This window comes from Gopherus flavomarginatus, chromosome 7, assembly GCF_025201925.1.
Source record: "Gopherus flavomarginatus isolate rGopFla2 chromosome 7, rGopFla2.mat.asm, whole genome shotgun sequence".
NCBI lineage: Eukaryota > Metazoa > Chordata > Testudines > Testudinidae > Gopherus > Gopherus flavomarginatus.
The window spans coordinates 46,664,962-46,951,836 of NC_066623.1; the positions used below are offsets into that span (position 1 = coordinate 46,664,962).

The 286,875-nt window shown below is 48.7% G+C and overlaps 3 protein-coding genes and 3 long non-coding RNA genes across 8 annotated transcripts; 2 read left to right on the forward strand and 4 right to left on the reverse strand.

Annotated features, from left to right (window-relative positions):
• Positions 1 to 70,174: 70,174 nt before the first annotated feature.
• LOC127055926 (uncharacterized) lies at positions 70,175 to 77,958 on the reverse strand. Its single transcript, XR_007775667.1, has 2 exons — positions 77,742 to 77,958; positions 70,175 to 70,785 (listed from the first exon to the last, which is right to left on the reverse strand). It is a non-coding gene; the product is annotated as an uncharacterized LOC127055926 (long non-coding RNA).
• Positions 77,959 to 80,577: 2,619 nt separating this feature from the next.
• Positions 80,578 to 108,685, reverse strand: LOC127055911 (uncharacterized). 2 transcript variants are annotated; one of them, XR_007775646.1, is made up of 4 exons: positions 108,330 to 108,685; positions 100,944 to 101,519; positions 81,842 to 81,919; positions 80,578 to 81,155 (listed from the first exon to the last, which is right to left on the reverse strand). It is a non-coding gene; the product is annotated as an uncharacterized LOC127055911 (long non-coding RNA). The 2 variants fall into 2 exon arrangements; XR_007775645.1 differs by lacking the exon at positions 100,944 to 101,519 and having other exon boundaries at positions 108,330 to 108,675.
• Positions 108,621 to 143,943, forward strand: DELE1 (DAP3 binding cell death enhancer 1). Its single transcript, XM_050963217.1, has 13 exons — positions 108,621 to 108,850; positions 110,872 to 110,998; positions 119,603 to 119,723; positions 120,946 to 121,081; positions 121,525 to 121,668; positions 124,638 to 124,699; positions 126,738 to 126,855; positions 127,415 to 127,557; positions 129,806 to 129,964; positions 130,209 to 130,313; positions 136,208 to 136,300; positions 139,725 to 139,881; positions 140,175 to 143,943. Exons 1-13 carry the CDS (start codon positions 108,820 to 108,822, stop codon positions 140,357 to 140,359), a joined length of 1,581 nt encoding a protein of 526 aa, XP_050819174.1. The 5' UTR covers positions 108,621 to 108,819; the 3' UTR covers positions 140,360 to 143,943.
• PCDH12 (protocadherin 12) lies at positions 133,131 to 178,045 on the reverse strand. Of its 2 annotated transcripts, none has more exons than XM_050962999.1 (4): positions 174,888 to 178,045; positions 174,207 to 174,301; positions 164,377 to 164,528; positions 133,131 to 134,337 (listed from the first exon to the last, which is right to left on the reverse strand). In XM_050962999.1, exons 1-4 carry the CDS (start codon positions 177,729 to 177,731, stop codon positions 133,904 to 133,906), a joined length of 3,525 nt encoding a protein of 1,174 aa, XP_050818956.1. In that variant the 5' UTR covers positions 177,732 to 178,045; the 3' UTR covers positions 133,131 to 133,903. The 2 variants fall into 2 exon arrangements, with proteins under 2 accessions (XP_050818956.1, XP_050818957.1); XM_050963000.1 differs by lacking the exon at positions 133,131 to 134,337 and adding an exon at positions 143,922 to 145,478.
• LOC127055930 (uncharacterized) lies at positions 145,942 to 148,710 on the forward strand. Its single transcript, XR_007775671.1, has 2 exons — positions 145,942 to 145,983; positions 147,443 to 148,710. It is a non-coding gene; the product is annotated as an uncharacterized LOC127055930 (long non-coding RNA).
• Positions 178,046 to 209,603: 31,558 nt separating the features above from the next.
• LOC127055379 (plasma membrane calcium-transporting ATPase 1-like) lies at positions 209,604 to 211,610 on the reverse strand. The gene is made up of 2 exons (XM_050962277.1): positions 211,415 to 211,610; positions 209,604 to 210,529 (listed from the first exon to the last, which is right to left on the reverse strand). Exons 1-2 carry the CDS (start codon positions 211,608 to 211,610, stop codon positions 209,604 to 209,606), a joined length of 1,122 nt encoding a protein of 373 aa, XP_050818234.1.
• Positions 211,611 to 286,875: the final 75,265 nt, after the last annotated feature.

Genomic DNA, 286,875 nt, shown 5'->3' on the forward strand with positions numbered 1-286,875 from the left:
AGGCTCCCGGGATAGTGCCCCTGAAGCTAGGGTAAGGGCCCCCAACGGTAGGGCCCCTGGAGCTAGGATTAGGGGCCCCATGGGCAGGGCCACTGGAGCTAGGTTTAGAGGCTCCATGGGTAGGGCCCCTGGAGCTAGGTTTAGGGGCCTCTCGGGTAGGGCCCCTGGAGCTAGGGTTAGTGGCCCCTGGGATTGGGCCCCTGAAGCTAACGTTAGGGTTCCCAGAGGTGGGTCCCCTGGAGCTAGATTTTGGGGCCCCAAGGGTTGTGTCTCTTGAGCGAGGTTTAGGGGCCCCAGGGATAGGGCCCCTGGAGCTAGGGTTAGGGTACCCACGGATAGGGTCCCTGGAGCTGGTTTAGGGGACCCAGGGATGTGACCATGGAGCTAGGGTTAGGGGCTCCAGGAATCGGGAAACTGGAGTTAGGATTAGGTGCACCACGGTAGGGCTCCAGGAGATGGGTTAGGGTCCCCAGAGCTAGAGTTAGGGGTCTCACGGGTACAGCCCCTGAAGGTAGTGTTAGGTGCCCCGGGGTAAGTCCACTTGAGCTAGGGTTAGAGGTCCCACAGTTAGGGCCTCTGGAGCTAGGGTTAGGGTCCCCAATCGTAGGGCTGCTGGAACTAGGGTTAGGGGCCCCACAGGTTGGGCACCTGGAGATAGGGTTAGAGGCCCCTGCACCTAGGGATTGGCACCCGACGTATAAGGCCCCTGGAGCTAGGTTTAGGTGCCCCACAGTTAGGGCCCCTGAAACTATGGTTAGGTTTCCCACAAGTTGAGCCCCTGGAGACCTGGTTAGGAGCCCCGCGTGCAGGGCCCTTGGAGATATGGATAGGGGTCCCACGGGTAGGGCCCCTGTAGCTAGAGTTTGGGTCCCAGGAATATTGCCCCTGGAACAAGCGTTAGGGGCCCGAAATGTAGGACCCCTGGAGCTAGGATTAGGGGACCCAAAAATAGGGCTCCTTGAGCTAGGGATAGGGGTCCCAAGGGTAGGGCCCCTGGAGCTAGGATTAGGGGCCCCACGGGTTAGGCCTCTGGGGCTAGGGTTAGGGGCCCCAAGGGTAGGGATCCTGAAGCTACGGTTATGGGCCCCATGAGTAGGGCCCCTGGAGCTAATGTTAGTGGACCCAGGGATGGGACCCCTGGAGCTAGGGTTAGGGTTCCCAGGTGTAGGGGTCCCTGGACCTTGGGTTAGAGGCCCCACGATTATAGTCCTTGGAGGAAGTTCTAGGGGCCCCAAAGGTAGGACCCCTGGAGCTATGGTTAGGGGTCCCATGGGTTGGGCCTCTGGAGCTATGGTTAAGTACCCTACGTGTAGGGCCTCTAAAGCCAGGGTTAGGGGACCCAGGGATGGTGACCCTGGAGCGAAGGTTAGGTGTCCCAGAGGTGGGTCCCCTGGAGCTAGGGTTACAGGTCCCACGGGTAGGGCCCCTAGAATTAGGGTTAGTGGTGTCACGGGTAGAGCCCCTGCAGATATGGTTAGGGGATTGATGCCAAGGCCCCCTGGAGCTAGGGTTTGGGGACCCATGTGTAGGGTCCCTATAGGTAGGGTTTGGTTCCAAGGGGTACGGCCCCTGTAGAAAGGATTAGGGTCCCTACATGTAGGGTCCCTCAAGCTAGGGTTAGGGGCCACATGGGTAAGTCCCCTGGAAGTTAGGTTAGGGGCCTATGGGCAGAGCCCTTGCACATAGGGATTGAAGCCCCACGGGTAAGTCCCCTGGAGCTAGGGTTAGGGGCCCCACGGTTAGGGGCCCTGGAACTACGGTTAGGTTTCCTACAGGTTGAGCTCCTGCAGATATGGTTAGTGGCCCCAACCATCGGGCCCTTGAAGATAGGGTTAGGGGTCCCATGGGTAGGACCCCTGCAGCTAGGGTTCGGGTCCCAGGGATATTGCCCCTGGAACAAGCGGTAGGTGCCCCACACGTAGGGCCCCTGGAGCTAGGGTAAGGGGCCCCAGGAATGGGGTCCTGGAACTAGGGTTAGTGGTCCCACAGGTAGAGCCCCTGGAGATATGTTTAGGGGATCAACACGAAGGCCCCCTGGAGCAAGGTTTTTGGGACCCATGTGTAGGTCCTCTGTAGCTAGGGTTTGGGTCCAAGAGGTAGGGCCCCTGTAGTAGGGTCCCTCGAGCTAGGGTTAGGAGCCCCATGAGTAAGGACCTTGGCGCTAGGGTTAGGGGATCCACGAATGGGGATTCTGGAGCCAGGGTTAGGGGCCCTACGGTAGGCCCTCTGGAGCTATGGTTAGGGGCCCCAGTGATAGGGACCTTGGAGCTAGGATTAGGGGTCCCAGGGGTAGGGCTCCAGGAGCTAGGGTTAGGGCCCCCATGGGTAGGGCGCATGGAACTTGGGTTCGGGGCCTCAGGGATAGAGCCCCTGGAACTGGGGTTAGAGGTCCCACGGGTAGGGCCTCTGCAGCTAGGGTTAGGGGCCCCATGGGTAGGGCCTTTGGAGCAAGGGTTAGAGGCCCCAGGGATGGGGCCCCTGGAGCTAGGGTTAGGTTTCCACGGGTAGGGCCCCTGGAGCTAGAGTTAGGGGCCGCACAGATAGGCCCCCTGAAGCTAGGGTTAGGATCCCCAAGGATGGGGGCTCTGGAGCTAGGGTAAGGGGTCCCAGGGGTGGGGCACCTGGAGATAGGTTTAGGGCCCCCATGGGTATGGCCCTTGGAGCCAGGGTTAGGGGCCCAAGGGCTAGGGCCCCTGGAGCTAGGGATCGGGGTCCAAAGGGTAAGGACTCTGTAGCTAGGGTTAGAGTCCCCATGGGTAGGGTCAGGGGCCCGATGGGCAGGGACCCTGCCGCTAGGGTTAGGGGCACTACGGGTAGGGTCCCTGGAGCTAGGGTTAGGGGTCCAAGGTATGGGGCCCCTGGAGCTAGGGTTAGGGGTCACAGGGGTGGGGCCCCTGGAGCCATGGTTAGGGGTCCCACAGTTATGGCCCTTGGGGCTAGGGCTAAAGGCCTCAGTGGTAGGGGCCCTGAAGCTAGGGTTGGGGGTCCCACGGGTGCAGCCCTTGGAGATAGAGTTACGAGCTGCAGGGGTAGGGCCCCTGGAGCTAGGGTTTGGGGCCTCACGGGTAGGGCCCCTGGAGCTAGGTTTAGTGACCTGAAGGATGGGGTCCCTGGAGCTAGGGTAGAAGTCTCAGGGTGGGGCCCCTGGAGCTAGGGTTAGGGGCCCCATGGGTAGGACACCGGGAGCTAGGGATTGGGGCCTCAGGGGTAGGGCTCGTAGATAAAGGGTTAGGGGTCTCAGGGGTAGGGCCTCTGGAGCTGGGCTTAGGGGTCCCATGGATAGGGCCCCTGGAGCTAAGGTTAGGGGACAGGGTCATAGGGCCCCTGGAGCTAGGGTAAGGGATCCCACAATTAGGGCCCCTGGATCTAAGGTTAGGGGCCCCAGGGATGGGGCCCCTGGAGCTAGGGTAAGGGACCCCACCGGATCCAGGAGTAGGGCCCCTGGAGTAAGAGTTAGGGACCCCACCGGTAGGGCCCCTGGAGCTATGGTTAGGGGCTGCATGGATATAGCCCCTGGAGCTAGGTTTAGGGGACCCAGTGGTACGACTCCTGGAGCTAGGATTAGGGGTCCGAGGAGTGGGGCACCTGGATATAGGGTTAGAGGCCCTACGGGGTGGGCCCCTTGAGCTAGGGTTAGGGGTCCCAGGGCTAGGGCCCCTGGAGTGGTGTTAGGGGTCCCACAGGTAGGGACTCTGGAGCTAGTATTAGGGGCCCCATGGGTAGGGACTCTATAGCTATGGTTGGAGGTCCCAAAGGTAGAGCCCTCGAGCTAGGGTTAGTGGCCCCACGATTAGGGTCCCTAGAGCCAGGATGAGTGGCCCCACGGTTAGGGCCCCTGGAGCTAGGATTAGGGGAACCAGGGGTAGGGCTCCTGGAGCTAGGATTGTTGTCCCCAGGGATGGAGCCCCTGGAGCTAGGGTTAGGGGTCCCAGGGGTGAGACCCCTGGAGATAAGGTTAGAGGCCACATGGGTTGAGCCTCTGGAGCAAGGGTTAGGAGCCCCCAGGGTTGGGCCCCTAGAGCTAGGGTTAGGGCTCCCATGTGTAGCAAATCTGGAGCTAAGGTTAGGGGCTGTCATGGTATAATTCCCCACTCTGAACCTTTGCGTCCAAAAGATGGGGTACCAGCATGAATTCCTCTAAGCTCAGTTACCAGCTTAGAACCTGTAGCGTTGCCACCAACCAGGAATTCCAGTGCCTGGTACACTCTGGTCCCCCCAAAACCTTGCCCGGGTTACCCCCAAAACCCAGACCTTCTGGATCTTAACACAAGGAAAGTAAACCCTTTCCCTCGTTTTGCCTCTCCCAGGCTTCCCCTCCCTGGGTTACCCTGGAAGATCACTGTGATTCAAACTCCTTGAATCTTGAAACAGAGAGGAAAATCCACATTTCCCCTCTCCTTCTCTCTCCCACTCCCAGACTCTCCCTGAGAGAGACAGTAATCCTAACACAGATAGAAATTAACCTGTCTCTCCCCCTTCCCTCTTTGCTTCCCACCAAGTCCCTGGCGAATCCAGACCCAGTCCCCTGGGGTCTCACCAGAATAAAGAATCAATCAGGCTTTTAAACAAGAAAATCTTTTAATTAAAGAAAGAACAAAGGTAAAAATTTTCTTTGTAAATTTAAGATGGAATAGGTACAGGGTCTTTCAGCTGTAGACACTGGGAATACCCTCCCAGCCCAGGTATACAAGTACAAATTAAAATCCTTTCAGCAAAATACAAACTTGAACTCCTCCCAGCCAAATACACATTTGAACTCCTTCCAACCAAATACACATTTGCAAATAAAGAAAAACAACCAAAGCCTAACTCGCTTTATCTACCTAGTACTCACCTTTCTGAACTTATAAGAGCCTGAATCAGAGAGATTAGAGAGAAACCTGGTTGCACATCTGATCCCTCTGATCCCCCAGAGTGAACAACAACCAAAAAACTAACAGCACATAAAAAACTTCCCTCCCTCAACATTTGAAAGTATCCTGTCCTCTGATTGGTCCTCTGGGCAGGTGGCAGCCTGGCTCATTGATCTTGTTAACCCTTTACAGGCAAAAGAGAGATGAAGTTCTTCTGTTCCATTAACTCTTAACTATCCGTTTATGACAGGGGCCCCACGGGTAGGGCCACTGGAACTAGGGATAGGGGACCCACGGGTAGAGCCCCTTGAGCTTTGGTTAGAGGCCCCAGGGATGGGGCTCCTGGAGCTAGGGTTAGGGGTCCCGGGGTGGGGCCCCCGCTGCAAGGGTTAGCGGTCCCGTGGGTAAGTCCTCTGGATCTAGGGTTAGGGGCCCCATGGGTAGTGGCCTTGGAGCTAGGGATAGTGGCAACAAGGGTAGGGCCCCTGGAACTAGGTTTAGAGGCTCCAGGGATGGGAGCTAGGGTTAGGGGTCCTAGGGGTGGGGTCCCTGGAGCTAGGGTTTCGGGCCCCACGGGTATGGCCCCTTTAGCTAGGATTAGGGACCCCACGGGTGGGAAACCTGGAGCTACGGTTAGGGGCCCCAGGGATGGAGCCCCTGGAGCTAGGGTTAGGGGTTCCAAGGATGAGGCCTCTGGAGCTAGGGTTAGTGGCCCCACGAGTATGGCCTCTGGCATGAGAGTTACGGGGCCCCAGGGGTAGAGCCCCTGGAGCTATGGTTAAGGGTCCCAAGGATAGGGCCTCTAGAGCAAGGATTAGGGGCCTCACATGTAGGGGCCCTGGAGCTAGAGCCATGGGTAGTGCCCCTGGAGCTAGGGTTAGCGTTTCCAGGGGTGGGGTCCCTGGGACTAGGGTTAGGGGCCCCAAAAGTATGACCCCTGAAGCAAGAGCTAGGGGACGCAGGGATAGGGCCCCTGGAGCTAAGGTTATGGGTCCCATGGGTAGGACATCTAGAGCTAGGCTTAAGGACCCCACCTGTAGGCCCTGGAGCCAAGATTAGGGGCCCTACGGGTAGTGTCCCTGGAGCTACGATTAGGGGCCCAAGGGATGGGGCCCCTGGAACTAAGGTTAGGGGTCCCAGGGGTGAGGCCCCTGGATCTAGGGTTAGGGGCACCACGGGTAGGGCACCTGAAACTAGGGTTATTGGTCCCACAGGAAGAGCCCCTGGAGATTTGGTTAGGGGGCCCAAGCGTATGCCCACTACAGTTAGGGTTTGGGGACCTATGTGTAGGGACCCTGTAGCTAGGGTTTGGGTCCCAGGGTAGGGCCCCTGGAGTAAGGGATAGGGCTCCCACGTGTAGGGTCCCTCAAGCTAGCATTAGGGGCCCCATTGGTAGGGCCCCTGGAGATAGGGTTAGAGGATCCACAAACGGAGCTGCTGGAGCTAGGGTTAGGAGTCCCACAGGTAGGGCCTCTGGAGCTAGGGATAGGGGCCCCACGGGTAGGGGATCTGGAGTTAGGTTTAGGGCCCCATGGGTAGAGGTCCTGGAGCTAGGGTTAGAGGCCCCTGGGATGGGGCCCCTGGATCGCCAGTGAGGAGTTCCAGGGGTGAGGCCATTGGAGCTTGGGTTAGTGCCCCATGGTTAGGGCCTCTGGAGTGAGGGTAAAGGGCTCCAGTTGGGGCCCCTGGATCTAGGGATAGGGGCCTCAGGGGTAGGGGCCCTGGAGCTAGGGATTGGGGCCCGAGGGGTAGGGCCCCTGAAGCAAGGGTTAGGGGTCTCACGGGTAGGTCCTCTGGGGCTAGGGTTAGAGACCCCACGGGTAGGGCCCCTGCTGCCAGGGTTAGGGTCCCAAGGGTAGGGCCCCTTGAGCTAGAATTAGGGGCCCTGTTGGTAGTGCCCCTGTAGCTACGGATAAGGGTCCCACAGTAGAGCGCCTGAAGTTAGGGTTAGGAGCCCCATTGGTAGCTCCCCTGGAGCAAGGGATAGGGGCCCCACTGGTAGGGCCCCTGGATATATCTTTTGGGGCCCTTCGTGCAGGACCCCTAGAGCTAGGGTTAGGTGCCCCAGGGATGTGGACTCTGGAGCTAGGGTTAGGGATTCCAGGGGTGGGACCCCTGGAGATAGGGATAGGGGCCCAAGGGGTAGGGACCCTGGAGATAGAATTAGGAGTCCCACGGGTAAGGACTCTGGAGCTAGCGTTAGGGGCCACACGGATAGGGGCCCTGTAGCTAGGGTTAGAGGCCCCACGGGTAGGGCCCCTGGAGCTAGGTTTAGAGGCCCCAGGGATGGAGCCCCTGATGCTAGGGTTAGGGGCCCCATGGGTAGGGCCCCTGGAGCTAGGGATATGGGCCCCAGGATAGGAGCCCTAGATTAAGGTTTAGGGATCTCACGGGAAGGGCTTCTGGAGCTAATATTAGGGGCCCCATGGGTAGAGACCCTGCAGATAGAGTTAGGGTTCCCACTCATAGGGCACCTGGAGCTAGCTTAGGGGCACCAAGTGTAGGGGCCCTGGAGCTAGGATTACGGGCCCAAGGGAAGGGGCCCGGGGAGCTAAAGCTAGGGGTGCCAGGGGTAGGGCCACTGGAGCAACGATTGGGGTCCCACGGGTAGGGTCCCTGGAGCTAGGGTTATGGTCCCCAGGGGTAGCTCTCCTACACTTTGTGATAGGGGCCTCAAGTGTAGGGACCCTGGAACTAGGGTTAGTGGTCCCATGGGTAGAGCCCCTGGAGCTATGGTTAGGGGCCCCAAGGGTAAGGCCCCTGGAGCTAGGGTTAGGCCCACCACGGGCACGGCCCCTGGAGATAAAGTTATGGGCCCCACGGGCAGGGCCCCTGGAGATAGAGTTTGAGTATCTATTAATTGGGACCTTAAGCTAGGGTTTGCAGTCCCAGGAGTGGGGAACCTGGAACTAGGATAAAGGGCCCAACGGGTAGAGCCCCTGGAGCTAGGGTTAGGGATTCCAGGGATGGGGCCCATGGAGCAAGGGTTAGGGGCGCCACGTATATGGCCCCTCGATCTAGGGTTAGGGGCCCCAGGGGTAGGGCTCCTGGAGCTAGGGTTAGTGGTCCCACGGGAATGGCCCCTGGAGGTAGAGCTAGGGGCCACAGGGTTAGGTTCCATCAAGCTAGGATTAGGGTTTCCACGGGTAGGGCCGCTGGAGCTAGGGTTAGGGGTCAAACGGGTAGGGCATCTGGAGCTATCGTTATTGGTCACAGATGGAGGGCCCCTGGAGATAGCGTTAGGGGCCCCAAGGGTAGGGACACTGGAACTAGGGTTAGGGGCTCCATGGGATAGGCCACTGCATTTAGGGATAGGGGCACAGGAGTAAGGCCCCTGGAGTTAGGGTTAGGGGCACCATGGTTAGAACCCCTGCAGCTAGTGTTTGGGTCCAGGGGTAGGGCCCCTCGAACAAGGGTTAGGGGCCCCACGTGTAGGGCAACTGGAGCAAGAGTTAGGGGCCCCATGGATAGGGCCCCTGGAGCTAGGGTTAGCGGCCCCAAGATTAGGGCCCTTGGAGCTAGAGTTAGGGGGCCCACTGATGGGGGCCCTTGAGCTAGGGTAAGGAGTCCCATGGGTGAGGCCCCTGGTCATGGGTTTAGGGGTCCCACGGGTAGGGCCTCTGGAACTAGGGTTAGGGGCCCCACGAGGAGGGCCTCTGGAGCTAGGGTTAGGGGTCCCAGGGGTGGGGGCCATGGAGCAAGGGTTAGGGGCCCCACAGGCATGACCTCTGGACCTAGGGGTAGGTTTCCCAGGGGTCAGGCCTCTGGAGATAGGGTTAGAGGCACAACGGTTAGGGACTCTGCAGCTAGAGTTAGGGGCCCTATGGGTATGGCCCTTGGAGGTAGGTTTAGGGGCCCCAGGGGTAGTGCCCCTGGAGCTAGTGTTAGGGGTCCAACGCTTAGGGCCTCTGGAGGTTGGGTTAATGGCCCCATGTGTAGGGCCCCTGGAGCCAGGGTAAGGGGACCCACAGGTACAGCCCCTGGAACTAGGGTTAGGGGCCCCAGGGATGTGGCCCATGGAGCTAAAGTTAGGGATCCCAGGTGCGGGGCATCTGAGCTAATATTAGGGCCCCATGTGTATGGCCCCTCGAGCTAGGGTTAGGGGCCCCAGGGGTAGGTCTCCTGGAGCTAGGGTTAGTGGTTCCACGGGTATGGCCCCTGGAGCTAGAGCTACGGGCCACAGGGATAGGTTCCACTGAGCTAGGGTTAGGGCTTCCATGGGTAGGGTTGCTGGAGCTAGGGTTAGGGGTCAAACGGGTAGGGCATCTGGAGCTAGCGTTATTGGTGCCAGATGTAGGGCCCCTGGAGTTAGGGTTAGGAGCTCCATGGGTAGGGACCCTACAGCTAGGGTTAGGGGCCTCACGAGTTGGGCCCCTGGAACTAGGGTTAGGGGCTCCATGGGATAGGTCACTGCACCTAGGCATAGGGGCCCATGAGTAAGGCCTCTGGAATTAGGCTTAGGGGCCCCACGGTTAGAGCCCCTGCAGCTAGTGTTTGGGTCCAGGGGTAGGGCCCCTTGAGCAATGGTTAGGGGCCCCAAATGTAGTGCCCCTGGAGCAAGGTTTAGGGGCCCCATGGATAGGGACCCTGGATCTAGGGTTAGTGGTCCCACAATTAGGGCCCCTGGAGGTAGGGTTAGGGGCCCCACTGATGGGGCCTCTTGAGCTCGGGTAATGAGTCCCATGGGTGAGGCCCCTGGACATAGGTTTAGGAGTCCCACGGGTAGGGCCTCTGGAGCTAATGTTAGTGACCCCACGGGTAGATCCCCTGGAGCTAGGGATAGAGGCCCCAGGGATAGTGCCCCTGAATCTAGGGTTAGGGGTCCCAGGGTTGAGCCCTTTGATCTTGGGTTAGGTGCCCCACAGGTAGGGATCCTGGAGCTAGGGTTTGTGGCCCCAGGGATGGGGCCCCTGGATCTAGGGTTAGGGGCCCAACAGGTAGGGCCCCTGGAACTAGGGATTGGGGCCCGAGGTGTTGGGTTAAGGGCCCCAGAGATGTGGCCCCTGGAGTTAGGGTTAGAGGACCCATGGGTAGGCCCCTGAAGCTAGGGTTAGGGGCTGCAGGAGTAGGGCTCCTGGAGCTAGGGTTAGGGGTCCCATGGGTAGGACCTCTGGAGCTAGGGATAGTGTCCCCACGGGTAGGGCCCCTGGAGTTAGGGTTAGGGGTCCCAGGTGTAGGGCCTCTGGATCGAGGGTTAGGGGCTAAATTGATAGGGACTTTAGAGCTAGGAGTAGGGGCCCCACAAGTAGGGTCCCTGGAGCTGGGCTAGGGGACCCAGGAATGGAGCTCCTGCAACTAGGGTTGGGGCCCCAGCGGTCGAACCCCTAGAGCTACAGTTAAGGTTCCCACGAGTAGGGGCCCTGGAGCTAGGGATAGGGGTCCTAGTAGTGGATTCCCTCGAATTAGGGTTATGGATCCCACCGGTATAGCCGCAAGAGCTAGGGTTAGGGGCCCCACGGGCATGGGCCCTGGAGCTAGGGTTTGGGGGCTGACACGTAGGGCCCCTGGAGCTAGTGTAAGGGGCCTCACGGATAGGGCCTCTGAAGCTAGGGTTAGGGGCACATGGGGTAGGGCTCCTGGAGATAGGGTGAGGGGTCGCACGGGCATGGGCCCTGGAGCTAGGGTTAGGGGTCCCATGGGTAGGACCCCTGGAGCTAAGGTAACAGTCCCCACTGGTAGGGTCCCCTGGAACTAGGGTTAGGGGCCCCATGGGTAGGGCCCCTGGAGCAAGGGGAAGAGGTCCCAGGAGTGGGACCCCTGGAACTAGGATTAGGGGCACCATGGGTAGGGCGCCTGGAGCTAGGGTTTGGAGCCCCAGGGATGGGGCCACTGGAGTTAGGGTTAGGTGTCCAAGGGGTGGGGCCCCTGGAACTAGGGTTAGGGGCCCCACGGGTAGGGCCCCTGAAACTAGGGTTAGGGGCTCCAGGGGTAGGTCCGCTAGTGCTAGGGTTAGGGGTCCCATGGGTTGGGCACCTGGAGCTAGCGTTAGGGGTGTCATGGTATAATTCCCCACTCTGAACCTTAATGTTCAAAAGATGGGGTACCAGCATGAATTCCTCTAAGCTCAATTACCAGCTTAGTACTTGTAGCACTGCCACCAACCAGGAATTCCAGAGTCTGGTACACTCTGGTCCCCCCAAAACTTTGCCCGGGGACCCCTAAAGCCCAGTCCCTCTGGATCTTAACACAAGGAAAGTAAACCCTTTCCCTCACCATTGACTCTCCGAGGCTTCCCCTCCCTGGGTTACCCTGGAAGATCACTGTGATTCAAACTCCTTGAATCTTGAAACAGAGAGGAAAATCCACATTCCTCCCCTTCTTCTCTCTCCCATTCCCAGACTCTCCCTGAGAGAGAAAGTAATCCTAACACAGAGAGAAAATTAACCTTTCTCTCCCCTTTCACTCCTTCTCCCCACCAATTCCCTGGTGAACCCAGACCCAGTCCCCTGGGGTCTCACCAGAATAAAAAAACAATCAGGTACTTAAACAAGAAAAGCTTTTAATTAAGGAAGGAAAAACAGTAAAGGTTATCTTTGTAAATTTAAGATGGAATATGTTACAGAGTCTTTCAGCTATAGACACTGAGAATACGCTCCCAGCCTAAGTATACAAGTACAAATTAAAATCCTTCCAGTCAAATACACATTTGAACTCATTCCAGCCAAATACACATTTGCAAATAAAGAAAACAAACATAAGCCTAACTCGCCTTATCTACCTAGTACTCACTATTTTAGACATATAAGCACCTGTATCACAGAGATTGGAGAGAAACTTAGTTTCACGTCTGGTCCCTCTGAGCCTCCAGAGTGAACAACAACCAAATTCTAACAGCACACACACAAGCTTCCCTCCCTCAAGATTTAAAAGTATCCTGTCCCCTGATTGGTCCTCTGGTCAGGTGACAGCCTTGCTTAAATATCTTGTTAACTCTTTGCAGGCAAAAGAGATATGAAGTACTTCACTTCTATTAACTCTTACTTATCTGTTTATGGCAAGGGGCCCCACGGGTAGGTCCCCTGCAGTTAGAGTTAGGGGTCCCACGGGTAGGGCCTCTGGAGCTAGGGTTAAGGGCTCCATGGGTAGGGCCTCTGGCGCTAGGGTTAGGGGCCCCACGGATAGGGCCCCTGAACCAAGGGTTAGGGGTTCAATGGGAAGGGCATCCGGAGCTAAGGTTAGGGTCCCAATGGGAAGGGCCCCTTGAGCTAGGGTTAAGGACCTCATGGGTAGGGCCCCTGGAGCTAGGGTTAGGGACCCCATAGGTGGGATCCCTGGTAGTAGGGTTAGGGGTCTCACGGGTAGGGTGTCTGGATCTAGGGTTAGAGGCCCAACAGGGAGGGCACCTGAAGCTTGGGTTTGCGGCTCTACAGGCATGGCCCCTGGAGCTAGGGGTAGGGGCCCCAGGGGTGGGGACCCTGGAGCAAGGGTTAGGCTTCGCATTGGTGGGGCACCTGGAGATAGTGTTAATGTTTCCAGGGTTTGGGCCCCTGGAGCTAAGGTAAGGACCCCACAGGCAGGTCCCCTGGAGCTAGGGTTAGGGTCCCCACGAGTATGGCCCTTGGTGCTAATGTTAGGAGCCCCATGGATGAGGCCCTTGGAGCTAGCGTTAAGGGTCACAGAGTGGGGCCCCTGGAGCTTTGGTAAGGGGCCTCAGGAGTAGGGACTCTGGAGCTAGGGTTAGGGGCCCCATGGGTAGTGCCCCTGGAGCTAGGATTAGGGGTTCCAGGAGTAGGGCCCCGGGAGCTAGTGTTATGGAAAAAAACAGGTAGGGACCCTAGAGCTAGGGTTAGGGGTACCACGGATAAGGACTCGGGAGCTAGGATTATGACTCCATGGGTCAGGGCCCTGAAGCTAGGTTTGGGGCTCCATGGGTAGGGCCCCTGGAGCTAGGGTTAGAGGCCCCAGGGATGGGGCCCCTATAGCTAAGGTTAGGGGTCCCAGCGGTGGGGCCACTGGAGCTAGGGTTAGAGGCCCTACGGGCATGGCCCATTGAGCTAGGGTTAGGGGCCTCAGGGGTAGGTCCCCTGGAGCTAGAGTTAGGGGTCCCACGGGTAGGGTCTCTCTAGCTAGGGTGAGGGACCCCACTCGTAGGACCCCTGGAGCAAGGGTTAGGGGCCCAACGGGTATGGTCCCTGGAGCTAGGGTTAGCGGCCAAACGGGTAGGGCCCCTTGAACTAGGGTTAGGTTTCCCACGAGTAGAGCTCTGGAGATATGGTTAGGTGCCCCACGCATAGGGCCCTTGAAGCTAGGGTTAGGGGCCCCATGAGTAGGGCCCCTGGAGCTAGGGTTTGGGGCCTCACGTGTAGGGCCCTGGAGCTAGGGTTAAGGGCCCCATGGGAAGGGCCTCTGGAGCTAGTTTTAGGGGCCCATGGAATGGGGCTCCAGGAGCTACAGTTTGAGGGCCCACGCTTAGGGCCGCTGGAGCTCGGGTTAGGTGTCCCACGGGTAGGGCCCCTGGACCTATGGTTAGGGTCCCAGGGATCGGTCCCCTGGAGCTAGGGTTAGGGGCCCCACGGGTAGGGTCTCTGGAGCTACGGTTAGGGGACCCAGGGGTAGGGCCCCTGGAATTAGGGTTAGGGGCCCCAGGGGAAGGGCCCCTGGAGCTAGGTTTAGGGGACCCAGGGGTAAGTGCCCTGGAGCTAGGGATAGCGTCCCCACGGGTACGGCCACTGGCGCTCGGGTTAAAGGCCTCACGCGCAGGGCCCCTGGATATAGGGTTAGGGGCCTCAGGGTTAGGGAACCTGCACCTAGCGATAGGGGCCCCACGGGTAAGGTTCCCGCAGCTAGGGTTAGGGACCCCACGGGTATGGCCCCTGGAACTAGAGTTAGGGGTCCAATAGATAGAGACCCTGGAGATATGGTAAGGGACCCCACGCGAAGGGCCCCTGAGCTAGGATTAGGGGCCCCATGTGTAGGGCCCCTGTAGCTATTGTTTCGGTCCCAGGGGTAGGGCTGTTAGAAAAAGGGCGGGGGCCGATGTGTACGGCCCCTGGAGGTAGGGTTAGAGGCCTCAGAGACTGGGCCCCTGGAGCTAGGGTTAGGTGCTACAAGAATGGGTCTCCTGGAGCTAGGGTTAAGGGTCTCATGGGTATAGCCCCTGGAGCTAGGGTTAGGGCCTCCACGTGTAGGGCCCTGGAGCCAGGATTAGGGGCCCCACAGGGAGGGCCCCTGGAGCTAGGGTTAGGGGCCCCAGGGGTAGCTGCCCTGGAGCTAGGGATAGGGGCCCCACGTGTAGGGCCCCTGGAGATAGGGTTAGGGGCAAAAGGGGTAGGGCTCCTTGAGCTAGGATTAGCGGTCCCAGGAGCGGGGCCTCTAGACCTATGGTTAGGGGTCCCACGGGTAGAGCCCCTGTGTCATGGTATAATTCCCCACTCTGAACCTTAGCGTCCAAAAGATGGGGTACCAGCATGAATTCCTCTAAGCTCAATTACCAGCTTAGTACTTGTAGTGCTGCCACAAACCAGGAATTCCAGTGACTGGTACACTCTGGTCCCCTCAAAACCTTGCTCGGGGACCCCCAAGACCCAGTCCCTCTGGATCTTAACACAAGGAAAGTAAACCCTTTCCCTCACCGTTGACTCTCCGAGGCTTCCCCTTCCTGGGTTACCCTGGAAGATCACTGTGATTCAAACTCCTTGAATCTTGAAACAGAGAGGAAAATCCACCTTCCCCCCCTCCTTCTCTCTCCCACTCCCAGACTCTCCCTGAGAGAGAAAGTAATCCTAACACAGAGAGAAAATAACCTTTCTCTTCCCCTTCCCTCCTTTCTCCCCATCAATTCCCTAGTGAATCCAGACCCAGTCTCCTGGGGTCTCACCAGAATGAAAAAACAATCAGGTTCTTAAACAAGAAAAGCTTTTAATTAAAGAAAGAAAAAACAGTAAAAATTATCTTTGTAAATTTAAGATGGAATATGTTACAGGGTCTTTCAGCTATAGACACTGGGAATACCCTCCCAGCCTAAGTATTCAAGTACAAATTAAAATCCTTTCAGCAAAATACAAATTTGAACTCCTCCTAGCCAAATACACATTTGCAAATAAAGAAAACGAACATAAGCTTAGCTCGCCTTATCTATCTAGTACTCACTATTCTGATCTTATAAGAGCCTGTATCGGAGAGACTAGAGAGAAACCTGGTTGCACGTCCAGTCCCTCTGAGAACCCAGAGTGAACAGCAACTAAAAACTAACAGCACACACAAAAACTTCCCTCCCTTAAGATTTGAAAGTATCCTGTCCCCGGACTGGTCCACTGCTCAGGTGACAGCCTGGCTTACTGATTTTGTTAACCCTTTCCAGGCAAAAGAGATATGAAGTACTTCTGTTCCATTAACTCTTAACTATCCGTTTATGACACGCCCCCCAAATAGCTGACCGTATGGAACCACACTGGCAGTGATTTCTCCCTAGAACTCTAGAATAAACAGATTAATAACCACATGCACCCTTACATATGCTACTAATTATGTACAACTACAAAATTCTTCACATTGCAAGGACAATTTTTAACCAGTTGATTTTGGGAAACTTTCACTGGAGAATGCATTAACTCCTTGATCTGTTGCCGCTGCAGACGTTCCAGGGTTATAGAGAGGTTCACCTCTTCCATGCCACCATCACTTTTCCCTTTATCGTAGACACCGTCAGACCACTCAGCATCATCTCCTCCCTGGGGAGTAAACTGACAAACCTGTAAGTCTCTGGAATAAAAGGGCTTGAGAGAATTAACATGGTATACTCTGGGCTTTAGGGAGGAATTGGGAAATGCTATGAAGTAGTTAACAGCTCCCAGGCGCTCTTGGACCGTGAATGGCCCTTACCCTGATGCTTCCATTTTATGGGCCTGTTGCACCTTTAAGACCATAACCTGGTCTCCTACCTTGACGGAATGCTCTCTGGTATGTTTATCATATCAGGCCTTTTGCTCTTTTTGAGCATCCTTTAGGGTTTTTTAGCGAGGGCTAAAGAGTGTCGGAGGGTGTTTTGTAGGTTGCTTACAAAGTTCAAACTGTTAGTTCTTGGAGAGGGTGTAAACCCCTCCCATTGCTGTTTCACCAACTGTAATGGCCCTTTAACCTCATGGCCATACACAAGCTCAAACGGTGAAAACCCTAAACTGGGATGTGGTACAGCCCTGTAAGCAAAGAGCAACTGCTGCAACACTAGCTCCCAGTCATTGGAGTGCTCATTCATGAATTTATGTATTATGGCCCCCAAAGTTCCATTAAACCTTTCCATCAGGCCATTGGTTTGATGGTGGTACGGGGTGGCAACCAAGTGATTCACCCCATGAGTTTTCCGCAGTCCTTTCATGGTCCCTGCTAGGAAATTTGTCCCTGAATCTGTAAGGATATCGGAGGGCCAATCTATCCTGGCAAAAATGTCTGTTAGGGCCTGGCACACAGTTTTAGCCCTAGTGTTGCCTAGAGCTACTACTTCCGGCCATCGGGTAGTAAAGTCCACGAAAGTCAGTATGTACTGCTTTCCTCTGGGTGTCTTTTTTTGGGAATGGACCAAGAATATCCACAGCTACTCGCTGAAATGGGACCTCAATTATGGGGAGTGGCTGGAGAGGGGCCTTGACCTGGTCTTGGGGCTTTCCCACTCTTTGGCACACCTCACAACACTGGACATACTTGGCAACATCCTTGCCCATCCCCTCCCAGTGGAAGGACTTCCCCAACTGGTCTTTGGTTCTGTTCACCCCAGCATGGCCACTGGGATGATCATGGGCTAAGCTTAAGAGCTTTTCCCTGTACTTAGTTGGAACCACCAACTGTTTTTGTGGATGCCAGTCTTCCCGGTGTCCACAAAAAAGAGTCTCCTTATATAAAAGCCCTTGTTCTATAACAAACCGGGATTGGTTAGAAGAGCTGAGAGGTGGTGGGGTGCTTCGTGCCACCGCCCAAGCTTTCTGATGGCTGTCATCTGCTTCCTGCTCAGTCTGGAACTTTTTCCTGGAGGCTGGAGACACCAGTTCTTCCTTAGACTGTGGACTTCGGCTTGGTCCCTCGGGAAGCGATGTAGGTGCTGGGGTTGTTTTTGTGGCTGGTGAACCACTCTTCGCTGATGCACCAAGTGGTATTTCAGGCTCTGGCTGAGCCTCTTGGGTATGGTGGTTTGCTGCTTCTGCCAGTTCAGGCTTGCTAGCGCCCTCTGGCTCTGGGGTTGAAGATGTGTTTCCCAGCACTGACGTCAGTGCTGGCAATGGTTCTGGTGCTGTTTGCGTTTCCAGGTCCGGGTCTGGGACTGGAGATACTGTGACTGTTGCAGTTGTTGGCAGGGGATCCGGGTCCACTACCTCTGTCTGGGTCTCTGCCAACACAGACGGGGCCCCTGTGGACGACTCATGAACAGGGGTGGGTCTGGAAGCTTGCCTGGCTTGGCTGCGTGTAACCATTCCCATCCTCTTGGCCCACTATACCTGGTTGACCAAGTCTTCCCCCAGTAGCATGGGGATGTGATAATTGTCGTAGACTGAAAATGTCCATATTCCTGACCAGCCTTTGTACTGGACAGGCAGTTTAGCTGTAGGCAAGTTTACCACTTGTGACATGAAGGGGTAAGTTGTCACTTGGGCCTTTAGGTTGATGAATTTGGGGTCCACCATGGATTGGTGGATAGCTGACACTTGTGCCCCCGTGTCTCTCCACGCGATAACCTTTTTTCCACCACTCTCAAAATTTCCCTTCGCTCCAAGGATATTTGAGAGGCATCTGGGCCTGGGGATCTTTGGAGTGATGGAGATATAATGAACTGCACTCGGTTGGGGTTCTTGGGTCAGTTGGCCTTTATATGTCCCAATTCATTACACTTGAAGCATCACCCAGCTGACTGGTCACTGGGCCGAGGTGGGTTACTGGAGATTGGTGAGGTGAGAGAATAGGGAGTCGGCAGCTTTCCTTGGGTTGTAGGTGGGGTCTTGGGTTGCCCTCGGGTATAGGGTTTATTGTCAGTGTGACCCCTGTGATATTCGCACCTCTTGATAGTAGCTTTTTTCTTTTCTGCCACTTCCACCCATCTGGCTCCAATCTCTCCCGCCTCAGTTACCGTTTTGGGCTTCCCATCTAGGATGTACCTTTCTATTTCTTCAGGAACACCCTCTAAGAACTGCTCCAAATCTATTAGGAGGTGCATGTCTTCCAGAGATTTAACATTGGCTCCTGATATCCAGGTATTATAATTTTTTCCAATGTGATAGGCGTGTCGGGTGAATGACATCTGGTTTCCACCTTAGGGCTCTGAACCTCCGACGGGCATGCTCAGGTGTTAGCCCCATTCTGATTCTGGCCTTGGTTTGAAAAAGTTATAATCGTTCATGTTCTCCTTAGGCATTTCAACTGCCACCTCTGCTAAGGGTCCACTGAGCAGTGGCCTCAGCTCTATCATGTACTGGTCTTCAGAGATGCTGTACCCATGGCAGGTCCTTTCAAAATTTTCTAGGAAGGCCTCAGTGTCATCACCTGCCTTGTAGGTGGGAAATTTCCTGGGATGTGGAACAACAACTGGCGAAAGGTTGTTAGGGTTGGCTGTGTTATTTGCTTAGCCTGCGCTAATTCCAGTTCATGCCTTGTCTCTTTTTCCCTCTCTTCCCTCTCTCTTTCTTTTATCTCCAGCTCTCTCCTGTGGGCAGCCTGTCTTTCTTTTTCTCTCAACTCCATCTCTTTTTGCTTTATTTCTAGTTCTTGTAGTTTCTTTTTCATGTCTCGCTTGTGGTCTGCATCTTTGATTTGTCCCTCAGCATCCAGTCTTGCCCGTTCTTGTTTCAGGGTGTCCTTGGTAGTCATGGTTTCTGCTTTCTTGTGTGGTGGCGCCCTCTGCTGTTTACTGTCTGAAATGCTGCTTTTCTGTTGCCTTCTTCGGGTTGCTTAGAAACAGAGTCTTTCTTTTAACTCCTTCTACCTAGCTATTCCCGACAGAGTTAGAAAGGAAAAACAACATTCATTTGCTAATGTGTTTTGCTGGTGTATGGTGACTCACAACTGGAGTCCCTTTGTTTAACAAAGATCCTTGTTAAACCCTAATGCCTTTGCCTTCAAAGTACTCAGAAGGGAGAGACCAAAAAAAAAAAAACTTGCAAACCTTTGCTTTTAAAAACAATCTCCTTTAACCTGCTTTACACACAGCTAGCAGGGAAAGAGAAAGAAAAAATCCTACTGGCTTTTGCTCCTAAACCCAAATCTCTCAGTCTGCCTGCAGATAGCTAGCAGGGAGAGAAATAAAAACTTCACTGGCTTTTGGATTGTATCTTATCTATCTATCCCATATCTGCCACCGTGTCATGGTAAAATTCCCCAATCTGAACCTTAGCGTCCAAAAGATGGGGTACTAGCATGAATTCCTCTAAGCTCAATTACCAGCTTAGTACTTGTAGCGCTGCCACAAACCAGGAATTTCAGTGACTGGTACACTCTGGTCCCCCCAAAACCTTGCCCGGGGACCCCCAAGACCCAGTCCCTCTGGATCTTAACACAAGGAAAGTAAACCCTTTCCCTCACTGTTGACTCTCCGAGACTTCCCCTCCCTGGGTTACCCTGGAAGATCACTGTGATTCAAACTCCTTGAATCTTGAAACAGAGAGGAAAATCCACCTTCCCCCCCTCCTTCTCTCTCCCACTCCCAGACTCTCCCTGAGAGAGAAAGTAATCCTAACACAGAGAGAAAATAACCTTTCTCTTCCCCTTCCCTCCTTTCTCCCCATCAATTCCCTAGTGAATCCAGACCCAGTCTCCTGGGGTCTCACCAGAATGAAAAAAACAATCAGGTTCTTAAACAAGAAAAGCTTTTAATTAAAGAAAGAAAAAACAGTAAAAATTATCTTTGTAAATTTAAGATGGAATATGTTACAGGGTCTTTCAGCTATAGACACTGGGAATACCCTCCCAGCCTAAGTATTCAAGTACAAATTAAAATCCTTTCAGCAAAATACAAATTTGAACTCCTCCTAGCCAAATACACATTTGCAAATAAAGAAAACGAACATAAGCTTAGCTCGCCTTATCTATCTAGTACTCACTATTCTGATCTTATAAGAGCCTGTATCGGAGAGACTAGAGAGAAACCTGGTTGCACGTCCAGTCCCTCTGAGAACCCAGAGTGAACAGCAACTAAAAACTAACAGCACACACAAAAACTTCCCTCCCTTAAGATTTGAAAGTATATTGTCCCCTGACTGGTCCTCTGCTCAGGTGACAGCCTGGCTTACTGATCTTGTTAACCCTTTCCAGGCAAAAGAGATATGAAGTTATTCTGTTCCATTAACTCTTAACTATTCGTTTATGATGCCCTGGAACTAGAGTTAAGGGTCAAAGGGGTAGAGCCCTGAAGGTAGGGTTAAGAGTCCCAGGGATAGGGCCCCTGGAGCTAGGGATAGAGGCCCCAGTGGTAGGGCCCCTGGAGCTAGGCTTAAGGGTCTCATGGGTAGGGCCTCTGGAGCTGGGGTTAGGGGCCCCACGGGTAGGGCCCCTGCAGCTAGGGTTAGGGGTCCAACGGGTTGAGTCCCTAGACCTTGCGTTAGGGCCCCCAGGGAAGGAGCCCCTGGAGCTAAGGCTAGTGGCCCCAGTAGTAGGGCCCCGGGAGCTAGAGTTAGAGACCACATGGTTAGGGCCCCTGGAGTTAGGGTATCGGCCCCATGGGTAGCGCCCTTGGAGCTACGGTTAAGGGCCCCAGGGGTGGGGCCCCTGGAACTAGGGTTAGGGGCCCCATGTGTATGGAACCTGGAACTAGGGTTAGGTGGCCCAGCTTTAGGACACCTGCAGTTAGGGTTAGGGGACCCACGGCTAGGGCCTCTGGAGCTAGGGTTAGGGGCTCCACGGGTAGGGACCCTGGAGCAAGGGATAGGGGCTCTACGGGTAGCACCCCTGGAACTAGGCTAACTCCCCATGGGTAGCGCCCCTGAAGTTAGGGTTTGGGGTCCCATGTGTAGGGTCTCTGGAGCTAGGGTTAAGGGCCCCACGGGTAGGGCCCCTGGAGCTAGGGTTAGGGGCCTCATGGGTAGGCACCCTTCAGGTAGTTTTAGGGGCCCCTCGGGTAGGGCCCATTGAGCTAGGGTAAAGTGCTGCAGGGATTGGGCAGCTCCAGGTGTGGTCTCTGGAATGGTGGGGTGGTGTCTCTGGAGCTAGGATTAGGGGCCCCACGGGTATGGCCCCTGGAGCTAGGGCTATTGTCCCCAGCGGTAGGTCCCCTGTAGCTATCTTTAGGGGTCCCATGGGTAGGGCCTCTGGAGCTAGGGTTAAGGGCCCCACGGGAATGGCCCCTGGAGCTGGGTTAGGTGCCCCAGGGGTAGGACCTCTGGAGCTAGGGATAGTGTCCCCACGGGTAGGGCCCCTGGACTTAGGGTTATGGAAGCCAGGGATAGGGCTCCTAGTTCTAGCGATAGGGGTCCCCAGGGATGAGGCCCCTGGAGCTAGGGTTAGGGGCCCCATGGTGTCATGGAGTGTGGGGAAGTCCAGTCCTGCACCCCTCTTCCTGGGACCTACAGTGACTCTCAGCGAACCAGTAAAACAGAAGATTTATTGAACAGCAGGAATGCAGGTTACAGCAGAGCTTGGAGGCACAACCAGGACCCCTCCATTAAGTTCTTCTCGGGGTTCAGGGCGCTTGGATCCCAGCATAGGATCCCCTGAATTCCCATCACCCAGCCCAAAACTGAAACTGAACTGCCTCTCCTCCAGAAGGCCGATTCCTTTGTCCAGCTTCCCGGGCCCAGGTGCTAACCCCCTTCCGCCTACCTGGCTCAGGTTACAGGCTTAAAAATCCTGTCCCTATCCTAAAGTCCTCCCCAGCTCTCCCATCGCTCACACAGATAGTCTCTACTTCCTCACAACGGATATGGCCCCTGGAGTTAGGGTTAGGGGCCCCACGGGTAGGGCCCATGGAGCTAGGGATTGGGTCCTGAGAGGTAGGACCTCCCGAGCTAGGGTTAGGGGCCCCTTGTCTAGGGCCACTTGAACTACAGTTAGGGGCCCCAGGGGATGGGCTCCTGCACCTAGGAATAGGGGACCCACAGGTAAGTCCCCTGGAGCTAGTGTTAGGGGCCCCACGGTTAGGGCCCCTGGAACTACGGTTAGGTTTCCCATGGGTAGAGCACCTGGAGATATGGTTAGGGTCCCGACACCTAGGTCCCCTGGAGATAGGGTTAGGGGTTTCACGGATAGGGCCCCTGCAGCTAGGGTTTTGGTCCCAGGAGTAGGAGCCCTGGAGCAAGGCTTAGGAGCCCCAAGTGTAGGGCACCTGGAGCTAGGGTCAGAGGCCACATAAATGGGGCTACTGGAGTTAAGGTTTGAGGTCCCAACGGTGGGGACCCTGGAGCTAGGGTTAGGGGCCCCACGGGTAGGGCCCCTGGAGCTATGGTTAGGTTCCACAGGGGTAGGGCCCCTGGAGCTAGGGTTAGTGGTCCCATGGGTATGGCCCCTAGAAATAGGGTTAGGGGCCACAGCGGTAGGACTCCTGGAGCTAGGGTTAGGGGTCCCAGGGGTAGGGCGTCTGTAGCTAGGATTAGGGGCCCCACGGGTAGGGCCACTGGAACTAGGGATAGGCTCACCACGAGTAGGGCCCCTGGAGCTAGCATTTGGTGCCGCACGGGTAAGGTCCCTTTTACTAGGGTTAGGGGCCCACGAGTTGAGCCCCTGTACTTATGGTTAGGTGCCCCACACGTAGGGCTCCTATAGCTAGGGTTAGGGGCCCCATGTGTAGGGCCCCTGTAGCTAGGGTTTGGGTCCCAGGTGTAGGGCCCCTGGAGCATGGGTTTGGGTCCCCAAGTGAAAGGCCCCTGGAGCGAGGGTAAGGTTCCCATGGATAGGACCTCTAGAGCTAGGGTTAGGGGCTTCAAGGGTATGACCCCTGGAGCTAGGGTTAGTTACCCCAGGAGTAGGGCCCCTGGAGCTAGGGTTAGGGGTCCTACTGGAAGGACTTCTGGAGCTAATGTAAGGGGTCCCACGAGTAGGCCCCCTGCAGCTAGGATTAGGGGCTCACACTGGAACAGTCCCTGGAGCTATGATTTGGGGCCAAAGGGGTAGGGCTCCTAGAGCTAGGGTTAGGTTCCCCAGGGGTAGGGGCCCTGGAGCTAGGGTTAGGGGCCCCATGGGTAGAGCTCCTGGAGCTAGGGATAGAGTCTCCACGGTTACGGTCACTGGAGCTAGGGTTAGGGGCCCCATGGGTAGGGCCCCTAAAACTAGAGTTAGGGATCCCACGGGTAGAGGCCCTGGATACATAATTAGGGCCCCTAAGCGTAGGGCCCCTGGAGCTAGGGTAAGGGGCCCAATTTGTAGGGAAGCAGCAGCTATGGTTTGGGTACAGGAGTAGGGCCGCTGGAGGAAGAGATAGGGGCCCCACGAGTAGGGCCCCTGGATCTAGGATAAGGGGCCCCATTGGTAGGGCCTCTGTAGCTAGGGTTATGGGCCCAAGCAATGGGGCTCCTGGATCTAGGGTTGGGGGTTCCATAGGTATGTCCCCTGGAGATATAGTTAGGGCCCCCAAGTTTAGGGCCCCTGGAGACAGGGTTATGGGCCCCACGGGTAGGGCCCTTCGAGCTAGGGTTAGGGGACCCAGGGATGGGGCCCCTGGAGCTAGGCTTAGTGGTCCCAGGGGTGGGGCTCCTGGAGCTAGCGTTAGGGGCCAAACGGGTATGGCCCCTGGAGCTAGGGTTAATGGCACCAGGGGTAGGGACCCTGGAGCTAGGGTTAAGGCTTCCACGTGTAGGGCCTCTGTAGGTAGAGTTAGGGTCCCCACAGGTAGGGCCCCTAGAGCTAGGAATAGGGTCCCCACGGATAGGAACCCTGGAGCTAGGGATAGGGACCCCACAGTTAGGGTCCCTGGAATTAGTGTTAGGGGCCCCAGGGAGGGTGCTCCAGGAGCTAGGGTTAGGGGTTCCAGTGGTAGGGCATCTGGAGCTAGGGTAAGGGTTGGACCCCTATAGATAGGGTTAGGGGTCCAGTGGGTAGGGCATCTGGAGATAGGGTTTTGGGTTCCAGAGGTGGAGCCCCTGGAGCTAGGGTTAGTGGCCCCACGGGAAGGGCCCCAGGAGCTATGGTTAGGGTCCCCAGGAATGGGGCTTCTTGAGCTAGGTTTAGGTGTCCCAAGGGTAGGGCCTCTGGAGCTTAGGTTAGGCACCATAGGGGTACGGACTCTGGATCTGTGTTAGGGGTCCCTGGGATGGGGCCCTTGGTGCTAGCGTTAGGGGTCCCGAGGATGAGGCCCCTGGAGCTAGGGTTACGGGTCCCATGGGAAGGGCCCCTGGAGCTTGGGTTAGGCGTCCCGCAGGTAGGGCCCCTGGAGGTAGGGACAGGGTCCCTACAGGAAGGACCTCTGGAGCTAGGGTATGGGAACCACGGTTAGGGTCCCTGGAACTAGGGTTGGGGTACCCCAGGTAGGTTCCATGGAGATAGCGTTAGGGGCCCCAGAGATGGGGCTTCTGGTGCTATGGGTAGGCGTCCCACGGGTAGACCTCTGGAGCTAGAGTAGGGGACCCACGGTTAAGGCCCCTGGAACTAGCGTTAGGGGTACCACGGGTAGAGCAGCTGGAGATATGGTTAGGGGCCCTGCGGGTAGGGCCTCTTGAATTTTGGTTGGGGCTCCAGGGGTAGTGCCCTTGCACCTAGGGATAGAGGTCCCACACGTAAGGCCCCTGGACCTAGGGTAGGGGCCCCAGTTAGGGCCCCTGGAACTAAGGTTAGGGGTCCCACAGGTAGAACTCCTGGAGATATGGTTAGGGGTCCCATGCGTAGGGTCCCTGGAGATAGGCATTGGGACTCCACGGGTAGGGCCCCTTAAGCTAGAGTTTGGGTCGAAGGGTTAGGGCCCCAAGTGCCAGGGTTAGGGGCCCCAAGTGTAGGGCCCCTGGAGGTAGGGTTTGAGGGCCCAGGAATGGAGCTCCTGGAACAAGAGTTAAGGGTCCTATGGGTAGCGCCTCTGGAGCTAGGGTTAGAGGCCCCATGGGTTGGGCCCCAGTACCTAGGATTAGGGCCCCTAGAGATATGGTTAAAGGCCCCACGCATAGGGCACCTGGAGATAGGATTAGGGGCCCCATGCATAGGGACCCTGGAGGTAGGGTTAGAACCCTGGAGCAAGGGTTGGGGTGCCACTTATAGGGTCCCTGGAGCTAGGGTTGGGAGCCCCATTTGTAGGGCCCCTAGAGCTAGGGCTTGAGGCAAAGGAATGGGGCTTCTGGAGCTCAGGTTAAGGGTCCCAAGGGTAGGGCCCCTGGAGCTAGGGTTAGGTGACCCACGGGTAGCCCCCCTGGAGTTGGGAATGGGGACCCAGGGGTAAGGCCCCTGGAGCTAGGGTTTGGAGTACCATGGGTAGGGCCCTTGGAGATAGGGCTAGAGGCCCCACGGGTAGGGCCCCTGGAGCTATGGTTAGGAGAAAGACTCGTGTGTTCCTAGAACTAGGGAAAGGGGCCCCACGAGTATGTCCCCTGGAGCCAGGGTTAGACATCCCACAAGTAGGGACCCTGGAGCTAGGATAAGAGGTCCCAGGGGCAGGGCCCCTGGAGATAGGATTACTGACCCCACGGGTTGGGACCCTGAAGCTAGGATTAGGTGTCCCGGCGTGGGGCCCTAAAGCTAGCTTTATGTGCCCCACGGGTATAGGCCCTGGAGCTAGGGTTAGGGGACCCAGGGTTCAGGCCCCTGGAGCTAGGGTTAGGGGTACCACGGGAAGGGCCTCTGGAGCTAGGGTTAGGGGCCCCACAAGTAAGGCCCCTGGAGCCACGGTTAAGGACCTCATGGGTAGGGACCCTGGAGCTAGGGTTGGCGGCCGAAGGGATGGGGCCCCTGGAGCTAGGGCAAGGGGTCCCAGAGATGTGGCTCCTGGAGATAAGGTTAGGGGGCCTATGGGTTGGGACCCTAGAGCTAGAGTTAGGTTTCCCAGGGGTGGGGCCCCAGGTGCTAGGGTTAGGGGCCCCAGGGGTAGGGCCCCTCGAGCTAAGGTTAGGAGTCCCACGGGTAAGGCCTCTGGAGCTACGGTTAGGGGCCCCAGGGGTAGGGGCCCTGGAGATAGGTTTAGTGGCCCTACATGTAGGGCCCCAGGAGCTAGGGTTTGGTTCCCATTGGTAGGGCCACTGGAGCAAGGGTTGGGGCTCCATGTGAAGGGTCCCTGGAGATGGGGTTGGGGTCAAATTTCTAGGGCCCCTGGATCTAGATTTAGGGGCCCCATGATTAGGGTCCCTGTAGCTGGGGTGAGGGGCCCACAGGTAGGGCCCCTTAGCTAGGATTAGGGGACCCAGTGGTAAGGCCCCTGGAGCTAGGGTTATGGGTCCCACGGGTAGGGCCCCTGGAGCTAGGCTTAGAAGCCCGACATGTAGGGCCCCTGGAGCTATGGTTAGGGGCCCCACGGGTAGGGACTCTTGAGCTAGGGTTAGAGGCCCCAGGGATAGGGCCTCTGGAGCTAGAGTATGGGGTCCCAGGGGTGGGGAACATTCAGCTAGGGATAAAGGCCTCATGGGTAGGGTTCCTGGAGCTAGGGTAAGGAGTTCCATGAGTAAGGCCTCTGGAGCTATAGTTATGGCTGAAGGGGTAGGGCCCTTGGAGCTAGGGTTAGGCTTCCCAGGGGTAGGGACCCTGGAGCTAGGATTAGGGGCCAGACGGGTGGGACCCCTAGAGTTAGGGTTAGGGGTCCCAAGAGTGGGGCCCCTGGAGCTAGTGTTAGGGGTCCCACGTGTGCAGCCCAGGGAGCAAGGTTTAGGGGACCGACGGGTTCAGCCCCTGGAGGTAGGGTTAGGGGTCATAGGGGTAGGGCCCCTGGAGCTAGGTTTAGAATTCCCAGGGTTGTGGCCCCCGGAGCTAGGATTAGGGTTTCTAGTGGTGGGGACCCTGGAGCTTGGGTTCAGGGCCCCACGGGTAGAGCTCCTGGAGCTAGGGTTAGTGGCCCCAGGGGAAGGGGCCCTGGAGCTAGGGTTGGGGTCCATGGGACGGGCCCCTGGACCTAAGGTTAGGGACCCCATGGGTAGGGCCTCTGGAACTAGGGATAAGGGGCCCAGGGGTAGAGTCCCTGGAACTAGGGTTAGGGGTCCCAAGGGTAAGGACCTGGAGCTGTAGTCAAGATCCAAAGGAGTACGGCCCCTGGAGCTAGGGTAAGATGTAACAGAGGTAGGTCCCTTGGAGTTAGGAATTGGGGCCACACGGGTAAGGCCCCTGAAGCTAGGGTTAGGGGTCCCTGGAGTGGGGTTCCTTTAGCTAGGATTAGGGGTCCCAGGGGTAGGGCCCATGGAGCTAGGGTAAGAGGTCCCTGAGGTGGAGCCCCTGGAGCAAGTGTTAGGGGTCCCACGGGTCTGGTCCCTAGAGCTAGGGTTAGAGGTCCCATGGGCACAGCCTCTGGAGCTAACGTTAGGGGCCCCATGGGTAGGGCACCTGGAGCTAGGGTTACAGGCACTATGGGAAGGACCCCTGGAGCTAGGGTTAGGGGTCCACGGGAAGGGCCTCTGAAACTACAGTTAGAGGTTGCACGGGGAGAGCCCCTGGATATACGGATAGGGGCCCTACGCGAAGGGCCCATGTAGCTAGGATAATGGGCACCACATGGAGGGCCCCTGTAGCTAGGGCTAGGGGTCCCAGGGGTAGCGCCCCTGGAGCAAAGGTTATAGGCCCCACATGTAGGGCTTATAGGTGCTAGCTTAGAGGAACCACTTGTAGGGCCCCTGGAGCTAGGGTTAGGGGCCCCATGGATGGGGTCATGGAGCTAGGGTTAGAGGTCCCACAGGTTGGGCCCCTGGAGCTAGGGTTAGGGGCCCCAGTGGTTGGGCCTGTCAAGATAGAGATATGGGCCCCAGGGGTACGACCACTGAAGCTAGGGTTAGGGGTCCCAGGAGTAGGGCACCTGGACCTAGGGTTAAGGGTCTCATGGGTAGGGTCTCTGGAGCTAAAGTTAGGGGACCCACGGGTAGGGCCTCTGGAGCTAAGGATAGCGGTCCCAAAGGTAGGGCCCCTGGACCTACAGTTAGAGGTCCCACGGGTCGGGCCCCTGGAGCTAGGTTTAGGGGTCCACGGTTAGGGCCCCTGGAGCTAGTGTTAGGGGCCCCACAGGTAGGGACCTTGGAGCCACGGATAGGGGCCATACGGTTAGGGCCTCTTGAGTTAGAGTGAGGAGCCCCACGGATGGGACCCCTTGAGCTAGGGTTACAGGTCCATGGGTGGGGATCCTGGAGCTAAGGTTAGGAGCCCCACGGGAAGGGCCCCTGGACCTAGGGGTAGGGTCCCAACGGGCAGGGCCCGAGAAGCTTGGGTTAGAGGCCCCAGGGAAGGGGCCCCTGGAGCTAGGCTTAGAGGTCCCAGGAGTGGAGCCCCTGTAGCAAGGGTAAGCAGCCCAATGGGAAGGGCCCCTGGAACTAGGGATAGGAGTCTGTCAGGTAGGGCGCCTGGGGTTAGGTTTAGGGTCCCCACGAGTATGGCCCCTGGAGCTAAGGTTAGGGGCCCCACGGGTAGGGACCCTGATGCTAGGGTTAGGAGTCACAGGGGTAGGGCCCCTTGAGCTAGGGTTTGGGTCCACACATGTAGGGCCCCTGGAGCCAGGGCTAGGGGACAGACAGGTAGGGCCCCTGGAGCTAGGTTAGGAGCCCCAGGGATGGGGCCCCTGGAGCTAGGGTTATGGTTCCCAGGGGTGTGACGCCTGGAGCTAGGGTTAGGAGCATCAAGGGTATTGCCCCTGGAATTAGGGTTAGGGGCTCCAGGGGTAGGGCCCCACGGCTAGGGCCTCTGGGTCTAAGGGTAGGGGCCCCACGGGTAGGACCCCTGCACCTAGGGATTGTGCCCCCACAGGTAAAGCCTGTGAAGCTAGGGTTAGCGACCCCAGGGTTAGGACCCCTGAAACTAGGGTTAGGTTTCCCACGAGTAGAGCCGCTGGAGCTTGGGTTAGGGGCCCCATGCCTAGGGCCCTTGGAGAGAGGGTTAGGGGTCCCATTAGAAAAGCCCTTGGAGCTAGGGTTAAAGGTCCCAGGGGTAGAGCCCCTTGAGTTAGGGTTAGGGGCCCCAGGAATGGGGCTCCTGGAGCTAGGGTTAGGGGTCCAACGGGTAGGACCCCTAGAGCTAGGGTTAGGGGCCCTATGAGTAGGGCCCCTGGTGCCAGAGTTGGGGGCCCCACGAGTAGGGCCTCTGGAGCTAGGGTTAGGGGACCCAGGGATGGGGTCCCTGGAGCTAGGGTAAGGGGTCCCAGGGGTGAGGCCCATGGAGAAAGGGTTAGGAGCCCCAAGGATTGGGACCTGGAGCTAGGGTCAGGGGCCGCACAGATAGGTCCCCTGGAGCTCAGGTTTGGTGCTCCACGGTAAGAGCCCCTTTAGATAAGGTTAGGGGCCCCAGGGAAGGGGCCCCGGGTACTAGGTTTAGGGATCCCAGAGGTGGGACACCTGGAGCTAGGTTTAGGGGCCCAACAGGTATAGCCCCTTTACCTAGAGTTAGGGGCCCAAGGGGTAGGGACCCTGAAGTTGGGGTAGCCGTCCCACGGGTAGGGCCCCTAGAACTAGGGTTAAGGGCCTCACAGGTAGGGCCCCTGCACCTAGGGATCGGTGTTCCACGGGTAAGGCCCCTGGAGCTAGGGTTATGGGCCCCACAGTTAGGGCCCCTAGAACTAGGGTTAGATTTCCCACGGGTAGGGCCCCTGGAGCTCGTGTTAGGACCCCCACAGATAGGTACACTGGTTCAAGAATTAGGGGTCCAAGGGGTAGGGCCCCTGGAGCTAGGGATAGAGACCCCACGTGAAGGACCCCTGGAGCAAGGATTTGGGGCCCCACAGTTAGGGCCCCTGGAGCTAGGTTTAGGGGCCCTAGGGATGGGGCCCCAGGAGCTAGGGTAAGGGGTCCCAGGGGTGGGGATCCTAGAGCTAGGGTTATGAGCCCCACGGATAGTGCCCCTGGAACTAGGATTATGGGTCCCTCGGGTAAGGCCCCTGGAGCTAGGGGTAGGGTATCCAGTGGTAGGGCCCCTTGAGTTAGAATTAGAGAACCCGGGAGCACAACCCCTTAAGCTAAGGTTAGGGGCCCCACGTGTAGGTCCCCTGGAGCCAGGATTAGGGGCCCCACACATAGAGCTGCTGGAGTTAGGGTTATGGGCCCCAGGGTTGAGACGCCTGAAGCTAGGGTTATGGGTCCTAGGGGAAGGGCCCCTGGAGCTCAGGTTACGAGTCCACGGGAAGGGCCCTAGGAGCTTGGGATAGGGGCCCCACGGGTAGGGACCCTGGAGCTAGGGTTAGGGTTCCCAGGAGTGGGGCTCCTGGAGCTAGGGTTAGGGGACCAAGGAGGAGGGCCCCAGAAGCTAGAATTAGGGGCCCAAAGTATAGGAACCCTAGATCTAGGGTTAGAGGACACAGGGATGGAGCTCCTGGAGCTAGGGTTAGGGACCCATCGGGCAGGGCCCCTTGAGCTAGAGTTAGGGGCCCCAGGGATGGAGCCCCTTGAGCTAGATTTAGGAGTCCCGGGGTGGGGCCCTTGGAGGTAGAGTTAGTGATTCCAGGGATAGGGCCCCTGGAGCTAGGGTTAGAGGTCCCAGGAGTTTGTTACCTGAAGCTAGGGTTAGGTGTCCGAGGTGTGGGGCCCCTGGAACTAGGGTTAGGGGTCTCATGGGTAGAACCGCTGGAGCTAGGGTTAGGGAACCTACTCGTAGGGCCCCTGGAGCCAGGATTAGGGGCCCCACGGGTATCGCTCCCGGAGCTAGGGATAGGGGTCCAAGGGATGGGGCCCCTGAAGCTAAGGTTAGTGGTCCCAGGTGCAGGGATCCTGGAGCTAGGGTTAGGGGCCTCATGGGTAGGGCCCCTAGAGCAAGGGTTAGGGGCGCCATGGGTATGGCCCCTGGAGCTAGGGTTAGGGTCCCCATGGGTAGGGCCCCTAGAGCTAGGGTTAGGGGCCCCACGGGTAGTGACCATGGAGGTAGGGTTAAGGGCCTGTCGGGTAGGGCCCCTGGAGCTAGGGTTAGGAGATCCACGGTTAGGGCCCCTGGAGGCAGGGTTAGGGATCCTATGGGTAAAGCCCCTGGAGCTAGGGTTAGGGATCCTACGTGTAGGACCCCTGGAGCCACGGTTAGGGGCCCCAGCGGTAGGACAAATGGAGCTAGGGTTAGGGGACCCAGGGATCTACCCTTCTCCTACCACACCTCTCCCCCAAAAGAAAAAGGAAAAAAAATCGTTTCTCGCTTTTTTTTGTCCATCTCACCCTATGTCTACTGCATGCTGCTGGTAGACAGGGTGCTGCAGCGCTGAACACCTGTCTCCCCTTCCTGGTGGCAGATGGTGCAAAGTGGTGGGTAGTCATTGCTATCATCAGCTGGTGAGTGCTCCTGGATGGCCTTGGTGAGATCGGCCAGAGGCACCTGGGTAAAAATGGGAATGATTCCCAGTCGTTCCTGGCAGATGGTACAAAAGGCTTGGTAACAGTCCTCATCATAGCAGCTGGAGAGTGACCTCCATCAGTCCCCCTCCCTTTCATGTCTAAAGAAGATTCTGTACTCACTGGACTATCATAGCAGCTCTCCTTTCCTCCCCACCCTTTAATGTCCTGCCTGGACTATGATAGCAGCTGGAGCCTGCCTCCCCCTCATTTTATCTCACTAAAAAGTCAGTGTTTCTTATTACTTCATCACACAAATGGGGGAACACTGCCATTGTAGCCCAGGAGGGTTAGGGGAGGAGGGAAGCAACAGGTGGAGTTGTTGCACAGGCAGCCTCTAGAATGGCATGCAGCTCATCATTTCTGCAGGATCTCTGAGACTTTGACCCCAAGCAGCTGTGCTCTCTGGTTCTCTAGTACACTTGTCCCATATTCTAGGCAGGACTGACTCTATTTTTAGACAAAACATAAAAAAGGGAATGACCTGGGGAATCATTCCTATTTTTGTCCATGCAGCCCCAGCCAAGTTCAGCAAGGCCAGCCTGGAGCACCCATGACAGCAACAGACAGTACAAAAGGATTGATAACCATCATTGCCAATTTCCAATTGCAAAGGATGCAAAATGACTGATAACCATCATCTCATTGCCAATTTACAATAGCAGATGGTGGAATAGGGATGATAACCATCTCTGCTACCTTGCAAAAGCAAATGAATGCTGCTGTGTAGCACTGCAGTACCGTGTCTGTCAGCAGCATCCAGTACACATAAGGTGACAGTGACAAAAGGCAAAACAGGCTCCATGGTTGCCATGCTATGGCGTCTGCCAGGGCAATCCAGGGAAAAAGGGCGCTAAATCATTGTCTGCCGTTGCTTTCATGGATGAAGGATTGAATGATGACATTTACCCAGAATCACCTGCGACACTGATTTTGCCCCATCATGTATTGGGATCTCAACCCAGAATTCCAATGGGCGAGGGAGACTGCGGAAACTATGGGATAGCTACGGGATAGCTACCCACAGTGAAACGCTCTGGAAATCGATGTTACCCTCGGTACGCGGACACACACCGCCGAATTAATGTGCTTAGTGTGGCCTCGTGCACTTGACTTTATACAATGTTTTACAAAACTGGTTTCTGTAAAATCAGAATAATCTCGTCGTGTAGACATACCCTTAGTCTATTCTGTGTAGGTTCTTAAACCGCTCTCCTTAGTCTACCTTCCAGAATTACTTGCATGGTTTGGATCATTCTTTCCCTCGTCTCCCCACAGAAGAGAAATTTTCCATCCCTTTCCCATTGGGAAAATGCCATCGTTTTAACTTAGGAAACAGTCTCTGTAAATGTTTTGCCCAGATGAGGGATAGTTCATAAGAGCAGACAAGGAGGACTGTTGTGGCCCTTTGAGTCACATTCCTTGCATTTAAGACTGGAAGGAACCAGCCGATCACCTTGGAGGGACTGGGGTGCACCAATGCCCGAGACCCTACCATGGCAAGGAATTGATGCGATGCCATTGACCGTACGTTTGAGGTAGTTCTGTGGGAAAGGAGCAGAAAAATCACTCATTGCTTTTTGGCAGCAGAAGTTACATTATGATAGATAGCTATCGTTGTCATACTCTTAGGTGCTCTTTTAGTCAATTTCGGTGAGGTCAGTTAGGGGCGCCTGGACAAACATGGGAGTGACTCAGCCAGGTCATTCCCATCTTCTGTCAAGCACCCAGGAGATGATGATGACCAGCAGTCATACTGCACCGTCTTCTGGTGAGCTACCAGGAGATGACGATGGCTAGCAGTTGTACTACCAGCCTAAAATGTAAAAGCCGGATGGGTCAAAACAAGAAATGACCTGATTTGTTCTGTGAAATGAATGGCCTGCTAAACCCAGGGTTTTGAGTTCAATGCTTAAGTGGACCATTCTGTGTGACAGTTGTTTGTGTTTCTCCTTGATGCAAAGCCACCCCTTTTGTTGATTTTAATTCCCTGTAAGCCATGCCATCAGTCGCCTCTCCCTCCATCAGAGCAATGGCAGACAATTGTTTTGTGCCTTTTTTCAGCACAGAACCAGAAGCTGCAAAAGCAAAACCAGGCAAGGAGGCGACAGTAGTGCGGTGACGAGAGTGATGAGGACATAGGCATGGTCATAGACTTCTCACAAAGTGTGGGCTGGGCAATGTTTACATCATACTGATGAGCTCTGCATGGTCACCTGTGCTGATCAGCTCGCCATGCTAGCCAAACAGGACATTAAATTCAAAAGTTTGCAGGCCTTTTCCTGTCTACCTGGCCAGTGCATCTGAGTTGAGAGCGCTGTCCAGAGCAGTCACAATGAAGCACTCTGGGATAGCTCTCGGAGGCCAGTACCGTTGAGTTGTGTCCACACTACCCTAAATTCCACCCGGCAAGGCTGATTTCAGTGCTAATCCCCTCGTTGGAGGTGGAGTAAAGAAATCGATTTAAAGAGCCCTTTAAGTTGAAAAAAAGGGCTTTGTCGTGTGCATGAGTCCAGGGTTAAATTGAGGTAACGCTGCTAAATTCAACCTAAAGTCATAGTGTAGACCAGGCCTCAGAGGGATTTTATAGCTACTGGCTGGCTGGGTGTCCAAAAAAGGGAGCTACCCGCCCTCCCCTTTCATTGATCACACTTGGTAACTACCAAGCAGAAGCACAGAATCATAGATTGATTTGCTCAGTTTCCTGCAGGCCTTCCTAACGGCAGAGCAGGGCTGCTCTTGGTTCTGCACAATGTTGTTTCGTTTAGCAGTGACTGTGAAGGCACTTCCAGCTATTTGGACCTGGGAACTCTGGTATTAAGTGGACACCCTGTCTTAGCTGTGTATGGCTGTATTGCTTGTAGATTTATATATTCTGTATTGATGTTACCAAATGGAGTATTTTGTAGCTGGCTGCTATAATTTGTTTAACTTATATGAAATCTGAATATGCTCCCTCAGACTTAACCACCTGCCTTTCACACACTCCCTGCCCCTCGCTCTCTGGGGTGGGAAGAAACCACCAGCATGTGTGTCCATGGGATTCTTTTTATTTAATTGCTTTTCATTGTTAAATTATTTATGAATGTTTCTTAAATTTCATTGCAGTGCGTTTTCTTCCTGCCACTGTCACCAGGCAGCTCAGGGATGTGAGAGTCTCCACTGCATTTCTGCCCACAGAAAAAGAAGAGCGATCACACTTCAGTACCGTTGGAAATAAAAGCAACCTGGAAACAAACCAACTGTCTCCTCAGTGTGCAGTTTGTGTCTCTTTTGGTGCAGTTGATGTGTGTGCAGCATGTGTGGTGGACAGGGGCACTGTGAGCTCACATGGGAATGCACCACCCTTGGTGCAGGATTTGACTTGTTCCTGGACCGAATGTAGCACTGTGGAGTGTCAGGCACAGGCTGCATGACACCCTCCATTTATCCTTGGTGCAGATACAGCCCAGGCAGTGATAGTGCAACCTCCTCTCCTGCTACCCTCCACCATCAGCTGCGCAGTCCACCTGTCAGGGCAGGAGGGAAATGTTGCTCCATGGATCCTGGGTCTCAGATGGGACTGCCCTGGGATGGGGGTTGTGGTTGCATCCATTAGGTCACCAGACTCAGCCTTCTAACATCCTTGGTGATTGTTCCCAAGATCCAGGAATTTGTGCTCAAACATCTCCCAGCTTCCTTGTTGAAAATAAGGCCAAGGTTTCCTTGCAATACACAGGAAGAAAGTAGATTTTCACCACAGATGGAACTTGAACCCACAATCTCTGGCTTTGGAAGCCAATGCCTTATCCATTAGGCCACTGGGGCCCTGATGCACAGCTGCTGAAAAGATGAAAATTTCCTCTCAGAAATGCACATTCCTCACATTTGCTTCAACACCAAATAGCCCCTTTCTGCACCTTACAGAAATGTCTGCATCCCCTGGCAGCGAGGCCACTGGGCAGGTGACTGACAGAGCTGAGCACCACCTTTCTACCAGCCATCTTTAGAGAAGAACCCCACCCTAGAGTCACCCTCCCTCCTTCAGCACCTCCACATCTGTGGCTCTGAGTGGCAGTAGGATGATTGGGGGCGAATCCGAGGCTGGAAGGGGGGTAAGGTCGGCCTGTAAGGAGTAACCAGGTGGGGCAGACCCAGGGGGAGGCTGTGGGCTGCTGGTCGGTCATTGGGACCGGAGCTCTAGATCAAAGCTGCACAGCAACCTGACACCCAGGGTTATAGGGCAGACATATAACCTGCCCTTACTGGCCTCTGTGAACCTCAAATCCTTGTTACTAAGGGCATTGAAGAGTCTTTGTCCCTTAAAGCTTCTGGGAGCTCCCCAGCAGGCTGTGGGCATCAGCCACCTCCTGCCTTGAGGTTAGACTCTTGGTGCTGTGCCAGTCACCCCCTTACTTGAGGGCCCAGTGTAAGAAGAAGGAGGCCCAGTGCTAGCAGAAAGGGATTTTGATTGCTTGACCTCTGTGATATGGGCACAGGACGCTTCCACTGTGTCACTCTGCTGGCTTTTCTTCAGCAGCGCCTACAGGCCCTGGCTCCAGGCTAGTGCCTGGTGACCTCTGGTACTGTCAGGAAGCGCTGCAGGGTGCTGAGCAAAGGCCATGGCAAACAGCTGCTGGTAGGTGTCTCTGTGGTATCATGAGTTCAGCTGTTAATGGAAAGGAGGGGGGTTTATGCTCCCCCAGGGATGCCACTGAAGGCTCCTCGTAGGCTCCTCAAGGCCTGCTGGGAGCCGTGATGTTCCCCTTTTGCCACCTTGAAACAAAGGTTCACCTGCTGCCTACAAGAGTGTGGGGGCTGCGCTGCAAAAGCCCATCTCCTGGCAGCCGTGCTGGAGGCTCGGGCTTAATCCTCAAAGCCGAGCACAAAACCTTCAACTGGGAGCGTTTCACTTCCTCCCGCCTCCGCCCAAGGAGCAAGGGAGAAAAGGACGAGACACGAAGGCTCAAAGATGCCTCCCTCCCACTTCCCTGTACTCTGCGCAAAGCCCTTGGCCTGCCTCATGCCTCGTCAGGAAAGCGCGGCCATGCTGCCCAAGCCTCAGTCACATCCACAGCCTGGCCCACCCCAGGTGACGCAGCGCAGAGCCATGCGAGTCAATGGCAGGTTGAGTTGGGAGCCTTGGCTCTTTCCCCTGACAGCCACACAGGGCTGCCTAGCATCCCAAGAGCCTCTCTTGTGTTCTCCCGCAGCAGCCGCCTGCCGGTGAGAGTGGGAAAAGGGGATGAGGAAGTACTGCGGCCTCAGGCTGGGAGAGAAGGCCCTCGCCACGCCCAGGCCTGCTTCTTGCCTTCAGCCCAAGCAGCTAGAGGTGCCGGGGAGCTCCCTGGCAGGCTGCCGCCTCAGCCAGGAAATAAGGAAAAGGTGATGAATAAAGAAGTCAGGAAATAACAAGGAAATGAAGAGGTTTGTCCAACGGGTTTCTGTTCGATTTACCATCTTCTCAGCTACCGCTCAAAGTTAAAGACCTGAAGTCAACCTATCGGCATAAGTTCAGATAGTTAGATGAGAATTAAAAGGAGCTGCTGTCACAAGTGTTAGGTGCCTGCAAGCAGCATGCAGACCCTTTAAAAACACTGCAATTAGAGGCTCAGATGAAATGTTTTCCCTAAATCAGAAACGGCAATAGGAGGACCAGCAGAAAGCCACTCTAGGTAAAAGGCCGAGTAATGGAGGTTTTTAGAGGCAAAAATCATTCCTCAAAATTTGGAAATCAAATCCTAGTGAGGATAATAGGAAGGTGCACAAACTCTGGCTTGTTAAGTGTCAAAGTGTAACAAGTCAGGCCAAGAAAGAATCTGAGAAGCAACATGCTAAAGACACAAAAGTTAAATATAAATCCGGTCAATGCGAGTCCTGGTCTGTCCCCGCAGAAAGGTGAACCTCCTCTGTGGCTGGAGTGAGCTCCTCTAAGCTGACCTCACTACAGACCTGTGCCAGGTAGTGCGCATTGTAAAAATGTTTCCTCTGACGGTCGGGAAAATGGGACCAGCGGTGCTCAGGCCGGCTGACACAATTAAAATCCTCCCCCCAACAACAAACATCATGCAGTCCAGAGGAAGGGAGCCTTTGATCTTCCCTCTTATGCCTTAACTGGGGACCATACATACTAACATTGCAGTAACCAGTGCCACAGAGCACAAAGTCTACCACTAATGCCCTCCCTGGTCAGAGCTCCCTCACCTTCTGTACTCACACCACGAATGTGATAAACAAGACTCCAGCCCAATCATTCTTCCCTTGCCAGGAGGCCCTTCCTCCAATCACCCTCTGCCTATTGAGCTACCCTAGAGTTGTCAATGTGCATTTCCTGAACACCCACCATGTCCAAGTCCAGCTGCTCCAAGGCACTGAACATCAAGCCTCTCCTCCTGGGCCCCCAAATCCCTTGCAACTTCCACACAGCCATTTTCACAGATGACTCTTCCCTGCTACTGCCCTTGCTCAGCTGCGCAGAGGAGTTTTCATCCCCAATCCCTGCCTGTCACTGCCCAGCACCCCTCTGGCACCATTCCTGAGAGTCACCCTGCCTTGCTCTCTTCCTGTCATGTTGGGAAAGACAGCTCTTATCGTTAAAGGTCAGGTGGGCCAACTAGGGGCAGAAGCCCATTCTATGTTTTCCTACTGCATAGCTCAAGATCAGAGACTCACCTTCAGTGCCACTCAGAAAGGAGGCAAGTGGGGCATTATGCCCCAGGCCCCGCAGGGGCCCCATGAGAATACAGTATTACAACTTTTTTTAATGGAAGAGGTCCTCAAAATTGCTTTGCCCCAGGCCAGCCCTGCTCACTTTGGGTGCAGGCATCGCTGTGCTGCCAGAAAACAAACTGCCCCTGCACAAAGAGGATGAAAGATCCTGCTGAAGCCTGGGCTTGATCCATAGACCTTTAACTGGTCAGTCTAATGCTCATGTAACTGAGCTATTTTGGCAGCCATATGGGTTTATTTTGGTCTGTTGCTTCTCTGTCCAGGATGTTTTTGCAGCAGTTGCACACAAAAAGGACGTCATTGTGAGCGGCCCATGAAGACAAGACTTGCTTTTGCCTGCCTTGCTCGGCTTGACTTGCTTCCTCACCCTGTTCCTGCCCTAGTGCCCGGGTTGACCTGGTGGTGGAAAGGGACTGGGGGCCACTGGCGTGGGGAGGAAGTGGAGCTGGACTCTGAGCTAGACTAGACCCTGGCGGTGAGAGTCTGGCCACTACTTGTGTCATAAACAGATAGCTAAGGGTTAATGTCTCTTTCACCTGAAGCACCTGACCAGAGGACCAATCAGGAAACCGGATTTTTTCAACTTTGGGTGGAGGGAATTTAGTCTTTTGTCTTTTGTCTGCCTGCCTGCTTTCTCTGAGCTTTGGAGAAGTAGCTCTACTTTCTAATTTTCTGTTTCTAAGTGTAAGGACAAAGAGATCAGATAGTAAGTTCTATGGTTTCTTTTCTTTGGTATTTGCATGAATATAAGTGCTGGAGTGCTTTGATTTGTATTCTTTTTGAATAAGGCTGTTTATTCAATATTCTTTTAAGCAATTGACCCTGTGTTGTATCATCTTAATACAGAGAGCCCATTTATATTTTTCTTTCTTTTTATATAAAGCTTTCTTTTAAGACCGGTTGAAGTTTTTCTTTACTTCTTGCCACTCCACCCTGTTGCCCTGGCTTCCCTCACTGGACTTCATTTCGGGAGGGAATTGGGGCTTCTGCCTCCCCTCCCCGATATTCACATGGCAGAGAAGTGTGAACAGGAAAAATAAATGGCTGCTCCACACCCCCACCGGAGGAACCCGAAGCCCTTAGCTGTGGTGAGTAAGAAGTGGCTGTTGGCTGACAGGGCCTGTCCCCGAGGAGCTGGAACAGCAGCTGCCGCCTCTCTCTCAGCTCCAGACTGTGGGAAATGCTCATTGCCTGGCTGCATGGGCGGATGCTGCTCCGTGCTCTGGAGAGCGTCTGTATTGCTCTGCCAACCTCCCGTCTTCACTGAGCCAGTCTGGTAAGGTCCCAAGTGCCCCCTTCGGCTCGGCAGCTGAGTCTGTGCAGACAACAGCCCCCCTGCCAGCCCCACAAGCAGCAGCAGCGCCAACCCCCCAGCCCCATACGGGCACTCAATGCACTTCCTGTGGGGAACTGGCTCCTTGGCGTCCAGCAGCTAGAGTGAGAGTCAGGAGAGAGCAGTGTCTGGCTCACCTTGGGGAGAGAAGAGACCTGATGAGTGCGGATCTCCCTCTCTCTCCCCCACAATGCTTGTCAATTTTACTGTCACTGTGATAGTCAGCATTTCCCTTCTGGGCCAGCCCTAGAGGGATCCGGGGTCTGGGACAAATCCCCCCTTTCCTCCCCAGGCCCTGCCCCCACTCCACTCCTTCCCTCAAGCCCCCACCCTTGTCCCATCTCTTCCCGGCTTGCACCATTCCTCTCCCTCTCCCACCTCTTCCTGTCCCTGCTCCTCCCCCACCCCACCCCACCCCACCCCAGCACCTCCTGAAACCCACTGAACAGTGGGAGGTGCTGAAGGGGAAGAGGAGAAGCTTATCTGTAAGGCCTGTAGTGGGGGCTGGCGAGTTGGCTGCCAGTGGGTGCTGAGCACCTATTTTTTCTCTGTTTGTTCGCCAGCCCCATAGCTCCCATGGAGTTGCTGACTTGGCTTCTTTCGCACTCTAGAGAGAGGAGCAGAACCAGGGCTATGGCTGATCTATGGGGCACCAGGGGAGTGACAGAGGTGTCAGGTGCTGAGAGTTTGCCTGACACCTCAGGGACACAGTGTGAGGTGGTGTCCCAGGCATCTCTATGAAAGGAGCAGAACAGGATTTACCTGGGGTGGGGAGAGAATTGAGAGTGTCTCAGGGAGTTGTACAGAGGTATTGCCTGGCTAAAACACAGGCCTCGCTGTGAGCAAGATTCAAACCTGCACAAGGGAACTCTATTCGATTTCAACTCCAATGCCTTAACCACTCAGCCATCACAGTTCTGAGCACAAAACTGCGCCAATGCCAGAGAAACTGGTAAAGAATCACAATGTCCAGGCTTCAAGTCATCTGAACTACAGAATTCCCACCGCAAACCTGGCTGCCAAAGCACAGGGGGATTTGGGTTTGTTCTTTTTGCTTAGCAATGTGCAGTCGCACAGAGAGAGCGTTTAAAAGTCTCCCCTCCCACAGAGCGGGAATGGGAAATGATTCTCAACTTGAAGCTTGATGTGAATGAGGATGTCTGGACCACAGGGCCAGGGACTGATCTTTGCTAGAGAAACCAGTGACACACGGAACCAGGCTAAGGAAAATGTTCCCTGGAGTCAGTAACTGGATTAGCAGCAGTATTGTGCAGAGAAATGTCTCACAAGAGGAGTCAGAGCACTGGTGGTTTGGTAGCAGAAGTCACAGCTACAGTGGGGGAGGTCTAGCTTTGGTTTCTGGCCAACAAAGGGATGAGTTTTATTGTCTCTAAATTTCAGTAGAAAAATTCAGACCCAAACTGTGTGTGGTGGGAGTTTCTCTAGTTTGGTTTGTTTTTCTCATTTGAAATGTCCTTGATCATTTTTCGGGGAAACTATTTGGAGAAGGCCAAGGAAGAGTCCGTACAATTACAAATCTCCACAGGAATGAGGGGGTCTCTCAGCACCAGGGGAGGGGTGGAGATTTTCATGGAAGGGAGTTGAGGAGATAAATGAGAGGCTTTTGCTCCAGCAGAGGGAGCGGCTTGGCAGGTTCATTTTTACCAAGTGAACCCCCCCACAGACACACCTCTGCTGCTGCTGCCCCAGCTCAAAGCCCACTGTCACCTCCTGCATGTGACCTAGAGCTTCCCACTGACAAAGCCCTTATCTATCAGAGACAAAATCCCCTCGTCTGCCCCTTCTCCCAGCTGAGCCCTCCCCTCACATAGCCCAGGACAACCCCAACCCAGCCATGCTGGGAGGTTGGGCTTAATCTTCAATGCCGAGAGCAAAACCTTCAGCTGGGCACGTTTTGCTCCCTTCCTGGTGTCACGGAGTCCCTGGGCGATGCTCTGGAACAGCTCCCCACAAAGTCAGTCAGGACTTTGGGGAGCCTCCTCTTCCTTGGAGCAGACTTGTTCAGGGCAAGAAGCTCACACGTCTTCATCTCCTGGGTCTCTTGGAGCATTCAGCATCCTGTGCCCCTCTGTGCACTTCCCACAGTGAGCCCACCCAGGCAGGGTCCTGGGGAAGCCACAGGGTTCTGCACCCCCACTTTGCAGTCAGACATGACTCTCAGGCAGCCAGGAAAACAGAGGTTTATTCGATGACAGGACCAGGGTCTAAAACAAAGCTTGTAGATACAGCGAACTGGACTCCTCGGCCAGGTCCATGGGGGGCAGTGACCCAGAACCCCACGTCTGCCCTTCACTCCTCGTCCCCAGCCTGCTCCAGACTAACAACCCCCTCCAGCCCCTCCTCTCTGCTCAGCTCCTTTCCTGGGCCAGGAAGTCACCTGACCTCTTTGTCTCCAATACCTTCAGCTGGCATCTTTGCGGGGCGGGGGGGGCCCAGGCCATCAGTTGCTAGGAGACAGAGTGCCAGGCATTTAGGTGCACTGGCCCTTTGCTCTGCAGCAATCTCACACCCTTATCCCACCACCTAGATATTAAGAACTGCATAGGGGACACTGAGGCACCAACACAGTATTCAGAGCAAACATTAAGAACATTCCCAGTTCGTCACACCCACCAAGAGGCAAGGGAGAAATGGATGAGACACACTGGCTGGAAGATGCCTCCCTCCCACTTCTCTATAGCCTTCCGTGATGTTATTAATAATAACTGGGACCGTAGAGATCATTGTTGCCACTACTGTTATATATGTGCAGCAAATATTGTGCAAAGCTTGGCGTGTGAGGTGTCTCTGACAAGGTTATGATTTGCTGGTTATAATTATGCTGTCTGTATGTGTGTACCATTTTTGTATTTGAAGTTATGAATATGGGCTATGTACTTGTATCTCAAATGTATTTGATTCCAAGTAGCCTCAGTGTCATCAGCCCCCAATTCCTTCAGGAGTTCATAGCAAAGAGACCCCCTCACACTGTCCTGGACTCCCTCGGAGGTGCCTCCCACCCCCGCCCAATGGAGCACCAAGGATTAAAGTGGCAGCATCTAGTGTCAGTGGGGTTCAGTGGCTCAGGCCAGACGCCTGAGCTGGGGACCTGCCCCCATAACATTGCTCGAGGGCCTGGGCCTGGGGTGTTCACAGCCCCCCCCCCACCCCTCCCTGAGCCCAGCCTGGCTCCTCACCTGGAACAAAGCAGAAGCGTCCGTCGGCCATGCTGCTGTCCAAGTCCCAGGCGCTGCTGCTGTCCCATGGGGAGCGGGCGGAGCTGCTGGGGTTGGGAGAGGGATCCTCCACCTCTTGCCCTGGGAAGGCTGGAAGGGCCCCACTGACTGGGCAGGGCAATGCCTCCTCCTGGAAATCGGGGCTGGGCTCCTAGGGCCACTGCTGCCCACACAGCAAGTCCCAGAGCCACCCTGCCCAGTTCTGTTCCTGGGCTGAGTCCTGTCTGCCCAGCCGCATCCTGGCCCAGCTCCATTTGGCCTGGCTGGTGCCTCTCCCACCTCGGAGCCTGCGCTGGGAGCAGGTTTCCTCTTCCAGAAGGTTGGGCACTTCCACCTCCTGGCGCGGCCAGGAGCTCCTTCCCTGCCAGAGGGGACAGAGGGGCAGCTCCGCTCCTGGGGAAGATGGCAGCTGCTTCCCTCAGGCTCTGGGGCCACCTGCAGAGCCTTCTTCCTGAACATCCTCAGGAGCCTGGCCATCCTGGAACCGAGCGGGGAGCAGGTGTGAGTCTGGGGTCAAGGCATCCTCTCACTAACCAGCCTGTTTGGTCCCTCCCAATCCCTGCCCCAGCCGGAGAAGCTCCTCCTCCCACCACTGGGGTGCAGGGAATGCAAGCTACACACACTGGAAGGAGTTCACTGTATTATCTGCTCCCCCTCAATGTTCCCACTCCTCATCCCTGGGGCTGCAAGAACCAGGGAGTCTCGTCCTTTTCGAGCACTGAGGTCAGTCACAAAGACCACTGGTCACTTTGGACAAGCAGCTCCCTCCTGCCAGTCCAGGACACACTCTCCCCTCACCACCCATCCTCCGCCCAGGCTAGAGAAGGAACAGAACCCAGGAGTCCGGCATAGCAAGGCCAAGACCCCCTCGTTTCCCACTGATTTCCATGCTCAGCAGCTCCCCGGGTCTGGCCCAGCTCAGAGACTCTCAGCCTGGGGAACAGTCTCCCACAAGGGAAGGGCTGGGAGCCCCATTGCAGGGACCTTGCCGAACACACTGGAGACGGCTCTGGAGAAGCCCCTCCCCAGTCTGAGAGTGAGGGGCTTCTGGGGGCTGTTTGCAAATCCAATCTCCTTTGGGAGAGATTCTCTCCCCATCTTTCTGCCTCTCTCCAGACAGACAGGGGATGCCACCGAGGAGCCCTAACGCCACTCACTTGCTCTGGTGACGGAGAAATGGATGGAAGATGTTGAGTGTCATCCCTCGCCCTTCTCCTCACTCTCCAAGCCCAAGGCAGGCTGGAGAGTGGGGTGGTGACCTGAGGAGTTACTCTGCCCAGCCAGCAGGCAGGGTGATGACACTGGATGATCGGCTGGCTGGGAAAACAAGAGTCTGTCTTATTGCCAAGGAAAGGAGAAACTTGCACAGCAGCAGAGGGTGCAGAACATCATCCTAGTGCAGGGGGTGACAGAGCCTCCGGGATCCTGAAATCCCAGCACTTTACACACCTTCCTGGAGCCTCCCAACCCCCCTGGGCTGTCGGAACTGCAACCCCAACCCTACTGATGAGAAACAGACCTGGGGAGGGGAAGCTACTGTCTCAGGGTCACACCAAGTGTCAGATATGTGGATGGGACCCAGTAGTCCCTCTTTCCAGGACCTTTGCTAACCACTGCTGCACACTCCCTCCCACAGCTGGCAATTACAAGCAGGCCCTCATGGCCGCTCACCCTGCCTTTGAGAGGGAGTGTGCTCCGCTGGAGTCGCTGGACCAGGGACTGGGAGTTAGGACTCATGAGTTCCATTGCTGGGGATTTAATACTTTCCCGCTATTGGAAATTGCTGGGAGAATCCCCCAGCCAAAGCTGCTCTGACAGTGCTAAGCAGCATCTGACCATTCAAGGGTGGAGCGCATTGCCCAGGAAGAGGAGTGTTTGGCTCTGGGTTTTCCCTTCATCCCAGTCTAGAGAGAGGGGCCCAGCCATGGAGTTTGGCTTAAGAAGACCAATTCTCCAATTTGTTAAAGGCGTTTTGAATTCCAATCCTGTACTCATTTGCAAATTTTAGAAGCGTGCTCTCCAGTTCATTTTCCAAATCAGTAATGAAAATATTGGATAGTACCACATCCCAGACTGCTCCCTGCCAAACCCAACAGGTACACCCTCTCTGTTGGACAGCCAAACATGGAGAAGGGCTCTTGGAGTCTGGAAATTTCCACTACATGCATCTGACGAAGTGGGTATTCACCCACGAAAGCTCATGCTCCAAAATGTCTGTTAGTCTATAAGGTGCCACAGGATTCTTTGCTGCTTTTACAGATCCAGACTAACACAGCTACTCCTCTGATTCTTGGAGTCTGGGCTTTCAATCAGCTTTACACCCACATCACACTGTATGCGTCTAGACCTAATTTCCCTCATTTGCTTGTGAGACTGTTCTACAGAACTGTGTCAAAAGCCTTAGTAACACCGAGATAGATCCCATCTACTGCTTACCCACCTCCACTAGGCCCAGAACCCTGCCAAAGAAGGAAAGAGGATTGGTTTGGAATGATTTGTTCTTGACAAATCCATGCTCACTAGTCTTAAGAACCAAAGTATCCTGTAGGTGCTGCTGACACACTGATTGTTTAAGAATGTATTCCAGTATCTCTCAAACTGTGGAAGTGAGGCTAGCAAGTCTGCAAGTCCAAGGGGTCTCTTTGCTCCCCTTTTAAAGATAGGTCCTGTCTTGTTCATGGATGGGAAGATGTCCTTTTTCAGGGATCTCAGACAAGAACTGAGGCACAACACCTGGTTTGTTAAGGCCACAAAAACAGAGGTAGAAAGGTCTTCTCTTCTGCTGGCAAAGAACTCCAGGCACCTAAGAGACAGGGACTCACATCCTTGAATAGGCTTTAAAAAAGGCAGTGGTTAAAAAGTTTGGCACCAACCATTTCTTGTTTCCACGGAGTAGACATTTTAGCAAACTTTAGAATTCCTTGGTACTAAACACCGTGAAACTCCCCTTTCTCCTTCACAGAGAGCTTTAACGCTCCTTATCTCACTTAGGCTCACGACTGCCCAGAGTTCAAGAATTGTCCCTGTTCGCATTGGACAGATGGGGAGGAGCGTGAGGTACAGAGAAGGGAAGTGACCTACCCAAGGGCCTACACAGCAAGGCGGTGGCAGAGCCTGAAATAGAAGCCACCAGTCCTGACTCCTGTTCTAACAAACAGCAAACTCCCGCAAAGGCAAGGATAGAGCCCAGGAATCGAGATGGTGGGGAAATTTAATTGAAACCATTTCTGTCAGAAAATCCCCTTCAGACTAAACCAGTTTGTTTCTCAAAATCAAAACAAGTGAGATGAAAGTTCTTTGCAAAAATATTTTGTTGCAAAACAAAAGCATCTCCTGTTTGTCAGAGTGTGTTAAATTGTCTCTTTGCACACAAAGAGGAGACACTTAGATCTCAAAAATTAGAAAAGATGCTTCAGTCTGAGCCAACTAGTTGCTGCTCTTAATTTCAAAATTAAAAAATGCAAATAAAAAAGACTATTTCAGCTATTCTATTATGTCATAATCTGCTCTGAGTAAATGAGATAGGACACCTCATATTATGCACTACTCCTACTGACACCCTTCGGTTCATAGATTCATAGATTCATAGACTCTGTGACTGGAAGGGACCTCGAGAGGTGATCGAGTCCAGTCCCCTGCCCTTATGGCAGGACCAAATACTGTCTAGACCATTCCTGATAGACATTTATATAACCTACTCTTAAATATCTCCAGAGATGGAGATTCCACAAACTCCCTAGGCAATTTATTCCAGTGTTTAACTATCTTGACAGTTAGGAACTTTTTCCTAATGTCCAACCTAAATCTCCCTTGCTGCAGTTTAAGCCCATTGCTTCTTGTTCTGTCATTAGAGGCTAAGGTGAACAAGTTTTCTCCCTTCTCCCGATGACACACTTTTAGATACCTGAAAACTGTTATCATGTCCCCTCTCAGTCTTCTCTTTTCCAAACTAAATAAATCCAGTTCTTTCAGCCTTCCTTCATAGGTCATATTCTCAAGACCTTTAATCATTCTTGTTGCTCTTCTCTGGACCCTCTCCAGTTTCTCCACATATTTCATGAAATGCGGTGCCCAGAACTGGACACAATACTCCAGTTGAGGCCTAACCAGTGCAGAGTAGAGCGGAAGAATGACTTCTCGTGTCTTGTTTACAACACACCTGTTAATGTGTGAAACTGATTGTTCCTTCCTAAGTGGAGCACTTTGCATTTCTCTTTATTGAACTTCATCCGATTTACCTCAGACCATTTCTCCAATTTGTCCAGATCATTTTGAATTTTGACCCTGTCCTCCAAAGCAGTTGCAATCCCTCCCAGTTTGGTATCGTCTGCAATGGATCCTCATCCTCCGCTCACTGAGAGGTAGGTAGGAGCGGATCATTATTATCCCTACTTGAAAGAGGGAGAAGCTAAGGCTGAGAAAGAATTGACTTGTCTTAGGTCACACAGCCAGCCAGTGTCAGAGTTGGGAAAAGGACCCAAGAGCCCTGATTTTGAAACTAGCCATCAGATCTTGAGTTTCAGACATTGAATGACTTGAGTAAACTGCCCTCAAATGAGCTCCAGACCAACAACATTGCACAGTAATTATTCAGCAAATATTTTAGAAGAACTGCAATGTTAGAGAAATCACGAACTGCTCAGAGACAATTAATGCAGAGAAGAAGCAAAATTCATCAAACATATGACCGGTTATGACTTATTTACTCGGTCTTAAAAGAGAAGAACAAGGACCTAAGTCTTCTCCCTGTCAATAACCCCCTGCTCAGCCAGTCAGGGTAGAGACTAAGGGTGAGAGGCTGAGGGTTCTCACCAGAGAGCCCAAAGGATGGCCCAGGTCACCGGTGGGGATTACTGCCCGAGCACTATTTCAGCCCCACATTTTTGGGTGGATCTCCCACAGTGGGAGCTGCTGAGCACGCCCCCGCAACACACACACACACACACACACAATCACACCTCCTGGTGTTGGGAGGGGAACAGGTGAAGGGACAAAAGAAGCAAGAGAAGAGAAAGGAGGGATGGATGGAGGAAAAGGTGAAACACAAAGGACAAACTCTAATGTCCCCAGTGATTCTAGGGGACAAAATCCCAGGTGTGGAATAAAATTCTGCCTCCTTAAGCTCGTGTTTTCCATTCTTAGACTTTGTCACCAGATGGATCAGACTGAACAGGTTTCAATCCTCGAGGAGGTTCTTGCCTTCTAAACAAGAATGGCTGTTTTCTAGTAAAATCACTAAAAGAGAAGGAGAAAACTCAAATGAGGTTCCTCCTGGTGCTCACGTCCATGAACCTGAATACGCTCTCAGTCCTCAAAGAGAGACCTCAAGGAGGCTTGCTGAAGCAAAGCCACAGGGGTCTCTGAGGTTTCCCTGGCCCCTTGCCCCTGTCCTGCCTGGCTGATGTCAGCATCTCTCTGTGAGGTCACCACCCCACCACCTTTGACCAATAGTCTGAGGTCCTGCAAAACGTCTTTGTGATGTCACTGCCACACCCCTCCCTTGCTGTGCTAATGTCCTGCCCCTGGCCAGGCACTTTGGAGGTTTGAGCTACTCCCTGTGGATCATCTCACTCAAGGAACATTCGTTATAGGAAGCAAGCCAGCTAGACAGGAAAACATCATACTCTTCTCCCATGCTACACTCCATTTTTCAGAAATTAGTCGACTTTATGGCCAGAAAAGACCATTAGAGCATCTAATCTGACCCCCCTGTATATCATAGGCCTTCTGTATGACACAATATTGGGTGAGGGAGGGGGTCTGAGGAGGCCAGTGGACAGGCAGTGGTTGGGGGGCAGGTGAGCTGGCAAGCTGGCCCCAGCTCACCTCCGCTCCACCTCCCCCTGAATTCCCCACCTCACTTTCCTCTCTCCCCCCTGCTTCCCGCAAATCAGCTGTTTGTGAAGGAAGTCTTGGTGGGAAGAGAAGGGGTGTGGCAGCTTCGCACTCAGTCCCAGCAAAGTGGAGACAGAGACAAGGTAAGCTGGGGCAGGGGGCCGCCCGCACTGCAGCAGGTAACCCGGGGGGCACACAGCGGAACCGCTCCCCATACCAGCTCACCCACCTCCCCTCCGCCTCCCTGGGCCTGAGCCACCATTTGCTTCTCAGCCCTCCCAGGCTTCCCCCATGAACCGTCAGGGGCAGAGATTCCAGGGGTGGTCAGGGGACAGGAAGAAGGGATGGTTGGATGGGGCAAGGGTCCCAGGAGAGCCATCAGGATTGAGAGGAGGGGTTGGATGGGGTGACGAGGGGCAGTCAGGGGACAGGGAAGGGTGGATGGGGTAGGAGTCCTGGGGTGGGTGTGTCAAGGAACACAGGGGTTGGATGGGGCAGGAGTCCCGGGGGGTGGAGGTGGGTCATGATCTCGGTGTGGGAGGAGGAGAGAACCAGTTGTTAAGATTTTGGCAGCTCATCACTGCCAGAGGGGGTGGGAGGCTGCGGAGGAGAGCAGAAGGGCAGTGGTAGGGGATGAGTATGCGAGCCGGGGAGGTAGGAGCTGAGGTGAGCGGGGGAGCAGGTGAGCCGGGGGGAGTATGGGTCTGAGGAGGTGAGTGGGTGGGCATTCTTGCGGGGGGTCAGGTGAGCTGGCAGTGGGGGAGGAGAGCTGAGGAGGCGGTCGGGCAGGCAGGTGAGCAGTGAGGGGCTGAGGAGGCGAGTGGGCAGGCATTGGTGGGGGGTTAGGTGAGCTGACGGTGGGGGAGAAGAGCTGAGGAGGGGGGGCAGGCAGGCAGGTGAGCCATCGGGGGCTGAGGAGGTGAGCAGACAGGCAGTGCTGGGGTGGTGGGAGAGCTGGCGGCAGTGGAGGGGGTTGGGGAGGTGAGCAGGGGGTTGGGGGATGAGAAGGCGAGTGGTGAGTCAGTGGCTGACCTTCTACACCTTCCTCAGTCACACCTCATTCATTCAACAGGGCAACTGTTTACAACGTGGGGGGAAGATCCTATTCTACTTTTAGCAAAAAGACATTTTTCTTTTACCTTAATTATACTACCTCAAGGGCCCGCTATAACATATTACCAAGGTTCAATACTACTGTTTTGGCTGGGCAGTGCTGGGGAAGGAGGGTTTGTTTCCATGGGGCGGGCGGTGCTTGGGGGAGGTTGTTTCGGGGGAAGCTGGGTGGTGCTAGGGGGGTTGTTTTCACAGGCTGGGTGGTGCTGAGGGGTTGTGTTTTGGGAGGAATGGGTGGTTTTGGGGGGGTATTTCGGCGGCACTGGGAGTGGGGTTCAGTGGGACCCAGGGGGTTTCAACCCTCAGCTGTTTTCTTTGGAGTAATATCTGCCCTCACCGCTTTATGGGTTGTGCAGGCCTGGACTAAACCACAAACTCTTGACTCAGCATTCAAGTATCCTGCAGTCTGAACTTCGATTCTGATACATTCTCTCATTGGCTACCATTGTTTGCCTAGCATGGAAGTGCTTCTTGTCCAGCAAGGCAACCAGACTGGGGCCCATAGACATGGAATGGCTCTGAAGGAATCAGCTGTTTCTCTCTGTGCTTCATGAAACTTTGGATCCAAATGGTAACAGACAGTTGTGCCCAATTTAATCATGGTGTCCTTTAGGAGTGTGACCAGTGCCACATAACTAGGGAGCAGCTTTCTAAAAATAGTTTACCTGGGCCACAGGTCACCACAGCTTCCAACTCTGGGGTGAAAATCAACCACCACTACCTGCAATTTCTACCTGAGTTCTTGTCAAATCTTTGACCTTACTTGGAGTAATTTTACATGTCTCTGGTGTAGAATTCTTCACCAACCACACAACAGATAAGTAGTGATAGTGAGGTACAACTCCTCCAACTATGAAGGTTTTCCCGCACTCAGAGCATGTGTAGCGTGTCTCTTCCGACATGATTCTCTCACATGTAATAAGGTCTGAGAGCCTACTTAAGTTTTTCCTCTGGCCTCTGCTGAGTCTCACAGGCTTTTGCTTTTTCTGGCAGTGCATAACTCCCTGAAACATTTCCTTTGAGTCTTCCTGATAACGTAGCATGTGGTTCTACTTGCTCAGCATCTTCCAGCTGGGGATTCTCCTCCTCATTCTCACTCCCTATCCCAACACCTGATGGGAAACAGAGGGAATCCAGACATAGGTCACTCCCTGTGCCTGAGAAAAAGGAAATGTCAGAGACAGGAATGGAATAAGGGAGAGCCTAGTAGTCTGGCATTAAATGAGCAAACTTTTCTGTCTGACCCTTCCCAGTCAGTGAAACCTGCAATGAAAAACTTTCCCTTGACTTTACTGAATTTGGATTTCCTGTCTTGTTAAATGGGTCCCTGGGAGCTGTCAGGCAAATATCCATGGAAAGGGGAGTAGATGTGAGCGTTGTTGGTTGGGAGATTTGACTGTGTTTTGTCTCCTTGTGAGATGGGCAAATTGGAGGAGCTCTTGCAGCATTTCTGATGATTGAGTTAAAAACTGCCACCACCTTTTGTCTGCAAAATAGCTCAGCCCTCAGTGTGTTCAGCCTGTCTGAAAACCTGGCCAACATTTCTGTTGCCCAAATGGCAGCTGAGTTCTTCTGAAATTCTGGCTCTAGGGGTGAGTGTGAGACCTTCTGAAAAGTCTGGCCTCTGTGTCTGGAAGCTCAAAGAACCTTTAGAACTTTTATCTTGTGTGAGAGCCTGATGAGAAAACCTTCCTTCTGTAGAACTCAGCAGAGATTTTCTCACTGACTTACAGTCACAATGTTTTATCTTGATCTCAGGTTTAGATACCAACAAAATGCATTTATTGTATTTTTACATGCAATGTGAAACAAACATCCCTAGCTGGGCAGAGGGATAGAAGTAGGTCTGCCACTAAATCACATTCCCTTTCATCAGTAGCTACCTGAGAGGAGTAATGCTAAAATCGATATTAACATATCGATTTAGGGTTAGTGTGGCCGCATATCAAAGTTATTGGCCTCTGGGCGGTATCCCACAGTGCACCACTAGCCACTCTGGTTAGGTATCTGAACTCTAATGCACTGGCCAGGTATACAGGAAAAGCCCCGCGAACTTTTGAATTGCATTTCCTGTTTGGCCAGCGTGGAGCTCTCATCAGCACAGGTGACCACGCAGAGCTCATCAGCACAGGTAACAATGCAGTCTCCTGAGAATAGAAAAAGAGCACCAGCATGGACCGAACGAGAGGTACTGGATCTTATCGCTATATGGGGAGAGGATTCAGTGCTAACAGAACTCCCTTCCAAAAGACGAAATGAAAAAACTTTTGAAAAAATTTCCAATACCATGATGGAGAGAGGCCACACCAGGGACTCAGTGCAGTGCAGAGTTAAAGTGAAGGAGCTCAGACAAGCCTACCAGAAAACCAAAGCAGCAAACGGAAGATCCGAGTCAGGACCAAAAACATGCCGCTTCTATGCTGAGCTGCATGCAATTTTAGGGGGCTGCGCCACCACTACCCCCCCTTGTCCATGGATTCCAAGGTGGGGGTTATAATCTCAACCATGGATGAGGATTCAGCAGAGGAGGAGGAAGAGGAGGATGAGCTTGCAGAGAGCACACAGCACTCCATTCTCCCCAACAGCCAGGAGCTTTTTGTGACCCAGACGGAATTACCCTCCCAGCCCTCCCAATCCACTAGCCCAGACAGTGAAGCCATGGAAGCGACTTCTGGTGAGTGTACCTTTGTAAATATAAAACATGCTTTAAAAGCAAGCATTTTTAATGATTGATTTGCCATGAGGGCTTGGGATGCAGCCAGTAAAGTTACTGCAAAAGTTTGTTAACATGTCTGGGGATGGAGCGGAAATCCTCCAGGGACATCTCCATGAAGCGCTCCTGGAGGTACTCCAAAAGCCTTTGCAGAAGGTTTCTGGGCAAGGCAGCCTTGTTCCGTCCACCATGGTAGGACACTTTATACCACGCCATGCATGTAGCAAGTAATCGGGTATCATTGCATGACAAAGCATAGCTGTGTATGGTCCCGGTAATTGCTGGCATTCAAGAAACATCCGTTCATTATCTCGCTCTGTTATCCTCAGCAGAGTGATATCGTTCATGGTAACCTGGTAGAAATTAAGGAATTTAATTAAGGGGACAGAGATGGCAATTTTCCTACTGGGCTGCTTAAAATAAAGCCTTCCTTGCACGTAGCAAAGCGGGGGGAGAGGAGGAAGGATAGCGCTGAGCTTTTTAGTGTTTGGCCAGCAGGAATCTTCCCAGCTACCAGCCACAAGGTGGGGGGGGAGAAAGTGGGGTGATTAGCAGTGACCTTCCATGATACCAGCCATGCGGTGGGGGGAGGGGTAAAGCAATCCTAGAGAATTGGATTGGGGAGGGGAGGGGTTGGCGTCTGCTGCTCCTTGTTAACAGGAAAGAAGAATCAAAGGGAACTGTTTATATGAAGGCTGGAGAAGCTGTGCCTTACCATGACCACATGCAAGCTGAATTGTGTTGCGCGGACCTGCGTCTGTGAGATCTGTAACACCAGAGCCGCAGGTACTCAATATTAAAAGTTTCCAAATGCGATCTTGCAGTGAAATCCCATGTGCTATGTAAGCCGAATAGTGTTGTTCACTGTGAAATAGTATAACCATTGTTCTGTAAAATGTATCTTTTTTAATCCTTCTCTCCCTATTTTCCCTCCCTCATACAGCTGCACATTTTTCAAGCCTCCCTACTCCATCCTGAAGGCTAGCTCAGATAAGGCGGAGGAAGAAGAGGACGCGGGATGAAATGTTCTCTGAAATCATGGAAGTAACCCGCAATGAAAGAGCTCATCTGAAGGAGTGGAAGGACGTGGTAGCAAAGTACAGGAAAGATGCCAGTGAACGTGAGGACTGGAGGGATGAACCTGAGGATAGGAGAGACGCTCTAGATGAGAGGTGGCGGCAGGAAGATCAGAGGTGTAGGCCGGAAGATCAGCAGTGATGGGATGCAATGCTGGAGCTGCTGTGTGATCAAACTGATATCCTTCGACGTCTGGTGGATCTTCAGGAAGAGCAGCGGGGTCACAGAGTGCCGCTGCAGCCCATGTTTAACCACCCTCAGTACTCACCATGTTCCATATCTTCCACACCCAGACGTGTAAGAACGCGTGGGGGAAGGCTTTCTGCACCTGCCCACTCCACCCCCGTGGACTGTCCAACCAAAAGGCTGTCATTACATTGAAATGTCCTTAATGGCCTTTTCCTTCCCTCCTATCCTCCTCCCAAACCACACCCGGGATACCTTGTTAATTCTCTTCCTCTTTTTATAATTACATGCTTTTTAAACGATAGTGACTTTATTTCCTTAAGCAAGCTGTAATCGAAGGGGGAGGGTGGGTTGCTTACAGGGAATGACTTTTAATAAAGAATACATGCTTTTTAAACGATAGTGACTTTATTTCCTTAAGCAAGCTGTAATCGAAGGGGGAGGGTGGGTTGCTTACAGGGAAGGAGTCAATAAATGGGGGGAGGTTCATGAAGGGGAAACAAATAAGGCAGTCACACCGTACCCTGACCCTTGATGAAACTCATTTTCAAGGCTTCTCTGATGCGCACTGCTTCCTAATGAGCTCTTCTAATCGCCCTGGTGTCTGGCTGCGTGTAATCAGCTGCCAGGTGATTTGCCTCAGCCTCCCACCCCGCCATAAAGGTCTCCCCCTTACTTTCAAAGAGATTGTGGAGCACATAGCAAGCAGCAATAACAAAGGGGACATTGGTTTGGCTGAGGTCTGAGCGAGTGAGTAATGTTCGCCAGCGAGCCTTTAAACGGCCAAATGCACATTCTACCACCATCCTGCATTTGCTCAGCCTGTAGTTGAACAGCTCCTGGCCACTGTCCAGGCTGCCTGTGTATGGCTTCATAAGCCATGGCATCCAGGGGTAGGCTGGGTCACCCAGGATAACGACAAGCATTTCAACATCCCCAACTGTTATTTTCTGGTCCGGGAAGTAAGTCCCTTGCTGCAGCCGTTTAAACAGAACAGTGTTTCTGAAGACGGGAGCCTCATGAACCCTTCCTGGCCATCCCACGTGGATGTTGGTGAAAAGTCCCTTGTGATTCACCAGTGCTTGCAGCACCACTGAAAAGTACCCCTTGCGGTTTATGTACTGGGTGCCCTGGTGCTCTGGTGCCAAGATAGGGATATGGGTTCCATCTATCGCCCCCCCACAGCTAGGAAATCCCATTGCAGCAAAGCCATCCACTATGACCTGCGCGTTTCCCAGAGTCACAACCTTTCGTAGCAGCAGCTTAATGATTCCTTTGGCTACTTGCAGCACAGCAGCCCCCACAGTAGATTTTCCCACTCCAAATTGATTCCCGACTGACTGGTAGCTGTCTGGCGTTGCAAGCTTCCAGAGGGCTATTGCCACTCGCTTCTCCACTGTGAGGGCTGCTCTCATCTTGATATTATGGCGTTTCAGGGCAGGGGAAAGCAAGTCACAAAGTTCAAAGAAAGTGCTCTTACACATGCGAAAGTTTCGCAGCCACTGCGAATAGTCCCACACCTGCAAAACTATGCAGTCCCACCAGTTTGTGCTTGTTTCCCGGGCCCAAAATCGGCGTTCAGTGGGTAGAACCTCCCCCATTACCAGCAGGAGCTCCAAAGCGCAGGGGCCAGCGGTTAGGGAGAATTCAGTGTCCATGTCCTCATCACTCTCGTTGCCATGCTGCCGTAGCTGCCTCCTCCTCTCCTGCCTTTGCAGTTCATGGTTCACCATAGACAGCACGAGAATGCGCGAGGGGTTTACAACGTCCACGATTGCTTTATTGAGCTGAGCAGGGTCCATGCTTGCTGTGCTATGGCGTTTGCTCAGTTCACCCAGGAAAAAAGGCGCGAAATGGCTGTCTGCTGCTTTCAGGAAGGGAGGGGTGAGGCTGTATCCAGAACCACCCGCGACAATGATTTTTGCCCCATCAGGCACTGGGATCTCAACCCAGAATTCCAAGGGGCAGGGGAGACTGTGGGAACTATGGGATAGCTACGGAATAGCTACCCACAGTGCAATGCTCCGGAAATCGATGCTAGCCTCGGACCATGGATGCACACCGCCGAATTAATGTGCCTAGTATGGACGTGTGAAATTGACTTTATAATATCTGTTTTCTAAAACCGGTTTAAGTTAATTCGAAATTATCCTGTAGTGTAGACATAGCTTCGTTGGGGAGGAGTACAGAAATCGATTTAAAGAGTCCTTTAAATCGATATAAAGTGCATTGTAGTGTGGATGGGTACAGCGTTAAATCGATTTAACGCTGTTAAAATCGGTTTAACTGCGTAGTGTGGACCAGTCTTGGAAAATGTTAAGTGGTACATCTGGAGCTGATGGGAAAGTTACTATGACTCAGAGTTGCGCTGAAGTTGCTGTGACTGAAACACAAAGCATTACTCAGCATCTGATCACAGCAGCTTGTGGGAGAAACACATGTTAGAAGACCTCTGTCAGCTCAGCTGTGGCTTTCTGTGCACTGAGCCAGCCTGTTCAAGGTTGGCAAGTCTTGAGGGAAATGGAGAATGTTTATTTTGGAATTTGAAGGTGACCTCTGGGACCATCAAGTGGAATGGTTTCAAATGAGCTTTTGAGGCAGGCACCATGGCTTATCTGGCTAAAGCACTTGTCTTGTAAATAGGAGATTCTGGGTTCACTTCCCTGTGGTGCTTTGCTCTATAGCTTTTGTTTCCTCTGCTCACATTTTCCTATGTCTTCCTAGGAAACAGAAGAGACCTCCCTTGACAATCCAAGTAATTGCTTGTGAAGGAAAAGGCTTCTTTCCAGCGGAGCGTTGGAGAGAATCAAATCCTCAGTCTGGAGTTCATGAAGAGGCTATTGGCATTGGCAAGGAAGTTGCTTTGATTGCAATTGCTGTGAACAATAGTCTCTGTCATGTGTCCATGCAGTTCACTGGGGATATCTATGAAAAGAGCCCATTCTACAGGGCTTGCAGGAAATGGAGAATTACTGTCCTTTCACCTTTCGTGTTATTGCTGATGAAAAATGGAGTAGTTAGGGGAGAACTCCCAGAGCGTGGCACCATGGCAGAGCTTGCCAAGAGAGCTGCTGGATAAAGAGCAGATTCAGGATCCAACATCCAGTGCTGCCTTGCTTAACATGTGTCCTCTTGTCCCCTTTTGGTCAATCTTTTTTGTTAACGGAGAAGCCCGACTCTGGCTAGCTATACAAATGCTTGCAAAAGAAATGAGTCTTTTTGCTGACAACAGTGAAAAGGAGGCTTTGGATAAACGTGGAAACAAGGTCAAGGTCACTGTAACTTATCTTGCATGTGCAGCTATTAAAGCTACAAGGCACAGCACTAAGCACAGTATTACCACGGCTGGTCACAGCAGGGTCTCTGTGGCTACGTCTATACTACAGCATAAAATCGAAATAACTAAAACTGGTTTTATAAAACCGATATTATAAAATCGATTTTATGCATCCACACTAGGGCACATTAATTCGGTGGTGTGAGTCCATGGTCCGAGGCTAGCGTCGATTTCTGGAGCGGTGCACTGTGGGTAGCTACTGTAAAATGATGAGGCCAATAACTTCGATTTCTGTCCACACTAACCCTAAATCGATATAGTAATATCGATTTTAGTGTTACTCCTCTCTTTGGGGAGGAGTACAGAAATCGATTTTAAGAGCCCTTTAAATCGATTTAAAGTGTGTTGTAGGCCTGGTCCACGCTACACAGTTAAATCGATTTAAACAGCGTTAAATCAATTTAACGCTGTACCCGTCCACACTACAAGGCACTTTAAATCTATTTTAAGGGCTCTTAAAATCGATTTCTGTACTCCTCCCCAACGAGAGGAGTAACCCTAAAATCGATATTACTATATCGATTTAGGGTTAGTGTGGATGGAAATCGAAGTTATTGGTCTCATTCTTTTACTGTAGCTACCCAGAGTGCACTGCTCCGGAAATCGATGGTAGCCTAGGACCATGGACGCACACCACCGAATTAATGTGCCCTAGTGTGGACGCATAAAATCGATTTTATAATATCGGTTTTATAAAACCGGTTTTAGTAATTTCGATTTTATGCTGTAGTGTAGACGTAGCCGTAGAGTGGACTGGTACAGCGTTAAATCGATTTAATGCTGTTTAAATTGATTTAACTGCGTAGTGTGGACCAGGCCTCAGGCGCTCTTTCTACTACAGTGTTGTGTTTCTAGATGACACCCCTAAGACAAAGTGACAGAAGCCCTGCCTAGCCTGTTCGATGGCCCATCAGAGGTCATCAGCAGTACAAAGAACCCATTGAAAAGAGCCAGGGGATACACCTTATGAATCAGCAAGATGTGTAGGGCATGCATGTGGACAGAGAATTCTTAAGACTTTTCCATGCCCATATACTGTGAAACTTGTGTTTGGGACAAAGGAAGTACAGGCCGGATGGCAAAAGAATACACAAGGCAGTTGCATCTTCTCCATTTTTGTCTTAATGCCTGCTTCTTACTTCTGGAGTAAATTATCTACAAATGAGGCTCTGAACAAAGGACTAAATGACTCATTCAAGCTTTGGATGGGTTCCAGATGGACTTTCAAGCCAGCAAAGTCACCAGTACTCCTAACAACCTGATATATGGACTTTGAAGTCTTTATATATATCTGATTGCTTTACAATTTAACCTCATTGTTACCATTTAACAACTCTTGTCCTGTTCTTTCTATGTAATAACCCTTTAGTTTCAGACACTAATGGATTGGTTAGCAGTGTGGTATTTTGGATAAGATCCGAGCGAATATTGACCTATAATGTGGCTGACCCTTTCTGGCCCAAGGTCTTCAGCTGGGCTACTAAAAGATTTCAGCGCCCCTCTAAGATGTTTCAAAATCCAGGCCATTTTTCCACGGGCTGGTGGGGTGCGGAGGGAGGCGTGGGACCACTCCCTACTCTGGGTCCCAGCCCAGGGACCACATAGATAACAGCTGCCCAACATGTCCCTTTCAATAAACTGTGTCATTGCTCCAATTCCCTGGGCCACTTCCCCACAGCCCCAGTTCATTCTTCACACTTAGCTCAGTGCCTTGTCCTGGTTAAGTCCCAGCAGCCAATCTGGATTTCCCTTGCGATCTCCTCAGCCTTTGCCAGCACTGCTCAGTAGGTCACTCAGCCAGCCAGTGCACCATCCACACTCCTCCAAGTCCAGCAAGGAACTAGTCTCATTCTGCCTCCGCAGCTATTCTTCTTAGTATAATAATAGTATAATATTAGTATAACAATTATACCCTGCTGGTCCCTGATGGACTGTTTCTCAAGCAGCCATCTAGGTAGCTTTGAGGAGCTCTCTACAGCCCTTTTCTGGGGTGAGGTGTGACAGGATCTCAATGCTTCCAGAAGGGGGCATTCAGATCTAACCCACCCCATCACAGGGTCCCAAGCCAAGAGGCTCCCAAGGTGTCTGTAATGGGTAAAATTGGAGTAAAATTAGAGGGTATGGGCCCCAGTGAATTTAATGTACTGGGGCTCCAAATTTCTCTCAAATGACCTGATTATGTCATCTGACAAGCCTCCACTGGTGATGAGACACACTGACCCAATGATTCAGCATGATTTTTAACTACACAGAATATAGAAGACTTCAGGAAACTTGGAATGAATCTGAACAAGAAAGTCCAAATGACATTCTTAGATATCCTTCTGGTTTCACAAGCGAGAGACGAGAGAAGACAGAAAATACTAGCGGTGAACTATTGGCTACATGACTGTTGTGAAACTAAAGGTTTTGGTTATATGAAGCATTGGGCTACTGGCCAGGGGAAGACAGGGATTACAGATGAGACGTGTTTCATCTCATAGATAAGAGGGCTAACCACACCAATTGGTACTAACTGTAACAGCCAGAAGGATATTTAACAATATGAAAGTGTTAAAAGTAGAGCTGGTCAAAATATGCTGTTTCATTGAGCTGTAACAATTTCACAATTTTCAACGAGAGAGTTTCTGGGGTGTGGGGTGGACTAGCCAGTTACTTTTCAGACGAAAGACAGACATTTCAACTCAACTCTGTTTCATAAGAAGGTTTGAAAGGTTTGGTTTTCATTCAAATGTAGAATAAAAACAAATTTGGGAATCTCCAAAGTCATCATAAAATCGAATTGTCACTCTCTAAGTAGCTCTACTAAAAAGGCAAAAGCAGTACAAACTAAAGCTCATGTGATAAAACTCATTTATCCTATGTAGAAAAGAGTGAAGAAAAGAAAATTGTCACTTGCTTTTTTTTGAGGGCTGGGATTCTGGGTAACAGGGAAGAATTAAAAATTCTCACTTCGCAGCCCGATACCCTAAAGTGGATAGCCCCTTCTCACACCCTAATCCCCCCACCAGGACAGGACCCATCTCACAACCCAATACCTGCACCAGGGCAGCGTTTCCCCTCACACCCTGATCCATTATGCTGGGGCGCGGCTCCTTCTGGCCCCAATACCTCCACCAGGGCAGGGTCCCTCAAACCCCAATCCCTCCTGAAAGACAGGGCCACCTTTCACCCCAATCCCCCCTTGGGGGACGCCCCCCTCATGGCCCAGAACCCCTACCAAGACATGGTGCCTCACACATCAATCTCTCCCCAGACCAAGGCAAGTCCAGTCACACCCTCATTAGACAGGCTATAAAAATTAAAAACTCAGTAATAATGGGGGATTTCAACTATCCTCATATTGACTGGGTATGTCAGCTCAGAATGGGATGCAGCAATAGCGTTTCTTGACATCTTAAATGACTGCTTCTCGGAGCAGCTAATACTTGAACCCAGAAGTAGAGAAGCAATTGATTTAGTCCTAGGTGAATCTAGCTGGATTGCTTGATAATAGTGACCAACATACAAATAAATTTAACATCCCTGTGGTGGGAAAAACAGCACAGCAGCCCACCATGGTAGCATTTAATTTCAAAAAGGGGAACTATACAAAATGAGGAATTTAGTTCAATAGAAATTAAAAGGTACAGTACCGGAACTGAAATCTCAAGCTGCATTGAAACTATCTAAATATACCATAATAGAGGCTCAACTTAAATGTATACCTTAAATTTAAGAAAAAAACACAGAGGACAAAAAAGTGCCACTAAACAACAAAGTAGAAGAAGCAGTGCGAGCCAAAAAAAGCATGCTTTAAAAAGTGGAGGTTAAATCCCAATGAGGAAAATAGAAAGGAAGATAAAACTTTGGCAAGTCAAGGGCAAAAATATAAGTAAGGAGGCCAAAAAAAGAATTTGAAGAACAGCCAGCTAAAGACTCAACAAGTAATAACAAAAAAAATGTAAGTATATCAGAAGCAGGAAGCCTGCTAAATAACGTGGCTGATCGAGGAGAAGTCAAGGACAAGACCTTTACAGAGAAACAACATGATTAGATTGGACTTCTTGGCTGAAGATGTGAGGGAGATTCCCAAACATAAGCCATTCTTTTTGAGTGACAAATGTGAGGAAGAATCAGAGGGGTAGCTGTGTTAGTCTGGATCTGTAAAAACAGCAAAGAATCCTGCGGCACTTTATAGACTAACAGACATTTTGGAGCATGAGCTTTCGTGGGTGAATACCCAATTGTTCAGCAACTGAAGAAGTGGGTGTTCACCCACGAAAGCTCATGCTCCAAAACATCTGTTAGTTAATAAGGTGCCACAGGCTTCTTTGCTGCTTTTACAATTCTGAGGAACTCTCCTACATTGAGTTGTCAATGGGGAAGGTTTGAGAACAAATGGATAAATTAAACAGTAATAAATCACCAGGACCAGATGTTATTCACCCAAGAGTTGTGAAGGAACTGAAATGTGAACTTCCAGAACTACTAACTGCAGTCTTTAACCTATCATTTAAATAAACTTCTTTATGAAATGACTGGAGGATAGCTAATGTGAAGCCAATTTTCAAAAAGGGCTCTAGAGGTGATTCCGGCAATTACAGGCTAAATTCACTACCAGGCAAATTGATTAAAACTATAGTAAAGCACAGCTTTATCAGCCACATAGATTAATATGATTTGTTTGGGCAGAGTCAACATGATTTTTGTAAAGGGAAATCATGTCTACCCAATCTACTAGATTACTTTGGTGAGGCGGGTCAACAAGCATATGGACAAGGGTGATCCAGTGGATATAGTGTACTTAGATTTTAAAAAAGCCTTTGACAAGGTCATTTGCCAAAGGCTCTTAAGCAAAGACTGTTGTAATTGGATAAAAGGGAAGGTCCTCTCATGGATCAGTAACTGGTTAAATGAAGAGAGGTAAATAGTGGTGTCCCCCAGGATTCTTTACTGGGACCATGTTAATAATAGAATACCATTTTTTTAGAATATTTTGGATGTTTTCTACATTTTCAAATATATTGATTAAAATAACAACACAGACTACCAAGTGTTCAGTGCTCACTTTATATTCATTTTTATTAAAAATATTTGCACTGTAAAAACAAAGGAAATAGTATTTTCACTTCACCTCATACAAGTACAGTAGTGCCATCTCTTTATCATAAAAGTACAACTTATGAATGTGCAATTATATTAAAAAACTTTAATTCAAAAATAAAATAATGCAAAACTTTAGAGCCTATGAGTCCACTCAGTCCTACTTCTTGTTCATCCAGTCGCTCAAAGTTTACATTTTTACAGTGCAAATATTCATAATAAAAATAATAATATAAACTGAGCACTGTACAGTTCATATTCTGTATTGTAATTGAAATAAACGTATTTGAAAATATAGAAAAGCATCCAAAAATATTTAATAAATTTCAATTGGTGTTCTGTTGTTTAACAGTGTGATTAAAACTACAAATAATCATGGTTTTTTCCTATAATTACGATTCCCTTTTTGGAGTTAATCTCATGATTTAGCTGTTATTAATCGACAGCCCTAATCTCAAGTATCACATAGGAGTATGTTCAAGAATAACCATAGCTGAACCCGTTATACATCTAGGAACAAGGGAAAAATAAACAAGAATTGTTTAAGTGAATTAAGTGGACTATCTTCATTTAGAGGGCTCACAGGAATAAAGATAAGTATGGGATAGGGTAAACTAAACAGACTTTGTATTAACAAGGCTTTCAAATGCACACTCTGCTGTCAGCAGCTCAGCCCCACGAATCCTAACCCAAAGAGAGCGAGTATATCAGTCACTTCTTGAGCCTTTATGAAAGAGATGGTGTATCCAAACTATACATGAATAGAATACATTCCCCCTGTTAACAAAGGATGTCTGGAGATGCTACTACTCATTTTCTTGCTTAACAGCATTAGAAAGTATCATAATCTTCCATTCTTTGAGTTTAAAGTGTTGCCTCTTGTAGTTGTAGGACCAGCCATAGTGTCATCAGGTGATTGTTCTTCTGTTGGTTGTAATAGTGTCGTCTGTCCTCTCCAATGAGTGGGCGACATTAGAGGCTTTCTGGAATTGCAGTTGGTATTCTCCACATCTGCCATTTCAGCAGCTCCGGCTGTTGTTTCACTATTCCGATGTAATTGTACTAAAAGAGCAGTCCTCAGATATCTACAATTTTGCATAAATAACTTTCTCCTTTACGCCTGACATAATAAGCTGGATTAACCATCTGAATCTAAAAATTATAGTTGTTGCTCTACATCTACCTCAGCTATAGGAAGAAGAGGACTGTCCTTTCTCTCTCTCGCTATTCCATACAAACTGGGTTGTTCCACTGGTTCAGGTAGCCTGGCAAGGTTCCATTGGAACAGTAAAAGAACCCCGTTGATGTTGGGATGTTCGTGCTTGGCTAAAAGGGATCACCACTGAGAATAGCCACGCGCAGGGGAAGGATGAAGGGATCATCCCAAGTAGCCACACGGAGGAGTGGAGGGAACTGTGTGCTGCACATCCACCTGAAAAACCGTAGCCCCTCCTTTTATATGGTAAACCCAACCAGCATTGCTTGCTATGGGAAGGAGGGTGCTGCAATTTGAAAACATTCCAACATGTATTGAAGGCATTAGAAGCCATACCCGTGTACTCTTTGGCTTACCATGGCTGCCTTGGAACCAAATTCTGTTACCCAGCCGTGTGAGACACGTCATCATACAGGCAGGGGCTCAATATAAAAAAACAAATGTGACCTACTACCTAATGCACATGTGGTGTCTGCTGTGAATTGCTTGATTAACTGGAAGTCTCCCTTTTGTTCTCAGAAATGTATCATCTTAAATTTTACTCTCCCTTTTTATCCCCCCACAAGTGCAAATGTTTCTATGCTCCGTTTATCATCTCGGTGCCTGAAGTTATAACAGATTAGGAGGCAAAAAAAACGCACTTGCACTGATATGTTTTCTGAGCTCATGCAGTCCTCCCGCACTGATAGGGCACAGTGGAATGCAAGGAGGTATTCAGTGGGAGAGTTCAGGAAAGCATTAAATGAACATGATGAGAAGAGGCATGATGAAATGCTGAGGTTAATAGGGGGGCAAACAGACATGCTCAGGCATCTGGTGGAGCTGCGGAAAAGCCAACAAGAGCACAGACTGCTGCTGTATCCATTGTACAACCGCCTGCCCTCCTCCCCAAGTTCCATATCCTCCTCACCCAGATGCCCAGAACACAGGAGGAGGAGCTCCCGGCACCCAGCCACTCCACTCCAGAGGATGGCCAAAGCAACAGAAGGCTGCCATTCAAACAGTTTTGATTTGTAGTGTGGCTACAATAAGCAATGTGGCCTTGTCCTTTCCTCCTCCCCTACCCCACCTGGCTACCTTATCAGTTAGCTCCCTTTTTTGTTAATAAAGAAAGAATGCATGGTTTTAAAACAATAGTGACCTTATTTCCTTTGCTAGCTGTGATCAAAGGGGGTAGAATGATTGGCTTACAGGGAATTGAAGTCAACAAAGGGGGAGGTTTTGCATCAAAGAAAAACACAAACAACGGTCACACTGTAGCCTGGCCAATCATGAAAGTTGTATTCAAGCCTAATTTAATGGTGTACAATTTGCAAATTAATTCCAATTCAGCAGTCTCTTGTTGGAGTCTGTTTCTGAAGTTATTTTTTGTAATAGTGCTAGTTTTAGTTCTTTAATCAGAATGACCAGGGAGATTGAAGTTTCTTCAACTGGGTTTTTAATGTAATAAATCTTGACATCTGATTTGTGTCCTTTTATTCTTTTTACGTAGAGACTGTCTGGTTTGGCCAATGTACATGGCAGAGAGACATTACTGGCACATGATGGCATATATCACATTAGTAGATGTGCAGGTGAACGGACCTCTGATACTGTGGCTGATGTGATTGGCAGGGCCGGCTCCAGGCACCAGCATTCCAAGCTGGTGCTTGGGGCAGCATTCTGCAAGGAGCTGCAGTCCCTGTTGTTTTGCTCCCAAGCACAGCGTCGAATTGCCACCCTGGGCGGCTGGGGCAGTCCCTGCGCCGTTAGGGCGTCAGGTGCGTTTCCGCCTCGAGGGCAACTAGGAGCAGCTTCTATGTTTGGCTCTCCTCAGCGGCTTCAACTAAACATAGAAGCTTCTGCGGAAATGCTGCCGCAGAAACGCACCTGTAGCCCTGAGGGCACACGGACTGCCCCTGCCGCCTTGGGCGGTAATTCGGCGCGCTGCTTTTGGCAGCAAAAACTGTAGAGCCGGACATGATGAGTAGCTCCTATGATGGTATCCCCTTAATAGCTATATGGACAGAGTTGGCAAGGGGCTTTATTGCAAGGATAGGTTCCTAGGTCAGAGATTTTGTTGTGTGGTATGTGGCTGTCTGTAAGCAAGGACTGGCCCATCTCTCAAGAGCTGGGAGCGTGAAGGAGATCCTTTATAATGTGCTGGAGAGGTTTTAGTTGGATGCTGAAGGTGATGGCTAGTGGCGTTCTGTTCCTTTGTTCACTTCAGCAGGTGGGTATTGTAGTTTTAAGAATGCTTGGTCAAAATCTTGTAGCTGTTTGTCTCTGTCTGAGGAGTTGGAGCAAATGCGATCGTATCATAGAGCTTGGCTGTAGACAATGTATTGACTGGTGTGGTCTGGATGAAAATGGAGGCATGTACGTAAGTATAGCAGTCAGTACTTTTTCAGTATAGGGTGGTGTTTATGTGGCCATCGTTTATTAGTACTGCAGTGTCTAGGAGTGGATCTCTTTAGTGGACTAGTCCAGGCTGAGGTTGGTGGGGTGAAAATTGCTGAAATCATGATGGAATTCCTCAAGAGCTTCTTTTCCATCGGTCCAGCTGATGAAGATGTCATCCTCCATCCGTCTCTTCCACCTGCGCCTGTACCCAGACAGCGCGCCTGAGCATGGATGTTTTTACCCAGATCCTGGTGTGGTTTTGCAGGAACTGTAACTTGCAATTTCCACTTAGTTATATCCAGGCTGCGAAGAGCATCCAATGTGAAAGGTGCCTACTGGTGGAATCTTTCAGGCAGCAAGTGGGAGAGCTACAGAAGGAGGTGGCTAGGTTGAGGAGCATCCAAATCCATGAGCAATTCCTGGACAGTGTCCATGTGGAGACAGCTGAAGTAGCTGTCCCAATACACAGGACTTTTGACACACCGCGGGTGGAGGAGGAGATGGCTCAGGGTGGACACTGGCAGATGGTTACTTCTGGCACAGGTAGTGCTCCACCCTTGCTCCGAACCCTCCCACCGTGGTAGGCAACCATTATGCTCTTCTTGATACAGCAGAGAAGCAATCACCCCTACAGTAAAGGAGGAGAAGGCTCATACCCCTAAGGCTGGGCGGTCTGCTGCCTGCCGGGAGCCCATATCCGAAATGTTACGGAGGCATTGTCGAGGATTATCCAGCCCTCTGACTACTCCTCCCTGCTACTCATCCCTGTGGGCACAAATGATGCTGCAAGGTGTGACACTGAGTGGATCAAGAGTGACTACAGGGCTCTGGGAATACGAGGGAAAGAGTTTGGAGTGCTAGTGGTATTCTCTTGGTTTCTTCCTCTCAAAAGTAGGGGCCAGGGCAGAGATAGATGCATCATGGCGGTTAATGCCTGGGTGCAAAGATGGTGTCACTAGGAGGGCTTTGCCTTCCTTGACCACGGGATGCTATTGGAGGAAAGACTGCTAAGCAGAGATGGCATTCACCTTTCGAAGAGGGGAAAGACTATATTTGGACACAAGACTGGCTAACCTAGTGAGGAGGGCTTTAAATTAGCTTCGAGAGACAGAGGTGAGCAAAGTCAACAGGTAAATGGGGAACATGGAGACCTGGGAGATGGGTCGGAAACAAGACGTAGCGCGGGCTATAGTGGCAGAGAGAAAGGAGGGCCAGGGCAAAACTGCGAGGCAACATCAAACCAGTATCTTAGATGCCTATATTCAAATGCAAGAAGTATGGGAAGAACTGGAAGAGCTAATAAATAAATACAGCTATGACATTGTTTGCATCACTGAAACTTGGTGGGGTAATACACATGAGTGGAATGTTGATTTGCATGGGTACAGCTTGCTCTGGAAGGATAGTCGGGAAAAAGGGAGGAGGTGTTGCCTTATATATTAAAAATGTACACACTTGGACTGAGGTGGAGATGGACATAGGAGACGGAAGTGTTGAGAGTCTCTGGGTTAGGATAAAAGGGGTAAAAAACAAGGATATATCATGCTTGGAGTCTATTACAGGCCACCTAACCATGTGGAAGAGGTGGATGAGGCTTTTTTTAAACAACTAACAAAATCATCCACAGCCCAAGATTTGGTGGTAATGGGGGACTTCAACCATCCAGATACATGTTGGGAAAATAACACTGTGGGGCACAGACTCTCCAGTAAGTTCTTGGACTCCATTGCACACAACTTTTTATTTCAGAAGGTTGAAAAAGCTACTGGAGGGGAACTTGTTCTAGGCTTGATTTTAACAAATAGGAAGGAACTCATTGAGAATTTGGAAGTAGAAGGTAGCTTGGGTGAAAGTGATCATGAAATCATAGAGTTTGCAATTCTAAGGAAGGGTAGAAGGGAGTACAACAAAATAGAGACAATGGATTTCAGGAAGGAGGATTTTGGTAAGGTCCCATGGAAATCAAGACTGAGGAGAAAAACAACTGAGAGTTGGCAGTTTTTCAAAGGGACACTATTAAGGGCCCAAAAGTAAGCTATTCCGATGGGTAGGAAAGATAGAAAATGTGGCAAAACACCACCTTGGCTTAACCACGAGATCTTGCATGAACGAAAAAATAAAAAGGAGTTTCCAATGGGATCCAAACCCCAGATAAATCTGTTTTACTCTTTATAAAGCTTAAGTACAGGGTAAATTCATAAATTGTCCGCCCTCTTCATCACAAATAGACAGATATGAGCAGCTGTTTTCTCCCTCAGCTATTAATCACTTACTCTGGGTTTATTAATAAACAAAAGTGATTTAATTAAGTATAAAATGTAGAATTTAACTGGTTTCAAGTAACGACAGACAGAACAAAGTAAATCACCAAGAAAAATAAAGCAAAACACGCAAGTCTAAGCCTAATACATTAAGAAACTGATTACAGGTAATAGTTCACCCTCAACGATGTTCCAATAATCTCCTTTCACAGACTAGACTCCTTTCTAGTTTGGGACCAATTTTTTCCCCTGGTACAGTTTTCGTTAGATCCAGCAGACATCAAGTGGTCAGGTGGTAAGCAGGCGTTTTCTCATGACGGGCAGCCTCTTTTGTCCTGCTCCCTGCCACCCCTTTTATACCTTTGGCACAAGGCAGGAATCCTTTATCTGTGCTTGTCCTCACCCCTGCCTTATCAATGGAAAAGTACCAGGATTATGATGGATTCCAATATCATGTGACATGGCCATGTCACTGTAAGACCCCCGCCCCCAATCTCCATTCTTCTTGGTTTGGCCAATGCGTCCACAGGAAGACATGCAGGTAAATAAACCTTTTACAACCAATTGGCCTAGTCAAAGGGAGCCATCAAGATTCGAAACCACCATTAATGGTTCACAATTTGCATAATTACAATAGGGCCTCAGAGTTATACTTCATATTTCTAGCTTCAGATACAAGAATGAAAACAAACAGGAGGAATAAATTCAGTAAGTTATAACATTTATTATGATACCTTACAAGAGAACTTTTGCATAAAGCATATTCCGGTTACGTCATATTCACATACATAAGCATATTTCCACAAAAGATGTGGAGTGCAACATCACAAACGACTTTTAAAAAAAAGCCTCTGCTGGTCACCTCCAAATTGCAGTTATAATTTAAAAAGTGTTTTTGTATAAATGGCACCATGGAGTTTCATATTTACTATCTATAAGCAGAGGCCCTGTTTAGTCATATTGAAATAAGGTAATCTGGAGCTGTTAGGGAGGTGATCTGATCTATCACCTCCAGAGAAAGAGAAGAGCCTGAAAGATGTAAAAGTAAATTTAGTTTGATAGCATCCTGTCTGGCAAGAACTCACTTATCAATAGACAGCTGGAAAACCCTTATGTCTGTATAGAGGTAGTTGTGAAATGCTGACTTCTGTATTGTTTTGTATGTTTATTTGCATGGTCTCTTTCTGGTTCTGTAATTGTTTCTGTCTGCTGTATAATTAATTTAGTTGGGTGTAAACCAATGAAGATGGTAGACAATTGGTTAAATAACCATTTTACAATATGTTAAGGTTGGTTGGTTAAATTTCAGTAAAATGATTGGTTAAGGAATAGCTAAGCAACACTCAGGTTTTATGATACAGTCTGCCGTCAATCAGGAAGGGGGGAGGGACTGGGGACTGGGGATGGGGGAATTGGGATAATGTTTTGCTAAAAGGGGAATGGGAACAGGGGATGGGAACAGGAACAGGGACACAGGCAAGGCTTTGTGGTATCAGAGCTGGGAAGGGGGCCATTAAGGAAGGAAACTCGAATCATGCTTGCTGGAAGTTCACCCCAATAAACATTGAATTGTTTGCACCTTTAGACTCTGGGTATTGCTCTCCGTTCATGGGAGAAGGACTAGGGAAGTGAGAAGGTGAAGAAATAATCGCCCTAACATCTTGGTGCCGGTGACTCGGATGCATCACATCGGATAGGTGAGTGGCAGCCTGTAAGTCCCCCTCTCCAGCAGCCTAATGTAATGTTATGGAAGTTAAACTATTTCCTAGGACATGTGCAGTGTGTATTGGAAAAGGGGTAAAAGGAATGTAAACAAAACATGGTACTTAATTAAAATCCTGTTAGGGCTCCAAAAGGAGACACAGTGTGTTAGAGTATCAGAGGGGTAGCCGTGTTAGTCTGGATCTGGAAAAGCAGCAAAGAATCCTGTGGCACCTTATAGACTAACAGACGTTTTGGAGTATGAGCTTTCGTGGGTGAATACCCACTTCTTCAGATGCATGTCAGTGTGTTAGAGGTTGTGAACCCTTGAAACATTTCAGTTTGGGGTTAGAGCCTTGATTTTTTTTGTAACTATATTATTTTAAACTTTTAATGACTATGAGTCGCTAAAATGTGTGACACATAGTGTTCAACCACCTCCTGGGGTAATATTTAAACCATCCAATAGCATCTACAAACTCCTGAGGTTTTATTTCATTTAATATTAATCAGAGCTTCACATCTCCACCCAACCTCGTTACTGTGGGTGTACATCCATCAAACTGATGGAAACAAAGGTGGACTACAGACTCCTTAAGGCAAAGGAATCATCCTTGCTATTCAGTGGGGGTATGTTTAAACCATCAGCTCAACAGGTGGAGACAGCTCTATTGCACTCAAACATCCCTGTTTTATATATAATATAGAAGCTTTTTTATTTGCTTTTATTTTAAGTGCATTTTTTGTTTTTTTCCCCCCACAAGAGTCTACTATACACCTTTCAGCTTTTGCTGTAAATGAGTCTCTTTTATACAAAGACACAAGAGCTAGGTTCTCACAAACTATTTTTGTATTTATTTAAAAGACATACATCTCCTTGACAACAAACCAGGATGCTCCATAAAAATATTTATCTTATTTAAGCGTCACACAGACCTTCTAACAGAAATACAGCTAGTTATAGGTACCAAGTTTTATATCACATGTTTGTCCCCTCACCATTCTCTAACTTAATCTTTTTAGATTTCTTACAAATGTTTTTTCCTAAGCAGGGCTCTGTAACTCTTTGTGCAGCCCAGACGATCAGTATAACGCTTTGAGCAGACATCCTCCAGTTTGGTCATTTTAAAAAAAATACTGTCAGGGTCTCGACCGAATTGCACAGCATTTACCAAGGTCACCCCTTGTGCTAAATGTTCTTGAGTTAAGCACAGGTATTGCATTGCATAATCTATGGCAATAGTGTTCAATCAACTTTTAAAACACAGTTCAGCACAGGGGTCCTGGAGCTTGCAGTTTATAGCCTCTGAAGTTCAAGTCTCACAGTCATGGCACAGCCCTCAGGATTGGTGTTGAGCAAAAACAAGACAGGTCTGGTTCATCTTTCTCGTCTGATGTAACGCTGTCCAGGGCCCCCAGGTTCTCTAGAAAGACGTTGTTGATCTGTCAAGAGATTTTCATAAAAGAAACAATTGTAAGCCCCCACTGCTTATTTTTAGATTTATGCACTCCCGGGTTGGTTCCTGACCCCATTACACATCATCCTCTACTGTCACTTCTTAATTGTTCATTTACGTGAGTGATGTGTTTTCCGTTCAACTTGTCCACCAGTGACTCCCAAAAGCCTTGTCAGCTTCCTCCATAGTGGTGGACAACAAGAGGCCATCACAATCATAGGTCTTCCTCATGAATTCTTAAGTTTCAGGGTTGGGTTCCAATGTATCTAGCAACGGCTGGGCCAAAGGGCTCCTCTCAGCCGCTCTCTCCCCTCTTCCTCCCTGGAACTTTCGCTCATGTAGTTCTTTCTCTGCAGGTGGCTGAAACCCTCAGAGCTAAAACAAATTGGGAAGCTTTCATTTCTAAAACACACATTCTTGAAATGAGATGGCCTCTTCCATACGGCACTGAGACTTACAGAGTGGTGGTGGTGCACTATGATTGGTAGAGGGTGATGGGAGGAGTTCTTAGAGGGTTCACATGACACCCCTTGTTTCAGGGCATGTATCTATCTTGACCCTGGAAGTAATATCTCAGTGGGCGGGTCTTAGGGTGACCAGTGGGTTAACAGGTCGAGGGAGGAGCCAATGTTTGATTGACTATAAGCCCCTTATACTAATCTCCATTACTTTCATCCACTTTTGCAGGGAAAAACAGTGAGGGAGGAAATGATCAGGATGTGCCCTCAGCAGGGGACAGTACAAACAGCACACAGCAAAGTGGTTCCTAGAATGTCTCCTTGTGACACACATTAGCCTGGGATACCACTGCTGAAATGGAAGCACTAACATCACATATCTTCAGTGGGAGTGTGAACATGGTAACGTATGTGTATCATGCGCTATAGGTGTGTCCAGCACAGCCCAGTCCTCAATTATGCGAAAGTATAAACATAGCCTTTGGCATGGGGTTGTTTGCTTGTTTGTTTTTGCAGCTTCCAATTTATTCTACAATATACTCACTGTACTGTCACTCTGGAACTGCTGAGGTGGTAGTTAAATAGTGCCTTTCTACTGTCCAAGTGGCCTGTGACAGGGTGGCAGAGGATAAGCCAGCAATCTCCACATCAATAATGTCCATAGTGATCCTGGGAGTAACGTTCCTTTATTTGTTAAGGTAAATAGAACTGAGTTCCTAGCATTGTGGACTTTTCCAGACTTCCCTTTTTTAAAGATGGGCGCTATATTTGCCTTTTTCCAATTGTCCAAGACTTTCTCCAAGCACCATGAGTTTTCAAAGTGACTCTGCAAGCACATTAGCCAACTCCCTCAGCGCCCGTGGATGCATTGCATCCAGCCCCATGGACTTATGCATGTCCAGCTTTTCTAAATAGTCCTTAACCTGTTCTTTCACCACTGAGGGCTGCTCACCTCCTCCCCATAGTGTGTTGCCCAGTGCAGCAGTCTGGGAGCTGATCTTGTCTGAGACGATCAAGGCAAAAAAAGCATTGAGTACTTCAGCTTTTTCCACATCATCTGTCACTAGGTTGCCTCCTCCATTTAGGGGCAGCTCTAGACATTTTGCCACCCCAAGCATGGAGGGTCTGCTGGTCCCACAGGACCATCAGACTCTCCACAGGCACCCCTGCAGGAAGTCCACAGAAGCCACAGGATCAGTGGACCTTCCATAGGCAAGCCGCTGAAGCTACCCTGCCTGCTGCCCTAGTGGCAACTGGCAGAGCGCCTCCCGCGGCTTGCCACCCCAGGCACGCACTTGGAACGCTGGTGCCTGGAGCCGCCCCTGCCTCCATTCAGTAAAGATCGCATACTTTCCTTGACCTTTTTCCTGCTGCTAACATCATAGGCGCCAACTTTTCCCAGCTCCGGTGGGTGCTCGCATGCCCTCGGCCCTGCCTCATCTACACCCTTGCCCCACCCTGCCCCCATTCCAACCCCTTTCCCAAATTCCCTGCCCCAACTCCGCCCCCTCCCTGTCCCTATTGGATCCCTTTCTCAAATCCTTGCCCAAGCTCTGCCTCTTCCCCAAGCACATCGCACTCCCTCTCCACCCCTCTTCTAGCCACGCAAAACAGCTGTTTTGCGGCACAAGCACTGGGAGCTAGGGGGAAAAGCTGGCATGAAGCACTCTCAGGGGAAGAGATGGAGCCAGAGCAGAGGCGGAGCCGAGAGGGGAACCCACCAATTTTTCCCCACGGGTGCTCCAGCTCCGGAGCACCCAAGGAGTCCGCACCTATGGCTAACATATCTGTAGAAACCCTTCTTGTTACCCTTTGCATCCCTTGCTAGCTCCAAGTTTAACTATGCTGTAGCATTTCTGATTAAACTCCTGCATGCTCAAACAATATGTTTATACTCCTCCTTAAGCATCTATCCAAGTTTCCACTTCTTGTAAGCTTCCTTTTTTGTGTTTAAGCTCACTGAAAAATTCTCTGTTAAGCCAAGATGGTCGCCTGGCATATTTGCTATTCTTTCTGAACATCAGGATGGTTTGTTCCTGTGCCCTCAATAAGGCTTCTTTAAAATACATCTAGCTCTCTTGGACTCCTTTTCCCCTCGTATTAGCCTCCGAGGGGAGCCTGCTCATCAGTTCCCTTAGAGAGTCAAAGTCTGCTTTTCTGAAGTCCAGGGTCCATATTCTGCTGCTCTCCTTTCTTCCTTTTGTTAGAATTTTAGCATCTCCTAACTATTGTGTTCTTGACTTTTCATCTTCAATAATGTTCTTCTAACATACTTTACTTGTATGTAACATCTATATAAATGGGATATACATCTGGCTGGATTAGGGATTCTATAGTCACAATATTATGGAGTTTTCTGAATGTATTAAAACTGTACTGTCTTAATGCTGTATTTGTGTACTTATGCATTTAGAATTGTAAGAATGAAGAAAACCTTTCTGCAATACTATTGTTTAGATCTGACATACACAAGAAAACAAAAATATGAGTCCTGATGAGAGCAAAGCAGATTTAGGCCAGACAGAATCCTGTGGATTTTAAGAGTTTGTTCTGATTTTTAACAGCGTAAGCATAAGAACTGTGCATGTGTAAGAAATTGCAGGGAGACCGTGTTTAGTGTTGCACCTGTGTGAGAAACTGCAGGGTAACTGTGTTTATGAGAAAAAGAAAAGATAAAATAACTTAAAAGCTAGAAAAGACTGGTCTGAACTTACACTAACCCTGTACTGAAAGGGCAAGAGAGCTAACATGGAAATGAGAGACTAATGCAAATGTATATGAAAAACATAACAAAAAGTTATAAATAAGTTTGTGTAACAAAGAAAGGTTGAAGCTGTATGGTCTGGTGCTGGAGGAAACTGTGATGAGCTCATTCCAGTGAGCTTGTGAGTAACTGTGCTTTGCTGAGTGTTTTTGCCTTAATAAAGATATGTTCAATCCATTTGCTGAATAAGAGAATTTCAATCCAACACTTCTCATACCAAAATAGCTGCTCGCTATTTTACAAAACTTCCAAAAAATTTTAGGCTGAGAAGCAGCAAGGGGAATTCCTGCTCAAACAAAAAAAATTGGAAAGAAGATTTAAAATTAAAGTGGCCCCCCCGATATAGCTCTATATTTGCCATTGCAGTTCTGTAATATACATTGTATCTGTTTTAAACAGGATTAAGATAAGTGGAGGTTTCCTTTGAGCTTGCCTTTAATTGCACATTAAGTGTAGACCTTGCACGGAGGATAAGAGACACGATGCAGTAGTCAGAGAATCCAGACTACTTCATATACTAACAAATAGTAAGTTGGAGGAGCAGGTTCCTAGACATTGGACAGACCCTCTCTGCCTTGCCCCAGAATGGTCCATTTCTGAAAGTGTCTTTGTGACAAGTGAAAGGAGACTATTTTTTAAGTAATGATGAATCCATGGTGGCTCAATTAGCTGGAAACTAAATATTAGCTATGTGTTTCAGTTGTTTAATGAATATGAGTCTGCATAGCCAAGGACTCATGATGTCTAGTCAACTTGCAAGAGCACATACACAATGCCTGATGGATCATGCGGCCTGTTTCACCAACAGATAGGCATAGAAGAATATGGAAGTTATCTGATGCTGCTGCAAGGACCTGCCTTGATATCCTGATGAACATTTGGGTATTTCTTTGTATTGAATATTAACTCTATTAGGGTATGTCTTCACTACCTGCCGTATTGGCGGGTAGCAATCAATTGCTCGGGTATCGATGTATCGCGTCTCATTTAGACGCGATATATCAATCCTGGAACACGCTTATATCGATTCCGTAACTCCACCAAGCCAAACGGAGTCGCGGAATTGACAGGGGGAGCTGCGGACATCGATCCTGCGCCGTGAGGACGGTGAGTAATTCGATCTTAGATACTTCGACTTCAGCTACGTTATTTACGTAGCTGAAGTTGCGTAACTAAGATCGATTTTCCCCCGTAGCATAGACCAGCCCTTAGAGCTGGTATAAAGTGAACCCCTCTGTCTTCTCTTTTCTGCTGTTACACACCTTTAAAAAGATCCCTGTGTCAGTTCAGGGAGCTCTAGCCTAGAAAAGAGTGTATGACAGTCCTTTTCCGATTGTCACAGCCAGAGAAACCGGGGTGAGAGAGCAGCAAGCTAGACTCCCTGACCACAGCAGTTACTGAAGAGAGTCATGGACCCCAGAGCTGAGCTGAGAATAGACAGATACTCAGTCTTCTCAATTAGTGTTTGCTTACTCTCTTGCCCACTGAAATGCATGGGTCTGTGGGAAGCCCTGGGGAGCAAAGGGAAGGCTGGAGCTGTGGAAGCACAATGGCAGAAATCGCTGGGTGGTGGGGAAGGTTGTTGGGCTCAAAACCAACACCAAATTGTATTTAATTTAGTATTATAGTGATTTTTAGTATTATAGTATAGCAACCATTTGTCTTACACCCATGGGACTGAGCGTACAAGCCCAGGGTCCGGAGCCTGCCAGCAGTAGGGTCTGCCTGTTCTTTCCATGCCCACCCCTTGGACACCAGAAGGGGTCAGAAATCCTTGACCTGACAGCTATAAGAAATTGGGAGGAAAGCACAGAAATCAGTGTCCTCTGAGGCCAGACTGACCTGACCAGGCAAAGCTTTGCAGAGGATTTCTCAATAACAGGAGAAGAGGTGGGGGGAGGGTGCCCTCATTTCCTATTACAAATGTAAAAAAGCATTACAGATATTCTCCTACTACCAACTCCAAAGGCAGACTGTCCCTGACTGCTTCCCAGGCCACGTCTACACTACAGCATAAAATCGAAATTACTAAAACCGGTTTTATAAAACCGATATTATAAAATCGATTTTATGCGTCCACACTAGGGCACATTAATTCAGTGGTGTGCGTCCATGGTCCTAGGCTACCATTGATTTCCGGAGCAGTGCACTCTGGGTAGCTACAATAAAAGAATGAGACCAATAACTTCGATTTCCATCCACACTAACCCTAAATCGACATAGTAATATCGATTTTAGGGTTACTCCTCTCGTTGGGGAGGAGTACAGAAATCGATTTTAAGAGCCCTTAAAATAGATTTAAAGTGCCTTGTAGTGTGGACGGGTACAGTGTTAAATCGATTTAATGCTGTTTAAATCGATTTAACTGTGTAGTGTGGACCAGGCCTTTGGTGCCACAAGTACTTCTGTTCTTTTTGCGGAATTTGGCAGAAATGTGAACCACTGCTGTGAAATGCTGGCTGGCTTTTCCCTATTTCTGCAATAGGGATAATGATTCTGAATTTCCTTTGAAAACATAATGAAAGCAACATATGAAAAGGTCACTGGATGTGCTAATCATTATGGTCTGGCAGTGTGGTACCTAAGAAAGGGCATCCAAGAAGTCTGAATACACTTTGGAAATTGCACTGTGCCATGTATAAAAATAATTACTGTAGTGAAAAGTTTTTAACAAAGAGATTATGGAGGGGGTTGGCAGGACTCCAGGTGTACAAAGTCTGCCAGGGAGCAGTTGAGGTGACACAAAGTGCCACAAATTCTCCCTCTGCTGTAGGATCCAGAATCAGCCAGGGCAGACCACAAGCAGGTCATGGCAACAGAGATGTCGTGGGTCATATTCTTTGCCCCACACTAAAGAGATACAAAAGGGCAGCAAATCCAACCAGATAAGAATTCTTCCAAGATAGGGGAATCCCAGCTGGCTTATAGCTAAGATACCAAACTCTATCCCAGCCCCCACTGCAAGAAAAAAAAAGATGCCTTAGGCAAATCATCACTGCCCTCTGGGATTCCCTGGCTGCTGGACAACCCTTTATGGCCACTGGCCATCTTAGAGCTACTTAGGGGTTGATAGAATCTGGCAACATAAAGGTGACACAAAACCACCTCTGTTCCCACACCTGCATGGGTATGTGCCCAGTGCACATTGTCTCATGTTTCTGCCACATCTCACTATCTCAGGGCAGGTCTACACTACAAAATTAGGTTGAATTTATAGAAGTCAGTTTTTCAGAAATTGTTTTTATACAGTTGATTGTGTGTGTCCCCACAAAAAATGCTCAAAGTGCATAAAGTTGGCGGACTGCATCCACAGTACCGAGGCTAGTGTCGACTTCCAGAGCATTGCGCTGTGGGCAGCTATCCCACAGTTCCTGCAGTCTCCACTGCCCAGTGGAATTCTGGGTTGAGATCCCAATGCCTGATGGGGCAAAAACAGTGTCATGGGTGATTCTGGGTACATGTCATCAGGCTCCCCCTCCCTCCTTCCATGAAAGCAATGGCAGACAATCCTTTCATGCCTTTTTTCCTGGGTTACCTCTGCAGATGCCATACCACAGCAAGCATGGAGCCTGCACAGCTGACTGTCAGTGTAAGTCTCCTGGGTTCTGTCACATGGGACTGCATTGCTACACAGCAGCAGCTCATTGCCTTTTGGTAGCAGATGGTGTGTTACAATGGGTAGCCATTGTTGTTGTACTCCTGGGTGCTCTTTTAACCAACCTAGGTGAGGTCAATCGGGGCGCCCGGGCAGACATGGGAGTGGCTCATCCAGGTCACACACATCTGCCAAGCACTGAAGAGATGACGATGGCTAGCAGTCCTACTGCACCGTCTTCTGGCAAGCAGCCAGGAGATGATGATGGCTAGCAGTCATAATACAGCATCTTCTGCCGAGCACCCAGGAGATGATGATAGCTAGCAGTCAGACTGCACTGTCTGCTGCCAGCCTAAAGATGTAAAAGATAGATGGAGTGGCTCAAAACTAGAAACAGACCTCACTTGTTTTATATTCATTTGCTTCCTCTCTTTGTGAAATCAATGGCCCACTAAACCCAGGGTTTTGAGTTCAATCCTTGAGGGGACCATTCTATGTGACAGTTTGTGTTTATTCTTCAAAGCCACCCCCTTTGTGGATTTTAATTCCCCGTTTGCCATGTCATCAGTTGCCCCTCCCTCTGTCGGAGCAGACAATTGTTTCACATCTTTTTTTCAGCCCAGATACCATAGCACTGGGATCATGGAGCCCGCTCAGATCAGCATGGCAATTATGAGCACTGTAAACACCACACACATTATCCTGGAGTATATGCAGAACTAGAAGCTGACAAAGCAAAACTAGGCGAGGAGGCGACGGCAGCACAGTGATGAGAACAGACATGGACACAGACTTCTCAAAAAGTATAGGTCCCAGCAATACGCACGTCATGGTGTTAATGGGGCAGGTTCATGCTGTGGAATGCCGATTCTGGGGCTGGGAAACAAGCACAGACTGGTGGGACCACATAGTGTTGCGGGTCTGGGATGATTCCCAGTGACTGCAAAACCTTTGCATGCATAAGGGCACTTTCATGGAGTTTTGTGACTTGCTTTCCCCTGTCCTGAAGTGCCAGAATACCAAGATGACAGCAGCCCTCACAGTTGAGAAGCGAAGTGGCGATAGCCTTGTGGAAGCTTGCAATGCCAGACAGCTACCGGTCAGTTGGGCATCAGTTTGGAGTGGGCAAATCTACTTTGGAGGCTGCTGTGATCCAAGTAGCCAACGCAATCAAAGAGCTGCTGATATCAAGGATAGTGACTCTGGGCAATGTGCAGGTCATAGGGGATACCTTTGCTGAAATGGGATTCCCTAACTGTAGTGGGGCGATAGATGGAACCCATGTCCCTATCTTGAAATCAGAGCACCAAGCCAACGAGTACATAAACCGAAAGGGGTACTTTTCAATGCTGCTGCAAGCAGTGGAGGATCACAAGGGACGTATCACCAACAGCAACGTGGGATGGCCAGGAAAGGTACATGACGCTCACATCTTCAGGAACTCTGGTCTGTTTCAAAAGCTGCAGGATGGGATTTTCTTCCCAGATCAGAAAATAACCATTGGGGATGTTGAAAGGCCTATAGATATCCTTGGGGACCCAGCCTACCCCTTAATGCCATGGCTCATGAAGCCATACACAGGCAGCTTGGACAGTTGTCATAACATTTCTTCCCAGATCTGGACCTTAGCGTCCAAAATATGGGTGTTAGCATGAAAACTTCCAAGCTTAGTTACCAGCTTGGACCTGGTAATTGCTGCCACCAGCCAGGAATTATACAGTGCCTAGCTCACTGTGGTCTCCTCAAAACCTTCCCTGGGGGACCCCCAGATTCAGATGCCTTGAGTCTTACAACAAAGGGAAATAACCCCCTCCCCTTGTTTCCTTGTTACTTCCTCCCAGGCTCCCCTCCCTGGACAACCCTAGGAGATTCCCTGCTTCCAGTCCTTGAAACACAAGTAACGAGAGAGCTAATCTCTCTTCCCCCTCACCCAGAGGGTATGCAAAGTCAGGCTTAGTAAATCTAACACAAAGAGATTTTCCCCTTGACTTCTTCCTCCCACCAATTCCCTGGTGAGCTGCAGACTCAATTCCCTGGAGTCCCCACTAAAGAAAAACTCCAACAGGTCTTAAAAAGAAAGCTTTATATAAAAAGAAAGAAAAAGACATTAAAAATAGGCTCTGTATTAAGGTGACAATATACAGGGTCAATTGCTTAAAGGAAAAAAAAATGAATAAACAGCCTTATTCAAAAAGAATACAATTTAAAACATTCCAGCAGCTACACACATGTAAATACAAAAAAAAAAAAAACCAATATAAACCTATTGTCTTACTATCCTTGTACTTACAACTTGGAAACAGAAGATTAGAAAGCCTGGAGATAGAAAAATCACTCTCAGAGACGAGAGGGCACAGACCCGAGACAAAGAACTCACACCCAAAACTTCCCTCCACCCAGATTTGAAAAAGTCTTGTTTCCTGATTGGTCCTCTGGTCAGGTGTTTGGTTCCCTGTGTTAACCCTTTACGGTAACCCTTAGCTATCTGTTTATGACAACAGTAGTCAGGAGCTGTTCAGCTATAGGCTGAGCAAGTGCAGAATGGTGGTAGAAATATGCATTTGGACATTTAAAACTGCACTGGCACAGCTTACTGACTTGGATAGACCTCAGCGAAACCAATATTCTCATTGTTATTATACTTGCTTTGCGCTCCACAATATCTGTGAGAGTAAGGGGGAAGATGTTTATGGCGGGGTGGGAGGCTGAGGCAAATCGCCTGGCTGCTGATTGAGCACAGCCAGACACCAGGGCGGTTAGAAGAGTACAGGAGGGCATGGTGCATATCAGAGAATCTTTGAAAACCAGTTTCATGACTGGACAAGCTATGGTGTGAAAGTTCTGTTTGTTTCTCCTTAATGAACCACCTCCCCCCTTGGCTCACTCTACTTCCCTGTAAGCTAGCCCCCTTCCCCTCTCCGCTTCGATCACCGCTTGCAGAGGCAATAAAGTCATTGTTGCTTCATATTCATGCATTCTTTATTAATTCATGACACGAATAGGGGGCTAACTGCCAAGATAGCCCACGAGGGGTGGGGGAGGAGGGAAGTACAAGGCCACATTGCACTTAACAAAAACTTACTGAAGGCAAGCCTTCTGGTGCTTGGGAAATCCTCTGGGGTGGAGTGGCTGGGTGGCCGGAGGGCCCCCCCCCCATTCTTGGGTGTCTGGGTGAGGAGGTCTGGAACTTGGGGAAGAGGGCTGTTGGTTACACAGGGGCTGTAGTGGCAGTCTGTGCTCCTGCTGCCTTTCCTGCAGCTCAGCCATACGCTGGAGCATATGAGTTTGCTCTTCCAGCAGCCTGAGCATCAACTCTTGCCTTCTGTCAGCAAGCTGACACCACCTATCATCTTCAGCCTGCCACTTCTCCTCACATTCATATTGTGCTTTCCTGCACTCTGACATTGTCTGCCTCCACACATGCTGCTGTGCTCTGTCAGTGTGGGAGGACAGCAGGAGCTCAGAGAACATTTCATCTCGAGTGCATTTTTTTCACCTTCTAATCTTCATGAGCCTCTGCAAAGGAGAAACATATGCAGCTGGTGGAGGAAAAGAGAGAGTGGTAGTTAAAAAGACACATTTTAGAGAACAATGGGTACACTCTTTCATGTTAAACCTTGTTGTTCACATTACACAGCACATGTGCTTTCGTTACAAGGTCTCATTTTGCCTCTTGTATTGAGGGCCTGCTGGTTTGGTGTGAGAGGTCACTCATGCTTCACTCCTCCCTCCACCACATGGCTAACAGCGGGGAACATTTCTGTTCAGCCACAGCCAAACAGCCGAGCAGGAACGGGCCTCTCTGAATGTCCCCTTAATAAAAGCACCCTATTTCAACCAGGTGACCATAAATGATATCACTCTCCTGAGGATAACACAGCAAGATAAAGAATGGATGTTGTTTGAATACCAGCAAACACTGGGACCATACACTGCCATGCTTTGTTATGCAATGATTCCCGACTACATGCTACTGGCCTGGTGTGGTCAAGTGTCCTACCATGGCAGACGGAATAAGGCTGCCCTCCCCAGAAACCTTTTGCAAAGCCTTTGAGAGTACATACAGGAGAGCTTTATGGAGATGTCCCTGGAAGATTTCCGCTCCATCCTCATACACATTAACAGACTTTTCCAGTAGCTGTACTGGCCGCGAATGCCAGGGCAAATTAATCATTAAACACACTTGATTTTAAACCATGTATTATATTTACAAAGGTACACTCACCAGAGGTCCCTTCTCTGTCTCCAGGGTCTGGGAGCACGTCTTGGTTGGGTTTGAGGGTTACTGGCTCCAGTGTCCAGGCTGAAAAACATATCTTGGCTGTTGGGGAAATCAGTTTCTTCACTTTCTTGCTGTGAGCTATCTTCCTCGTCCCAAAAACCCGTTTCTGTGATGCGTGATTCTCCATTGACAGAGTCAAAGCACAGGGTTGGGGGAGTGGTGGCTGTAAGCCCTAGCATGGCATGCAGCTCATCATAGAAGCAGCATGTTCGGGGCTCTGATCCAGAGCAGCCGTTTGCCTCTCTGGTTTTTGGAAGGCACGGATTCATCTCCCCATACGGCGAGCAGATCCCATACCTCCCGTTTGGTCCATGCTGGAGCTCTTTTGCAATCCCAGGACTCCATCATGGTCACCTCTGCTGATGAGATCTGCACTCACCTGCACCTTGCCACACTGGCCAAACAGGAAATGAGATTCAAAAGTTCGTGGGCCTTTTCCTGTCTGCCTGGCCAGAGCATCTGAGTTGAGAGCACTGTCCAGAGCAGTCACAATGGAGCACTCTGGGATAGCTCCTGGAGGCCAATACCAATCAAATTGCATCCACACTACCCCAAATTTAACCCAGCAAGGCCAATTTCAGCACTAATTTCCTCATCAGAGGTGGAGTAAATAAATTGATTTAAAGAACCCTTCAAGTTGAAAAAAGGGCTTTGTTGTGTGGACAGGTCCAGGCTTAAATCGAGGTAATGCTGCTAAATTCGACCTAAAATTGTAGTGTAGACTAGGCCTCAGTCTAACAGAAATACAGAAAACAGACATAAAAAGCATCAACCAAGCTAGTTATGTGCCAGCTTCAAGGCAGGGTCTGGAAAGAATCTGAGAACAAAGATTTATCAGCACTGGTGTGTCATGCTGTCAGAACAGCCAGACACCCATCGGTGTAGTTTGTTTGAGGAGGGCAATGCCCCTCCTTCCTCCTCCCCTCCCCTCCCCCAAGGCCTGGGCCAGGAGCAGAGTGGATGGTAGAGCTGCTTCTCCTGCTGAGTGCTCGTCTCTGCAGCTGGACACCACCTCTTGGGTCCTAGTGCTGGTCTTCCCATTTTACGTGTGTTGGATGCCCTATATGACCACCACTCTGTTTTCTGTACAACTGAGTGGGGGGCAGGGCATGGAGGATTGGGGGTTCAGGATATGAGGGGAGGAGGGTAAGGTGGGGAGGGAAAGGCAGTGGGAAAGAAAGAGGATGGGATAGGGAAGGGGGAAGAGAAGAGCATAGGGGAATCAGGCAGAGGCATGTAGGAGTGTGGGGAGGAAAGGGGAGGGGGATGGGGAAGGAAGCTGAGCCCTGCTTAGGGGGCGGGGTTTCTCTGCTTAGGTATCCTATAAAAGGTAGCCAGCCAGTCAGGCAGGCAGCGGCATAGAGCGCTGCAGTGGCACACTCCCCTGTAAACAGAGCTGTAAACGGGGGAGTTTCAGTGGGAGTTTACGGGGGAGTGTGCAGGAGAGACTTAGAGACCTAGGCAGAGGAACTGACAGACTAATGAAGGGAGTGGGTGGTGGTCTGCAGGTGTTCTGCTGCTTGTTGGGGGTTTGTTTTGATGTGTGTTTCCTGGACTAACAGGATTTAGGTGGGAAGGCTATGACAGATACAGAGGCAGCAGTGAAAGACACAGTGAAGATAACTGGATGTGGAGGCTGCGGCATGTACATGATCCTGGAGGGGGTACCTGAAAAGAGTTTCATCTGCATGAAGTGCCGCCTGATAAAGCTGATGGAAGAAAAGATCCAAGGACTGGAGATGCAGGTGGAAACTCTGGTAGAGTGTAGAAGGGGGTTCGAGCGGATGATGGAGCAAAGACATGAGGCGGCTGAAGGGATAAGCTCAGACTTGCAGATAGAAACAGGACCAAAGAATTCTGAGGGGACACTGCTAGGTGAAGAAAGTGGATGGTGGAAGCATGTGACTAAGAGAACCAGGCAGAGGAAAAGACGGGCCAGTGAAGGAGAAATAGAGCTCAGGAACAGGTTTGCAGAGTTGGAAAATAAAGGAAGGGCACAGCAGGTGGTCGCTGAAGGTGAGAGGGCAAGGAAGAAGACAGAAGCAGCTAGTCCTATAGGAAGAGGGGAAGAGTCAATAGAGACAACACCAAATGTGAGCCCCAGGAGGATACGGGATGGGTTGCAGAGGACTGCAAGGGACAATAGAAATCGAGAGGACTTGCAGCCAGAGGGAACAGGGGATAGACTGGAGAATCACACCGTCACCAGGAAAAGGCAGGTCTACGTGATTGGGGACTCCTTACGGAGAAGAATAGACAGGCCTGTAACTAGAGCTGATCCGGAGAACAGAAGGATATGCTGTCTGCCGGGTGCTAAGATATGGGATTGGACCTGAGGCTGAAAAGGATCCTAATGGGAGTGGGAAAGATTCCGCTGATTGTCCTTCATGTGGGAACAAATGATATGGCTAGATTCTAGGTGGAAAGTATCAAGAGAGACTATGCCAGACTGGGGAAGACGCTTAAGGAAATCGAGGCTCAGGTGATCTTCAGTGGGATTCTGCCTGTTCCTAGAGAAGGGCAACAAAGGTATGAGAAGATTATGACGATCAACAGACGGCTCAGACAGTGGTGCTATAAGGAGGTCTTTGGGATGTACGGCCATTGGGAAGCATTCATGGACAGAGGACTGTTCTCTCAGGGTGGACTTCATCTGAGTGAGGAGGGAAATAGACTTCTAGGATGGAGGCTGGCACAACTGATTAAGAGAGCTTTAAACTAGGAATTTGGGGGAGATGGTTGGGAGATGTTCAGGTAATCTTCATGCTAGAATTCAACACTGAGAGGGAGAAAACAAACTAAGGGAGGATGCAGCCGTGGGCAGGAAAATGGACATAAGGACGAAGGGTAGTATAGATCCCAGTATAATTGGTGATACTGGTAGTAGAATGTCTGTGCCTAACTGGGTAAAGAACATCAGTGAAACCAAACGGCAAAAATTAAGATGTTTGTACACTAATGTGAGGAGCATAGGTAACAAAATGGAGGAACTAGAGCTACTGGTGCAGAAGTAAAACCAGATATTATAGGGATAACTGAAACATGGTGGAATAGTAGTCATGACTGGAGTACGGGTATTGAAGTCTATGTGCTATTTAGGAAAGACAGAAATAAAGGCAAAGGTGGTGGAGTAGCATTGTATATCAATGATGAGGTTAACTGTAAAGAAATAAGAAGTGATGGAATGGATAAGACAGAGTCTGTCTGGGCAAAAATCACACTGGGAAAGAAAGCTACTAGAGACTCCCCTGAGATAGTGCTTAGGGTGTGCTACAGACCGCTGGGATCTGATCTGGATATGGATAGAGACCTCTTTAATGTTTTTAATGAAGTAAACACTAATGGGGATTGTGAGATCATGGGAGACTTTACACTTCCCAGATATAGACTGGAGGACAAGTGTTAGTAATAATAATAGGGCTCAGATTTTTCTGGATGTGATAGCTGATGGATTTCTTCACCAAGTAGTTGAAGAACCAACAAAAGGGGATGCCATTTTAGATGTGGTTTTGGTGAGTAGTGAGGACCTCATAGAAGAAATGGTTGTAGGGGACAACCTTAGTTCGAATGATCATGAGCTAATTCAGTTCAAACTGATCTGGGACTAGGGTTTTTGATTTCAAAAGGGCTAACTTTAAAGAATAAGGAAATTAGTTAGGGAAGTGATTGGAATGAAGAACTTGTGGATCTAAAGGTGGAGGAGGCCTGCAATTACTTCATGTCGAAGTTGCAGAAACTATCAGAAGCCTGCATCCCAAGAAAGGAGAAAAAAATCATAGGCAGGAGTTGTAGACCAAGCTGGATGAGCAAGCATCTTAGAGAAGTGATTAAGAAAAAGCAGAAAGCCTAAAAGGAGTGGAAGATGGGAGGGATTAGCAAGGAAAGCTACCTTATTCAGGTCAGAACATGTAGGGATAAAGTGAGATAGGTCAAAAGCCATGAAGAGTTGGACCTTGCAAAGAGAATTAAAACCAATAGTAAAAGGTTCAATAGCCATATAAATAAGAAGAAAACAAAGAAAGAAGAAGTGGGACCACTAAACACTGAGGATGGAATGGGGTTAAGGATAATCTAGGCATGGCTCAATATCTAAACAAATACTTTGCCTCAGTCTTTAATGAGGCTAATGAGGATCTTGGGGATAATGGTAGCATGACAAATGGGAATGAGGCTATGGAGGTAGATATTACCACATCCGAGGTAGAAGCCAAACTCAAACAGCTTAATGGGACGAAATCGGAGGGCCCAGATAATCTTCATCCAAGAATATTAAAGGAACTGGCACATGAAATTACAAGCCCATTAGCAAGAATATTTGATGAATCAGTAAACTCAGGGAGTTGTACCATACGACTGGAGAATTACTAACATAGTTCCTATTTTTAAGGAAGGGAAAAAAAGTGATCCGAGTAACTATAGGCCTGTTAGTTTGACATCTGTAGTATGTAAGGTCTTGGAAAAAATTTTGAAGGAGAAAGTAGTTAAGGACATTGAGGTCAATGGTAATTGGAACAAAATACAACATGGTTTTACAAAAGGTAGCTCGTGCCAAACCAATCTGATCTCCTTCTCTGAGAAGGTAACAGATTTTTTAGACAAAGGAAACACAGTCGATCTAATTTACCTTGATTTCAGTAAGGAATTTGACATGGTTCCACAGGGGGAATTATTAGTTAAATTGGAAAAGATGGGGTTTAATATGAAAATTGAAAGGTGGATAAGGAACTGGTTAAAGGGGAGTCTACAATGTGTCATACTGAAAGGTGAATTGTCAGGCTGGAGGGAGGTTACTAGTGGAGTTCCTCAGGGATCGGTTTGGGGACCAATCTTGTTTAATTTTTTTTATTACTGACCTTGGCACAAAAAGTCGGAATGTGCTAATAAAGTTTGCAGATGACACAAAGCTGGGAGGTATTGCTAACATAGAGAAGGACTGAGATATCATACAGGAAGATCTGGATGACCTTGTAAACTGGAGTAATAGTAATAGGATGAAATTTAATAGTGAAAAGTGCAAGGTCATGCATTTAAGGAGTAATAAGAATTTTAGTTATAAATTGGGGACACATCAGTTGGAAGTAACAGAGGAGGAGAAGAACCTCGGAGTATTGATTGATCACAGGATGACTATGAGCCGCCAATGTGATATGGCCGTTAAAAAAGCTAATGCGGTTTTAGGCTGCATCAGGCGAGGTATTTCCAGCAAAGATAAGGAGGTGTTAGTACCATTATACAAGGCACTGGTGAGACCTCATCTGGAATACTGTGTACGGTTCTGGTCTCCCATGTTTAAGACGGATGAATTCAAACTGGAACAGGTACACCGAAGGGCTACTAGGATGATCCGAGGAATGGAAAACTTGTCTTATGAAAGGAGACTCAAAGAGCTTGGCTTGTTTAGCCTCACCAAAAGAAGGCTGAGGGGAGATATGGTTGCTCTTTATAAATATATCAGAGGGGTCAATATTAGGGAGGGAGAGGAATTATTTAAGCTTAGTACCAATGTAGACACAAGAACAAATGGATATAAACTGGACACTAGGAAGTTTAGACTTGAAATTAGACAAAAGTTTCTAACCATTAGAGGAGTGAAATTCTGGAACAGCCTTCCAAGGGGAGTAGTGGGGGCAAAAGACATATCTGGCTTTAAGACTAAGCTTGCTAAGTTTATGGAGGGGATGGTATGATGGGATAGCCTAGTTTTGGCAATTAATTTGGCAACTGATCTTTGATTATCAGCAGGTAAGTATGCCCAGTGGTCTGTGATGGGATGTTAGATGGGGTGGGATCTGAGCTACCACAGAGAATTCTTTCCTGGGTGCTGGCTGGTGAGTCTTGCCCACATGCTGAGGGTTTAACTGATTGCCATATTTGGGGTTAGGAAGCAATTTTCCTCCAGGGCAGATTGGCAGAGGCCGTGGAGGTTTTTCACCTTCCTCTGCAGCATGGGGCACAGGTCACTTGCTGGAGGATGCTCTGTAGCTTGAGGTCTTCAAACCACAATTTGAGGACTTCAATAACTCAGACACAGGTTAGGGGTTTGTTACAGGAGTGGGTGGGTGAGATTCTGTGGCCTGCAATGTGCAGGAGGTCAGACTAGATAATCAAAATGGTCCCTTCTGACCTTAAAGTCTATGAGTCTATGAAGGGAAGCATCCCTCAGCAGCAGCAGCTGGGGCTCCCCCGGTAAGCCAGCCAACTCCCAGCACTGATAGCCTGGGTTCAACCCCAGGCAGCAGGAGAGAACCAATGAGCCAAGGGAACTGCTTTCAATGTTCCCCACCCACCCAAATATAGCAGTCATGCCTATGGGAGAAATCCCACATGCTTCTCAAGACTACTGCAATTATTGAGCTGAGTTGAGCATACTGTCATGGGCGAAGCCTTGATACGGGTTGAATTAAAACCCTATTGGGGTTAACACATTCACCTTCAAACATAACTTTAAGCAAAAGCCCGTGCCTAAGACAAAAGGAATAAGTAAATTCACTCAGGAGCTTTTGGCTAAATACTGTTTTGCAGGTGGGGTGGGCAGAACAGAAAAACCAGGAATGGATCTGGTGAAAGCATGGTGGCTGACCCCGGAAAAAAACCTGGGGAGAGGATTATGGACTGGGCTGCAGGCTGAAAAGAGTGCTCTTGGTGCTCTGAGCCAAAGAAGCTATTTCCTGCTATGATTCATTCTGCATCCAAAGACGCAGGATTTTGTATGGTCTTTGTAAATAAACAAAACTGCATTGAAGAAAATACCAGACTCCCATGATTGGTGAGAATGTCTCAGACTAGAATGTGTACCATCTGATTTATTAATTCAAACCTTTATTTATACAGAAGATTCCTTGCAATGACAATTAGTCTTACTACTTAAAAGGTAAGAAATGACAGACATATAGAAAAAGATTAATGGCCAGTTACCTTCTCCTGGGACGTACATGGGGTCAGGATAGATGTCTCCTATGAACTCCAACTACCCTGTCCACCCAACATATTTTATCAAACATGCTAATTACATATTTATTATTTATCTTCCAAAAACATTTGATATGATGAATATTATTACATGTAACATAATATGCATGCATTAACTTTAATTGGCATGTAACTTTTGCTGCCTCTGCTAATTTCATTTGGTTATTCTTTCTTCTGATGGGTTTATTACCACTGATTATGCATATCTGTGCAAATTTGACCAGGTCACCTTGACCCGTTTCTTTGCATAGGGGCTTTTTGCCTATTTTTCCTCTAATTGTCTCTTGGCAGTACATTTGGTTGAATTTAAGCTTGTCACCATATTCCATATAGCAACTTGTAATCACAACACCCAGGCCAAACAAAGTCAGCCTGTTGGAAAAATGTCCAAACTTATGCATAAGAAATTACTCATAACATTATTTTCAGTACCATCAATTTCCACTACCAACTGGAACATCCCCAGGGCCCCAAAGCAGCTTGGGTCAAAAAGGGGCCACAACAGCTTCATACATAAAGGCTGTGGAATCATAATAGCCAGATTGTTGACAACAAACGTTTTCTTGAGAATACAGCAGAGCCATTCTGGAATTGAAGCTGTATCTGAAAAACCAGAGATGATATATACTGGCAAAACATGACCAATAACAATAATACACAGTGCGTGTGTAGCGCTTTTCATGACTACATCTCAAAGCCCTTTACAAAGGAGGTTAGCATCATTTTCCCTATCATACAGATGGGGAAACTGATGTATAGGAAGGTGTAGCGAGATGCCTGAAGTCACCTGGCAGGCAAGTGGCTGAGCTGGAAATATGATTCAAATCTCCTGAATCCCAGTCCAGTGCTGTCTCTGCTGGGCCACACTGCCTCTGACCAGAGGCCTGATGAGCAGTTGTGATACATGTGGGGAAATGTAGGACAAAGCAGGAAACACAAAAACAACAGCAACAAGTAAAATACTCAGCTTCCCCAACATGCCTTGTAAAGTAGAAATTGACTTTTTCACAGCAAACCACAAAGACTATCTCCTTATTGTAAAGTACTTATTCAGATTTCTGGATCTAGATGAACTGTTAGACACTAGCACAACTGCTACCACAAACAAAGCAATGCAGCATTTCAGCAGGCATGGGATCCTAGACAGCGTCATTTCACACAGAGAACCTCAGTTACGTTGCAGTGAGTTTATACAATTTACCAAGGAATGGGAATTCAGTCCCATCACGTACTCAATGTGTCACAGCCAGTCAAATGGCAAAGCCCAACTGGCAGTGAAAATTGCTAAGACTGTATTAAAGAAAGCTGTATATGTGGCAAGCCAACCTTAATAGCAGCCTGGTAGAAGGCTTGATGTGAAAACATGTGTAGCCTGGTACTTATAATTCCAGCATTACAACCATTGATCACAGTGGAAAGGAAAAGAAAGATGTGCAAAGGAAGTGTGGTCTAGGGGATAGAGCACTGCGCAGGGATTCAGCAGACCTGGACTCTGCTCCTATCTCTTCCATTGGCCTGCTGGCTGATCTTGGACAAGTCACTTCACATCCCTGAACCTCAGTTTCCTCACCTAAAAAATGAGGTAATGATATTGACCTCCTTTGTAAAGTACTTTGAGAGACCTCCCAGAACTACAACCATGAGAACCTGTAAGGATCAAATCATTTCCTCCAGACAAATTATGCCCCTGGAGCAAGCTACAAGTAAACCCTCACTCCTGTAATGTAGCAGTGGCTGAGCATGTTTCACAGAAACCACAAATCCACGTGCCCAACTATGAACAGACATGGAGGACAGTGAAATACATCCTGCTATGAGACTTGATCAGTAGGAAACATCAGGAACACAAATCAATGAGCAATTGATAGATATTGGAGCAACTCTCAACCCTCACCTGTCATTACAAGACTTGTATTTGCTCCAACATCAACCTGCCTGCAAGGGAGACACAAGACACAGGCATGAAAGAACAACCCTCTCAAACCCAAAGGAAAATACCTCAGTTCCCAAGCAAGTTAACAATTAGTAGAATAAAAAAAAAAAATGAATAGTTGGTGTTAAGTCATACGTGATTACATAGATTTTAAGGGAGTGTACTAGAACGTTCAATATGTGAGCAAGTTATGAGGTTTGTGTTTAATTTTGCTATCACAAATGTGACAAAAGGACTGTTACAATAGATAGCTTCCCTCAGAGGGAGCACTACAGTATCATAGTGTGCTTATGTATATGGCAAATCTACACAGACGCACCTATAGAGCCTCGACCAGGGGTATTGTATCTGCTACCCAAGATAATAAACCTGGGAATCCTGGATGCCCCATCATCTTAAGCATTGGCTCCCTGACAGCAGGATTGTCTGGCTTTGTGAACTCTCTCCTCAAGCCCTACGCTACCAGCATTCCCAGCTACCTTCAAGACACCACTTACTTCCTGAGGAAACTACAATCTTCCAGAAAACACCATCCTAGCCACTATGGCTATAAAATCATAGAATATCAGGGTTGGGAGGGACCTCAGAAGGTCATCTAGTTCAGCTCCCTGCTCAAAGCAGGACCAATCCCCAACTAAATCATCCTAGCCAGGGCTTTGTCAAGCCTGACCTTAAAAACCTCTAACGAAGGAGATTTCATGACCTCCCTAGGTAAACCATTCCAGTGCTTCACCACCCTCCTAGGGAAAAAGCTTTTTTCCTAATATCCACCCTAAACCTTCCCCACTGCAATTTAAGACCATTACTCCTTGTTCTGTCATCTGCTACCACTGAGAACAGTCTAGATCCATCCTCTTTGAAACCCCCTTTCAGGTAGTTGAAAGCAGATATCAAATCCCTCCTCATATTTTCTCTTCTGCAGACTAAACAATCCCAGTTCGCTCAGCCTCTCCTCATAAGTCATATGCTCCAGCCCCCTAATCATTTTTGTTGCCCTCTGCTGGACTCTTTCCAATTTTTCCATATCCTTCTTGTAGTGTGGGGCCCAGAACTGGACATAGTACTCAAGATGAGGCCTCACCAATGCTGAATAGAGGGGAATGATCACGTCCCTCGATCTACTGGCAATGCCCCTACTTATAAAGTCCAAAATGCCATTAGCTTTCTTGACAATAAGGACACACTGTTGACCCATATCCAGCGTCTTGTCCACTGTAACCCTTAGGTCCTTTTCTGTAGAACTACTGCCTAGCCATTCAGTCCCTAGTTTGTACCAGTGCATGGAACTTGTTCTTGTTGAACCTCATCAGAATTCTTTTAGCCCAATCCTCTAATTTGTCTAAGTCCCTGTGTATCCTGTCCCTACCCTCCAGCGTATCTATCACTCCTCCCAGTTTAGTGTCATCTGCAAACTTGCTAAGGGTGCAGTCCATGCCATCCTCCAGATCATTAATGAAGATATTGAACAAAACTGTCCCCAAGACCGACCCTTGGGGCACTCCACTTGATATCGGCTGCCAACTAGACATGGAGCCATTGATCACTACCCATTGAGCCTTACGATCTAGCCAGATTTCTATCCACCTTATAGTCCATTCATCCGGCCCATACTTCTTTAACTTGCTGGCAAGAATACTGTGGGAGACCATATCAAAAGCTTTGCTAAAGTCAAGGAATAACACGTCTGCTGCTTTTCCCTCATTCACAGAGCCAGAAACACTCTACACCAACATTCCACACAAAGTTGGACTACAAGCCATCAGGAACAGTATTCCAGACAATATCACGGCAAACCTGGTGGCTGAACTTTGTGTCTTTGTCCTCAGCCATAACTATTTCAGATTTGGGGACAATTTATACCTTCAAGTCAGCAGGACTACTATGGGAACCTGTGTGACCCCACAGCATGCCAACATTTTTATGGCTGACTTAGAACAACACTTCCTCAGTTCTTGTCCCCTAGTGCCTCTACTCTATTTATGCTGCATTGATGACATCTTCATAATCTGGACGCATGGGAAGGAGGCCCTTGAGGAATTCCACCAGGATTTCAACAATTTCCACTCCACCATCAACCTCAGCCTGGACCAGTCCACACAAGATATCCACTTCCTGGACACCACACTGCAAACATAAACACCACCCTATATTAGAAACCTACTGACCGCTATACTACCTACATGCCTCCAGCTTTTGTCCAGACCACATCACACGATCCATTGTCTACAGCCAAGCTCTAAAATACAACTGCATTTGCTCCAATCCCTCAGACAAACACCTACGTGATCTCTACCAAGCATTCTTAAAACTACAATATCCACCTGCTGAAGTGAAGAAACAGATTGACAGAGCAAGAAGGGTACCCAGAAGTCACCTGCTACAGGACACGCCCAACAAAGAAAGTAACAGAATGCCACTAGCTGTCACCTACAGCCCCCAACTAAAACCTCTCCAGCACATCATCAAGGATCTACAACCTATCCTGAAGAACGATCCCTCACTCTCACAGACCTTGGGACACAGGTCAGTCCTCACTTACAGACAGCCCTGAAGCATACTCACCAGCAACTACACACCACACAACAAAAACACTAACCCAGGAAGCAATCCCTCCAACAAACCCCACTGCTAATTCTATCCGCATATCTATTCAAGGGACACCATCATAGGACCTAAGCATACCATCAGGGGCTCATTCACCTGCACATCTATCAATGTGATATATGCCATCATGTGCCAGCAATGCCCCTCTGCCACGTACATTGGCCAAACCAGACAGTCTCTACGTAAAAGAATAAATGGACACAAATCAGACATCAAGAATTGTAATGTTCAGAAATCAGTAAGAAAACACTTCAATCTTCTTGGACACTCAATAACAGACTTAAAAGTGGCAATTCTTCAACAAAAAAACTTCAAAAAGACTCCAACAAGAAACTGCAGAGCTGGAATTAATTTGCAAACTAGACACCATCAAATTAGGCCTGAATAAAGACTAGGGGTATGTCTACACTACGGAATTATTCCGATTTTACAGAAACTGGTTTTTTAAAACAGATTGTATAAAGTTGAGTGCACATGGCCACACTAAGCACATTAATTCGGCGGCGTGCGTCCATTTACTGAGGCTAGCGTCGATTTCCAGAGCGTTGCACTGTGGGTAGCTATCCCATAGTTCCCGCAGTCTCCCCCCCCATTGGAATTCTGGGTTGAGATCACAATGCATGATGGAGCAAAAACAGTGTTGCGGGCAACTCTGGGTAAATGTCATCACTCAGTCCTTCCTCCGTGAAAGAAACGGCAGACAATCATTTCGCACCCTTTTTCTCTGGATTGCCCTGGCAGATGCCATAGCATGGTAACCATGGAGCCCCTTTAGCCTTTTTTCACTGTCACCATATGTGCACTGGATGCTGCTGACAGACACGGTACTGCAGTGCTACACAGCAGCATTCATTTGCCTTTGCAAGGTTAAAGATATGGTTACCAGCCCTATTGCACCATCTGCTGCTTTGGAAATTGGCGATGATGGTTGCCAATCATATTGTACCATCTGCTGCTGTCATGGGTGCTCCTGGCTGGCCTCGCTGAGGTTGGCTGGGTCTCATGGACAAAAATGGGAATGACTTCCCAGGTCATTCCCTTCTTTATGTTTTGTCTAAAAATAGAGTCAGTCCTGCCTAGAATATGGGGTAAGTCTACTAGAGAACCAGAGAGCACAGCCACTCCGGGTCAGAGCCCCAGATATCCCACAGAAATGATGAGCTGCAGGCCATTCTAGGGGGTGCCCCTGCAACAACCCCACCCGTTGCTTCCCTCCTCCCACACCGCTCCTGGGCTACCGTGGCTGTTATCCCCTCATTTGTGTGATCAAGTAATAAAGAACGCAGAAATAAGAATCACTAAAAAGTCAGTGTGATAAAATGAGGGGGAGGTAGCCTCCAGCTTCTATGATATTCCAGGCAGGATATCTTCATTACTCATTAAAGGGTTTAGGGGGAGAGGAGCACAGCCTCCTGCTGCTATGATAGTCCAGAATCTCCATTAGATATGAAAGCGGGGGAGGGGAGAGGAGCTCAGCCTCCAGCTGCTATGATGAGGATGGTTACCAGCCCTATTGCACCACCTGCCAGGCGTGAATCTCCAGGACACAAAGCTTAAAGAAGGGAATGACCGCGAGTCATTCCCATTTTTGCCCAGGTGCCCCTGGCCGACCTCACCGAGGCCAGCCAGGAGCACTCACAGGATGATGATGAGGACGGCTATCACTCATATTGTACCGTACCATCTGCCACCGCGGAGGAGAGGGGAGAGGATACTGTTGTTTAGCGCTGCAGCATCCAGTCTACTGGATTAGACATACGGTGACATTGAAAAGAGGCAAGAAATGATTTTTTTTCCCTTTTCTTTGAGAGGGGGAGGGGAGGTAAATTGACGACATATTCCCTGAACCACTGGCAACAATGTTTTTGACCCTTCAGGCATTGGGAGCTCAGCCAAGAATGCAAATACTTTTCGGAGACTGCAGGAACTGTGGGATAGCTTGGGTCCTCAGTCCCCTCTCCCTCCCTCCATGAGGGTCCATTTGATTCTTTGGCTTTCCATTACGCTTGTCACATAGCACTGTGTTGAGTCCCTGTTGTGGCCTCTGTCTATTATAGCCTGGAGATTTTTTCAAAAGCTTTGGCATTTCATCTTCTGGAACGGAGCTCTGACAGAACAGATTTGTCTCCCCATACAGCAATTAGATCCAGTACCTCCCGTATGGTCCATGCTGGAGCTCTTTTTGGATTTGGGACTGCATGGCCACCCGTGCTGATCAGCACTCCACGCTGGGCAAACAGGAAAGGAAATTCAAAAGTTCGCGGGGCTTTTCCTGTCTACTTGGCCAGTGCATCCGAGTTCAGATTGCTTTCCAGAGTGGTCACCATGGTGCACTGTGGGATACTGCCCGGAGGCCAATATCATCGAATTGCAACCACATTAACCCTAATCCAACATGGCAATACCGATTTCAGCGCTACTCCCCTCGTTGGGGAGGAGTACAGAAATCGATTTTAACAGCCCTTTATATTGATATAAAGGGCTTCGTTGTGTAGATGGGTGCAGGGTTAAATCAGTTTAACGCTGCTAAATTTGGTATAAACACGTAGTGTAGACCAGGCCTGGGAGTGGATGGGTCACTACAAAAAGTAATTTTCCCTCTGCTGATACTCATACATTCTTGTCAACTGTTTGAAATGGACCACCTTGATTACATTGGCCTCGTTAGAATTTAGGGTGATCAGATGTCCCAATTTTATAGGGACAGTCCCAATTTTTGGGTTGTTTTCTTACATAGGTTCCTCTTACCCCCGCCCCCACACACCCCATCCTGATTTTTCACACTTGCTGTCTAGTCACACTATTAGCACTACAAAAGTAATTTTCCTTCCCTTGGTATTCACCCCTTCTTGTCAACTGTTGAGAATATGCCATTTCAACCTTAATTGAATTGGCTCGTTAGCACTAACCCCCACCCCTCCACACACACTTGGGGGAGGGAGAGAGTGAGAAAAAAGGAGGGAAACTCCGGGGGCTCTCTGGAGCTGGGAGGGAGAGAGAGAAAGGTGGCAGCAGCAGCAGCCCGCAGGCCCTTGCAAAGGAAGCAGCAGAGAGAACTTTCCTGAAGTCTAGGAAGGACAGGATGGCCGATCGGGGGCACCCCAGGACAGAAGCAGCCCTGTGCCAGGGAGGAATTGCTCGAGAAGGACAGGCCAGATCTGGACCCAGTATCACAGCTGCCCAGAGCTGCATGGGGGTGTAAGTACTGGGGCTTGTAACTCTGCATTGGGAACAAGATAGAAGGTTGCTAGATAGTTAAGTAGGGAGGTGGTCGCTCCATGGCTTTGCAGAGTGCGGCAGAAGAGGGCACGGGAGGGGTTTCTTGGGGGAAAGTTCACTGGTGCTGAAGACAACCAGTAGCACCCAAGACTCACCACTGAACTGGAACTTTGCTCAGGACCCCTGAACTCTGTGTTGCAGACACATTTGTATCTGCCCTTCCAGACTGTGCTACCACTGGGCTAGTGCGGCCTTGGCTTGGATGCAGTCCTGTTTTACTGCTCCCCCTATATTTCCCCTTGTTGTTTTTCTCCTCTTATCCCTCTGTAAATAAATATTTCCCTTTCTTATATCCATTGTACTTTTCCTGTGGGGGTGTGTGTTCACACTCATAGACTTTAAGTTCAGAAGGGACCATTATGATCATCTAGTCTGACCTCCTGCAAAAAGCAGGCCACAGAATCCTACTCATCCACTTCTATAACAAACCCCTAACCTATGACTGAGTTATTGAAGTCTTCAAATTGTGGTTTGAAGACCCTAACTGCAGAGAATCCTCCAGCAAGTGACCCATGCCCCACACTGCAGAGGAAGGCGAAAAACCTCCAGGGCCTCTGCCAATCTGCCCCGGAGGAAAATTCCTTCCCGACCCCAAATATGGCTATCAGTTAAACCCTGAGCATGTGGGCAAGACTCACCGGCCAGCACCCAGGAAAGAATTCTCTGCAGTAACTCAGATCCCATCCCATATAACATCCCATCACAGACCACTGGGCATACTTACCTGCTGATAATCAAAGATCAATTGCCAAAATTAGGCTATCCCATCATATCAATCACTCTGGGGGGGTTGGAACAGGTGCGCCTGGGGTGGAAGGGATTTTTCCTGCTGCATTCCTGCACATGCCTTCTCTTGGCCAGAGCTGCCTGCAGAGCAGACTCCATCTTGGCCACAAGGGCGCTAAAGTTACACAAGCTGGGTCATGTGAGGTATTAGTGGAAAGGTCATTATTTACTAAATATAATTATCCTATTTATATGCATGTATCATTTCTGTATCTGAAGTTAGGAATATTGACTAGGTAACAATTACAACTTGGGGAATGCCCACCGGATAGTATGCAGTCAGCCTGCATGGGCCATTCAGGAGAACAATAGAACTCTGAAGATGCTAATCTCCCTCCTTGAAAAGTTTCCTGGGATGCTGTTTTGACACTCCAGGTTCAGATGACCATGTCATCTGGTACTAGATACCATCTTGGACTTCCAGGTTTTTCCATTAAGAGGGGGGGTGGGGGTCAAACTGGGAAACAAGGGATTCCTGCAATATGCAAATCCTATTTAAGGTTGAGGAGTGAGTTAATCTAGGCTCTTCTCCACTGCCTCCCCACCCAAGAAGGAAGACTGCTGAAAACACCTGAAAAACAAAGGAACTAAGCTGGGGCAGGGGCTGAGCCCAGGTGAGAAATGTCTAGCCTGTGAAAGGAATAGCTAGAGATTTAAACTGCGAGCAGTGCAGTTTACCTTCAAGAAACTCTACAACCTGCATAAAACAACATTTAAGGTGAGAATTTGCTACTATTAACCAGTTAATTTAGTGTATCAAGCTTAGTTTGTGTGTTTTTTGTTTTATTTGCTCAGTAATCTGCTTCGATCTGTTTATTCCTTATATTCACTTAAATTTTATCCTTTGTAATTAATAAACTTGTTTTGTTTTCTAAAACCCAGTTTGTTCAATTCATAACTGGCTGGGGCAGGGCGGGTGGGCAAAAAACTGTGCAAATCTTCCTCCACACTGAGGGAGGGAGGAAATTTCATGAGCTTACACTGTACAGTTTTCTGTGCTGCACAAGACAATACAATTTTGGGTTTACTCTCCAGAGGGAGTGTGGACTTGACTGCTGGGCAGTTTCCTAGCTGAGTCTTCGCATGCAAAGCTGATTAGAATCACACAGAGTCTGCAAAGCTTGGTGTGTCCCTAACTGTGTGTGTGCTAGAGGAGATTGGAGATCCTGGCTCGGCAAAACAGTGTAAGGGAACTCAGGCTGGTGGAGCAGACGGGCTCAGTAAAACCCAGTATATCAGGTGGCACCCTGGAAGAGGGGTCCAATCTGTCACAACCGGGAGCCTCTGTGACAGCCTATACCATTATGTTCACCACTTTACAAGACTGATACATTTTGTACAATGTATAGCAACTCTGTATGTGAAGTTACAAGATTGTTACTGAAATATATTGTAATTCTGGGTTACACCCACAAATCAGTTTTTCAGAGACAAAGATAACACCTGGCTGGGGTCAGTGTGAATGACTACCACCTGCTTAAGCAGCCAATCTCCAGAGAGGGAAGAGGTGAATAAGACATTTACATTTCATCACAGGGATGGTTCAAACCCCAGTGCTCCACAAGAGACTACTTGTTGCCTGCACCCAGCTGGGATAATTCTTAGAGGGGAAAGGGCTATAATAATAAAACTCCCCAACTCACCTCTCCTCCTCCCATCTCTGCTCATGACATCAATGAACACCTGAAGACACTGAACTAAGGGTGTGTGTGTCCTGGACTGAAAGGAAACCCAGCCTGTGAAATGTACTGCAGCGTGCGATGAAGCAAATCTTCACTTTGAATTTTGTTAATTTGTTAAGTTAGCCATTAGCTTGCATTTTACTCTTATTTTCTTTTTGTAAGCAATCCTGACTTTTATGCATCATAACTTGTAATCACTTAAGTTTATTAACTACAACAAATAGATTTTATCTTATTGTTTTATATTAACCAGTGTGTTTGCAGTAGAGTGTGGGGAAACTCCATCTGGGATAATAAGGCTGGTGCATTACCATTTTCCTTTGATGAAATGAGAGACTTTCTATGAGCTTGCGTTGTTCAGCAGTGTGCTGGACAGTACAAGATGCACATTGCTCGGGGGACAAGATTGGGACTAGAAATTCATGGATGTGGCACTGTATGTAATTCATGAGCGACTACTCAGAGTGCTCATGTATTTAGCTGGGAGTAAATTTGCACGCTGAAGGCAGTGTGAGCATGCCAGGCATTGATGTTCTGATCACAAAACAGTGTAAAAGGCATCCAAGCCTAGAGAGTTAAGGGGACACTGTTGTTCAACATTCCAGACTGTATCCTGGATAGTGTCATACACCCTGAGCAAGTGACCCCACGAGCTCTCTGCCAGCCCACCAATGTCCAGGACAATCTGACTGCACATGAAGATGTTACAGCACTTGGAAAAAAGGCTGCTTTAAACAGAAACTGCTTCTCAGTTGGTGCAGCTAAAGTGCCATTCTGTAACACTCTCTTGCTGACGCCACATAAAAGCAAACTCCTTCTGTAACTCTTCTGCCAGGTTGTTTTGGCAGCAACAAGGGATGGGCTCCATGTCTAGGGGTTTCTCTTAACATTACAAAACCGAACCACCTCAAGCCCCCAGCCAAAAATCAGGAAAAAAGTAAAAACCTCCCCTGACTACCTCTATGGATGTGTCTACTCTGAAATTAAAAACTCGTAGCTGGCCCGTGCCAGTTGACTCAGGCTAAGGGTCTGTTTAATTATGGTGTAGATGGTCAGGCTTGGGCTGGAGCCCACACTCTAGGACTCAGGCGTGGTCTACACTACGCTGTTAAACAGATTTTAACAGCGTTAAATCGATTTAACGCTGCACCCGTCCACACTACACTGCTCTTTATATCGATTTAAAGGGCTCTTTAAATAGATTTCTGTACTCCTACAAAACGAGAGGAGTAACGCTAAAATCGATATTACTATATCGGATTAGGGTTAGTGTGGACGCAAATCGACACTATTGGCCTCATTATTTTACAGTAGCTACCCACAGTGCACCGCTCCAGAAATCGATGCTAGCCTCGGACCATGGATGCACACCACCGAATTAATGTGCCTAGTGTGGACTCTCACAATTGACTTTATAATATCTGTTTTATAAAATCGGTTTAAGCTAATTCGAATTTATCCTGTAGTGTAGATGTAGCCTCAGAGGTATAAGGGTTCCAGAGCTCAGGCTGCAGCCTGAGCTGGACCATCTACACCACAATTAACAGTCCCTTAGCCCAAGCCTGAGTCAGCTGGCATGGGCCAGCCACAGGTGTTTAACTGCAGTGTAGACAAATCCTAAAAGATAATACTTCCCCATTCGCAAGCACTGAGTCTATATAACAAAAAGAGAAATTTTATCAAAGGGGAGAGGGAACAAAGCATTCATTTACAGGAACAATGACTCAAAAGCATGCAAACACTAAATAAAAACTCCAACCAAAGTATCCTGGGCAGTAGTCCTTTGCCTCACCTTGAAATTTTGAATGTCCAGTGGACAAATGTCCCTTTAACGTGCCACTTTTTCTTTCCTCCTGCTGCACACTGTTTACAGTCTGATGTCCAAGGTCAGCAAAGTCCTGAAGATCAGGGGTGAATTCAGGGGATTCACCTCCAGCTTCTGAGAAGAATGTGAGTGGTGCCTCTGCCACTGCCTCTTTGTTGCTGCTGCCACTTCTTGCTGCTTTCTGCTCTGGCAGCTACTGCTGCTTGCCATAGTTGCTGCTGCCTCTGCTGTTCCAACTGCTTCTGTACTCTTGTGTCCTTGGTCCTATAGCCCACAATTACCTAGCCCAGCTAGTAGTGACACCTTTGGTGCTGGTGCTGTGGTGTCTCTCATTACTCTGCCTTTGTCCACCATGCTGTGTTCTGAGGTTCCACCACCCAGCCCACTTTTCAGTGATTTCAGCTCAAGTAACTTCACTGGGTATGGAGGAACCTCACTGCCACTGCATCCTCTATGCTGTCTTTTACTGAAACACTGTCCCCACATAGGTCTAAGGCTCAGACTCCTAGACCAGTCTATCAATGATTTCAGCTGTAGTGATCACTGGAAAGAGACAAAGACTCTCAATTAAGTCTAGTAAGTTCTGTCTTTAAACACAAGAGTCAAATGACGTTAAACACAAGAGTCAAATGACTGAAGTTAGGCTTAGCGGCCTCTAATTGTCAGGATTGTCTCTGGAGCCTTTTTAAAAAATTGTTATCGTATTAGCTATCTCTTAAGTGGTAGGTTACACAGCACCATTAGTAGTTCTGCAAATTTCATATCTGAACAACAGTCAAGACTGATCACCTTGGCAAAGTAGGTGTGTCTATGCAAATAATGTCTGCTCATTACATCTTTTCCTCCAGATTGTCAATAGATGGCAGGAGAGAGCTCATTTGGATCACCAACGTACTGAAATGGGTATAGCCTAAATTCCTCTAAGCTGCGCAGCTGCGCAGCAGCCAATTAACTGCCACACAAGTGCTCAGGCTGCAGAGAGGAGAGATGCCTCTCCCCTAGCCACAGAGAAGAGAGGCATCTCTCCCCCCCAGCCCAGGTGCTGCTGCAGGGAAAGAGCTTGGGGGAGTTTTCTTTCCCCATTATAGACGTGGGGAAGCCTGACACCACAAACCCTTCATCTCCAGCTCCACCCCAGAGCCCACACTCCCAGTCAGAGCCCTCACCCGCAACCCTCTGCCCCAGTCCTGAGCCCCCCACACACTCCAAACCCCTTAGCCCCATCCCCCACTACATGAATTTTGTTGTGTGACACATCACTTCCATATTGGTGCATACAATAAAATTCATTCTGCACATGCATGGGGAAAATTAGAGGGAATGCTGAGAGTAGCAGCATCTTCTGAATGAAGGAAACTAAACAAGAAATATCAACAACTGTAATCCAGTTGTATGGGAGCAGGCAAACACTGATACGCACTCTGCAGACAACAATTCACTTGCCTTCTTTAGATATCATAGAATTATAGACCTGGAAGGGACCTTGAAAGGTCATCAAGTCCAGACCTCTGCAATGAGGCACAACCAAGTAAATGAGGCAGACCATCCTTGACAAGTGTATGTCCACCCCGTTCTTAAAAACCTCCAGAGACAGGGATTCCACAAGCTCTCTTGGAAGCCTAATTCCCAAACTTAATTACCCTTACAATTAGAAAGGTTTTCCTAACAGCTAGCCTAAATTTCATTGCTGCAGATTAAGCCCCTTTCTTCTTGTCCTGGACAAGGAGAACAACTGATTACTATCCTGTTCATAACAGTCCTTAACCTATTTGAAGATTGTTATCAGGTTCCCCTCAGTCGTCTTTTCCAAGTCTAAAAATGCCCCGTTTCTTAACTTTTCGTCATAAATCAAGATTTCTAAACGTTTTATCATTTTTTGTTTCTCTTCTCTGGACTCTCAAATTTGGTCAAATCTTTCCTGAAGTGTGGCACCCAGAATTTGACACAATACCAGTTGAGGCCTCATTGGTGCTGAATAGAGTGGAACAATTACCTCCCAGATCTTAACTACAACGTTCCTATTAGTACAACCCAGAGTGGAATTAGCCTTTTTTGCAAGTGCATCACATTGTTGACTGATACTCAATTTGTGATCCGCACTATCCACCCCAGATCCTTTTCAGCAGTACTACTGACTAGCTAGTTATTCCCCATTTTGAAGTTATGCATTTGATTTTTTTCTTCCTCAGTGTAGTACTTTGCATTTGTCTTTATTAATTGTATCATGTTGATTTCAGACCAATTCTCTAATTTATCAAGATCCTTTGGAATTCTGATTGGGTTGTTACCCAGGGCTCTTTCAACCCAAAGCTCTTGGTAACTTTTACTCTGTGCAAGGTGGTGTCAGGAAATAAATCAAGGGAGACATGGCTGTCCGACCGACAGATGGCTGGCATAAACAGAACAACACAAGAGTGCTTTCACTTAAAGCTAAACTTTACTTAGTCTCAAGCACTTACACACATCTGCAACAAGTTAGTAAAACACCCCCAATCTTTGATAATTACCAAAGCTGAGTGTGGCTCTTGAGTGACAAAGCAGCAGGCTTCTGGTGGCCAAATCTTCTGTCTGCTGGTGGGACGACAAGATGTATCCAGAGGGAGAGTCCAAAAAGAGTCCCCAAATGAATCCAACTATTTCAAACTTTTTCCCCTTATTTACACATTAGTAATAGAATGACATATCCCTTAAAGAAAACTTGTTAAGTAAGCAGTTTCAAGGGTCAAGCAAGATGTTCCTTCAGGTGTGGGTTTTTCCAGGGTTTGCAGCCTTGAGTCCCCAATAGACATTCCTGGGGCACATCCTGCTCTTTTAAAATGCATGTATCAGCAACTTCAACTCAATTCTTATCAGCAAGGACGCTGGGTCAAGCTGCCCTTTCTGTGGCACCCCAAATCCCCTCCCCTCCCCTCCTGCCTTGGTCAAGCTGAGACTGCTTAATAGGTTGCTTTAACAATAAGCCATAGTGGTTTCAGGCACTTTACTGGTTTGCCAAAATCTACCCATACCCTGTCCTCAAAAGTTCTAGTAACCCCTCCCACAAATTGGAGTCCTCCACAAATGTTATATGTCTACTCTCCCTTCCATATCGAAGTCACTAATGAACATATTGATTACTGAGGTTCCTCAGGGGTCAGTTCTGGAGCCATTACTAGATACGTCCTCCCAGTTGGGCAGTGAACCACTGATAGCTACTTTCTGAGTATGGTCTTTCAACCAGTTGTGCTCTCATCTTACAGTAATTTCAACTAAATCACATTTCCCAAGTTTGCTTTAGAGAATTTCATGTGGGATTGTGCAAAAGCCTTACTAAAAATCAAGATATACAAAGTCTACAGATTTCCCCGCTCCACTAGGCCAGTAACTCTGTCAAAGGAGGAAATTAGGTTGGTTGGCATGATTTCTTGACAAATCCATGCTGGCTATTCCTTATAACTTTACTATATCAGCTAACCAGGTGGTTAAAAATGGATTATTTAATAATTTGTTTCAGTATCTTTCCAGATATAAAAGTTAGGCTGACTGGTTTATAACTCCCTGGGTCTTCTTTGTTCCCCGTTTAAAGACAGGTATAATGTTTGACCTTCTCCAGTCCTCTGGGACCTCATCTGTCTTCCATGAATTCTTGAAGATAACAACTAACAGTTCCAAAACTGCTTCAGCTAGTTCCTTGAGTAATCTAAGAAAAAATTAATCAGGCCCTGCTGACTTGAATACATCTAACTTATTTAAATATTCTTTAACCTGTTCTTTCCCTATTTTGGCTTGCATTCCTTCCCTCTTGTTGTTAATATTAATTGAATCATAGAATCATAGAAGATTAGGGTTGGAAGAGACCTCAGGAGGTCATCTAGTCCAACCCATGCTCAAAGCAGGACCAACACCAACTAAATCATCCCAGCCAGGGCTTTGTCAAGCTGGGCCTTAAAAACCTCTAAGGATGGAGATTCCACCACCTCCCTAGGTAACCAACTCCAGTGCTTTACCATCCTCTCAGTGAAACAGTGTTTCCTAATATCCAACCTAGACCTCCCCCACTGCTACTTGAGACCATTGTTCCTTGTTCTGTCATCTATTATCACAGGGAACAGCCAAGTTCCATCCTCTCTGGAACCTCCCTTCAGGTAGTTGAAGGCTGCTATCAAATCCTCCTCAACCTCTCCTCATAAGTCATGTGCTACAGCCCCCTAATCACTGCCCTCTGCTGGACTCTCTCCAAACTGTCTACATCCTTTCTATAGTGGGGGAGGCCAAAACTCCAGATGTGGCTTCACCAGCGCTGAACAGAGGGGAATAATCACTTCCCTCAATCTGATGGCAACGTTCCTACTAATACAGCCCAATGTGCTGTTAGCCTCCTTGGCAACAAGGGCACACTGACTCATATCCAGCTTCTCATTCACTGTAATTCCCAGGTATTCTTCTGCAGAACTGCTGCTTAGCCAGTCGGTCCCCAGGCTGTAGCACTGCCTGGAATTCTTCCGTCCTGTCCCTGTTGAACCACATCACATTTCTTTTGGCATAATCCTCCAATTTGTCTAGGTCACTCTGGACCCTATCCCTATCCCTCCAGCATATCTACCTCTCCCCCTATCTTACAATCATCTGTAAACTTGCTGAGGGTGCAATCTATCCCATCATCCAGATCATTAATGAAGATGTTGAACAAAACTGGCCCCAGGACCAACCTCTGGGGAACTCTGCTTGATATCAGCTGCCAACTAGACATCGTGCCATTAATCACTATCCACTGAGCACAACGATCTAGCCAGCTTTCTATCCACCTTATAGTCCAGGGATTGGCAACCTTTGGCCCGTGGCCTGCCAGGGGAAGCACCCTGGTGGGCCAGTTTATTTACCTGCTGCCTCTGCAGGTTTGGCCAATTGCAATTCCCACTGGCTGCAGTTTGCTACTCCGGGCCAACGGGGGCTGCGGGAAGCGGCGGGGGCTGAGCATTGTGCTGGCCATCACTTTCTGCCACCTCATTGACTGGCAACAGCAAACTGCAGCCAATGGGAGCCACGATCGGTCGAACCTGCAGACACAGCAGGTAAACAAATCTGCCAGGGCTGTGGGCTAAAGGTTGCCGATCTCTGTTACAATCCAATCCGCACATCTTTAACTTGCTGGCAAGAATACTGTGGGAGACTGTATGAAAAGTTTTGCTACAGTAAAGGTATATCACATCCAACGCTTTACCCATATCCACAGAGCCACTTATCTCATCACAGAAGGCAATCAGGTTGATCAGGCATGACTTGCCCTTGGCCAATGGCTCTGCAATCACATCAGCCAACTCCTCCAACACCCTAAGATGCATTGCTTCCAGCTCCATAGATTTGTGCATGTCCAGCTTTTCTAAATAGTCCTTAACCTGTTCTTTCACCACTGAGAGCTGTTCACCTCCTCCCCATACTGTACTGCCCAGTGCAGCAGTCTGGGAGCTGACCTTATCTGTGAAAACCAAGGCAAAAAAACCATTGAGTACATTAGCTTTTTCCACATCATTTGTCACTAGGTTGCCTCTCCCATTCAGTAAGGATCCCACACTTTCCCTTTCTTGTTGCTAACATATCTGTAGAAACCCTCGTTACCCTACACATACTTTGCTAGCTGCAATTGCAATTGTGCTTTGGCATTCCTGATTGCTCAAGCAATATTTTTATACTCCTCCCTAGTCATCTGTCCAAGTTTCCACTTCCTGTAAGTTTCCTTTTTGTATTTAAGCTCACTGAAGATTTCTCTGTTAAGCCAAGCTGGTCGCTTGCCATATTTTACTATTCTTTCTGCACATCAGGATGGTTTGCTCCTGCATCCTCAATAAGGCTTCTTTAAAATACAGCCAGCTCTCCTGAACTGCTTTCCCCTTCGTGCTACTTTCCCAGGGGATCCTGCCCATCAGTTCCCTGAGAGAGTCAAAGTCTGCTTTTCTGAAGTCCAAGGTCTGTATTCTGCTGCTCTCCCTTCTTCCTTTTGTCATGATCCTGAACTCAACCATCAAATGGTCACTACCTCCCAGCTTCCCATCCACTTTTGCTTCCCCTATTAATTCTTCCCTGTTTGTGAGCAGCAAGTCAACAAGAACTCTGCTCCTATTTGGTTCCTCCAGCATTTGCACCAGGAAATTGTCCCCTGTACTTCCTGGATTGTCTGTGCACTGCTGTATTGCTCTCCCAGCAGATATCGAAGTGAGTGAAGTCCTCCATGAGAACCAGGACCTGTGATCTAGAAACTTCTGTTAGCGTCCAAAGCCTCGTCCTACCTCATCCCACCAGGACATCACCCTTGTTGCTCTCACCTCTAAACTTAACCCAAAAACTGTCAACAAGCTTTTCTCCAGTTTCATACTGGAGCTCTGAGAAATCATATTGTGTTCTTACATATAGTACAAGTTCTCCACCTTTTCTCCCGCTTCCTGAACTGTTCATACCCATTCATAACAGTGCTCCAGTCATCTGAGTTACCCCACCAAGTCTCTGCTACTCCACCCAGATTATAGTTCCTTGACTGTGTCAGGACTTCCACTTCTTCCTGCTTGTTTCCCAGGCTTCTTGCATTTGTGTACAGGCACCAAAAATAACTAGCTAATTGCCCTTTTTCAGTATGATTCAAGAGGCCTCCCCTGTTGCACCTACCTCCTTGTGCAGAGAGAGGATAACCTCTCTTTGCAGACTATCACTGAGGGCTATGGCCCTACTCCCAGCACGAGCCAATGCGCACTCAGCTGGGCAGCTGCGTCCCTGGTCCTGTGGCTCATCCAGAGGCGGGACTCCACGTAAAGTGTGTCCCGCTGGGAGCTGGCCTGGCTGTTGCTATAGCGCACTGTGGAGCTGGGGCAGGCACAGAGCCTGCCTTACCCCCGGTGCTCCTCTGACCAGGAGCCACATGACCTAAGCCCATGCCCAGATTTGACACCCCCCAAAACCCAGAGCATCTGCCTGCACACCAAATCCCTCACCCCCCAGCCCAATCCCAGAGCCTGCACCCCCAGCCAGAGCCCTCACCCCCACACACCCCAACCCCTTGCTCCATCTCAGACCCCCCTCACACATCTGAACCCCTCATGCCCAGCCCCAGCCCAGAACCTGCACCCCCAGCCCAGAACCCACACCTCCTGCCACACCTCAACCCCCTGCCTCAACCCACAGCCCCCTCCCAATCTCTCACCACACTGAATTCTGGAGCCCCTTCCTGCACCCCAAACCCCTATCCTGACCCCAGAGCCTCACCACCTCCTGCACTCCAGGGAGAGGGAATATAACAAACTGGGGGCAGGGCCTGGAGAAGGGGTAGGGCAAAGGTGTTTAGTTTTGTGCCATTAGAAAGTTAGCAACACTATCAGCGACCATCACCTGGGTGAACGGGCTCCTGCCCCAGCCACCCACCGGTCCTCCAGGGCCCGACAGCCCGCACGTTGCCAGTCTCCGTGCGAGTGGGGCCGACTAGCCCCCAACCTCAGGTTCTCTCGGCAGTCCGTCTCTCCAGCGTCCCGGATTTCCTCTCTACAGCATGTGCCTCCTCTATGGTTCCGGCTTAGTCTAGCCTCGATACTGCCTCTCTATCGTCGATTGGCACCGTCTAGCCTTTCCGTAGCCTCGCTATGGTATATGGTCCCTCTAGTCTACACACCTCTTATCTATGGTTTCGGGGGCGTTCTATCGGTCACGCACCCTCTCTGGCGTGTCCCATCTAGCCTTCTCGCGACCTCTCTATGGGCTCGTTTGGCTCCCTCTAGGCCTCACTTTCCTTCTCCATGGTTTCTGCGGGGCCCCTCTACCCCTGACGTTTCCTCTCTGTGGTCTCCCGCGTGGTGCCCTCTGGGAGCCGGGACGCGAGAGCGCGATGTGGCGGCTGCCGGGGCTGCTGAGCCGAGGTCAGGGGTCTGGAGCGGGGCTCACACACACGCTGCTTATCGCGAGAGTCGCGACCTTGCCGGGCCGGGGTTTGGCAGCGCTGCAAAGTCGGGGCTGGGCGATGTCCCGAAGCCCGCAGCGGGGACAGGCACAGCCCGGCCCCCCACTCCGGGGGCACCAGCAGCCCGGCTGGGCAGCTCCTGACGGGGCTAGGGCTAGAAGGGCTGGCTTGGCCCAGTGCCCCTTCCCGCCGCAAGGTCGCATTTTCTTCTTAGCAAGTCTCCACGGGCTCCCCGTGCTGGCTGCCTCAACTCCTGTCCTGGGCCCGTAACGTTCCCAGAGCCCAGCCAGGCGGTCCAGCCCTGTTAGCAGGTCCTAGCAATCAGCCTCCCGGCCCGGGCCTTAGCTCCCTCCCCTGCCTGTTGCTGGCTCAGTACAGCGTGCCCAGAACTCAGTGGCTCAATTACATATACAGCGTGGGGAAGGTTGGTTAGTCTAATAAATGAAAGGGGGGGGGGAATAAGAGCTCCCTTTCATGAACACCTAGCCAGCCAGTTAGCTATGAAGTCCCTCTTCGTGGCCGTTTTCTGCTTGTTTTACCTGTAAAGGGTTAACAAAGTTCCCCAAGTAAAGGAAAAGGAATGGGCATCTGACCAAAAGAGCCAGTGGGAGGCTAGAACTTTTTAAAATGGGGGTAAAAAAAACCTTGATTCACAAGCCAAAATAAAGAAATAAACCTAATTGTGTCTACTTAAACATACCTTGTCCAATGATTTCTTCTAGGTAGGGAAGATGAATTTTTATACCTTACATTGCATTACTTCTTGTAGCATTGTTGCTCTGTGGCCTTGGCTACACTCACACTTTACAGCGCTGCAACTGGGGTGTGAAAAAACACCCCCCTGAGCGCTGCAAGATACAGCGCTGTAAAGCGACAGTGTAATCAGGGCAGCAGCGCTGGGAGCGCGGCTCCCAGCGCTGCACGCTACACCGTAAGGGATGTGGTTTACATGCAGCGCTGCCGCTCTGACTACACTCGCACTTCAAAGCGCTGCCCCGGCAGCGCTCCCGCAGCGCTGCTGGGGCAGCGCTTTGAAATTCCAAATGTAGCCATACCCTGTGTTTCCTTCTCCGGAGAACAAGAGACAAAGGAGAAGATTTTTCCCCCATTTTAAAAAGTTCTAGCCTCCTGTTGGCTGTTTTGGTCAGGTGCCTACTCCTTTTTCTTTACCTGGAAGGGAGCTTCCCCCCCCCCCACAACTTTCATTTATTACATGCTCACTAAGCTGTGACTACCTGCCTCTAGTGAATTCAAGTACTTGCTAAACTACAATTTCCATTTCAATTAACCCTACAATTCAACAAAGAGTCCTGTGGCACCTTAAAGACTAACAGATGTATTGAAGCATAAGCTTTCGTGAGTGAATACCCACATTGTCAGACGCATGCATGCCACAGGACTCTTTAAGGTGCAACAGGACTCTTTTTGCTTTTTACAGATCCAGACTAACATGACTACCCCTCTCCTAAAATTCAAAATACCCCATTTTTAGGGAACTTTATGACCTCCATGGCAGAAGCATAACAGCCACTGCTGCCCACATTTCTTGAGCCAGTTTTGGCTGCAATCCATCCTTCCTCTTTGGATGGACGCTGAGGCTGGGAACTTGTGCCCCAAACAAGAGAGTTCCTGGAAATTCCACACCAAGTGAGGATTAGACTGGAAATGCTCTGACAGCTTCCACTTCAGGCTGCTTGATCCCCAAATAACTAGAGATGGGGGCTTGACTTTCCTTGTGCTAACACCAGTTCACTCCTGAAGGGAACGGAGAATGAGGTCTCTGGCTCCCTGTGGAGCAGAATTCATGCCAGTGAGGCAGTACAGACACCCTTATGTAGCCGGACCCAGTGTTCACGAGGGGACAGAGCATGTCCTAATGCTGGGGAGGCTGCTCTGTCCTCGAGCTACTGGAGTGTCTGGAATCTCCTCCCAGCAGAATCCCAATGCATTGGTTCCCTCTCCTTCTAACTCTACATGCAGCCCTTCATCGCCTCCATGTGCTGAATGCTTCAAGCTCTATCCATGGGATCCCAACCCTCCCCAGCAATGAGGAGTTCCGGAACACCACCTCAGCAATCAGTGCTGGACAGACTCCATCTGAACAGAGGTGAGGATGGGTAGCCTTCCAATGGGGGAAGCAGGGAGGAGATCTGGGCAGCCTCTACAGTGCGGTACCCAGCTAGAATGCAGAATGAGGGTCAGGGAACCAAGGAAGAGCCCTGCATAGCCCACGTGTCCCATTCTGTGTTGAGGGAGAGCCACAACTGAGGGTTCTCTCATAGTCCTCAGTGCCCACTATGCCTGTAGGCAGCAGGGAAGCGGCTTTTGGGGTCTGCGTGGACTGGACTTCTTAGCCAAAGGCAAGAACTGTAAAAGGGAGTCCTGAGGAATGGTTCCCATTTGGGTTTGGTCTGGTCATACCATCCCTTCACCTCAGCCAGTGTTGGAGACAGCAGCAAACATACCGTAAAGATCATCCTATTCTCAGGAACTGCAACATGAAATTCCTTTTCCTGATGGTCATCTAAGGAATTGCTGAAGTCATCATATTTTAATCTAGGTCTTGGTTTTCTCTCTGTTTGCCCTTCCCATAACCTAACTCAGCTTTACCTCTGGTCACAGGCTCCTACCCCATGTCTTTCTCCCTACTGCACGAGGCAGACCTCCAGCATAGTCCCCCTCCCTTTATCTCTTCCTCTCCTGCCTCAGATATCCACACTAGGGAGAGTGTTCTAGCTAAATCCTTTGTATATCCTCTGGTGTTCAGTATGGGTGCATGCATGTGACTGCGTGAGGTCTCCATGGTGCTCTGGAACCCCTTTGGCCAGTCTGTGCAGGCCCAAGGTCAGGGTGCATTCCTGGTCTCTTCCCCAGCACTCTGACTGGTGAGTCATACTGGTGCTGCAGCATGGGTCTGACAGTGTGGCACAGCCTGTCTCCCTGTGCTGTACCCTGGCCATGTCTACACAGGAACCTCACCACCATTTACAGTGAGTGGGTGCTGCTCCAAAGCTGCCGTTAAGCTGGAGCTCTGCCATCTTATCATGTAACTTTTCCTACTCAGAGTAGAGCTAGACACCAGGGTAGTGCTTGCCTGCTGCTGCTTCCTCCAGCAGCAGTGAATGGCACCCAGGGCTAATGCAGCTGCTTTGTGCCTCACACACTCTCCACTCCTCTCCAGCCCTGTATTGCCCTTTGCCTCATCTTCAGGAGGATGGTGATTTGCTGATGTGAAGCTGCTGTCTGAGTGCTTGGAAACAATGTAAATGTTTCACAGTGGCTCTCCCAACTCAACCTCCCACGCCTGACCCATTTAAGGCTTTATATATGCCTGGAAAACATTACTGAGCACTGCTGGCCTGAAGACTGAGCCAAGTGGCTCGGTTATTGGCTCGTCATCAGTACATCAGCCAGTGTAGTCTGGCAAACTACTGGCAGGATTAGAATTTACATATAACTTGTGCTTGCTGCTGGCGATTGGGTGCCCAGGTGCTCTCAACTGATCAGGACAAGGATCCAGTGCTGTGGGGCCAGGACCCTTCTCACTGGCCTTGATGCAGGATTAGGTGATGGGGTCCTTATGGCCCAGTCAGGTGGTCCCTGTGAGTGAGGAAGAAATAGGTGTCCCAGGGAAGTAAGACAGGGCTAGGGGAGGAATAGAGTGGCTGCTTCTCCAACCCAGGGGAACAGAGGATGAGGGGTTCAAAATTCAATAGTGCTTAAGGTTGAATTTTGAAACTGAAATGATCCTAGAGAAATCTGGGTGAGAAAGGTCCACGCAGCCCAAGCAAAGCTCGGGTTGCTAAAACGTTGCAGGAGGTTCTATGCATTTCTCCCCCAGGCACATGCTTGTTTCTGTCTGTATTCCCCTTCCACCACCTCCTCCCCACCACAGTTCTGTCATTGATGGTCCTGGGTTTCACAGAGTAAAAATTTTAAGGCCATTAGACCATGTAGTCTGACCTATGTAACACAGGCCCTTGAATTCCACCCAGTTGCCTCTGTATTGAGCCCAGCAACGTGTATTTAGCTAAAGCATCTTTCAGAAAGGGAGCCAGCCTGGATTTGAAACCATCAAGAGATGAAGAATTCACCATTTCTTTTCCTCGCTAGTTTGTTTCAATGGTTTATAACCTCACTATCTTAAAATTTTGTGCTTTATTTCTATTTTAAACGTCTGGCTTTATCTTCCAGCCATTGGTTTTTGTTTTGCTTTTCTCTGCTAGATTAAAGAGTACCTTAGTACCCAGTATCTCAGTCTTCTTTTTGATAACTTTAAACAGACTGATCTCTTTAAGTCTGGCACTGTAAGGCATTTTGTTCAGCCCTTACATCATTTTATGGCTCTCTTCTGCATCCTTTCCAATTTTTCAACATCATTTTTAAAATGCATACACTGGAAATGGATGTAGTATTCCATATCAGTCTCACCAATGTCCTATACAGAGATAAAATCATCTTTCTGCTCTCTGCACTCACGTTTATATCTCCAAGGACTGTATTGGTCCTTTTGCCACAGCATTACACTGGGAGCTCATGTTCTACTATGACCCCTAAATCTTTGTCAGAGTCCTTGTCTTCCAGAATATGCTTCCTTCAGGGCTTTGGAGCGGAGCCCGGAGCTGGAGCTTGGAGCAGTGGAGCTGCAGGTTTTTGCCCGGAGCTGAAGAGGAGCTGTAGCAGTCACTATTGGTGCGAGAGCGGAGAAATAAAAAAAATGTAATTGTTCCAAATCCCTTAGTCTGTAGGTCTGACCTGCGTTCCTCCCTCCTACATGTATAACTTTCTATTTGGCTGTATTAAAAAACATTCTATTTGAATGGTCCCACCTTACTAAGTGATCCAGGTCGCTCTGTATGGCTACCTTGTCCTCATCATTATATGCTACTTTGTCAATCTCTGTGTAATCTTCAAATCTGATCAGTGGGTTCTTTTATATTTTCTTCCTGGTCTTTATAAAGATATTGAATAGTATTGGGCCTAATACCTATCCCTGCAGAACTTCACTAGAAAAATTCCCTTCCAGGATGATCTGTCAGTTAGCCAGTTCTTAATCCTTTTAGTATGGCTTGATATTGTATAGTGCTCATTTAAAACCCAGAATGTTGTGACATACCAAGGTACAGTTCAGACCAATGAGTATCTGTCACCCCTGCCCTGTAACCTGGGGTGCCCTTTTCACTGCTTTGCTGCTGGAGCCAGCAACCTGGACTGCTCACAAACAGCCTGTAGTATGTAAGTCACTCCTAGCTATGTCTGTGTGTGCTGCAGGCAGCCAGCCACCCCTTGGTTCTTACCAGTCTTAAAGAATCCAGAGGGTGAGCCAAGCACATTCCCAGTCCCAGATCTTCCCCCAGAAACATATGTCTGTGCTGTCCAGCCATCTCCTGTACAGTGCAAATATATTGAGTCTGTTCTTCTTTTGAAAAAATAATATGCACACAACTTGTTACCCCAAATGGTGTTCCTGGACATTTCAGCGAACACATTAAAACAAGTTTATTAACTATAGAGAAAAAGCTTGTAAGAGTACAAGTAATGAAGTGTAAAAGTCAGAATTGCTTACAAGAAAAATAAAGGTAGAATGCTATCTGGGTGCCCAGTTTAACTTTGCTATGAATCTAATATAGTTTGTTTTCTCAACCACATGCTTTCAGCACTCTTACTGACCAAACTCGCGGGTTGGGACCCTCCCCCGGAATCCAACAGCTGCCTCCTTTGTCTCTTCAGGTGCAGAGAAAGCAATAGGCAGGGAGAGAGAGAGGGATGCCTAGGATGTTTGTCCCAACTTTTTATAGTTTCAGTCCCCTCTTGAAAAACATTTCTAGCTGAGACCCAGAAGACAGAGTCTGTGTGGAAGGATATTCCCTGCTGAGCTTTTTTCCACCTTTGAACTTCTTTGTTTTCTCTCCCTGCTTGATTTACTACTTAAATCCAAATTAAGCCAAGCAGACATTCCTTCTTTTATTTAGGACAGACCTGACTTCTGCCTGGGCAAAGCTGTGTGATTTGGAACATGTGTTAGGATATGGCTGCACTACAGACCTTACAGCAGCACAGGTGTAATGCTGCAGCTGTGCCGCTGTAAGGTCTCCCATGTAGCCGCTCTATGCTAACGGGAGAGAGTTCTGTCATTGGCATAATTAAACCACCACCAATGAGCGGCAGTAGCTGTGTCAGCAGGAGACCGTCTCCGACCGACATACTGCTGTCCACATCAGCGCTTCTGTCAGTGAAATCTGTCGGTCACACCCCAACCGATAGAAGTTTTTCCTACAAAAGTGCTAGTATAGACATAGCCTTAATAACATCATACGGGGGAATCTTAGAACTTCATATACAATGTTGCCACACATTTTATCAGGACACTACTGACCGGCAAATTGAGTTTTCAAATGATGCCTTACAGGGCATACTTTGTACAAAGATTATTACAATAGCGTATTGGGTGTGAACATAGGGGTGTATTCAGGGCCAACTCCAGGCACAAGGGCAGCAAGCAGGTGCTTGGGGTGGCCAGCGGAAAGGGGTGGGACATCGGCAAGTCCCTCAGTCCCTTTCGGAGGGAAGGACCTGCCGCCGAACTGCCCCCAAAGAATGAAGCGCCATTGCCATAGTATTTGCGTCTCAGATTTTTTTTAATTTTTGTTTTTTTTTTTTTTTTTTGCCGCTTGGGGCAGCAAAAACGCTGGAGCCGGCCCTGGGTGTGTTATATCATAGTGGAACTAAGTCAAACTCTTTCCATACAAAAAACAGTACATTAAATCTGTGCAGTTACCTCTATCAACCAAACTTGTTATCTCATCAAAGAATGAAATCAGATTTGCTTGACAAGATCCATTCTCCATAAACCACTTTGACTGGCCTTAATTGTGTTATCCTCCTTTAATTCTTTAGTCATTGAATCTCAGCTCAGCATTCCATTATTTTGTATGAGACTGATGTCAGACTAACTGGCCTATAGTTACCCAGATCCTCCCCCTTGTCCATTTTCAATATTGACACAACATTAGCACTCTTCCAGTCTTCTGGAGTTTCCCCAGTATTCTAAGATTTGTTAAAAAATAAAATCAGCAGACAACAGATATTTTCAGCCAACCCTTTCAGGAATGTTGGTTACAAGTTATCTGAGCCAGATGATTTAAAAATATCTGTCCTTAGTAGATGTAGTTTAATATCCTTTTTATTTACTAATGTACTGGAAAGTACTTTCTCATTCTAACGTTATGTGAGTGTGTCATTCTCCTTCTTTCCAAACACAGAACAGAAACATTTATTTAACGCTTCTGCCTTATCTGCATCATCATTAACAATTTTACCATCTCCATATAGTGACAGGTCTACACCATTGCTTGGATACTTTTGTACCTAATATACTTTAAACAATTCCTTCATACTGTCCATATGAAGTCCTGTCAACCATGGATTTTTTCCATCTTTAGCTTCCCTTATATTTCTGCATATCGTAACTTTTGATTCATAATGATTGTCTATTTCCCCTTTTACCCATTTGTTATATATTGCTTTTTTATATCTAATTGCTGCCTTTATTTTGCCACTGAACCAGGATGGGTTAGCCAATGTTGTCTTTTTGGGTTAGAAAATTGTAATGTTTAGAAATTAATGATGTTTTACTGTTGGCTGCAGGACACCTTCCAACATGTTTCCTAAACTAAAGGCCTCTCAAAACAACATAGTTTTTCTGTCTATACATTACAGATAGGAGTAGCCATCTGTCCTCTGGTTTTATCTGATGGTCAGTAACAGACCCTCACCAGTACCTCTGCTTCTCGCATCTGGCCCTCTCATCTGCCCCCGTCCCAGTCTGCTCAGTTTGCTGCTCTGCTTTGTGCTCTCAGCCGCTCCACTTTCCTACTCCCTGCATTGTCCTGAATGTAGAAGAGGTTGCAGATTTGCTGGAGCAGGTCACCTCATGCCGGAACCCAGCACTCAAGCCATTTCAGTGTGGGAACTCAGCCCAGTTACTCATCCTCATTTTCATTGCTCTAAGCCATTGGCTGAGTGGCGTTTTCAAGCCATATTTATAGGTCACAAGTAGGACATCACATGTCACCTAGAAAGGAATCAGCAATCAGTGTGGCCGCTGGCACAAGGCAATGCTTAATTTGTAGGCAGGCATCTGCAACAGTTTGTGAATCCTCCTCAGGCACGTTGCCCTGCAGAGAGCAATACAGCAGTAGCACAGGGGCCTAGAAGCCCTGAGAAGGCTGGACTGGAACATTCTTGCCAAGCCAGGCAATAAAGAGTGCTCTTGGCAACAGCTGCAACTATGAAATCCAGGAACAGAGGGAGTAACAGAGAGCAGGAAAATGCCCAGATGCCCTCTAGTGGCTTTTCTGAGTTCAAGGTCGGCTCTAGGCACCAGCGCTTCAAGCATGTGCTTGGGGCAGCACTTTCCAAGGGAGACTTCCAAGTGAGACTTCGTCTCCTTTTACTTTTTTTGCTTGGGGTGCAAAAAAATGGGAGCCGGCCCTAAGCGGCGGTGAGCTGTGGTGGGGGTGTGTGTGGGAAGGGCCGCTGGAAGTAACCTGGGGGTGGGAAGAGGAACCACTCCCCCCCTCACTGTTCACCTCTGCTCCACTGCCCCCTACTCCCCTGAGCACGCCACTGCTCCGCTTCTCCCCCCTCCCTCCCAGGCTTGCTGCGCGAATCAGCTGCTTTGCGCCAAGCCTGGGAGGGAGCGGGGAGAAGCAGAGCGGAGGTGAGCTGCAGTGGTGGGAGGCACGGGGAAGGCCACAGGAAGTAACCCGGGGGGGGCAAAGGAACCGCTCCCCCCCAGCTCACCTCCACCTCCTCCCTCAAGCACACCGCCACTCCGGTTCTCCCCCCTTCCTCCCATGCAAGCCTGGGAGGGAGGGGTAGGAGGGGAAATGCAGCATGGCTGGGGGAGGAGGCGGGGCTGGGGATTTGGGGAAGGGGTTGGAATGGGACGGGGAAGGGACGGAGTCGGGGCGGGGCCGAGGGGGCGTGAGAAAATTTTTTTGCTTGGGGCAGCAAAAATCTTAGAGCCGGCCCTGGCTGAGAAAATTTCTGCAATCCTTGCCCTTCCAGCATCTCGGCTAAGCTTTATCCACAGCACCAGAGACTGTCCAAGTCATGGCTCCATCCCAGATCTATCTTCTCTGCATTCCTTCCCACCCTCACACTGGGCTCCCCTCACTGTCCCTAATTGCTGCGGCCTCTGCCACTGCCCACATTGCTGCTGCTTGCCCTGTTTCCCACCCAGTACCTCTCAGGGAGCGCACCAAGCGGTGCCACCTAAAGGGAGGGAAGTGAATAACAGAACTGTAGTTAGTGCTGTGGAGGCAGGAGCAGCCAAGCAGCAGCACTGAATTCCCTCTGCCAGCTTGGCGAGAATACAGAAGGAGAATTGGTTAATAGTGGCCTTAAAGTTTTTAAAGTTCTGATCCCTACGGCTGTAGCCATGAGCCTCCTGAGATGTCAGTGTCAGGTGTGGCGCACCAGCTGCTGGTGGTGCTCCCTGATGCATCCTGTGACATGGGCATCAGGAGACATGGATGAGAATGGTGGGTTGGAGCTGTGCTGAGTACAGAGAAAATGGCAGGGTTAGGAAGGAGTGAGGTTATGTTTCATTCTCATGGCCTACTGCTGGCTCCCTGGGAGCTGGCTTAAGGGGTGTCGAGACCCCACAGCTGCCAGCTCTGTCCCTGTACCTGCAGTAGCAAGCCTCCAGAGAAACTGAGCTGGCAGCTGCTCTCCTGACACAGCGTGGGAGTCCCCTTAAATGATGCTAAGTTTCCCGCATAGCACATTATACAGGCATTCAACTGGCAGGTCAATTTTCATGCCACACTGCTCTTGCAGAAAGGTCATTTTGAGGGGGCTGCTTCTCAGGAACCTCTGTGCAAATGCCCCCAGATTTGTTCTCTTCAGTCTATTCCTGGTCCTTACCTGACATTCACATTTTCAAGTCAGTACATGTACTCTGCATGTACATTTTACAACAGGCTGATAAACAGAGCCAGGTCATTGTTGGATGTGTATGGATGGGAGTGCCTTATCCTGGGAACCACTTGACCTAATGACCTTGTGTTTGTGCCGTAACCCCTGGTCTGAAGTTAGTTTCAGGCTGATCTGTAAAACTGAGAGCACTAATGAACATAAGCAGTGGCTTCCTGTCTCCACTCCGGATTATTGCATGCAGAAGCTCAGTATGCCACTGGGAGAACCAGAATGGGACGTCTCTACACTGCAGTAAACCACCCAGATCTGGCCTGTGTCAGCTGTCTCGGAATTATAGTAGCTCAGTTTAGTGCTGGGAGAACCAGAATGAAAGTGCAGTAACTTGAAATATTCGTTTACCAGACTGGTTCTTGGTGCTGGACACTAATTTGGATCAGGAAGTCCTACTGTACTAGTTTTATGTGGCTCATGGCCATAGTTTTTTCCCCAGGTCTTTGTCAAAAGCCTCATAATCTGAAAATTTTAAAAGCAGGTCAGGGAGGGTGAGGTCCTGTATTTCCTGTGCCCCTGCATCGATGGACCTCAGATTTGCACTGCAAACCCATCCTCAGGTCTCAAATCAGACTTTGTCTGTCTTGCATTGTAGAGCCCTTTGAAAATTCAGGTCTAAATAGAAAACTCTGGTTGACTTAACTGTGGTCTGGAGAGCTCATATCTCACCTAGTTTTGCAGGGAAAGGAGTTTTACGTTATTGTTTGTTTTCCAGTTATTTTCTCTCAGCCGCCTGGCAGAGCAGACGGGGTCGAGATGGTTGGGAGCAAGGGAATGCGCAGAGACCCTTCTTGAACCTGCAGCCTCACTACACAGTCCTCGATGCCTTCACCTGGGTAAGGGACAGTCTCCTCTGGTGGTGGAGGAGGAGGCTGCAACCAATGCATGCCTCTATAAAAGGACTGTGGCCAAGGCACCTGTGAAGAGGGAGTTGGCAGAGCTGCAGCTGGGGGTTGAAGGGAACTGTGATCAAGATAGCTCCTGCAGGGATGTGGGTAGTTGGAGGGAAGAAGCTGTGGCTAGATGGGTAGCTGTGGAACTGTGACCCAGATGCCCTGCAGAGGTGTGTGGATTGGACACCCTGTGGGAATGGTGTGGCTAGCTGAATTGGATAGGGAGCAGCAGATGGAATGCTCTTCGGGAGTGAGGTGGGGAGCTCAGCCTGAGATGCCCTGAGGGAATGGGGTGGGGAGTCAGGGATGTCTGGGGAGCTGTGGACGGGATGCGTGTGGCACTGTGGAGGGAAGTTGCAGCTGGGATGCTGTGTAGGTGGGAAGTGTCACGTTGTCCCCGGGCGATGGTTAGGAACTGCTCCCCACAAAGCCAGTCAGGACTTTGGGGAGCCTCCTCTCCCTTGGAGAAGACTGTCTTCAGGGTAAGAAGCGTACTCTGCTTCACTTTCCTGGGTCTGATCTTGGAGCATTCATCATATGCCCTTCTGTGCGCTTCCCACAGCGAGTCTGCCCAGGCAGGGTCCTGGGGAAGCCAGAGGGTCCTGCATGCACCCGCACTTCGCAGTCAGACGTGACTCTCAGCCAGCCAGTAAAACAGAGGTTTATTAGATGACAGGAACACAGTCTAAAACAGTCTAAAACAGAGCTTGTAGGTACAGAGAACGGGACCCCTCAGATGGGTCCATTCTGGGGCCCAGCAAGCCAGACAACCCTGTCTGCCCTCACTTCCCGTCCCCAGCCAGCTCCCAACTGAAAAACCGCCTCCAGCCCCTCCTTTCTGGCCTTTTTCTCTTTCCCAGGCCAGGAGGTCACCTGATCTCTTTGTTCACTTTTAGCTATTCCCTTGCAAGGGGAAGGGCCCCAGCCATTTGTTGCCAGGATACAGAGTGTCTGCCATTTATGCACACTGGAGACTTAAGAAATGTATAGGGGAAACTGAGGCACTCACACAGGATTCAGAGGAAACATTAAGAACAGTCCCAATTCATCGCAGGGAGCTGTGGGCAGGATGCTCTGCTGTGTCTGGGCACCCAATGGAAAGGAATTGCTGTGTGCTGGAGGAAGGGGTGGTCGTTTACTCTGATGTATCTTTTCCTTCCTTTAGGGTGCACTAGCTGTGCTTGTTCTGCAGTTGGCCAGGCACATCCCATGGTTGAGCCCTGTGCCAGGGGCAGGAAGAGAGGACAGGCATCCCCGAGTGGGTGGGTTCCTCTCTTCTCTGCTGCCTCATCAGCACTCAGGTCAGTTCTGCCTCCTGCATGAGAACAGGGGCCCAGGGTGACTGTAGGTTGAGGGTCTCTGCTGTGGAAGTGCTGTGAGGGTACAAGGACGGCTGTGCTACCCCTGTGCAGAAGGTATCTGTCAGTCTGAAATTGGGAGCCAGCAGGGTGTGAAGTCCTCTGAGCCTGGGGATCATGTCGCTGGGAAACATCCTATCCTTTCACCCTGGCTTGGGCACCTTCTGGGTTGAGACACACACAGCAGGTTCCTTGTGTTCCCTGCCCATGACTCTGGAATTCTCTCTTCTTCTGCCCTTTGGCCTCATGCTCAGAAATGGGAAAGCTCTGAGCAAATGCTCAGGGCCCCCAGGGACTGCCAAACTTGGAGGGGTGACCCCAGGCATGTCTCACAGGTGACATCCTGCATGACTTTCAGGTGTTTGGGCTTGTCTTCTGTGTTTCAGTGCCAGCTGCAGGTTCATCCAATTGCCACAGTAACCAGAAGGTGCCCTGCTTCCTGCTGGGAGGGATTCCAGATGCTGCACCAGAGAATCCATCCTCTGGCATCCCCTCAGGGCAAGGAAAGCACCAGCTCTGCCCAGAAACAGGTACCAGACCAGGGTGTATGGGGCAGGGTACCCAAGGCAGAGGGATTTTTTGGGAGTCTCAAGGAGCCCAAGGTGTCTCCTGGAGGTGGGGAAGGAGCCTATGGTGCAACTGAGGATGGGCTTGATTGGCCTTGGCACTTGGAACTCTATGTCCAGTTTAGTGTCCTTGCTTCAGAAGGGGTGTTGACTTGGAAAGAGTCCAGGAAAGAGCCTCAAGAGCAATTAGAAACCTGCCTCACAGTCAGAATTGTAGGGAGTCCCATCTCTCTAGCTCAGGGGTTCTCAAACTGGGGGTTGGGACCCCTCAGGGGGTCACAACGTCATTACAAGGGGGGTCGCGAGCTGTCAACCTCCACCTCAAACCCCGCTTGCCTCCAGCATTTATAATGGTGTTAAATATATTAAAAAGGGTGTTTAATTTACTACAGGGGTCACACTCAGAGGCTTGATACGTGAAAGGGGTCACCAGTAAAAAAGTTTGAGACCTACTGCTTTACCTTATCCCAGGTTTTGAGGTAACTTTGATCATGAGCAGCCTGTCAGTTTGCTGTGGGAGGGTTGAACCTGCAAAAGAGCTGCATCCCCTGACGGTTTGCTGTAGGGGGTGGTAAAAGTGGTGTGTGTTGGAGGGTTACCTACCAGTAAGCCATCACTGGGTCTTATCGTTGTAGCCATGTCAGTCCCAGGATATTAGAGAGACAAGATGGGTGAGATAATATATTTTACTGGACCCACTTCTGCTGGTGAGAGAGACAAGCTTTCGAGCCACAGAGCTCTTCCTCGGGTCTTTAAAAGGAACTCCTAGTGTCACAGCAAAATAGTATATCAACAGATTGTTTAAAAAGAAAGAAATCTGATGTGGTTCAACAAGGACAAGTACAGAGTCCTGCACTTAGGAAGGAAGAATCCCATGCACCGCTACAGGCTGGGGACCAGCTGGCTAAGCAGCAGTTCTGCAGAAAAGGACCTGGGGATTACAGTGGACAAGAAGCTGGATATGAGTCAGCAGTGTGCCCTTGTTGCCAAGAAGGCTAACAGCATTTTGGGCTGTATTAGTAGGAGCATTGCCAGCAGATCGAGGGAAGTGATTATTCCCTTCTATTAGGCACTGTTGAGGCCACACCTGGAGTACTGCGTCCAGTTTTGGTCCCCCACTACAGAAGGGATGTGGACAAATTGGAGAGAGTCCAGCGGAAAGCAATGAAAATGATTAGGGGGCTGGGGCACATCACTTACAAGGAGAGGCTGAGAGAACTGGGCTTATTTAGTCCGCAGGAGAGAAGAGTGAGGGGGGATTTGATAGCAGCCTTCAACTACCTGAAGCGGGATTCCAAAGAGGATGGATCTAGACTGTTCTCAGTGGTGGCAGATGACAGAACAAGAACAAGTTGCAGTGAGGGAGGTCTAGGTTGGATATTAGGAAACACTGTTTCACTAGGAGGGTGGTGAAGCACTGGAATGGGTTACCTAGGGAAGTGGTGGAATCTCCTTCCTTGGAGGTTTTTAAGGCCCGGCTTGACAAAGCCCTGACTGGGATGATTTAGTTGGGATTAGTCCTGCTTTGAGCAGGGGGTTGGACTAGATGACCTCCTGAGGTCTCTTCCAACCCTAATATTTTATGATTCTATGATTAGCATAAGTCGTTAACACACTTTGTGTTAAACCATTCAAGGTGAAGTGGCCCATTAACCCCCCTGTACTCATAAGACAAAAAGAGGGTGTTAGTGGGTTACAAATTGTTGTAATAAGCCATAAATCCAGATGACCCATCATGGCAGTTTCTCCGTGCGGAGAGCTGATGTCACTAAGAAGTGGAGGATTCATAGATTCCAAGGCCAGAAGGGACCATTGCGATCATCTAGTGTAGTGGTGGGCAACCTGCACCCTGCAGGCCCGCACACATCCCATCAGGCAATCTGCTGACAGGCCACAAGACAGTTTGTTTACGTTGACCATCCGCAGGCACGGCTGCCCACAGCTGCCAGTGTCCATAGTTCACCATTCCTGGTCAATGGAGCTGCGGGAAGCAGCGGCCAGCACCTCCCTGCAGTCCGCACCGCTTCCTGCAGCTCCCATTGGCCAGGAACGGTGACCCGCGGCTACTGGGATCTGCGGACGACCATGCCTGTGGACGGTCAGTGTAAACAAACTGTCACACGGCCCACCAGCGGATTACTCTGACGAGCTGCAAATTGCCCACTACTGATCTAGTCTGACCCCCTATACAACACAAGCCAGAGACTTCCCCAAAACAATTCCAGCTGGAACTAGAGCATATGTTCCAGTTCCTGGTGTCAATGAGTGTGAGGCTGTGTCTGTGAGTGTCCTGGAGCAGCAGTGCATCGAGGAGGGATGCTGTTGACATAGTCCAGAATGCTGCTACAGGAAGGTGTTCACTGAATGGCTAGCTACCTGTTCAGTACATATTCTCACTGCAGCCTCTGCCTTATTTGCTGCTTCCATCTAAACCCCACACTGAACACAGCAGAATTCATTGCTTCCTGGCACTTGTCACTCCAGTGTTTGAACACTTTACACTCCAGTTTGTATTCACAATGCCTGTAAGGCGGTAAGGGGTTATTATCTCTGCTTTACAGATGAGGCACAGGAAGATTAAAGTCAAAAGTGTTCATTAATTTTGGATGCCTATTTTTAGAGTACACAGCATTACATAGCACTTTATGTGTTCAAAGCACAGCTCCTGTTGAGTTCAGTTACAGTTGTGAGTACTCAGAGCTTCTGCAAATCAGACCCAAGGGCTCAGGCTGGGCACCCAGGAAATGAGGAACACACAATGGTGTGAAAGTTTGGTTGCAGTGATTTGCCTGGTATCCAGTAAGAACTCTGTTGCAGAACAGGGATAGGATCCAGTTCTCCAGAGTGGAGTGGAGTGGAAGGAGGGAGGAAGAAGGGTTGCAGGATTACTGGTCTGTCTCAGGCCCATGCCTTACTCTGATCTCTCCTTGCAGAGGAGCATTCATTCCCTGAGAGCTGCAGCACCAGCCTGGGGCCAGCCTACTGCAGTGTACAGGTACAGTCTCTTTGTTTCTCTGTGGGTCTTTGGCATTAGGAGGAGCTTGTCCCAAATCACATAGTCAGTGCTCTTTCCAGTACAGCCTGGCTGATGCACCATATCCCTGGAGAGTCATAGCCACAGAGCAGGAGTCATAGCTATGGCACTTCTGCCCCCTTTCCACAGATTGTGTGTAGTGGCATCCTGCAGATTGTGTGTAGTGGCATCCTTCCCTAGGAGGGATGCCACTAGTGTTGTGGGAACGTGCCACCAATAGGGCCCAGTCAGGATCAGGACCTAAGCTGCACAGCCGCCCTGCAGACTATCAAGGGCCATGCAGGTGTTCAGCCACAGGGGCCTGGACTGGAGAAGAGTGAGGTAGGGGGCATGCAGGGCTGCAGCAGGGAGAAGCACCTCTCCCATGGCCCCAGCCCCAGAGCTGTCACAGTGGGGAAAGGCACCTCTCCCCCATAGCAGCCTGCACCCCCAAGCCCCGCATCCCTGGCCCCACCTCAGAGCCCCCAGTCAGAGCCCTCACCCCCCCTGCACTGAACCCTCTGATCCAGCCCTGAGCCCCCTCCCACACCTCAAACCCCTAATCCCCGGTCCCACCCCAGAGCCTGCACCCCAACCCTTTGCCCCAGCCCTGAGCCCCTCCCACACTGAACCACTCAGCCCCACCTCTGCTGCACATCACCTCCATATTGGTGCACATAACAAAATTCATTCCACACATGGATGTAAAAAATTAGAGGGAACATTGATCAGGACGCCATTGTACGTACATATCACACAAAGTGCACTCAAATAACATTAAGGTTGCAAACTCAAGCACAGAAAATTAGGAAATATCAGAATCAAGACTGCCTTAGTTCAAGACCTCTTCCTGTATCTGTATTATTGTACGGTCTTTAATTACATACTTCTGCACTATTTTTTCCCTCCTCTGTGGCTGAGCTGGCTCTGCAGGGCCCTGAGAGATGGACCTAACTCCCTGTTCTGTTGCTGGGCTAGTTCTGCAGGTCCCACAGGGATGGACCCAGCTCCCTGTTCCATGGCTGGGCTGGCTTTGTAGGGCTTGCAGGAGTGAAAAGATCCCTATATTTCTGTTTGCTGAGGGTTGCTCTGACTGACAGGTGGAAAGCAAACCTGCTGGATGAGAAGGGGCCTCTCCATCCTTCCTCTCCTGATTAGAACTGCATTGTAAATAGTAGCATGGAGCTAATCTGAAATTAGCTGAAGTGTGCACTGCTGCCACTTGGTGGCACCAGACTGTATTATAGATACTAGGAATCAATTACTCCGAGCCTGAGTCCCTCCCACTCCTGACTAAGGCAAATTAGGAGAAACTGCTAATTAGCAGGGATGTTTGGAAAAAGCCTTAAACAAGGACAATGGGGAAGGATTTATTTAGCTGATAGGCTATTTAAGTTTGAATGATTTAGAGTACCAGGAAATGGGCTGTTCCATGTTTGCTGTAGGGAGATGCTGCCTATGCTGCTGAACCTGATCTGGGAAGGGGAGGAGCGGGTAGTATTTTTGTATGGGAGAGTTACTGACTGCCTTTTCAGGGCTCTCCTGGATTCTATGGAGCTGCTGCAGCGCTCCCCTGGCCTGAGGGATCTGCCCTGGGTTGGAGAAGGGTCTAGATGGCACTGTGCTGGGGGAACATCTATGCGGCTAGCCCAGTCTGAGGAGCCTGCATGGAACCCAGGAAATGTTGAGCTGCAACCTCTGGCTTGCAGGGGCTATTTGAGTGGGCTAGGAGAGTGTTGAGGTGGCTTACCTGGCCTGAGGATCCTGTTTCAGGTTGGGGATGCTTTGATGCAGCTCCCTGGCCTGAGGGTGCTGAGAAGGATGGGGGTGTTGAGACAGCTCCTTGGCCTGATGGGGCTGGTGGGGAGGTTTTTGTCACCTCTTAAAGCACAAACGCCATGACACTCTAGTTTGGTATAACGTGGCCCTAATGTGAGGGAGGTGCTCTGGCAGCCATGACATGAGCTGTCATGAGACTTAGGGGGGTTGCTAACACTCCTCTAATTCTCTTCTCTCCTAGGGGCTGTCATTTTCCACTCTACAGGGGAAGCCAGCACAGCAGGAACGCCTGGAGGAAGCAGCTACCCAGCTGCAGCAGGTGTTCCGGGTCAGCGTTTCCATTGCACTCAATATCCTTGGTAACGTGGACCAGGCTTCATTGTGTCCTAAACTGCAGATAGCAGGAATAGAGACAGAGACACCCACACACCCTCTCCTTTTTGGAGGATTTCAAATATGTTGGGAAGCCTCTTGCTATTCTAGTCTATGGAATCTGCAGCACTAGTAATGGTTCCCAGGTGTTGTTTGTGTGAGTTGGCTGTTGTCACGGTCCCATTACCTGTCCAGAGGGTGGGGTTCCTGCAACCATTGTCAGGCTTTTCAGATTCTTCTGTACCACCTCTTACGGGCATTCACCCTGCTTTGCAATGAACTCTGGGAAATGAAATGACAGGGAACCTGGAGCATTGGAGAGGCTGGTGTGAGGCCAGAGAACCCCTCCCCCAACATAGGGTCGGGTCATTGGTCCCTCCCACCTCCTAAACTGTATGGCTTGAGGTGGGGCAGGGCCAAGAGTTGGCAAACTTGGCAGGGTGCAGTGAGGCCAGCTGCCATGGGTGGGGCATGATGAGCTCCATGACCCTGTCCTGCCTGCTGCCTTTGTGCTGCTTTGCTGAACATGCACTGTTCCCTCCCCAGGGATTGAGAGTGTGAGTGATGGCCACTACAGGGCAGCCTATTCCTGCTTCAAGCTGGCAGCAGATCGTGGCTACAGCAAAGCCCAGTTTAACGTGGGCCTGTGTTATGAGCATGGCAGAGGCACGGAGAAAGACCCGACAAAGGTACCTGGTGGCATGCAGAGACACACACACACACACACACATCCCTGTACTACCAGGAGGCTGGGGGAGCGCTATTAGCCTTGTTCCACACAGCATGAGTAGGAGCAGTGATTGGGAGGGAGCGCCTGTGAGACACTTTGCTCCAAAGTCCCTTGCCTCAGGGAGCAAGGTGCTGTTCCCATGTATGCCCTAGTGTGCGTCGGTGAATGCCTGTCAGTGCAGGGGCACCCTGCAACACTTGGGTGTGTGTGGGGGCCCTCAGAAATCCTGGAGTAGGAAGTAGAGCCCTGTGCGGGACTATTTTTTTAATCCCACTGTTCAGAGCCGCAGTACCCACTCCCACCCACTCTCATATTATTTCTTGAATTTGTATCCCACTCCTGCTATTATACCAGTGGATCCTGTGGGACCCGTGGAATTCCAGTCCCACTGCAGAGCTCTAAAATTGTCCCAGCAATGGCTGGATGTGCTGCTCTCAGCAGATGTTTCCCCACTGGCACCCACCCACTCCCTACATCCTCTTGCAATGGAATGGGGACCATCCAACCAGCCCAAATCGCCCATACAGAAAGCTTAGAGTCCTCATGCACACCTGTGAAGGGATGAGCAGCCCCTGTGTCTTCCCTTCCCCATGCAAAGGGATTAGAAACTCCATGCAAATGGCTGAAGAGCCCTCCATGCAAATGGCTGAAGAGCCTCTGTATTATCATGCTAAGGGGATGGAAGGCCCCCACGCCCTGCCATCTCCAGAGATAGGTTGGCAATGGAGGCTCTCCCTTTCTTCTGTACTGCTGCACTTCAGAGCTGGTAGCCAGAGAGCAGCCACTGCTGGCTGAGGTGTTTATGTTTGTGGTGATGGAGGACTGTTTTTTTAATCCTGCTCCCATCCCGCCCTGCAGTACCCACTACCACCCGCTCCCGCATTGTTCTTTGAATTTTTATCCCACTCCTGCTATTATGGCAGCGTGTCCTACAGGACCTGCAGGATTCCAGTCCTGTTGCAGGGCTCTAGTGGGAGGTATTGTACACATAAACGCAAAATATTAATTATTCCAGCCAGGAAACTCCTAGGAGGGAAGGTTAGGGCTGCAGAGTCAAACACCTTCCCATCGGGAAATGCTAAAGCTAAGGCTGCATGTGTGCCAGTGTAGGCTTTAATGGTATGGGTGCCTTGGGAAGACTGCCCCTCATGGGAGAAGACTGGGCTCCTTTGCAGCCCTGTCTTTTTCAAACATACCTTCCCAGGCCCTGTTCCATACACTTATGTATGCAGCATTAGTAGTGGCTGGGAGAGTACTGGGGAATCCTGTTACCATATGGTACATATGTAAAACACCACCACATGTGCAGGAACCATGTCCTGCCTGGACCACCTCCCAGCAGCTTTGTGTGGGTGCACTGAGATCCACATCTTGAACCTAGGGAAGCACTGTTCATAGGAGTGCCCCTGCTGTGGCTATTTTGTGCCACTCAGCTGGTGCAAAGGAACTGCAAAACCAGCTTAGTTGGGCATTGTGTCAGTCCCAAAGCATAGAAGAATCTTTGGTGTAGCTGGCCCTATGCCACCCCCTATGGAATAGGAGTTGTGGCTAGGAAAAGAGGGAATGGGTACAGTCCCCAGCTGCCAATCATCCCACATCCCTACTTTCACTCTCCTACATGAGCAGTTGCTGCAGCTAGCACAGAGCTGTAATGTGATGGCATTTGGATGGCAGGATGGGTATGATTGTGTATAGGGCAGTGGTGCAGGCATGTGCTGTGTGTGCTTGGGGTTGGGTTGTTCTTGAGGGATAGTGCACACTTGGGGAGAGGCTGCATGTCTCCCATAGTCAGTTCTCTCCCTGACGATCATACCTGAGAAGCAGTCTCACCCGAATAGTCTTATGTTTCATAGAATCATAGAATATCAGAGTTGGAAGGGACCTCAGGAGGTCATCTGGTCCAACCTCCTGCTCAAAGCAGGACCATTCCCCAACTAAATCTGGTGCATGTCTGGGATCTGCAGGGCACTGAGTATAAAGGAGGCTGCACAGGTAAGGAGGGTATTTCTGCTAATGGCTGCCTGGGGGAGTATGCATAGCTTGTGATGAGAACCGGCAAGAGGGTTTGGATGCAGATGCATGCTATGGTGTCCTTGCCAGTCTGGGTAAGTATTGGAGAGTGGCAGCCTCCTCACAACGATGCCTGGGACAATACAGCCTGGCACACATACCTCCGGGCACTCGTGATGGTGTTTCTCTGTTTCCAGGCAGCTCTCTATTACCATCGTGCAGCCAGCAACGGGCACCCTATGGCCCAGTACCGCTATGCCAGGTTCCTTTTACGCCATGGGCTCAAAGCTGAAGGGGCTAACGTGCAGAAGGCTGTGACTCTGCTAGAGCAGGCAGCAGCAGCAGGGCTAGTGGAGGTGAGTTTCTATAGCACATGAATTATTGCTAAGGCTGAGCGTTTGAGTAGCATGGAGCCACCAGGGAACCCCCTCTGCACAACACCGGGTCCTCTGTAGGGCAGTGTCCATGGGGTTGGGAAAACCCTGCTTGTGTCCTTGCTACCCCCGCCCCCAGTATACCGGCATGCCAGAGTCAGCTAGCTGCAGTGACACATTAGCGTCACCTTCTCAGCAAGGTTTGTTCCTGCCCTTGTATTTTTAGGTGTGTAGAAGCCTTGGGGTTTGGCACTATGCTAGGTTTTTCTGGCTCCTGTGTGTCAGAGTTGTGGTGAGCTTTCCCCACTCCAGTGTGCAGCTCTTTGTTCAGGTAAGTCCAAGCCCCCTGCTCCCACTATGGTGCTAGGCCTATGGTGGACATGCACACTCAGTGCCTTTTCTGTCATCATTGATTCCCCTTGGATTAGGCCTTTACTAAGCTCAAACAAGGAGAGAGGCTGGAGGAGCCAGCTGTCGACGGGCCCTCAAAGGGGGCTCCTCCCCAATTTCAAACATCCAGGAGTTGATGTCAAGGTCTTGGTCTCGAACTGTGGATTCTGACACCAGGAGCCTTTTATATTCCATGCCCCTTTCAGCTGCCAAGCAGAGACCCCCAACAACAATCTGCACAAAGGCAACCAGAAGGCAAAGGGCAGGTCTCACTGCCAGAGGTCAGTGTCTGGCCTGGTCCACGCTACAGTGTTAAATCGATTTAAACAGCGTTAAATCGATTTAACGCTGTACCCGTCCACACTACAAGGCACTTTAAATCGATTTTAAGGGCTCTTAAAATCGATTTCTGTACTCCCCAACGAGAGGAGTAACCCTAAAATCGATATTATTATATCGATTTAGGGTTAGTGTGGACGGAAATCAAAGTTATTGGTCTCATTCTTTTACTGAGCTACCCAGAGTGTACCGCTCCGGAAATCGATGGTAGCCTAGGACCATGGACGCACACCACCGAATTAATGTGCCCTAGTGTGGACGCGTAAAATCGATTTTATAAAGCCAGTTTTATAAAACTGGTTTTAATAATTTCAATTTTATGCTATAGTGTAGACGTGGCCTCAGTCTCAGCTGGCTCACATCACATGATGGTGTGTCCATCATCACATCAGACTCACCACTTCTCACCTTTTCTGGACAGAGAGCTGCTTGGGATGTTGCCACAGCAGGGAGTGCTCAGACATTCACTAACCAGTGCTCAGATCTTGGGATGGGGAGCCACTCTGGTGCAATAGCGCAGAATGCCAGCTGCAGCCAGCTCTGCTCCTCGGGCAGAAACAGCCCTGGGTCTCTAGCAGACCCACTCCTCCTGGACTGAAACCAGGCAGCCCCCAGTCCTCGTTGCCAGGCAGTGGACCAGGCAACGGTGCTGGTCTCTTCCCAATATGGCCTTTTCCAATCTGCTGGATTCTTTGGTCCAGCCTGGATCTGCTGTCTCATGGGTAAAGCCAGATTCTGCATCCTGCCCTGAGTCTGAGCCAGATGCTGTTTGACCCACTGAGATTTCAGCCTTCCACCCATCAGACAGTACTTTACCATGTCTCTCACCTACAGTTATAACATTCTGACTTCTTCAGGAACCACCTCCATACTGGGACATCAATGTGACACTCCGCCCCAGTCATTGTCAGGGTATCATCATTTCTCGCACTGAAGACTGAATTCCTTCTGGAAATCACATTGGCCTGGAAAGTCTGAGATACAGGCACTACTGGTTCACCCAACCTATGTGGTGCCCTCTAAGGACAAGGTGATACCTATGCTCGCACCCTAAAATCCATCAAAGGTGTCCTCCAGTTTCTACCAAACCAATCAGTTCATCAGCCTACCTGTATTTTTCCTAAAGCCCCAGTCACTTTGGTTCCCTGGTGTTTCAAATCAGCACTGTGATGCTGGCGGACCAGGCACCAGCTTGTGCCAAGGCCTGTAGGTCTCAACTGAACACTGATCAATATATAGCTGGAACCAGTTTGGCTCCACCAGTGTGTTGATACTGTTAAAATAGGTATTAGAATTATAAGAATGTGTTTAGTTTTCAGACTTTATTAAATGCTTTTAAGCTGCTGCTTGCATTAATCTCACTTATAATACCTGTACCCTCTGTTCTAAGGTAATGTTTAAGTGTTTCATAGACTCATAAAAGATTAGGGTTGGAAGAGACCTCTGGAGGTCATGTGGTCCCAACCCCCTGCTCAAAGCAGGACCAGTCCCAACTAAATCATCCTATTCAGAGGCTTTGTCAAGCTGGGCCTTAAAAACCTTTAAGGAAGGAGATTCCACTACCTCCCTAGGTAACCCACTGTCCTAGTGAAATAGTTTTTCCTAATATCCAATGTAGACCTCCCCCACTGGTATTTGAGAGCATTGCTCTTTGTTTTGTCATCTGCCATCACTGAGAACAGCCGAGCTCCATCCTCTTTAGAATCCCCCTTCAGGTAGTTTGCTCTGTATGTAAATCAAAGAGAAGGAAAGAGACACTGAGTGTGAAATAGTTTCCAGCAAGAGGTGTTACCTGTTGCCCAGCAAAGGAGGCCCATCAGTGAACTGCTTTGGAACATCAGAGGACAAAAGACTTTGTTGATTGCCTTTTTCTGCCCCCTTCCTCCCCCATGAAGGGGAGACAAACAAGTGAATTCTTTCCAACAGCCAAATTTGCAACTTAAAGCAGAAGTGGGGAAGGAATAAAAGCACTAACAAGGAGGAACTGTATCTTTTATGCTGCTTAGTTTCCGAGGGGCAAGGATTACTAAGCATAAACAAAAGATCCCCAGTGTTTGGCCTGGGTTAGCCCAAACGAACACATAGAGCTTGCTTATTACAGCAGCTTCTGTTACTTTTTGAAACTTAAGATTGGAACTGATTTTTATGTATATATGTTAAACCTTTTGAATAACGCTCCTATTTCCTTTTAATAGTTAATAAATCTTTAGCTAGTTTATTATAGGACTGGCTACAAGCTTTGTCTTCAGTGTGAAATTGAATTGAATGTGCAATTGACCACGGTAAGTGACTGGTCCTTTGAGACTGGATATAACCTGAATATTGCTGTGATCTTTGGTGTAAGGGACCATCTGTCACAAAGGCAGGCTCCGGGTAGCAAGATAGATCAGAGCACCCAAGGGGACTGTCTGTAACTCCATGTTAAGGCTGTAGTTTAGGTTATCGTTCTTGAGGAGTTCACACTTGAGTGGTGAAATCTAAGTAGAGAACTCAAAACCAATGTGGGGTTTGTGCCCTTTTTCTTAACAGTCTTCCCTGAGGTTGGTACTCATGGTCTTGAGTCACTGCAGGACAGCTTGACAAGCACTGCAAGCCCCTCACCTTTCCTCTGCAAAGGGACCCTGCACTGTGTTTATCCAGCTACCAGACCATATCCTCCTGTTCCCTTTTTCCCCAGCTTGTGCAGCATGCCTTAGTGCAGAGAGAGCCCAGACTTCAGGGATGGTAAAAAAAATTGTAATCTGCCAAAGAAGAAAGGACTGCTGTGACTAATTTTCCTACAGACAACAAAAGTTTTCTACAACTGTGTTCTGTTCCCTTCGTTCCCGAACCTAACTCCCCGGCCCTGTCTGCTTGTCTCCTACTTGTAAAGGGGCAGTAAGATCAGTGGGGTGGGAGAAGCACTGAAACTGTGTAATCTCCCAGGGGACAAAAGACAGCTGTGTCTAACTTTAGACAACCAACTATAAGTTTTCTACAACTTTCCCTTCCCCAGTCAGGAGCTGTGTAACCCACCCACTCCCATCTCCCAGTCTTCTCAGTGCTGGGACCATTGCAACCTTACCACTGGCTGAGAAACACACAGACACAGGAGCAGTGTTTTTCTTTAATAATCTCTTTTTAAGAAAAACTTGTAGCCAAATGCATAATAGTGATTTATCAGAAATGAGTAAAATCATTGATTGATAACTGTCAGGGTGGGGTGGCCTGGATGGAGGAGAGAAAGTTGGAAGTTTTGTGTGAGAGGCCAGGGCATGACAGTGCCATGATTTCAGCATGACAGTTCAAACATGCAGATGTAGTAATGCATGGCATAGTATCCCTGGAGGAAAAGTCAGTGCACAGTACTGCAAATGCCTTTGATCTTAAAATCAGGATTGCAGCAATGGAGTAAGAAGGGAGATTCATGAAGAGGGTGGAAGGCTGTTGTACTTTACCAGCCTGGGGTTCTGGTTCCTGCCGCCATGCAGGGTCAACTTTGGGTTGATTGGGGGACTTCCTTAACTGGCTCATCCAGGTGGTGCAGAACAACATGCTCCTCATCTGCTGGGTCTTCCAGGACATCCTCCGTGGTCCCTGCTGCTTCCTTGCACTTGCCCTCATCAACATCCTGACAGACAAGGAGGCTGGGGAGATGGAGGAGAGGATTGTGAGCCACTCCAGACTCTGTACTAGGAGCCCATGACAGCATCCTGACAAGCTCCTTGTAGAAGGGGCATGTACAGCGAACCCTCCTGGAATGATTGTCCTTGTCTTTAGCCCTCTTGCATTTGAACTCAAGAGCTTGATACATTCCAGGCACTAGGCCGGAGTCTGCTGAATGCCTGCCTGGTCCTACTTCCATGATGATTCCTGGTACAGTGCATGTTTCTGCCGCTCCGGGTGACATTGTGGAAGATGGTGTACTCCGACCACACGTTGATTGACATCCAGGTGTGGTTGTTGGACCAAGTGGCTGCTCTTGGAGCAGGATCCAGTTTCACCTGGATTGATCTGTAAAGTGCACCAGGAAGCTGTTCTGATGTGGTTAGGGCAGTTCACTACTACTGGTGAAAACGGAGGGACCAGGACCTTTATAGATTGGGTAAGCGTCAGGAAGAAAAGAGTTCAGTTTGTTGTGGGAATGGAGGGGGAGGACTATTACCCCTATCCGTACTGCAAACTGGCAGTCGTATGGAGCTATGCCACAGCCTGCAGTGTGTACTTACCCATGGCCCTCAATGGTGCTAGCTTTATACTTGCCTTTTACTCGCCTTCAGATGTGATTGTGAGGTTTAGGTGTGGACAATAGGGTTATGGCACAACCAAGTGCATGTATGCATGTACAGTCACTAGTGCAGACATACCAACTGTCTGAACAGGATGAAGGGGTTTCATAAATAACTTGGATTATTGTAGTGCCTGGGAATAGTACAAGGGGTCAGTAAAGTTCCACACAGACTCCTTCCAGGGAGATTACATTGTGCACTCTCTTGCTAAGAAGTAGCTAGGATCCCAGTACTAGAAAGAGAGCACATGCCACCAGACAGCATGCTTTCGAAATGCGTCCTCTTCTGAGTCATGCAAGGTTATTATCTGGAGTTCCAGCCACACATGACCCTGGCCAAGTTCACCAGATTTAGCCTCTAGGACCTAAACCAACCTGCAATCTTAACTCTCAGCTGAGACTCCTAAACCTCGCCTCATTAAGCCTTGCTAATCCCCAAAAGGAGGGATTCCTGCAGGCTGTGCTTGAAGGAAGAACAGTTACTTACCCAGTAATTGTGGCTCTCTGACATGACTAACCTGCATGGATCTACGCTCCCTTCCCTCCTTTTCTACTAGTTTGGAGTTTTAACAAAGTGGTGATTCTATGACAGGCACCGAATTGTATTTGGGACTCTGCTCCCTCATACATATCTTCAGATAGGGGAGGACATGGCAGTATATAGGAACAATATATGCCAGCCACAGGGACACTGCTGCCCAGAAATTTCAGAGCTTGTGCGTTGTGTGGAGCACTCCATGCTGGCGGTGTTCAAACACGCACAGCTATTGTATGAGTGACAGTCTGTAGGCTTTGGCGTAACAGTTCGTGGTCAGGATTCCTCCATTGTCATGCACACATGTGGCTCTGTTTGCCTAGGGCAGTGAGTATGAGAGCATAACCTGGGTGTTAGTGCAGGGGTTTTATTGCAAAGTATAGGGTATTTACCTCCAAGCATTCTGCTTTGGAGCCTTTTGCCTTTTTTTTTATACACTTATGGCTTCCTCATTTTTTCCATAACAGAGACCCAGGTTTATCCTCTCAGGACAACCTCTTCCATGGGCTGTGCAGCAGGGAGGATGTTCTTCCCTCCAGTCTGCTGGTGAACATCTTGCCTGTGGCACTGGAGCCCATGGTTTGACACCCCACAGGGAGTGAGTCTCTAAGCACACAGATACCATGGTGATGGGCATGATCTATAATAAAGACAGATAATCCCTAGTGATTTGTGCTGTATGGTTTTGCTGCAGGCACAGGCCTACCTTGGGGTGCTCTACATGAAGGGACTGCAGTCTGCAAAGCAGAGGGCTCTGAAATACCTGTGGCTGGCAGCCAAGAATGGGGTAAGTGCTTTCTGTGCCTGCAGAAGGGGAAAATTGCTCAGGTCATGGGCTCACTGGGACTTCTCAATTGAGCTCAAAGGCCAGGAGCCAGGATTGCTGGAAATGAGATTCTCTCTAAATGTTTGCAGTGTTTTTGTAGCTGTGTTGGTCCCAGGATATTAGAAAGATGAGATGGGTGAGATAATATCTTTTATTGGACTACCTTCTGTTGGTAGAAGGGACCAGCTTTTGAGCATCACAGAGCTCTTCTTCAGATAAGGAGAAGGTAACCAGAGTGTCCAAGCTAAATACAAGATGGGACAGATTGTTAAGTGTAAGTGATTCATACATGCTGTAGGAGACCACTTAAAATTAAGTGGACAGTTAAGGGTTAGCCGGCAGAAGGGTGTGTTACCAACTGTTGTAATGAACCATAAAAACAGTGTCTCTGGGCATGTCTACACTACAAAATTAAGTCAAAATACAGCCACCACAGTAATTAAAGCAGTGGTTCGTGCCCACATGTGCTCCTTCTGTCAGTGATGTGTGTCCTTACCTGGAGCACTTCCACCCACTAAAGTGGTGCAGTATGGGGCACACACAGCTGGAGCCCCATCACCCTGTGGCTGACAGCCCAAGCTCACAGCTGGAGCCTCACCCATCTCACACTGGAGGTGACAGCCCCTTCCTCATTGCAGAATCCCAAGCCTAGGCTCCAGCCTGAGCCCGAACATCTATACTGCAGTTAAACAGCCCCATAGTCTGAGCCTGGGAGCCCAAGTCAGCTGACCCAGTCCAGCCGTGGGTGTTCAATTGCAGCATAGACGTACCCAGTAAATATCCCTTTGTTCTTCCATTAGGAGAGGATAAATAGAGCCCTAGGGATCATCTCTAGCGCGCTGGTTCTTCTGTATGTTTCTGTCCTGTCCCTTACACAACTACCAGTACTAAGCAACCCTACCTTTTCCAACCCCTCTCTGCAGGGCCCATCTCTAGGCCTCCTCTCTTCCTTCGAGATCTCTGGGATGGGCTGCCCAGAGCTGCATATCTATCCAGAATAGTGCTGACTTAGGTGTGGTTTTAGTGAGCTGTTCACAGTGACACTCCCAGGTCTTTTACTCAAGAGATTACAGTTTATTTAGAGCCAGTCAGTAAGTCTGGGATCTGGATAATTCAGATTGTCCCTATGTGTTACTTATTTGCTTAGCTTCATTTGATCTCCTGAAGTTCCTCGCAATCCTCTTTTAGGCTTGACTGAGCAATAGTGTGGTTGTCCATTGTGTGACAGGCATGCAAGCTATAGTGCTTAGGTTGCCAATGGGGAGCTGTAGCCGCTGAGTCAGAGCTGTGGGCTGCTTGTGAGTTGCCACTCACTACAGCTTTATAGGACTTTGTAAATCCTCACAATTCAATGTGTCCTCTGTGCAGGAGGCAAGGTGGCTTGTGGGACAAGTACCCTTTGTGTGTGACCGTGCATTAATGATTGCTGTGCTCATGGATAAGGGGACATACATAGGGCTGCACATGCCCCCTTAGCTCTGGTATCCCAATTTCTGGGTGCTTACTTATGCAATCTGAATGTTTGCTTGAGCCAGGTGTTTGGTTTGTTCCGTCAGCATAGGCCTAGAAGCTGGGGGGAGCAATCAAATTGTTTAGCAAGGTATGATAAAAGGAACAGACTGGAGGTATCTGACAGAAATTCCTTCTCAAGAGATGCTCAGAGGAGTAAGTAACAGTCTGGGAGAGACAGGGCGAATGATAGAGGAGCAAAAAGAAGCCTCAAGACTTGGACTCTCCTGTGTTTACTAAAGGTTGTCAGTTCCCCTTTCATGTAATCTGATCCTGTAATAGATCTTATATTGCTTTTCTTAAATTTTGGTCAAGAGTCTGTACTCTTCCAGATTATAGATTGCCCTATCTTTGTTCCTCCAGAAAATTGAGGAATAGTTTGTATACTCCATACTTCCATAAGACCTTCCAATTTATTATAACTAGATTGTGGTTTTCTGTTACTCACTGTAATAGCGTGGCACCCACCTCTCATGAGCACCCCTTCTGGTTGGGTGTGTCTGCAGTCTTTAAACCAGTCCCAGCCTTGGTATTGGGCTGTACCCCCAGGGCTTCATCCCTGGAGACAATGGTTTCACTCTCTTGATCTACTCTGGCCCCAGCTCTCCAGCCAGGCCACTAAGTAGTTCTTTTCCCCTTCTGAGGATTGTAGGCCAATTTACCAGTGGCCTATCAGGGGCGGGGGGACCTGGGCCCACCCATTACTCTGGGTCCCAGCCTAGGGACCCTAAGAATAGCAGCCACACATTGCCATGTCCCTTTAACTATGTTGCTTTCAATTCCCTGGGCCACTTCCCCATGGCCCCAGTCTTTACCAAAGCTTCACCCTTAGCTCAGGGCTCTTTTACATTCAGGCCCAGCAGCTAGCCAATGCTCTTCCTTGCTCCCCAGGTCCCTGCCAGCACTGAACTGTCTGTGGTGCTGCAGTTCCCTTTGGCCAGCCAGGAGTGCCATCTGCGCTCATCTAGCTCCAACAAAGAAATGCCTGTCGCTGGCTATGGAGCTCCTTTTATATGGCCCTCTTGGACCCCGATTGGCTTCTCCCTCTAGCCTCTTTCATTGGCTGTTTCCTGCACTGTCCCTCTAGACCGTTTGGATGGCCTCTCTACTGCTCCTTTCCTGGGATGGATGTGGCAGGACCCTGAAGCCTCTAACAGGGGGGCCTCTGGGCCTAGTCCACCCTGTCACACTCAAGTTATTATTGCTATCTTTTAATCAACATAATCATATATGGATGCATGGATGAGGGAGAGTATATGTACAACAAGAGAGTGACAGATATTACCCAACAAGATGATCTAGTAGGGGTCATGAGTCCTAGTTTGCCTTTTGGTTTTCTATTTTGAAGACAGTCCATGCTTTTTAACCATATTGGAATGAATTATCAAATCCTCATTTACGTAAGGCATATATTCAGTAAAGATCTCTCACCATGGAAACTGCTGTCCTTAAAGGTAAATATGGAAAAGTTCCTTTATGTCTGTGTTTTTGCCCATGTAAATCTGGAGTGTTGGAAGATTTACCTCATTATCTTTTGCACTGTAGAATTTTCCAGCTTTTGAAAGCATGCTGGATTTTACCTCTTTTGTATAATAAATAATTTTTATCACTATCTCAGAAGATAATGTTTTTAGTATTTTCTCAATCCCTGATAGTAATGAAATCGGTAGCAATTTTTGCCCTTTTAACATTGTCTTGAAGAAGAGAGGTTTTTTAAGTTCTGATTGACATGTTATTGTATTATATGGATATTGGTGTTGTTTTTAGATTGTGAATGTTTTTCTTTTTGTATTTGCCAAAGATGTATGTCATATCAATTGAATTGAATAGCCTGACCCCCCTCCTCTCTGACTGCTGTGTGTATGTTTACATCTAGGATTCCCAAAGCAGGTATCATGTTGGTGTTTGCTATGAGAAGGGCCTTGGAGTACAACAGAACTTTGCAGAAGCAATGGAGCATTACCAGCGCTCAGCTGCTGCAGGAAACAGACATGCTCAGGAGAGAATGCAAGTTGTTGAGCAGGAGATGGCAGGTACTACAGCATCAGAGGTTCATGGCAAAAGGGACATGCCAAAGGCTTGGGCAGCACTCCCGTGGCGGGGAGAGGCTCCTGTCACCAGAGGCTGGGACCCCATTAGGCGGGAAGCCCCTGTCACCAGAGGCCGTGAGGGGAGACAGCTCCGCAACTGTCCATGTTGCTGCAGTAAGGGTCTCTACTCTTGTTCTCCACCCTGCCCTGTGCTCACTGGTTGGTTGTTGACCATGCTGAATGGTGGGATTGGTCACCTGCAACCTGAGAGTTTCAGTAACGTCTCCTCTTTGTAGGCTTGACAGCCGCAGAGAGCAGTCATCCAGTACCTTCTGGAATGAGAGCGTTCTCCTCCAGCCCCTGCCTCTGGGTCCTGGAGCAACTAACAGAGCAGCGCCAGGCCCCTCCGATGGGATATCGTGCTTTACCCCTGCCCCACTCCTGGAGCACAGGCAGTCTGGCGGGGGCTGACGTCAGCTGACTGAGATGGAATCCAGCCCCAGAACACACAGCAAGTCTATCGGATTCTTCCTGCCTGGAGCCACAGCCAGTGCTCTATTCTCAGGGGATAGCACTTGGCTAGTAGGTACAAATGGAATCAATCCCTTCCTGTGGAAATCATGCCCAAGAGGAGCAGTATCGTCCTCCCGTAACTCCACCAGCCCTTGGGGAGAGGCAGCAGTGTGGAGGGGGCAGGGTGATGGTGGATGGGGATAGGCTATGGTGTTTGGAGAGGAGGGGGCAGTGCAAGTTCTCTAAAGGAACAGGAATGATACACGTGCTTCCAGAGCAGTCTCCCTGTACGCTATTGATACTACTCTGCACTACCTGGCCTAATTTCACACTGCCCCAGCCAACCCCGGGCCCCAGCTCCTCCACTCTGCCTTGGCCCAGGGGCCTAACCATATGCATTTACACAGCCTAACCCAGCTCAGCCACCATGCTTTGTGAACTGGGCCAGCACCTCACTGTCTCTGCTGGCCTGAAGGCCTTGCTGGAGGCTCCTCCTCTGAACACCAGTGCTCTGCTCCATGCTGGAGCTGCACTTGGCTCGCTGGTCCATCCCCTACCTGTACTGTCTGGCAGTGTCATGACTTGCCACCAAGGCTGCAGGTCACACAGTGGCTCTGCACACACATGTTGCAGCAGTTTAATTAAATCAGTTAAAAGCCGATTAAGTCAAACAGATGCTGATCTCTGCCTGCGCCTGTACATGTACCCACACAAGCTAAACCGATACAAGCAGGGTTTAATCTGTGTTAAGAGTATCTACACACAAATTGCACTGTTTTAATTCAGTAGCAAATTCTCCTTGTAGTCAAACTGGTGCATCTCTGCATGTAGGTCTGGCCTCACAACAGCAGCTGTCTGTACCCTGGCATCTGTTCTCAATTCCAGCCTCCATTCTGCAACTGTAGGGTAGCTCCCCCTCTGTTTCCAGAACCTGTGGCCTTGCATTCAAGGCCACTCAGTTTACTTGCTCTTCCTTTGTGAGGCAGGATGCAACTGGCAGGAAATCCCTCCAACGGATTTCCCTACTCTCATCATAACCAGGGCTGCTCCTGAGCATCATCTCCCTGCTGCGGGCGGAGGGAGGAAGGGGGAGCTGCACCCACCCCCTTCCTTTGTTATAGAACTCACCCGTGCAGCAGGGAGGAATGAAGCATAGCAAGGCTAAGCTAGGGGAATGGAATTAATCTCCACTTTAATTCACTAATTTATTGTTGTCTACAAATAAATCCAGTGGCTACATGCAAATAGTGCAGAGTGAGAAAGTTGGGAAGTTGTTCGCTGTGTTTGTGGGATGCCTGCAGTCAGAGATGAGAGCAAGCCCTCCAGTGCTGAGCTCCCCCACAGCCACAAGCACGTCCCCTGTAGCTTGCAGAGGAGTTCAGGCCTGTGGCTGGGCCAGAATTTGCCTCAGTCATTTGGTTGCTGAGGTAAAACAATTTTGTTTTCAGCAGACAGCAAGTAGTGAAGAATTAGTGGTGTAACTAATAATAAGATGATGCAAGCAGCAAATAATGAGCCCCATCCTTCAGGTCACTGTTTTTTGCTTCCAAGGATCTTTGGACTTTTCTTAAAGTATTTTAGAGAATCCAGTGTTAGAAGGATTTGATTTTTGAAAAATTACAGAACTCCAAGTGCTAGAGACTTTTTGCTTACATTGCTCCATCACCTGTGCCAGCCCCACCATGTAGAAGGCACTCTCAAGGGGATGGACAGTTGGGAGCAAGTTCCACTCCCCAAAATGTCTTTTCATTTTCGCTCCTTTAAATGGACCCTTCACCCCACAGTGTCTATTCCTGCTGTGGGTTGCTGTGCACACACACACAAAGCAAAGTTTTGTAACTGCTGTGCATGTGGGAAAGATAGTGAGAGGTCAGGTGTGAGCATTCACTAGACAATTTTGGCCCTGTGCTGGTACTGCTAGATCTTTGCCAGCTCTGGGGAAATGCTGTTACATAAAGGGGAGCCAGAAATGCAGTTGTTTTGGAGCGCTCACCTCAAAATTTGTAAGAAGAGAGACACTAAAGTGGAGCTATCAGTACATCTAAACAGAAAGTGCTGCTTAGCCTTAACTAGGCCTCTGGCCATTGCCAACAAGCTGCCTCCAGCTCCAGATTACAACCACCTCAGTATTAACCTGTCTGGTGGAACATTGAGCAGGTGACAACTGTCAAATATTTGGGTAGTGTCAGTGCTGGAGGATGCTCATAAGATGTGGACACTCATACAGCAGAAGCTACTGCCATGTTTTGGGCCCTTCATGTGACCTCTGTGGAAATGTTGGGACATAAGTTTACCACAAAGCTGTAGGTCTATAGAACTATGGTTATACCAATTTTATTGTATGGAAGTGAAACATGGGCGCTGAGGAAGGCTGAAGAGCATGGACTGACGTTTTCAATTCTTGTCATCGTCATCAACTTGCTCCTTATTTGAGGCAGGACAGGATCAGAAATGGGCAGGGGTTTGGTTTTGACAGTTATCTTGGCATGGTCATGTCAGCATGGAAGATCAGCGAATTCTGAAGCACATGTACCAAGGAATGCCATGAACTAGTGGTGATCACATGAGTGCCAAAAGCTTCAGTGGTGTGACAAGACTGCCAGAGATGGACAAACTGTGAATATCCAGCCAGACCAGAGATCAGTTTTAGTAGCGCTTGATCTGCAAGGAAGCCACTCCTACCCGGGGCTCATTCACTGTCCCCACAGCCCTATGAGAGTGCCTTCTACATGGTATGGCTGGCACAGGTGATGGAGCAATGCCATAAATACATGCCCCCAAAACTTAGGTCCCTCTCCTCCCCCATGTTCTAGTTCTCACAAATGCACATGCACAACTCTAAAGCTCACCATCCACCATGACTGACCCTCCCTTACACCCTATGGCTCAGCTGCCCTCCCATACCCCTATGGGTCACCCCCCATGGCTTCACCCCCTCCACATACACATCCTTATGGCTCACCCCCCTCCACATACACACACCCCTTAGTGCCAAATTGAAGATGGTCACTGGGGTGAGGCTTGTGATTATTTTTACAGCTGGGTTTCCATTGTGCTTTCCAGGGTCCTCTGCTCTGCTCCCTTCCTCCTTACTGGTCAGCTGATCTCCAGGCTAGGCTTCTATCGAGCTGGGCTTCTTGCTCCCCCACCCCCTGGCTACACGCTGGACCCTGATACACTGCAGCCTGGCTCCTGCCCCTGTGGGAAAGCTGGGGAACATGAGGCAGTTGTGGGCAGTTCCCAGCCAGGCAGGGATACAGAAACCATGGTGTCAGTCATCTGATGCAGCACCATGGGGGATGTGAGAGAAAAATACTGAATTCTGAGGCATTTTGGCAAAATGTGTTAATCCACAGCTGTGGAATCATAGAGCCCATGAAGTCTGAGAGAGAGGAACAAGACAGGTCTCACCTCTCCAAGCTATACTTTCAGTCTCTGAAGACTCAGGCAGGCATTACTGTATTGATTACACTTGATCACATTTATGAGGCTTTTGTCACAACCACAAAGGCTGAAAATATTTTAATTTTAAATAAAATTGAAGATCCCGGAGTCTGATTCTGCGGCAGTGTGAATTCTGCAGCTGGGGTCTTGTCTGTGAGCTCAGGATTGCTGAATTTGGGTCTCAGAATGAAGTTTGCATGCGATTGAGTGAGTTCTGTTCATTGTTTCTCTAGCACAATCCACTCTGCCCTACCCAGACTCAGAGGAAAGGGCCTTGCTGAATTATGACCCCTGCAAGAGTGTCACTGCCTGTCAGACAGCCAGGTGGCTTCAGTAACTGCAGTGTCTACTGCACTTGCCATAGAGTTTGTTGCACAATTATCATGTCCTCCTGCTACCAGAAGTGAAAGCCCAGGTCCAGCTGTGATGTAGGGCAGATTGCAGTATGGTAAATGCTCTCCTAAGTTACCTTCCCATGTCAGCAAGGGAGAAACTTGAAAGAGGAATGCTGGGCCTGAAGCAAATGGATGGGAGGTGGGGGCAGATCGTGAGCAGGAAGGAGGTGCCCAAGTAATGGGTGGAGAGATGGGGCTAGGGGATAGGCCATGGGCGGAAAGGAGGAAACATGGTGGATGGGAAATGGGACCTGTAGCTGGGCCATAGGTGGGAGTGGAAGGACCGGGGCCTGGGCCATGGTTGGAGAGGGAGAGATGGGCTATGGGCAGGGCGGGTGGGTCCAGATGCCAGACTGTAAGGTGGGAGGTAGGACCAGACACTGGGCTGCGGTGTTGGGGCAGGGAGATGAGCTGTGGGCAGAGATGCAGGGCTGGGCATGGATGAGGAAGAGGGACCAGGTACCGGGCTGTGGATGGGGAGGTGTGTGCAGAGAGACTTGACTGTGGGTACGGAGGAGTAGCTGGGTGTTGGGCTATGGGCTTAGAGGTGGGGCTAGTGCCAGGCTGTGGGTGGAAAGGAGAGGCTGAGTGCTAGGCTGTTCGTGGGCAGGGAGATGGGCCTGGTGCCGGGCCAAGGGCAGGGAAGCAGAGCTGGGATATGGGGGTGGAGAATAGGAACTCCTTTGGGAGGAGCCAAGAGATGGAAGGGGATTTCGGGGTGGTGGGATCAGATAAGGGAAGCAGGAGGGCAGCTGCATCTATGACAATCTCTACTGCGGTGTGGTTCACGCTGGAACTGTTCACCACCATCAGTTGCTATTTCCATTTGCAAAGAGCATTGGTTCTGCTCATGTGTGTGCTGCAGCCGTCAGCCTTCCCACATGACCTACACAGCAGGAGCATCGCCGTCCACCCCAAAGGGCTTGCTGTGTGCAGAGAGCTGCTGCAGGAGCCCCGAGGCCGTTGCTGCATGGGCCTGTGCTTTCTGGGATAAGATCATTTCAAATAGGGTGCTCATCTCGGAGAGGAAAGTGCTGGCCAGTCTCATCCTGGCTGCATTTGGGTCAGATCCAGTAACTTTGCCAAATGTCTCAAAGGTTCTTGGTTTATCCTGCCCTGCATCTTCCTGGTCCTGAGAAGAGTGCAGAGAAGCAGGGGAGAAAACATTGTCCTTGTAGCTGCTGGTGAGGGACAGGGAGAGCCGAGCCATCCATGCAGGGTCTGCCGTCAGCCTCTCCAGGGCCAGCCCTGCAGGGAGCAATGCACCAAAAGGAAACAGGGATGGTAAGAGCTGGGGCTGAGCAGTCCATGGTAGAAGAAAGAAAAGACTGAGGAAAGTGCCCTAGACCAGCTGGGAGAAGGGCAGGGGGAGCATTCCTGACTCCAGGCTTTCAAACCTTGTAAGGCAGCCAGTCCAAAAATCATGGAAGTGGCTTAAAAGTAATGAGATTTTAAAATAAAATAAATGTGGGGCCTCCTTGCCTTGGTAGTTTGGAGTTTTTAATGATCACATTTTAGACTTTATTTCACAACCACAAGGGCCTATATTTAGCATTTATTCAATCAGAGGTGAGATTCTGGTGTCATCACATGGCTTCAGCATCTGGGAGCTTTAAGGAAAACACCAAATAGCATGAAAGTCACTCTAAAATGGCAGGAGGTGGCATCACTGTAATAATTGTGTGCCCCACACAGCCCTTTTACAGTCAGCATGAAGTGCTATCTGGGACAACTGATGGAAGAGAAGAGCCAAGTTCTTTCTAAAATGGTGGCTCAGTTTCATTCACTTAGCCAGGCTGCCTGTTAAAAAGAAACAGCTAAATTTCTGGTTTGGCTATGTTCTCATGTAGTGATGTGCCCCCTGCCAGTGGCTGGTCCACACAGGATAGCAGCCTACTCTTGCTGCCAGCAAAGTTGTTAAAGGTGGAACATGGAAAACTAGAGTTCAAACCCTGCTAAAGGCACAGCACAGGGTGAAGAGTGACCCATAAAACGATATTTTAATTAAAAAAAACACCTAAAACCCAGCAAATGGCTTATGAAACCCAGTTAAGTGAATTATATTAGGGTTGCAAAATCAAGCATTTGCATATTAGGAAATGCCAGAATTTTGACTGCCCCTTTGCTCTTGTAGGAAGGTAAATGGGGTTCCCAATTTCCAATATGCTTGCTTCAGATCATTCATTATTCTGTCTGTCATATCGCCTCTTGTCTGCTCTCTAAACTAAGCTTTTCTGACCTTTTCACTCTCCCCCATGGGGATCTCTCCAAGCTCCTAATTATTCTTATTGCCCTCCTCCTACTCCCTCCAATTCTGCAAGACCCTTTCTGCAGTTGCATTCCTAGTGCAATACACAGGATCCTGGGGAGAGGAGCCAATGGATTTAGAAAATGGTAATACAATAGTGTTCATCTTTTGATGTTCCAGTGCAAAAACAAGGCAGATAAGCTAGTTCCATACTGGGGCAGAACTAGGGTCGTTTGGGTACTGTCAGTCTGATTCTCCTCTCAATTACCCTGGTTTTACTCCAGTGTCACTCCAGTCTCCAGTGGAGTTGCTCCTGATTTACATCACTAGGGTGGGTGAGAGAGAGGAATCTGTCCCAGTTATTCAATCGGGTTACCCTGAGGAGGAAACCAAACCCAGTGGCCATGAATTTCCATGCTTTCAAATATTTAATTTCACCATTATCTCTGAATTCTCTCACTTTTAATAGCTGCTTTTGCAGCCACAAGGCTCTCCTGAGGGGTTATGACTTTATGCCTGCCCTCCAGTGTAGATCAGATGTTGACCTTTGCTTGCTTGCTGGTTTGTTTTCAGTTTGCAGAAGTTGATAGGGAGCTGTGTGCCATGAGAGAGACAGAGCCTTTGATCATAGCAGAGCCCTGTTAGGGGGTGGGGTTTCCCTTATTAGGGGCCTATAAAGGCAGCCAAGTAGCTAGCCAGTAGTATAGGAGTTAGCAAACAGTTGAAAATGTAGTATGAGTGAGTGGGGGAGAGAATGTTTGGTGTTCTGTTTTTTCTTGAGAGGATTATAGGAGGGAAGGCTATGACAGCTACAGGGGCAGCAATATCAGTGAGCCAAGGAATGGAAAAGACAATGAAGATGACTGGATGTGGAGCTGCAGGATGTATCCCAGAACAAGTACCTGAAAGGTGCTTCATTTGTATGAAGTGCTATCTGGGACAACTGATGGAAGAGAAGAGCCAGGGTTTGGAGCTGCAGGTAAAAACTATGGTTGAGTTTCAAAGGAGATTTGAGCAGCTGATGGAGAGGAGGCTGAATGGAAAACTGCTAGATGAGGAAAGTGGCTAGTGGAGCCATGTGACAGCAAGAACCAGGCAGAGGAAAAGACCACCTAGTGAAGGGGAAATAGAGGTGAAGAACAGATTTGCTGAGTTGCAAAATGAAGAATGAACATAGCAGGCAGTAAAAGAAGGTGGGAGGGCAACAAAAAAGAGAAGAGTGGCTAGTCCTATACGAAAGCCAGAGTTTAGAATCACAGGAGGATAGAGGATGATTGACAGAAGACTGCAAGTAAGAGCAAAGGATGAGAGGACTTGCCGCCAGAAAAAACTGAAGGAGGAAGGCCAGAGAATTGCACCAACACCAGGAAGAGGCAGGTCTGTGTGATTAGGGACTACCTACTAAGAAAGACAGGCCTGTCACCAGAGCTGATCTAGGGAACAGAAGGGTGTGTTGTATGCTGGGAGTTAAGATATGGGATGTGGACCTGAGGCTGCAGAGGATCCTAATGAGAGCAGGAAAGAATCCACTGATTGTCCTTCACACCCTGCACACTGTTGTAGTAATCTGTTTGTACAAAGTATGCCCTGTAGAGTATCATTTGAAAACTTTTATAACTTGCTGGTCAGTAATTATGGTTGTAAAACGTGTGGCAACACTGTATGTGAAGTTTTAAGGTTCCCCTGAATGATATTACTAACATGTTCCAAATGCCACAGCCCTGCCCAGGCAGAAGTGAGGTCTGTCCTAAACAAAGGAAGTAATGTGTGCTTGCCTTAATTTTAATTTAAACAATAAACAAAGTCATCAAGCAGGGAGGGAAACAAATGAAGTTTCAACAGGTGGGGAAAAAAAAACCCAGCAGGGAATAGCCTGCCACATAGACTCTTGGTCTCAGCCAGAAATGTTTTTCAAGAGGGCAACTGATATTATGAAAAGAAGAGACAATCCAATACATCCCCCTCTCTCTTCCTGCCCATTACACTCTCTGCACCTGAGAAGAGAAAAGGGAAACAGCTGTTGGATGCTGGGGGAGGGGTCCTGACCTGAGAGTTTGACCAGTAATCTGCTGGAGCATGTGCTGAGAAAGTGTGCTTTGCAACTAAGATAGTTTCTTAAGTAGATATTAAAAAGTGTTTTGTCTCTGTTTTTCTTGTAACCATTTCTGGCTTTTATACCTCATTACTTATAGACACTTCAGATCTCTTTAATAAACTTGTTTTACTGTTTTATTTAAGCCATTGGGTTTTTTAGAGTCTGGGCAACTATTTAATGTAATATAATGGTATAGTATTACCTTAAAACAGTAGTCCCCAACCAGTCGATACCGATCTCCATCAGTGCAGCATGGCTGCCACTAAGGCAGACTCCTGGAAGCGGCCAGCATGGCTCTGGGGGCGGGGGGACAGGTCTGCCACACACTGCTCCTACCTGCAAGCACTGCCCCTGCAGCTCTCCTGGCCAATTGGAGCTGCAAGGGTGGTACTTGCAGAGAGGGGCAGTGCACGGAGCCATGTGCTTCCTGCCCCCCTTTCCCTACAGGTGTGCATTGGCCCCTTCTGGGAGTGGTATGGGGCTGGGGTAAGCAGGGAGCCTGTCTTCGTCAAACTGCACCAACCGGGAGCTGCTGGAGATAAGTGCTGCCCAGCGGGAGGCCACACCTCAACTCTGAGCCCCCTCCTGCACCCCAAACCACATCCTTGATACCCCCAGCGCCAGCACTCTGTACCCCCTCCTGCACCTCCACACTCTGCCAAAGCCCTGACCCCCTCTTCCCAGAGCCTCTATCCCCTTCTGCACCCCAACTCACTGCCCCAGCCCAGAGTCCCCTCCTACACTGTGACTCCCTTGGCCCCAGCCCATAGCTCGCACCCTCTCCTGAACCCCTACCTCATCCTGGTGAAAGTGAGTGGGGTGGGGCCTCAGGGAAGGTGTGGGGTAGATCCTGGGTTACCCTTAGATTGAAAAAGTGATCTTGAGCATTAAAAGGTTGGAGACCACTGCCTTAAAAGAATAATGGACTTAATATATTTATGCTATCCAGGAGAAGGCTGGGCAGTACAGGACATGCATTTCTGGGGGGGAGGAATCCAGGACTTGGTTATACTGCATGGTGATCCTTGCACACCTCAAGACTGGTGAGATCCAGAATGCGGCTGGCAGGCTGCATTTACACACAGACACTCAGGGTGTGACTTGCCTGTTGGAAGACTGTTTGTGAGTGGCCCAGGTGAAAGCTACTATAGCAAGGTATTGCAAGGGAGCCAAGGTGGCAGAGCAGGAGTGACACAATTTGGGGAAGCTGGTTGGGAGATGCTCTTGTAATCTCCATGTCTGATTCTAATACTGAGTGAGTGGAAAATCAAGTAAAAGAGGATATAGCACTTGAAAAAGGAACAACTGGGTAGAAGAATGGACATCAAGAGGAAAGATAGTATCCTTAGTATTGACATTAACAGGCAGGCAGGTGATACTGGTAGTAAAATGACTGCCCAATCAGGTGAGGAATTTGGGCACAGCAAACAGAAACAACTAAGATGTCTGTAAGGAGCCTGGAAATCAAAATGGAAGAACTAAAACTATTGGTGCAGAAAGTGAAACCCATTATTATAGGGATAACAGAAACATGGTGGAATACGAGTTATGACAGGAGTATGAGTATTTGAAGAATGTGGACTGTTCAGGAAAAACAGAAAAAGGCAAAAGTGGTGGCGTCACGTATATTAGTGATGAGGTCGACTGTAAAGAAATTAGAAAGAATGGAATGGAATGGAATTGTGTGATTATGTGAGACTTTAATTTCCCAGATATAGATTAGAAAATAAGTGCTACTTATAATGGTAGGGTCCAGATTTTTCTGGATGTGATTGCTGGCAGATTTCTTCACCAAATACTCACTGAATAACAAGAGGTGATACCAGTTTAGATTTAGAATTGGTACCTAGTGAAGACCTCATAGAAGAACTGGTTGTAGAGGACAGCCTTGTATCAGGTGATCTGGAGTTAATTCAGTTTAAACTAAATAGAAATGGGTCTGCCACAAGAGTCCTTGATTTCAAAAGGGCAGACTTTAAAATATTAAGGGAATGGACAGTTAGGGAAAAGGACTGAACTGAACAATTCAAGGATCTGAATGTGAGGGAGGCTTGGATTTGCTTTAAGTCAAAGTTGCAGAAGCTATCTGAAGCCTGCATCGCAAGCAAGGGGAAAAGAATTCTAGGGAAGGATTGCAAACCAAGTTGGATGAATAAGCATCTCTAACAGATTATTGAGAGAAAGTAGAAAACCTACAAGGCATGGAAGGTGGGCTGAGTCAACAAGGAAAGCTACCTCTTGGAGATCAGAAAGTGTAGAACTGCCAAAAGCCAAGCAAAGTTGGACCTTGCAAAGGAAATTTAAACCAATAGTAAAAGGTTCTTTAGCCATATAAACAAAAAAAATCAAGGAAAGAAGTAGTGGGGACTGCTAAACACTGAGGATGGGGTGGAGATTAAAATAATCTAGTCATGGCCCAACACCTAAACAAATACTTAATCTTATAAGAATGTGCATACTGGGTCAGATGAAAGGTCATCTAGTCCAGTTTCCTGTCTTCCAACAGTGGCCAATGCCAGGTGCCCCAGAGGGAATGACCAGAAGAGGTAATCATCAAGTGATCTCCATCCAAGAATATTAAAGGAACTGGCATATGAAATAGCAAGCCCAGTAGCAAGGATTTTTAATGCATCTGTAAACTTGGGAGCCGTACCCTATGATTGGAGAATTGGTAGTATCCATGTTTTAAGAGAGGGGAAAATAATGATCTGGGAAACTACAGGTCTTTTTCAGTTTGACTTCAATTGTATACAAGGTCTTGGAACAAATTTTGAAAGAGAAAGTAGTTAAGAACATGGAGATAATCAATAATTGGGATAAAATACACCATGATTTTACAAAAGGTGCCAGACCAAGCAGATTTCTTTATTTGAGAAGAAACTTTTTTTTTTCTAGACAAAAGAAATTCTGCAGATCTAATCTAGGTGTGGTGAGTGTCATAACTACTGGGCTATTGGTTATCGTGGGTTAGGTGGGTGGGTCTCTGTGTTTTTGTTATGAAAAATAGCTGATCAGGCTTAGATGCCTAATTCCAGGAGATAGTTCACAGTTGTGAATTGCAAGCAGAGATAGGCACCTAGACCCAGGTCCATAAAGGGTCTTAGGTGTTGTCATGGGTGGTGGGTGATGGATGGGCTTGGGGAGGCTAGCCCCTGGCCAGACCACCCCTTCTGCCTGGGGCCCGGGGCCTGCCCACTGCCAGCCCCTGGCTTTCCAGCCCCAGAGCACCTGGCAGGTGGGCAGTCAGCGTGGCCTCCAGCCCAAGCCCTGGAGTGCCTGGCAGGCAGACAAATGGGAGTCCTTGGCTGCAGGTTGGCCCCCAGTAGCCTCAGCCCAGGGCAAGGGCTCCATGCTGGAGCCAGCCCAAAAGGGGGAAAGGAGGAAGCCTCCTACCCAAAACAAAAGCCCACTCTCCATGTCTCAGCCTCCCTGCCCAGGCCAGGTGGAGGGACTGAGGCTTCCCACAGCTGCCCACGCAGCTGTCCCCGACCTGGTTCTGGCTGGGGTTGAGGGGCTAGGAGCTGTAGCCCAGCCATGGTAAGAGCCAGACAGGAAGCTGTGGTTGACCCTCTGCCTGCCTGCACTGTGAGGGGGGGGTCTGAGCAGCCCCCAGCCTGTGTTCCCTTCCCCCAGGCTCCCCAGCCACCCGGGGCAAGAGGAGGGACTCTTGCCATGGTCGGGCTGTGGCACTGAGGCTCCTCTCCGCTGGCTGGAGCACAGTTGGGGAGAGCCTTGCAGGCAGTTGTGGGAAGCCGGCATGGATTCAGGAATCCTCCTCCTGCCCCAGGCTACTGGAGAGCCAGGGGGGAGGCAGGGACATGGGCTGGGGGCTACTGTCAGTCCCCCTGGGCAGGTGAAAGGTCCGCCATGGCTCCCCACAGCTGCCTGAGCTCCATGCCGCCCTGGCTGATGGTGGGGCCTAAGGGGGAAGAGGAGGGGAGCGAAGGAGGGTTCCATCTGGGCAAAAAGTGGATGGGCAAGGCCTGGGGGATGGGCCATGCAGGGCCACACTGGCAGTTGGGTAGGCTTAGCCTTCCCCTGCCTTTCATACCTACCACCCATGGGTGTTGTGGTGCTGAGTGTCACAATGAATAACTTTCAGGCACCTAGAAAATCACCAGAACAACAGTGGGATCCACGCAGCCTGAGTTAGGAGTCCAGGCTCCCTATGCAATGCAATCCACAGCAGTCAGCATGCTAAATGGGAAGTCACCTAAAGTAGCCAGTGTGAAGTGCCAAGGGAGGTTGGCTTAAGCCCTGCCCCCTCACAGAATTATGTGCCAGAATCCTGGCTGCAGGTGGAATCTTCTCTTGGAGTCAGACAGCTTACCCACCTATGTTGTTCTTTTCAAGAATAAGTGAGGCATGTATCATGAATAAGACTGTTTTAGTCACGGGTGTTTTTAGTAAAAGTCATGGACAGGTCCCAGGCAGTAAACAAAAATTCACAGCCCATTACCTGTCCATGACTTCTACTATATACCCTTGGCTAAAAAGGGGCGAGGGTGCCGCTGGGGTGTGTGTGTGTGGGGGGGGGGGCACGGGCCTGGTGTTGGTGGGAAGGATAAGATGACCAGGTGTCCAGTTTTCAACTGGAACACCTGGTTGAAAACAAATCCTGGTGGCTTCGGTCAGCACTGCTGATCAGGCCATTGACTGTCCGGTTGGCAGTGCCATGCAGTGGGACTGGCAGGCTCCCTGCTAGCCTCCACGGGTCCCAGGAAGCAACCAGCTATCCCCCCTCTAGCTCCTACATGTAGGGGTAGCCATGGGGCTCTGCACCGTGCCTTTGCCCCAAGCACCGCCCCCTCAGCTCCCATTGTCTGGGAACTGTGGCCAATGGGAGCTGTGGAGGCGGCGCTTGCAGATGGGGCAGTGCGCAGAGCCACCTGGCTATGCCTCCATGTAGGAGCCAGAGGGGGGACATGCTTGAGGTACGTGCCACCCAGAGCCTGCACCTCATACTCTCTCTTGGGCCCCAACCCCCCTACCCCAGGCCAGATCCCCTTTCTGCCATCTGAACCCTTCAATCCCAGCCCGGAGCACCCTCCTGCACCCGAAATCCTTCACCCTGTGCCCCACATCAGAGTCTGCACCTACAGCTAGAGCCCTCACCCCCCTTGACCCCAACCCCCTGTCCTCCCCAGAGGCCCCTCCCACACCCTGAACCCTTCATTTCTGGCCCCACCCTGGAACCCACACCTCGAGCCCATACCACTTCCCACACCCAACCCCCCTGCCTGAGCCTGGACTCCCCTCTCATATTCCAAAACCCTCGGCTCCACCCCAGAGCCTCCTCCTGCATCCCAAATCCCTCATCCCTGACCTCCTCTCACATCCCAACCCACACTCTGAACTCCTCATTTCTGGCCCCGCCCCAGAGCCCGCAACCCCAGCTCTGACCCCATCCCACATCCCAGTCTCCTGAGCCAGCCTGGTGAAAATGAGCGAGTGAGAGAGGGTGGAAAGAATAAGTGACGGAGGAAGAGGGGGTGGAGTGAGCGGGGGCCTGGGCCTCGGAGAAGGGGTGGGGCATGAGGAGGAGCAAGAGTGTTCAGTTTTGTGTGAGTAGAAAGTTGGCAACTCTGGGAGGGGGCGGGCAGCAGTGCACAGCCTGGGACCCCAGCTGGTGCTGGGAGGTGGGGTTGGCAGGGCTGGCAGGATCCCTACTTGGCTCTGACTGGTGTGTCCCTGCAGCTCCTACGGGAGGGGCGGTCAGAGGGGCTCTGCGCCTGCTCCTGCCACAAGTGCCGGCTGCACAGCTCCCATTGGCTGGGAACCACAGCTGTGGGTGCGGGCAGCATGCGGAGCCCCCTGGTCCTCCTGTCTAGGAGCTGCAGGGACATGCTTGTGGGAGCCAGGAATTCCCTCCCCCACAGTTAAGCACCACCCCATACCCCAAGCGCAACTCCCTGCCCCAGTGCTGAGCCCCCTCCCACATACCCAAACTGCTGCTGCTGGTCCAGGGGCTGTTTAGCTCTGCCAGTACCAGCCACTTCAGAAGTCACAGAAAGCCACGGAATCCATGCAGAGCTGGCAGTATGAGCCATGGAGCTTGGTCTGGGGTCTCTTTGGAGTCCTAAGTTTTGCAGTACTAGCCCAGTAATGGACCTGGTGGAAGGAGGAGTTCAAGATGTATGCAGACCTGGCCATCCAGGAGGATGACAACAACAGAAAAGTAAAACTATTATTAATAGGGAACAGCTCCCCACTGCCTCAAGCCTAGGAGTCTTGGGGAGCTATTGCTCCCCAAAGCAGAACGAAACTGTGGAGTGACACAGGTTTTTCACTAAATCTGAAGTTGAGGGGATGCAGAAGCTGAACAAGAATAACAGAAAACAAGCTTTTCAGCATTGATACAGGAACAAGAACATAAAACTCAACCCAGAAAATACATGAGGTGAAATACATGGCACATTTGCTCTGAGGCAGAGAGACTGAAATCAGATCTCAACAAGACTGAGGCAGAGAACATCAGCTCCATTGGATGTGAAAGGTGTACAGAGCTTCACAGAAATGATACCTTTTCTTTCCAAGTTCTGTTCCCACCTGCAGTAGCAGAACCCATACATCAGCTCATAAGGCAGGAGATTGACTGGGACTGGGCAAGTCCCTAACAGCAAGTATTTGACATGATGTCATACATGATAATGGCTACCTGGCATGAAGTACTGTACTACCAGTCAGTAAAGCCACTGGCACTCCAGTGTCATGCATCAGAGAAAGGACTGCATGTAGCTCTTTTGCAGAGCAGCTGGTTGCTTATGCCAGCAAATCCCTGTCAGGCAGAACAAGGATACATTTAAATAGAAAAATAGCTTCTGGCTGGGGTATTTGGAGTGAAGCAATTCCATCAGGACATCCAATCTCACCAAAGCCCCCTAGTGACAATTTTGGTAAAGCCCCTTCTCAGGCCTGGTCCACACTAGCAACTTACGTAGGTACAAGTACATTACTCAGGGTGTGGGAAATCCCTCCTCCCCTGAGCAATGCAATTACACCAACCTAACTCCTGGTGTAGATGGCACTATGTCAATGGGAGGGCTTCTTCTGTCAACATTGCTACCATCTCTCAGGAAGGTGGAGTAGCTACATTGATGGGAAAAGCTCTCACAAAGCAGCGGTGCAGCTGCAGCTTTTTAAGTGCAGACAAGCCCTTAGTGCTCTAAAGAGATTGCAGCACATGTTTATGCATCTCTGGCACTATCAGGTAGAGATCAGTTGCTGTCCAGCATGAACTAGTGTTGGCTGACACCCTGAACAGAGCATGTACAACCAGAATCAGCAAGCTGGGGGAGGTAGATAAGGGCATTGATTCCATTAACATGCTGCCTATCTCCAAGTTTCAAAAGTGAAGCTGATGGAAATCAAAGAGGCTATGGAAAGCACATCCAACTACAGGCACTCCCAGTAGGGTGGCCAGAAGGCAAAAGCCAAGTACTAGTAGGAGCAGAGCCACAAGGACAGACACCTCTTGTTTCCACTTCATTACAAAGTATTTCATGCACAAAATATGTGCCTCATACCTGGGCATCGACAACTGTCTTAGATAGGCTCAAGAATATGTTTACTGGCTGAGAATAAATACACAGCTCTGCTCCTTGACAGAAGGGTGTGACACCTGTCAGTCATGTGATAACTGCCAGCAGAAAGAGGCTGTTACCACATCCAACCATGGGAAAAGGTGGGAGCAGACTTATTTACCTTCAAGGAAAAGCAATACTTGATTACAGTGGACTTACACTTAAATTTTTGGGAGGTCAGTGTCGTGCCTCATTCAAGAAGCAAGGCAGTGTTAGGCAAACTGAGCCAACTTTCTGTATTCCCCATCCAGACCCCAGTTTGCCTCAGAAGAATTCATAGATTCTAAGGCCAGGAAAAGACCACTGCAATCATCTAGTCTGACCTGTATAATACAGGCCAGAGAACTGTCCCCAAATCATTCCTAGGGCAGATTTTTTAGAAAATCATCCAACCTTGATTTAAAAATCATCAGTGATGGAGAATCCAACACAACTGTTGGTCAATTGTTCTAGTGGTTAATTACTCTCACTGTTAAAAATTTACACCTTATATCCAGTCTGAATTTGCCTAGCTTCAACTTCCAGCTGTTGGATTGTGTTATAGGTTTTATTGGTAAATTGAGAAGCCAATTATTAAATATTTGTTTCCCATGTATGTACATATAGACTGTAATCAACTCACCCCTTCACCTTCTCTTTGTTAACAGATTGGACTCCTTGAGTCCTCACTGTAAGGAATTTGCATGCAATACAGTTTGACCACCACAATTCCTTCCGAGCGTACCCACAGAGTGACAGTAAGGTGGAATCAGCTATGCAAACAGTTATGAGACACTGGGTATGTCTACACTTAAAATGTTTCAGTGGCATAGCAGCAGATCTGCAGATGCAACATTTTAGTGTTTCAGTGCAGACACTCACTGCAGTGATGGGAAGGGTTCTCCCATCAATGTAGTTAATTCACCTCCCTGAGAGGCAGTAGCAAGGTCGATGGAAGAATTCTTCATAAAGCGAGACCTGCCTCTCTCCCCCACTGCATTTTGAATGGGTCCCAATCTGGTAGGCCTTTGAGCACGCCTGTTAGATTTGACCCCATAGCTGATGTAGAAACTCCTGCCTTTATCTTCCCCTAGGTTGTGCATCACCTTGGTGCATAAGCAGGAGACAGATGTCAAGACGCCTGGAGTGATGCAGCCATGTGCATCCCTAGATGCCAAAACTTGGGCATCTAAGCGACTTTTACCTTTAAAATGTCTTCTGGGTTCTGGAGTGGGTTTAGGCCTGGGACAGGGTTTGAGTGTGTGTGGAGGGGTTGCAGGGTGCAGGCTCCAGGATGGGGTTGGGGTGCATGAGGGAGTTTGGGGTGCAGGGTTCCCGGCAGCACTTACTGCGGCTCCCGGGAAGCGGACTTCAGATTTCTGCAGCCCCTAGATGCATGGGTGGCCAGGGAGGTGCCACGCGCTGTCCTCACACCTGTAGGTGCCCCCCCCGCAAGATCCCATTGGTCACAGGTCCCAGCCAATGGGAGCTGCAGAGGCAGGGTCAGCGTGCGGAGCCTCCCTGGCCGCCGATGCATCTAGGGCTGCAGGGACCTGGAGGCCACATTCAAGAGCCATACAGTTCCTAGTGTAGACAGCACAGTGTAGTGAAGCTAACTCCACAACCAAACAGCTACTTCTTTAGACTGTATAATTGCTGAGCACCTGGGCTAGATCGCCAAAGCGGGGGATCCACATGTGGTGATGGTGTGTTAACTTTTTAGCACCCTGCAACCCAATGGAATCCTGAAACCTGAGTGCAGTACCCAGGCTCCCCATACACTTGTGTGAGGAGAGTTGAGTGCCTAACAATAGGATTCACAGAAGCCAGCACACTCACCTAAACTAGCCAGTGGGAAATGCTGAGGAGAGGTATGGGGCTTATGTCCTGCCCCCCAAAGAGAGTTAGGGTCTGATCCATAAAAATATTTAGGTAACTGTCTCCATTTTAGCCTCCATTGTGAGCCACAAAACCCCCACTCAGCTGCACCAAACCCAGAAGGTTTGGAGTCCGCTTCCCGGGAGCCACGGTAAGTGCTGCCAGGAACCCTGCACCCCAAACTCCCTCATGCACCCCAACCCCATCCTGGAGCCTGCACCCTGCAACCCCTCCAAACACACTCCAACCCTGCCCCAGGCATAAACCCACTCCAGAACCCCAAACTGCTCATCCCCAGCCCCACTCAGCCCACACCCCCAGCCAAAGCCCTAACACCCCGAACACCCTGCCTCAACCCAGAGCCCCCTCCTGCACCCCAAACCCCTCATCTCTGGCCCCACCCCAGAGCCTGCATGTCCATCCAGAATCCTCACTGCCCCCACACAATCCAACCCTTCTCCTGTACCCTGAACCACTCATGTCTAGCCCCACCTGGCACCCACACCCCCAGCCCAGAGCCCATACCCGCTTGCACTCCAACCCCCTACTTCAGCACAGAGCCTTCTCACACACTCCAAACCCCTCATCTCCAGCCCCACCCCAGAGCCTGCACCCCCAGCCGGAGGCCTCACCCCCTCTCCACACCCCAACACCCTGCCCCAGTCCAGTGGTGACAGTGAGTGGGTGTGGGGGAGAGTGATGGAGGGAGGGGAGATGGAGTGAGCAGGGGTGGGTACTCATAGAAGGGGTGGGGCAGGGACTGGGCCTTGGGAAGGAGTGGGGTGAGGGCATGGCAGGGGTGTTCAGTTTTGTTTGATTAGAAAGTTGGCAACCCTAAACCAAGCTGGTGTATTTTGCCATGCAAGTCAAAACAGTCACATGAAGATCACAGTGACAAACACCATGTGTGCCCATTTCAGAGATGGATAGAGTATGGGCTAGGAGCCATCTGCAAGATACCATCCACAACCAACAGCCAACTCCTGAGCCTTGTATCTGATATTTTTAAAAAGATGTTGAAAAATTAGCGAGGGTCAAGGAGGAGCGGCAAGAATGATTCAGGGGCTGGAAAATTTGCCTCACAGTGAGAGACTAAAGAAGCTCAGTCTACACAGCTTATTGATGAGAAAGTTAGGTGAATTGATCACAGCCCATAAGCACCTGCATGGAGAGATTTCTGCTAGAAGAGGGTTCTTTAATCCAGCAAACCAGTATAACAAGATCCAGTGGCTGTGAATTTAAGCGAGACAAAATGAGACTGGAAATAAAGTGTACATTTTTCACAGTGAGGGGAGTACTCAAGGATGATAAGGACAGAGAAATTAAATGAATTCTTTGCTTCGGTCTTCATGGCTGAGGGTGTGAGGGAGATTCCCAAACCTGAGCCATTCTTTTTAGGTGACAAATCTGAAGGACTGTCCCAGATTGAGGTGTCATTAGAGGAGGTTTTGGAACAAATTGATAAACTAAACAGTAATAAGTCACCAGGACCAGATGGCATTCACCCAAGAGTGCTGAAGGAACTCAAATGTGAAATTGCAGAACTGTAGTATGTAACTATCATTTAAATAATCTTCTGTACCAAATGACTAGAGGATAGCTAATGTGATGCCAATTTTTTAAAAAGTGCTCCAGAGGTGATCCCAGCAATTACAAGCCAGTAAAGCTGACTTAAATACCAGGCAAACTGGTTGAAACTACAGTAAAGAACAAAATTGTCTGACACATAGATAAACATAATTTGTTGGGGAATAGTCAACATGATTTTTGTAAAGGGAAATCATGCCTCACCCATCTACTATAATTCTTGGAGGGGGTCAACAAACATGGACAAGAGGGATCCAGTGAATATAGTGTACTTAGATTTTCAGAAAGCCTTTGACAAGGTCCCTCACCAAAGGCTCCTAAGCTGTCATGGGATAAGAGGGAAAGTCGTCTCATGGATTGGTAATTGGTTAAAAGATAGGAAACAAAGGTTAGGAATAAATGGTCAGTTTTCCGAATAGAGAGAGGTAAATAGTGATGTCCCCCCAGAGTCTGTACTGGGACTAGTCCTATTCAACATATTTATAAATGATTTGGAAAAAGGGGTAAACAGCGAGGTGACAAAATTTGCAGATGATACACGATTGCTCAAGATAGTTAAGTCCCAGGCAGACTGCAAAGCGCTACAAAAGGATCTCTCAAAACTGGGCAACAAAACAAAAGATTAAATTCAACATTGATAAATGCAAAGTAATGCACATTGGAAAACATAATCCCAGCTATACATATAAAATGATGGAGTCTAAATTGGCTGGTATCACTCAAGAAAGAGATCTTGGAGTCATTGCGGATAGTTCTCTGAAAACATACCCTCAATATGCAGCGGCAATCAAAAAAGCAAAAAGAAACTTGGGAATCATTAGGATAGAGATAGATAATAAGACATAAAATATCATATTTCCTCTATATAAATCCATGGTGCATCCACATCTTGAATACTGCATGCAGATGTGGTCGCCCTGTCTGAAAAAAGATATATTGGAATTGGAAAAGGTTCAGAAAAGGGCAACAAAAATTATTTAGGGGTACGGAGCAGCTGCCATATGAGGAGAGATTAATAACACTGGGACTTTTCAGCTTGAAAAGAGTTGACAAAGTGGGGATATGATATACATCTATAAAATCATGACTGGTGTGGAGACAGTAAATAAGGAAGTGTTATTTACTCCTCATAACACAAGAACTAGAGGTCACCAAATAAAATTAATAGGCAGCAGTTTAAAACAAACAAAAGGAAGTATTTCTTCACACAAAGCACAGTCAACCTGTGGAACTCTTTGCTAGAGGATGTTGTGAAGGCCAAGACTATAACAGGGTTCAAAAAAAGAACTATATAGGTTCATGGAGACTAGGTCCATCAATGGCTATTAGCCAGAATGGACAGAGATGGTGTCCCTAGCCTCTGTTTGCCAGAAGCTGGGAATGGGCGACCGGGGATGGATCACTTGATGATTACCTGTTCTGTTCATTCCCTCTGGAAATTGACATCGGCCACTGTCAGAAGACAGGATACTGGGCTAGATGGACCTTTGGTCTGACCCAATATGGCCGTTCTTATGTTCAACAACTCACCATGGGTTGTGATGGATTCTCTCTGACTTAGGGTCTGTAAATCAAGATTGGATGTCTCAGTGCAGGAGTCTTTGGGTGACATTCTCTGGCATGTCTCTGCAAGAGCTCAGACTGGATGAGCAGAATGGTCCCTTCAGGCCTTGAAAAACTCTAGATCAGTGAAAATTGTTTCCTGTGGGTCTCTATCTGGATAGAGTAAGAGAAGTAAACTGTCTTCTCTTCTTCTTATTTTCCAAACAGCCTTTGTAAAGACACCTGCCCACCATGGCAGCCTTCTCTGGGCTCTGTAAAGTCAATTTACTCTTGTAACAATAAACCCTGCTAAGGTGAGAACAGCCAGCTATTTAGTTCGTCTCTGGTGCCTTTCTGCCTTTTGCCCTAATGCAGTTCCGATAGTCTATAGTTCCTATAGGTTTCCCTTGCTGGGGCTTGTCTGAGTTCATTCAATTTATTCAAAATTTTTTTAGAGAAACAATGTTGTGGAGATTTATACAGCATCTGCCATTGTGGGGAGCAGCTCCCATGAACAAAGAAGAGAGACTAGCAGAAATAATTCTCAACCCTGCTCACCTCCGTTCAGTATAGGAATGGAGTAAGGAACAATAAATGCCTTGATATCATGCTATGTCCTGGAATTTTCTAGAGCCCTGCCCAGCTCCTGGAGTGAATTAGAACAACCTCAGGGCTGCAGGCATTTATAATGAATGGAAAAACCCTAGCGGCTGCTTCATCAGAATAACCTTCATGCAATGGTGCTTTGCCATGCTCCTTCTGCCCCGGGGTAACCCCTCTGCTGGGGGGAGGACATCAAGACAGCTGCTCCAGTTCTACACCATTGTGGAAGTGCCTATGCTAGGAGCGTTAGCCAGGGGCTTAGCTACTGCCTTATGGCTCCCTGTACTGCTGGGGGAGGAGAGGGGGAGATGTGCAAGGACTTGTAGTAGATTTCGTTTTGTTAATTTTTTAACCGCCTCCTGTTTTGGGAAAAATTCTGTAGAATGTAATAAAAATTGTAGCCTTTCTACAGTATGTTTAAACACTTTAAGGAATTGAATGGAGAATTCTTGCTATAAAATTCTATAGGCTAGGTCCAAACCCCTATAGAAAATATGCTATTCTCCATGCAGTAGCTTCTCTTGGTCCCTTTCCCAGTTTTATAGAACCCCATCAGTTTTGTAAGACTTTTCCATATAGTTCCTTGGATTATTTAGACTTTCTCCTCCCCCGTGGAATGATGCCTACTTGCAGTATATTTGACCACTCGATATGTCTGTCCGGATGAAGTTCCACTTGTGGTGTGGCAAAGCCTTTGTAGGACTGTCATCATAGTCATTTTCTTTCATACACCCTTCCTATGTAGCATGGACCATGGCTCCATCTATCATGATGTAGTGTCAGAGGAACTCTGGGAGGCATTGGTATCTCCTCACTACAAGCCTGTTTGCTGCTCCTGGGTGGTTCAACTTTTATCAGCCCACAACCTGGGTGGAGTGAAAGCATCAGCACTGAACTCAGAGGGAGGAAGATTAGGCCATGGTGTGCACTTGGTGTGCATGCCAGGGGGAGGGAAGCTAGATATGTTTACAGAGCTTTAGTGAGAGAGGAGCAAATAGGAGTGAATGCCTGTGAAACAGACTGTCCTTGAGAAATGTGGGCTGGCAATCCCACAGGAGCCCTGAGCAGTTGAGTGCCAAATTCCCTTGGAGCCTTCTGAGGCGCCAGCTGGTTATTTCCTATTACTATCCTCCTGGGGGGCTTATTGTCACTAGCTCATTCACCTGCAGTATCAGCCAATCTGTTTGCTAGAAGCCTATATAAGTTAGCAGGGGGATGTGACTTGGGGTCAGGAACCAGGAGCTCTTTTAAAACATTCCAGAGAGCACTGTACTTAGGATTTATCTGAGAAGATAGATCCACAGCAGAGTGCTATTGAGATGGCGCAGTGCTCAGATATACTTATAAGCCTGGTGACCAGGCCTGGGGCAACATTCATACTGTGGGAAAGGGAACAGGCAAATGTGTGCCTGACCCAACCAGACTGCCATGCTTCCATGCAAAGATATGGTTTCCAGTCATCCCATCATCAAGCAAGTGACTGTGCTGACAGCTGAAGAAAATCCATTCTTAGCTTCATCCACTTACAGACCAACTCTGCGTGCATCAGCTTAATTCAGACTCACTGATGCTGGTAGGCAAATAGCAGCAGCTCTCAGAACGGAGTGGGATTTGTTCCTACATGGACAGACCCTGACCAGATTCTGTAAGATGATGAATCTGCCTGAGGAATAGGCAGATTGTTCTGACAAGCACAGTTCAGCAAGGCCCCACCCTGAGCTGCAGCCTGGGGAGGCAGTCAGAGTCAAAGGGGAAGAGAGAGAAAGGCAGGGCAAGGTCCACAATGCAGAAGAAGAAGCGTGTTTCACACAGACCCTGCTAGACAGAGACTGCAGGGGAAAGGGCATTGCAAAAAGAAATGGGAGACAGGATGTACACTTGAATCTGCAGATAGCCTGGAACAATAGTTCGGGGGCGGGAGGCTCAATGAGAGGTTAAGGAAGGTGTCCTATAATGATAATTTACAAGATAACATAATTAACCCTTTCTCATGTAAGGAGGAAGAGGGAAAATCACAGCAGCTGCACAATTTACTGCTCATGGGTTTCTCCCCCCACTCGAGAAGCCCAGCACAGTCAACCATATGGCCATGTTCAAGCCCCACTAAGAAGAGCCAACAGAGCCTGGGAGCAGGACAATCCTATTCTGCATATCTGCACAATTTAATATGAGACATATCCCACTGTGGTGATTCACATGTGTGAAGGTTATTTTGTGAGAGGAGCTTGGAAGAGCATCACTAGAATAAGCAGGAAAAAGACTTTCCCTCCTATGAAAAAAATGGAATTTTAGGGGAGGGGGGAAATTGTCCCACACTAGAACAAAAGGTCAAAAATTCACCATTTCTCACAGAAGAAAAAAGTGTGAAAAATTCCATTCTGGGAAAACCAAAATGGAAATTTTCAGTTTGCTCCCTCAGCTGCCAGAGCTTCCCAACTCCCTGGGCAGCCAGAGCTCTCAGTTTCCTGATCTCAGCAGCGTCATCATCAAAAAAGCCCAACCAGCTAATTAGATTGTGGTTTCAGACAATCAGAGTCCCCCTCCCAGGCAGCCCCACACTGGTGCAAAGAAGGTCTTCTGTGAGGATGGAGCAGGTTCTCTCTGGTGCCATACAGAACATAGTGATCTTACCTGCATGGGGCTCTAGAAGGCTCTCGAGTTCTTCTCCCACCAGCTGGTCTATGGAAAGATTGAGTCCATTTTCTGAATCCCCGTCATCTGCCTCACTCTCTCCTTGACCACTGTCCTTTATAGTGAGGCAATCAGCATCCAGCCCTGCATTCCTGCAAAGGAAACCAAATCCAGAGCATTGATGCTGCCCTTTTCCAGGGACCAATCTCCATGTCCCCCACACCTCATTTCTTTATGGTTTGCCTCTTCCCAGAAAAACAGGCCCTGGGGGAGCAGAGCTGCTGTGCTACTGTCACATCTTGATTGTTTTGAAGCCCATTATTGGTGCTTCCTGTTTCCATTAGTTTCTCTCACCCCTCTTCCTCTCAGCACACATCTTCCCCCTCATCTCTATCAGCTGGAATTACATGGTCACAGGCTTTTCCTTAAATAATACAATAGAATTTTGTACACTTCTGCAGCCCTGCATGCTTGTGACATGTACAGAACTGGAGTACAGAGTTTGCGCTTTTTGCTATTGATTTCCAACTTAACAATATATTTCTAGCTGGACAAGCACAAGACCATATTTCATGTGGGAAGACCAGATTTCACAGCCATGAATTTGGTACGGCCCTACTCATGGGGTACCAAGTCAAATGCCTTACAAAAGTCTAAGTATATTACATCCACACTATTATCTTTATCAACCAAATTTGTAATCTCATCGTTTGTTTGACAGCACCTATTTTCCATAAACTTGTATTGATTGGCATTAATTATATTACTCCTTCAATTCTTTGTTAATCAAGACCTTTACTAGCCATTCCATTATCTTGCCTGGGATTAATGTCAGGCTGGCAAGCCTATATTGACCAGGTCCTTCTTTTTATGCTTTTTAAACATTGGCACAGCATTAGCTTTCTTCCAGTCTTCTGAAACTTTCCCAATGTTTCAAGACATACTGAAAATCAACATTAATTGACCAGCTCTTTTAAAACTCTTGGAGGTGTTTTGCTTAAACTGTAGAAAGAGACTGAGTCTGGGAAGTGTCCTCCTGAAAGCCGACCATTTCAGAGAAATCTGAGTGACTGAAAGCAGCCTCTCCAGTCCCCTCCTAGTCCCTTCAAAGTGTTGGCTGTAGGGTGGGCAGCCAGGAGGCCCTGGACTCTGTCACTCACTTTCTGGGTGGTGCAGGACAGGTCCCTGACCCTCTGTCCAGAGATCTATGAAAGGGAATACTACTCCAGTATCAGCTGCCTGTGCTGTAGAGTTTCCCCAATTCAGGTGCTGCATGCAGGAAGGCAAAGCTTGGTATTTATTACAGGGGGCCCCTCTGACCCTCACTCCCTCAGTTTGTTCACTCTCAGTGCCCTTTCCCTCTCAGTTCTTAGGGGTATTTACTACCATTGTACAACCTTTTTCTGATTAGGCTCTTGTCGCTTTGGAAGCAGTATGAGCTAAACCATAGAAGGTCCTCTTTCCCAAATACATGTCCACATGGTGACTTACACCAGTAGAATTATCACAGTATACTTATGCCAGAAAATTTCCCCATGTAGTCAAGCACTCAGTCACTCTTCATCCCTCTTTTCTGCCCTAGTGTCGCTCCCCCGTGCCAGTGTACTCAGTTTTTCCTGCTTCCTCTTCTCCAAATCCCTATGGAGAAGGGACCAAGGCCCAGACCTTCACAGGTATTTCAGCTCCTAACTACCACTGAAATCAATGGGAGTTAGGTGCTAAACACCACTGAGGATCTGGGAGATTCTAAGCCCTGGTCTACACTATGAGTTTAGGTCAAATTTAACAGCGTTAGATTGATTTAACCCTGCACCTGTCCACACGACAAAGCCATTTTTGTCAACTTAAAGGGCTCTTTAAATCGATTTCTGTACTCCTCCCCCACAAGGGGATTAGTGCTGAAATCGACCTTGCTGGGTCGAATTTGGGGTAGTGTGGACGCAATTCAACAATATTGGCCTCCGGGAGCTATTCCAGAATGCTCCATTGTGACTGCTCTGGACAGCACTCTCAACTCAGATGCACTGGCCAGGTAGACAGAAAAAGCCCCACAAACTTCTGAATTTCATTTCCTGTTTGACCAGCATGGTGAGCTCAGACGTGACTATGCAGATCTCATCAGCACAGGTGACCATAGAGTCTCAGAATCGTAAAAGAGCTCCAGCATGGACCAAACAGGAGTTACTGGATCTGATCGCTGTATGGGGAGAGGAATCCATGCTCTCAGAACTCTGTTCCAAAAGACGAAATGCCAAAACATATGAAAAAATCTCCAGGGGCAAGAAGGACAGAGGCTATAACAGGGACCCGTAGCAGTGATGAGTAAAATGTAAGGAGCTCAGGCAAGCCTACCAAAGAGCCAGAGAGGTAAACAACCACTCTGGGTCAGAGCCCCAGACATGCCACTTCTATGATGAGCTGCATGCCATTCTAGGGGGTGCCCCTACAACTACCCCAGCCTTGTGCATGGACTCCGTCAATGGATTCTCATGCAACAGGGATGTGGATTTTGAGGACAAGGAAAATGATGAGGAGAAAGAAGTTGAAGATTGCGCACAGCAAGCAAAAAGAGAAACTGTTTTCCCCAACTACTAGGAATTGTTTTTTACCCTGGATCTAGTACCCTCCCAACCTACCAAAGGCGGGCTTCCAGACCTAGAAGGTGGAGAAGGGACCTCTGGTGAGTGTACCTTTGTAAATATAATACATGATTTAAAAGCAAGTGTGTTTAATGATTAATTTGCCCTGAAGACTTGGGATGCATTCACGGCCAGTACAGCTACTGGAAAAGTCTGTTAACGTGTATGGGGATGGAACGGAAATCCTCCACGGACATCCCAGTGAAGCTCTCCTGGATGTACTCCCAAAGCCTGTTAGCCACACGGTGCGGGGAGGGATGAAGCGATCACCCCAGAGTGTGTGTGTGGAGCGGGGGGGCATTAGTTGGTTTTGTGCTGCACGTTAACCCGAAAACCGCAGCCCCTCCTTTTAAATGTCCAACCTATTTTAAATAGCCAACTCAATGGGTGCTTGGTATGTGAAATGAGGTCACTGCTGTTTGGAACCAATGAAGGTTAAAGAAGCCAAAAGACTGTGGCTTACCATGGGTGCCTGCAAGCCGAATTCTGTTGCCCATCGGCCCTGCATGTGTGATCTCTCACACCAAACTGGCAGGGCCTCAATATAAGAGGCAAAATGCGACCTTGTAAAGAAAGCACACGTGCTATGTAATGTTAACCGCTTGGTTCACTGTGAAAGAGTCTACCCATTGTTCTCTAAAATATGTCTTTTTAAAGACATCTCTCCCTTTTTTTCCCTCCTGCAGCTGCAAATGTTTCAACGCTCCCCGTATCATCTCCGTCCCAGAGGCTTGCGAAGATTAGAAGGCAAAAAAACCACACTTGCGATGAAATGTTCTCTGAGCTCATGCAGTCCTCCCTCACTGAAAGAGCCCAGCAGAATGCATGGACGCAGGCACTGTCAGAGTGCAGGAAAATACAAAATGAATGTGAGGACATATGGTGGGATCAAGATGATAGGTGGCATCAGCTTGATGAGAGGAGGCAGGATGCAATGCTGAGGCTACTAGAAGATCAAACTGATATTCTCCAGCGTATTGTTGAGCTGCAGAAAAGGCAGCAGGAGCACAGACTGCCTCTGCAGCCCCTGTGTAACAAACTGCCCTCCTCCCCAAGTTCCATAGCCTCCTCACCCAGACCAGTACTGGATTTACCATGACATCAGGCCCACGGTCCAAAGGGGCCCTGGCCCGGCTCACTCTTTTCCACCTTCCCCACCCCCTATGGGGACAAAAACTTAGTGCTGCCAGCTCCTGCTCCAGCAGGGCAGGCGCTGCTGGCAGCTAAGTTCCTCCCCTGCCTCTTTTGTTCCCTCCCCGCTGCTGATCAGCTGGATCAGCTGCTTGCCAGCAGGAGCGAGGAGGGAGAGCGGAGCCTCAGCTCGCTCGCTGCTCCAGGGACGAGGAGGAGAAGAGGTAGGGGCGGGGCCTTGGGGAAGGGGCTGGAACTGGGGCATACCCCCTCCTGCCCCCTGCTGTGAGCACCCCCATGACTCCAGACCACACCCAAAGACTCTTGCATCCCCACACACACACACCCCCAGACCCCTGCACCCCCTCAAACATCCCCAGCCCCCTGCCCTGACCCCTGCACCCCCTCACACACCCCCAGCTCCCTTCCCTGACTCCTGCATCCCCCCACACACATGCTCAGCCCCCTGCCCTGACCCCTGCACCCCCTCACACACACCCAGCCCCCTGCCCAGCCCCCTGCACTCCACACACACTGCCCTCTGCACCCCTCACACACACTTAGCCCTCAGCTCCAACCCCCGTAAGCCCCTCACACACACCCCAGCCCCTGCCTACCCTGACCCCTGCACCCACTCACAAACCGCCAGCCCCCTGCCCTGACTCCTGCACCCCCTACACATACTCAGTGCCCCCACCCCATGCCCTGACTCCTGAACCCCCTCACATCCCCACCCCCATTCTGAGCACCAAACATGAGCTCCTGCCCCCCCTGCATTCCTACCTGCACTGCTCGTGCCAAACAGGAGCTGCCCCAGGTAAGCGCTCCACACCCCACCCTCCTGCCCCAACCCTGAGCCCCCTCCCTCACCCTAGCTCCTGGCCAGACCCTGCACCCCAACATTTTTTTTAATATTTGGAAAAATTATTAAGTAGTCTTTTGAGACCCTCTGCGATTTTCAAGTGGTCTGTGGAAAAATAAGTTAGACTACAAGAACAATCAAGGTATCGCCCTTTATTTTCATTTACTTGAGATTTCTTATAGGAGGAGGATGAAGAAAAAAGAATGAAAAAACAGGGGTGGAGGAAGATAAGAGAGAATGTTCTTTTTCTTGGCTGGGTCCCAAGGAGGGGCCCCAAAAATGAAGCTGAGCACAGGGCCAGGGGGCCCCACTAACTCTAAATCCACCACTGGCTCACATCACCTGGGCTGGGGATACTGTGTCAGCTGATCCCCACAGTCTCCAACCTACCTGGGCAGTACAGCAGACATAGACTCATAGACTTCAAGGTCAGAAGGGACCATTATGATCATTTAGTCTAACCTCCTGCACAATGCAGGCCACAGAATCTCAGCTACCCACTCCTGTAACAAACCCCTGCCATTAGTTCCTCTCCACTCCCTAGCTTACCCACCCCTTGCTTCCCACCACTGAAGGCTTAGCCCTCTCAGCTTTAAAAATGATTGCTTGCCCCTCCTTTCCCCGCCCCCTGGCTTTTCTGGCACACCTAGCCTACTCTTCCCTCTGTGTACTCCTCAGCCAGGCACCCTCCTTCCTCCACCCTACCCACCACCCTTGTCCCTGGCAGATGAGGATCTAGCTTCCCTTCACTGCTCTTTGCTCATGTACTTCCCAGCCTTGTCTGCAGACCCAGCTCCTTTGTGTTCCTTTGAAGCTCCCTTGTCTCTGTACCCTCTGCTCATACTGGGGACCTGGAAGGGCCAGCACGGTGATCTGGCCATTCGCAGCATTCCCTGGAGCCACAGTATGTTGGATTGTATGCAGTAAGGGGCTGACTCTAGGTCCTCTGTGCACTGCTGAGCAGGTTAGGATTACCAGGTGACCGGTTATTAACCGGAACATCCAGTTGAAAAGGGATCCTGGCAGCTCCGGTCAGCACTTCTGACCAGGCTGTTGACTGTCTGGTTGCCAGCGCCATGCAGCAGGGCTGGCAAGCTCCCTGCTAGTCTCTGGACTGTGCGGCTCCTGGGAACAGCCGGCATGTCCCCGCTCTGGCTCCTACACATAGGTTGAACCACGGAGCTATGCACGCTACCCCCGCCCCAAGTGCCATCCCCACAGCTCCAATTGTCTGGGCACCCAGGCCAATGGGAGCTTCAGGGGCAGTGCCTGCAGACAGGGCAGCGTGCAGAGCTGCCTGGTTGTTTGTCCATATAGAAGACGGAGAGGGGACATGCTGCTGCTTCCAGGACCTGCTTGAGTTAAGCGCCGCCTGGAGCCTGCAGCCCTGAGCCACTCCCATGCCCCTGCCCCAGCTCTGATTCACTTCCTACCCTCCAAACCGCTTGACCCCAGCTCATAGGACCCTCCTACACCCCAAATTTCTGATACCTGACTCCACTCTATAGTTCACACCCTCAGCCAGAGCCCTCACCACCTCTTGCATCCCAACCCACTGCCTCAGCCTGAAGCCTTCTTCCGCACTCTGAAATCCTCATTTCTGACCCTACCCCAGAGCCTGCAACCCCAGCCAGATCCTCACCCCCTCCTGCACCCCAGCCCCCTGAACCAGCCTGGTGAAAATGAGTGAGTGAGTGAGAGTGGGGAGAGCAAGTAACAGAGGGACGGGGGATGGAGTGATCGTGGGCAGGGCCTTGGAGAAGGAGCAGGGCATGGATGAGGCCTCAGAGGAGAGGTGGGGCAGGGGCAGGGCATGGGTGTTTGGTTTTGTGTGAGTAGAAAATTGACAACCCTAAGGCAGGTAGGTTTGCCAGGTGTCCAGTTTTGGATCAGAACACCTCATCAAAAAGGGACCCTGGTGCTGACTGGGCCGTTAAAGTCTTGTTGACAGCGCAGCAGAGCTAAGGTAGGCTCCCTGCCTGCCTTGACTCCACATAGCTCTCGGAAGCAATGGCATGTCCCTCCTCTGGCCCCTATGTATAGGAGCAGCCCCTAGACCAAACACTGGAACTCCGCACACTGCTCCCAGACCAAGCACCGGAACTTCTGCCAATGGGAGCTGCAGGGGTGGCACCTGCAGATGGGGCAGCACACAGAGCCACCTGGCTGCTCTGTGTAGCAGCTGGAGGGGGAACATCCCACTGCTTCTGGGAGCTGCTTGAGGTAAGCACTGTCCAGAGCCTACACTCCACCTCTCGCATGCCCTAACCCCTTGCCCCAGCCCTGATCCTCCTCCCACCTTCCAAACCCCTTGGTCCCAGCAGGAGCCCCCTCCTGCACCCCAGGCCTCTCATCCCCAGCCATAGCCCTCACACACCCTGCACCTCAATCCCCTTCCCCAGCCTCCTCATGCACCCTGAACCCCTCATTTCTGGCCCAGTCCAGAACCCACACCCTACAGCCCAGAGCCCATACTCCCTCCCACACTCCAAGCCCCTGCCTGAGCCCCCCACCCGCCCCGATACTCTGAACCCCTCAGCGCCACTCCCCAGTCTGGAGCCCCTTCTGTCACCTCAAACCCCTCATCCCTGGCCCCACCCCAGAGTCCACACCCCCCGTCGGAGCCCTTACACTCTCCCGCATCCCAACCCACTGCTTCAGCCTGGAGACCCCTCTCACACCCTGAACTCTTCATTTCTGGCCCCACCTCAAAGTCCACACCTCCAACCAGAGCACTCACCCCCTCCTGCACCCCCAACCTCCTGAGCCAGTCTGGTGAAACTGAGCGAGTGAGTGAGGGTGGGGAGAGCAACAGAGGGAGGAGGTGAGTGGAGTGAGCGGGGGCAGGACCTTGGAGAAGGTTTAGAGCAGGGGTGAGTCTTTGGAAGAGGGGCAGGGGAGAGGTGGGGCAAGGGTGTTCAGTTTTGCGTGAGTAGAAAGTTGGCAACCCTAGGGGCAGAGGCAGGGCAGGTGGCAACATGTCTCAGGCTTGATGCCTTAGGGAGCCCACAGTCAAGGATACAAATACCACAAACACACAGGAGACTCTAGAGGTCTCTGTCTCTCTCTCACACACACGCACACGACTGTTTTCTGGGTTTATATTAACTAGAACATGACCCTGTGCTAGGACATGGCAGGCCCCTGCCTTGCAGGCAGCATAGGTGGGGCAAGCGTGCGCAGCATCATGTCAACAGGCCATGGCACACCTTGATGTTGTACCTAGGTACAAGTGACAGTGCTGACCTCACTTGACCTTGCCTACATTGCCAGCAATGCTACCAACTCCTCACTTATGTTCTAATGCTGTGTTGATCCCTAGTATAGATTAACGCAAGGGTGTTTAATTTCACACTTCGTGGGAGAGGTGGGATTTGATAGGAAGGAGGTGAAGTGCTCAAGGGGTGGAGAAGAGCATGGGAGAGACAGCTGGATTCACTGGAGAAGTGGGCAAGGGAAGGGGAGCAGATGTGGTGGGGCAGAGCTGGGTTTGGGTTTAAGGTGAAGAACTTGCTAAAGAAAGGCAAGTGGGGATGGCAGTGTGCAGGCATGGGCCAAGAGGCTGCAGAAGTGAAGGCAGATGACCTAGAAGACATGGCAGAGAGGACTTCCTCTCGCCCAGTCCCCTCACAGATTTGATGCCTGCATACGGCACTGGTGGACCAGCACTGGACTGTCTGCCATTATGATGGCCACATTGTAAAAACAATGTTGAAAAATTGGAGAGCTTACAGAAAAAAGCCACAAAAATTATTTGATGGCTAGAAAAATGCCAGACAGTGAGAGACTGACAGAGCTCTATCGGCTTAGTTTGTCTAAAAGATGATTGAAAGGTGACTTGATTACATTCTCACACTCCTTCCCCCATCCCTCTCAGTATTAGGGTTGCCAACCTCCCGGTTTTACTGGGAGTCTCCCAGAATCAGGATCTATGTCCAGAGGCTACTGAAGCCAAACCAGGAGATTTTAGGCCCTAAAAATCTGGTGATGCAGTGGGGCTAAGGCAGGCTCCCTGCCTGCCCTAGCTCTGCACTACTCCCAGATGCAGCCTGTACATCCCTGTGGCTCAAGCAGGGAGTGGAGGGGTCAGGGGGTCTCAATGTGCTGCCCCTGCCCTGAGCACCAACTCCCCAGTTCCCATTGGCCAGGAACTGTGGCCTATGGGACCTGTGGGGGTGGTGACTATGGGCAGGGGCAGTGTGCGGAGACCCCTGACCCCCTCTGCCTAGGAGCCACTGCCAAAGGGATGTGCCAGTTGCTTTCAGGAGCTGCCCGAGGTAAGCACAGCCTGGCCGGAGCCCACACTGCTCACCCTCTTCCACACCCCAACCCCCTGCCCCAGCCCAGAGCCTGCACCCCACACTCCAACTCCCTCCCACAGACCACATCCTCCATCCCCTCCGGCACCTCACAGTCTCCCTCTCCCAATCTCTCTCTCAGTCTCTCTCCCTTCCCCAATACCTCCCACATTCTCTCCTCTCCTGCATACCTCTGATAGTCTCTTTTCCCCTCCCAAATACTTCTCAGGGTCTCTCTCCCTTTTTCCCCATCCCACTCAGTCTCTGTTCTCCTCATCTCCTCCGTTGGGGCTTCCCTCTCTCCCCCACTAGCCCAGAGTTTCCTGCTCTGCCCCCCCTCCCCTTCACTTCTCTCTGCTAGCTGCTATTCTCACCAAGGCCCCTTCCCTCGGTGTGGATGCTGCTGCTGCAGGCTTTGGGTTGTCTCCTCTCAGTTCCCCTTTGGGTCCTCCTTCCCTCTCAGTGGGCTCTCCTGTAGCCCCACGACCATGTTCTCACTCTTCCATCCAGCCATTGTCTCAGTCCTAGCCATGCCAATTGTGCTGACCCACAGCAGCTCATGTGGGGAGAAGTGCAGAAGTGTTAGTGCCCAAGTCAAGGCTACAGGCAGGACCACATGAGAGCAGGGCCCGAGGGATGAGCCAGCATGCATGGGGCTGTGGCCTAGGTCCCTGGCGAAGTCAGAGTGAGTCCAGCCCTGTCGCCTCATCCCTCTCATCTCCAAATTCAGGTACGCAGAGCAGGGAGGCAGCACATAGGCCTGTGGCCAAGCCGCCACCCTGAGGCTCCAAGGAGCCCTCTTAGCATGAAGATCTTCTCTTTGGAGACATTTGGAGCTGACTTCTCCTGGCAGGGGCTGGGGAGAAGCAGGCAGGGGGACTAGCTGTGTATGAATCTTACCTGCTACCATTCTTGGCTGTGTATTTGTTTCCCCTGTGATTTGGTTTGGGCTGGAACTGGCCCTGGTGCAGCAGAGACAGCAGCTGAGAGATTTGCTGTAAGACAGGAAGAGTCTGTTGATTGCATGCAGTCACCACTCAGGATACTTCCTGTCAGGATGTTCTCACTGTGCTGGCGCTTTATAGTGTTTCCTTCTCTTGCAGATGGTTTGGCATTCCCACTTGGAGACTGAAACCAAAGAGCAAGCAAGCAGCCCCCCAGCCTTAAGCCCCAATGCCTGCTGCCTCTCACTCCCTTTGGAGCACAGACTATATTTGACCACTGTTACACTTGGGGAAAAACAAACTGGCATCACACCCTCTCTGTGTGACAGTCGTCCCGCCCTCTGACCCAGCTCTCCTGGCCTGTCCCTGCAGTGCTGAACTCAGTCAGGGGGAGGGGATTTTGGTGCAGTGGCTGCCACATTGAGCCCCTGACATGTCCCAACACTCTCCCAAATTGGCCCGCCCTCTATGCAGGGTGGGGAGAGATTGGTTCCAGGTTGTAACTTGGGAACATTTACCCAGATAGGACAGGTCAAATTCTTCCCTCAATGTGCCCTCTGTATGCCCAGAGACTCACAGGAGACTGTGAGGGATAATGTGGCCCTTCCATCTAGTACAGCTGAGAGGCAGCGCCTACCTGAACAGGAGGTGACTCCATTGCAAGTTCTCCCATGGGGTCCTGTTCTGCAAGTGCCACCATAGACAGCCTGACTAGGCTTCTCAGGAGGTGCTGGTGGGGATGGGCTTCCCTGGGCCTCGCATCTGGCTCAGCAATTCTCTGTCTCTTCAGAGTCATGTCTGAAGGATGAGTAGTTGGCAGTGAGAGGTCGCAATTCTGATCTCCCAAAAGCTCCAGCTGTGGGTTCTCTAAGCTTTTGGAATGAGTTTGTGCATCTTGAAGGCTTGAGCTCTCTTTTGATGCATTTCTTAGCCTGTGTGGGTGGAAGGGTCTGCACTGTATCGCAGGGAGATTGAAGGCATCTTTCTGTTCAGTTGGATCTTTCTGGTTTCTAAGGGTCCTGTACAGTGTTGGGGTTAAATGAAATGAAGTCTGCAGTGGGTCATCCCAGGCACTTTCCTTCAGCAAAGTTTCTTCACAGGACCGAACTTGCTCAGCCTCACTCTGCACAGCTTGCCTGTTTCTGAGTACAGGGACTAAATATATGTCTGTTTTCTGAATGTGTTTGTGGGGCTTCTTGAGCTGCTGATGTCTGTGGGCATGTTCTGCTTCCCTGCAGTTGTAGGCCATGTTATCTTTCTTCTCTCTTCTGCATATAGACATGATTAAAGCCAAAATAAGAAGAAAAGTGCCTAATAGCACAGCTAGGCAGATAACAGTCACCGTGGATGGGCTCAGCATCTGAGCCTCCTGGGCTGAGCTTATCAGCTGGTTAAGATGATTTCTGAAACTTAACTGCACAAGGGCTTTTGCATGCAGCGGTGAGTTCCCTTGATCCCTTACCAACACCTCCAATTCCCATTCACCCCCAATGAGGCTGCTGGCATTGCTGCTGTTGATAAACACCTCCCCTGACAGTGGATCAATGAGAAACAAACTGGTATCATTCCCACTCAGAATGTCATAGTGGACGGCCCCATTCATGCCAGAATCTGCATCCCTGGCAGTCATGGTGAATAGCAGGGAAACATTTGAACTCAGTGTTGGTGTCATGGTGGTTATTGCTGTACCTTGGGGGCTGTCATTCCCTAAGGATAGCCACAGGCATCCGGTCTGTGCATTGACTAGAACAATGATCCTTGCTTTGCCTTCCACCAGCACTGGCTGCACGATCACAGGGGAATTATCATTCCTATCAAGCAGACTAACCCTAACAGAAACATTCGACACAAGTTTGGGGTGACCCTCATCTTCTGCTGTCACCAGGAATTCCAGACTTCTTATTTGTTCATAATCAAAAGCTCTGAGCGCAAAGATTTCACCAGTTTTTGAATCAATAGAGACCAAGTCTGAAACAAGGAAATCCTGGATGCTATAACTGACTTTTCCATTAAAATCTAAGTCAGCATCATGAGCCTTGACAGTAATCAGGTAGGATGGAGGCACATTGTTCTCAGCAATGGTGACATCATATGTAATTCTTTCAAACAATGGTGGGTTGTCATTGACATCACTGATGCATATAGTGAGGTGTTTCCTCGCAGATAAGGAGCGGTTCCCATTGTCCTGGACTGTTAATATCAGGTTATATTCTGCCCATCTCTCCCTGTCCAAGATGGCATTGGTCAACAGCATATAAGTGTATCTGTTGGTTCTTTTCAATTTGAAATGCTCAAGTCCTTGACTAAGGTAACAATGTACCTGACCATTGTTTCCAGAATCGGGATCACTTACTGTCACCAGAGCAACAAAGCTGTTCTTAGGAAGAGCTTCAGATAGCACTGGCACCTGGGCAGCCCAAGTGATGTGCAAATCTGGGGCATTGTCGTTGACATCCAGGACCTTGATGAGGATCTTGCAGTGTGCTGGGATAGGGTTGGCTCCAAGATCCCTGGCTTGCACATCTACTTCATAGGTATGGTTTTCTTCATAGTCCAGTGGGCGTCTCAGAACTACACTGCCTGTCTTGGCTTCAATGCTGAACATGTTCAACAGCTCCAGTGAAGCATGTTTACTGAGTGAGTATTCTATCTCCCCATTGGGACCCTGATCAGGGTCAGTGGCTGTAAGGTTTATAAGAATTGTACCAGGCAAAGCATCTTCCCAGATTTCCACTGTCAAAGAACTCTCTGCAAACATAGGGCTGTTATCATTGGAGTCTAAAACAATTACCCTAAGTAAGGTTGTGCCTGATTTTGGTGATTCTCCATGATCAAAGGCAGTCAATACTAGATCAAAACAAGAGTGGAGCTCTCTGTCCACTTCTTTAACAACTACAAGTTCTGCATGTTTAGTCCCATCAGATCCAGAAATTACATCCAAAGCAAAGTGGTCACTGGGTGATAATGAATAAGAGCAGAGGGCATTGGAGCCAGCATCTGGGTCAAGAGCTCGGTCCAGTGGGATCCGTGTTCGTAAAGATGCACTCTCTGATATTTCTAGTTCCAGTTCAGGTTTTGGAAATTGGGGTGCATGATCATTGATGTCCAAGACCTGAATCTCCACGTGGATTAAAGCCAAGTGTATGGCAGCCAGAACATCAAAAGAGAACAAGCATGGATCATTGTGCCTGCATAACTGCTCTCTGTCCAACCGCCCTGCCGTGCTAAGCAAACCATCTCCAGACCTAACACGGACAGGGAGCTCCTTGGGGAAATGCAGCTGATGGAAGGTCTCTGCTGGTTCACTTCTCTCTTCCCAGCCAAAATCCTCAGATAATTTCCCTATCACAGTTCCACTTGGCACTTCTTCTAACACTTTGTATTGCATAGCAAAGGGGGACACCTCCTGGCAATCCATACAAAGGAAAAAGTGCCAGCACAACACCAAGAATTGAAGCAGAAAGTGTAACAATAAAAGCATGCTTCTGAGAAAGCCAACCACACTGTTGCTCAGCCCCAAGACAGATGGCTTTTTCCTCAAAACTTTGCACACCCAGACCAAGCTTAAAGAACCTGCAAATCATTTCTGTTTTCACCCAAGGACAGTCCCATTTCCAGATACCATCAGTGTATGTTACCAGCTGAAGGAGGAACAGAAATCCCAGGCAAGTCCAGCTACACTGAGAGAAAATCCCCACCTTTTCCACCAGTGCCTAGAAGAACAGGTAGGAGATCCAGCTGTTGTCCAGGCTGAAAAACCTCAGTGTAGGGGGAAAAGAGAAGAGTCTTTGCAAGTACAGGCTGACTCTGGCAATGCAGACTCCAGTCGGCTGTCTGCCAGCACTGGGAAGCAGAACAGCTGCTGTTTCCTAGGGAAACCCCACCTACAGGAAAAGGGAGGAACAAGAGTGCCAGTACAATGCCTTCCCAGGAGTGGTGAGCTTTGTGGGGTAGGCTGCTATGTGGCTCTGAGAAAAGTTTGGATATTCATAGAGTTTAAGGCCAGATGCAACAATTATGATAATCTTGCCTGACCTCTTGCAGAACACAGGCCAGAGAACTTAAGCCAGTAATTCCTGCATCAAGCCCATAAGTTCTGTATGAACTACAAGCAGATCTTTTAAAAAGACATCCAGCCTTAAATTAAAGACTGGAAATGATGGAGAATTGCTGTGTCACTAGATAAGTTGTTCCAATAGTTAATTCCCACCACTGTTAATGGTGAGAATTATCATGCTTTGGCATGAACACATGGAAAAATCTGGGTGGTGCACAAAGTCTGAGATAGGCATCTCACCATGCCCCACTGCTGCCATATTCGCCCTGGCCCCTTAAACCCACCCTGCCAAACAGTTTCCCTAGCACAACCCCAGGTATTTCTACCTTGTTGACTCCTCTGTCTGCACCACTGAAATGCCCACTTTTTCCTGTCCCTCCTCTGCTTTTGCTCTTTTAGCCTTCCTAGGCATCATTGCCACTGCTGCCCTCTCTCATGCTTGGCCCATCACTACATCTGTCCCACTGTTGTCCTACACCATGGGACTCACTTCTGAATGCTGATTTTGCCCCTCTTATCCTCAGCTTCAACCTACTACTGCCCCATTATCCAACCCTGACTTATCTCTTCCTGTTGACATGTTAACTTTGACTGCAAACTTTTCAGAGCAGGAACTCTTGCTTTAAATATTTTTAAAATTGTTTCATGGGCATCCTAGGTACGTAATACTACTAATAATTAACCTGCTTTCCCTCACCTTTGCTGCTTGCACATAATCTCAAATGCTGCCTGAGCTCCAGGACACGGGTTCTATTGCTAACTGTTTCACAAACTCACTGGGTGACTTTGACTAGTGCCAAGTAGAGCAGGACAGTTACCTCCTGTTTCTTACATATGACGCTCCTGTTAATACACCCCAGAGTCATATTAGCCTTTTTTGCAAGTGCATCACATTGTTGGCTCATATTCAATCTGTGATCCACTTTAGCCCCCAGGTCCTTTTCAGCAGTTCTACCATCTAGTGAGTTATTCCCCATTTTGCAGTTGTGCATTTGATTTTTCCTTCCTAAGTGAAGTCTGCTTATCTTTATTGAATTTCATCATATTGATTTTAGACCAATTCTCTAATTTGTCAAGGTCATTTTTAATTCTAATCCTTTCTTCTGTAGCCCAAGGTCCAGTGTGCTTCAGCAGCAACCCTGTGGACTACAAACTGCAGCATGTTGGGAGAACTTCCTGGTTCCTGCTAGGATATACCTTCTGCCCCCTACAGCAGGAGGTCTCAGCACTGGCTGAGCTGGGAGCACGTAGCAGGAAAGCAGAGGGGAGGCTGCTGGACTGTAATCCTGTTCTATGTTCTTCTAGAATAAGTCTTGTTCCTGGAGGTTTTTCTGAGTGGGTCTGGTCTGAGGTGAACACACAGTGACACACAATGCAGAACACACAAAGGCCTGGTTTCCCAAAGTTGTGTAAAAAGTCACAAGGCAGGCTTCCCCTATCTTGGATAACCTCATACTGGGCCAGTGAACAGGAGAGGGGGCTACATTTTTTAGTTATTGGTGCCATGACTCAGACAGAAGTTTAATTTTTTGCATACAGTAGGGCAGCTGCCACAGAAGAGAACCTGTACAGTATGGATTCACAGTTTGGAGCCCAGGAGGATTGGCCTGACCCTGATTTGGTGCTAGTGAGAATAGAGACCTCCAATGGGTGTTGTAACCAGGATACTCCTGCTACTCAGGGTGAAGGTAGGGGGAGGAATCTTGGGGAGGAATGCAATATCTCCCTGCAGAGCATGAAATCCATGGGGTTCCTGTGTTCAGTGGTGGGGCTGATTGCAGGGTAGACGCAGAGGACTGGATAAAAGATATATAATACCTGCTAGCAGGCATTGGCATTCCTGAGCCTTTGAAGTTCCCCACCCTCATCAGATACCTGGAGGGAGGGGCATAAATTAGTCCTTAACCTGCCGTCCCAGGAGCCAGCCCAAGCTAGTGAAGACTTAGTGCAGAGTACAGTGAATGCCATTTATCACTTTTATGAGAGACTTTTATGAGAGGCACCAATGCCCTATGGAGACAACCTCATCCTATGCCATCAAGTTAGAGGCCCTACTGCGAGTAGTAGAGGAGAAGCTCTGAGAGGGCCATCCTTTCCCTGATCAGGACTATAAGTTGACACAGCAGTTCATGTGAGACATCCAGGAGCAAGAAGTGTGGGACAGGCTGACACCTATGCAGCCTTGCTACATGACATTCCAACAGCTGCAAGAAGAATTTCGTCAGCTGGCCCGGGAGAGGAACGTAGAGGGTAGAATGGATATGCCAGCTCAAAGAATAAACAGCATGGAGCCTGCCCTGTCAAAGGACGCTTTGCAGGCTGTTCCCAAGGTGCCTCAACTCAGCAGAAGCCCAGATCATGTGATGCTAGTGGCAGTGTAGGGTCTAACTGGGCTAGTCCAAGAACTCAAGGATCAGTTTTGGGACCAATCTTATTTAACCTTTTTATTACTGACCTTGGCACAAAAAGTGGGAATGTGCTAATAAAGTTTGCGGATGACACAAAGCTGGGAGGTATTGCTAACACAGAGAAGGACCGGGATATCATACAGGAAGAGCTGGGTGACCTTGTAAACTGGAGTAATAGTAATAGGATGAAATTTAATAGTGAAAAGTGCAAGGTCATGCATTTAAAGAGTAATAAGAATTTTAGATATAAATTGGGGACACAACAGTTGGAAGCAACAGAGGAGGAGAAGGACCTTGGAGTATTGGTTGATCAGAGGATGACTATGAGCCGCCAATAAGATATGGCTGTTAAAAAAGCTAATGCAGTTTTAGGATGCATCAGGCGAGGTATTTCCAGCAAAGATAAGGAGGTGTTAGTACCGTTATATAAGGCGCTGGTGAGACCTCATCTGGAATACTGTGTGCAGTTCTGATCTCCCATGTTTAAGAAGGAGGAATTCAAACTGGAACAAGTTCAGAGACAGGCTACTAGGATGATCCGAGGAATGGAAAACCTGTCTTATGAAAGGAGACTCAAAGAGCTTGGCTTGTTTAGCCTCACCAAAAGAAGGTTGAGGGGGGATATGCTTGCTCTTTATAAATATATCAGAGGGATTGATATTAGGGAGGGAGAGGAATTATTTAAGCTTAGTACCAATGTACACACAAGAACAAATGGGTATAAACTGGACACTAGGAAGTTTAGACTTGAAATTAGATGAAGGTTTCTAACCATTAGAGGAGGGAAGTTCTGGAACAGCCTTCCAAGGGGAGTAGTGGGGGCAAAAGACATATCTGGCTTTAAGATTAAGCTTAATAAGTTTATGGAAGGGATGATTTGATGGGATAGCTTAATTTTGGCAATTGATCTTTGATTATCAGCAGGTAAGTATGCCCAGTGGTCTGTGATGGGATGTTAGATGGGATGGGATCTGAGTTATTGCAGAGAATTCTTTCTTGAGTGCTGGCTGGTGAGTCTTGCCCACATGCTCAGGGTTTAGCTGATCGCCATATTTGGGGTCGGGAAGGAATTTTCCTCCGGGGCAGATTGGCAGAGGTCCTGGAGGTTTTTTGCCTTCCTCTGCAGCGTGGGGCATGGGTCACTTGCTGGTGGATTCTCTGCAGCTTGAGGTCTTCAAACCACAATTTGAAGACTTCAATAACTCGGACATAGGTTAGGGGTTTGTTATAAAAGTGGATGGGTAGGATTCTGTGGCCTGCTTTTTGCAGGAGGTCAGACAAGATGATCATATTGGTCCGTTCTGACCCTAAAGTCTATGAGTCTGAGTCTACTACTGCTAAATTGGGCGCAACCAGTCAAAGGTGGATGGCAAAGCTGGCAGAGTTCAACTTTGACATAAAGTACCAGATTGGGAAAAGTAATGCCAATGCTGATAGCGTGTCTTGGTTACCCCGAGAGGAGGTGGCAACAGTTTTGAATGCTGGATGCAATGTGTCCTCCATAGCAACCCAGGGTGAATGCCAAAGAAATGCAATGGAGACAGCTGAGCCACTCCACAGGCCAGGTATAGAATTAATCCCTGGCATACCTAAGGAAGAATTCAAAAGGTTAAAGGAAAAGGATACAGTAATCTCCAAAATAAGGACCTACCTGCCCAGGCAATGGGCACCCAGTGCCCGGGAGAGACAGAAGGAAGAAACACCAGTATGGACATTACTGAATCAATGGAAGCAATTGCAGCTGGTAGAGGGGATCCTTTACAGGAGGACAACAATCCTGGGAGAGGGACAGATCCAACAGGTGGTGCTGCCAGAGAAACTCCAGAGATATGGACATGGAACATATGGTGGATTTCATGAACATCGAACATATGGTGGATTTCATCCACACTCGCTATTATTGGCGAGGCCACCATGCAGGGGTGATGCCTCTCTTGTGAAAGGTACTGCCCAAGGAAAGTATATAAGGCTGATCAGCCCTCACAATTGGGCTGCCCATCTTAGTGGCAGAAGTGCATACATTTTCCTTTTCAGGTCAACTAGATCAGGACCAGTAACATCAGCATCATGTTAAGATCTCCTCCCCATTTTCCCTTATCCTGTATACCAATCCCCACAATACACTTGTTCCTGTTCCTCTTTTCATCAAGATACTCCTTATTATTTACAGAACCTACAGATGACAGATACAGAGAATGGAAAACAAATAGTAAATGTATAGGGTTTGTATCTGCATCTTCCTTTCAATTTTCTGATCCTATCACTTACCTCAATCCAAACCAGTAGGTCCCTGGAGCTAGTGTGCCTCGATTTTCTCACCCTGGAATCATCCCAGGGGTGAGGGGGCATCAAGAATGTCCTTGTAATCACTGCCACTTCACTCATTATACTCAGCATACCCTGCTCGTGACCAGCAGGCATCTACTGTGGCCAAAGTGATGTGGAAACAGTTCATCTGCCACTATGGCATCCCTGGAAAGATATAAAGAGATCAGGTGAGAATTTTTGAAAGCAATCCAGTTTTAGAAACTGTTGGGGACTTCAAAGAGCCCTATCACCCTCAAGGGAATGGAACTACTGAGCAGCTCAACCAAACACTCATGAATATGCTGGGAACTCTGCATCTGGACCAAAAGGCAAACTAGAAGGACTATATTGGGCCCATGACTCATGCTTATAACTTCACCCTGCATGAGTCCACTGGGTTTTCCCCATTCTTCTTTATGTTTGGCCAGCACCCAAGGCTGAAGGTAGATCTGGCCCTGGGTTTCCCCCATTGGGGAGATGACAGGGTGGAGGCAGAGAAGTACATCTCCCAGCTAAGGGAATGCCTAGAGAGAGCATATCACAGGCTGCACAGGCATCTGAAACTGCCAAATATCACCAGAAACAGTACTATGACTGCCAAGAAACCCCACTGACTCCTGGAGACAGGGTGCTAGTAGCCAGGGAGAAGAAAGGGAGACAGATGGGAACAAATTCCTTATATCACGATCAGAAGACAAGGGGACTTGCCTGTCTATGCTGTACAGCTGGAATCAGGAGAAGGGGAATGTCATACACAAATTACACCATGCATGTTTCTACTTATCGATGGAATCAATCAACCAGCAGGCAGGAAGGTACAAATGGAGGGAGCCAAGCTGGGACTCGAGGGAAACTTCCCATTGGAGGCAGGGGCAGAGTAGGAACTTTGTAGGGGTCTCTAGATAAACCAGGTTGCTATAGGGGAAATAAAACAACTAGGGAGGTGATGTACACAGGGGATACCTAGGACATGGGGGTTGAGCAATGCAAGGAAGGGGAGCCAGGGTTACACTGTACCTAGTCACAAGACCCAGAGTCAGACCATTTTGGCTCAGATCCTTAGTAATCTGACCTGGAAAAGCCTGACCAGACCACGGGGACCACAGAAGGAGACCAACGAAACTAAGGAGAGTCTGAATGAACTTAATTGGATTGGAGAAGGGCAGACAGAGTGGGAGCATATTGGAGAGGTGCCCAGAGATAGTTCACCAGCTCCTCAGCACTCAATAATACAGCGAAGGGCATCTGTCCAGCTCAATTTGGAACAGTAGGCTGCCTGATGAAAGAGGAGCAGAGACTAGGGGTTTGGCCAGTGCTGCTGTGGGGCGACGTGCACCAGGAAGCGTTTGGAAACATTGAAAAAGGGGGTGACCTGATATTCAAGCTGAGAGGCTTTTGACTAAGGAAAGGGACAAGGTCGTCCTTTCAATAAGTGGAGGAAGGGCCCAAGGTCCAGTGTGCTTCAACAGCAGCCCTGGGAGCTACGAGTTGTGGACAACAAACTGCGGCATGTTGGGAGAGCTTCCTGGTTCCTGCCAGGATGTACCCTCTGCGCGCCTCCACAGCAGGAGGTGTCAGCACTGGCTAAGCTGGCAGCACATAACAGGCAAACCAAGAGGAGGCTGCTAGACTGTAATCCTGTTCTATGTTCTTTACAGAATAAAGCCTTGTTCCTGGAGGTTTTTCTGAGTGGGTTTGGTCTGAGGTGAACTGTTGTGTATTTGGTTGTTGTGGTAATAGAACCTTGTTGTTGCTATGGCAAGTGAGTTAGATTAGGGGATAGCCCAGCCAGTTTTGGCTGGCTTGGTTAGTTCAGTGTGCGGCAATAAATGTCTGCTTTCAATGTTTACAGCTCTCTGTGTCTCAAGTGATTTCTTCCTAAAACTGCTGCCCCCAAGGATACAACAAAGTAGCGACAAGGGTGGGATTCCTGCACTTCCCCAGCAACAGAAGGAAGTAGAAGTCAAGGTACAAAAAAAACCCAAAAGAAAACCCTTTTGCTGTTGGAAGGGGGTGAGAACTGGCTTGTTTGCACTGACTGTGCAACCTGAAACTAAAACTATGTCTGCAATCAGGGGGCTGCGGGAACCTTTTGTGTATACTATAATGCAATGGCACATATATACTGAGTGTTTTGAGCTTTTTGTTATTGGAAATGACATTACAGAAGAGAAGAAGGTGCCACTATTCTTAAGCAAGGGCTAAGACCTACTCCCTGCTACGCAGCTTACTACACCCTGTTAAGCCTGAGCCAAATCTTACAGTGACTTTGTGGAAATCCTGGGGTCCCATTTTGATCCAAAACCACTGGTAATTGCTGAAAGATATAGGTTCCACAAAAGAGACCAAAAAGAAGATGAAACAGTTGTACAATTTGTAGCAACTTTAAAAAGGCTTGCGGAACACTGTGATTTTAAGGAGTATGATACAGCATGGCCAGAGGGCAGCAGGAGAGTGTTAGCAGGAAGCCTTATTCCCTGCAAGGGGAGGAAGGTTTGCTATAGATTAACTAGAGCACCTGAAGCCAACTAGAGCACCTGAAGCCAATTAGAGCACCAGCAGTCAGTCATGTGATAAAAACCCCTGCTTCAGCCAGACAGTGTGGGAGTTGGAGCAGGAAGGTTTGGTTGGAGCAGAGAGCAGTTTGAAGGAGTTGGAGAAGAGAACAGTTCTGAAGAGAGACAAAAGGAAAATTTGGAGGAGTGCTGTGGTGGGCTGAGAAATCCAGAAGAAACCCTAGGTAAGGGGCACCTGGCTTGTGTAGAAGGAAGGCAAGAAGCCCCTTCACAAGCTGAAGGGCAGGAGAGGGAAATAGCCCAGGGGAAGGAACCGCTAGTTCAAGTGGTTCACCACAAACCTCAGGGCCCCTGGGTTGGGACCTGGAGAAGAGGGCGGGCCCAGGTCCCTCCCTCTCCACTCCCCTCCTCAAGGACACTAGTGGTGTAATTAAAAAACTGATTCAGAGGCAAGCAATGGTGCCCTGAACCTTCCCCAATGAAGAGAAAGCGTGAGACCCAGCATAACAGTACTGGCAATTTGCCACATGTGGTGTCAGGGGTAGGATTTGCGCGTTGGGGACTTAGACCAGGGTTAGGCAAAACCCTCTCGACCTTAAGATGGATGACGTGGTCAAGGCCCTTATACAAGCCACCACAGCCCAGCAGGAGGCTACCCGGGTCCAAGCAATTGCCCAACAGGAGGCGACTAGAATGCAGCAGACCAATCATCTGTTGATGTCAGGCTGCTCAGGACCGAGCCTGCTGAAAGACCTGGTGAACCAGATGAAGGCCCTTATGGAGCAGAATCGCAACTATGAAGGGACCCGGACCATATGGGCTAGCCATTGCCTACAGAAAATGACACGGGAGGATGATGTGGAGGCATACCTCCTGGCTTTTGAAAGAGCAGCCCTGCGGGAGGCCTGGCCCCAAGATCAGTGGTCTGGTATCCTTGCCCCATTCCTGTGTAGGGAAGCCCAAAAGGTCTACTACGATATGGCTGCAGCAGATTATTCCCAGCTGAAGGTACAGCTCCTGGCCAGGTTCGGAGTAACGACGGCATTGCGAGCCCAGAGGTTCCATGAGTGATGGTATACGGAGGACAAGGCACCCCGGTCACAATTGTTTGACCTGATCCATCTGACCCAGAAATGGCTGCGCCCTGAGGCCCTTAGCTCTGAGAAGATGATGGAGGTACTGATATTGGACCAGTATTTGAGGGGGCAACCACCAGGTCTCAGGTTTTGAGTTGGCCAGAATGATCCCTCTACCTATGATGAGTTGGTCTCCCTTGTGGAAAGACAGCTGGCAGCCCGCGAACTGTTCCAGACCCCAGGCGGGGAGACACGGCAATCCAGGAAGCCAACCCCAAACCCAAGGCCCCGGGCTGTCGAGAACTATAGGAGAACTGTAACCGGGAGGAAAGACACCGAGGAATGGCTCGAGGCCAGGAAGGGGTCTGGGGGGTTGGGAAGAGAGGTGGGAGGTCAACCAAATAGCCCCAGGCAGAGGGTGACAACTGGAATAAGGGGGCGGTGTTATGAGTGTGGGGAATTGGGGCATATAGCAGCCCAATGCCCCAACAAGGAAGAACCTATGCAGTGTAATCTGGGGGATTTCGGGGAGCAATGTGGACTAATCGGCCTGGCAGGGATCACAATGACCTCACATGGATATACCAGACCAGTAAAAATGAGTGGTATAAAGACCATAGCATTAATAGATTCCGGGAGTGCTGTCACTCTGGTCTTGGGAAAGTTGGTGGGAACAGACCAACTAACCCGGGCCAAAAACACAGGGGTAACTTGCGTACATGACTCCGTGAAGTTTTACCCTACAGTTCCGGTACGGATTGAGATCCAGGGGAATACTACCAGGGTTTCTGAAGGGGTGATCCCCAAGCTCCCCACCCTGTTTTAATTGGCAGAGACTTCCCCAGGTTTGAAAGCTTACTTACCCCAATAGAGCCAGGGGAGGTTAGCAACCCCCACGCTGAGACGGAGGCAATTACAAATAGCCTCAGCCCAATGTTTGCTGAATTTGCTCCAGAATTATTTTCATCCCCTGGAAAACCCTGAAAGTGTAGGCGAGAATGAAGGGCAGATAAAAGATTAGGGACCAGGATTCTAGCAGTGAATCAAAAAACTTCCCTTGTGGATAGGCGAACCCACTCAGGAGATAAATCAGGCCCAGGAAGACTCGGAGGTGGTTCCTAGCCCAAGTGGGAGCACCCCATGGGGAAGAGCAGAAATAGCCCACTAGAATTAGGTCAGTTCGGTACCGCACGTGAGTCTTTTGGGCAGGACCGGGCCGAAGATCCACTACCTCCTGCGAACGTGAGGGAGGAGGTAGTGGAAGTAAATGGTGTGCCTGTGGAAGGAAAGATCAAAGGCCCAAGGTCATATTATGTGCTCATACGTGATCTTTTGTACAGGATAGAGCAAATACGAGTGGAAGAAGTAGAGCAACTCTTAGTCTCACAGAAACACATAAGGGCCGTACTAGAGTTAGCTCACAGTTATCTATTTGGGGGACATCTAGGAGTAGACAAGACACTGGATAGAATCCTAAGAAGATTTTATTGGCCAGGTATACTCACAGAAGTCCAGCGCTATTGTGCTTCCTGCCCTGAATGCCAGTTGCATAGCCCCCGCCCTCACTTGCGGGCCCCATTAGTACCTTTGCCTATTATTGATGTCCCTTTTGAGAGGATAGCCATGGACATAGTGGGCCCATTAGAAAAATCGGTACAGGGCCACCGAAATGTACTAGTTATCCTTGGCTATGCCACTTGGTATCCAGAGGCCATTCCTTTAAGAAGCCCCACATCCAAGGCAATAGCAAAAGAACTACTACAGGTTTTCACCAGAGTGGGCATCCCTAAGGAGATCCTGACAGACCAAGGAACCCCTTTCATGTCAAAACTAATGAAAGACTTATGTGCCCTACTCCGCATCCAGGCCATACGGACCTCAGTCTACCATCCACAAACAGATGGACTGGTCGAGCGATTTAATCGTACCCTTAAAAGTATAATCCGGAAGGTGGTAGCACAGGTAATAGCAGTCCAGGGATACCCTTCTACCATAGCTAATGTTCGCTATACGGGAAGTTCCCCAGGCGTCTACAGGTTTTTCTCCCTTTGAACTATTATATGGACGCCACCCACGCTTGATATTAGATATTGCCAAGGAAGATTGGGAGGAACAACCCAACCCAGGAAAGAATGTCATTGAGCACGTGACACAGATGAGAGAGCGAATAACTCGAGTAACCCCGATAGTATGGGAACATTTGGAAAAAGCACAAGAGGCCCAGTGGACATATTACAACCGTTGGGCGAAAGTACGGAGATTTCAGCCGGGGGAACGGGTGATGGTGTTGGTACCGACAGCAGAAAGCAAACTCCTAGCCAGTTGGCACGGACCATATGAGATAGTGGAAGCCATTGAGGAAGTGAACTATAAGGTTAGACAACCAGACCGCCGAAAGCCAGAGCAAATCTACCACGTCAACTTACTGAAGCCCTGGCATGACCGAGAGACGTGTCTGGTCATTCGAGGAGCTCTACCTCAGACAGACGACCCACAGGGACAGGTAAAGATATCTCCTGACTTAACCCCAGAAAAATGAACAGAGGTCATTGAAATGATCCACCGGAACCAGGATGTATTCTGTACACAACCGGGCCGAATGACACTAGTCCAACATCATATTGTCACCAGCCCCGGAGTAAGGGTGATGATAAGACCATACCGAATACCGGAAGCTATAAGGGAAGAAATTAGGATGGAAGTGAAGAAGATGCTGGAACTTGGGGTCATTGAAGAATCCCACAGCCAGTGGTCCAGTCTGATTGTCCTAGTCCCCAAGCCTGATGGCACCCTGAGGTTTTGTAACGACTTCTGGAAATTGAATGAAGTATCCCACTTCGACGCCTACCCGATACCATGCATTGACGAGCTGGTTGATCAGTTAGGCAAGGCCCGATACCTAACCACTCTGGATCTGACCAAAGGATATTGGCAAATTCCCCTGGCCAAGGATGCCAAGGAAAAGACTGCCTTCTCTACAGCCGATGGCCTGTTTCAATACACTGTCCTCCCTTTCGGACTCCATGAGGCCCCTGCAACATTCCAACGACTTATGGATAGGTTACTATGATCCCATGCCAAGTATGCCGCTGCCTATCTAGACAACATAGCCATACATAGCCCTGACTGGGAAACGCACCTAGAAAAAGTAGAAGCAGTGCTGGATGCCCTGTGAAAGGCCGGTCTCACTGCTAACCCTCTCAAGTGCGTGACAGGACTAGCTGAGGCCAGATACCTCGGGCATGTAATAGGAAGAGGTTTGGTAAAACCCCAATGGAACAAAGTGGAGGCAATACAAGGTTGGCCTCGCCCAATCCCCAAAAAGCAGGTCAGAGCATTTTTAGGGATAGTAGGATACTATCAGAGATTCATCCCTCATTTCGCCACAAGAGCAGGGCCATTGACGGATCTGATACAAGCTCGGGGCCCCGAGATAGTAAAGTGGACTGATGCGACAGAAGAAGCATTTGCAGATTTACGGACAGCCCTATGCTGCCATCCAGTACGCAGAGCCCCAGACTTCGAGAAGGAATTCATCCTACATACAGATGCTTCGGAGGTGGGGCTCAGTGCCGTCCTTTCCCAGATGGCAGGGGAGGAGGAGCACCCCATCTTATACCTCAGCCGGAAGCTCCTCCCCAGGGAACAAAAGTACGCTGTTGTCGAAAAGGAATGTCTGGCGATAAAATGGGCTATGGAGACGCTCCGCTACTATCTACTGGGGTGGCGGTTTACCCTCGTGACAGACCATGCCCTGCTCCAGTGGATGCACAGGAACAAGGAGAGGAACGCCAGAGTGACGAGGTGGTTCCTCTGTCTGCAGCCTTTCCATTTTCGGGTCCAACATAGAGCTGGAAGCCAACATGGCAATGCTGATGGCCTATCACGATGGCACTGACTCTCGTCCCAAGTAGCCCAACCTCTTGGTGTTGAGCAGGGGTGGGGATATGTGATACAGCATGGCCAGAGGGTAGCAGGAGAGTGTTAGCAGGGAGCCTTATTCCCTGCAAGGGGAGGAAGGTTTGCTATAGATTAACTAGAGCACCTGAAGCCAATTAGAACACCAGCAGTCAGTCATGTGATTAAAAACCCCTGCTTCAGTCAGACAGTGTGGGAGTTGGAGCAGGAAGGTTTGGTTGGAGCAGAGAGCAGTTTGAAGGAGTTGGAGAAGAGAACAGTTCTGAAGAGAGACAAAAGGAAAATTTGGAGGAGTGCTGCGGTGGGCTGAGAAATCCAAAAGAAACCCTAGGTAAGGGGCACCTGGCTTGTGTAGAAGGAAGGCAAGAAGCCCCTTCACAAGCTGAAGGGCAGGAGAGGGAAGTAGCCCAGGGAAGGAACCACTAGTTCAAGTGGTTCACCACAAACCTCAGGGCCCCTGGGTTGGGACCTGGAGAAGAGGGCAGGCCCAGGTCCCTCCCTCTCCACTCCCCTCCTCAAGGACACTAGTGGTGTAATTAAAATACTGATTCAGAGGCAAGCAATGGTGCCCTGAACCTTTCCCAAAAAAGAGAAAGCGCCAGACGCAGCATAACAGTACCCGCAATTTGCCACAGGAGATATTAAATGATGCCCTATGTGACAGGTTAGTGTGTGGCCTGCACAGTGAAGCTATATGGAAGCGCCTATTGACAGAGGCTCAGCTTACCTTACAGAAGGTTATTGATATTACAGCCTCCATGGAACTGGCTACAAAGGAAGTGCAATACATTGGTGCCTCCCCTAGGGTACATATGGTGTCACAAGAACCTACCCACAAAACTGCGGAGTCAGGAATGTTACCGCTCTGGTAAGCCAGACACCTCATCACAAGAAGTACCACTCCACGTTTTGTCTTCGGCAGTGGGCTCACATGAATACTGGGTAACCCCGTTATTGGATGACAAACCTAAACACATGGAACTGGACACCGGTGCAGCCATCTTGCTGGTCTCTGAGACTGTATAAAGAAAAGCTACAGCATCTTCCACGTAAGGTAACAAAAACTGTTTTGAAGATGTATATGGGAGAAGCTGTGCCCATGTTGGGCACTATTGATGTTAAGGTGGAGCTCAATGGACAGGCTGCTAAATTGCTGCTGGTTGTGATGAGAGGTAATTACCCAGCTTTAATGGGTAGGTCTTGGCTTAGGAAGATTCAGCTGAACTGGACAGAAGTGCACCAAATGACTAAAGAAGAAACCGGTCTGACCGCTATACTAAGGAAACATGCTGCTGTTTTTGGAGAGGATCTGGGAAGTATGAAGGGAATCACTGTGACATTGAACATTAAACCTGACAGTCAACCAAAATATCTGAACACCAGAACTGTGCCATATGCCATCAGGCCAAAAGTTGAAGCAGACCTGGACGGCTTGGTCATAAATGGAGTCCTAATATCAGTTATCTATAGCCCATGGGCAACTCCTATCATTCCAATAATGAAGAAAGATGGCTCCCTCTGGATTTGCAGTGATTTTAAAGTCACTGTTAACCCGGTGTTGTGTGCAGAGCAATACCTGCTTCCCTGCATCGAGGACCTCTTTGTGGGCCTGGCTGGGGGACAAAAGTTCAGTAAGGTTGATCTGAGTCAAGCGTATTTACAGATGCACATCGATGAAAAGTCCCAAGAGCTGTTGACTATTGTGATGCATAAAGAGCTTTATCAATACCTTCGGAATAACGTCTGCTCCCGCCTGGTTCCAGAAGGCTATGGACCAGATCTTGTGTGGCTTAACAGCAGTCCAGTGCTATCTGGACGACATCTTGGTCACTGGAAGGAATTTAGAGGCTACCTTACAAAGACTGGAAGAGTATGGCCTACGAGTCCGCAAACACAAGTGTGAATTCTTCCAACTTTTTGTTGAATATTTGGCACACATCGTTCATGCTATGGGTCTTCATAAGGTCCCTGCAAAAGTTAAGGCTATTATGGAGGCTCCCCCTCATCGAAATGTTAGCCAACTTCACTCTTTTCTAGGACTACTGAACTATTATGGAAAGTTCATCTCACAGTTAGCCATGCTGCTAAAACCACTTCACGAACTCCTTGGGCAAAACAAGGCCTGGAAGTGAACTGAAGCCTGTGATGGTGCATTTAACAAAGCTAAGGATGCAATGCTAAATTCTGAAGTTCTGATGTACTTTGATCCATCCTTACCCCTACAGTTGACCTGCGATGCCTTCCCTTATGGAGTGGGGGTGACCGGGTCACACATTATGTATTTGGAAGAAGAAAGACCTATTGCTTTTGCTTCATGCACTCTAAGCAAAGCAGAAACTAACTATGCCCAAATCAAATGTGAGGCATTGGGAATTGTTTTCGGAATTCGGAAGTTTCATCAGTACCTGTTTAGGTGGAAGTTTACCCTCCTCACAGACCATCGATCTCTGACTTCAATTTTTGGACCCAACACAGGCATTCCCCCATTAGCTGCTAGTTGTATGCAATGTTGGGCATTGTTGCTTTCAGTGCACACATATGAAATCAAATATCAGAAATCCACTCTGCATGGCAATACGGATTGTCTCTGAAGGTTGCCTTTGCCAGTCAAACATCAAGATATTGCCCAGAAAGAAATCTTTTACTTCGAACAAGTAGAGAATACAACAATCACCACTACTCAGGTAAAGAAGGCAACTGGAGTTCACCCAATATTGTCCCAAGTTATGGACCTGGTGATGCATGGACTATCTCAACGAACCTCTCTGGTCTCACCCTACCTTGTTACCTACATGTCCAGGAGGACGGCGTTATCGATCCAATCTGGTGGTTTGTTATGGGAGAGATGTGTCATTATCCCATCACCACTGAGATCACAGATGTTAGAACATCTACATTCGGTCACTGGATTTGTGCACATGAAGGAAATTGCACGAAGCTATTTTTGGTGGCCTGGATTGGACAGTGCTATTGAAGAGAAGACAAAAGTTTGTATGTCATGTCAGGGTGTGAGGAATGCACCCCAGTGGGCACCCCTACACCCAAGGGACTGGCCTGAAAACCTATGGCAAGGTATTCACGTTGACTTCCCTGGGCCCCTTGAAGGAAGCATGTTCTTGGTGGTGGCAGATGCCCATTCTAAATGGCCAGAAGTCTCTATAATGCAGTCCACTACTGCAAAAAGTACAATCCAAAAACTACAGGGACTCTTTAATCGTTTCGGTCTGCCAGAACAACTTGTGAGTGACAACAGACCGCAGTTTGTCTCTCAGGAGTTTCAAAATAGTATGAAGGCAAATGGGATACATCACATCACTTCAGCCCCATACCATCCATCCACCAACGGATTAGCTGAAAGATTTGTGCAGACAATGAAACAAACTTTGAAATCAGCAAGGGGACAATTATCCATTCAAAAGCGCCTGGATATCTTCTTACTATCCTACAGAAACACACCTCATGCTACGACCAAGGCATCCCGGCCTTTCTAATGATGGGACGACAGCTGCACACTTGCTTTGATCTGCTGAAACCTTCTGGACCCTGACAAATTGTGCTACGTCAGCAGCAAGGTCAAGTCATCAGGCATGCACCCAGAGCAAAAGACTGAACCTTTAGCCTGGGACAGCCAGTTTTGGCTCGGAATTATACTTCTGGAGATAAATGGGTCCCTGCCATTGTCTTTGCTCAGATAGGACCTGTTTTCTACGCAGTCTGGACTACAGAGGATCTCATCTGGCAGCGACATGTAGATCAGCTGTTGCCAGGTCATACCTGTCCTCAGGACACATCTTCAGTTGAGTTACCTGACTTCACCACTTCTGGAGAGACACCGAATCAAGAGTTATTTGTTCCTGACTGTCCCCTTCCATTACTGCCAGTGACTGAGAGATGCCCCTTCTTGGAACGAGCTGATACCACATCCTCGCCCATTCGCACTACGAACCCTGCGCCCATTGTCAGGCCTGCACCCAAGACACTTTTTTGGATGCAACAACTCCAGAGGTCCACCATAATCCACCTAGAGATAGAAGGCCTCCTCAGTGGCTGGATTTTTAGCTAGGGCAAACCCACAGTTATGGCACAGAATAATCCCCAGAGTTTAGCCAGGAATGGAGGCAGTCTACCCTCCTCTAGTTTAGTGTTTGTTTTATTTAGGAGATGTTCTTATTAAGGGGAAAGGAATACGTTGTGTATTTGGTTGTTGTGGTAATAGAATCTTATTGTTGCTATGACAACTGAGTTAGATTATTAGGGGGTAGCCCAGCCAGTTTTGGCTGGTTTGGTTCGTTCAGTGTGTGACAATAAATGGTTGCTTTCAAGGTTTACAGTTCTCTGTCTCAAGTGATTTTTTTCCTAAAACTGCTGCCTCCAAGGATATGACATGAATGCACACTGACACACAACACAGAGCACACAAAGTTGCTGCAGGCCCAGTTTCCCAAAGCTGTGTAAAAAGTCACAAGGCAGGCTTTCCCTATCTTGAAGAACCTCATACTGGGCCAGTGAACAGGAGAAGGGGGCTACACTTCCAAAGTGCTTGCAACCTCTCCCACCTTGGTGTCATCCACAGATTTTCTAAGCATACGCTGCACTCCAGCTGGGAGGAAGAATGTAATAAAAAATAGGAATGATAAGTGGGAATAATTTATGAAGACCTTACGAGTTGCCCAAAGCCACAATTGAGAAAGACTGTTGTACTGGTCAAAAAAACTGACCTGATTTAGAGATGAGGTAAAGGCAGCTATAAAAAATAATATATAACAAATGGGAAGTTGATAGTAATGTATATAAATCACAATATAGGCAATGTAGAAAACTAAGAGAAACAAAAGGATACAAGGAAAAATCTATGAGAAGGAGTTTTTAAAAATATTTTAGGAACAAAAAGAATCCTGACAATGGTACTGGCCCATTACTACTTGGAAATGGTAGACTTATCAATAATAATGCAGAAGTGTTCAATAAATATTTCTGTTCTGTATTTGGGGGAAAGACAGATGATGTGGTCTCATCAGATGGTGACAATAACAGCCTTTCAATTCCACTATTATCTCTAGAGGATGCTAAACGGAAGCTCCAAAATTAGACATTTTTAAATCAGCAGGCCCAGATAACTTACATCCAAGAGTTTTAAAAGAACTTCTGAGTACTGTCTGGTGATTCTTGCCCATAATGTTGTTATAACATACTTAGACTAGTAAGGTGTTTCACTTGGTACCACATGACATTTTGATTAAAAAACTGGAATGATATAAAATTAACATGCCATACATTAAATGGACTAAAAAGTGGCTAATTGATAGAGCTCAATATGTAATTGTAAATGGGGACTCATCATTGCAGGCTTTCTACTAGCTCAGCTCTTAGCTGAAACCATGACTATATGGGTAAGAGCCTCAGGAGCAGGCCACTTTCTTCCAGGGTCACCTTTTCCTAGCAGATCTTTGGGGTTTCTGATTCTGGGCATCCTCGTTATTCCCCACCCCCCTTGTCTTCCTCTGCCACACGAGCTAGATGCTGTCCCATGTCTTCCTCCTCTGACAAGGGCATCCATGGTGATGCTGTGTCACATACAATGCACCTGGCACATCCTCTGACCTTCTTGGTTGATCTCGTCCATAAGAGGCAGGTGAGGGGACCCCTAGACTTGAGTTGAGGCTCTTGGGATGGCTGTACTGAGGAAACAGGACAGCCGGTAAGGGAGCTCATCACTCGTTTTAAGGAGTTATGATTAATTTAGTCCAACAGAACCTTAAAAACAGTCAGGAAAGTCAGAAAGTTTCGTCTTATCAGCCTACTGAAGAAAGATCATTTGATAATGGTGATTTGGTGTTAGTGCTGATTCCTGTGAGGAAAAGCAAAATGCAGGCTTATCGGGAAGGCCTTTCTGAGGTGTTTGAAAGTGCATGGAATCACATATGATATAAAGAAGCCCAATGGCAGAGGAGCTGTGCAAACAATGTGTATCAATAGATTAAAAGCTTACAATGAAAGGGAGATGGCAGTAAATATGCCTTATTGAGACTGGGAGAACCATGAGTGTGTTTAGGAGCATCAGTGACGCCCCTTCATACACCAGTTTTGTATTGAGAGTGTGATGCTGACAGACCAGGTGCTAGTTCATGTCAAAGCCCCAAGCCAATTCACTTGTATATTATAGACTCATAGACTTTAGGTTCAGAAGGGACCAATGGAAGGCTGTTCCAGAACTTCACTCCTCTAATGAGCCCTGAGTTGGGGGCGGGGCTTACCTGATTAGGGGTCCTATATAAGGAGCCAGGCACTCAGGCAGCGGCACAGTCAGCTGCAGCGGCACAGGAGGCGGCGAACAGAGCGGCTAACAGGGGAGTTTCCAGGGGGAGGTTGCAGGGGAGGCCAAGGCAGAGGAACCGGGAAGGCAGACCAGGGAAGAGGCAGCCCTGCGCTGGTCGGTGGCCTGCGGTGTGAGCTGTGGATTGCCAGGCACAGAGTTGCAGCGCTACGATGGAGGCAGAGGCAGCAGGTGCAGACACACTGAGGATGACTGGGTGCGGCAGCTGCGGCATGTACATGGTCCTAGAGGGAGCACCTGAAAGGAGTTTCATCTGCATGAAGTGTCGTCTGATAGAGCTGCTGGAGGAAAAGGTAAGGGGACTGGAGATGCAAGTGGAAACTCTGGCTGAGTTTAGAAGGGGATTTGAGCAGATCATGGAACACAGACATGATGAGGCACAGGGGACAAGCTCAGGCGAGCGGACAGAAGCAGGACCGAAGGACTCTGAGGAGGGACTGTTGGGTGAGGAAAGTGGACGGTGGAAGCATGTCACTAGGAGAACCAGACAGAGGATAAGACGGGCCAGCGATGGACAAATAGAACTCAAGAATAGGTTTGCTGAGTTGGGAAATGAAGATGGAACACAGCGGGCTGCTGAAGGAGTAACAGCGAGGAAGAAGAGGCAAGCAGCTAGTCCTGCAGATGGAGGGGAGCAGTCAGTGGAGGCGACATCAAGTACGAGCCCTAGGAGGATGGTGAGGTCGAATACAAATCAGGAGGAATCACGGCCAGCTGCTGTGGGGGATAGACCGGAGAATCGCATTGTTACCAGGAAAAGACAAGTCTACGTGATTGGAGACTCTCTACTGAGAAGAGTAGACAGGCCTGTAACTAGACCGGATCGGGAGAACAGAAGAGTGTGCTGTCTGCCGGGGGCTAAGATACAGGATGTGGACTTGAGCCTGAATACGATCTTAGCGGGAGCGGGAAAAAATCCGTTGATTATCCTTCATGTGGGAACAAACGATACGGCTAGTTACTCACTGGACTGTATCAAAGAGGACTATTTCAGACTGGGGAAGAGGCTTAAAGACATCGAGGCTCAGGTGATCTTCAGTGGGATTCTGCCGGTTCCTAGAGCGGGGCGACGAAGGAGGGACAAGATTATGGCGATCAACAGATGGCTCAGGGAGTGGTGTTATAAGGAGGGCTTTGGGATGTACGGTCACTGGGACGCGTTTACGGATAGACAACTGTTTGCTCAGGATGGACTTCATCTCAGCAAGGAGGGAAATAGGATTCTAGGATGGAGGCTCGCCGACCTTATCAAGAGGGCTTTAAACTAGAAAGTTGGGGGAGATGGTTGGGAAATGTTCGGGAGATCTCCACGCCAGAACATAACCTGGAGAGGGAAGTAAACAAAGTGAGCGGGGATACCCTTGCGGCCCCAAGATTGGATCCAAGGAGGAATAGTGGAGTAGAAACCAGAGTAACGGGTGATGCTGGTGGCAGACAGTTTGTGCACGACGGGGGAAAGAATGTCACTGACGCCAAACGCCGAAAATTAAAAGGTTTGTACACTAACGCGAGGAGCCTAGGTAACAAGATGGAGGAACTGGAGTTACTCGTGCAGGAAGTGAAGCCGGATATTATAGGGATTACCGAAACCTGGTGGAATAGTACTCATGACTGGAGCACGGGTATTGAAGGCTATGTGCTGTTCAGAAAAGACAGGAAGAAAGGCAAAGGTGGGGGAGTAGCCTTGTACATCAATGATGAAATTAAATGTAGCGAAATAAGATGCGATGGAATGGATAAGACGGAGTCCGTCTGGGCAAAAATCACGCTGGGTAAAAAAGCAACTAGAGCTTCCCCTGAGATAGTGCTTGGGGTGTGCTACAGACCGCCGGGATCGGATTGGGATATGGATAGAGACCTCTTTAATGTCTTTAATGAAGTAAACACAAAGGGGAAATGTGTGATTATGGGGGACTTCAACTTCCCGGATATAGACTGGAGGACGAGTACTTGCACAAATAATAGGGGTCAGATTTTTCTGGATGTGATAGCGGATGGATTTCTACATCAAGTAGTTGAAGCACCTACGAGAGGGGATGCCATTTTAGACTTGGTGTTGGTGAGCAGTGAGGACCTTGTAGAAGAAATGGTGGTAGGGGACAACCTTGGTTCGAGTGATCATGAGCTGATTCAGTTCAAACTAGACGGAAGGATAAACAAATGTAGATCTGCGATTAGGGTTTTTGACTTCTCGAGGGCTAATTTTAAAGAGTTAAGGAAATTAGTTAGGGAAGTGGATTGGACGGAGGAATTAGTGGATTTAAATGTGGAGGAGGCCTGGAATTACTTTAAGTCACAGCTGCGGAGACTGTCGGAAGCCTGCATCCCGAGAAAGGGGAAAAGAACCATGGGCAGGACTTGCAGGCCAAACTGGATGAGCAAGCAACTCAGAGAGGGGATTAGACAAAAGCGGAAAGCTTACAGGGAGTGGAAGGAAGGCAGGATCAGTAAAGAAAGCTACCTTGCTGAGGTCAGAACATGTAGGGATAAAGTGAGGAAGGCTAAAAGCCGCATTGAACTGGAACTTGCAAAGGGAATCAAAACCAATAGTAAAAGGTTCTACAGCCACATAAATAAGAAGAAAACAAAGAAAGAAGAAGTGGGGCCGCTATACACTGAGGATGGATTGGAGGTTAAGGATAACCTAGGCATGGCCCAACATCTAAACAAGTACTTTGCCTCGGTTTTTAATAAGACTAGTGAGGAACCTTGCGATGATGGAGGGATGATAAACGGGAATGTGGATATGGAAGTGGATATTACTGCAACTGAGGTAGAGGCCGTACTTGAACAGCTCGATGGGTCGAAGTCGGAGGGCCCGGACAATCTCCACCCGAGGATATTAAAGGAACTGGCGCGTGAAATTGCGAGCCCGTTAGCGAGAATTTTTAAGCGATCGATAATCTCGGGTGTTGTGCCGTATGACTGGAGGATTGCTAATGTAGTTCCTATTTTTAAGAAAGGGAAAAAGAGTGATCCGGGTAATTATAGGCCTGTTAGCTTGACGTCTGTAGTATGTAAGGTCTTGGAAAAAATTTTAAGAGAGAAAGTAGTTAAGGACATAGAGGTCAATGGTAATTGTGACGAATTGCAACACGGATTTACTAAAGGTAGATCGTGCCAAACCAATCTGATCTCCTTCTTTGAGAAGGTGACGGATTACTTAGATAAAGGAAATGCGGTAGATATAATTTACCTAGATTTCAGTAAGGCGTTCGACACGGTTCCGCACGGGGAGCTGTTAGTTAAATTGGAAAAGCTGGGAGTGAATATGAAAGTTGTAAGGTGGATAAGGAACTGGTTAAAGGGGAGACTCCAGAGGGTCGTATTGAAAGGTGAACTGTCGGACTGGAAGGAGGTCACCAGTGGAGTCCCTCAAGGATCGGTTTTGGGACCGATCTTATTTAACCTTTTTATTACTGACCTTGGCACAAAGAGCGGGAATGTGCTAATAAAGTTTGCGGATGACACGAAGCTGGGGGGTATTGCTAACACGGAGAAGGACAGGGATGCTATTCAAGAAGATCTGAACCACCTTGTAAACTGGAGTAATAGAAATAGGATGAAATACAATAGTGAAAAGTGCAAGGTCATGCATTTAGGAACTAATAATAAGAATTTTGGATATACGTTGGGGGCGCATCAGTTGGAAGCGACGGAAGAAGAGAAGGACCTTGGGGTACTGGTTGATAGCAGGATGACTATGAGTCGCCAATGTGATACGGCTGTTAAAAAAGCAAATGCGATTTTGGGATGCATCAGGCGGGGTATTTCCTGCAAGGATAAGGAGGTGTTAGTACCGTTGTATACGGCGTTGGTGAGACCCCATCTGGAATACTGTGTGCAGTTCTGGTGTCCCATGTTCAAGAAGGATGAATTCAAACTGGAACAGGTTCAGAGACGGGCTACGAGGATGATCCGAGGAATGGAAAAACTGCCTTATGAAAGGAGACTCAAAGAGCTTGGCTTGTTTAGCCTGGCCAAAAGAAGGCTGAGGGGGGATATGCTCGCCCTATATAAATATATCAAGGGGGTTAACGTTAGGGAGGGAGAGGAATTATTTAAGTTTAGTACTAATGTAACCACGAGGACGAATGGGTATAAACTGGATATTAGGAAGTTTAGGCTTGAAATTAGACGAAGGTTTCTGACCATTAGGGGAGTGAAGTTCTGGAATAGCCTTCCGAGGGAAGTAGTAGGGGCAAAAGACTTTCCTGGCTTTAAGACAAAGCTTGATAAGTATATGGAGGGGATTTTATGATAGGATCGTTAATTTGGGCAATTGATCTTGAATTACCACCAGACAGGTCTGCTCAATGGTCTGCGGGGAGATGTTGCATGCGATGGGTACTGAGTTGCTGCGGAGAACTCCTTCTTGGGTGCTGGCTGGTGACTCTTGCCCACATGCTCAGGGTTTAGCTGATCGCCATATTTGGGGTCGGGAAGGAATTTTCCTCCAGGGCGGATTGGCAGGTGCCCTGGAGGTTTTTCGCCTTCCCCTGCAGCGTGGGGCACGGGTCGCTTGCTGGTGGTGTCTCTGCAGCTTGAGGTCTTCAAACCATTTTTGAGGATTTCAATAACTCGGTCCTGGGATAGGGGTTGTATAAAATTGGATGGGTGGGGTTCTGTGGCCTGCCTTGTGCAGGAGGTCAGACTAGATGATCAGATTGGTCCCTTCTGACCTATGAGTCTATGAGTCTATAATGGTTAGAAACTTTCGTCTAATTTCAAGTCTAAACTTCCTAGTGTCCAGTTTATACCAGTTTATACCCATCCATTCTTGTGTCTACATTGGTACTAAGCTTAAATAATTCCTTTCCCTCTCTAATATTAATCCCTCTGATATAGTTATAAATAACAAGCATATCCCCCCTCAACCTTCTTTTGGCTAGACTAAACAAGCCAAGCTCTTGATTATTAGAGATCAAAGTGATTGTTAAACATAGAAGTGTGTATTTGATGTTTAAGCTTCAGGAAAACTAGTGCCTATTATTTGCATTGTTTTCATTTATCTGTATCCTGTTATAATGTAGTAGCAAATATTTACACTGTGTATACTCCTGTAATTAAATGACCCACCATAGGAGAAAGAAGCCTTGTGGAATGCAAATGAAGAACTCTAACAGAAAAGTCCTAATTTCAAAGCAAGTGGTCATTGTGTGTGATGATTCCAGGTCAAAGACTCAAAATGCATTCCTCATTGTCCATCATCAAAAGAAAAGCCCACATGGGTGGTGACCCTGCAGCTTGTTTTCTATGAGAAGAAGCTATAAATATGGATTCAAGGAAAGATCCTTCATCTCTGGACTGTTTGGAAGTGTACCAGATGCAAAGTGGAGATTTTCAGGCACAATCAGAGAACCGTGAAAAGACTTCTGGGAAACTGGCAGCTTATTACATCATTGCTACCATTTGGAATTACAAACTGCAACTCACCTCTGCATATATTTTACCTGTTTTAACCTCTTAATGACTCTCACTTCCTTTTCTTAGCAAATAAATAGTGTCCTATGAAATTCATGGTCCATTTTGGTCAATTTCACAGTCACACGATTTAAAAAATGGTAAATGTCATGATTTCAGCTATTTAAATCTGAAATTTCACTGTTTTGTAATTGTAGGGGTCCTGACCTAAGTTCCCTCTAAGCTGCATGGCCAGATGGCTGCCCAGAAAGCTATCAAGTGCCGCACACTTCAGGTGTCCCACTGCTGTGCTGCTCCTGCCTGCTGCCTTGGAGCTGCTCCTGCTTGCTTTGCAGAGGGGAGTGGAAGAGGGCGCTGATGTCAGGGTATCCCCCTTCTCCTACCCCGTACCTCATCTCTGCAGAGCCATGGGGAGGGGAATGTGACAGGGCTCAGGAGTGGGACAGAGGGAGCTTGCTGGTGGCTGCTGCTGCTGCTGTGTCTGCTTTGAGTACCAATCTACTCATAAGGGCAAATCACAGGGCTGAAAAGAAACAGCAGCACTCAGGATTTTAGTGAGGCTCCACCATTTGGACTGCATTTTGCCATCATCTGAAATTCTGCACTTTAATTAAAACAATCCCCGAGTTTCTATCTTTTTCCATTGTGAAAACAGAGTCATAACACTGTAAATTGATGTGTAAACACTAGAATGACAGTAACCTCCACAGAGCTGCCCCTAGTGGTGAGAAATGGCTGAGCCGTCCGTAAAATAAGAAAAAAGATTCATGTTGCCCGGGACTGAGGCAATGGACTGACTTCTCTATCAGCATGCGGCTCCATGTCGGAGCTGTCACTCAGCCAGGACTCCACACTCTGAGCATACAGATGCTGTATATACACACTACCTCCTCAATATCATCCTCTTGTGCCCATGTGTACACACTGGGGCTTTAAGTAAAAGCACCATATAGTGTGAGAGTTAGCAATACTGATTACCTGAAGGATGCCCCAGGGCAGCTGCTGTCCACTGGGGAGTCCTGCCAGGCTGTGAACATACTTAAAGGGGAAACACATGTTTCTCTCTCTCTCTCTCTCTCGCGCGCACATGCGCACGCGCACACACACACACACACACACACACACACGCACACAGTCTTTCACACTCACCTCCCCATACTTGTATTATTGTGGTTGTTACTTCTTGATACTTCCTGCAATGCACACATATTCTCTGTAATTTTACTCTTTCCAAGTGATGTTATTTGTGTTTTTTGACTGGTCTGTGCATTTCATAATTTTTTATTTCTCTCTTACAGTTAAACTGATGTAAGCAGAGTCAGGATAAGCTCTACCCTGACATCTGGTGGAAAGAATGTCAGAGAGTGTATTTGCATAGGCACGCCTACCCTATCCCAGACTGCTGAGCGGTGGGACTGCTTGGTGACAAATGACTCACCCTCAGTTGGGTGGTACTTGCTAGACAAGGGACATGGGTTCCAAAACCCAGTGAAGTAGAGAGGTTGGGGACAGGTATCTGTGCCTGGTGGTGCAGTCTCCTTGTGGAGCCAGAAGCACCAATTGCACCCCCTCCTCTCTCCACTGTGGAATGTCAGAGTTGATTTTTTTTTATTCCCTCAAGAATCTAAATACAGGTTACTGAGCTGAATGCACATTGGGCTAATGGTGCACTAGCGCTGGGGCTCCCCCACTAAGAGCTGAGATCACTAAGAGTTGAAATCACAAAAAAGCTGAAATGACTGAGCATTGTGCTAACTAGTGGGGGAGCCTGAAGATATGCTGTGGAACAGAGCAGCTGGCGGAGTGGAGCAGTTGCGGGGACGGCTGGGGCGGATCACGGGACAGCTGGTGGCAGCAGAGCGGCTGGCAGAGCGGAGTAGCTGTGGGACAGGTGGAGCGGCCCACAGAGTGAGCAGAGCCGAGCAGCTCATGGAGCAGAGCAGCTGGTGGAGCGGAGCAGTCCCTGAGGACGGCTGGAGGAGCAGAGTGGAGCAGCTGGTAAAGCGGAGCAGTTCGTGGAGAAGGCGGAAGCAGAACCCATGGAGAGGCAGGGCAGTTGGCCCTGGACCACGTAAGGTGCCCTTTTCTACCCAGGCTGGGGGGAGGGACCTCTACAGATAGACTCTCGAACTCTGGGGTGGCATTGACCAGAGACTTTTGGGTTGTTGGACTTTGGGGTGATTGGACTTAAATCCCTAAGCGGAAAAAGGACAGTGCCAAACATACTTGGAGGTGGGTTTTTGTTTATGGTTTGTGTTATAACCCTGTTTGTGGTGTTTCTCCAATGGGATGCCGCATTGATTCCTTCCTTTATTAAAAAAGATTTTGCTACACTCAGACTCCGTGCTTGCGAGAGGGGAAGTATTGCCTCCTAGAGGCGCCCAGGGGGGTGTGGTATGTGAGTGTCCCAGGTCACTGGGTGGGGGCTCGAGCCGGTTATGCATTGTGTTACTGAAACGGAACCCCTGGATACTGAACCCGGCCCTTGTTGCTGCCAACTAGAGGGGCAGAAGGGTTACACTTAATTAGTAGTGATTCCTAAAATGCCTAATCTGTCCTGGCTGGAGTAATTTTTCCTATGGTAATTTTAAAAATTATATATTATGGCTAGGTTTTTTGTTTCTACTGCTGGCACACATCTGCACATTACCTCAATAATTTGATAAACATAACAAATTTCATTCTGCGCATGGATGGAAAAAATTAGAGGGGACCCAAAAAGCAGTTGTTGTGGGATTGCAAGGTTATTGTAGAGGAAGAGGGCAGTACTGCTACCCTTACTTCTGCACTGCTGCACACGGTGGCATTGCCTTCAGAGCTGGGCAGCTGGAGAGCAGCAGCTGCTGGCTGATAGCCCAGCTTTAAAGGCAGAGCCGCCGCCAGCAGCAGCACAGAAGTAAGGATGGTACGGTGTAGTATTGCCACTCTTAAATCTGCGCTTCTTCTTGCAGAGCTGGGCCCTCAGTCAGCAGCTGCCACTCTTCAGCTGCCCAGTCCTGAAGGCAGCAGTGCAGAAGTAAGGATGGCATGGTATAGTATTGCCACCCTTACTTCTGTGCTGCTGCTAGCAGGGTGCTGCCTTCAGAGCTGGGCCTCCGGCCAACAGCTGCTCCTCTTCAGCTATCCACCTGTGAAGGCAATGCAGTTGTAAATGTGGTGATACCACAACCACCCTAAAATAACCTTGCAACCCCCCTGCAACTCCCATTTGGGTCAGGACCCCTAGTTTGAGAAATGCTGGTCTCCCCTGTGAAATGTGTATAGTATAGGGTAAAAGCACATAAAAGACCAGATTTCATGGGGCAAGACCAGCTTTCACAGTCTGTGATACATTACTGTGAATTTGGTAGGGCTCTGCTAACAAACTTTTAGTTAGTTTACTATAGAATTTGGATGCCAGAGTTGTCTTTGGCATACGATCTAGAGTACCAATTGATCTGGGGTAAGTGGCTGGTCTCTTGGGACTGGGAGTAACCTGATGTGGTGTATTTTTGGCATAAGTGACCTTTTATCACAAGGTCCAGTTTGTCTGGGTGGAAAGATAGACTGGAGAGTCTGAGGGGACTGTCTGTGACTCCATGGGAAGACTGATACAATGATCCAGGAGTTCACATTTGTTACTGTCTTGGTGAAATCTAATTACAGAACATACTGCCAGCTTGGGGTGTCTGCCTGTTTTCCGACAGTCTGCCCAGAGGTAGGCACTCACAGTCATGAGCCACTCCAGACAGCATGACAGTGTGCACTTCAGCAGTGTCTGGTACTCAGCCACTAGGAATCCATCATCTGCCTCCCGACTTCCATCCAACACTGGGAGGTCTGAATTATTGAAGACAAAAGTGTGACAGTCCCAGGGAATCCTCGCACGCATCCATTACGAAAGCCTGCACCGTTCAGCCTGTGGCACCACAACCCAGCACTGAGGGGATGTGGCCTGGTGGGTGGAACCCCAGCATGGTTAACAGCTGAGTGGCTCTTTCCATGAGAAGCTGATGTGATCTGGTGCCCTTCTGATGAGGGTCTAAAGAGACTCCATGAGGCTGTACTATGTCTGTGGTCTCCCCTCTGGTCTTTTCGAAGGCCCCAGGTGGTAGTGACTGTGCTGGATGCACAAAGAGCATGTGTACCTTTTGTGGCTCTCTCTAAGTTCTCACTGAGCTCATTCTACAGTTGCATGGTGAGTTCAGAGGTGAGTTTCTATCACTGCATGGCCTGTGCTTCTGGAAGGTCAAGGAAGATCCTGGCACTCTCAGACATCCTATTAGCAAAGTAGAATTGTGTCTTCCTCTTCCAGCTCTGGGCCAGTGCCATCCTGGCCCTCCTCCTCTTGCCTCTTTATATAGAACAGAATCATGGCTGGAAGCAATATGACAGGTGTAGCACTGTGCAACATCCCCCAGCCTGACAAGGTTCATCCCACCAAAAATACATCACCCCCTCCCTCTGGCCTCCCCCAGAGATATGCCTAGTGTCCCTCCTGTCTCTCCTTCCTTGGTCAAGGCAAGTAGATCTGTCACTCTCTTTGCCTTTCTGTCTCCAACACATACTATCATCACAGTCAGCATACGGGTGTGTGTGCTGCAGATATGAGAGGCAAAGGGTGACCTGGTCTATACTGCAAACGTATACTGATAAAACTACATTGCTCAGGGGCATGGAAAATGCTAATACCCAGTGTAGACAGTGCTATGTCGACAGGAGGGCTTCTCCCATCTACTTAGCTACTGCCTCTCAAAGAGATGAAGTACCTATGCTGACGTGACAAGCGCTCCTGTCGGTATAGATAGCATCTTCAGTAAGGTCTGGTCTACACTACAGACCTATATCGGTATAACTGTGTCATTCAAGGGTGTGAAAAATCCACACCCCTGAGTAATGTAATTATACTTAAATAATCCCCTGTGTAGACGGCGCAACACTTCTGTGTCTTGGGGAGATGGATTAACTATGCTGATGGGAAAGCTCTCTCCCATCAGTTTAGAGTGTCTTCATTAACAGTATTTTAAGTGTAGACATTCCCTTAAGTGCTACAGCGGCACCACTGCAGTGCTGCAAACATAGACAAGCCCTTAGAGAAGCTGCGCCTGCAGGGAGAGGTGGGTGCCTTTTGGGGCTTTTGAAAATATGAGATGAGCAGCCATTGCCTTATCCATGGTCCTGCCCCTCCCATTCATCCTCTTAAAGTGCACAGAACCCTTTGGAGCTGCTCCCTCAAGTTTCTGCAACCAGAGGAACCAACCCACCCCTTTAGGCATTTTCCTGTTGATTTCTCCCAGATTCTGGCCTCTATCTTGATCAAGCAATGTGGGAGAAGAGAGCTTTTTACAAAATTATTTTTATTTAATAATAAGGAATGTTCATAAACAACTATGGTGAACAAAACAAAAACATGTCAACTGCGCCTATCGTAACACTCCTTCTTGTACATGCCAATCCCCTGTTGGAGGGATGTTTTTAAACACTTAGATTTAAATGAACATAGTCCCATTCACAGATTGTCAAGGGCCTGATCCTAGTCAGCTAAAGTCAGTGGTAAATATTCCATTGACGTAAATGAGAGCTGTATGGGGCCCCAGGACAGCAATGAGCTAATATGTTGACAAAAATGACTAATGTATTGATCAATTTTGATTTAACACATTTTGTTAGATTTAAAAAAACATTTCAAGCAAGTTCCATTGTTTATCAATCTTCCACATTTAACAATATCCTACTGAATTTTGAACAAAACCTGTTATTACATACAGTTTTCAAGATTTAACAACATTAAACAATATACTCAAATCCATTAATGCTGTGCAGTGAAGGCCTTTCAAAACTCCATTGATAGCACTGTGTTATGTGCTGAATGCCTCAGATAACAAGAGCGAGAGGGGCATTCGGCACCTTACATTTCATGTCCTGGGGAAGTCTGGAGTTGCTGCTTCCTGCGTTGCATGGTGCCCCAGAGCACCTTCCCTTCTGCCAGTGATGTTCCACTCACCAAGGAATACTGCTGGCCTAGAAAGGACCAGTTTCCCATGGACCTTGAGCTGGACTTGGCCTAAGCTTGCAAAAGGGATAAAAATGTGTTCCGAGCTCCCAGGCTGCATGGAGCCCGGAGTCACTGGGTTTGCTCGGCCTGGGCTTTAGTTTTTCACAGTATGCAATGTTCCCTAACATGTTTTGATTTTGAATATTCTGTGGAATATGGATGTGATTAAACACTTTAGAAAATATTATTAAGTATATTATTATAGAAACACTATTCCCGAGTCCCATCCTTCAGTAGGACCGAAGTCAGGCTGCAACATAACTTACAAGGATGATGCTGGGCATTGGGTAGAGCTGAAAGTTCTAAAGAAGAGCTTCTTTCCCAAAGAATATATACCATCAAATTTACAAATATGGCCAATATCCCTCTTGCCTGGGTTACTGGGGAAAGTCAGCTCAGATTTCTAAAGTTGCTGGATCATTTACAAAGCTGTGACTGGCCTCCTTTCAGTATTACAAACATTAAGTAGAACAGAGGCTCTAATTTATTCACTAGGCCAGGGTAAAGGAGCCAGGCAAGCATCACCCACTCCATTTCAATAGATGTTGTGTAGCAAACTCCCTTAGGTTCTTGTAAGGTCTCCAGTCCCACACACTTGAATTCACAAAGCACTAGCAGTGCCTGTATTGAAGCATTAGCTCTAGCAACTTATCTCCAGAATTTATCATATACATTGGAAACAGAATTGAGTTTTGTTTCAATAGAAACCCCCTACTCCAGAAAATACAGCACTATTTAAATGACTTTTTTCTTTGACTCGCATAGAAAGAGGTTTGCCCTCCATAAACAGAGAAAAATTGTAAGTATCTATGAACTTTATAAAAAGATCGTTGTCTTTTATAAAATAAACTAGTCAAATTTTAACAGCTGACATCAGATATTAGAGTTAATAGATCGGCAGCATAGTCACCCCTTTCCCACAAAAAAGCCAAATGAAAGGCTCAAGATAAACATAAGCACTCTTAATATGCTCTTCAGACCCATTTTTGAGTACAGCTAGGAGCAGCCCTTTTATGCTGAACTACTGTTATCTATATGAATTTATTTTCCCATTCTCCAAAAAAGAAACCCTCAAATCTGCCAGAAAGCTATTTAATCAACAAATCTCCATTCATGCCAGTGTGCTTTCCTTTGCAGTTCAAGACAAAAAGATTGTCTTGTTATCACTCTGTGTGAAAAAAAAATCCCATTTATTTCTTAAGGCAGTGAATGTGTTAACATGTAGCCCAGTATTAGTTTTTGAGTGATGTTTCAATAATGGGAAGGTAGGACTTAAAATTCATTGCTTAGATTCTCTTAAGCTGCGAACAGAACTGTGTGTTTGTGGTTTTTGTAACTCCTCATAAAAGGAAGTGCGAAATGTATTCACCACTCGGCTCTGAGCTTGAATTCTGTTCATCCCTCTACACCATAAGATCTGACCACGACGTAATTCTCTTTCAGCATGGTCAATCTCTCCTGCACCTTCAGCTAGTTCTTCCTCAAGGATTTCTTCCTTTGGTGGCCCATGACCAAGTTCTGTCAAGAACTTCAAATAGTTATTTGGAATCGTTGTTATCAGCTGGCCCCACAGTAATGTTCCTATCCCTAGGAAAAGTGACCATAGCCACTGTTCTACTGTAAGCTCAGTACAACTAAAGGGCTTCCCACCAACCTCTACTATAAGTATCTGTAGAATTAACGTACCAGCAGTGATAGCACAAAAGATGGCATTACTGAATATTCCCTCAAAGACATTCCTTTCACCATGAACCTTTCGGGCATTGATTTCATTACAAAGCTGCATCAACACAAAAGTATTGAATACAATCGTGTAATGATTGGAGGGCGGGGAATGCAGAGGAGCGTTTCTTCCGCTGTCAATATCAAAAAGCTTTTCACCAGTAAAAATAAGTGTAAAGATGACCACGAGTTGATAGAATGCCTGACCCAAAATGGTTTTCATCATTGTGCGGGAGATTAGGTGTTTATTTCTTCCATAAGGCTTCCGTAGCAAGAGAGACTCAGTTGGTTTTTCTGTAGCTAAAGCAAGAGAAGCAAATGAGTCCATAATGAGGTTCACCCACAGCATCTGCACAGTTTTCAGTGGTGAATCTTGCGTGATACATGCTCCCACAAATACAACAATTACTGCTACTACATTGACAGTAAGCTGGAACTGCAAGAATTTGGAGATACTGTCATATACATTTCTGCCCCACATAACTGCTTTAACGATGCTTGTGAAATTGTCATCTGTGAGAATAATATCCGATGCTTCTTTAGCTACATCTGTTCCAGCAATGCCCATAGCAAAACCAACATCTGCTTCCTTCAGTGCTGGCGCATCATTAGTACCATCACCAGTTACTGCTACAACTTGTCTCTGTTCTGAGATGGTGCTGTCAATTATACCTTTTACCAAAGTGTGTTTGTCAGTCGGGGAGGATCTTGCAAGCACCCGAAGTGTTGGCCAAATCTTGTCTAGGAGCTCTTGCTTAATCTCACCTTTTCCGTTACGTATTAATCTGTTCAACTCTTTTCCCTCCAAGCAAAGGAAGGTCTCCCCAGGATGCAAAATACCACATTTCAAAGCAATTGTGCGTGCAGTATTAATGTTATCGCCAGTAATCATGCACACTGTGATGCCAGCATTCTGGCATTTTGTTATTGCATCAGGAACCTCAGGTCTCAATGGATCTTCAATGCCAACAACTGCAATACATGTAAGTTCCATGATAATATCGTTTTCATTGTCCCATTCTGGTTCAGCCTGCCCAGCTGGGAAATCTCTGAATGCCAGACATACCGTTCTGAGTCCATCAGAAGCCATAGGTTCAACCACATTTTTTACAATATCATCACTGTCATTTGAGTTGAATGGTTTAGGTTTACCAGCAGCATTCAAGATTTTGTTGCATTTTTTAAGTACTATCTCAGAAGCACCCTTGGTGAACATCTGGTAACTACCATCAACATTTTTCAGTACTGTACTCATTGACTTTCTATCAGAATTGAAGGTGTATACTTTATACAACTTTTCTTCTGGTATTTGATTTCTTACAGCCTGATAATCCTGTTTTAAATCCAGAAGAAATCCTAGCAAGGCACATTCAGTTTTATTGCCAATCTGATGTGGCAAGCCACTTTCTTTTTCAGGAGGCAATATTTTGGAAGTGTAAGCACAATTCACAGAAATACCTGTTAAAAGATAGCTCAGAGTAGTCTGAGGAATTGATTCATATGCAGGAATAACTTTATGATGCATTTCGCTGATGAAAGCCTGGACTACTGCCATTCTGTTCATGGTTAATGTTCCTGTTTTATCTGAGCAAATGGTTGTTGCATTGCCCATTGTTTCACAAGCATCCAAATGCCGCACTAGGTTATTATCTTTCATCATTTCCTTTACAGAATAAGCGAGTGAGATAGTGACAGCAAGTGGGAGACCCTCTGGCACAGCCACAACCAAGACCGTAACTCCAATAATGAAGAACTTCAGAAAATATTTTATATAAACTGGGGTGCACTGAGCAGTCCAAGTACGCTTCTGAATCAAGAATGTTTTAATTAAAAAATAAACTATAAGGACAACCACTGTGATTGTAGACATTGCCAACCCTGCTTTGCCAATCTGAACTGCTAATCTCGTAAGTTTCCCTTGTAGGACTGATTTTTCTTTTTTTGGCAAATTTGATTGCCTGGTGACTGTCTCATCTCCATTAGTGCTTTGTTTACTAGTTCCAGGCTGCATTTCTGTGGCTGCATAATCCTGAGCTTTTGCTTTGTTGCTGTTCTCAGGAGAGACATCTTGTTTTTTCTTTTTCACTTTCTCCTTCTCTAGTTCTCCTCCCACCCCAAGCAAAGTGAGGATAATTCCCATCTGTGAGTTTACACCCACTGCAGTAATTATCATTCTTCCAGAGCCTTCCATCACGTGGGTACCAGACAGCAGCATGGGATCTCCACTCGAAGTCTTCTTAACATGATCAGATTCTCCTGTGAGTGAACTCTCATCCATTTTGAGGTCATTCCCTTGGAGAAGCACACCATCAGCTGGTAGAAGGTCACCATACTTGATATGAACAATATCCCCGACAACTATGTCAGTTATGGGTATTTGGATGACTTGACCATCTCTGACAACAGCAAACTTCTGTTCTTTTTCAATATGATGCTGCAACCTCCTAAATTGTTTCTCCTTACTCCAGTCATTTAATGCTGTTGCTAATACTACACAAGCTACTGACAAAAGAATTGTAGTTCCTTCAATCCAAGCCATCTCATTTTCATCCTCTTCAGTAGCAGAATGGTTGTCTACACACACTGTATTTTGTCCTCGTGAAGGTGTATAAAAAGAAAGTCCTAGTGATACAATGGCTGCAATTTCCAATATAATTAATGTTACATCCTGTAAACCTTCCCATATCAGCTGAAGAAATGATTTAGGTTTTTTAGGGAGTATAAAGTTCTTCCCAAAAACTGCCTGCCTTCTGGCTACATCTAACAGGTCCCCTTTTATCCCTTCTTGGGGGGATGTTTTGAGCCATGTGCAGATTCCAAAGACATCTCCATAACTCTCTTTTATTTTTTTCAGAGCATCAACAGATCGTAGCTCCATCAGGACACGCAGCTCTTCCAGGGTCATCTCAAAATCTTCTGCTTCATAGTGATCTTCACTGGCCAGTACTGTCATATCCGGTGCAGGTGGGTTTCTAGACATGTTCTTGCCTTCCTATGACAACACACAGACCTTTAAAGGGAAGAAGACTGAGTCCAAGAGTCACCCTACACATTTCCTTCAATTTGAATATTTATAGGAGAAAGAAAGTCCTTTATCTGGAGATACAGAGAGTCACTGGGGCTGAGAACAGACACAGATCTTACTGTTGCTGCTGAAGCACCTCTCCTCTGGGGTTATATCCTATTCCTGAGCAGTGAAGACAGGGAGTAAGGAGGCAACCACAGCCTGAAGGTGAATCCTTCAGGGCCAGGGCCCTCGTGTATCTGCCCACACTGCAGTGGGAAGTGAGCCTTCCAGCTGGGAGTGGGACTTGTGCTAGCATAACTAAAAATAGCCATGTGGCTGTTACAACTCAGGCTGGAGTGTGGGCTCTCAAGCCTGGGGGGCTGGATGAGTTCAGGAGCCTGCACTCCAGCCTGAACAGCAATGTCCACATGGCTACTTGGAGTGTGCTAGCTCAAGTCCTGCTAGCACAAGTCTATCCAGGCTGGGAAACTACAGTGTAGACCAGAAGTAGGCAAACTACAGCCTGCAGGCCACATCCAGCCTGTGGTGCCATCCTGCCTGACCCAGGAGGCTAGCCCTCAGCCCCTCCCCTGCTGTTCCCCCTCCCCTGCAGCCTCAGCTTGCTTGGTCTGCCCCCGGTGGAATGCTCTGTGCGGCAGGGCTGTGAGCTCCTGGGGAAGCACAGCTGCAGAGCCCAGCCTGACCTGGTGCTCTGTGCTGCGTGGTGGCAGCAGTGTGGCTCAGCTCCAGCTGGACGCCGTGGCTGTAGCACCGCCAGCCACCGGTGCTCCAGGCAGTGTGGTAGGGGGACAGGGAGCAGGGGGGTTGGACAGAGGGCAGAGGAGTTCAGGATGGTGGTTGGGGGCAGGGGTGTGGATAAGAGTTGGGGCAGTCTAGGGGGGAACAGAAGGCTGAATTGAGGCAGGGGTCCCGGGGTGACATTCAGGAAGGAGGGGAGGCTGGATGGAGTGGCAGTCATGGGCAGGCGTTCCAGGGGCAGTCAGGGACAGGGAGAAGGGGTGGTTGGCTGGGGCAGGGGTCCCAAGGAGTGTGTCAGGAATGAGAGGAGAGGTTGGATGGGCAGCAGGGGTCCAGGGGTGGTCAGGGGACAGGGAGTGGGGTGTGTGGATGGGGCAGGAGTCCTGGGGGGCAGATAGGATGTGGGGGCCAGGCCACGACCCTCTCCCCTAACCAGCTCTCCATACAATTTATGAAACTCAATGCGGCCCTCAGGCCAAAAAGTTTGCCCACCCCTGGTGTAGACAGATATCTGCTGTGGCTCACTCATTTGCTCCACACTGCAGTCAGGATCAGTCTGCATGCTCCAGTCTCCACCAGCATAATTCACATTCATTGATGCAAAGTGAGAGAGTTGGGGAGGGGAAAGTGGGATGATGCACCAGCAGGGAGGTCTGGGGGCTGAGGAGGTATCACACGAGATGGGCGTCGGAGTCATCACCAGGAGAAGAGGCCTGAGGAGGCATCATGCGGGACTCAGAGGATTTGGGTGCAGTGCTCACAACAACTGTTTCCAACTTCTCTCAGCTTCCAACTCCTCAGGACACCAGTAGCTGGGCCAGCACCTTGCCCCAAGCTGCTCCTGCAGTTACAGGATAACAACAGGACAGCATGCTACAGATCACAGGCCTGCTCCCAACATTCATATTGTTTGGGTAGGGGCTCCTTCCTTTAATTCTGGAGAGGAAATTTAAGGCAGTTTGTGTATGTGCATATGTGTGTGTGAGTTAGCATGTGTCTGTGGGGGGCATTCCAGTCTCGGGAGGGGAGAGGTAATATTTACATACAAAAACTGGCATTAAGAGACTATTAAGGTTGGGGAAGGAAGCATTCCCAGGCTAAGAGGCACCATGGTGAAAAGTGCTGGCTCAGTGTGCTCTGAGTCCTTATCATACATTCAGGGCATTGCAAAGATTTCTCCCTAAGGGTGACTCCAGAGATTACTCCTGGGGGAATTCTGTGCCACTGCGTATGCAGAATTTGCCCAGAAATTAATGTGGTACATGCAGAATTTCCTTTTTCCTCTGCACAGAAATGGGCTGCAGAGCTGCTAGCCACCACTAGGGGCCTCTGGACCCCGCAGAACCCAGCTCTGAAATAGAAGACACTGCCAAGGAGAGGGAGCTGGAGGTTTCCCAGCAGCTGCAGTTCTCAGCACACCCTGTAGGAAGGAGATGGTGTGCAGGAAACTCCACACAAGCCAAGGACTCAGCATCAGGTTCCCAGACTCTGCAAGGTAGGTGGTGTGGGTGTCTGGACTGTGGGGGGCCCACAGCTGGGCTCTTGTGGGGGTACTTACTCTGGGGGGCTGCCCCATGACTGGGGTCTGAGAGAGAAGGGGCAGAGAAACAGAAACTGGGATCATAGGGGTTCTTTAACTCTCTACTCCTAAGAGAATTGTTTGGGTAACTGTATTTTTACAGACGTATTTGTTGACAGGTATTTTGAAATAAATTACCAAAATAATTGAAACTGGCATGTATATTGTGTTATTTTAACAAATAAAATATGAAGAATTTTAAAGTGGTGTGCACAGAATTTTTAATTTTTTTTGGGGGGGGGGGCAGAATTTTCTCAGGAGGAAGAGATGCTCTGAGCACACCAAAAGGGAGGCCCTGCCTCTCCTCTGCACTGACTCATGAAATAGGCCTGGTGCACCAGCCTGCTCAGGGAAGGATTGTGCCTCTCTGAAGAACAATTTATCTCCAAACTCCCCTTGGGCAGGGTGGTTCTGCATCCATTCCTGCACAGGCAAGTGACTAAATAGCACCATTTGGCCCTAAAGGCACAGATCAGGCCATGGCATCATAGGAGAGGCATTTAGTTCTAAGAAACTTATCCAAACAGAAGGACGCAGGAAGGTTGCCATTGTACCATTGTCTAATTAAATTAAATATAACCAACCCTACACTGAAGAAAAGGGAGAATCTAATTTGTCCTTCTCCAGGAATCCTTGCTGTTTGCTGCCCTCTCCCCAACGGGTGGGGACTGCTGCGGCTGCTGAGAATCAAGATAAGTGTCACTTCTAAGTAACTGTAAACTATTAAAGATGCAGAAAAGAGTGTTACTTATCAAGCAGCTGCTGCTGCTGCTCCTCTGAGTGCACAGTGTTTTCAGAGCCCCATTGTATGGCTCTCATGCATGGCCACAAAGCCCCAGAACCATTCAAAATAGTAAAAACCATTAGTACCAGGTAATTAACCATATGAATTAATTAAATGAATTAAAAATAATAATAGATTATCAAGGAACCCCAGGATCAGACTTAATAGCAATGATAGGAGAAGCAGCAAATTAGTCTGTCTCCCCAGACCCAAGGTCCTCAGCAATATCAAAATAAATAACTTAGATCCCAGAAAATGACAGCACTGGAGAAATACAACTGTCAGTGGAGGAGTAAATCCGCTAGAAGATTAATCTGGGTTCAGAATCAATGATGGATCAGTTCTTTTGAACAGGTCCTATAGTAAGGCTCTCTTACAGACTTGTGGCCTTCACCAAGTGAATAGCTAGTTCCAAAGAAGTGATCAAACTTCCCTGCAATTCAAGGGCATCTATTCTTTCAGTTATGCCCAGGATCTGAGAGGGCACAACTGTTGAATCTGTCCTGAGAATTATGGTGTCTCTTTTTCTCTCTCCTTTGCACAGAGAGGAATCCCAGCTCATGGATCCAAGACTTTCTTATCCACGATGGATCTGTTTTCAAAATATTTATTGCAAGACTAACTTGAACTGTCTCGGATTCAGACCAATCCAAAAGCTTCTATTTCAGCCAATAAGAGATCTGACTTCCTTGGGTTCTGAGGATCCCACTTGAGAGAATTTATTGTAGACCCCTGAGCCAACAAAATATCGGAAGGATATAAGTCTATGGCTTATTTCCCTCCTTTCTTAGGATGAAAATTCTGCATCAAGCAACTTTGGACAAGTTATTCCTTACCAAGGCATTGGAGATATTTACCATGACTACTAGTGAGCAATGTTTCTGAGGAGGAAGAAGACCTCATTTTCTAAACCATTTTGTTGTAGGCTTAGCATTTTAAATAAGTAAAAGAATGCCATGATTGTTTTTCTTCTGCATTGCAATTTGATGTTCCTGTTCAAAATGTGCGGTGCAAATTAATTCTGTTTTGTGTGTGAATGAGAAATGGGTTTTAAGAGATAAGTGTGAAGGCCATCACTGAACCAGATATTCTAGGGAGGAATTGGAGACAGATGCAAGGGCATCAGGAGGCTGCAACAGGCCACCATTGAAATGTCAGAGGAGGGCAGATTGACGACTCTAAAGATGAGACAGGCACCTGTCAATGGGGACAAGACAGCTGTGAACAAAACAAGCCTGGGATAACTCTCTGAGAGACTTGATGAAAGAACAAAATAAATGATGAGAAAAACAATTTAAGAAAACAAGCACTCAAACAATTGATTACAGCATGCCGGTGCAAAACTCATTGGTCTCAATGAAGGAAAATCACTATATAAACAGGGTGCCTTGCCATGAAACTTTTGGTTCGTCCTGCCAAGACTTACGCAGAGCATCGTGTTGCAACCAACAGAACCCGGCTCCTACCTACCTGTGATCAACTTAGCTGGCCACTAGATTGATCTGGACTAGTAACTATAACATTGACTGGGGGACAGTGTTTGTGTGTCTGTGTGTGTGTCGTGACTGAAAGCATATGCTAATTGTTGTATCTTCAATAAATGTGTCATATTGCCTTTTCCCCTGAAAAAGATCCCATGCGTTTCTTATAAGCATAACATTTTTGGTGGAGAATTGAGAAAGAGGGAAGACATGCACTATGATTGTTGAAAATACTGCTAAATACTGATAAAAGGTATACATTACGTATAAAGTGATCGATGCTTCAGGTGTGCATACCCCGGTCGTAGAAGTGCCGGCCCATAAGGGGGAGGATTAGAGTCCTCGCCTCTACCTGTCTGTTGGGGAAAGTTTGCATAGGTGAATATACCCTCAGTTGTAGCAAGATCAAGCCCAAAAGGTAGGGGGCTTAGTGTTCCTCTCTCCTGCTCTGTCAAGCAGAGTTTTTTTTTAGTGGGTATAGACTTTTTGTGTTTTGTAAGTCCCAGCACAAGCATTGGCAAATAAGGAATAGATTTCTGCAAGACCTCACTCTGGAGGATATAGGAGTGTGGAATATTATGATTTCACAATTTTAAGAAAAAATTTTAAGAAAAGGGACCAGGAGATGTGTGGGCTAGTTAAGGAGCCCACCCTCCTTGATAAATGGTTAGTGGGACAAAGCCTGTGCCCATGGGAAGGGATGGTTCAGTGAGGAAAGCAGGATCAGGCCCAGACAAGCCGGCAGGTGACAGATAAAGAGACTGGAAAACAGGTTGGGAGCCCTGAGGGGCATAATGGCAGGAGTAAGAAAAGGAGTAAGTACAGGCATGGGGAATTCATATTTCTGGTACAATATTGGAACAGTGATATCTGAACTGACAGAGGTATCATTTTGGGAGATAAGCAAGTGATTTTAGGGAAAGATTGAGAAGTTAACTCTGCAGAGGCTGGAGGTAATTAAGCAGTTATACTTTGTGAAAATGTTAAAAAGGAAAAGTGTTATAGGGAAAGAATTATTGGTTTCTTTGCAGCCATTCTGAAGGGAAAATGGGCCGTTTTCCAAAGAAATGTCTGGAAATAATCCAGGCAAAGAGACAATCAATTTATACATTTGACTATGGACAATTTAGTCAAATTTGCTAAAAGAACATAAGGGGTTTCTATTGGAACTTAACTTCCTCCATATGTATGCAAATGTAATCTAGGTACAGCTGTGTAAAAATCAAAGCAGTGTAAGAGATGTTAAGAAAAAAAGTAGCAAAGAGTCCTGTGGCACCTTATAGACTAACAGACGTATTGGAGCATGAGCTTTCGTGGGTGAATACCCACTTCGTTGGATGCACGTAATGGAAATTTCCAGGGGCAGATATATATATGCAAGCAAGAAGCAGGCTAGAGATAACAAGGTTAGTTCAATCAGGGAGGATGAGGCCCTCTTCTAGCAGTTGAGGTATGAAAACCAAGGGAGGAGAAACTGCTTCTGTAGTTGGCAAGCCATTCACAGTCTTTGTTTAATCCTGAGCTGATGGTGTCAAATTTGCAGATGAACTGAAGCTCAGCAGTTTCTCTTTGAACTCTGGTCCTTAAATTTTTTGCTGCAGGATGGCTACCTTTAGATCTGCTATTGTGTGTCCAGGGAGATTGAAGTGTTCTCTTACAGGTTTTTGTATATTGCCATTCCTAATATCTGATTTGTGTCCATTTATCCTTTTCCGTAGGGACTGTCCAGTTTGGCTGATGTACATAGCAGAGGGGCATTGCTGGCATATGATGGCGTATATTACGTTGGTGGACATGCAGGTGAATGAACCAGTGATGGTGTGGCTGATCTGGTTAGGTCCTGTGATGGTGTCGCTGGTGCAGATATGTGGGCAGAGTTGGCATCAAGGTTTGTTGCATGGATTGGTTCCTGAGTTAGAGTTACTATGGTGCGGTGTGCAGTTACTGGTGAGAATATGCTTCAGGTTGGCAGGTTGTCTGTGGACGAGGACTGGCCTGCCACCCAAGGCCTGTGAAAGTGAGGGATCATTGTCCAGGATGGGTTGTAGATCCCTGATGATGCGTTGGAGGGGTTTTAGCTGGGGACTGTATGTGATGGCCAGTGGAGTCCTGTTGGTTTCTTTCTTGGGTTTGTCTTGCAGTAGGAGGCTTCTGGGTACACGTCTGGCTCTGTTGATCTGTTTCCTTATTTCCTTGTGCAGGTATTGTAGTTTTGAGAATGCTTGGTGAAGATTTTGTAGGTGTTGGTCTCTGTCTGAGGGGTTGGAGCAGATGCGGTTGTCCAGGACTCTTTGCTGCTTTCACAGATCCAGACTAACACGGCTACCCCCCTGATATAAGAAAAAAGTATGTATATATATTGTGGCAAATTGCCGGCACTATTATGATGGGTCTCGCGCTCTCTCTTCTTTTGGGGGGGAGGGTTCAGGGCACCATTTCTTGCCCTTGAATTGGCATATTAATTGCCCCACTAGTGTCCTTGAGGAGGGGAGTGGAGAAGGAGGGACCTGGGCCTGCCCTCTACTCCAGATCTCAGCCCAGGGGCCCTGAGGATAGTGGTGAACCACTTGAACTGGTGGTTCCTTCCCCTGGGCTACTTCCCTCTCCTGCCCTTCAGCTTGGGGGTGGGGGGCTTCCTGCCTTCCCTCTACACAAGCCAGGTGCCCCTTACCTAGGGTCTTGGACTTCTTAGCCCACCGCAGCACTCCTCCAAACTTTCCTCTGCTTCTCTTTAAACTGTTCTCTGCTCCAACACCAATCCTTTCTGCTCCAACTCCCACAGTCTGATTGAAGCAGGGGTTTTTATCATGTGACTGACTGCAAGTGCTCTAATTGGCTTCAGGTGCTCTAATTAATCTATAGCAAACTTTCTTGCCCTGAGTACTGGATGGCAGCATAGGGCTATCCTTAAATCTGCAAATGCTTCTTCTGTCATATCAGTCCACTTTACTACCTTGGGGCCCCGAGCTCGTATCAGATCCATCAATGGCCCTGCTCTTGTGACGAAATGAGGGATGAATCTCCGATAGTATCCTACTATCCCTAGAAATGCTTTGACCTGCTTTTTGCGGACTGGTCAAGGCCAACCTTGTATTGCCTCCACTTTGTTCCATTAGGGTTTCACCAAACCTCTCCCTACTACATACCCGAGGTATCTGGCCTCAGCAAGTCTTATCATGCACTTGAGAGAGTTAGCAGTGAGGCCGGCCTGCCGCATGGCATCTAGCACTGCTTCTACTTTTCCTAGGTGCGTTTCCCAGTCAGGACTATGGATGACTGTCGTCTAGATAGGCGGGGGCATACTTGGCATGGGGTCGCAGTAACTTATCCATAAGTTGTTGGAATGTTCTAGGGGCCCCATGGAGTCCGAAAGGGAGGACAGTGTATTGAAACAGGCCATTGGGTGTAGAGACGGCAGTCTTTTCTTTGGCATTCTTGGCCAGGGGAATTTGCCAATATCCCCTGGTCAGATCCAGAGTGGTTAGATATCGGGCCTTGCCTAACTGATCGACTAGCTTGTCAATGCATGGTATCAGATAGGCATCAAATTGGGATACTTCATTCAATTTCCGGAAGTCGTTGCAAAATCTCAGGGTGCCATCAGGCTTGGGGACTAGGACGATTGGGCTGGACCACTGACTATGAGATTCTTCAATAACCCCGAGTTCCAGCATCTTCTCCACTTCCATCCTAATTTCTTCCCTTTAGGTTCTGGTATTCGGTACGGTCTTATCACCCTTACTCCAAGGCTGGTGACAATATGATGTTAGACCAGTGTCGTATGGCCCAGTTGTGTACAGAATACGTCCTGGTTCCAGTGGATCATCTCAATGACTTCTGTTTGTTGTTCTGGGGTTAATTCAGGAGATATCTTTACCTGCCCCTGTGGGTCGTCTGTCTGGGGTGGAGTTCCTCGAATGACCAGACACGTCTCTCGGTCACGCCAGGGCTTCAGTAAGTTGATGTGGTAGATTTGCTCTGGCTTTCGGCGGTCTGGTTGTCTGACCTTATAGTCCATCTCCCCAATGGCTTCCACTATCTCATAAGGTCCGTGCCAACTGGCTAGGAGTTTGCTTTCTGTTTTCGGCACTAGCACCATCACTCGTTCCCCCAGCTGAAATTTCCGTACTTTCACCCAACGGTTGTAATATCTCCACTGGGCCCCTTGTGTTTTTTCCAAATGTTCTTGTACTATAGGGGTTACTCGAGTTATTTGCTCTCTCATCTGTGTCACATGCTCAATGACATTCTTTCCTAGGTTGGGTTGTTCTTCCCAATCTTCCTTGGCGATATCTAATATCCTGCGTGGGTGGCATCCTTATAGTAGTTTAAAGGGAGAGAAACCAGTGGACGCCTGGGGGCCTTCCCGTATAGCAAACATTAGATACAGTAGAAGGGTATCCCAGTCTTTCCCATCCTGTGCTACCACCTTCCGGATCATACTTTTAAGGGTACGATTAAACCACTCGACCAGTCCATCTGTTTGTGGATGGTAGACTGAGGTCCATATGGCCTGGATGTGGAGTAGGGCACATAAGTCCTTCATTAATTTTGACATGAACGGGGTTCCTTGGTCTGTCAGGATCTCCTTAGGGATGCCCACTCTGGCAAAACCCTGTAGTAGTTCTTTTACTATTGCCTTGGATGTGGGGTTTCTTAAAGGAATGGCCTCTGGATACCGCGTGGTGTCGTCAAGGATGACTAGTACGTTTCAGTGGCCCCATGCCAATCTTTCCAGAGGGCCCACTGTGTCCATGGCTATCCTCTTGAAAGGGATTTCACTAATAGGCAAAGGTACTAGTGTGGCCTGCAAGTAAGGTCGGGGGCTACGCAACTGGCACAATAGCGCTGGACTTCTGCATGTATCCCTGGCCAATAAAACCTTCTTAGGACTCTATCCAGTGTCTTGTCTACTCCTAGATGTCCCCCAAATAGATGACTGTGAGCTAACTCTAGTACTGCCCTTATGTTTTTCAGTGGGACTAAGAGTTGCTCTACTTCTTCCCCTCGTATTTGCTCTGTCCTGTACAAGAGATTGCGTTTGAGCACATAATATGGCCTTGGGCCTTTGATCTTTCCTTCCACAGGTACACCATTTACTTCCACTACCTCTTCCCTCACATTCGCATATAGCGGATCATTGGCCTGGTCCTGCCCAAAATTCTCACGTGCGGTACCGATCTGACCTAATTCTAGGGGGCCTATTTCTACTATTCCTCCTGGGTTGCTCCCACTTGGGCTAGGAACCGCCTCTGAGTCCTCCCTGGCCTGAATTATCTCCTGGCCTCCTCAGTGGGTTCGCCTACTGACAAAGGAAGTTTTTTGATTCTCTGCTAGAATCCTGGTCCCTAGTCTTTTATCTGCCCTCCTTTCTCGCCTAGACTTTCAGGGTTTCCCAGGGGATGAGAATAACTCTGGAGCAAATTTGGCAAACATTGGGGTGAGGCTATCTGTAGGTGCCTCCTTCTCAGCCTGGGGGTTGCTACCCTCCCCTGGCTCTATTGGGGTAAGTAAGCTCTCAAACCCAGGGAAGTCCCTACCAATTAAGACAGGATAGGGGAGCTTGGGGACCATCCCTGCAGTAACCCTGGTAATATTCCCCTGGATCTCAATCCACACTGGGATTGTGGGGTAAAAATTCATGGTGCCATGAACGCACGTTACCCCTGTGTTTTTGGCCTGGGTTAGTTGGTCTCACTCCACCAACTTCCCCGAGACCAGCGTGACAGCACTTCCAGAATCTATTAATGCTATGGTCTTAATACCATTCATTTTTACTGATCTTGTATACCCATGTGAGGTCACTGTGACCTCTACCAGGCCGATTAGGCCACATTGCTCCCCGTAATCCCCCAGATTACACTGAGTAGGTTCTTCTCTGTTGAGGCATTGGGCTGCTATATGCCCCAATTCCCCACACTCATAACACCGCCCCCCTTATTCTGGTTGTCACCCTCTGCCTGGGGCTATTTGGCCAGACCCCCACCTCTCTTCCCAAACCTCCAGGTCCCTTCTTGGCCTCGGGCCATTCCTCGGTGTCTTTCCTCCCTGTTACAGTTCTCCTATAGTTCTCGACAGTCCTGGGCCTTGGGTTTGGGGTTGGCTTCCTGGATTGCCGTGTCTCCCTGCCTGGGGTCTGGAACAGTTTGCTGGCTGCCAGCTGTCTTTCCATGAGAGAGACCAACTCATCATAGGTGGAGGGGTAATTCTGGCCAACCCAAGCCCGGAGACCTGGTGGTAGCCCCCTCGTATACCGGTCCAGTACCAGGACCTCCATCATCTTCTCAGAGCTGAGGGCCTCAGGGCGCAGCAATTTCCGGGTCAGGTGGATCAGGTCAAAACAATTGTGATCGGGGTGTCTTGTCCTCCATATACTGCCACTCATGGAATCTCAGGGCTCGCAATGCCGTCGTTACTCCGGATCTGGCCAGGATCTCTGCCTTCAGCTGGGAGTAATCTGCTGCAGTCTCTGCAGCCATATCGTAGTAGACCTTCTGGGCCTCCCCACACAGGAATGGGGCAAGGATACCAGACCACTGATCTTGGGGCCAGGCCTCCCGCAGGGATGCTCTTTCAAAAGCCAGGAGGTATGCCTCCACATCATCCTCCCGTGTCATTTTCTGTAGGCAATGGCTGGCCCGTATGGTCCGGGTCCCTTCACAGTTGCGGTTCAGTTCATTAAGGGCCTTCATCTGGTTCACCAGGTCTTTCAGCAGGGCTTGGTCCTGGGCAGCCTGACTCATCAACAGATGATTAGTCTCCTGCTGCATCCGAGTTGCCTCCTGTTGGACAGTTGCTTGGACCCAGGTAGCCTCCTGCTGGGCCGCAGTGGCTTGTATTAGGGCCTTGACCGCTTTGTCCTTGTTAAGGATGGGAGGGTTTTGCCTAACGCTGGTTTAAGTCCCCAGTGTGCAAATCCCATCTCTGACACCATGTGTGGCAAATTGCCGGCACTATTGTGATGGGTCTCACGCTTTCTCTTCTTTGAGGGGGGTTCAGGGTGCCATTTCTTGCCCCTGAATTGGAATATTAATTGCCCCACTAGTGTCCTTGAGGAGGGGAATGGAGAGGGAGGGACTTGGGCCTGCCCTCTACTCCAGGTCCCAGCCCAGGGGCCCTGAGGATAGTGGTGAACCACTTGAACTGGCCGTTCCTTCCCCTGGGCTACTTCCCTCTCCTGCCCTTCAGCTTGGGGGTGGGGGTGGGGAGGGTTTCCCCTCTGCACAAACAAGGTGCCCCTTACCTAGGGTCTTGGACTTCTTAGCCCACCGCAGCACTCCTCCAAACTTTCCTCTGCTTCTCTTCAAACTGTTCTCTGCTCCAATACCAATCCTTTCTGCTCCAACTCCCATACTGTCTGATTGAAGCAGGGGGTTTTTATCATGTGACTGACTGCAGGTGCTCTAATTGGCTTCAGGTGCTCTAGTTAATCTGTAGCAAACTTTCTTCCCCTTACAGGGAATAAGGCTCCCTTCTAACACTCTCCTGCTGCCCTCTGACCATGCTGTATCACAATATACATATCTGTATGTGTGGTGGAGAATATTGTGTATAAATATATTGTGTAAATATGTGGAGTGTTTAGGACATACGCCAACACTACTGGTTTGTAAAACTCTGTTTGTAGGTTTTTTGTTTTATTTTGTTTTTAAATAATACCACTGAAATCCATTTGAATCTTTCATTCAAAGTTGCAAAACTGACAGACACTTTTTGCCAGCTACAGGTAATCAGGGTTGTTTGGCTTTAGTATTTAGCATTTAACTCTTAAGATACCTCAATGCTTTATAAAGTTCAATATCTTTTTAAAAACCAAAGTCATGGCTGTAGCAGGGCAGTCAAAACCAGGAGAATGGGAAGAGATTCTGGATTTGTTTTTTGGTAACAAAATAGCAGATAAGAGCTTTAGTAAAAGAATAAGGAATTAAAAAAAAAAGACAATGCCCCTCTTTCAACTGTCATGAGGTGCACAAAGGAGCAACGTTAGAAACACTGAGCCTTAAGGTGGCTCTGTGTAATCAGACTATCACTTTGATAAGGGTACATAAAAACTCTGTGAGCAGAAAAGAAACAGTTACACCTTATGTAAAAATTGATATGGCTAATATAATATTATAAAAGTTAAACTTTGAGAGGAATGTGCATTTTTCCCAGGACATGTGCAGTGTATATTGTAAAAGGGGTAAAAGAAATGCAAACAAAACATGCTACTTAATTAAAATCCTATTAGGGCTCCAAAAGAAGCCACAATAGGTTGGGTTTTGTTTTTCAGATCACTGTGTGTTTTGGAAGCAGGAGTTAAAAGTGAAAAGTAATCAGAACTCTGGTGAAAGTTGATTGTGTCTCTTTGAAGACAGAGTCTCTGAGCTGCTGATGGCTTTGGATCCAAAAGCAAGCCAAAAGCCTCTATATTGATGCAAATTACCTAATAGAGAAAGGAGAGAACTGCCCATAAGTGGCAGCACAAAGGAGCTGCAGATAAAGGACATACCTGGTCAGCAAACAAACTACCTGAAACCAAAAGGCTCAAATTATGACTCTCCAGAGGAAGGTGGAAAAAGGAGTCAAACCTAGGAATAGGAGAGGGATAGGTTAACCCTAAGTAAAAAAATGCAGTATGCAGTGCTGAAATCTGAAAACAGGCACAAAAGGGGTCTGCTTATATGCATGACACCCCTATCTTTTAATTTACCAAACCCCCAAGGATATAATTAATCATATAACAAGATACCTTTAATAAATGTGATGCTAATGTTATTGTTAATATTAAACATTGAGACACATTTCATGTTAATAAGTACCCCTGTATGATTTAAAAAAAACCCAAAACTTTAAGGTCATATGGTAATGATGCTTCTCAGCTATTACCTGTAAATGAACTTAAAGCTTAGCACAGCAGAAAAAAAATTACAAACCTGGTCTGCTGTATAAAAAGAGAAACTGAGGTATACCACCTCATGAATTTAATGACTGAACAGTGGGATAATTTTCCCTAAACCTTTAAAAGATAGAAGCCATTGAAAGCTGGCCTGCCTTTAGAACAAAAACACAAGGAAGTATGGGGGTAATTCCTCTGTTTTGCCTGCAGTCAGCAAGGATATTTGTAAAAGAAATGGGTATTTTAAGCAATAATCTGCCACTCCAAAAGGGGTAGAAAAATGTTATTTTTGTCTTTCAAAACTTCAGAAAAAGCTGGTACCACCTGAAGAGCAACTCAGAATACCATGGATCTACTGTCGCAACAAAAATTATGTTTTGTGTTTTATGTTTTGTCTTGTGTTGTTTGTCTTGTTGCTAGCATTGTCATGTATTGTGTTACACAAAAAAACTACTGCATTAGGCAGATAAGGATTAATAAGCATTTTAACTGGATTTACAGAAACCAATGTTGAAGAAGGGTGAAGGTTCCAGGAATGCCAGTCTATTAACAGGGAAACATCCTCATGTAGCAGACACCATATTAGGAGGAATTGGTTTTGGAGTAAAGATTATGAATACTGTAGACCTGGAGGTAATTAAGAATAAGTTAAGTTCCTTGTCATAACTGGAAGATACTCTCATTCACAAGCAGGCAGATACTACTGTGGACTTGGAACAAATAGGTCTGGGAAACCTAAAAGCAACACAGAATATGTGGCGATGGCTAAACACCACCTCCTGGCTGCTGTATAAACAACAATTAGAGTTAGGAAATAAAACTGCCTTGGCCATAGGATGGACTGAAATGCAAATTCTTAATTTAGTATCACTTGAACACGAAATGTTTTGGATAATATCTGGGAATGTTAAGGTATTAACGCAACTTTTAAAACAATGGAAAAGGTCCTTGTTTGATACCTACAAATATAAATGAATGCAATATGTTTCCAGCATGGTTACGCCTGATTTGTTATTAAGTAAAATTATTGTTAAAATTGCTCATCAGCAGTCTGTGGAGACAGAAATATGGAAAGTGAGCCTGCTCCCAAAATTGACCATGGGATCCTTTGGCTACTCTGGGTTGCGGGTCAGTGGGCTGGGAAAAAGGAGAAATTATTGGACCTCCGACAGTGTATGGAATGGAGCCCTCAGAAAGGGTATGCTTGTCCCTACCTGTCACCACAGAACCATGTAGCAGAGATAGCTCATTGGGAACATGTGTGTGGGATGAACTAGAAAATGTGGCATGTGTTTTATACAATGGACAATGTGTGTGTGTTACATCCTGGGAAACAGTATTTTGGGAAGATGCAAATATTAAACAACCCCCGGTGGATGAATGTAGATGTAATGCCAGTGTATTATATACTAGCAATCACACGTACTGTTTACCAAAGATAGAAGACGCATAGAGCACTATAACGACCACCCTGGTTAATTTTTCTTTTACCCTTGGCCTGGATTGGCACAATCTAACTGATCACTTATTGTCAGAAACAAAGGTGACTCCGTTTTTACAACAGACATAGAGGGATATAGGGAAGCATGTCATTCAAATATGACATGCGAATGGAGACATGCTAAAAATTGCTAAGTCTGAAAAAGAACTGACAGCCTATCATTGGTACAATGTTTTTACAGGCTGGTCCCTGACCTCTAAGGGCATATTGTCTGTAAGACGGGTTCCGCCAGGGCTCGACCCTCCCTGAGGGGGAGAGGAGCCACACCGGCCTCGATGTCTTCTCTGCAATTACAGTCTTCTCTGGCCTTTCGGCAGGTTAGAGCAGTGACAAAGTCAAAGGGGGCCCAGACCTTGGTTCGGGCGGGGCACCAAACACAGTTCTAAACAGCCCTGGCCCTTTGGAGCAGGGCAGAGCAGTGGCAAAGTCAGCGGGGGCCCAGCCCTTGGTTCGGGCGGGACACCAAACACAGTTTAAACAGCCCTGGCCCTTTGGAGCAGGGCAGAGCAGTGGCAAAGTCAGAGGGGGCCCAGCCCTTGGTTTGGGCGGGGCACCAAACACAGTTTAAACAGATACAGGCCTCTCCGACTGGGAAGAGGGGACATATCTACACCAGCGACACCATCACAGGACCTAACCAGATCAGCCACACCATCACTGGTTCATTCACCTGCACATCCACCAATGTAATATACGCCATCATATGCCAGCAATGCCCCTCTGCTATGTACATCGGCCAAACTGGACAGTCTCTACGGAAAAGGATAAATGGACACAAATCAGACATTAGGAATGGCAATATACAAAAACCTGTAGGAGAGCACTTCAACCTCCCTGGCCACACTATAGCAGACCTTAAGGTGGCCATCCTGCAGCAAAAAAACTTCAGGACCAGACTTCAAAGAGAAACTGCTGAGCTTCAGTTCATCTGCAAATTTGACACCATCAGCTCAGGATTGAACAAAGACTGTGAATGGCTTGCCAATTACAGAACCAGTTTCTCCTCTCTTGGTTTTCACACCTCAACTGCTAGAAGAGGGCCTCATCCTCCCTGATTGAACTGACCTCGTTATCTCTAGCTTGCTTGCTAGCACACATATATATACCTGCCCCTGGATATTTCCATTACATGCATCTGAGGAAGTGGGTATTCACCCACGAAAGCTCATGCTCCAAAACGTCTGTTAGTCTATAAGGTGCCACAGGATTCTTTGCTGCTTTTACAGATCCAGACTAACACGGCTACCCTCTGATTTAATGAAGTAAACACTAATAGGAAATGTGTGATCATGGGAGACTTTAACTTCCCAGATATAGACTGGAGGACAAGTGCTAGCAAGAATAATAGGGCTCAGATTTTTCTGGATGTGATAGCAGATGGATTTCTTCACCAAGTAGCTGAAGAACCAACAAGAGGGGATGCCATTTTAGATTTGGTTTTGGTGAGTAGTGAGGACTTCATAGAAGAAATGGTTATAGGGGACAATCTTGGTTCGAGTGATCATGAGCTAATTCAGTTCAAACTAGATGGAAGGATAAACAAAAATAGATCTGGGACTAGGGTTTTTGACTTCTCGAGGGCTAACTTTAAAGAATTAAGGAAATTAGTTAGGGAAGTGGAGGAGGCCTGGAATTACTTTAAGTCGCAGCTGCAGGAACTATCAGAAGCCTGCATCCCAAGAAAGGGGAAAAAAACCATAGGCAGGAGTTGTAGACCAAGCTGGATGAGCAAGCATCTCAGAGAGGTGATTAAGAAAAAGCAGAAAGCCTACAAGGAGTGGAAGAAGGGTGGGATTAGCAAGGAAAGCTACCTTAGTGAGGTCAGAATATGTAGGGATAAAGTGAGAAAGGCTAAAAGCCATGTAGAGTTGGACCTTGCAAAGGGAATTAAAACCAATAGTAAAAGGTTCTATAGCCATATAAATAAGAAGAAAACAAAGAAAGAAGAAGTGGGACCGCTAAACACTGAGGATGGAATGGAGGTTAAGGATAACCTAGGCATAGTTCAATATCTAAACAAGTACTTTGCCTCAGTCTTTAATAAGGCTAATGAGGAGCTTAGGGATAATGGAAGGATGACAAATGGGAATGAGGATATGGAGGTAGATATTACCACATCTGAGGTAGAAGCCAAACTTGAACAGCTTAATGGGATAAAATCAGAGGGCCCAGATAATTTTCATCCAAGAATATTAAAGGAACTGGCGCATGAAATTGCAAGTCCATTAGCAAGAATTTTTAATGAATCGGTAAACTCAGGGGTTGTACCGTATGACTGGAGAATTGCTAACATAGTTCCTATCTTTAAGAAAGGGAAAAAAAAGTGATCCGAGTAACTATAGGTCTGTTAGTTTGATATCTGTAGTATGCAAGGTCTTTGAAAATATTTTGAAGGAGAAAGTAGTTAAGGACATTGAGGTCAATGGTAACTGGGACAAATTACAACATGGTTTTACTAAAGGTAGCTCATGCCAAACCAACCTGATCTCCTTCTTTGAGAAGGTGACAGATTATTTAGACAAAGGAAATGCAGTAGATCTAATTTACCTCGATTTCAGTAAGGCATTTGACACAGTTCCACATGGGGAATTATTAGTTAAATTGGAAAAGATGGGTATCAATATGAAAATTGAAAGGTGGATAAGGAACTGGTTAAAGAGGAGACTCCAATGGGTCGTACTGAAGGGTGAACTGTCAGGCTGGAAGAAGGTTACTAGTGGAGTTCCTCAAGTTTTGGGACCAATCTTATTTAACCTTTTTATTACTGAACTTGGCACAAAAAGCGGGAATGTGCTAATAAAGTTTGTGGATGACACAAAGCTGTGGGGTATTGCTAACACAGAGAAGGACCGGGATATCATACAGGGAGATCTGGATGACCTTGTAAACTGGAGAAATAGTAATAGGATGAAATTTAATAGTGAAAAGTGCAAGGTCACGCACTTAGGGATTAATAATAAGAATTTTAGATATAGATTGGGGACGCATCAGTTGGAAGCAACAGAGGAGGAGAAGGACCTTGGGCTATTGGTTGATCACAGGATGACTATGAGCCGCCAATGTGATATGGCTGTTAAAAAAGCTAATGCGGTTTTAGGATGCATCAGGCGAGGTATTTCCAGCAAAGATAAGGAGGTGTTAGTACTGTTATATAAGGCACTGGTGAGACCTCATCTGGAATACTGTGTGCAGTTCTGGTCTCCCATGTTTAAGAAGGATGAATTCAAACTGGAACAGGTTCAGAGACGGGCTACTAGGATGATCCGAGGAATGGAAAACCTGCCTTATGAAGGGAGACTCAAAGAGCTTGGCTTGTTTAGTCTAGCCAAAAGAAGGTTGAGGGGGGATATGCTTGCTCTTTATACATATATCAGAGGGATTAATATTAGGGAGGGAGAGGAATTATTTAAGCTTAGTACCAATGTAGACACAAGAACAAATGGGTATAAACTGGACACTAGGAAGTTTAGACTTGAAATTAGATGAAGGTTTCTAACCATTAGAGGAGTGAAGTTCTGGAACAGCCTTCCAAGGGGAGTAGTAGGGGCAAACGACATATCTGGCTTTAAGACTAAGCTTGATAAGTTTATGGAAGGGATGGTACGATGGGATAGCTTAATTTTGGCAATTGATCTTTCATTATCAGCAGATAAGTATGCCCAGTGGTCTGTGATGGGATGTTGGATGGGATGAGATCTGAGTTACTGCAGAGAATTTTCTTGAGTGCTGGCTGGTGAGTCTTGCCCACATGCTCAGGGTTTAGCTGATCGCCATATTTGGGGTCGGGAAGGAATTTTCCTTCGGGGCAGACTGGCAGAGGCCCTGGAGGTTTTTCGCCTTCCTCTGCAGCGTGGGGCATGGGTCACTTGCTGGTGGATTCTCTGCAGCTTGAGGTCTTCAAATCACAATTTGAAGTCTTCAATAACTTGGACATAGGTTAGGGGTTTGTTATAGAAGTGGACGGGTAGGGTTCTGTGGCCTGCTTTGTGCAGGAAGTCAGACTAGATGATCATATTGGTCCGTTCTGACCCTAAAGTCTATGAGTCTATGAGTCTATAAGATTAGGGCTAGCTTAGCAAAGAGACGATTAAGGGGGATATGACAGGTCTCTAAAATCATGAGTTATGTGGAAAAAATGAATAGAGAAGTACTATTTATCCTTTTCCAGGGTAAAACCAGGGGTCACCAAATAAATTTAATAAGCAGCAGGTTAAATAAAAACGAGGAAGTTCTTTTCACACAATGCACAATTAACCTGTGGAACTCTGCCATGGGATGTTGTGGAGGCCAAAAGTATTAAAAAAAGAATTAGGTGAGTTCAAGGAGGATAGGTCCATGAATGGCTATTAGCCAAGATAGTCAGGGACGCAAGCCTGTGCTCAGGGTGACACTAGACCTCTGACTGCTGGAAGCCGGGAAGGGAAAACAGGGATGGATCTCTTCAAAATTGCCCTACTCTGTTCATTCCCCCTGAAGCTCTGGTACAGGCCACTGTTGGCGACTGGGTACTAGGCAAGATGGACCACTGGTCTGACCCAGTAAGGCAGCTCTTAGGTTCTAACTTAGGTTCTAATATAGATTTAGGGTAACATTTTCAAAAGCAACAAAGTGATTTAGGAGCCTAAGTTTCATTTTCAAAAGTGGTTTAGGCACTTAGGACTTATTTACACCTGTATAAGACAGAGTGTGAATTTAAAGCACTACAGGTATATAACTCCCTGTGTGAATACTCTTATTGTGTTATAAGAGGGCCTTTTTCTGGTTTAGCTTATGTCACTTTGGCAGCAGTTTATGGTAAGCTTAAAAAAGCTGCTCTTATTCTGGAGCAAGAGTGTCCACATGGGGGAGTTACACTGGTATAAAGAAAGTAGTTTGAACATACTGGTAGAATTGATTTAATTGGAGTTAGGTAGCCAAGTATTTTTCACAATCCCACAAATTGTCTATCTGAGCAGCTAAATACCTTTAAAAATCTGGACCTTGGGCCATTTTGAAAATTTACCCATAGGCATTTAGGAACTTAAATTTCAATAACTCAATGAGACTTAGACTTCTTGAAAATTTTGCCCTAAGATGCCTAACTTGAAAATTTGGGTCAAAGTTACTACAAATGGCACATTTATTTCCTTAAATGTAATGCAAGGTTAATAGAAAACATGCTATGTTAGGTTAACAAAGCACTGCTGTATTTGCTCAGCTATTATTCTATGTTCAAATTTTAAAATAAATTCACTTCAATGGTGGTTACTCACCTTTCATATTTGCTTTCTGCAAATATGTTAGCACATGGCTTCACTGGCAGAAATGTTGCTAAAACTGTGGATTTTAAGTGACTATTACAGAATGTTCAATGAATGGTAATTTCATATTTGTGATCATGAGCATTCCCACGGGAAATCTGATCCTAAGAGTCATGCTCGGCCTGTTGGAGAACACAAACATGGTAAGTGACATAAGTCAAATTAGCCTGAATTTCAGTTTGCAAATGCCTTGTGTCTGATACAGAACTTTAAATGAACAGTTCATGAGCAATGCAAGGGACAAAATAAAGTCACATAAAACTACTGATGAATAATGTTATATGAACAAATGCTGAGGAAAGAAGCTACATCTGAGGTCTGTCAGGTCAGCAAGCTCTTATCAGAATACTCCCATCTGAGATCATAGAATCATAGAATATCAGAGTTGGAAGGGACCTCAAGAGGTCATCTAGTCCAACCCCCTGCTCAAAGCAGGACCAATTCCCAACTAAATCATCCCACCCTTGGCTTTGTCAAGCTTGACCTTAAAAACCTCTAAGGAAGGAGATTCCACCACCGCCCTAGATAACCCATTTCAGTGCTTCACCACCCTCCTACTGAAATAGTGTTTCCTAATATCCAACCTAGACCTCCCCCACTGCAACTTGCTCCTTGTTCTGTCATCTGGTACCAGTGAGAACAGTCTAGATCCATCCTATATAGAACCCCCTTTCAGGTAGTTGAAAGCAGCTATCAAATCCGCCCTCATTCTTCTCTTCTGCAGACTAAACAATCCCAGTTCCCTTAGCCTCTCCTCATAAGTCATGTGTTCCAGCCCCCTAATCATTTTTGTTGCCCTCCGCTGGACTCTTTCCAATTTTTCCACATCCTTCTTGTAGTGTGGGGCCCAAAACTGGACACAGTACTCCAGATAAGGCCTCACCATTGTTGCGTAGAGGGGAATGATCACATCTCTCAATCTGAAACCATAAATCCCAATATGCACAGCAAGAATGAACTTGCCACACCACCACACATGTGGCTGGATTTTGCTCTGATTTTCTCCGGTGTGTCGGAGAAAAACTTAGTTCTCATTTATTTGCTTGGGTACAGCAAAGTCGGATACTTTATTCTATTCAGCACCTACAACAGGGAGAGAGTGCACTAGGACATAGGGTTTCTCCTTCCTAGACAGGTCTCTCAATAGGTAAACAATTACAGCAAGCATTTATACATTTGTTACAGACAATAATAAGCAACAGCTGCATTTTGTTTATACATAGGTCATCCTGATATCTTGTTTTTCTCACTTAAGAGACTCCAGTCTACATTTCATATTATCTACACATTATCTACACAAGGTCGAAACAACTTCTCATACAGTTCTTTTCCACTTGCATCTCACAATCCTCGCTTCTACAAATCTCGCGTTATTAGGGTTACAGTTAGCCTAACTCTTGCTAACAAAGACTGTCCTGCATTAAGATCCCCTACAAATCCCTGTCAGTTCTTTCTCTACTTCCACAGGTGACAGGAACAGTTATTAAATGAAAGCTGATATGCAATCACAGTATCTTTGAGGGCTCGACTGGGATTTGAAGCAACAAACACATTCAGGCAAAACAAGAATTAAAAGCATAGAGTAACAAGCCAGCTGGCTGGCTTCTGAGCTGTATCTCTTTGAACATGGAAATGGTCAACTGATAGAGCAATTATTTCCTAACATTTAAGGCAAAAGAGATTTTGCTGCGTGGGAATGCTTCTCCAGCATTTGAAAGTAGGAGAGTCAGCACCTAAACCAAGTCAAGCGCAAACATCATTCTTGTGCAGTCTTCTGGTGAGACAATCTCATGAGATCATTCTTCTGACAACTAGGCAGGAGGAATCAGGTCCTCTCCATCACGTACGGAAATGGTTCTCAAACTTTTTTTTCGTGGACCACTTGAAAATTGCTGAGGGTCTTGGTGGACAACTTAATGATCTTTCCAAATGTTGTTTGTACCATTATCTAACGATTGTAAAGTGCTTTGGATAAAAGCACTATATAAATTTTTTAAATAATAATTAACATTTTTTGTTCTACAAATAAAAGCACACCACTCATTTTAATATCAGTAGTCTTACTCATAGACTCATAGATCAGAAGGGACCAATATGATCATCTAGTCTGACCTCCTGCACAAGGCAGGCCACAGAACCCTACCCATCCACTTTTATAACAACCCCTACCCCTAACCCAGGACTGAGTTATTGAAATCCTCAAAATTACCTTTCTAATGCAATGGATGTGCCCTCTCTCCCCCACCATGGCAGCCTGCGAGCTGGGGCTGGGAAGGAGGGTGGTCTCTCCCTCTCTCTTCCACCATGGCAGCCCCCAAGATGGGGCTGGAAAGGATGCGGGGGTCTCCCCTGTCATGGCAGCCCCTGAGCTGGGGCTGGGAAGGAGGGAAGGTCTCTCCCTCTCTCCCCCACCACAGCAGCCGCAGCCCTGGAGCTGGGGAAAGTTGCCTCTTTCTCTGGCCGCCGCAGCCCTGCACGTCCCAAATTCCCTCCACCCCATCTTCTCACCCGACTGCCCCCTCCCACCTATTCCCCCCAAGGCCACCACTTCCCCTTACATGTGCATCTTCTCGAGGGTCCAGGTACTTAATTAGTGGAGTCCACACCTGCACGGCTCCATGAATTAAGTGGGTGGCCCTTCATTCTCTCATGTGCAACTGCCCAGGCATGCACCTTAGAGGGAATTATCCACAGACCACCTGAATGGAACTCGCAGACCACTGATGCTCCGCAGACCACAGTTTGAGAACCTCTGATCTATGGCAATGGAATTATCTCTGCCAATCACACAGCAGGGAAGTTGTAACCACACTCTTGCACACTTGTTCAGATTTCATTCACACAGATAATTCCCTGCACAGTGACTATTTAGGGAGGTGGTGGTGTCTCTGATTTACATAAGCACTGCACAGATATTTGAAAATGTAAATCCTTGTGCTCTGATTCATGCCTGTGCTCCTTTTCCCACCTCTTTGCTATTAAGCAAGATGTGGCCTCAATTTCTCACTCTCTGAAGCAGAACAACCCCAAACCGTATGCTGGAAAGGTTTTTTTGGTGGCAGTGGGAATGGGATAATAATTGCACACCTGCATAGTGTTGCCAAGATCATAACAACAGGTTCAATGCCCAAAGTGTTTCCTGTATCAGGAATCAACCTGGTTTGCTAAAAGTGTGAGCTCTTGGAAGGAGAGGTGAGGGACTGATCCACTTAACGTGTGCATCTCCATTTAAAAAGAAATGTTTTGCCATTCCGTAGCCATGGGAAGAGGCTGCAACCCTGGGTAAACACAAGAATATGACACTGCTCTTGAAAATATACAGCTGAATTCTGGCTGGCCCTGATGCGGGACCACAGTGTATGAGGGGCACATGGGCTCTTCCTTGCACTGCCAGGCAGAGCTCCAGTCTCTGAATTCACAGAAGGACAAAGACTGCTCTGTTCAGAGTACCCCAGGGGCACATGGCACCAAGGCGGGGAAAAGGCGGGGCCCCTCTATGCACCAGCCAACTGCATAGGGGTGGGAGAGCAAGGTGCACCTTATAAAGAGGGTGTAGCAGCATGCACTCAGCTTCAGCGCACCTGGCAACTCCCTGTTGAGCATCCTCTAATCCCTGCCTTGGGCTCAATGCTGGGCTGGAACAGGAGTAACAGAGGCTCTCATGGCTCAGAGCAGGGTGCAGAAGCATTGCTCAGTAAGCAGCACAGCAACCCCTAGATCAGAGATGGGCAATGCAGAAGCTCAGCCCAGATTTCTGGGCTATCACCAGATGCTCACATGATCCCCAAAAGGCTTTAAATAGGCCCTAAAATTGCAGCAATGCCCATGATAATAATATGATGAGAGCAGATGGCACTGAAAATCCAAGTCTGAACATTGCACTGTACAACCTGCCATACATATTTAAATAATCGTCTTCCAGATTGTAACCTCTCCTGGGCAGAGCTTACCTTGGTATGCATCTTTTACACATGGCAATAAATAACAGCAACCAAATCATCTTGCTAATTATTAAGGAGAAAACAGAGCCTGAACCTAGCACAGATCAAGGCTTCTGCAGGCATAGCTCCATCACTCATGACCACAACCCTCCTCAGCCCAAGCAAAGAGGAAAAGTCAGCTTCCCAATAGGCAGAGCCCCTCTTAATTCCTTCTGTGGAAGGTGCTTTCTCTCTGAGCATGCTCCAACTTCCACTTCCCTAAGGGGAGAACTGCCGTCCTGCTACTGTACCCATCACAGCATCACATCCACAATGCAGCCAAATGGGATTTTTCTTGCATAGCCTTGTCATCAGAGACTTCTGGCTCTTTGGCCCAGGTGGGTGAGTCTGACCTACATGCTGTTGAATTTTCCTGGCAGACAGCCTACAGGAAGAGACTACCAGTGCTTCAGTAGTAGAGAACATTGCTTCACACAATTGAGGCTGGTGACTAGGTTAATGGGATGCTCATTTTAAAAAATTATTTGCCATGATGGCAGGTCATCCTTTCTGCAATTTTTGAAACCTGTGTGGAAATACAGCAATAATTATGCTTGTATGATAGCTCTGCCTCCTCCCTGGGATCTGAACCTGCACTGAATAAATACATGAAATTTCAATCTTTTCCTCGTCCCTTACAGAAACGCAAAACCTGACTTCTGCCCCAGGAGATGTAACCTTTCATAAAACAAAATCTCTTTCAAATCCAGGACTCAGCACAGATGCATCATTCCCAAGTGCTCTGTAAAATGGAAACAATATCCCTTTTGAAATAACCCCCTGATTTGTGCCTTCTCATCTTAAAACAAAAAATAACAGTTCCAGGTTAGAAATGGTTCAAGGAAATGGAAAACATAATGATCCTGGACAATGTATGGGAGTCTGAGGGATGCAGCTGGCAGCTGATACAAAGTGATGCTGCCGGATAGCATAGAGCACTTAGCGAATGTTCAGGTCACTGGGTAGCTGGACTGACTGTACAGTCACTACACGCAGAGGGTCCTTCATGCTGTAGAACCAACTGCTTGTTAAAAAATTTCAGTTACTAAGTGGATTTTCCCTTTTCTCTCAGCCACAGTCTTTCAACCAAATGTCCCCAGACCTGTAATCCTTCTCCACTCCACTCCATCATTCTTACAAATTTACCGTTTCTTTCTTCCAACACATGTTCCTGGCTCATCCTGTACAAAGCAATGCAATTTATTGTGGTGTCAGTGTGGCTGGCAAGAAGGTATTGGCTCTGAATTCAAGAGAACAAGTGCTCAGCACACAACTGACATCAATTTTCCACTGCAAAGACAGATGAAAGGAAATTTTTGCTGAGATCACCCAATGGCATGTATATTTTTGTAAGTAAGAGTGTGCGTGCATGTGCAATATACACACTTAGGCAATGTGCATGTTTTGTAGGCTAGGAAAACAATGCTGTTTGTATCTTTTTACCATTATGCTGTGTAAGGCCAATATTTCCTCAAAGGTTTGGGTTTATGGTACTTTTCCATGGAGCCAGTCCTCTATTATGTTGATTATTACTTATTTATTTGTATTGCAGTAGCACCTAGGACACCCAGCCATGGACCAGGACCCACTGTGTTGGGTGCTGTGCAAACACAGAATACAAAGATGGTCCTTTCCCCAAGAAGTTGACCCTCTAAGTATAAGGCTCTATACAATCTAATCTGGCCCATCAACATACACTTGCATGTTTTTTAAGCACATCAGAAACAGGAAGTCTGCTGAACAACCAGTGGGGCCCCTCGATGATGGAGATACAAAAGGAGCGCTTAAAGATGATAAAGTCATTGTGGAGAAACTAAACGAATTCTTTGCTTCAGTCTTCACAGCTGAGGATGTTAGGGAGATTCCCAAACCTGAGCCAGTTTTTCTAAGTGACAAATATGAGGAACTGTCACCGATTGAAGTGTCACTAGACGAGGTTTTGGAATTAATTGATAAACTTAACATTAACAAGTAACTGGGACCGGATGGCATTCACCCAAGAGTTCTGAAAGAACTCAAATGTGAAATTGCTGAACTATTAACTAGGGTTTGTAACCTATCATTTAAATCGGCTTCTGTACCCAACGACTGGAAGATAGCTAATGTAATGCCAATATTTAAAAAGGGCTCTAGAGGTGATCCCTGAAATTAAAGACCAGTAAGTCTAACATCAGTACCAGGCAAATTAGTTGAAACAATAGTAAAGATTAAAATTGTCAGACACATAGAAGACATAAATTGTTGGGCAAAAGTCAACATGGTTTCTCTAAAGGGAAATCGTGTCTTACTAATCTATTAGAGTTCTTTGAAGGGGTCAACAAGCATGTGGACAAGGGGGATCCAGTGGATGCAGTGTACTTAGATTCTCAGAAAGCCTTTGACAAGGTCCCTCACCAAAGGCTCTTATGTAAATTAAGTTGTCATGGGATAAAAGGGAAAGTCCTTTCATGGACTGAGAACTGGTTAAAAGACAGGGAACAAAGTGTAGGAATTAACGGTAAATTCTCAGAATGGAGAGGGGTAACTAGTGGTGTTCCCCAAGGGTCAGTCCGAGGACCAATCCTATTCAACTTATTCATAAATGATCTGGAAAAAGGGGTAAATAGTGAGGTGGCAAAGATAGTTAAGACCAAAGCAGACTGTGAAGAACTTCAAAAAGATCTCACAAAACTAAGTGATTGAGCAACAAAATGGCAAATATAATGTGGATAAATGTAAAGTAATGCACATGGGAAAAAATAACCCCAACTATACATACAATATGATGGGGGCTAATTTAGCTACAACAAATCAGGAAAAAGATCTTGGAGTCATCGTGGATAGTTCTCTCTGCAGTGTGCAGAGGCGGGCAAAAAAGCAAACAGGATGTTAGGAATCATTAAAAAGGTGATAGAGAATAAGACAGAGAATATACTATTGCCCTTATATACATCGATGGTATGCCCACATCTTGAATACTGTGTACAGATGTGGTCTCCTCATCTCAAAAAAGATACTGGCACTAGAAAAGGTTCAGAGAAGGGCAACTAAAATGATTAGGGGTTTGGAGAGGGTCCCATATGAGGAGAGATTAAAGAGGCTAGGACTTTTCATCTTGGAAAAGAAGACACTAAAGGGGGATATGATAGAGGTATATAAAATTATGAGTGATGTGCAGAAAGTAGATAAGGAAAAGTTATGTACTTATTTCCATAATACAAGAACTAGGGGTCACCAAATGAATAGGCAGCAGGTTTAAAACAAATAAAAGGAAGTTCTTCTTCACACAGTGCACAGTCAACTTGTGGAACTCCTTACCTAAGGAGGTTGTGAAGACTAGGACTATAATAGCGTTTAAAAGAGAACTGGATAAATTCATGGAGGTTAAGTCAGGCCCATCCCTGAGCCCCCGCCTGAGGTACCCCGCGGCAGCTCCCCCACTTTGCCCTGAGCGGCCCCCCCACCCGAAGCTCCCCGCCCCCCCCACCCTGAGGCACCTCCCTGCGCCCCAGCTCACCCCTGCTCCGCGTCCACCTCGAGCACGCCGTCACCGCTTCACTTCTCCCGCCTCCCAGGCGCCGCAAGCCTGGGAGGCAGGAGAAGTGAAGCGGTGACAGCATGCTCGGGGAGGAGGCGGAGCAGTGGTGAGCTGCTTCTACTGCACATCAGGGGGCAGTAACTAACTATGTCATAGGGACAGTACATAACTTATTTGTATTAGAGTACAAAAATGTATCTCAGAAGGAGTGTCTTTCTCTAGCCTAGGGAGGAACGAAAGGTCCCGCCGTTCACTAGGCTGGTCCATTGTTACGGAAATACATGTATTAGTGGTCCAATAGAGTCAGCAGGATACTAGTACTATGCTTTGTATTATGCTAAAGCTGGCTGAGTGCCTTCGTACCTTAACAGATCTTGTGGTTATTGGGCAGTTCGCTAGAGGTTTGCTGTGCCAGCTGTCTACACAGGGCTGGGGCAGCTCGCAGAAGGAACACACACATGCAGCCAAACATCTTAACTGCAGCCTGCAGCCTGCTAACATGGTACTCTAGGCACTAAGTGTTCTTTAAAAAGGTGTTTGTTTCCTCTGATTCAAACACTGAATATTTTCCCAGTGTAGGTGAAGACCCGGAGCATTACTGGGTGAGTAAAATAGAAGCGCCGCAGCAGGTGGTGCCTTTTTTTTTGATCGCTCCCTGGGTGAGTAAAAAGGTGCCAAGAAATTGACAAGGCGCCACTTGTGCTCAGTGGGGGAGTGGCCGCTGTCTTGCTCCTCCCCTAGCTACACTACTGATTCTGATGCCCACAATTCAAAAAGGAGCTTGATATATTGGAGAGTTCAGAGAAGAGCCATGAAAATGATTAAAGGATTAGAAAACCTGCTTGATAATGATAGACTAAAGTAGCTCAATCTATTTATAAATGTATTAACAAAGAGAAGGGTAAAGGATAACTTGATCACTGTCTGTAAGTATCAACATGGGGAAGAAATATATAACAAATATATACAAACATGTAATATGATCTAATGGCTGGAAGTTGAAGCTAGACTATATCAAACTAGAAATAAGTTGTACATTTTTCAACAGTGAGAATAATTAACCATTGGAACACTTTATCAAGAGTTGTGGTGGATTCTCTACCACTGACCATTTTTAAATTAAGATTGGATGTTTCTCTACAGATCTGCTCTAGGAATTATTGTGGGGCAGTTCTCTGGCCTGTGTTATACAGAAAGTCAGTTTAGATGATCACAATGTTCCCTTCTGCTCTTGGAATCTATGAACCAAACTCTGACCTGCTGAACGAATCATACTGAATTGCAGTCTGTAGCCTAAGGCCCAAGTCTAGAAGAGGAAAGTTGCAGGGCTCTGCCCTGAGAAAGGTGATGATTAGAAGCTTCAGGCCAAATTGGGGTGCACTCGAGGAGGCCATAAAGGTGTCAGAGGTGCATTTCCAAGAGAACTCTAACAGTTCTCATTTGGAGATTCCTTAAAGACTGTTGTGAAAGGAACTGGTAGAACTATCTCACTCTCATTCCTACTGGAACATCACCAGAGCTGAGCTGTGGGAAATTCTGACATTTCAAAGGAATTCACAAATTGGTACAAAAAGTTGAATTACTGACATTTTTGGTGGAACAAAAAATTCCAAAAATAGGATAGTTTGGAATTGTCTAAATGCAGAATTGCCAAAAAGCACAAATCAGACACCCCCCAATTAACGAGCCTTTTAAAAATAGATTATATTGTATTTTTGTCTGTTGTTTTAATTTTTTAACTCCCCCTGCTGTATCCACTCCCCATGTGTGTGTAGGTGACAATTAGAGCCAGCCTGAGCTGCCACAGTGCATCATGGGAGTTGTGGTTCTCCCCTATGGGTGGGCCATTGGGCTGCCATACATCTCCCTTCTAGCCCACTGAAGCACTCAAACCACAACTCCCCTGAGGCACTGCTTCACCACAGGTAGATGCAGCTTATGTTGAAGTGACTGTAAATGAAATTGTTATATCCTTGAGGGCAACAGTTTTAGGAAGAAATCACTGGAGACACAGAGAGCAGTAAACCTCGAAGCAGCCATTTATTGCCACACCAGAACTAACCAACAGCCAGCCAAAACTGGCTGGGCTATCCCCTAATAATCTAACTCAGTTGCTATAGCAACACAAGCTTTTATTACCACAACAACCAAATACACAACAGAAATGTTTTGGCTCAGTTCAACAAACTGAAACACTTCAATTCGGGCTAGAATATTTCATTTCCATTGTCCCAAGGGAAAATTTAAAAATTCCAGCAAACTTGAAAATCTTGATTCTGCAGAGACCACATTTTCCCACCAGCAATTGTTTTGACAGAAAATTCCCATTCAGCTCTCCCCACACCCTCTGCACATCTCCCTCCCCACAGAACGGTGCGTGACATGCACACACACCATAGGTTGTTTCTGTGATGGCGGAGGTTCCCCCACCTACACACTAAGGGGTCAGGATTCTTTGTCTGAAAGCATGCGTGGCACTAGTAAGCAGGGCGTGAAGATGCCGTGGACGTTGCATGGCAGCCCTGTACCAGAGCTTCCAGCAGGAGCAGCATGTTTCCCTGGAAGGTCATGCAGAGCACAGTCCTTGGAGGTGGAGGGACTTAAGGAGAGGGAATCTGCTTCTTGCTTCTCACTTATGCCCTGCACCATCATTTAAAGCCTGTTCATAGCTACAAACACAAGTTACAACACAGCTGTCTTTATTGCCATGTGCAGTGTAGGCAGGGCCTTAACAGTGTCCTGTAACCAAGCAAGGCTTAATTATAACCAAGGCTTGGTGAAAGCACACAGTTAATGTCTAAACTGCCAGTGGTAGCCAAAATGTAAGTGGGCCCTCATCTCAGCAGTAGCTGTCGTGTGTTTGCAGCCTAGATATTATTATATTACTAACAAGGAATCTCCCGATCCTCCCAAATCCTTGTAAAGGCAGCTGAGATTTCCAAGGCTGGTTTCAGTAGTTAGATTCCCTGCTAACAGCCCTTTCCTTCATTTATGGCTTTGTCAAGATGAGAACCAAGGAGCTAATATAAACATTTAATGTAACATCCCTGCCTGCCTCCTAGTTTCAGCATTTCATGTTCCAGTGGTGCACGCTCACACGAGCATCCTCCAGCCTACACAAAGTCACACACACACACACAAATCCCCCTGCCCTCACTCACAATCACTCCCTCACAGGTACTATTCACAGCCCTTGCTCATTTGACAGCTGCACACAAAGACATACACAGATATAGACTGAAAGACACACATAGTAACACCCACAGGCACATCCTATCAAACATGCTCTTGTAAGTTGATCTTCTTCCGCACCCGCATCTCATTCCCTGCTCGTCTGGCAGTCATGCACATTGACAATCAGTCACACATACACAGACATACTCAGAAATGCACAATGCACCTGTGTTCCCTCATCCCCCTCAACAGCCTCATGCTTCAGAAGTTTCAGTCAGCCAATCAGGAAGCAGAAGCAATCCCATGTGACGTAGTCGGTTTACCACACAGAAGGAATAATGAATAGGGCAGGGGTTCCCAAACTTCATTGCATCGCGACGCCCTTCTGACAACAAAAATTACTTTATTACAGAGGACCAAAGTCTGAGCCTGCCTAAGCCCCACTGCCTTGGGCGGAGGGGGGAGGGGGCAAAGCCAAAGCTTGAGCCCCACCATCCTGGACAGAGGGACAAAGGCAAAGCGCCACGGCTTCAGCCCCAGGCAGGGAGCCTGTAACCTGAGCCCTGCCTCCTAGTGCTGAAGCCCTCAGGCTTTGCTTTGGCCTTGGGTAGTGGGGATTGGGCTTCAGCCCTGGTGAGTCCAATAAAATGGGTTCATGACCCACTTTGAGGTCCCAAGCCACAAACTGAGAACCACTGGAATAGTGAATGGTCTAAGTGAACAGTCCACACAATATCCACTAGCAGAAAATTGTTCAAATAAATTAATCCATTTGAAGACAATGAGCGCTGCTGAATACATTGGGTGGGAACCAGGATCAGTTCAGGAAGGGTTCACTAGCTGTAGAAGGGGCAACATTTGTAACAAACATTTTTAATTTGACCAGCGCTGGTCCTGACTTTGCTCACTAGCACTGCAGAGCCCCAAAACTGCAGCACACTGGCTCTGCGGCAATTCCTAACTGAAGACCACTGACCCTGCAGCTCCTAGCTGGACAGGTCTTTCAGGTTCAGGCCCTCTCTTCCGAGAACCAACAGAACTAGGTAGAAGGAGAAGGGACCTGCCTTTCCTGCAAAACTGGCTACTGAGACAAAGTACAATATTTATCGCTTTTTTGCAAAGTAATTATTGATTAAAACAGGCAAAATTAACATAATGGGATCAAGTCCTGTCTGGGTCTGGTAAACATGTTTAGTAACCCTGAAATACTGGATTTAATGTGCTGACAGCTCCAGTGATTCCACTCCAGCTGCACCTTTCCCAGGGTGAGCCTCCATGCCTGGGTGTGCTGTAAAGAATCTGAGTGAAATCCTGGCCCTGTGGATGTCAAGCTTAGGGACAGAACCAGGGGAGCTAATTACAGCAGTACCTGGAGCTGCCTCGTGTTGCAGTGATGTGGGGAGAGACCTGGGTCCACCCCTGGTCAGCAGCACAGCCAGGCTGGAGAGGAAGGAGCTAGAGAGGTTCCTGGGGAAGACTCAGACAAACACCCCCCAACATAAAAACAACATTGACCATGCCAGCCTCACACTCAGCTTCTTAGCACCAGAGTGAGAGGGGCTGGCTGCTGATTAGCTGCCCTGCTTCATGGAGCTTTATGAGTGATCCCATGAGGCAAGGCACTAGAGCAGGCTGAACAAGCTATGGCCCACATACAATCAACTAAACTGTCCAATTCACAGCCTTTGGCCGAGCAGTGCCCCTTCTATAGTCAAGTCCCTATGGTTTGCTGACACAGAGGGTCAGTTCTTGAAGAGCTTACTCCTCTGGCTGTTCTCAGTGGGAGTTTGGCCTGAGAAAGGGCTAACTATGTCAAGTTTTGGCTTAATCAGCACATTTCAGTGCCACCTGCACAAGTAACGGTGGTAAGCAAGCATTATGTGTGACTTATCTGGCCAATCATCACGGAGCAACACACCTCAGGTTTGGAATACCCATGATAAATTCACAGAGTAAAAGATTCTGAACAGTATTCATTGAATGATTTCAAATGATGAATACATTCAAAAAATGGTGATGTGTTTATGGTTATTCTGTCACTGGAAAAGAGGCTAATTTCATTAGATAAATTTAGCCATTGTGAATTATCCTCCAGCTCTGCTGTGTATATGTAGTCTGAATAGCACTTTGGATCCTTCAAGATGAAAGGTACTATTATGGAGCTGTGGTAACTTGCTTCCCATTATAGGACTGATTTTGACACTCCCCCATCTCCCTGTCTAACCTTCTTTACAAAGCTCCTATCTACTGTTTCGTCTTTCATCTGTGGTCTCTAGCTGGAGAAGGTTTTTTTTTAAAATATCTTTTTAGAATGCTTGAGATTAATCAGACAAGGCAGTCTGGGGATCTGAGAGTCTCACTAAGGCAAGGGTCCCCAATGCGGTGCCCACGGGTGCCATGGTGCCCGCAGGGGCATCTAAATGCACCCGCGTCCTGGCCGACAGTCGAGCATCTGCCGAAATGCTGCAGAATTTCTGTGGCGTTTCGGCGGCAATGCCTCTCGATGATATTGCTTGTCGGTAGCAAGTGGCGTCAAGAGGTGTAGCTGCCAAAACGCTGCAGAAATTCGGTGGCATTTCAGCAGATGCTCCACCACCACCATGGTCCTTCGTCTGGCGCTCACCAGATGAAAAGGTTGGAGATCACTGCACTAAGGTGTTGCTCCCAAAGAAGTCTGCATTTTTTATTTAGTTAGTTTTGTAAACTCCTTTCTCAAAATGGCTTAGACTGAAAGAATCCCCTTTATTTTATACATTAGTCCTTGATGAGAACTGCTGCATGTTTTTATTAAGGGCACGAAGGGCCGGCGCTTCCATTTAGGCGACCTAGGTGGTCGCCTAGGGCACCAGGATTTGAGAGGGTGGCAGGCTGCTCCGGTGGACCTGCCGCAGGCGTTCCTGTGGACGGTCTGCTGGTCCCGTGGCTCCGGTGGAGCATCCGCAGGCACGCCTGTGGCAGGTCCACCACCGCTGCGGGACCAGCAGACCATCCGCAGGAATGCCTGTGGGAGGTCCACCAGAGCCGCGGGACCAGCGAGCCGGCCCTGCGCCTAGGGCGCCAAAAACCCTGGCGCCGCTCCTGAGGTCAGGTGGGAATTTTCAGCCATTTGAAGTGCCGATATGAATTTCCGAGAGCTCTATGCAAGGCAGCTTCCCATTAATCCTGTGGAGTTTATCACCTCCTCGGTGTTGCCTGCAGCATTTGTAAACTCTGTTGGCTTAGCAGCTGTGGTTCAGGCAGCATACGGGCCCTCTTCTGTGGACACGTCCAGACTAGGTATTAAAATCGATTTTAGATACGCAACTTCAGCTACAGGAATAACGTAGCTGAAGTCGAATTTCTAAAATCGAGGTACTCACCCGTCCAGACGGTGCGGCATCGATGTCCGCGGCTCTCCGTGTCGATTCCGGAACTCCGTTCGGGTTGATGGAGTTCCGGAATCGATGTAAGCGCGCTCGGGGATCGATACATCGCATCCAGACTAGACGCGATATATCGATCCCCGAGCAATCGATTTTAACCCGCCGATGCCGCGGGTTAGTCTGGACGTGCGCTGTGTCTCTGCAGGAAATGACGTCCTCAGCCTGCAGACTGCTGCACCTTGCCAGCCCTTGACAGCAGTAGCTCCATTGCGCAAAAAATTAGAAGCTCTGCAGAACGAGGTGCCTGAAGGACACTGAAATCCCCAGTGGGGGCTCCCTGCAAGTTACAGTCTCAGCGGGATGATTGAAAGGATCTAATGCAAGGTAAGAGAACCCTGAGGAAGCAGCTGCTGCCTAAGGCAGGGAACTTGCCTTAGCCACTGGCCAGGAAGAGCTCCCGATAGGGAGACCAGACAGCAAGTGTAAAAAATCGGGACATGGAGTTGGGGGTAATAGGAGCCTATATAAGAAAAAGACCCCAAAATGGGGACTGTCCCTATAAAATTGGAACATCTGGTCACCTTAGCTCCCCAAAGCATCCTTAGGCAAAGGGGAAGCCTGGTTCTCACTGTAGGCCTCTTCAATAACTCTGTGCTCTTCCTCCTGGACCCTCCCCTCTCCATAAGAACTTAGAAGGTGACATCTTGGCCCATACCAATTATGAATTCTAGACAACCCTTTCACTCCCATTGCAGAGTCATGGACACTGGCCCCTCTCTAATCCAGTCATTGGCATACTCCCCCACCCCACCCCCCAACTCTTCCCACTCCAGTCACAGTCACTGAGGGCTAATGGGGGCCAATCACATACTCTTGAAATCTATGGAGCAGAGAAAGGACAGCTGCAGGTCACCGACCTGCCCATCTCAGAGCCAGTTAAGGTAGAAATCTATTTATCTCCATTTGGAGAGAGTCCAGTGGAGGGCAAAGAAAATGATTAGGGGGCTGGGGCACATGATTTATGAGAAGAGGCTGAGGGAACTGGGCTTATTTAGTCTGCAGAAGAGAAGAGAGAGAGGGGATTTTATAGCAGCCTTCAACTACCTGAAGGGGGGTTCCAAAGAGGATGGAGCCTAGGCTGTTCTCAGTGATAGCAGATGACAGAACAAGAAGCAGTGGTCTCAAGCTGCAGTGGAGAAGGTCTAGGTTGGATATTAGGAAACACTATTTCACTAGGAGGGTGGTGAAGCACTGGAATGGATTACCTAGGGAGATGGTGGAATCTCCATCCTTAGACGTTTTTTAAGGCCTGGCTTGACAAAGCCCTGGGTAGGATGATTTAGTTGGGGATTGGTCCTGCTTTGAGCAGGGAGTTGGACTAGATGACCTCTTGAGGTCTTTTCCAACCCTAATCTTCTGTGATTCTATTATTCTAAGGTGAACACAAAATATTGAACAGTGGCTCGCTCACTCAGTGAGCACTCTCCATCCCGTGCTCTGAACAAGGCAGGGTCCAGTGGAAAAAATAGTATTTGATCATGTAATTAAATATGGTATCCTAATGCACACACACGTGGGAGAGGGAGGCAAATTAAGGAAGCACAGGCAACCTTAATTCTGGTATTTCCTAACTTTTGCAGGCTTGACTTTGCAACTTTAATGTTCTTTTAAGAGAGTTTTGTATGACAGAGAGAGAGTGAGAGAGACTAGGTTTTTAAAGGAAATTGAAAAATGAGGAACTCCATCCTGAGTAATCATATTGACACCCAAAGCATTCATCAGCAGGGGTAGAACCTTTAGATCCACTGGACAGACCTCTGCCACTTGAGCTAATAGAGGAACTGGTAGCACTAACAATTATTTTTTTAACAAGGGCAAAACAACATATTTCCCTCAATCTTGTTCTTGAAAATGGTTGAACCATTTAGGCTGAAATGTTCACAGACAAAAAAAGTCAGCCTGAGGTAGACACCTGGCGTGGAAAATTTCATCCGAAGCAGTTAAAGACTGGCCAGGTTATAAGCAACTGAAAACAGGGTCTTATAATGGGAAATCTCAGGCAATCTTAAGTATAGATGATGTTACTACAGGGGTCCCCAACGTGGTGCCCGCGGGGGCATCTTAATGCGCCCGCATCCTGGCCCCCGGGAGAGCATCTGCTGAAATGCTGTAGCAGCATTTTGGCAGGGACGCCTCTCGACGACGACGCTTGTCGCCAAGTGATGTCATCGAGAGGTGTCGCTCCCGAATTTTGGCAGCGACGCCTCTCGATGACACCGCTTGTTGTTGACAAGCGATGTCAGCGAGAGGCATCGCCCCGAATTTCGGCGGGGACGCCTCTCGCTGACGCTGCTTACCGTCAATAAGTGACGTCATTGAGAGGCGTTGCTCCTGAATTTCGGTGGGGACGCCTCTCGATGACGTCGCTTGTTGATGGCAAGCGACGTATTCGAGAGGTGTCGCCACCGAAATGCCGCCGAAATTCGGCAGCATTTTGGTGGGTGCTCCACTGCCACAGTGGTCCTTTGGCTGGTGCCCGCCAGCCAAAAAGGTTGAGGACCACTGTGCTACTATATAATAATTTGTTGAGCTCCAACAGTATACAACAGTGTTTAATGTAGACAGTTGGTGTGAATGGCTCTCGGTGTTTAGGATGGAAGTACATGTAAAGCTAGGTGGTGGATGCTGCAGTCTTTAGCAGTAGTGGGAGGAGGCCTGGTGAAGGCTTGAGCCCCATATACACAGGATGTTTAGCAGTTCATAGGCTAGTTTGTATAATGGGTCGGTGGGTCACAGTGAGGAAGATGAATGTCTGGGTTCTTCATGGGAAGGGAGGGTTGGCTATGGGGCATATTGCATAAGGTATTTGTAGTGTATATGGGGTTTTTTCTGTCCCTCCCTCCCACAGTCTCTGTCCTCAGTGAAACAGGGGCCCAAGGACACTTACACCTCATAGGTTGGGTTGGGTTTGAAATTCAGGGAAAAGAGAAGGCCCAGCCCTACTTCAGACCCATAGAGTGCCTCATTCCTGCCTTACCCACCTAGCCCTTCACTTGCTTCCCTCCGACTCCCTCAGTAGCCAGCCATAGGCTCAGCTCACTCATTCCTTCTGCACTGCATGAGGCACAGCATATAGGGGGACTGGCAGATGTGCTACATTAACTCACAGCCCCCCACCTTCCTGCGCCTTCCCCAGAGTCACTCCCGGTGTAAGCTGACATGGATGAATTGCCTCCACTAGCAGTTGTACCTGTCTACACCAAGGCTGACTGTGGTCCTCTCTTTCTTGCATCACAGATGCACCAGTCTGTAGCTGTTACGACCCGGGCGACACCAGACAGATATAGGTGCCTTATGCTGCACATGAGTGTTCATGGGCAATGTTGAGGAGGGTGTCAGTGGCTTGCTTCTCTCCCGCCCCCACACAAAGATGTTGTATTTGACTGCCCCCAGCCAGCTGCTCCAGCCCCTGAGGGAAGCAGAGCAACTTTCAACAGCCAAAGGGCTGGATACCAGAGTGTTTGATGTGACTGGAATGTGGAGACAGCTCTCCAGCAGTTTACACCCATTCAGGTTTCTGAAGGGACTAATCTTATCCAGCAGCACTGGAAGAGAAGAACCAGCATGGCACATAAACCAGCCCCACCACATAAATATCACTCCCCAAATCCACGCGCCAGCTCTGTGGCTCTCCAGAGCTGGTATCATGATGGATTCCTCTTCCCTCCACCTCAGCCTGATCTACTGCTGCCCACCTGAATTAACCTGCCTCTGCCATGGGGGAGCAGAGCTCTGTAGCCAGCTCCTCTCATTGCACTGATACCCTTTCCAGGGCTAGCATCAATGAAAGGTCTGGTGTGGGAGGGAACTGTCCACTTGGCACAGGCAGATTTTGGGGGTGCTCGGTGGCAGTTTCCAGTCCCAGTTTGATGGCATGTGGCTACTCCCACTGTGTGGGCAAGTGGAGAGCAGCAATGGAAGATATGCAAGTGCTGGAAACAGGAAAAAGAAACGACTACAATCTCCCCTTTGCAGAGAGCCCTTCTGACATGGTACTCGGACACAGCGCTCAGTCTATTTTTCACACCAAGAAATGAAACTTTTCTGAGGAGGAGAGGTTGAGAGAGAATCCTGCACAAAAAGCATTTCCCACAGCTTGCCCTATGCTGGATCCCCCAGATCTCCAGCTTCAACTAACAGCTTCCTTTCTCAAACACCAGGATTAATTTCTCCTCAAAGCCTGCAGTGAACTCAGACTTGGGCACCGTGCCATCAAACAATGCTGCTGGGGAAGGGATTGTTCTGCCCTAAAATTCTTGCTTCAGGGTCAGGTAGGAAGAGAAAACTGGCTTCTTGGGAAACACAAACATCTTGGATAATTAGACAAGATGGCAGGGAAAATGAGGAGGAACAGATAAACCCAACTAGACTTGTCTTGGTTCCATAAATCTGAACACTTCCGCTCTTCCGTTGTTTTTTATTGTTTTCTGCAACTGAAAACCACTCACAATAGTTTTGCTACAGGGCAATTAAATTGCCAAATGTGCCTCGTAGCAACTCTCTGGAGAGATCCATATTTACATAGAAGGCATACTATCAAAGCTACAGCAGCTAATTGAGGAAAAGGCACAGCAAGTAAACACAGATGGCTCCCATTCAGCTGGACCTCTCCATGCCATTGCAATCAAGTGCAAAGCCAGTGCCCCTCATTCCTGGCACCTGTGAAGCAGAGAGACTTAGAACCTTAATATGAGACTGCCTGAGATGTTTGTGTGCCCCTCTGGGGAGAAGGGGTGAGGGCCTGGATTATGGCATAACAGTGTGTGTGGAGAATACAGAAGAACTCTTTGAATGACAAGGAAAGCTGGAGAATTGAAGAGAGAACTGATTGTTCATAAAGGCAGCCTACAAAAAGTGCTGAGATCAGGGCCAGTGCAAGGAAGTTTCGCGCTCTAGGCGAAACTTCCACCTTGCGCCCCCCGCCCCTCGCTAACCCTGCTCTCCGCAGCAGCTAACCAAGCCCTCTACCCGGGGAGCCTGCCACCCCCCCAACCCGGGGAGCCCCCCCCCCACAGCAGCTACCTCCCATCTGCAGCTAACCCCACCTGGGGAGACCCCCCCCGCAGCAGCTAACCCCGCCTGGGGAGCCCGCTGCAGCTCACCTCGGCTCCGCCTCCTCCACTGAGCACACTGGTGTTGCTCTAAATCTCCTCTCCTCCCAGGCTTGTGGCACCAATTGGAGGAGACTTAGAGCAGCAGCTGTGTGCTCAGCGCAGGAGGCAGAGTGGAGGTGATTTGGGGCAGGGAGCGGTACCCCTGTATGCCCCCCCCCGTTACTGTGGGTGGCCCTCCCTGTGCCCCCCCCCCCGCCCCAGCTCACCTCCACTCCACCTCCTTGCCTGAGCGGGCTTTTAGGTGTCCCCAACCACTAGGCGCCCTAGGCAGCTGCCTAGTTTGCCTAAATGGTTGCACTGGCCCTGGCTGAGATATGCCCCTACAACACACAGCCTCCTGAAGAGATAAGGCTAGAGAAGTCAAGGCTGCCCGGGAAGTGGAAGTGAAGGCAAAGAATGGGGTGCTCAAGGAAGCTCAGGTAGATGACCATGGAGCAGAGGGGTTATATGTTTCAGCCTCTTTTCCTGCTAGGGGTTTAAGTTCAAAACCAGACAAAGGTCAAAAATAAGATTCCTGGGAGTTAGTGTTTACATGATGTTTATTATGGTTGTCTGTCAGCCAGCAGGAGCTGCAAGACTAGAATGATCAGATGGATCAGGATGGAGTTGCATTGTCTGAACTTTGTCATGGAGGCATTAGGTCAAATACGGGAGGGCACTGATGGATTGTACAGTCCAGAGGCAATGTCTGAGACCCACAGTGTTCTGTTGTGTCACAGCCTGGAGACTCCTGCAGTACAGGAGATGCAGTACATACACTTCAGGGCTTCATCCTGCTCTCCTTTCCACCAGCATACAGTGGGAGTGATCCCAGTGATATGAATGGAATCACACCAGTGTTAGAGGAAAATCAAGCCCAGACTATTTCCCATCTGGAAATGTTATCCTTGCACAATTATCATGTAAACCAGAGCAGAGAAAGCAATAGCTTCTCCCTTCCCTGTCTCCAGCCATCCTCTGGGGAGGCAGGGCAGGACTGTACTTGGGACTGCTTAGCCCAGTCTATCTAAGAAGGATTTCAAGCTGTGGGATTTCCACCACTTCGCTTGGGAAGCTGTACCACAGTGTAAACAACCTCAACATTAGTGACCTTTTCCTGGTTCTCAGCCCCACTAGTTTTCTGCTTGATTATATCCCATTATTCCTCCTTATATCCCATCTCACTCCATTAAGTCATTCCGATTACTAGAAGCCACTGGACAACCAGGAATCAGTGGACTTAGGGTCTATCCTGTAGTATCTTCTCTAGAACCTTGGATGAGTCACTTCATTTCTCTGAGACTCTGTTTTTTCTCCTATCCCATCTGTCTGGTCTGTTTAGACAGTAAACTCTTCAGGGCAGGACCTGCCTTTCAGTAGGGATGTGTACAGCACCTACCACAACAGAACCTGGATCTGAATTGGAGCCTTTAGGCTATAATTATAATATAATATAAATATTACTGCTATGATATAAATAACAAAGGGGAAGCTATCAGGAATATTAACAGCTGCATTTCAAACCTGTACAATTTCTGGTGCACACTGCAGTTACAATAATAATATATCAACCTACATATTTAACTAGGAAACCAGGAATAGAAAATATTACATCTCCATAGCTAGGTGCTAGTACAGCACCCTCCAACATAGCATCTGGGCATCTTCCAGGGCTGCAAGGATTTATTCCCAAAGAACTTCTGGGAGGGAGAAAAGTTCCACCTCTTTGTTACATCCAGGGATCAAAGGCCAAGCTCCTCAAAGGTGTTCAGGATCCCAAATTCCATCAACTTCACACAGCTGGTCTAAAGCAGAGCTGGGAACTGGTCACAGGTCTCCTGCATCCCAGCTTAGAGCTCCAACACAATCATTGCTGTTGAGTAAGAGATGTCTCTTATGGCTTTTCGAGATGAGGTGAATGGGGCAGAGTTTGAGTTCCTATTTCTACTGTGGCTATTGTTTGGCTGGAAGCAGTTTTCTGTAAAACTGGATTAAGCAGGAAGCTGAACATTTGTTTCCACTGTGATGGCTGCATCCTTGCAATGGGAACAAGAAAGAAACCAATTTTCCATTCAATTCAAATTATCATAAGATCCAACAAAAATCATGGCCAGATCCTAAAATCACAGAATCCATGTTGATTTTAATTTTTGTAGACCCTGATTTTCTCTGGCCCTGGAGGCTCTGGTGGGCAGGGGCTGCTCCTGGCTCCAGCACGCCAAGCATGTACCTGGGGCGGCAAGCCATGGGGTGTGCTCTGCCGGTAGCCACGAGGGCGGCAGGGATGTTGCAGGTGTGCCGCCGAATCCGCGGGACCGGGGACCTCCCGCAGGCTAGCCGAAGGCAGCCTGCCTGCTGGGCTTGCGATGGCAAAATACCTAGACCTGCCCCTGCCGTTGGGGGGATTTTTTGGAGGATTCTGCTATTTCTGTTTCTCTGAGATACTTACATTCTCCCTCATGCACATTACCCCGCAACAGCTCTGCACCTGACAGCCAGAGCAGGGAGAATGTGCATGATGATGTCACAGAGGGGGTGGGTGCTCACAAGCCTGTGCTAAAAACATAGACAGCAGGTGCTGTGGGTGAAAGCTTGTGCTCAACATTGTGAAGATCAGCCATATCTGAGCCGAGGGCAGACCTTGTGGATGTGACAACTGCACAGACAGATGGAGTCAAGACATACTGAGCAGGGCTGGGAGGTCCTGCCAAAAGAGTGAGAGCTGGTTCTTCCTCCTCCATGTTATAGAAGAGGAAAGTAGAAGGACCCTCAGGGCCGGTGCAAAGAAGTTTCGTGCCATAGGCGAAACTTCCACCTTGCACCCCCCACCCAGCTAACCCCACCCCCCCCCACGGCAGCTAACTCAGCCCCACCCGAGGAGCCCCCCCTGCAGCAGATACCCCCCCCACCACGACTGCTAACCCCTCTCCCCCCTGTCCCTCCACGGCAACTCACCCTGCCCAGGGAGACTCCCCCTGTCCCCCCACGGCAGCTAACCCCGCCTGGGGAGACTTCCCCTCCTGTGCCACGGCAGCTAACCCTGCCTGGGGAGACTTCCCCCCTCTCCCCCTCCCGCCATGGCAGCTAACCCTGCCTGGGGAGACTTCTCCCCCACGGAAGCTAACCCTGCCTCAGCTCACCTCAGCTCCACCTCCTCCACTGAGCACGCCGGCGCTGCTCTAATTATCCTCCCCGCCCAGGCATGCGGCGCTGATTATAGGAGACTTAGAGCTGGGCTGTGTGTTCAACGGAGGAGGCAGAGTGGAGGTGAGCTGGGGTGGGAAGCTGTTCCCCTGTGTGCCCCCCCGTTACTGCGGGTAGCCCTCCCCGCACGCCCCCCAACCAGCTCACCTCCACTCCACCTCCTCGCCTGAGGGGACTTTTAGGCGCTCCCAAACACTAGGCGCCCCAGGCGGCCACCTAGTTTGCCTAAATGGTTGCACCGGCCCTGAGGACCCTCAACCTCCATGCCTGTCTCCTACAGGATGAGATCCCTCCCCTGATGGACCCAATAGGGACCCAATAGGAATGGACAAAAGAGACCCCTCCCTGTCTCTTTTGATTTGGGAAAAGACTAACCAGCTTCTTGACCTCCAGTCTCTGGGGAGTTTATGGGGAGGCAACAAGGGCCCATAGGATCTGAATTCATTGCAGTAGGTCTAAATATTCCCACATAATTACATGCATCTCAGATGCCAGCCTCATCCCCGCTGGTGAATGGTATCGAAGCCCCACAGAGCTCTCCCTTTGGAAGTCCAGCTTTCCTGGAGGAGAGCTTTGCATGGCGCTCTGCAGGCTGGGAGACACTAGCTCAGCCTGACCGCTAGCACAAGGGCAAAGGGCCACTCACTGAGCATGCTCTGTCCCAACTCCTCCAGGAGATTCACACAGGACTTGCTCAGCTGCAATGTGCCTGATGATTAAAGAACTCTCGGATGAAGGTGGAGGGAGAAGCATTTCCGCAGGTGTCCAGACCATGCCACATTGGGGGCTTGGAAGGCAGGGAACAGGACGTTGGAGTTGGTTTGGAACTGAGGAGAGTCAGTGCAGAGCATGACCCACCTGCAAGATTTCGTCCATCTCTCCGGGAAAGAGGATATGTATGATGCAGGGGACTCAGAGCAGTGCATGGCAGAAGCCCAGGCCAGAAGTGACAGAGGTCTCTCAATGATTCCTTGGTCTGTCTGAATAGCTTACAAGTAAAAAGATGTGTTTTCCATCTACCAGCCCTGAAAACTTGCCCTCGAGTCTGGGAGTTGAGCTGGGTTCTTTCTGACTTTCACATCACCATCAGGAACAAGGATCCTGCAGTTAGTCAGCACAGATGCCAGCTCCCTCTGCCTTTATTGGGCCAGCCAGCCAGGGCTAATGGGAGTAGAATCCAGCTCTCTCTCTCCTGTCACAGGGCCAGCCAGGCACGACTATTGGGGGTAGATTCCAGCTTCTTCTCCCATCTCTTGGCTGGCTTTGCAGAGTTGTAGGGGATGGTGCAGCCATACTGCAGAGGGACACACAGAACTTTGAACTCAGCTCTTGGCCACAGAAGAGACCTCCAGTTCCCCCTTAAGGAACAGCACAGTATGTACAGAAGCGTGTGTCTCCACCCTGACTGCTCCATTTGCTCCTGGTGAGCAAGTAACAGTGAGTCCAGAGAGGTATGAGCTAGAACCCTAGAATGTTTTTGAAAATCTATGTTCTAGAGCATTATTCTGGGCAGGTCTCTAGCCTGCGTTATGCAGGTCAGACTAGATAATCACAGTGGGCCCTTCTGGCCTTGGAATCAATAATATTTTAATTGAACCCCTTCCAGTTCTGGGAAAGTCTGGATCTGGATCCATAGATAAATGCTGCAGTTTGGGATCATCTTTCTAATGGGCACTGACAGAAATCCTGAATCCACATGCTCCCCTCAGCTAGATTCACATCTCAGCTTCCCAGCTCAATCCATCTCTGTGGATGGTGACATTCTGTCCCCGTGGCAGGAAAAATAGACTGCAAGTAGGAATATGTCATTATGCTCCAGTTATGGAAAGGACCCTGAATGGGCAGCTTGCTGCACAGTTATGATTAACGAGTTGCCAGAAATATCTCAGCCATGTATGTGTGCAAGGGAAACATTCCCATCCACAGTCCTGGGCAGAGCAGCTGGGAGCCCTTTGCCTGCTGCCATCGCCTATCCACTCAGAAGATGTGGGTACTAAATGTGGGCACTCAGGTTAGAGAGCTGCCTTCTTATCTGCAACATCCCCCACTCCTCCTCAGGCAATTTACACTTCAGCCCTCAGCCTCCATGCTGAGAGACAGCTCAGCCAGCAGCAATCCTGGATGCAGGAGCCTTTTGCCAGCATGGGCCTATATGGTGGGCTTCCCAGACGGAGTAATGTTCACTGTCCAAGGCAGGAGACAGATGGGGACAAGATTTTGCCTTCTTGTTTCCCTGTAATATTTAGCACCTGCCTCAGTCCTCTAAAAATCTGCCCCTCTCTGGCAGGAGACAGCTACAGGGGAACATTACATGAGGGCTTAAGTCCCCAAGGAGAAAGGGAGCAAGCGATGGACAGTTCCTTGCTGATCCCTCCTCTCCCTTTTCACTGGTATAGCCTCTGGGGCACCTGTGCCAGCATGAGGCCTCATCCTGATACACACAACAAGCCTCACAGAGCCAGAGCCCTTCCAGAGCACAGCTCTGCCCCAAGGAGCTGGGGGAGAACCCAGATTCCTTCCCAGGCAGGAAGGGAAGAGCCCCTGTAGTTCTACCCACTGAAGTGTGGTGGGGAGTGGCCTTAACTTTACTGCCTGCTTGCAGGGATGCAGCTGTCTATAATAAGTAGCTGGGGGAAGTGGAGAGGGGCAGTGTAGTCAGATGGGCAGGAGACTGAAGCTTGGGCACTGGCCCATGCACGTTGGTGGGGTTTTATGGCCAGTTGCCTCCTCACTCCTGCAATAATCGTGCCCATGGTTATGACTGATGCCAGCCCTTCCCTGCCCATGCGGTGCTGGGGGAGATCCAGGGAGTCTGGCTCTCCTCCCCTCCTCCATGGCAATGGCCTCTCCTAACACAGAGCTTGTCTGGGGGGAGCTATAGCTTCCCCTTCCATGCACAGTTCAGGGAAAGCCTGGCTCCCTCCCGCAGCTGTCCACGAGTCACTCAGGCAGGGCACAGGACGGGTGCAGCCCTCCGACTGGCATGCCTGCCACCCGCGGGGAGCCCCTGCCTTCGCCATCTGAGCGAGCGCCTGGAGCAGAGGGGGCTTCCCTGTGGGAGGTGGCAGCCCCAGCCACACTTCAGCTAGAGCTCGCTGTCCGAGCAGCTCCGCGGGAGGCGGCGGGGGGACCCTATTGACACCCCCATCCTCCCTTCGGCCGGGTCTGAGTCCCTCCCCCCGCTAGGAAAATGCTCCGGCCAGCCATGCCTCTGCGCCGGAGCAGGGCTCGGAGCCCGGCTCTGCTCCACGCCAGGAAGTCAGGCAGAGCGCGCGGGAGGGCGGCCAGACCCCGGCGCCCCCGAACCAGCGCAGCTCAGCGCAGAGCAGCGCTTGCCCCATCTCCTACCTGGGAGCTGTCCAGAGGCTGGAATCCAGCGGCGGCTGCCGGGCTCTGCTCACCTCCCTCCGTGCCGTAAATCCTGGCGGGGCTCGCGCGGTGGGAACCCCGAGCTGGCTCCTCCCGGGGCCGGAGCAAACCCCCGGCGCTGTCCCCAGGGCGCAGAGCGCGCGGCGCAATCCCCGCCGCTCAGAGCCCGCCGCTCGCCACTGCCCGGCCGGCGCCCGCCGCCTCCCGAGCGGTCCCTGCGCTCCGTTTCGCCCGCCGCCGATTGGCCGCTGGCTCCTGTGCGGGGCTGGCCGGCATCGCCCGCGCCTCCAGCCTGCGGCCCCGCCACCGCCCTGCGTCCCGCCAGCCCTGGGCAGGGTGCACACCGGGGAGCGCGGAGCTGCTGCTGCCGAGGCGGGGGCGGGCGGCAGGCGGGGGGGGGCAAGGGGGATCTCCGCGGCTGCTCCTTCCACAGACCGGTGAAGCCAGGAGAAGGCAGCGGGGAGCGGAGCAGCGGGTCTGGCCGCGAGCTGGGCTTCGTGCCGGGGAAAACATCCCAGATCGGGGGCGCAACGGGCGAGGGCCCCGAGCCCTCCTCGGGTCTGGCCGCAGGGGCAGCACAGAGCGAGGCACCGGCCCGGCCGCTGTCTTTCCGCCCGCCTCAAGTTGTCTTCGGTCGCCGGCCCTGAAGTGTCCAGGGGCCCCGATCGAGTCCCTCCCGCACAGGGGCCCAGACGGGCTTAGCCCGCTCCCTGGGGCACGTCCCGCTCTCAGAACTGAGTTTGACACTTCGGAAACTGGTGGAGGGTGGGAGGAGATTGTCACGCTGACTTTCCAGCCGGGACAAAGCTCAGGGGGACCCAAACCCAGCCCCGGGGAGCCCAAGAGATGGGGCCAATTCAGGTCAGGGGGTCGGTGCAGGGCTGGTGAAAGGAAGTTTCACACCCTAGGCAAAACTTCCACCTTGCGCCCGCCCCCGCCCCCACCCTCCCGCAAAGCCCTGGGGTAGCTCTGCCCTGAGGCACCCCCCCTCAGTGGCAGCTCCCCCTCTTGCCCTAAGGTGCCCCCCTGTGGCAGCTCCCCCCCACCCGGAGCGTCCACCCCGCAGCACCTCCCCACCCCAGCTCACCTCTGCTCCAGAAGCCCTGCTGTCATGCCTGTCGCTGGGCTCGTGCCACGTGTGCTAAGCAGAGCAGCGGAGCTCTGCCCAGCCGCTGGCGCCACCACCGGCAATGAGAAGAATCGCATGGGATGAAGCAGCTGCTGCACTGAGAGGGAGAGGAAGTCCGAACCCCTGGGCTGCCAGAGGCATTCGCACTGATCCAGGGGCAGGGACGGCTCTAGGAATTTTGTCGCCCCAAGCAGGCTGGCTTCCGCAGCTTGTCTGTGGAAGGTCCGCTGGTCTCACGGCTTTGGCGGACCTCCCGCAGGTGTGTCCCAATCAAACCGAGCTCCAGCTGCTTTCAGCGGCACTTCTTAGTTCCTGCTGCCAAGACAAGGGCAGGGCTGTGTCACTGAGCCATTTGCCTGGGCTGAAATGTGGAAAAGGCACCAGCACTCCTCCCCCGCCATCTGCACCATTACCCTGGAGAGGGGACTGACCCCTGAGTGCCCAGAGCACCTACTCACATGACCCACATAAGAGGGCCTGCAATGCCCTGTGCTTTTCAGTGAGTGTAGTGACACCCTCCCCAGGCACCACTGCCAGATCCAGGGGTAATCCACCCCCTCCCCCGTTGCTTGCCTTTCACACCTCCCTTAATACCAGGATTCACAGAGCTACTTAGCCTGGGGTATCCCTGTGGCAACCTGAAATCTGACCCAGGGATGCCCTGATGAACTCCCTACTCAGAGACAGGCACTCTGGGAGGATCTCCTTTTTCAAACTGTTGCAGTAGGTGTCATTTCTTCCAAGGGAAGGGTGAGATCATGCAGGGCCTAGGCTGGACTCTGCTGAAATGTACCTGCCTGCTGGTGGCCCTCTTTAAAGAAGCCAAACATTAATGCTCAGCATAGGGTCCCATGGGGCTGGTGCATAGCCAGTGCTGCAGGGGAGCGTTGCACTGATAGATCTCCTCTCCCGCAGGCTGAGGCGTGGTGATGGTGTTAAAGGGAAACAGGGAAGACATACCGGAGATTTTATGGTGGAGGGAAGTGGGGAAGCTTGTGCTCATATGGAAAAGTTTAAGGTGCTGATCCAGAACCCACCAATAACAAGGCTGTCATAAACAGATAGTTAAGGGTTAATGCCTCTTTTACCTGTAAAGGGTTAAGAAGTTCACCTAGCCTAGCTGACACCTGACCAGAGGAACCAATGGAGGAACAAGATGTTTCAAAAGGAAGGAGGGAAGTTTTCCTTTGTTTAGAGTTTCAGTTTCAGCTGGAGTGAAAAAGATCAAGGAACCAGCCTCTTACCAGAGTAGTAAGTTTTAGAAAGGGATAAATAGGTTTATGTGTATTTTCTTTGTAACTTATCTTGTTACCATTAAGGGAATTATCAAAATTGAGTATTTGGGTATTTTTTGTGTAACTAAGTTTTTGCCCAGGGGAGCATCCTCTGTGTTTGGAATCTGTTGTCTGTGAGAGTAGTTGGTATGCTAATCTCTCCCAGAGGGTTTTCTTTTACCTTTCTTTTCTTTAATTAAAAGCCTTCTTTTTAAATACCTGATTGATTTTTTCCTTGTTTTTAGATCCAAGGGGGTTAGATATGGATCCACCAGGAAACTGGTGAAGTCTTTCAAGGCTACCGAAGGAAGAAAAGTAGTGCTTCGGGGTGGTGGCAGCGATACCAGATCTAAGATGGTAATTAAGCTTAGAAGTGTCCTAAAGTTCAGAGTGGGGAAGGAACCTTGACAAAGGCAAACATATTCACTGACTCCAATGAGTGTTGGAGCAGGCCTAGCTGCTCACAGCTTTCCATCTAGACACCCTTAAACATTTTAGAATTACCAAAAGACTCCACCTTTCCCCTCCTACACTCTGTGCCAGTGCTGGTCCTTTTCACTCCCACTACATCCCCTACACACATGCCCTCTCATCTTCCCTGCCATACCTTGCCAAGATGCTTGTTAAGGCCAGAAGGGTCCACTGTGGTCATTGTTCTGACCTCCTGCATCACACAGGCCATGGGACTTCCCTGAATTAATTGCTGCTTCAAGTCCAATACATGTCGTTGAACTAGAGCAGAGCTTTTAGAAAAATATCCAGTCTTGATTTAAACATTGCCAGTGATGGGGAATCCACCACATGCCTCGGTCAGTTGTTCCAATGGTTAATAACCCTCATTGTTAAAAAATAATGTCTTATTTCCAGTCTGAATTTGTCTAGCTTCAGCCTCCAGCCCCTCGTTCTTGTTATATCTTGTCTACTCAATTGAAGAGCCTATTATCAAATTTCTGTTTGCACATAGGTACTTATACACTGTGATCAGATCACAACTTAACTTCCTTTTTGATAAGTGGCATATATTGAGCTCCTTAAGTCTCTCACTATAAGGCAGGTTTTCCAATCCTCTAATTTTTCTCATGGCTCTCTCTGAACTCTCTCCTATGTTTCAACATGCTTCTTGAATTCTAGGCACCAGCCCTGGACACACTGTTCCTGTAGTGGTTGCACTGGTGCCAATGCAGAGGTAATAGAACCTACTCAAGATTCCCCCATTTCTACAGCCAGGGAGTGCATAAGCCCTTTTGGGAGCTCACATTCAGCTGACTATCCTGGGAAGCAGTGACTCTCAAAAGGACTTGGGTCATAGTGGTTAGAGTACTCCATCTTATAAATATGGCCGACATGCTTTGTTCCTAGATGTATAACTTTACATTTAGATGTATTAAAACACACATTGTTTGCTTGTGCCTAGTGTTATCAAGCAGTCCAGATTGGTCTGTGTTAGTAACCTGTCCTTTTCATTATTTATCACTTGTTGTGGAAAAGACCACCACCCAGTTGATTTGGATCAGACAGCCTGAGGCACCTTTATTGATAAAACAAGATTACAAGTATGCATACAGGGAGAGACAGCGTAACTCCATAAAAGAGGTAGGCTGTTCTGCCCTTTACAATTTTTACCAAGCTTATAAAGGCTAAAACCGCAAACGTCATATTGATTACACAAGTTATCTGCCTTTTCTGGTAAATTAATATTGCAAATCAGCAAGCTATTTCAACATGTATCAGGTGTACCGTATCTGGTATAAAATATTATAACTGAGCAAGCTGTTTCAACACCTATCACGCATTTTGGCAGTGGGTGAGCTGGTCATTCTATAATTGAGCAAGCCATTTCCACACTTATCATGCGTTTTGGCAGTGGGTGAGCTGATCATTCTGTAACTCCACCTTGCAGTTACTGTAAGCAGGCAATAATTATCATACTATATTTTGCTTAAAGCAGCTGGCACTTAAGTGACCCCTTGTCTCCCTCCTAGTTCCTCTTTTGTCAGTGTTTCATACCCCGCTTTCTCATATCTAGTTTCTCCACACCCAGTGCCACAGTATGCAGATAAACAAGTTTTCTTTGAGAACTAAACCATGGCTTTTATTTTGCATTTGTTTAGCTTGCATGGGCCTGTAAACTAATAAAGCTAAATGCATATAATTGTTACAATACTATATGTTAAAATTACAGCCATATTAACAGTTGCAAAGCTATATCCAACGAGACGGGGGGGGGGGTTATGTTCCCTCACATTCCCTCCTTTTGATGCCTTTTATGGCATCAAACTTTTAAACTTGGGTCATTAAGGCCTTAACTTCGGTGTCCCTAAAGTCTTGATCCTCGAGATAAGAAGGGTTATTATTGTTATAAATTGGGGAAACTAGGGCTAACGATTGTGGGGGGGGTACATGGGGTAAATTTTGGGCAGAGGCAATAGGTTTTATAGCAGTAGGAACAAAGACACATAGAGAATAATAGTCCTCCCCCCAACAGAGCCCACAGGAGATACTCATGAGCATGGGGTGGCTGGAGGGCCCTTGTAACCAAACACAAAATATCTGTAGTCACACAGAGAGTGGTAACCTTATGAGCTGTTTGGAAGGCATTGAGTTCGGCCTGGTGCATAATCTCAATGAGATGGGACTGTTTCTATAACCGGGAGATCTTTTGGACTTTTGGAAAACGATCTGGAACTATAGCTGTCCAAATGCAGGGAAACGTTGTATGATTTGTCTGCGGGCCAAAACATATTATGAGTGCCTGTAGCTGTGATTAAGTTAAAGGCTGAATTTTGCAAGAGAGATGAATTAATAGTGACACAGCTGTTGTTGGCCCGAATGAGGGGTTGGGAGGCGAGGGCTGTTATATTTCCGCTACCTTCCCAACACACATGTTGGTGGATAGTAACGATTTTACCGGGTCTAAGTTTTTGCATGCACTGGAGTTGTGGAGGTTCTAGGGACCCATACATTCATAGATTACCCAGACCTATCCAGAGATCAGGTGTTATTTCCGTGGCACCAATAAGGAATCGGTTAGGGCCATGGGGTGGTTTTATTTCCCATACATTTCGGTGGACCACCCAGTTCCACATACAACCTCCCCAAGAGCCTGGGAGGGTTCGGTATGTGGGGACCCACACTCCTTTCACAGGGCCATGAGCCTGGAAGGAACACTGTGAGCGCCAGCAATTCCACCCCGAAAACTTCCTGTTTCTGACATTATATTTTAGTTCCTTTTTTGGCGTGTTAGGTGTTGCAGAGGGCTCAGATGGATGAAGAGTCTCTTTAACACCTGGGGCCTGATTTGCGGGGCTGCAGGGTATGCTGGTGGGGTCCAAAGGCGATGAGATCCTTTTACACCAAGAAGCGTGGACCCATCTGGCGAGCCCTTGGCACTTTACCGCAGTATGGGTGATTAACAGAACCTGATATGGACCCTTCCACCTAGGTTCCAGGGGAGGCTTGCGCTGGTGGACCTTGAAATAAATCCAGTCTCCAGGCTGTAAAGGATGGCACACAGTCTCCGCCGGGTTGGGCAAGGTGCTTTGGACCTGTGAGTGAACAAATCTTAACATGGCGAATTAGGGATCTGCAATAATTAAAACAGTTTTATTAATTAACTGCAAGTTTACTTGACTAGGAAATAAAGGTGGGGAAACAGGCATTCTCATGGGCCATGCCATGGGAATTTTGTGTGGGGATAAGCCATGTATTCGCATAGGGGTATTCCTTATTTGCATTAGAGCCAGAGGCAGAGCATCTGGCCATTTAAGGCCTGTCTCAGCACAAAGCTTGGCAAGTTTGTTTTTTTTAGCTCCCCATTTTTATATTTCACTGCCCCTGCACTTTAGGGTGGTGGGCGCAGTGTAGGTGCTGTACTATGTTGAGAGCCGTGCAGATTTGCTGCATGACTTGGCCTGTAAAGTGGGTGCCTCTGTCACTGTTGATAGAGACAGGTAATACGAACTAGAGAATGAAATCCTTTACCAGTTTCTTGGCAACTGTAATGGAATCAGCTTTTGCACAAAGGTAGGCTTCAACCCACCCAGAATACATACAGACGCACACTAATACATACTTATAGGAGCAGCATTTTAGCATGTTTATAAAGTCAATCTGAATATTTACAAAGGGTCCCCATGGAGTGGGGTGAGCTGCCGGTCTAGTCTGGACTGGCTTTCCGCTGTTGTGTGCCAGACAAGTAGGGCAAGAATTACAATATTTACAATATTGTTGAGCCATGATCGAAGCCATCAGCTACTGGGTCCAAAGAGGCATGAGGACCCCTAAGGCCATCTCTTCCTTTTCATGACAATAGAGAGTAAAGAGTTTTCTTATAATTAGGGAGGCTCAGTGCTAATGCTTGGGCCGGATTTGCTTAACCTGAGTGAAAGCCGCATTAGCCTCTGATGTCCGAGGGATGGGGTCAGTGACCTTGTCTAAGGTCAAGTCTTCTAATTACAACATTCAAACATTTGAATAAAATTATTTTTACAAATACTTTTGCTGAATGTAGGCAAAACTGAGGAATTACTCAAATTATTTCCCATAATTTCCTGTATTTATTTTATAGGCAGGTCAAGTTTTAATGGTTTTTACCTTTTTAACTTTTACCTTTGAATACATGTTGATTTAAAATGGAAAAAACACAATTTATTTTGGCTTTCCTTTGGCAACATGACCGTTGATTACACAGAGCCACCTTAAGGCCTAGTATGGGATACTTACTAAAGTTTCTATCTGCTATTTGTTGCCAAAACAGATTTAAGTCTTTTACCGTTTTCCTGGCCTTGACTGCCCTGTTGCAACCATAACTTTGGATGGTTTTTGTTTAGTTTTGTGTTCCGGTAAAAGTATATTGGTACTTAGTTTTACTGCTTAATTTTGTTCAATAACTACAGAGTTAACTTTTAACTTTTTTTTTCTTCTTCTAACTTCCTTAAACCACGGTTGACGTTTGTTTGGGCCCGATCCTTTTTCTTGCTGTATTATTTTTTCATGGGCACAGGCATTATTTTACTACCAATTTAACAAGGGAGGGCGGGCTTTTTGACTAAACCCCTTCTTATTTATTTATGCACACCTATTTACGTACATACATTACATTTAGACGCATCTTGTTTAATAATTAATGTTTCCTCTATGTCCGGACTTAATACAATTTGTCCTTGAAGCAATAACAACCCCTCAGCACTGGTGCATTATAAGAAAATAATAACAGGGCTTTCAACAACAAGTAAAATAGGGAGAGCAACAGCATAAACAGCACAATAAAATTGCTTCTTCGGTATAGTTTGAGAGAGGGTTTTACTATATTTTTGGGAAGTGGTCTTGCTGAGTTTAGACAAATTTTAGCCAGTTGGGCAGACCCAATGTGCCCATCTTGGCTAGCATGATCGGCTTACAATGCCCACAGGGAGGGAGAGACCTTAACCAGCAGTTCCTGTTGCAACGAGGAAGGGCTGGAGTCGGTGTCCCCACAGAAGCTTGCTCCTTCTGTAACAGGGCTAAAACTTTTCTGCACAGGATTAGGCACTTCCAGAAACACCCCTTTTGGGGAGCAATATATAGTGCAACTTAGTTTACGCAGCAAATCCCTTCCCAACAGACTAGCAGGGGAGCAAGGACTGAGGAGAAACGCATGGTACTCAGTGAGAGGGCCGATTGAGACTAACAAAGGAGAGGAAACAGGGTGGGGAATAGGAGTATTTCCCACACTGATGGCAGTAATACCTTCTGAGGAAAGGATGCTGAAGGGAAATCCTGCACCCTAAGAGCGGAACGCAAAGCTCGAGTATCTATTAAGCAAGAGGTGGGCACTCCGTTTATTATACAAGAACTGAAGGGCCAGTTTGCTCGACTGGCTGACAATTAAAAAAAAGGCTTGGTTAGAAACTCCCCTAGGATGAGAAAAACGCTTAGGAGGTCGTGAGGGACAGTTTCTTCTAAGATGGCTTTCCTGCTTACAGTAGGCGCAGCATTTTTTACGAGGGCATTCATCCTTCCAGTGTCCTACTTGCCCGCACGTAAAGCAGGCACTGGGTTTAGGTGGGAGGCTTACCAGGGGCTTCACTCTTTGCAGGGGCTTTACCTTTTTCGTCCCCAGTACCTGTCTCTGTTTGGGCAACCTTTTACTAGTGTCCTGCATGGTTTGAATGTGCAGAGCCATAAGCTTAGACTCCGTCTTGTTCTTTTTTCTTTCCAGTTGCCTATTAAAGTGTTGTGCCGCAGCTAAAATACCCTCTAATTCTTGCCTTTCAGATTAACAACTGCAATTATGGGAGGGTGAGAGGTATCTTGACCTTCCCCTTTATCAATGGATACTAGTGGGGGGCCACTGTTTATATTTCATAAATAAGTTATTTAAATTATCTGGTGGGGATAAAGGCGGCAGCCTAGAGGCCACCGCTCCCCAAAGAGGGGCTCCCGGGCCAGCTGCAGACTGGCCTGGCGGGTCACTCTCTGACAGGTTATGTGGGGGAGGGGTAGGCCATTGTCTGCATTCCACAAACAAGTCAATTAAGTCACTAGATGGAGCTGAAGGCACAGGTTTTGGGGCCGGAGCCACTGGGCACGGCCTCGAGGGATAAAGGGGAGTTGGGCCAGCTTTAGGTTGGCTCAACATGTTTTGAGCTAGTACTAATTTTTCCTGTGTCTCCTTTAATTTAACTTTTAGTTTCTTCTGGGTGTCCTTAAGACTCCTTACTTGCGATTCTTGATGTCGCTTTCCCATCTTATTATGCCATTCAAAATATGCCTCAAATTGATCTTGCTGTACGGCATTGACAAGAAGTGCACCCCACAGGTACACAATCCTGTCAAGGTTGAAACTTCCTTCTAAGGGAAATTGTAATTTTGGATCATTCCTAGTATACCAATTCCATTTTTTTAAGTATTTACACGTCGACGGACTATAATGTACATACATATATGCAGCAGGCGTGCCTTTAGGCGGAACTGGGATGCCTTTGGATCCCCCACTCCCCATTCTTGTTTCAGCCCGTGTTCACACAAGCCACACACACAAGGAATGCAATAGGATTGCTGCGGTTCTAACACCAATGGTCTCACTCCTGCCCTTGGCAGGGGAAGAAGGGTAGGTTTCTGTGGGCCAAAACCACAGCTGGAGACCTACAAGGGAAAAGAGGTGAAGGAGGGCGGGCCTCCTCAGGGACTTTTACCCTAACGGAAAGCCCGTGATCCCCGCATGCCTTTCGTCAGCCCAGAGCACCAGCCTTCAAGCCAACGGTGCCTCTGCAGCTATCGGGTCGGCGGTGTGGTTTCCTGGGGCTTCCCTTCTCTCTGAGAAGGGAAGGGAGCTTACGGCTCAGGTGGCAAAGAAAGGGACCCTGCGGTCCTTAAAGGACAGTACTCGAGGAGTGGTCACAGGGTCATAGGTCATGGAAGGGGAAGGGAAAAAGGGCGGGGAAACATGCACACACCTCAGCTGGATAGCCACTTACCAAGGCTGCCAGCTGGGGAGCTTCACAGTCTCTCTAAGCTCAGCTGTGGGGCTTGCTTTCGAGACACTCCCGGTCACGAGCTTTCGCTTTGCAGGAGGCTTGGGGCGTCTTCCCACAGCTGTCACTCACACTGGCCACTTGGCCCTCATGCACACAGGCACGTTCTTGACATAGCTGTCAAGGCAAGAAACCGCAAAACCTGGGTCTTCACCAATCCTGGTAGGAAGGGGCCCCCGATCAACTCCCAGGGCGTATTAGCCCAAGAGCGGATCAGGACTCTTTGGACCAAAAGGAGCACGGTCTGTGGGCTGCCAGTGACCTTGTCAGATACCTTAAGACTTTAAGAACCTTGGAAAGTCCTTAGGAACCTCAGAGAAAGGGCGTCAGGCCTGTCTGGCAGATAAAAGTTCGAATCCAGCTCGTGACTTACCCCAGCCGGAGCCTACGGACCAGTCCTCTCCCAGACCCCAATAGAGATTTCAAAAGGTCTCTTACCTCTTATGTGGGCCCAGGGTGTGGGAGGAAACCGTCCGTGGTCCTTTGGTCTAGGGGGGTCATCTGTGGAATCTGAGTCACGGGTGGGGGGGTTATGTTCCCTCACACACTCTTCCAAAAACCCAGGGTTGTGAGTTCAATCTTTGAGGGGGCTGTTTAGGGATCTGAGGCAAAAATCTGTCTGGGGATTGGTCCTGCTTTGAGCAGGGGGTTGGACTAGATGACCTCCTGAGGTCTCTTCCAACCCTGATATTCTATGATTTGACATTGTCAGGAATTATTTTTCTTCCATGTATTGAAAAAAGTATAGGACCAAGAACTTGTCCTCACACCTTCTCAGTAATAATTCCCCATTTAGCATAACATTTTAGGTCCTTCAGTTAGCCAGTTTTAATTCATTTAATGAGTTTCATGTTGAATTTGTTTAGTTCTAGTTTTTTTAATCAAAATACTCTATGGTATGAACTCAAATGCCCTACATAAGTCTAAATATATTCATCAACACTATTACCTTTATCAACCAAAATTGTAATCTCATAAAAATCAAGTTAGTTTGACATGATCTATTTTTCCATAAACCCATGCTAATTTGCATTAATGATATTACCATTTTTAATTCTGTATTAAGTCCCATAACAGCTATTCCATTATTTTGCCCAGAATCACTGTCAGGTTAACAGGCCTATAATTATCCAGGTCACCCCCATTTACCATTTTTAAAATATTGGCACAACAACATTAGCTTTCTTCCAGTGTTCTAGAATTTGCCCAGTTTTCCAAGACTTATTGAAAATCAACATAAATAGTCTAGAGAGCTCCTTAGCTAGCTGTTTCAAAACTCTTGGATGCAAGTTATCTGGACCTGATGATTTAAAAAGTCTGACTTTAGTAGCTGTTTTTAAACATCCTTTTAAGTTGCTGTTGGTAATGGAAAGCATTTCATCATCATCTGATATTTATCATCATCTGTCTTTTCCCAAATACAGAACAAAAATATTTATTGAGCACTCTGCATTTTCTGCATCATTTTTGACAATTCTGTTATTTCCATCTAGTAATGGACCAATACCATTGTTAGGGATCCTTTTGTTCCTAGTATACTTAACAATAAACTCTTCTGGTCATAGCTCTTATCTTATGTCCTTTTGCTTCCCTTACCAATTTCCTACAATTTCCAACTTCTCATTTATATTTATAGTTATCAACTTTCATTTTATCCTATTTTTATTTAGCTATATATTTATTTATGATTGATGCTTTCACTTCCCCTTTAAGCCAGGCTGATTTTTGAACCAATGTAGCCTTCTTTCCCGATTGTGGGATAGTGGCTTTTGGGCATCTAGTCAAATGTTCATAAAGTTTCTGATTATTATTCACATTTCCATTTACATTCTTCATCCAGGCTGATTTGGCTAATAGTTGTTTTCAACTTTGTCAAACTGGCCCTTTCAAAGCACCAAGTATTATATTACTGCCCCCATCTCCCCGTCCCTTCTCTCCTTCCCCTCTATATCTCTCTGTTGCCTACTCCTTTCCATGCTCCTCTCCCCTGCCCTTCTGTGATGTACAGTAACAGACACACATATCTCTGTGAATCTGTGATACTGTGCCATACTCTAGCACAACAGAGCCCCAGTCCTGACTGGGACCTTTAGTGCTAGCCCTATTCAAATGCTGGTAATAGTTTCATGGGGGCCCCTATTGGTTCATAGAAGCAGCCATCCTTCTGAATTCCCCTAACCATTTGATTTTCTCCCATGGCTAGCGTAAAGGTGTATATAATCCATGATGAGATTAACATGAGGTACAAGATACAAGTCCTGGATCACAAACATTCTCATGATATATACCCCAAAAGCATACAGAACAGGAGGTACACACAACATTCTGCAGCCCCAGAGCCCTGGCTCACTTGGAGATGAGTCCCTGGAAAATATTAAGCTGCTGACAACTTTGGTGACTCAATTTTCCTGACAGGCAGTGCCACAGCTTTTGGATGCAAAAGTCCCCAGTTTGATATCTTGCTGGAATGGATTCTTCATGCATAGAGGTAATCCTTCACTGGCTCGTCCCATGTTTGGCACCACTGGATCAACTGTGCCAGGCCTCATGGGTTTTATTTCCCTGTATTTCATCAGGATGCATCTGTTCTTCTCTCTAACGTCAAGAGGCATTTTTGGTTTAATCTCCTCTTTTCAGGGGCTTCCAGTCACTTTGTGAAACAGCTTGTTTCCCAGGGAGAGTTTGGTTTTTGAAGTTTGAAGATGATGCACTCCACTGGGTTTGCAGTTGCATTTTTTTGAAACACCCTTATTGAAATATATAATAATTTCACTGCACTGTGCTGTCAGCTTGTGTTGCCCCAGGGAGTGCTGTCACAGAGACCCCCCTCTGAGGCACAGTCCCCTCCCTGCTTCCCCCTTCCCTGCTGCAGCCCCAGAGGAGTTCTGTGTCCCCAATGATTTCTGGGGGCCCATGCCCTTGCTTTCCCCCCCCTTGTGCATGCCCCTGCCTGCACTCCTGCTCACTTGCTCTGGTGAAGGAGGCTGCAGGCATGGAGAGTGCAAGGAGAGCCTTCACTGGCCTGGGCAGGCACAATATAGCTCTGGGTGATTACAAAGAAACTGATGGCATCACATTTCAAAGCCTGCCCTGTTGCATCATTAAAGGAACATGGCACAAGACTCCCATGTAAAGACATAGCCACCTCCCTGGGGCCTTTGGCATCATACCATCTGTACAGTGCTGTGAGATCAGAGCCTGAAGCCAAGAGCCTGTTGGTGCCAGCTGTGTCATACTCGCTCTTGTGACAGGTAACACTATGCTGCATGAGAGAGAAGAAAGGGGAGATCTTCCGCTCTTGCTGTGTCTGGACTTTGGACTCAGTAGCAAGGTGCGCCACTGCCTCAGCTCCTACCCTTGCATGATGTTATCACATTCATGCCAAGGAGAATGGCTGCACACGAGTGCCGTGCTCCAGAAGCATGTGTGCATCCCATTTCCCAGCCGTTCTGGGGTGGGTGAGAGAGTGTTGTGTCCACACGCATGGACGCACACACACACATACACCATGCACAGCCTTCCTGCAACCTTGCCCAGAGCTGGAGTGGGGCCAAGAGTCCCTTCCATCATTCTGCAGGGTAGGTAGAGGTGCTGTGAATTGGGGGAACGTGGGATTCCCACTCCCTCCGTGGGGCTGTGGGAGCAGGGCTGGTGCAACCATTTAGGCGGATTAGGCGGTTGCCTAGGGCGCCGAGATTTGGGGGCGCCAAAAAGCGCCCCCCAATTTTTTTTAAATGGTTGAGCAGCCGCTGCTGCTGGGGACAGAGAGGGAGTCTGAGCTGCCGGCGGCAGCTGGCAGCCCAGGGTGTCCCCTGGGTCAGGGCGCCTCCACGGCAGCCCGCAGTCCAGGGTGTCCTCTGGGTCAGGGCGCCGCTGCAGCAGCTGGCAGCCCAGGGTGTCCCCTGGCCCAGGGAAACTCTGGGCTGCCGGCTGCCGCGGAGGCGCCCTGACCCTGGGTCAGGGCGCCGCTGCGGCAGCGGGCAGCCCAGGGTGTCCCCTGGATCAGCGCATCGCTGGAGCGGCAGCAGGCAGCTCCTGTGGAGCTGCCGCAGTGGTGCCTGCGGACGGTCGGCTGCTCATGAGGCTCGGGTGGACCGCCCGCAGGCACGACTGCGGCAGCTCCACTGAAGCCACGGGACCAGTGTGCGGGGCGGCGAAATTGCCGTCCGCCTAGGGCACTCAAAACCCTAGCGCCGGTCCTGTGTGGGAGACACTGCGAAGCAGGCAGGGCTACCTAGTGTCCAGCCCCTCATGTGACAGTGCATTGTGGCATTCCCACAGCCCAGCTGGGATGCTCCCACATCCAGCTCCAGGATGCCCCTCCCTACCCATCAAGGGCTGCTGTGGTGCCTGACCTCTCTGTGGCTCCCCCTGCCACAATCCCTGGGGATGTGGTGGGGCTGGTAGGGAAGGAGGGGAAGGACTGCAGACTCACAAGTGGGGAAAGGTCTGGAAAGGGATGGGCCAAAATGAGGAAGGAGAGATTATTTGCAAATATACAAATTAGTTCATTCCATAATTTGCATTAAATGTCCCCTGCGGAGTTACCAGGGCTTGAAGACAGGAGTATGTAGCCGTCCCTCAACTTCTTGGGCCTGGAAAAAAACCACAGGCAAAGGGCAATGGAGGATTAGATGCCCCCAGCCTGCCCAATGGTGCAGGGGCACTGGCATGTGGCCTAGGGACGAGTGCAATGTGTTTATGGACACCCAGCCAGCCAGTAGCTATAAAATCCCTCTTAGTAGCTGTTCTCTAATTGCTCTACCTGTAAAGGGTTAAAAAGTCTCACTGCTATACATAGATAAAAGGAAGTGAGTGGGCATCTCACCAAAAGAGCCACTGGGAAGGCTAGAACTTTTTAAAATTGAAAAGACTCCCTGTCTGTTGCTGTTCTCCCACAGAGAGACGGATGGGTCTACAGCTATGCTGTAAGAAGAGTCAGGTATGAAAAAATCATCAGCATCATACCTAAAAACTAATTAAAAACCCCAGATATGTAAGAAGATCAGAAAAGGTCTAGGAAGATGCGAGAGGAAATTCCAGGCCTGGGGGAATTTTGTTTTAGTTTTAGTCCCCTATACTGAGACTGGACCAAGTAAACCTAGATGATTCCTGAGAGAGGAGTTTCATAGAATCATAGACTATTAGGGTTGGAAGGGACCTCAGAAGGTCATCTAGTCCAACCCCCTGCTCCAAGCAGGACCAATCCCCAGATTTTTACCCCAGTTCCCTTAATGGCCCCCTCAGGGATTGAACTCACAACCCTGGGTTTAGTAGGCCAATGCTCAAACCCCTGAGCTATCCCTCCCCCCGTGACAGAGATTTCACCACCTCCCTAGGCAACCTGTTCCAGAGCTCCCATGACAGAGATTTCACCACCTCCCTAGGCAACCTGTTCCAGAGCTTAACTACCCTAATACTTACAAAGCTTTTTCTAATATCTAACCTGAATCTTCCTTGCTGCAAACTAAGCTGATTGCTTCTTGTCCTAGCCCGAGTATCCTATCATCAAAGGGGTGTAGACTTCTTGCAGACTGAGTGCTACTGGCTTGATCTCTAGCAAGGTCCTTAAGGCAGTCTGGCTAGAGATTCAGTCTATGTCCATCATTGATGATCTTATTGCACCACCAAAGATTTGGTAGCCGTGGGATCACCATAATTCATTGGTCTTCCATCCTAATAGTATGTCCATGCCAAGAAAGCCACCAGAATGGAACCAGCGCTGATGGAGGCAGTTGCTGGGCTCAGCTACAAATATCCTCATTGCTGAGCTTATTCTGACATTTAATATGAAGCCACTGATGAAGATGATGAAAATCAAAAACTTCCATCTGCTGCTTTTCAGCCATCCTCAGTGTCCATGTTGTGATGAATATTACTTCACCATCTGTCAGGTTGGTCAGAAACGTCAAATAATTCATTGTGAACAATGTATTGTTTAGCCGAGATCTGTCAGTTTCCAATGCGACTCACATGGCTGTGTCGTTTTGGTGCTCTTGGCAGATTTCCCTCTAGTTATTTTTAGGAAGTGATCACTAGTGCTCCTTGAAAAACTCTTTTGAAGATTCAGGGTCAAATCTTCACTTGGTGTAAATTGCTGCAGCTCCACTGGAATCACTGGGCCAGATTCTCAGCTGGGGTAAACAGGCATAGCAACATGGACTGCCGTGGAACAATGCTAGTTTATGCTGACTGAGGATTTGGTCCTCTGAGGGTGCTCATGGACCCCAGCAGTGAGGATACAGCTACAGCCTTCAGCAAGAGAGCAGCATGCTAGCCGGGGTCCCCTCTATATGCCTACTGCTGGGGCTGGGGCTGAGGCTGTGGCTGGATGCTGAGGGCCAGTTTCCTATTTCCAATCCTGCTATTCTGTGCCACTCAGAGATTTTGCACCTAACTTGCCCAATGAGAATCCATAGAATCATAGGAGTACTTGTGGCGCCTTGGAGACTAACAAATTTATTTAAGCATAAGCTTTTGTGGTCTAAAACCCACTTCATTGGATGCATACATGGGTTTTAGTTCACAAAAGCTTATGCTTAAATAAATGTGTTGGTCTCTAAAGTGCCACATGTATTCCTCATTTTCTTTGCTGATACAGACTAACACTGCTACCACTCTGAAACATAGAATCATAGAAGATTAGGGGTAGAAGAGACTTCAGGAGGTCATCTAGTCCAACTCTCTGCTCAAAGCAGGACCAATACCAACTAAATCATCCCAGCCAGGGCTTTGTCAAGCCCGGCTTTTGCTGATTGGTGGGGGAAATGTGAGTAATTTCATCATACCTCATAGAAATGCAGGTCTGGGAGGGACTTTATTTTAGTTTTAGTCCCCCATACTGAATTCCACCAGCAGGGGGAGCTCTCAGCAGGCATACCATCACCTCCTCACTAGCAAAGGAGGCACATGCTGGGAGAGGAGGCATGTCAGAAATGGGGTTGGGCTTAGCCCACCCACCAATTCTCAGCTCGTGTATGGACTCTTAAGGACCATACGCCACAGACACAGACTAGAGCCGTCTGGAGGCTGCTGTAACTCATGCTGAGGCCAAGTGCCCACTCGCCCACAGAGTTAGGAAGCCAAAACAGGCTCCATGAGGCTCTCCCCTGCCCCCACAAGTCCCCTTCCTACAGCAAGCAGATCTCAAGCCTTGAATTATTCACTTTTGTGAGTCTGAAAAAAGCAGGGGAAACCCAGAGCTTCTGCACAGAACAGAAGACAAGGAGCAAAGGAGCAGAACCCCGGGCAGGAAAGGGTCCTCCTCATGTGCATGTAGCATTGGGTCAGATGGCTGAGGTCAGCAGCAGCCAGATCAGATGCCTCCCTGTTTCTTCTGGAGGCCAGATCCATGCTACAGAGATTTCTCGCGGTGAGATGGCGTGTGACTGGTGACTGGCAGGACTGTATGGCCAAACGTCCCCAGAGTAGGTGCAAGTCTACCATCCACACTACGTTTTTCCAGTGCAGCTCGTGGCCCCTAGGGGATGGGCTGCAATAAGCTAGCCCAGCGGAAGCTCAGTGTTGTTGGTAAAAGCTGCAAGCTCCCCAGAGTGCTTGAGAGCTTGGTGTCTGGTGCAGCTACCCCAGCAAAGTGCTCCTAATGTAGACATGGCCATAATGAGACCCCCACAGAATGACCCCTCCCCAGTTCCAGTTGTTAGCCCCATTCCCCTAGAGGGAAAAGCCACTTTCCCAGGCACTCTAGAAGCTAGCGACAGCACTCCCAGCCTGATGCACTGTGACTGCTCCCTCGTAATGGGAACCTGCCAGCCATGGGGGCGCTGAGGGTCCCTCTCTGCTTTGCAGGGAGCCAGGAAACAGAGCGGGAGACACAAACTCTCCCAGGCCTGGGTTAACACAACTTGGAAACAAGAGCTGTGAGATCACAGCAGTGAATTGGCCTGCTCTGGTTTCCCATCCAGTGCCCCAGGCTCAGAGTGGGTGAGTGCACAGTGTGAGGGAGCAGGGTGAAGTTCCCATGCTGCTCCCCCAGCTTCCTTCCTGTTCCTTCATCCCAGCAGCTCTTCTTTTGGGGACAATGCGGCTGCTGCTTGGCTCTGATTCCCTACTTGTTTCTTCCCCCAGGGAGATGAGGGGGGACCCAAGGAGCCTGAAGGGCTGGGAAGCTGCCTCTTCTCTGTGTGGCTGTCACACTGCCCTGCTTTCAGACAGAGAGCTTTTTGTTGCCTTCTTTCTGCACTGGGAATCAAGGGAGCTCAGTGTTTTTGGGAACCCATTAGCATCCAGCCGAGCAGGAGAGGCAGGAAAGGCACTGCTCTGCCCATGGAATGCATGATGTGCATCCTCAGACAAAGGAAACTGCTTCTCCCTGCCCGCTCCCCTTTCCTATGTCTCTGGGCTCCTGAATCCTCACCGTGGATCCTGGGCTAGGAGATGGCACTCCTGGCACCTAGCCCTTCTGGACAGTCTGAATTAGTCCCATCACTCCAATGGCTCCTGCTAATCTGCAGCCCCATTCAGATGCATGGTGCTGGCATCAAACCCCTGTGCACTGAGGAGCACTCCCTTCCTGCCCCCCTGGGGTGCACATTGCCCATTCCCCAGTCAGCCCATGTAACAGTGCCAGCATGCACTGGTATTGGGTGGGGGTGGGGAGATTCACATAATTACTAAGTGGTTCTGACTCTCACCAAAGGTTTATCTGTTATGATTTGAGTCCTCTGTTGATCACCCAGTGGAATTGACTCATATACAATGACTGCAGTGTGGTCCTAGTGTAGGAAAGACATTTTGGCTGTTGTACAAAAGAGGAAAAAGCACTCATGCATAGTTAAGGTTGGCAGACCAAGCAATCAAAGCCAAGATATGCAGCTGAGCTAAAGCTGTGCACCCAGTCTTAAATGTGCACAATGCTGACATTCAAGTGCTTAGAATCGCATTCATGCTGGCATCTTTGGCCTAGAGTGCTGTAAAGTCATTCTGCCTGAGATCTACCCTGCAACGGTAGGGCTGCAGTTGAGGATCTGAAGCAGCCAAGTGCTTATTTGGGAAGAGAAGAGGTTTTGGTAAAGGGGGAGGGATAGCTCAGTGGTTTGAGCAGTGGCCTGCTAAACCCAGAGCTGTGAGTTCAATCCTCAAAGGGGACCATTTGGGGGTTGGTCCTGCTTTGAGCAGGGGGTCAGACTAGATGCTCTCCTGAGGTCCCTTCCAATACTATGCAAAGACAATGAGTGCTGCTGTGTTTGTGCTTGGCTCCTGGTCACTCCTGAAAAAGCTTTGTCCCATTAACACAAGGATTCAGCATGAGAATGGGTCGAAACACAGTGTTGATCTCATGGAGAGCTGTTCCAGGCTGGACTCTTTAAACCCCTGTTGTCCTCTGCAGGAAGAGTAGATTTGCTCTGTCAGTGAGCTCATAGCATGCTGAAAACAAGAAAGATGATCTCCTTCAATCAAAGTAATGACTGTATTGATGGTTCCTGGGAGGATGTTTAATACTGTACGTGAGGGTCTCCAAGCACTACTTAGAGCCTCACATGGCAGCTGCTGGGCAAGCTTCCGTCACTCAGCTCTGCCAGTGCCCTTCAGCCCTGACCCACAACCCAGTTATCCCAGCCCTGGGTTCCACCTCAGCTCTACCAGTGCCTCTCAATCCTGACCTGCAGCCTCTCTGCTTCCAGTCCTGGCCTATCCCATATCTGTCACTGTCCCTCAGACTCAGCCACCACTGCAGAGCACCTCCCCTGTTGCCATTCCCAGGCCTCTCCTGAACAGAGGTTGCCACTTGTGCCAAACTAGTGCCCTGCTAAATGGCTTCTGATGAGCACAGATGGTAACTAGGATGAGACCCTCTCGCCTCCTTCTCCAAAGCTGCAGAGCGCAGACTAAGGTGTAAACACTCAGAAGGTGTGGGTCTGGCTCTGATGTGTCACTAGAGCTGTCAGGGCCACATGTCATGGGTTCAGGAGCCCCAGATAGTAAGGAGCCCTGCTGACTGGGACAGAGTTTGTCCCTCTCCTGCTGTTGTTCCACAGGGAAGGGCTGGTGGGCTGAAGCATGGGCAAAGCTCTCTGGTGATAAGGGATCCCTGAGCTCTCTGGCTGCTGCTGAATGTAGGGGTGAAGAGATAGGGGAGGGTGCCCCAGATCTCTCAACTCCTCTCCCCCACTAGCCTAGGCCCAGAGCGTCACTAGCCCTCAAGCAGCCATAGTGCAGCACGGTGAGGGGGATCTGACCCTGTGGGCCCACCCTCAGCTTGGTTCTGGGCCCTGGCCCTGTGCCCTCAGTGCCCTATGCTTCTCTCATGAACAAGGAGGGTATGGAGAGTAGACAGCACCCTGGCTGCACACAGGGAGGGAAGTAAGCTGCACCCTCTTCAGACTTCAGTAATATACACCTCCCTTCCTCCCTCCCTCCCTCCTCAGCCCTCGAAGGGTTGGATGACCTGGGAGGAGCTGGGCCTCCCATAGAGAGTTTCCTTCATCAGCAGAGCCTGCCAGGAATACTGGGGAGTGTATTGTCTTTCCAAAAAGCTCAAACATGCTCATCAAGGGGCCATGTCAGTGTTTCCCTATGGAAATATTGCAGAATTTCAGTTCCATGAACACTTGGCATTTTTGACTTTTCAGCCCATTTTGGGATGAATCAAATTCCCAAAACTCAACATTTTTCTTGGAACAGCAATTTTGTTTCTTGGCCAGCTCTAATTATAAGCCCAAGCTGAGCTCACAAGCTTCCTTTCCAGCTAGAACTTGTGTGATTTATTCTGGGATAGCTGGAAATAGGAGAGATTGGGAAAAGTGGGATTCCCCTTTCAGAAGAGTCTAACATCCTGACCAGCCAAAATAGCCTACAGCTTCAGATTGTTAGCAGCCCAGAGGGCTCTAGAACCATAGCCAAGTCCTAGAAGGGCAGCTGGTTAATTCTGAAAGGAAGATGTGAATCTCAGAGCTCTAAACTCTCGAGTCGCTAAGTTTCTTGCTATATGGTGTAGAATTTATCTCCATAGATGTGACATATGGAGCCTAGACATCCTCACCAAAGAGCTTGGGCTCAGACAGATGACATATTCTGTAGGTGTAACCCAAGGAGTTTACATGTCATAATGCAGACAGTCTGGTGTAAGAATAAGATGCTTCTTAGGAACATCAATGGAGTTTAGTAGCATGAGAAGCTGAAAAAGACATTCCATTCAAGTGGGCAGCTTTAAACTTCTACTATGCAGAACATCAAGCTGGTGCCTTGTGTAAGGACACACAATCCCAGCTGCCCCTGGAGTTCTGCTGAGCACAAGCCTTGTGCTGGGTTTGGATCTGGCTCCTTGTCAAGCAGTGGAGGCTGAATTCTACCAGGAAATTGCTACTGTTTTTAGCTTTGCTCAGACTTATCTACACTATGAAATGTTGCTAGCAGAGCTATGCCATCAAAAGTCCTAGTGTAGAGCCAGTTATACTGGCTGGAGTCCTTTTACCGGTATAGCTTATGTTGTCCAGGATGTGATTTAACTATGCTGACAATAAGCTGTGTCTCTGCTATACTGGCACAGCTATGCCCACAAAGCATTTGTAGTGTAGACAAACCCTCGGGAGTCTGCAGGAGAAGCAGATTTACTGTTCCCAGTTCAATTTCTTATTAAAGATAAACATTTAAGCAGGGCTGCTTCACACATGCACTAGTAACAAGCTATGGTAGTGTGCCTGTGTGACAGATGCAGAGGTGAAAGTAAGCCCCTGGCCCTTTAAATAGCCGCCCGAGCCTGGCTGCTGGTAGCAGTGGCCAGAGCCCCAGGCCCTTTAAATCACCTCTGCAGCTGGTAGCTCAGGGGGTGATTTAAAGGCCCCAAGGCTCCTAGCCACAGCCGGAGCCCTGGGGCCTTTAAATCTTGATTTTAAGGCCCCGCCTCTTCCGGTTGAGGGCATGCCTCTTCCAGTTGAGGCCACGCCCTTGATCAGGACTCCAGTGTACCGGTAAATCCTTTAACTTACTTTCTCCATTGGACACATTCATGCTGTATTCAAAGGGAAAGCAATTAGCTGGCTGGAAACATTTGGGTGAAAACTTTTTTGCTGGAAAATGCTGATTTGTTCAATCTGAAACTTTTTGCGGACATGTATCCTCTCCCAGGTCCAGGGAAAATTCCCTAGCTAAAACTCGAGAATTACTCAGCCTAGGCTAGCCAGTCACCCAGGGACTAGGACTCTCAGCTGGGATGTGGGCAATCCACAGCCAAGTCCCCACTCTGACCCAGGCAGAGAACAGACTTGAATGGGGAGTGCTCTCATCCCACATGACTGCCCTACGCCCCCACCCAGCCTATTCTGGGGTTCTCTCTCTGGTTGCTTCACAGACAATGTCCAAGGATCTTGGTTTGGTTCCATTATGGAAGGAAAACAAATGCTGAAATCTCAACATTGTTTCACAAAACTGATTTGTGTTTTCCCATCCAGCCCTACTGTCAGTATCTTGTGGGAACAGGTGAATTCGCAGCCTCAGGGCTGAGAGTTCGGACTGTAATACATGAATTAATGTGAACCCTTATCCCTTTTCCGTGCTAATTCGGGGGCCAGGAGCCTCTTCCCACCCAGGGCTGGTGCTACCATTTAGGCCAACTAGGTGGTTGCCTAGGGCACCAAGATTTGGGGTCGCCAAAAAGCGGCACCCCCAATTTTTTTAAAAGCGTTTCACCAGCCGCTGCGCTGGGAGGGAGAGAGTCTGAGCCGATGGCAGGCAGCCCAGGGGTTCCCCTGGGTCAGTGCACCACCACCAGAAGCCAGCCCAGAGGTTCCCCTGGGTTAGTGCGCTGCTCCGGCAGGCAGCCCAGGGGTTCCCTGGGTCCGAGTGCTGCGGCCAGCAGCCCAAGGGTTTGGGCTGCCTGTGGCACGCTGACCTAGGGGAATCCCTGGGCTGCCTGCCAGCGGCTCAGACTCCTTCTCCCTCCCAGCACAGCAGCCGCTCCATCTCACGTGATTCTTCTCATTGCCGGTGGTGGCGCCAGTGGATGGGCAGAGCTCCGCAGCTCTGCTTAGCGCATGTGGCATGAGCCCAGAGACGGGCGTGACAGCAGGGCTTCTGGAGCAGATGTGAGCTGGGGTGGGGAGGTGCCGCATGGCTCCCGGGGGCAGGGGCGGCTCCAGGCACCAGCACACCAAGCGCGTACCTGGGGCGGCAAGCCACGGGGGGCGCTCTGCCGGTCGCCGCAAGGGAGGCAGGTTGCAGGTGTGCCACCAATTTCGCAGGACCGGGGACCTCCCGCAGGCAAGCTGAAGGCAGCCTGCCTGCCATGCTTGGGATGGCAAAATACCTAGAGCTGCCCCTGCCTGGGGTGGGGGGTGAGCTGCCACGGGTTGGGGAGCCTCAGGGCAGGAGGGAAGCTGCCATGGGGGGGCGCCTCAGGGCAGAGCTGCCGCAGGGCTGGAGGGGGTCGCAAGGTGGAAGTTTTGCCTAAGACACGAAACTTCCTTGCACCGGCCCTGTTCCCACTCATATCAATTCATTTCACGGCTGCAAGCTGAATATGCAGATTGACTTACTGCAGGGCAGTGAATGGGTTACATGCATATATACCAGCAGTTTGCCTGGATTTCTTTGACTACATATTTCTTCTTGGTGATTGGCCATTTTAGCCTATCTGTGGATCCAGTTGTTACAGGAGTCCGGCTGGCACAATAATCTACTTGTGGTATTCCTCTGGTGCCTCTTTCTATTTGGTTTTTAAGTATCAAAGCCAAATATTTAATATTCAGTGCATGCAATGTATGGATTTGTCACACCCTACATAGTATGCAGTGATGCTATAGCCCTGTCAGTCCCAGGATATCAGAGAGACAAGATGGGTGAGGAAACATCTGTTATTGAACTAACTTCTACAGGTGAGAGAGGCAAGCTTTTGAGCTCCACAGAGCTCTTCTTCAGGTTTGGGAAATTCACTCATTATGTAAGTTCACATTCCTATTTTTGTTTTGTTCCTGCCTCTCATGGTATCACCCATAGATTACCTGGAAGCTCCAAAGAGTCGTTTCTCTTTGCTCTAGGAACCACCCACCACACCTCTGGGCACAGGATGTACCATGCTGCAATGAGGCCGCAGCCTGGGCTGAGAAGCAGAGGGAGTCCATGGAAGTATATGAAGGACAAAGCCAAGGTTTGAAGCCCCTTCCTGACTGAAGCACTTTTAGCAAACTCCTAAAAATTTTAAGAGGCTACTGTATAAGTGTCCAGAGCGGGCGAGGGAACATAGGCATTGCCAAGCCTGGATCAAGATCCGTCAGTGGCCAGCATCAGTTGTTTCAGAGGCAGGGGTAGCTGCAGCTGGTGTAAGTGGGGCAATTTACCCCTCACATAGGTCTCCAGCATCTGCCAAAACACAGCCTAAGCCCATAAGACTCTGCTCTGATTCCCAATACACTCCCTAACTGCTCCAGAACTACCACCAGCACTCAGCTGTGTGGGGATCAGTTGTCCCATCCTGCATAATCTTTCAAGACATCTGTAATAACCTTAGTCCCAGATTTGGACCTTAGCGTCCAAAATATGGGGGTTAGCATGAAAACCTCCAAGCTTAGTTACCAGCTTGGACCTGGTACCTGCTGCCACCACCCAAAAAATTAGAGTGTTTTGGGGCACTCTGGTCCCTCTGAAAAACCTTCCCTGGGGACCCCAAGACCCAAATCCCTTGAGTCTCACAACAAAGGGAAATAATCCTTTTTCCCTTCCCCCCTCCAGGTGCTCCTGGAGAGATACACAGACACCAGCTCTGTGAATCCAAACAGAGTGAATCTCCCTCTCTGTTCCCAATCCTGGAAACAAAAAGTACTTTCCTATTCCCCCAGAGGGAATGCAACATCAGGCTAGCAATCCAACACACAGATCTCCCCGATTCCTTCCTCCCACCAATTCCCTGGTGAGTACAGACTCAATTTCCCTGAAGTAAAGAAAAACTCCAACAGGTCTTAAAAGAAAGCTTTATATAAAAGAAAGAAAAATAAGTACAAATGTTCTCTCTGTATTAAGATGATACAACACAGGGCCAATTGCTTAAAAGAATATTGAATAAACAGCCTTATTCCAAAAGAATACAAATCAAAGCACTCCAGCACTTATATTCATGCAAATACCAAAGAAAAGAAACCATATAACTTACTATCTGATCTCTTTGTCCTTACACTTAGAAACAGAAGACTAGAAAGTAGAACTACTTCTCCAAAGCTCAGAGAAAGCAGGCAGGCAGACAAAGACAAAAACACTCAAATCCCTCCACCCAAAGTTGAAAAAATCCGGTTTCCTGATTGGTCCTCTGGTCAGGTGCTTCAGGTGAAAGAGACATTAACCCTTAGCTATCTGTTTATGACACGCCCCCCAAATTGCAGACAGTGGGGAAGCTCACTGGCGGCGATTTCCTTCTAGAACTTGAAAATAAACAGATTAATACAACACATACACCTTTACATATACTCCTAAGTATATAACTAACAGACTTCTACATTTTAAGAACACTTTTTAACTACTGAATTCTGGGAAACTCTCACGGGAGAGTGCATCAGCTACTTTGTTAGAAGCTCCTGTGATGTGTTGAATTTCAAAATCAAAATCTTGGAGAGCCAAACTCCAACGAAGAAGTTTCTTGTTGTTCCCCTTGGCAGTATGAAGCCACTTTAGTGCAGCATGGTCAGTTTGTAGTTGGAACCGCCGTCCCCAAACATATGGGCGTAGCTTTTCCAGGGCGTACACAATGGCATAGCATTCCTTTTCACTGACTGACCAGTGACTTTCCCTCTCAGACAGTTTCTTGCTGAGAAACACGACAGGATGGAAGTTGTGATCTGTTGCTTCCTGCATGAGCACTGCTCCTATACCACGCTCAGATGCATCCGTGGTTACTAGGAATGGCTTGTCAAAATCCGGGGCCCTGAGCACAGGGTCAGACATGAGCGTTGCCTTAAGTTGGGTAAAGGCCTTTTGACACTCATCAGTCCACTTAACTGCATTTGGCTGGGTCTTTTTGGTCAGGTCGGTCAGTGGGGCAGCGATTTGGCTGTAGTGGGGTACAAATCGCCTGTAGTATCCGGCCAAGCCTAAGAAGGATTGGACCTGCTTCTTGGACCGTGGGACAGGCCACTTTTGGATAGCATCCACCTTGGCCTGTAGGGGGTTTATGGTTCCTCGACCCACCTGGTGCCCCAGGTAAGTCACTCTGTTTTGGCCTATTTGACACTTTTTGGCCTTAACAGTTAGTCCTGCCTGCCTGATGCGCTCAAAGACCTTTTCCAGGTGTAGTAGGTGTTTGGGCCAGGAGTCTGAAAAAATGGCCACATCATCGAGGTAGGCAACTGCAAATTCTCCCAGTCCAGCTAGTAGACCATCTACCAGCCTCTGGAAGGTGGCGGGTGCATTTCGAAGGCCGAAAGGAAGGACATTGAATTCATACACCCCCGCATGGGTGACGAATGCTGACCTCTCCTTGGCAGGTTCATCTAGCGGTACTTGCCAGTACCCCTTGGTTAAGTCTATTGTAGAGATGAACTGGGCACGTCCCAACTTTTCCAATAGCTCATCGGTACGTGGCATTGGATAGTTGTCCGGACGAGTTACCGCATTTAGCTTACGGTAGTCCACGCAAAAGCGTATTTCCCCATCTGGTTTGGGTACCAGAACCACTGGAGATGCCCATGCACTGGTAGATGGGCGGATTATACCCATTTGTAGCATGTTCTGGATCTCCCGTTCTATAGCAGCTTGGGCATGAGGAGACACTCGGTAGGGTGGGGTTCTGATTGGGTGAGCATTACCTGTATCAATGGAGTGGTATGCCCGTTCAGTCCGTCCTGGGGTGGCTGAGAACAATGGGGCGAAGCTAGTGCACAGCTCCTGGATTTGTTGCCGCTGCAGACGTTCCAGGGTGGTTGAGAGGTTCACCTCTTCCACGCCACCGTCTTTTTTCCCGTCGTAGTAGACACCGTCAGGCCACTCAGCATCATCTCCCTGGACTGTAAACTGACAAACCTGTAAGTCTCTGGAATAGAAAGGCTTGAGAGAATTAACATGGTACACTTTAGGCTTTAGTGAGGAATTGGGAAATGCTATGAGGTAGTTTACAGCTCCCAGGCGCTCTTGGACCGTGAATGGCCCTTCCCATGATGCTTCCATCTTATGGGCCTGTTGCGCCTTCAAGACCATAACCTGGTCTCCTACCTTGAAGGACCGATCTCTGGCATGTCTGTCATACCAGGCCTTTTGCTCTTCCTGAGCATCCTTTAGATTCTCTCTAGCAAGGGCTAAAGAGTGTCGGAGGGTGCTTTGTAGGTTGCTTACAAAGTCCAGAATGTTAGTTCCTGGAGAAGGCGTAAACCCCTCCCATTGCTGCTTTACCAACTGTAATGGCCCCTTAACCTCGTGACCATACACAAGTTCAAATGGTGAAAACCCTAAACTGGGATGTGGTACAGCCCTGTAGGCAAACAGCAACTGCTGCAACACTAGGTCCCAATTATTGGAGAATTCGTTGATGAATTTTCGTATCATGGCCCCCAAAGTTCCATTGAACCTTTCCACCAGGCCATTGGTTTGATGGTGGTACGGGGTGGCAACCAAGTGATTCACCCCATGAGTTTCCCACAGTTTTTCCATGGTCCCTGCCAGGAAATTAGACCCTGAATCTGTAAGGATGTCAGAGGGCCAACCTACCCTGGCAAAGATGTCTGTTAGGGCCAGGCACACAGTGTTAGCCCTGGTGTTGCCTAGAGCGACTGCTTCTGGCCATCGGGTAGCAAAGTCCACTAAAGTCAGTACGTACTGCTTTCCTCTGGGCGTCTTTTTTGGGAAAGGACCCAGAATATCCACAGCTACTCGCTGAAATGGGACCTCAATTATGGGGAGTGGCTGGAGAGGGGCCTTGACCTGGTCTT

What these genes read in the sequence shown, in the direction of transcription:
- DELE1 (XM_050963217.1), top strand. Translation starts at nt 108,820, where the DNA reads ATGTGGCGGCTGCCGGGGCTGCTGAGCCGAG. An exon ending in TCCTCGATGCCTTCACCTGG is followed by an intron (nt 119,724 to 120,945) that starts GTAAGGGACAGT and finishes TCCTTCCTTTAG; the next exon opens with GGTGCACTAGCTGTGCTTGT. An exon ending in CCAGCTCTGCCCAGAAACAG is followed by an intron (nt 121,669 to 124,637) that starts GTACCAGACCAG and finishes CTCTCCTTGCAG; the next exon opens with AGGAGCATTCATTCCCTGAG.
- PCDH12 (XM_050962999.1), bottom strand. Translation starts at nt 177,731, where the DNA reads ATGCTTTTATTGTTACACTTTCTGCTTCAATTCTTGGTGTTGTGCTGG. An exon ending in TGGAGTCACCTCCTGTTCAG is followed by an intron (nt 174,302 to 174,887) that starts GTAGGCGCTGCC and finishes CCTGTCTTACAG; the next exon opens with CAAATCTCTCAGCTGCTGTC. An exon ending in CCTTCTAGAGCCCCATGCAG is followed by an intron (nt 134,338 to 164,376) that starts GTAAGATCACTA and finishes CCATCTCCCCAG; the next exon opens with CCTCCTTGTCTGTCAGGATG.
- LOC127055379 (XM_050962277.1), bottom strand. Translation starts at nt 211,610, where the DNA reads ATGAACAGAATGGCAGTAGTCCAGGCTTTCATCAGCGAAATGCATCAT. An exon ending in GATTGGCAATAAAACTGAAT is followed by an intron (nt 210,530 to 211,414) that starts GTGCCTTGCTAG and finishes TCGTTAAAGCAG; the next exon opens with TTATGTGGGGCAGAAATGTA.